Source organism: Anomalospiza imberbis, chromosome 26, assembly GCF_031753505.1.
Source record: "Anomalospiza imberbis isolate Cuckoo-Finch-1a 21T00152 chromosome 26, ASM3175350v1, whole genome shotgun sequence".
In the NCBI taxonomy this organism is placed as follows: domain Eukaryota; kingdom Metazoa; phylum Chordata; class Aves; order Passeriformes; family Viduidae; genus Anomalospiza; species Anomalospiza imberbis.
The window spans coordinates 972,649-1,252,541 of record NC_089706.1 but is presented as its reverse complement, the minus strand read 5'-3'; the positions used below and the strand labels follow the sequence as shown (position 1 = coordinate 1,252,541).

General features: G+C 53.4%; 5 protein-coding genes and 3 long non-coding RNA genes across 19 annotated transcripts in view; 4 read left to right on the top strand and 4 right to left on the bottom strand.

The window, feature by feature from the left end:
- Nucleotides 1–16,426, top strand: part of LOC137462788 (complement receptor type 1-like) — an 18,253-nt gene extending 1,827 nt beyond the window's left edge. For 2 of the 6 annotated variants that reach the window (XM_068173524.1, XM_068173521.1), the window contains 33 exons: nucleotides 1–93; nucleotides 226–408; nucleotides 906–1,088; nucleotides 1,253–1,432; nucleotides 1,565–1,747; nucleotides 2,005–2,223; nucleotides 2,512–2,703; nucleotides 2,946–3,045; nucleotides 3,368–3,453; nucleotides 4,787–4,981; nucleotides 5,318–5,497; nucleotides 5,588–5,779; nucleotides 5,937–6,036; nucleotides 6,192–6,277; nucleotides 6,798–6,992; nucleotides 7,483–7,665; nucleotides 8,015–8,194; nucleotides 8,760–8,942; nucleotides 9,076–9,258; nucleotides 9,351–9,533; nucleotides 10,440–10,631; nucleotides 11,166–11,348; nucleotides 11,562–11,753; nucleotides 11,986–12,085; nucleotides 12,612–12,697; nucleotides 13,440–13,619; nucleotides 14,034–14,081; nucleotides 14,297–14,479; nucleotides 14,759–14,941; nucleotides 15,142–15,321; nucleotides 15,699–15,728; nucleotides 15,865–15,940; nucleotides 16,196–16,426. The exon at nucleotides 1–93 is cut by the window's left edge and continues 87 nt beyond it. In XM_068173524.1, the coding sequence (XP_068029625.1) occupies nucleotides 1–93; nucleotides 226–408; nucleotides 906–1,088; nucleotides 1,253–1,432; nucleotides 1,565–1,747; nucleotides 2,005–2,223; nucleotides 2,512–2,703; nucleotides 2,946–3,045; nucleotides 3,368–3,453; nucleotides 4,787–4,981; nucleotides 5,318–5,497; nucleotides 5,588–5,779; nucleotides 5,937–6,036; nucleotides 6,192–6,277; nucleotides 6,798–6,992; nucleotides 7,483–7,665; nucleotides 8,015–8,194; nucleotides 8,760–8,942; nucleotides 9,076–9,258; nucleotides 9,351–9,533; nucleotides 10,440–10,631; nucleotides 11,166–11,348; nucleotides 11,562–11,753; nucleotides 11,986–12,085; nucleotides 12,612–12,697; nucleotides 13,440–13,619; nucleotides 14,034–14,081; nucleotides 14,297–14,479; nucleotides 14,759–14,941; nucleotides 15,142–15,321; nucleotides 15,699–15,728; nucleotides 15,865–15,940; nucleotides 16,196–16,277 (4,994 nt within the window). In that variant the 3' untranslated portion in view covers nucleotides 16,278–16,426. The remainder of the gene's footprint in view (nucleotides 94–225; nucleotides 409–905; nucleotides 1,089–1,252; nucleotides 1,433–1,564; nucleotides 1,748–2,004; nucleotides 2,224–2,511; nucleotides 2,704–2,945; nucleotides 3,046–3,367; nucleotides 3,454–4,786; nucleotides 4,982–5,317; nucleotides 5,498–5,587; nucleotides 5,780–5,936; nucleotides 6,037–6,191; nucleotides 6,278–6,797; nucleotides 6,993–7,482; nucleotides 7,666–8,014; nucleotides 8,195–8,759; nucleotides 8,943–9,075; nucleotides 9,259–9,350; nucleotides 9,534–10,439; nucleotides 10,632–11,165; nucleotides 11,349–11,561; nucleotides 11,754–11,985; nucleotides 12,086–12,611; nucleotides 12,698–13,439; nucleotides 13,620–14,033; nucleotides 14,082–14,296; nucleotides 14,480–14,758; nucleotides 14,942–15,141; nucleotides 15,322–15,698; nucleotides 15,729–15,864; nucleotides 15,941–16,195) is intronic. The other 4 variants (XM_068173522.1, XM_068173526.1, XM_068173525.1 and 1 more) reach the window with 4 other exon arrangements.
- LOC137462794 (uncharacterized) lies at nucleotides 10,454–18,268 on the bottom strand. The gene is made up of 2 exons (XR_010993780.1): nucleotides 18,103–18,268; nucleotides 10,454–17,062 (listed from the first exon to the last, which is right to left on the bottom strand). It is a non-coding gene; the product is annotated as an uncharacterized lncRNA (long non-coding RNA).
- A 37-nt stretch (nucleotides 18,269–18,305) lies between these two features.
- CD46 (CD46 molecule) lies at nucleotides 18,306–40,238 on the top strand. Of its 7 annotated transcripts, XR_010993776.1 has the most exons (13): nucleotides 18,306–18,492; nucleotides 19,816–20,007; nucleotides 20,208–20,304; nucleotides 20,911–20,996; nucleotides 21,342–21,551; nucleotides 22,084–22,266; nucleotides 22,779–22,967; nucleotides 23,069–23,260; nucleotides 23,625–23,651; nucleotides 24,304–24,370; nucleotides 38,540–38,631; nucleotides 39,512–39,618; nucleotides 39,913–40,216. XR_010993776.1 is itself a non-coding variant. In XM_068173532.1 (12 exons), the coding sequence occupies exons 1-11, from the start codon at nucleotides 18,399–18,401 to the stop codon at nucleotides 38,616–38,618; spliced, it is 1,416 nt and encodes a 471-aa protein (XP_068029633.1). In that variant the 5' UTR covers nucleotides 18,306–18,398; the 3' UTR covers nucleotides 38,619–38,631; nucleotides 39,512–40,222. The 7 variants fall into 7 exon arrangements, 6 of the variants coding, with proteins under 6 accessions (XP_068029633.1, XP_068029630.1, XP_068029631.1 ...); XM_068173532.1 differs by having other exon boundaries at nucleotides 39,512–40,222; XM_068173529.1 differs by lacking the exons at nucleotides 39,512–39,618; nucleotides 39,913–40,216 and adding an exon at nucleotides 35,219–35,417 and having other exon boundaries at nucleotides 38,485–38,565.
- On the bottom strand, nucleotides 32,166–44,071 carry LOC137462791 (uncharacterized). Its single transcript, XR_010993777.1, has 3 exons — nucleotides 43,332–44,071; nucleotides 40,139–40,244; nucleotides 32,166–32,532 (listed from the first exon to the last, which is right to left on the bottom strand). It is a non-coding gene; the product is annotated as an uncharacterized lncRNA (long non-coding RNA).
- LOC137462792 (uncharacterized) lies at nucleotides 42,361–46,344 on the top strand. The gene is made up of 2 exons (XR_010993778.1): nucleotides 42,361–42,737; nucleotides 42,823–46,344. It is a non-coding gene; the product is annotated as an uncharacterized lncRNA (long non-coding RNA).
- An 11,594-nt stretch (nucleotides 46,345–57,938) lies between these two features.
- Nucleotides 57,939–59,056, top strand: LOC137462634 (uncharacterized). Its single transcript, XM_068173200.1, has one exon. The coding sequence runs from the start codon at nucleotides 57,958–57,960 to the stop codon at nucleotides 58,498–58,500; it is 543 nt and encodes a 180-aa protein (XP_068029301.1). The 5' UTR covers nucleotides 57,939–57,957; the 3' UTR covers nucleotides 58,501–59,056.
- Nucleotides 59,057–64,956: 5,900 nt separating this feature from the next.
- On the bottom strand, nucleotides 64,957–77,771 carry CD34 (CD34 molecule). The gene is made up of 8 exons (XM_068173615.1): nucleotides 77,309–77,771; nucleotides 72,045–72,188; nucleotides 70,894–71,171; nucleotides 70,723–70,812; nucleotides 68,468–68,615; nucleotides 68,109–68,155; nucleotides 67,163–67,327; nucleotides 64,957–65,824 (listed from the first exon to the last, which is right to left on the bottom strand). Exons 1-8 carry the CDS (start codon nucleotides 77,355–77,357, stop codon nucleotides 65,624–65,626), a joined length of 1,122 nt encoding a protein of 373 aa, XP_068029716.1. The 5' UTR covers nucleotides 77,358–77,771; the 3' UTR covers nucleotides 64,957–65,623.
- Nucleotides 77,772–104,600: 26,829 nt separating this feature from the next.
- PLXNA2 (plexin A2) lies at nucleotides 104,601–247,347 on the bottom strand. Its single transcript, XM_068173520.1, has 32 exons — nucleotides 247,080–247,347; nucleotides 227,153–228,407; nucleotides 226,551–226,733; nucleotides 187,110–187,244; nucleotides 159,673–159,773; nucleotides 156,347–156,470; nucleotides 155,406–155,559; nucleotides 154,071–154,167; nucleotides 152,161–152,275; nucleotides 144,656–144,856; nucleotides 142,874–142,970; nucleotides 141,984–142,177; nucleotides 136,520–136,671; nucleotides 133,242–133,359; nucleotides 132,673–132,809; nucleotides 129,617–129,784; nucleotides 128,993–129,086; nucleotides 127,282–127,521; nucleotides 126,945–127,088; nucleotides 125,622–125,856; nucleotides 124,234–124,376; nucleotides 121,909–122,177; nucleotides 117,997–118,063; nucleotides 117,247–117,393; nucleotides 116,737–116,896; nucleotides 116,518–116,621; nucleotides 112,304–112,403; nucleotides 110,027–110,217; nucleotides 108,696–108,865; nucleotides 106,940–107,152; nucleotides 106,483–106,633; nucleotides 104,601–105,089 (listed from the first exon to the last, which is right to left on the bottom strand). The coding sequence occupies exons 2-32, from the start codon at nucleotides 228,338–228,340 to the stop codon at nucleotides 104,994–104,996; spliced, it is 5,688 nt and encodes a 1,895-aa protein (XP_068029621.1). The 5' UTR covers nucleotides 228,341–228,407; nucleotides 247,080–247,347; the 3' UTR covers nucleotides 104,601–104,993.
- Nucleotides 247,348–279,893: the final 32,546 nt, after the last annotated feature.

Genomic DNA, 279,893 nt, shown 5'->3' with positions numbered 1-279,893 from the left:
ACTGTGATGCTGGTTACACCACAGAGGACTCCGATGAGGCTCGGTGCCAGCCCGGGGGCATCTGGGACCCGCCGGTGCTCGTGTGCCAGAGGGGTGAGTGCGGGTGCTGCTCAGGAGCGGGGGGTGCAGGCAGGGATTTAACCCAGCCGTGCAGCATCACTCGGCCTGCCTTCCCCTCGCTCCCCGTTCTTGCTCTGAGTTAAATTTCCCGTCTCCCTCCCGCAGTCCGGCCGTGCCCCATGCCTCCGGAGGTCGCCAATGGCAAACACAACGGCCAGGACAAAGCAGGATTCACCATGGGAATGTCTGTAAGGTACACCTGCAATCCTGGCTATTACCTGGTTGGAAATGCCGCTGTGTCCTGCAGAGCATCGGGGAACTGGAGCCAGCCCCGACCTCGCTGCGAAGGTGAGTCTGGGCTCTGTCCCCTCAGGGGACAAACTCAGTGTGGCTCTGAGCACAGGGGACACCCTCACCAAATCCACTGAGACCTTCAGTGAGAGACTAAATTCCATTTTAATGAAATATACGGGTTTATAATATGTAAAGAACAAGGTAAAATCCACGGATCCAGAGCCAGCACCCTCCTCCCTGTGCTCCAGTCACAGCCTGGCTCCAGCATACCCATGGATGGTGACAGTGCAGAGACCTGGCATGGACATGGGGGGGGACAGAGCTTTTAGGGGGAGACCAGCTGATTATAAATGAATCATTTCAATACTCTTTGTCCAGAAAAATCAGAGGAGAGACAGGAGACCCAAAGGCTGCTGGCAGGATGCAGCTGGCAGTACCTGGGTTTAACCCTTCTTTCCTCCCAAAGTCTGACATGCGGGAGGGTGGGGCTGAGCTGGCTCCCCAAAATCACCTCTCCCAAACTCTCATGGGGTTTCCCCCTCCCTCTGCAGAGGTGACATGTCCTCGGCCACCGAGCATCGCCAATGGGCTGCACACTGGGCACTCCTCGGACAGGTTTTCCCAGGGAGCGACCGTGTCCTACAGCTGCAGGGAGGGCTTTGAGCTGCTGGGCAACGTGTCCATCACCTGCACGGACTCCGGGCTCTGGAGCCGGCCCCTGCCCCGCTGTGAAGGTGCGTGGGTGCCTCTCTCCTGGGGCGGGGGGCAGGCAGGGTGCCGGGTGTCCTGTAGGGTCAGAGCAGGCTGCGTTATGGCACTGAGGGCAGGGCAGGGCTCTGTGCGGGCAGGATCCAGCTGGTGCAGAGAAGGTCAGAGGACGCTCTCACTGCTCCCACAGCGATCGGCTGTCAGGTACCCGAGGTGCAGAATGGGAAGGTCCACAACGTGCAGAGCACCTACAGAGCTGGAGAGACTCTGCACTTTGACTGTGATGCTGGTTACACCACAGAGGACTCCGATGAGGCTCGGTGCCAGCCCGGGGGCATCTGGGACCCGCCGGTGCTCGTGTGCCAGAGGGGTGAGTGCGGGTGCTGCTCAGGAGCGGGGGGTGCAGGCAGGGATTTAACCCAGCCGTGCAGCATCACTCGGCCTGTCTTCCCCTCGCTCCCCGTTCTCGCTCTGAGTTAAATTTCTCGTCTCCCTCCCGCAGTCCGGCCGTGCCCCATGCCTCCGGAGGTCGCCAATGGCAAACACAACGGCCAGGACAAAGCGTTTTTTACCGCTGGAATGTCTGTAAGGTACACCTGCAATCCTGGCTATTACCTGGTTGGAAATGCCGCTGTGTCCTGCAGAGCATCGGGGAACTGGAGCCAGCCCCGACCTCGCTGCGAAGGTGAGTCTGGGCTCTGTCCCCTCAAGGGACAAACTCAGTGTGGCTCTGAGCACAGAGGACACCCTCACCAGTGCAAACAGATCCTCCAAGAGTGTTAATTCCACGTAAAGTGTATCAAGGAATCAATTAATGTCAATCCTTCCTACGGCTGGGGAGGTTTGCGTGGACATCACGCTGATTTTGTGGTTCCAACATTAACAACCTGTGGTTTTGTGTTTTCTTTTGCTCCGACTCCTCCTGCACACCCTCATTTCCAGGGACTGTCTGCATCAGTCCAGTCGTAGCCAATGGAAGGCAAGTTGGTGGCCACGGGCTTCTCTCTGCACCCGGGCAAACGGTGACATTTCGGTGCCAGGATGGTTACAGCCTGCAGGGCAGTGCCAGCGTGTCCTGCCAGGAGGATGGCAGCTGGCAGCCCCCTGCTCCTGTGTGTGACAGAGCACTGCCTCACCACAACTCCTTCACAGGGTCTCCAGGTATGTGGCATACCTGCCTCGGGGTACACTGCTATTTTATGTCCCCTAATCCTATTTCAAAAATGTTGTTAAACCCTTCGAGGAGAAGATTTAAGCCTGTCCTGGGAAAGAACCTAATCCTCTGCAACCCTTTGGGAAAACGTGTTTGTGTATTAATGGCTATATTAATCAAAATGAACATTTTTGCAAAGCAAACCAAACCCCTTTCCTCCTAACAGTGTTCTTTGTGTGCTTGCCCTCGATATACCTGTCCTGCCTGCTTCTCACGTCCCTTTTCTCTCTCACTAGGTGCATGTGGTGCTCCCACAAGGCTACAGTTTGCTGAGCTAAACGAGGAGCATAGAAATGCCATTGATTTTTCTGTTGGGAAGACTGTGCAATACACTTGCCTCCCTGGATATGCTAAAGTCCCAGGAATGTCACCTACTATGACATGCCTTGAGAGCGGAGTGTGGTCAGAAGCACTAGAGTTCTGTAAAAGTGAATAGCTCCTTGATTTGGTGTCTGTTGTTGCAGGAGGAACAGGTCTCAGGTTCTGTCCATGCTGCCAAAACCTTGATGTTACTCTGAATATGTGACTAGTAAAGCCATGTAACTCCTCGAAATTGGAAACCCGTGTTGGGGGGAACTGGGAATGTGGGCAGGGGACTGGAATAATTGCATATTTTGTACTGTGATGTAGAGAGACAGGAGCCCAAAATAAGGGTGTTCTCCTTCCCCAGGGAAACAGTGCAGTCACCCTGGTGAGCCTGTGAACGGCAAGATTATTTCCCTGACAAATCTCCAGTTTGGGTCTACAGTGGTTTACAGATGTGAAGAAGGGTAAGTCCTGGTTTGGAGGTGGATTAGGTGAGTGTCCTCCTTTTTAACCCCCGTTCATTCATTCCCAGGAAATGGATTCTGTACAGAAGCCCCTGTACAGGGTTCTGTACCTATTGTGCCTAGACACTATTGTGTGTGCATATATATATATATCTCCCCTATAAATGCTGGGAAATGGCTCAAGCAGAGCAAGGAAGGAATTTCCCCTTCAGGGCCACAGCTCTGCTGCCAGCAGGGCTGATCCCACATCCCAGGTGGTCGGGAGGAACAGTAGGTCCAGCTGAAATGGCTTGGGAGGAATGACCAATCCTTTTAACACCAGGCACAGGTTAATTGGACAATCCAGCAGACGCTGTGAGATCTCTGGGGGACGTGTTGCATGGACTGGTCGCGTTCCCCTCTGCCAGCGTAAGTAGCTCATGGCTCTGGGGGTTTGCATGGATCTGGGAAATATTTTCCAGCAGAGACTGCCACATCTTTCCAATCAAAGCTTTCACAGGCAATTTCTCCCCTCTGTGGGCAGGAAAATTACCAGAAGGTTTGGAAGTCACAAGAAAGCAGTCTAGGAAAAGGTACAAGATCCCAAAGCTTAGGGGATTCTGGGAAGCAGCACCTCAGCTGGAGCTTTTCCAGCAGTGCTTGAGCGTCCTGCTGCTGACTGACACCAGGAGCCCACTGCAGGAGAGGAAAGGAAAACATGTTCAGCTTAGGGGTTGTTTTGTCAGACCCAGAGAGACCAAGGGTCAGTCCTAAGGAGGGACAGAGCATTGAGGCAGGGCCAGCAGTGAATCCCAAAATCCCAGACCGTGGCTTTGCTTCCTCTCTCCACCACTGGTGAGTGCCCAAGAGCTGCTGCGCTGCTCCTCAGCAATCCCACCCGGGGCTTTCTCTGCTGAGCAAGTAGTGTGGCTGATCAGGGCCGTTTCATACGAAGAAATAAATATTTGCTGGTACATTCTGGGGTTTTAAAGCATTTCCCAGATTCTCCAGGAAGGCGTGAACCACAGGTGGCACACAGACTGTGCCTGTTGCACAACCTGGCACCAGGATTTTATACAAGTGATGCTAAATAAGTACTTGATTTCTTATTTCTTAAAAAGCAGAAAATGCAAAGCATGCAGGTGTTTGCTCCACAGAGAGCTTTGATTGCTGCTCTGCTTTCCACCTGCTGGGGGGTGGGATCCTGTTCCCAACAAGCTCTCACCTGAGAGGTCACTTCATCCCATCTTTACAACAAGTGTTTGCAGCCCACAGACTGAGGGATTCCAGGTGTTTTGATGCTGCTGTTGAGTTGAGGTTCTGCACTGTAGGAAGGTGTCCCCTGTTGATGGAGTAAACAAGTTACCCTTTGTCTCCTTAAAAAGGACAAAAGCCCAGAAGTTTCTCTCCTCAATTTGGTTAAAAGACACCTCATAGAGACTTGGAGACCTCACCTCAAACTTAAGGATAGTCAACTGGACAGAAGCCAAAAAGTCCTGCCTAAGCAATTCACTAGAAAAGAAATAAATTGCTTTTGTGGGGTGTTTTAGCAGGAGCAAGAACCTCTTACCCTGGCTTGGTTTTTCTCTGTAAAGAGCTTTTTTTTTTGCCTTTTATTAAAACCATTTTGTTTCCGACGCTGTCACAGGAGCCATCCTGCTACTTTTACCTGAGGTCGCTGAGCTATCAAGGGTGTGATGTTTGTCTATGAGAGCTTATGAGACCTGGCTCGAATAGACAAAACCTTACTGCACCTCTGCAGGCATCCCTTGCGAGCCACCTCCGGACATCCCCAACGGGCAGCACTCGGGCCGGCTGCTGAGCGAGTTCCACTACGGCACGGCCGTGACCTACAGCTGCGACCGCGGCTTCCCTCTGCACGGGGAGCCCTCCATCCACTGCACCACCCGCGACGGACACAACGGCGTCTGGAGCGAGCCCCTGCCGGCCTGTGGAGGTGGGCTGCGCTGCCTCAGGCTGCAGGGACCCCCAGCAATCCTCCCAGCACTGCTGCTCCATGTTGGGAAAGACTGGGAAAGTCCAGCCAGCTGGAATTCTTGCCCCAGCATTTTCATCAGGGGCAGAGCAGGGGAGGCTGGAGGGCCACCCCGCTGCCCCAGGGTCCCCTTTGCCCTTGGGGATGTTTGATATTGCAGGATGCAGGCACAACATCATCTCTAGGGAGAAATGATTTTCAGGCTTGTGTCTTAAAACTGCAACCCTTGGTGGCTTCACAGCTGCCCAGCTCTGCCTGAGGGCCTGTTCTGAGCACCTGCACCTCTTTCTTTTCCAGTGGCGAGCTGCCCTGTCCCACAGATCCAGCACGGGAGGGTCGTGGCTGCCAGGTCTGCCTACGCACACGGGGACACCGTGACCTTTGAATGTGACCCAGGCTATGCCATTCGTGGCCACAGAGAGATCCGGTGCCAGCCAAACGACACCTGGGAGCCGCCTGTGCCCGTCTGCGAGCAGGGCAAGTGTCCCAACAGGGCTTAACCTTCCCCTGCTCCCCAAATCCACCTTTGTGGCTCTTTAACACCCGGGCTGTTCTCTGTCCTGGCAGCTGGCTGCAGAGCCCCTGCCAGGCTGGGCTTTGCCAAGCTGAAGGAGCCCTACAGGAACCGGACGGTGTTTCCCGAGGGGAGCAGGGTGGAATTCGTGTGCCAGCCTGGCTACACCCAGCTCCTGGGGGTGTCACCAGCCATCACCTGCCTCAGGAACCAGACGTGGTCTGCAGCGCTGGAGTTCTGTACAAGTACGTCCTACGAGTGCTGAAAGCCTGAAGTGTGAGGCTTGGCTGCTTTCCCACACTCGCCCAGCTTTGTGGGCGTCTCTGCCTGCTCTCTGTGGGGACACCCCTGGCTGGGATTGAGCACAGCTGAGGGCTGATGGAGGCTGGCATTCTCTTCCAGGGAAGCAGTGCCCCAGCCCAGGGAACCCAGCGAACGGCAGAGCTGTTGTCCTGACAGATCTCCTCTTCGGGTCCAAAATTAATTACACTTGTGACAAAGGGTGAGTCTTGCCCTGGTGAGAGTGAAGTGGCTTTTCAGCTTTACACAACCCAGTTCCCAAGTCAGAACTCTTGGCTGCCACTTGCAAGGCTTGTAAAGAAACCTCAAGTCGAAAAATCTCACTGTTAAAATAATTAATCCTTCTGTGTGGTCCAGGTACAAGCTGGTGGGAGGCTCCCAGAGAATTTGTGAGGTCTCTGGCACACATGTCTCATGGAGTGGGGATCCTCCTGTCTGCCAGCGTAAGTAGGCCACCACAACAGGCCCTTGGAGATGGTTTACAAGATAAAGTGGAACTTCTTTCAAGCCAAAGGTTTTATTGCAAAAGATTTCTCAAGTCACTGAATGTGTACAGTATTTCCTTTTTCTTTTCCTTTTGTTTTGGATATGCTTCTGAAAATGGTTTCAAAGGTATTTTATTTATTCTGGTCCAAACCAGGAAGAAACATTAATATTTTAAACTGCCTGTTAGTGGGTAAGTATTTCTCACTGGCCAGTCTCTCTCTCTGTGCACCAATGGTTATGGAAAGGGAGGTAAGAATTGTCCCAGCGCCTCCAGACACGGGGCAGCAAGGAAGTGACTCACAGGAGGGGACAGATTTTCTCTCCCATGTGTGATTTTTTCCATGCAAAGTTTGTTCCTGGAGAATCAGGTCATTGTGTCACTGCTGAGGTGGTTTCCCCTCCATCAGTGCCCTCCCTGGGCCGCGTGTGTGCCCTGCAGCCCTGGGCGGTGCTGACCATCCCCTTGTCTGCCCACAGGTCTCACCTGCGCTCCCCCTCCGGCCATCCCCAACGGGACACACAGCGGGGGCTCCAGGGACACCTTCTCCCTCGGGGACGTGGTCACCTACACCTGTGCCTCGGGGCTGGCCCCAGCTGGAGGCGCCTCCCTGTCCTGCACCTCTGTGGACGGGGAGCATGGCACGTGGAGCGGGGCAGTGCCACGGTGCCAAGGTAGGGCTCGGGGTGTGCCCACAGCCAGCTCTGCTGTCCCTGGCACAAGGGACAGCCACGGCTGTGGCAGGGCCTGCACCCATGGGGAGACAGCTCACACGACTGATTTTATTCATTCACAGCAGTTAATGTCAGCGTTCAAAACAACTCGGAGAATTTACACTGTTTTCAACATTTTCTACACATCAAGTGCTTATTTGGTGGTGCTTTACTATAACAGCTTTTTCTTTTTGATGCTGGTGGGGAAGTACTATTATTGCTTCAGTTTTTATCACAACTTAATTTGACATATTACTTCTGAAAAAGCTCCAAGAACCAGGATGTTGGTCTCTGATGGAGAAAACTGCTAAGTTCCTGGAAAAGTTACATGTCACCTTGTCCTGACTGATTCCACTTGTGTAATCTCCCTGCTTTGCTTTCAGAGGGTTGGGTTTTTGGTGGTTATCTTGCCCTGCCCCGTTTCTCACCTGCCTTTCCTTGTTCCCGGCAGAGGTGAGGTGCCCTGCCCCCCCGAGCATTGCCAACGGGCAGCACAGTGCCAGCCCCGGGGCCAGGCACAGCCCGGGCACGCTGGTGCTCTACACCTGCGCCGAGGGCTACTCCCTGCTGGGGAACGCCTCCATCCGCTGCACTGCCAAGGGAACCTGGAGCCGGCCCCAGCCCCGCTGCCGAGGTGTGTTCTGTGCCTTCCTCTGCCTGTCCCTCGGCTCCTTCCTCCTTCTTGGCTCTTGGTTTAGTCACTGCAACCAAATCCCCAGGGAGAGGCAGAGAGCAGAGGTGCCAGGGGCAGGAGGAGCCCCATGTGCCCCTGTGGGTTTCCCTTTCTGTTCCCACTGAGTACAAAGGCTCAGGAACATCTGAATAATGATATTTGTGTAAGGACAAGGGTCAGTAACGTTGAAATGCCCGTGACAGTGATGGCAAGGCCCAGCAGCAGGTGCTGTCCCTGCCCAGTGCCCCTCCACAGCCAGGAGGGGTTTCACATCCCCAGCTCTTCACATCCTCGTGCTCTTCCCTTCCAGCAATTGGCTGCACCAGGCCAGAGATCGAGAATGGAAAAGCGACTGGCTCAGAGACCACCTACAGCCTGGAGGACATCGTTGTCTTCAAGTGCAACTTTGGTTATGCCTTGAAGGGCTCTCAAGAGTCTCAGTGCCAGTTTGGGGGCAAGTGGCACCCTCCTGTCCCCACCTGTGAGAAGCGTAAGTGCAAATGAGGGGCAGCGTGGTAGCTGGTTTCTGATCCTCTGTGTGGAGGTAAAGGGGCTGCTCTCAAGGGCTGGAAAGGAAAAACATGCACGTGTATGTCCTGCCATCCTCCTAATCCCCATCCAAACCCCTGAACAGGCTGCCTGGGGAGGTGTGAGCATCATCTGGCACCATCCCACTTTTCAAATCTAAATGTTTCTGTGATTCAGACCCGTGGTAAATGTAGAGGTCTTCTAATGAATCCACAAAATCCAGGCTGGTGCCTGGTAACATTCACAACCACAGAAACACCAGAGCAAGTTATTAGGGCCACAGATGGAAACTAACCACTGTAGTTGCCTAAATAGTGAGAAACTATCATTTTTACATCAATAAGCTCAGAAAACATGAAGGCTGGAAGGTAAGAGAGGGTAGGATGGAAATATCATTCAGTGACAGCCCTTGTTGCTCTTGGACAGAAGCTGATGGGAAAGAACAAAGTTAAAAGGCTGCCTCACCCTACAGGGGGGGTTTGTACTACCAGCCCTTGGCTAGCTGGGATGTTCTCCCCTCCTTGCAGTGCCGCTGTGTCCTTCCCCTCCAATTATCAGAAATGGCCAGCACGACAGCAAGGGTGTGACAGAGTTCATCCCTGGCATGGCAGTGAAGTACCATTGTGACCCGGGCTACGTCCTCACCGGGAAAACCACGGTTTCCTGTTTGCCATTGGGAGTCTGGAGCATCCCTTACCCCTGGTGTGAAGGTAGCTGCAAATGCTGTTACCCTCAGTGCAAAGGGAGAGCACTGTACTCACACGGCCTCCCAAAACCAGAGGAGGACCCCTCAGCTCTGGCAGCCGTGTCCCCAGCCTGAGCTCTGCTGCTTTTCCCTCCCAGCGATCACCTGCAGCAGCCCCAGCATCAAGGACGGAGAGGTGGCTGAGGGCCGGAGGGCTGTGTACCACCCTGGGGACAACGTCACCTTCCAGTGCCACCCAGGCTTCGTGCTGAGGGGCAGCCGTGGGGCCAAGTGCCAGCCCGACAGCCGCTGGGTGCCTGCTGTGCCCACCTGCCAGCCAGGTGAGCCAGCTGTGATGGGCTTTGCCGTGGCACCAGTGCTCCTCCTCTGGGTGAAACCCCTAAACCTCTGCTCTCTGCTCCTGCCCTGGCAGTGCGGCTCTGCCCTCCGCCCCCCGTCATCGCCCACGCCACGCTCAGCGCCGAGCCGGGGATGAACTTCACCAGTGGCACCTCCGTGAACTACAGCTGCCAGCCCGGCTTCTCCCTGCTCGGGGACCCCTCCGTGCTGTGCACGGCCTGGGGCAACTGGAGCCTTCCCTACCCACGCTGTGCAGGTGGGGCTGCCTCAGCCTCCATCCCGTGCCAGGCTCAGCCTCCATCCCGTGCCAGGCTCAGCCTCCATCCCGTGCCAGGCTCAGCATCGATCCCATGCCATGCTCAGCATCCATCCCGTGCCAGGCTCAGCCTCCATCCCGTGCCAGGCTCAGCATCCATCCCGTGCCATGCTCAGCATCCATCCCATGCCATGCTCAGCATCCATCCCGTGCCAGGCCCAGCCTCCATCCCGTGCCAGGCTCAGCATCCATCCCGTGCCAGGCTCAGCATCCATCCCGTGCCATGCTCAGCATCCATCCCGTGCCAGGCTCAGCATCGATCCCATGCCATGCTCAGCATCCATCCCGTGCCAGACACAGCATCCATCCCGTGCCAGGCTCAGCATCCATCCCGTGCCAGGCTCAGCATCCATCCCGTGCCAGGCTCAGCCTCCATCCCGTGCCAGGCTCAGCATCCATCCCGTGCCAGGCTCCCCCCCTGCATCAAGCAAACCTGCTAACCTGCAGGATTGCATGGTATAGGGAGAACTACAGTGGGAGCTGTGCTCACTTGGGCACTGGGAATAAGCTGGTGGCATTGCTCAAGTTTCCCAAAAGGAGACAGGCTTGGGTGATCTAAAATTGAAATTAAAGATTTCTGTACTTTACAACCCAGAGTCGCATGAAGGCACCACACTGACCAAACTAAGTTTAGGGCATTGTTTTATCCTGTTTTTTTAAGGCCACATAAATTAGGTGCCTGTGTCCTTACAGGCTGAGTGTTATTTGATGCAGACAAATGTCAGACTACATAGGAGATGCATTAATAACTTGGGGTTTAACAGTGCCTATCAATGCACCTGTTTCTCTTTAGCTGCATTTCACAGCCAAGGACATATTTCTCATGCCCATTTTGTTTCTTGGCAGCCGGTTGTGGCACACCAACACCGTTGCTATTTGCTGAGCTAAGCGAGGAATATGAAAATCAGACTGAGTTTCCTGTTGGGATGACTGTGAACTACACTTGTCGGCCTGGATACGTGGAACAGCCACAGATATCACCAACTATTACGTGTCTTGAAAATCTAACGTGGTCTGAAGCCCAGGACTTTTGCAAAAGTAAGTTCTGTAGCTGCTTCTAATTAGTTTAAATTGTTGTGCACTGAAGCCTTGTAATTTCCCCTTCACCACTCCCTCCTTTGGAGGATTTGGGCAGACTCCTGAAAACAGTGATTCTTTTCCTATGACACTGAGTTAAAGGAGCTTAAAATCAGCTCCCTCCCATGAGCAGGGACCTTCCAGTACCCCAGCTTTCTCCAAGCGCTGCCCAGCCTGGCCTTGGACATTTCCAGGGATGGGGCAGCCACAGCTGCTCTGGGCACCCTGTGCCAGGGCCTCCCCACCCTGAGAGGGAGGAATTCCTTCCCAATATCCCATCCATCCCTGTCCTCTGGCAGTGGGAAGCCATTCCTGTCACTCTATCCCTTGTCCCAAGTCCCTCTCCAGCTCTCTTGGAGCCCCTTTAGGCCCTGGAAGAGGCTCTAAGTTCTCCCTGGAGCCTTTTCTTCAAGCTGAACAACCCCAACTTCCCCAGCCTGTCCCAGCGTCACAGCCCTGCCCTTTTCTCAGTTTTGCTCTGCCCTCTCTCTTTAGTGCGGCAATGCCCTTCACCTCCAAATATTGACAAAGGAAACCATGACAGCCAGGACCTGGAGGTTTTTCCCACTGGGATGGTTGTGAACTACAGCTGTGACCCTGGCTACAGCCTCCAGGGAGAGGCATCCATCTATTGCACCAACTCTGGCAACTGGAGCCTCCCTCTCCCTCATTGTGCAGGTACACTGGGGTTCTAAGCTTGGAGTTATGGATGGCCTGGGAGTTTCTGCCTGTAGGACTCATCCTCACCCTTCCCAAAATGCTGAATCCTTTACCCTCCCCTTTTTTTACCCATTTTGCACAACGATTTTAAGCTGTACATACACAAAATACATTTTAAAACAATTTTTGTAGTTGACATCTTCATTTCTCTCTATGTTTTCTCCCCGATAGGTGGTTGTGGTGCACCTCCAAACCTCACCTTTGCTGAGCTAACCAGGGAATACAAAAATCAGCTGGAATTTGCTGTTGGGGACACTGTGCACTACAGCTGCCGGCCAGGACACTCGGGACGCCCTGGAGTGCCCCAAACTCTGACTTGCCTCCAAAACCACACGTGGTCTGAAGCCCTAGAGTTCTGTAAAAGTGAATAGCTCCATCCATTTGGTGTTGGTTATTGGAAATTGTCTGTTTTGTGGGTTTTTGAAGGAAAGATTTGTACATGGCTTTACTAGTCACATGGTCTAGGCCGCTTTGGGCCTTTCTGAAATCACATCTCTATTGGTGGCAGATCTTGGACAGAGCCTTAAGGTACCTTCTCATGGTGTGTTACACAACCTCAAGAGAGGAGCTTAAACTCAGCCTTGTTCTTTCCCAGGGAAGCAATGTAGACACCCAGAACCCCCCAGGAATGGCAGAGTTGTTGTTCTGACAGATCTCCTTTTTGGGTCAACCGTGAGCCACACGTGTGACAAAGGGTGAGTCCCATGCTGCCTTTGCTGACTCCGTGTCCGAGTTTGGTGTTGGGTAAAGGATCAGAGCCCACTCCTCTGCACAGCTGTTCTCCCACAGCAGACCTGAATTGGAATTTTGGTTCCAATTACGCCGTAGTTGCCTGCTCCAGAAAGGGAGAATTGTCTCATTTTTCCCTCCTGTGCTCAGCAGATTAATTTGCAAACCAGTTTCAGTTTTCCTTCTCAGATGGCCTCGAGCAGGAGCTGAGAGTGGGAGCAAGGCCGTGCTGCGAAGAGGCTCCAGCCCTTTGGAAATCATTTGGGTCCTGATTTATCACCTGACCAATCTAACCCAGAGTTACGGGGTCAGTGCTGCTCCTCTTGGATTTGGGAGGAAGGAACTTGGTGTCCTTCATTGCCCCACGTCAAACCAGCAGAGAGACCTTGGTGATCAGCTGGAAGCAGGAGGCTGCAGAAGGAAACCTCTGGGGAGGGAAAAACCCAAGCTGAAGACTTGGTATGAACTGGTATTTCTTCTCTGTACCTCCAGGTACAGACTGGTTGGACAGTCCCACAGGAGATGTGAGATTTTGGGACGAGGTGTTGCCTGGACTGGTCTGCCTCCCATCTGTCAGAGTAAGTAGGTCGCCACTATATTGGGGCCAGAATTGCCATATTAAGTCCTTAAAATTATAAAGCATTTCCTTTAAATAAATAGAATTAAACGAATAAGACTATTAAAGCATAATATTCCTCTGGGATAGTTTGGTTTTTTTTATGCTTGTATGTTTGGTTTCTTCTAAAAATCCTCCAGATGTAAGCTTCTGATCTGTCACAGCAATGCAGACTGAAGGGTTGTGAGATGCCTGCAGGGACTTGTCTCTTTTGTTTCACAACAATAAATAAGGAACCAAGTAAAAAATGTGTTTTGTAGTAGAAGAGTGATATCTGAGTACTACTGAAATGGAATTTTCCAAACCCTGTACTGTTATCTGAAGCACAAGGATGTTTTGCAGGGGTTGATCATTGTAATTAGTCTTTTCTTCAGATGGAATTGCTTTGGAAGGCACGAGCCTGGGATAGTAAAACATTCATGAGAATGACAGTACTGACACATTTCTACCCCATTTCATGTATTTCTTAGAATATATTCACACTATTCTGTTCATGGGCATAAACTATGTTTATATATAAAATACTGTGGTACCCTTAAGGTACCTAAAAGAACTAAAACCCCTAAATTCTTGGAATTATTCTTATCTGAGTCTCTAAGTCCCACCTGTGAAACTCCTCTGAGCACACTGAGAATGGACTTTAGGACGTGTTCATTACAGCCCTCACACGGCTTTGCATCCCTAAATACGAGTTTCTTTTTCAGGGGTGGTGTGCCCAGCCCCACAGGTCCAGAACGGGAGGGTGGCTGTCCCCAAGCTCCGCTACACCTACGGGGACTCTGTCACCTTTAAGTGCCACAGAGGCTTCACCCTGCGAGGCCACCCCATGTCCCAGTGCCGAGGTGAAAGGAGGTGGCACCCACCCGTACCTGTCTGTGAGCAGGGTAAGAATCAGCTCTTGGCCTTGTCAGGATTGCACATTCCTCCCGCTTTCTCCTGCCCACTCACTGAAGCCGAAGTTGCTTTTATTTTTCCTGTTTACTCCAACTACTGTAAGGAGAACCCAGAAATTTTTCCTTTCATTTGTGCCTCTCTTCACACACAGGAGATGAGCCAGGGCTTGGGTAGTGCTGTAAGTACTGGCATGATTTGCACTTTCTCACACTGCTTGTTGCAATCCATAATCTACATTCTCTTAATTCCCTGGAAATGAGGAATTTGGTAGCTGCAGGACACTGACTATCAGAGAGCTGTGATTTTTTTCCTGGAAATGTAACACCAGGATGATGGGAAATGAAGGTAAATGTGTACATCTTATTTGCTCCACCATGTTTCTAAACTCTTAATGCTGCATTTAGATGGAGTGTCAGAACGTTATCACCACCCTGACACCACAACAAAGCCAGGTAGGTCTCTTACCTGAAGAGGCAAGATTTGATTTACTAATCACTAACTCCCCCTCCCAACCTGTCCTGCTTTTTCGAGGGAATTTTGCAGAGGGTTGGGCAGGGCTGCTGGGGTCAGTGCTGTGGGAGGGAGCATTCAGCCTTCCCCAGCTGCTCAGAAGTTTTCCCTCTTGTCTCTCTGAGCTCTGCTTTGATCTGCACCTCTCTGTTTTCAGTGCTGCACTGCTCCAAGCCTGCAGATATCACCCACGGGTCTTTCCGTGGCCCAGCAAAAGCAGTTTTTACAGCGGGAACATCTGTAAACTACATCTGTGAGCCTGGCTTCTCCCTCCTGGGGACAGCATCCATTTATTGTACAGCATCTGGAGCCTGGAGCCATCCCCCTCCCGTCTGTCAAGGTGTGTTTTGGCTGCAGAAAGCGAAGAACAAAGGACGTTTAACAAGTCTAGCCTTAGGGAAAGGTCTGTAGAAGGTCTAAATCTGAGTACAGAATGTGTGGTGAGAACAAGCTCGAGTTTTTAGCCTTTCCACAGCCTGCTGGAGTTACAGGGCTCTGGGCTGTTGAGTGCAGGGGAAGAAATTCAAAGGGAGCAGTTGAGGCTGCAGATGGACAATGCCTCAGTCACTCCCTGGCCACCCTTCAGCACCCCGTTGATTGTCTCTCCCTGACTTTCCAGCTGTGAAGTGTCTGCAGCCTCCAAACATCACCAATGGGAGGCTGAAAGGCAACACCTCTGCCACCTTTCCCCCCGGAGCCCTTGTATCCTACAGCTGCGATCCTGGCTACTCACTGGTTGGGAATGCTTTCATCAACTGCACGGTGTCGGGATCCTGGAGCCAGCCCCTCCCGCGGTGCAAAGGTGTGTCTGTGCTTCCTTTGCTCTTTGGAATTCCATGTGGGACTGAGGCACCTTCCCAGTTCTGCAGAATGCGGAATGAGAGCTAATTGCTGGCTACACTCAGAAGGAATTCAAGAGCAATGTCCTAAATAACCCACAGCTGTTTTTCTCATATTTTGTGTTCCCTCTAAATGTCCTCTTTTTACTGCTTCCAATTTCAGAGATCAGATGTGAATTCCCGGATGTCCAAGGTGTTAAAGAAGCCATTAAAGGAAATACTTATCGCTCTGGCACTAACATCACTCTTGAATGTGACGATGGTTACATGCTGGAAGGCATCTGTCACACCCAGTGTCAAGAGGATTTCAGCTGGGACCCTCCCGTGCCAGCCTGTAAACTGAGTGAGTGCAATGTAAACAAAACAAAGATTAAACAGAAGCATACAAAGGAATTTTAAACATGCAAATGTCTGTCGTTTTTTTTTTTTTTTTTTAAAGGAAGTATACAAGGGTTTTAAGAAATCCGGTGTTGTGGGTCTTAGCAGTGAGACATTGGCATGGGGAAGCTGTGGCTGCCCCTGGATCCCTGGCAGTGCCCAAGGCCAGGCTGGATGGGGCTTGGAGCAGCCTGGGACAGTGGGAGGTGTCCCTGCCGTGGCAGAGGGGTGCAACTGGATGAGCTTTTAAGAGGTTTATTCGTATTGATTAAAGACAGTTGAGAAAGGCTGTATTTTGGTAGAACACTTCACTGATTTTCCTTTTTTCCCCCTTCCCTCCAGCATCCCCCAAGCCCGGGTCAGTAGGCCTAGGTAAGCAGCTTACAAACATTTTTGTCCCCAGCTCAGTGGCCTCAGTCTCCCTCTGCTTACTCGGCAGATACACCCTGTTGTGCATGTAGTGTACTTGACACGCATAGTGAGAATAACCCGGATTCTTCTCCCTCAGGACTGGCAGCTGCAGCAGTTCTGCTGCTCCTGGGGGCAGGTGTTGTCTGGAAGATCATTTCCAAGCAGAAGGAAGGGTAAGGCAGCTCTGGCTGTTTGTTCCTGTCCCTTGGTGTCAAGTCCCAAGCTTTATACACTTGATACATCTGAAATATTTGACTCAGAGTGTCTGGGCCTTGTAATTTTGTACCTTCAGCTCAGGCTTGCAAATGATACAACCTGCAACTCATGGTGTGGTTATGTCATCTTATTTTAAGCCTCTCTTTCTTAAAGGAAACCAAACCGAGTGTTCTTTTACAAGGCAATTCATTGTTTTCTTCTTTTTCACGTAGCTATTACCATACCTATGAAAACTATAATTACAGAACCCCCCTGAACCCAGACTCTGAACACAGAGGCTCGTGTCTGCCATAGGAGGTATGGATTTATATTCCTCAGCACAAAATATCAGTTAGAGCCGCAGTAACTCTACTGTCACTTGTTTATATTGCTGACTGCATTGTCTCCTCGAACGACTATTTTCCTAACACAATCATTCAAGCAGAAACCTCTTTCCCTTTCATCTTCTGATAGAACATTTTCTTTTGCTGAACAGAAGATGTTTTAAACATACTGGGGTTTTAAAACATCCTGTTTTTCTTTCTGACTCCACCCTCAAAGTGTGTATTTCCTTTTCCACAGTCTGGATGGTTGGTGTGCACAGGTCAGACTTCCAGACCAGTCCTTGCTTCTGACTTAAAGCTGCTTTTAATTTGTACAGATTATGAAAAAGCTGAAAAACTGCCTCAGCAGTGGTAGAGTCACAAAAGGACTGAACTTGGTTCCTGGGGTTTTTTTATTGCTTTCACACTTGCTACAAAGGTATTTTTACCTTACAAGTGAATCTATTTTCTATGGTGGATCTATTGCAGCCAGCAGTGAATTTTCACTGTTAGCAGCACTTCCCCTCCAAAGTGGACCACGTAAAAATATCAGTTTTGGGTGATTTCTTTGAAACAAAGCATTTCCCAGAAATTCTCTCCCCCCTCTCCGGGTGGCGATGGAATCTCTACACACCAGGACAAAACCAGGAAAGCTCTGATTTCAACACCAGGATATCATCAAGGATATCATCTCTTTCCTAGGCTGGGCTTCCCTGCTGCTGCTGACCAGGCACCGGGCTCGTTCCCCGCGGTGAGGAAACGCCGCTCACGCGGAGACTGGAATTCCGTGGCAAAAAAAAAAAGGACATTTTGCTGTAAACCTTCAATGCTCTTCTGCTCCCAGCAGTTACTGGAAGGATCTAACGAGGCTCAGACTGCTCGCAGTGCGGGTGCTGCCTCGGAGGGAATTCTGTGTGCAGGTCCTGATGAGGAATATTTCCTTTATCCCCAAAAATAATTGGGGGGATTGCCAGGGAGAAAAAATGAATAATGCACTGGCCATAACCCCCATTCCCTGTCTCCCTGCGCCCACCAAAACATACTTGCACAAGGGTGGGAGTAACCATGTGTTAATTAATGTCTTAAGTACAGCTGTATTCACATCTTTATTTCCTTCCAGCAACGCTTAGTGCAGTGCTCCTCTACCAATGCTTAACCTAATAAAAGCTGATGATGACAATTCTGTGGCTTCTTTTAGGCCTACCCAGAACTTTAAGTGTTTTCTGGTTTTTTGTTTAGTTTTTTTTTTTTTTTTTTAATTTTTTTGGCTGTTCTATTTTAATGCTGCTCCGCCACACACAGGATTTAACTTCCAAAGGCAAGCAGCCCTGCACAGGGTTGTCCATCCCGAGCTGGCTGTTATTAATTAATCACTTTTGGTGTTCCAAGTGTGGCACCTAAATACACTTCGATTTTTTCCTCTTTCCTTGTGCTGCCCAGGCAAGGATTCGATCTCCTCGCAGCCAGGGCTGTAATGCGCTGAGGGTGCTGTAAAATGCGGAATATGTCCAGGATTACTTTAAGTCAGGGCGTCCTTTGGTGGAAGATCTTTGTATGCTTTCAATCCTAATCCATCAAAAACGAGCAGGCAGGAGTATCCCTTAGGCAAGGGCATCCCCGAAGGAACTAGCTCTAAGGATGAAGGAAATCAAGGCGCTGATGCACGTATTGGGCAAAATACTCGAGGCCCACGTATTCTTAAGCGGAACAAAGATTACCATCGTGCTAAAAACCCCACTTTCGGGACAAACAGGGCCCTCCCCGAGCATGCGTTGAACTGAGCGGGGGCTGCGTCATTCGCGTGGCAATTAACTCACCACAACAGAGCGGCTGTGCCTGGAAACCGCCCTAGCCCTGCGGTGCTGTGTGCAACAGCGGCACGGGGAGCTCGCTCCGTGCTCGTTCAGCGATCCCCGGGCGAACCGCGGCCGCAGCCGCCCCCCAGGCGCCCCCCGGCCGCTGAGGGGGCCCGGCGGGCGGGCGCGGCCATGGCGGCGCCGCGCTGAGGGCGGGCCGGGCGGGGCGGGCCGCGCATGCGCACCCGGGCCCGCGCTGCGTCTCCGGCGGCGCCGGGAGCGAGCGGAGCGGCGGCGGCCGCGGCCCCGCGGCGGGGATGGGGCGGCTCTCGGTGCCGCCGCCGCCGCTGCTGCTGCCGCTGCTGCTGCCCGTGCTGGTGCTGTGGCGGCTCGGCGGGGCCCAGGATGTGGGTGAGCAGCGGCCGCTCGCTCTTTGCCGCCCCGAGCGGGCGGTGCTGGTGGGGAAGGGGCGCTCGGAGCGGCGGGCGCGGCGCGGAGCCCTCGGGGGACCGCGGCTGGGAGGAGCGGTCGGCGTCGGGATCGGGATTGGGATCGGGGTCGGCATTGGGGTCGGAATCGGGATTGGAATGGGGGTCGGGGTCGGAATCGGGATTGGAATCGGGGTCGGGATCGGGGTCGGGGTCGGAGTCGGGATTGCGATCGGGGTTGGGATGGAGATCGGGGTCGGCATTGGGGTCGGAATCGGGATTGGGATCGGGATCGGGGTCGGGATTGGGATCGAGATCGGGGTCGGCATTGGGGTCGGAATCGGGATTGGGATCGGGATCGGGGTCGGGGTCGGCATTGTGGTCGGAATCGGGATCGGGGTCGGGATTGGGATCGAGATCGAGATCGGGGTCGGCATTGTGGTCGGAATCGGGATTGGGATTGGGATCGGGATTGGGATCGGGGTCGGGATTGGGATCGAGATCGGGATCGGGGTCGGCATTGGGGTGGGAATCGGGATTGGGATCGGGGTCGGGATTGCGGTCGGAGTTGGGATGGAGCTCGGGGTCGGCATTGGGGTCGGGGTCGGCATTGCGGTCGGGGCCGTGCCCGTGCCCGTGCCCTGCTCCCCGCTCCGCTCCCCGCGGTGCTCAGGCTGCTCTCGGGGCCTGCCGGGGCAGCGGGGCGGGCAGGAAGGAAAGGGCTCCAGCGGTGGTGCGAGCGCCGGGGTTTGGGCGGCTTTGAACCGCAGCCCTGTGACAGTCCGTGGGTGGGGAGCATCCCGTCCCACCCTGGCGTGGGCACGGACACCTGCCGCTGAACCGCTGTCCAGCCGGGCCTCGGAGCTGGTTTTAAACCCCGCTTTCTGTCCCTTACACCCGCTTTCCTTTTTCCTTAAGAAAGGACAATGAGCTCTGTGAGTGGGGCTGGCTTGTTTGTTTTTCATGCAGCGAACGAAACGGGTGTACAGTGAGTGAAGTCGTGTGTTTAACTACAAAAAAAAAAAAAAAAAAGGCAAACAGGCAAAAATCTGAAAATAGGATCTGGAAGGAAGTGCATTGTCTGGGTAGAATGACTCAAGAACTTGAGGAAACAATGAGTAACGTGCCCTATACGCGTGTAGCGCTGGACGCTGGATGCAGTTAAAACCTAAATTAAAAAATAGGGAACGACTTAAATATATCCTTAAAAAGCTCTTGAGTTATTGTGTCTCCTGTGCTGTTACACCTCAGTGTGTTTCTCTTCTTGTTGCTAAGGTGCTGTGTTGCTTTTTCCTTCCTCTCCCAGCCACGTGTCCCAAGCCGGATCGGCTGCAGTACGCAGAGCTCAACGAGTCCTTCAGGGAAATACAGAATTTTCCACCTGGGACCAAAATCTCCTTCACCTGCCGGCCGGGATACAGAAGGGTTCCAGGGATGTCACTGACGTGGACATGTGGTGATGACTTGCAGTGGTCACCCAAAGGCGTGTTCTGTACAGGTAGTTTTTTGTACCCCTTTTTTCCCCCTGATATTTACTGAAACTAGGATTTTGAATTAGGGTTTTGCATTATTTTATATGCAGCTTGGAAAACACTGGTGTGGGTAACAGCAATAAGTGTCAAAGATTTTGTCTTTGTATGTAACTACAAAAATGTAGATGGTTTTTCCTTTTCTTTTCTTTTTTCCCATTTCCCCCAGCGAAAAAATGTGCGTACCCAGGAGACTTGGAAAATGGTCATTTTGATGCAACAGATCTTACATTTGGTTCAGTTCTGACATTTTATTGTAATGAAGGGTAAGTGTTTTGGTGAAGTTAATGATATTTTTTTTTTTTTTTAATGTTTACACCAGGTTTGAACCAAACCCAAATTTTCTATTCCCGTTCTGACCTGAAATCTGAATTCTACCTGTAGCAAATGAAATTACAGCTGAATTTAATTTGATCCCCTGGTTTAATTACTCTTTGTGTCAACCCTAAGCTTTTTTGTGAGATTCTGCAGAACTGGAGTGTTACCTCTGGTGACTTCTTTTAATGCTGCTGTGGCAGAGGAAGTAGATATATATTTATCATCCTTCATTTTTGAATAATTGAATCAACAACACTAAGGAGGGTTTTTTTCCTTTTCCTTGAGTATTAGTAATTTTAGGACTTTAATATTAGAGGGTATTCTGAAAATGGTAAGACTTCCACAGTTCCTTAGTGATGTCTCTTTATCTGTTTTGTTTTCAAAGTGAGACTGTCAGCAAAATAAACAAGATTCTGTTCTCATTACAACAAAACCTTGCTGTGTTATGTCCCTGTAATTACAGAACACAATTATTGATAAAAGCTGATTCTTTGGTGCTTGTTGCAGAAATGAGAAATTTAAGTTTCACTTCTTCAAAATTGTTACCTGTCTAGATACAGATTGCAGGGGAAGGAAAAGATTTCCTGTGATATCATGAATGGAGGTGTTGGCTGGAGTGGATCTCTGCCTTACTGTGAAAGTAAGTAAATTACTGCTGTGTTTGATTTTCTGTTCAGGGAGGGTAGTTCATTTACAAAGAGCTTTGCCACCAACTTTCCAGTACAAAAAAATGATGGGAAAACAGCGATGATTTTTTTCCTAACTACTTGGGATGTGCCTGAGGGATGACCACTGAAAAATGTCCGTTTTGTGGTAATTATCTCATTAAAATCAGCCTCTTGTTGAAGCTGAGGTTCTGCAGCGTGCCTTTGAGTGGCTCTGTCACATTTTCAATGAAACCACCGGGAAATCAAGGCTTGCTCTTTGAGATGAACCAGCTAACACAGCAAAACCAATTTGACCAGTTGTTGTGCTTTATTTACAGAAATTCCTTGTGAGCCACCTCCCAAAATAGCCAACGGGGACTACGAGGAAAGATCCAGCTACGTGTACCAGAGCTCAGTGACCTACAGGTGTCGGGATGTCCCCAGGGGCAGTGATCCCTTCTCCCTCATTGGCCCAGACACGATTCACTGCACAGCTGACGAGCACACAAAGAATGGAGTCTGGAGTGGGCCGCCTCCAGAGTGTCGAGGTTGTTGGGATTTTTCATTCTTTATTGCAGCGCCTGTCCCTTTCCTTGGAAGCGGGGTGGGGAGAATGGACTTTGCCTCTAGGAATGCTCTGGTACAAAGTTTGGTACAGTTCCAGTGGAGATTACATCGGCGTGGTGGATATTGATGGATTAGGACACAGAATATGGCTTAAATTTAAGTTAAAGTTTGAAAAATACCTGTATGAGTGTTTTGTTGCTAGAAGTGACAAGGCCAAAGTGAAGGAACTGGGAGACCACAAATCCTGCAGAAAAACTGTGTCAAGGGCAAGAATGTGGGAGGCTGGAGTAGGACTTGTAAAAAGCTAAGGAAGAATCCTGTTCCTAAAAACACAGCCACTATGGAAGTGCAGGAAGCAATGTTTTTGCAAAGTTTCTCCAAAACAACTTGGGGGAATTGGCACATAGGGAAAAGGATGTTGTGTTTGGTGCAATGTTTGTGTTAACAGATTTCCAAGCTTTGTTTTCGTTCGTTAACAAATGTTTGTGTTAACAAATGGTTCGCCTCTTTCAGTGGTCAAATGTGAAGACCCTAGAGTTGAAAATGGGAGAAAAACATCCGGATTTGGACTTCCCTACAGATACAAGGACTCGGTTGTGTTTGAGTGTAATCAAGGCTATTTCATGGTTGGAGAAATGGTGATTATCTGTGAAGAAAATAACACCTGGGTTCCTCCAAAACCAACTTGTGAGAAAAGTAAGACTTTCTCTAAGATTCCCTTTTCTCTTGTGTGTTGAAAGTGTTTTAGCTAATATAGAGCATCCTGGTGTTCTAGTGATTTCATGGGTGAAGGCAGGAGAAAAGATGTGGAATGCAGGAGAAAATACTTGATACAGAGAATTGGGAGTATGCACAGTGAGGAAAGCTGTGGTATCCTTCTGGAGCAGTTGAAATCTTTGTGTGTGTTTTTTTATGCAGCACTTCAGCTCCTACTTTCTAGAAATTATTGTAGAGCTCAGAGGAATAATGAACCAGTAAGGATTTCTGAGCTGCCACATCATAGGATGGTATTACCTTAATGAATACCTAGAGTGATGTTTAAGTTTTCTAAAGTGAATATTTGTACTTAAAATAAGGGGGTGAAGTTAAACTTCTGACATATGCTGAGCTATTTTTCTTACATGAAGGCAGCTTGTGTTTGTGGAATGAGTTACTGAGTTATGAAATAAACTTTGTTCTCACTAAACTTGTTTGAAATTCTGTGTTAGTTACTGCAGATGTGTGTCCTGCCCCAAAGATCCCCAATGGGGTCCTGATTCCAGGCAAGCCAGCCTATGGAAAAGGAGAGTCTGTCCAGATCAGGTGCAATGCTGGCTGCTCCTTCCCTGATGGCTCTGCAGAGGTGACAGTGACCTGTCAAGAACAGAGCTCCTGGGGTGCTTTACAGCACTGTGCCTGTGAGTAAAACTGCTAAAATCAGGAGCAGACTGGCAAGTTTTAAATATCTGATGTAGTAATACATTTTTAATTTTTTTTCCCTCCCCCTTTTTCTTTCCAGGTGAGTCTGAAGGTTCTGGTTCCACACCAGTCATAAGTTATGGGACAGTGACAGATGGACAAAAGCCTTCCTACTCTGTGGGGGATTTCATTACCATTGAATGTTACACGGGGTACACCTTGCACGGGGAGGCTCGGATTCAGTACATTGGAAACAACCAGTGGGTGCCTGCAGTGCCAACCTGCCAGCTCAGTAAGTATGGGCTGCAAAAACTCCACTGGGATGAAAATACAGCTGAGAGAACAGTCCTTTTGTATTCAGGAGAAATAATTTATTGCAGCTTCCTTCTTTATTTTGATGTGAAAAACAGGGTTTGTTAAAATTAATTAAAATATTCATATTCAAAGTTAAATATTATTATTTAAATTAGTCGGCTTCAAAGATTGTGTTGATAGAAGTACTTGACTTGAAATAGCTCTGTGAATATTTTTATAATAATGTTTGAGTAAGAAGCACCTATGTTCCTCTTGAAATATCTCTGTGATTATTTTTATAATAATGTTTGAGTAAGAAGCACCTATGTTCCTCTTGTGATACTGATTCCTTCTGGTTTTAGGTGGATATATTATAGCCGTCATCTGTGGTAAGTATTTTCTAAAACCTTAAAAAAAATACAATACAAATAATATTTTTTATGTGAAAGTCCATTTTTTATTCCAATCACCTGTGACTGCAACAGGGTGACTTTGGAGTTCTAGTTAAAGCTGCATGATTCAAAAAAAGATTGCTTAGCTATTATAGTTTAATTTAGTGTGAAATGTGTATTTTCTCATGTGGTGAGGTCACATTTCAAAGGCAGTTTGTAACAGCTTGGCCACTTGGATAAATTTCAGAGCTTGGGTTTACTGGGGGTGTGAGTAAATAACTCTGCCAGTGAACAGAAGCGTTCAGCCCATCCTCTGTCCTTGCTTTTGTTATCCACGTTTGTATAAACTTGTAAAAAGTAACGCTGGGGCCTTGTCATTGCTGTTTTAGTTTCTGAGCTGCTGGTGGGGTTTTGCCATCTTTGTGGTCACTGGTTCTGAGCTGAACTATCTTGAAGAATCAAATATTTAATTTACATGGCTCATTCCATAAATAAGTTGGGTTGTGGGGTTTTTTGGGGGGGTAGAGGTGGGATAGACCTGTAGATGAAAACAAGGCTATTTCTGCAAAATTTTTGTTGCTTTTTTGTGAGCTGGAGATGATCTTTATCACGCTAAAGTGCTTTTTTTTCACTTTAATTCTTTTTAAAGTGATTGTGGTAGTTGTGGTGCTCCTGGCAGCCTTCTGGATCTACAAGAAATTCTTCTCACAGAATGGGTGAGTAAGCTTTCTTTTTATTAATACTGCAAATTCCTAAATGGCTGAGCCAAAGCTGTGCTGTTGTTTAAGTTTCTTCAGCTTTGTGTGCCCTTTCTTTTTCAAATGTCTGATTTTGTGTGAGCTCGTCCCAGCAGCTGATGGAAGCTAAAGCCTAACCATGAATTTCACTTTGGTTTTGGATCTGCTGTTCAGCTAAGCTGCTAATTAACACTTGCACTAATTTCAAGGAAGGAAAGACCCCGTTTTCAAGCTTGTGTTTGGCAGTGTCCACTTGCCAAGGAAAGTATTTTGTCCATCTGCTTCAGACATACCAGTTTATCTCCTAAAGCCAGGGGGAGTCTTGGTTGTGTGGGCTTGTGCTGCCAGAAGGTTTTCAGGTTTTTCTTCTCTTCTTGGATCCCCAATGTTGGTGTCCCTATGTTTAAGACTTGCAAAATCAACTGTAAAATACTAGATTTGTGCATAAGCAATTAGTGTTCTGTTTTTAATGAGACATGTAGGGTGTTTTAAACTTTACCTTCAAAGCAGCTGAGGTTTTAGGTGTGGTTTTTGCTGGAGGGGCAGGAGATTTAAATTCCTCTTTGTGCATTGCTTTTTGCTGTGATGTCTGGTTTTATCTTCTGGAAAAAACCTTTTTGTTAGAGAAATATTTTTGTAAAATGCAAAACACTGACAGTCCAGAGCAGGTTAGGTGGTACACACAGAATGTCAGGATGAGCGTCTCATCAGAACAGTGTTGTCTTTTTCCAGAATCTGTTGGGATTTATCTGGAGTACATGAAACAAAGGAAGGGATGCTTTAAATGAAGCAAACTAGAGGGAATATTCCTTTGGTTCATATTTGTAATAAGCCCACACAGAGGACTTGGGAGAGCCCTGGAGATGGTTTATATCCAGTGAAGTTTTAGCCTTAGTGTCTTTTAAATAGGCAGTGCAGTATCAATCCAAGGGCCAGAGTGTGCTGCTGAGCAATTTGGTGCTTTTGAGCCACTGCTTTTATTCAGTACTTGGATATTCTGCAGCCTGGATGGGCCAGAGAAGAGCTCTTGGCAGTTCAGGGCAGCACTTGCTGCCTTCGCCCGTGGAGAGACTTCTCAGGGCGTAGAAAGCAGGAGGGATCTAAAGCAGCATCATCAAAAATTAAAGACTGTGACATTCCTGAATATCTGACAGCATGAAAAGCCTTTTTGTGCCTTGTGCTTGCCTTCATCTTCCTCTCTGAACATCTGACTGTTAAAACTCTTTCTTGTCTGAAAACCCTGATCTAATCTCTTTCATGAAATCCTCCATCTCCCTTTTTAGTGCTCTGAGTTCCTGATGCAGCTGAGCCTTTGTGAGCTGTTGTGCTTCCAGCCCCTGATCCTTGCTGGTTTGTAGCCTCCAAATGACAGCAGATCTTTCCTTGGCCTCTCTTTCTTGTGTGTGTAAAATGCACTTGGATGGGACATTCAATTAGACCTTTCTCCCTTTCTGCTGTTCAGCTCGTACACAGTTGATGAGAGTTGCAAGGAAATTTGTATTTTAAAAACTAATGTCCCAGCTGAGATGGAAGAAACTGCACAAATGAATTAATGAAAAGGTATAACTTTCCACTTCATTTGGACTTCTTGCAATGAACCTTAAGTGTCTTTTTTATTGTGGTTTGCTTGGAATTTCAGGAGTGTGGAATCCATCTAGCTGGGAGCCTTGGCTTCCTGTAGGAAACAATATCTTAACTTTTCATTCATTTTGGGAGAACAGGATATAATATATAGAGAATTATCATTCAGCAGTGTCAGTAAGAGCTTCCAGTGATTGTAAATCACATTTCTTGGTGTTATGTTTGAAGAATGAGTAGCATATTGCCTACAATGCTCAGAGGAATCTTTGCACCCATCCCAGTGGTGAGTTACTTTTCTTAGCTAATAGTTTAATTCCCTGTAATTAGAAGCTGGAACCACCTTTGGGCACTAAAACTCTAAAGGTAGTTGTGCATCCCTTCAGAGAAAACCAGATCACATCTCCCACAATTACTGATTCATCTGCATTTTTGCTTTCTAGAAGAGAATAAATGGAGGGTCTAACAAAGGATCTTTTGAAACCTTCTTATGAAAAGGTGATTTCTTTTTCAAATTCAGAGTTCTGTAGCCCTGAAAAGAATGAAAATACACTTGCTTTGAAGCTGATGTCCTCTCCTGTATTTTAACCTAATGCTCACTCCAGAGAGATGCATGTGGTGAATGTTGGGGTTCCTCCTGCACTTGTGTAGGGTCAAATGAGCTCTTCCAAAATCTGGCTCTTCAAACCTTGTTTGAACAGAACACTTTGCAGCTCAGTTTGACTCTTCCTTGCCAGTGTTTTGTCGCTGCTATCTCAACAGAGCTGGAACTACAAATATTTTTTTTTAAATCAGCATCTTCTCTTTTTTTTTTTTGTTGCTTTTCTCCATTGCACAGATTCTGAGGAGGTGATGGGTTCTCTTATTCCAGCTTAATGCAAAGGTCTTTTCATGTGCATAGTCTTGATTTTATTGACTTTTAAAGGACAGGTGAATTTTCAGTATTTTTGATGAGTTTTAATATGAACATTAAGCTTGGAGTTTATTCCAAAATAATGTATAGATTAAGGAATATTATCTTCACTCTAAAGAAAGATGCTTCTAATTAAGATAGGATCTGTTTTCTGGGTTAATTTTGCTTATTTTTGGAGAGAAAAAATGAATAGAATTCTTCATTCCAATCTTACCTTTACACATGATAAAAGAAATTACTGGTCTGGTGTGTCAAAATGCTGGTAATTCTGGAGGTTTTCTTATGGAATGTGGAACTCCTTAGAGACTTGGAGTAATAGCACTGAGGTTTGGTATGGGATGGGTTTTTTTGTTAAAGCAAAACAGGAATTATTCAAGAACTTTGGACATATATAAGAATGTCATTGTGAATTTTAATTCCTGAAGGTTTAAGTATTGTAAAGTTGCTGTTAGTGGACTGCAGAATCAAAACCCACACAAACTAATATTTCATTTTTGGTCAGAAAATAGATACTAAACAACACATTGTAATTAAAATGAATTCCAGGGTGCACCTGGTGGAGTTATGGGAATCCTGGTTAGTTTTTGGTAATACCAGTCATCACTTGAAATGATCCCTTTGGATCAAAGGCTCTGCTGCTCCTTGGTCATTCTTGACAGTTCAGTAGCTGAATGAAGCTAAAATCTCCTCAGTCCAGCAGTTGTTTGGTAAAGAGAGGCTAAAGAATGACCCAGTTTGTGACTTAACCTGCAGCTTTAATGACAAAACCAAGGATGTGCTTTCAGTGTAAATGTAAAACCTCTTGCAATGTAAAACCTCTGATTTGACTTGTTTTTTTGTTTGTAGGAAACGTGACAGCACTCCCAGTTCTGCCGAATATAAGATGTGTAAAGCATGACTGCCCTTTTTGGGGGGTGGGGGGCACTTTGCAGTGGCGTATCCCTGTCAGAGCTGGACAAAGACTGATTGCCCTTGCAGTGAGTGGCTGTCCATGAGTTCCTTGTGCTGTGTCTTGCTCTGCTGATGAACTGGAGGAGGAGATGCTTGATAGGATAAAGAGTGTGTGTGCATATAGGTAACACAGATCCTGCTTTGCCTTCTGGGCCCCTCGTTGTCCCTCTGTGCACGCGAGCCGGGGAAAGGCAGTACCTGTAGCATGCCAGAGTCTGTGGGAGTGCTGCAATGGCCCTGTCCCAGTGCCAGCTGCTGCTGCCTGCTGCCTTCAGTGCCACCTCTTTGCTTTGATGTCCAATATTGTCCTCTCTCCTGTAGAGTTCTGCTCACTCAATCCTGGCTGTCCTTCCCATCCCTTTTTGCAGCAGAGGTGGTGTAAATGGTTCTGTCCTTTCCTTTGTACTCTGAAATGTGTTGTTGCTCATTCCCTGAAGAGTCTGGTGCCATTGAAGGCGATGTCTTTTGGAAACTTATCACAGTTAAGATCTTATATACTCTACCTCTTTGTCTGCCAAAGTTGGTTGCTGTATATATATTGAATTAAAGTGTGCCTTGAAATCAGAGTTTTATAGCTTTTCCTTTGCTTTTAAGAAGGAAAAAAGCCATATATATTTCTGATTCTTTGCTATAATCTCCCAAAGACTGTGGTGGATTTGTTGGAACTGAAAACTGAAGGATTCTGTAGCAAAGGCATCCCCTGCCTGTTGACAGGAGGTCCCTAATTAAAGGAACTGCTGAGAGCTCAGTGGTGGCTGTGTCCTGTTGTGAGCACAGTGGGAGTTCCTTAGGGTGCTCGATTTTAGTGAGCCTTGATGGCAGTTATGGAGATCTTCTGTAGCTTTCAGGAGTAGAAGTGGGTGCTGTGTGATCCACCTTCCTTGCTTTTTTACTTGAAGTCACATACTCTGCATTTCTAACCTCTGGCTGCAGACTGGGATGTTAAATCAAGCTCTGAAAAGCTGGATTTAGCATCAGATTCCTGTTTAGAAGCAGAAGCTTTTCCCTGTCACTCACTTTTCATGTTAAAGGAAAACCAACCCAGTTCAGTTGTGTGAGTGCTGGTAGATGTGGTGGTCTCTTGTTTGCTGCTTGTTCATCAAATGTTTTAGTCCAGATTCTAACTGCAGGAGCCCCCACCACGGTGCTTGCCATTAGTTTAGAGTCACTGCTACTTCTAAGTCCTCAGCAAACCCCAAATCTTAACTAGAACAGGTTTTAGCTCCATGAGTCTCATTATCAGCATACAGGCAGCTCCTGATTTTCACAGAAAACCCAAACAGCCTCACTTCAGATGCCCGAGGCAGCATTGAAAGTGCTCTGGCTTGTCTGTGGCTGCTTGGCTCTGCTCTCCCTGTCATCAACAGATTGTTGGCATGGCACAGAACTGTTTGGGGCTTTATAGGGCTTTTTGGGACAATCCCAGCAGTCGTATTGTTGGAGTTCATAATAGGCTGTGGTTATTAGAAAGGGGCTTTGGCTCTGCAGAAGGATTTGCTGTTCGTGGCCTGGCTGATACCTCAGTTTGAGAGTTGTTTGTAAACACTGGGATGTGTGACTGGGACTGAGTGTGGTGCTGGTCAGGAGCTCAGCTTGCTTGGTGTGGCATCTGCAATGTGCTTAAATACACTGGACTGTACTTAATTGGGAAGTGAAATCACTGTAAAAAGTGGCCGTGTTTTTGCTCTTCTTTCTGGATGTAAAGATTAGCGATGATTTGTAAAATTCCAAATAAAAATGTTAAATTATTTAGCAGTAAGTGTTTGTCTTTCATTCATCATTGTGCTGAGCAGCTCTTCTCCCATTGTTATCCAGATGACTTTTCATGTCCCAAATATCAGGTAGAAACTGCTGAGATTGAAGTTTGCAGTTTGTGCACAGAGTTACTCAGTGGTAGTGTAGGGGATGGGTTTTAATTTGCTGAGCACCTTTTCCTTTTAGAATTGCAGAGAATTTCCCAGAACCTCCAAAATTTGACAGTGTTGACTCCTGAAAAAATTGGTGAAAAGTTGATGGAGAAGAGGAAGTTTATCTTGGGGCTGATCTGGTGGAGCACTTGAGGCAAAGCCCAGAGTGTGTTTTGGCCCTTTTGTCCAGTGTGTGACAAATGCAGTCCTTAGGGAATACAGCTCCAGTGGGTTTAGGTGACCTGTGAAGGAGAGTGGATTTAGGAACTGTGGGAGTTTCACACTTGAAATGTACTGAACTTCCATGTGTGGAGTCAGCTGCTTGATAGAGCGAAGCCTTTCAGAAAAAAATAACTTCATATGCTGTATTTCGTTGCAGTTTGTGGTTGTGATACTCAGAGTGAGCTGATATGGAGATGATGCCAGGCTACACAACTTTGCACTGTGGAGTTTGGGTTTGCAGTGAGCATTGAGGGGATAAGCAGAGTTTCTAGGAATGGGATGATCTTTAATCAGCCTTCCAACCCAAACCATTCTGGGATTCTGCTCTGTGATTCTATGAATCTGACTTAAACACTACAAATTAATTTGGGCTAATTGTCATGAGTCCAGTGCTATTTTTCTAAAACTCAGTGCTGCATGAATTATTTCCTTTTGGAGTCTGGAACTGATAATTAAAGAGAGGTGAACTCTGTGCTAAGGGAAAGGCTGCATGGAATAAAAATGTGTTGTTGCCATCTACTGGTGACAGGGGCAGTGGGAGTAACAAAACAAGTCCAAAGTTATGTGGTTTAGGGTTAAATAATGTGAAGTGACAGTGCTTGGTGGATTTTCAGTGTCACACTTAAAATCAGTATAAATTAAACCCTGCCCATGGCAGGGGTTGGATCTGGGTGATTTTAAGGTCCCTTCCGAGCCAAACATGCTGATTCTCTGAATCCAAATACTTGTGAGGGTGGTGAAAATGGAGCTGGGGGCTGAAATGAAGAGACTTGCAGCACTTAGGTGTTGTCCAGCAGGGAAGCAGGTGATCTCTCTACCTGAGACAGAGCCCAGGAGCATAGAGCACACAATTTTATTTAAAAGGAGAAAAAAAAAATCTGTGTAAAGAACAGGTTAAGGCAAACAAACAGCACATGGAGTAGAAGTGGCCAGAAGGTTGGGTGGCTGTGTTGTCACACCCAGGCCCTGGCTTGCTTGAGTTGAAGAGGCTGAGTTATGTTTGAAGAGATGCTTCTCTCTGTCTGGAAGCATCCCATCCTCACGTGAAGGGGATGCTGACTGTCCTCCTTGTGTGCAGGATGTTCGGCCTGTGGGGGGAACTTCAGGTCAGAGAACAGCCAGCCAGTGGTGTTGGGGAGGCCAGGTCGTGCTCTGGATGGTGTTTGTTTGTGACCTGGGGGGTGAGGGAAGGAAGTTTCCCATTACTGTTGCTTTTCCCCCTACATCATAACCGATTTCAAATGGTGCTAGACAAAAACTGAGACTCTGAACACCAAGAGAAATCGGTCAGCCTGTGTAAGAGACGTTTTCCTGGCTCAGAGAAGGATCCTCTTGTAGATGACAGCTATGCATTCTTTAGAGATGACTACTCAGTGCTCTGATCAAACCTTCATCCACACAGGGATCGGCTTTTCCGTGTCTGGGAACACGCTGGACAGCAGGGAGGGCAAAAAAAAAAAAGTTCAGCTTCATTCTAGGTTGGGGTGCAGGGCTGGAGAAGTGAAATATTGCTAGGAGGTACCAGCAGCAAACTGGAAAATTATTCTGGAAAAAGGAGTGGGTTCTGTGTGTGCTGAAAAGTGATTCTGGAAAAGGGAGTGGGTTCTGTGTGTGCTGAAAAGTGATTCTGGAAAAAGGAGTGGGTTCTGTGTGTGCTGAAAAGTGATTCTGGAAAAGGGAGTGGGTTCTGTGTGTGCTGAAAAGTGATTCTGGAAAAAGGAGTGGGTTCTGTGTGTGCTGAAAAGTGATTCTGGAAAAGGGAGTGGGTTCTGTGTGTGCTGAAAAGTGATTCTGGAAAAAGGAGTGGGTTCTGTGTGTGCTGAAAAGTGATTCTGGAAAAAGGAGTGGGTTCTGTGTGTTCTGCGTGGCATCTTCGTGATGCCCGTGGCAGGGGCTTGGAACAGGATGATCTTTAAGGTCCCTTCCAATCCAAGCCAGTCTGGGATTGCTGAAGGCACTTCTGTGTCTGACTGCTGAGGTCAAATTGTCGGGGGGAATTTCTGTGTTTGCAGAGCTCTGGAATGAGAATCCTGTGGTGATGGAGTCCCCAAGCAGAGGGTGGAAATCCTTTTGCTCTGAGGCAGTGAATTAAAGGTTGATCCTAGTTTTTGGGTATCAAACATACTCTTCCTGTCAAGGTACAAGAGATAGCACGTTGGTTTTCATGCAACTTGAGGATCACTTTACTCTGGACAACTTGAACTCATATCCATTGTTTATTAAGCAGAGGTACACGAGCAGGAGGCTGTGCTGGTGTGGCCCTGGCTTGGGAGGGTGCATACAGTGGTTGGAGAAGTGTCTAGAAATCAGATGATGTTACAAAATGGATGGCTGGCAAAAAAATAACCTTTGGAAAAGGGGCTGATTTGAGGAGCAGAGGATGTTGTTGAAGTGAGCAGGTGCTTGGTCTCCTCCCACGCTGTAATTCTTGCTCCTAGAACACTGATTTCAAATGGTGCTAGATACAAAGTGGGAAAATCTAAGCCACCATGTGAAACCAGCTTCCAGAGGAAGACACATCTTGTGCATGGCTGCAGGCTGAGGGAGAAAATCCTTCATCTCCACTGTACCTAGAGAAAAATTCATTTATTTAATTTTATTAGATAGCAGGACAGTTACCTTGGGCTTAGCTACTTTATGGATACACTTGTTTTGTGGCATCTTGTGGATGGTTGAGGCTGGTGTAGGAGAAATTGAATATGTGGTGAGGAAAACCCCCAGCCTGGCAGTGAGTGTTGTTTCCTGCCCTAGCCAGGTGGAATGCACTCAGGTTCTTCCCAGCAAGTGATGCTCAGGGTTTTATTTCTTGCTAGTGCAGAGCACGATGCTGATGGGGTGAGTGTGGGGAGTTTGTGTGGTACAGGAACACTTGTTCCATTTCACTGCAGATGAAACCAGGCTATAAACCTCATTCTGTCCAAGACAGAGAGTGTTCTGGCTTTCTGTCACTCACTGATCAGAGAGTACTGAACACATCAGGTGCTTTTTGTCACAGGGAAAGGAAATGTGAGTGTCCTGATGGAACTTCCTCTGCCAGCAGTCCCTGTGCTTTAAATAAGCAAAGACTTGCAGATTTTTTTGTGAGACAACTTTTAAATTCTGCAGGCAGAATGAAAATAAATTGGATTGAAAGCACTTTTGAGTGTGGGTCAGAACAAAAAGGGAGCGTTCACAAATTGAACTGTAAATGGTTCAGTGGAAGTTGTCGAGGAAGGAGAGTGTGAAAATGAGTGGCTGATGGTTCCTGGAACTGCAGCAGGGCTGAGCACTTAACCTGCAGTGTCCACAGCTCAGAGCAGAGGGAATAGAGGGGGTGTTGAGAAGCCTCTGAGCTCCACACATGCATAATTCAGGAGCTATCAACCCTTGGATAAGTGTCTGACCTGTGCTGGAGTAGAGGCCAATGTGAAATGGAACAAAGCACAACTGGAGGCAGCAGTTCCACTTATTGATGCTTGGGGTTTTGGCAGCTCTGTGTATTCCTGTTGTAACCACATCCAAAAATCTGCTCCGGTGCCTCCATCCTAATGCACACTCCCAGGCAGAAGAGGGAAAGCTCAGAGACAAGAGCTTGTCCTTCCAAGAAAGAGGGATGGAGGAAGGGGAAATAACTGGACTAGATTCCTGTGTCTGGATATTTACTGTCGTTTCTAAATCCATTATCTGGGGCAACAGGGTGAAAGACGAGTGGAAAGCAGGTTCCCTCCCCAGTGCCTGCCATGTGGCACAGTTATTTAGGAGGCACCCTCTATTATCAGGTGAGATTTACTCCTGAAAAGCTGCACCAGGAGTTGCTGCTGAGGAGAGGCAGGTGCAGGATCACAGAATCACAGCAGCATCTCTGAGAAACAGGCTCACAGTGAGGTTTGCTTTGGTTTTTCCTTGCCTCAGTAGTAAGCGTTACAAAGAAATCTTCATTAGATTAATTAATTCACTTAATTTTGTGCTGCTCAAAATGGGAACTTGTGTCAAAGTATGAGACTTAGAAGGACTGAACACCTCTGTACATCTTCCCCCCCTGCAAAGGAGACCAACCTTTCCAGAAATATCATGCAGCAGATGAAGACCAATGGCTCATTTATTATTTATAGTTTTGATAAAACCAAGTTTCACTTCAGCATAATTAAGATGCTGCTGCCCCTCCTCCAGGCTACCTGGAGTTTGTCCTGTTGCCTTCACAAGCTCCCCAGAAGGTGTCAGCCCTTCTTGGCAAGGTGCAGGTGCACATTTGGGAAGGGTACATCTGTCTGTGCTTTCCTTTCCAAGGCTCCCAGTGTGTCTGGGCAAGAGAAAGGAGCAGTTCGGGATGCTGTGATCCACAGCTCCCTGCTGGGAATGTGCACATGGGCAGGAAAACAGGAGCACGGGATGCTTTGGGTTGGAAGGGACCTTAAAGCTCGTCCAGTGGCACACCTGCCATGGGCAGGGACACCTTCCACTGTCCCAGGCTGCTCCAACCTGGCCTTGGACACTCCCAGGGGTGGGGCAGCCACAGCTTCTCTGGGATTTCCATCCCAGCCCCTCCCCACCCTCACAGGGAAGAAAATAAAGCAGTGCTGGTCTCAAACTTTTGCTGTGTGGAGAGCAGCAAATACCGGCACCTGTGCTTGCCTTTGTCACAGTGGTCTGGGCTTTCCAGTAAATAATAGCAGGGAAAGTACAATATCATTCTGTGGTTTTCCTCCTTCTTGGATTTTTTTGTGGCAGTGCTGTTCTGTAGCTTCTTTCAGAGGAACAACTCAAAGCCTTTCATGGACTTCACACTGCTTTACACATCCCATAGGAGACAAAGACAAAAAGGGAATCCCTGCCTTCCCTGTGAAAGGGAACTTCCTCTCTACCCTGAGACCTTCAGTCTGCAGGAACAAGGCAAGCCTGGATGTCACAGACCTGATTTTGCACAAGCTGCACCTTCTGTAGAAAGGCAGATCCGGGGCTTTTACAGAAAGCAAAGCAGATCTCAGTGTGCATCATAAATTTTTTCCTCCATTTTCACATCACGGGGTGAAACTCGTGGTTCACCAGGCTCTGGTCTCCCCTGGAGAAAATAATCCCTGTTTTACATGCTGAGAATCTGAGCTTGATGCATCATCCTCCCAGGGAAGGAATGAATCAGCCCAAGGCCAGGTGCAGGACAAGGGGTGTGACAGTACAAGTGGTGACCTGTAAGGGGAATGGAAGTGAGTGAACTTCTAAGGTTTCAAAAAAAGCCTCCTCGGCGTGGGGAGCCTGTAACTGCATCTCTTTGTTGTGCAGGTCTGGTGCTGCGTGGGTCAGCTGTGGACAAATGTGCTCTGACTTGCACTGGGAGCCAGTCCCGTGTGGAACACTTGGTGTGTCAGAGCACGGCCTGGCCCGAGGGGAGGCAGAGCGGGGGCTGCACTGCTTAGGAAAATTGATATTTGTGCCTACAGATGGCTCTGGAGGCCACTGCTGTTATGGGCACCAAAAGCAGGTACTTCCTTCACGAGTTTAAAGCATAAGGGAGATATTTTTTCCTTTATTAAGACCACAGTAAAAACTCCACATTACAATCCTGAATTGAACGTAGCCTATTCCTTCAGTCCTTCTCTTGCAGCCTTACATCTGCAGTACAAATGGAGTTAAAAGCCAGACGCTGTGTCTGAAACCCCCCAAAACCCAAGGCAGGCTGAACACTGGGACAGGATGGGGGTAAAAGCCTGTGGAGCTTTGTGTCCCTTTTGACTGTGAGCAATGGGACTGTCAGGCCTGCTTGGTTTGAGTCACTGATTTCAATTCCTGTCAAGGGGAATCTGTCAGAGCACGCTGCAGTGTCTGTTTTAGCATGGTGACCATTAGAGGTGTGCTTAGATATTAGTGCTGTAATTCCCCAGCTTGTGATCCCCTCTGCTCATCTGGAATTGCTTTGACTTGCCTGGAGTCATCCAGTTCTCCCCCAGCTTTGCTCTCAGGAGGGTTCCTGGGTGAACCCTGCACCTGTTTGGAGGGCACAGGAACTGCTGAACCCCTGGATCCTGTGGGGGATTCCAGATTTCACAGGGAACGGTGAGGAGAAACTGGGCAAACTCAAGAAGAGCACTGCACTTGCATGGCTAGAGATCAGGGGAGGGCAACTCCCCTGGAAAGAAAACTCATCAGATTTAGCCCTACACAGCCTGAGTGAGCAGCACATTGCAAAACTCACTCCGCTCAAACAAATGATCCACCTAAGCAGCTGCAACCAGAAAGGCCATTTTCTATTCCTAACTCCTGTACCTAAGCATCACTTTAGAATGTAAAGTACTGATTGCAGGGCTTGAAAGCTCTCACAGGGAGATGATTGTTGTGATTTGTACAGTCAGTTCAGGAACATGGTGTTCCCCCAACACCACCGCTCCAGCTCCTCCAGGTAATGGCAAGGGGAGCCATATTTTTCCTTTGTGTCGTTCTAGAGACAAAAGAATGTCCTGTGCCAGGGAGGAGCATAGGGAAACAAACCCAGCCAGATGTTCACTGAAGTATAACCTGCCTTTAAACCAGACATCTGAAAACAAGCCTTTAGTTTAACACTACCTGCAGTACAAGGACCTGGCAAAACAGCTGGAGAAAAGCACTGACCAAACACTCCTGGCTGACTCCCCCAGGCACAGGAGCTGCTGGTCTGTCCCTGTTCCCAGGGTTTCCATCTCCCAGAAATATCACCGTGTGTCCAAGAGCCATTGTCAGTGTTTAAGAAACATCTGAGCTGGATACCCAAACGCAGCAGTGGCTCTTGTTGGACTCCTGAGTGCCGTGAGTGTTTGTGGGGGGAGCTGAAGAGATGAGCTTCTCTCAGAAATAGCTCTTCCTTGGAAAGCTGGAGGGCTGAATCACAGTGTGTTGGCTCAGTTTTTAGCAGACGAGCCATCACATCTGCCTCCCTGTAGGCGAGGAGCCGTCACTGGCATCGGGATTGGCAGCCAGGTTCTGTCCCTTTGGAAACCAGGGAATAACCATGGGGGAGGCGAAGGCTCATCGTGAGCAGGGTCGGGCTGGGGGCTCGGCGAGCTGGGCTGGCAGCTCTGGGAGCAGGAGGGGTCTGCTCGTGGCCCTGCTTGGCCTGCCCTGCTCCCCCTGTCCCTCTCTGTCCACAGAACCTGCCCCCAAGTTGAACTTTGGGCACTAAATAAGTTCTTTTGCTCAGGGGCATTAACCACTCCTCTGCTGCCTGGGAGGCTGAGGAAACCAGAGCCAGCCCTGAGCATATCCATGGCTGGTGTTGTCCTGAGACAACTGAAAATACGAGTGAGATGGGCAAATAGGAAGACCAGGGAAAAATGAGGAAACCTGGGAGGGGACAAGACAGCTCCTGAGCTGAGGTATCTGACACTGAAAGCACCTGAGAGACACCCCTGGCTTGACAGGCTCTGGGGAGCCTGCACAGTCCACCTGATAGCCACAGAAATGCAAATGTACACAAGAGATTTTCTTCCTAGAACAGAGTGTGAGCCCTTAAATACGTGTCACTCCTGGTTCCCTGCAGTCCAGAGGAAGTTTTGGGGGAAAAGGGGATGAGGGAACTAGTGGAAAGTTTTTGGAGCTAGCAAGAAACAAATTACAGATACGGATTTTAAAATCTTTCAGAGACACGGGATTTTTTTTGGAGCTACAGTTTTGGGCTCAGTGCCCCCACTGCTGCAGTAATGTTAATTTTCAAGCCTCCCCTCCAGGTTCGGGCATGGGCACAGTTGCAAGAGAAGTAGATTGGGAGTTCCTGAACCAACTGGTTGCTGACCATGAGTCAGGGGAATGACCTTGCAGCAGGCGGCTCACGGTGCCGCTCTCGGAGCCGTGCCAGGATAAACGGCACTGGCATCTCTGAGCGCTGGTGGAACCATTTTGTGACATTCCAGCTTGGCCTTTTCTACTGCTGCCTTTGCACCGAAATTGTTTGGGTGGGTAGGAATGGGATAGAGTATTCCCTTTTTTCCTCACAGCCTGGGCTTGGGACTGTCTATATACTGATATAAAGAGGACATGGACAACTCTTGCCTACATCCTTGTCCATTAACATCAGCATTACAGATATTTAACCAAATTAAATCTTACTCTCCCCCCCGGCCATACCCATATTAAACTGTAAAAAAACACCAGGATAAAGTTTTAAAAATCCTACGCAGCAGCACTGAATTTTCTCGATAGGTCTGGGAGAGATTTGTCAGAGAAGAGAGGGTAGAACACTTGGCATTTAGATGTTTTAATGAATGTTCCCAAATAAGAAAAGAAAAACATTTGCTTGTAGACTTTAAGCTTCTCACAGCATCAGAAAGCTCCTGACACAGAGCCCAATGCTGTATTTGTATAACATGGAAATGAACAGCAGCAGCAGCAGAGCTGCAGGCTCCGAGCCTGCTCTGCGAGCAGCAAAATGGCCAGGGGTGCTGGGGCTCATCTGAATTCCTTCACCATTTGGGGGGTCACTAGGTGGATCTGATAGCCCTGACCCTTCGGGTGTGGTTCAAACTCTAACATCAGTATGAAATTAATGTTTCTAACCACATTCAAGCTTCTGCCCCCATCAGCTCCACTCCCTAAAGCACCGACAGGAACCAACAGCAAAATTCGTCTGCGTCACAGATGTAACATGACCATCGGCAAAACAAGAGCAGGAGGAGATCATGGCTGCCTCGTCCCTCACAGAGCCTTCCTTCGCTAGCAGACAAGAAGAGGTAATGCTTTTAAATTTCTGTCACGGGCATGTGAAATCCTGCCCTTCCTTCCCCGAATCCTGCGGTCCCCGAGCGGTCAGAACGCCCAAGAAAATTGCGTGTGTTCTGTCGGCGTGGTACCGAACGCTGCGTCACGATGCTGCACCAAGGCCGAGGCAGAGCAAACCCCACTCCCCAGAGCAGGGAAACCCAGATACAGGAAAATGAATCAGCTCCTACAGTGTCACACACACAAGTGTCAGAGGGAGGGAGAAATCACAGCTTTCCCCAGTCCTTTTGCGGCACTGTGCAGAAAACGATCACGGAACAGTTACCCAGGTAGAGCTCACGGTGACAGTGCCACCCCTGTGCACACAATCACTGCTGTCCTACAGAAATATGCCATGTCCCCTTCTTAGCCTTGTTTCCTGCCAGTCCCACAGATTTACCTGCTGACAGTAACCTCAATTCCCGGGTAATGAGATTTACAGCTGGAGTTTAACATTGAAATAACTCCTCTTTTATCCGTCTCCTTCCCCTCCCTGCGTTTAGGCACAGTTAAACCATCGCTGTGGCCAAAACATGGTGGCAAAAGGAATTAAACCAAATACATCCCTGCGCTGAACACACTCAGCAGCCAGTGGTACCTCCTTGAAAGCCATGAAACAGCACTAGCTTTATGAAGTCAGGGCTTCTCCACCCCACAACCGTGATGGGGAAAACCACGAAGAGTTGTCCATGCAACCAACACTCGGAAAAACAGGCTCAACCCACCCATCATCCACACAACCCAGCATCGTGCCTTAGTCCAGCTCCTGGCCGTACAGAACCCCCTCCACAGCTGCCTGGGACTGTTCTCGCGTGTGTGTCTGTGTATTTATGCCTGTCTGTCTGGCTGCAGGGACCACCGTTGTCACTGCTGTTCCTGTTGTTCCCCTGCTCTGCGGATCTGGCGCTGCGGGAGGCAAGGATGCTCCGAGGGAGCCAGCTACAGCCAGCGAAGGCTCAGTGAGTCAGGAGGGGTTGTGATGACTGCAGTAAGAGGCTGAAATTCCCTATGGAATCTGGCAGGGAAGGAGGAAAGATGGAGATGGGAAGGAGGGAAAGAAAGTGGGGAGTGGCACGTACAGTCTGTTGGGTTCTTCCCTCCCCGTCCCTGCAGCGCACTGCCGTTGGAAATGGCGGCCCTGCGCAAAGGACGGCGTCGCGAAAAATCCGCAGCGCTTGCGGCCTTCGCGACCAAACCTCCGAAATTCCGTTCGGGGTGTAAATCCAGCCCTTCCCTCTCTCCCTGTCTCCCAGAGCACCCTGCAGAGGCCAGGCTGCAGCCCAGGCGATGGGGACGGCGGCCGCGCGGTGCCTGAGCCCAGCGGTTGTTGCTAAACAACCAACCCTGACACTGGAGATGTCAGCCAGTGAGTAACAGAGATTAAACACTCCTGCTAGCACATCCTGAAACTTGGGTAAGCCTCAGAATGGTGAAAGGCTATGGAATAATGGTCCCTGTTGTATGAGAAAGCAAAGTTACCACTCCACTGCATAATCGGGAGACTTCCTCGGCCAGAAGGACCAAGCTCTAGGCTGGCTGTGTCCTCAGCACTTCCAGGCAGAGCTGCCATCTTCATTGCTGGGCGCTTTAAGAAGAAAGGTGAAAAAATAGTATAGTAAATGGTTAAGAGGGAAAGGTGTTCTCCCCTTCACTTCCTTATCCTCTCTCTGAAGCTGCTCTCTGCCCTCAGTCTCCCGTTCATCCTTAACCAGTTCCCAATCCTTCCGTCCTTGCTTTCTAACGCTTTTACTCATTTGCAAACCTTTACATAGCCATCACTGAGGGCATTCTCCGTCTCTCTGTGATGTAACCGAGCCTGTAGCAAACACACACTTGTGCAAACAAAAGCTGACTTTGGGCAAGAGTCGTTTTCATTTCTTTAACTATTCCCACAACATAATTTCCAGGTGCAATCCCTGCCCCAAGCAGTTCACAGTGCTGCCAACACTCCAGCACCTCACAAGGGAGAAGGAAGCGAGGAGAAAAGTCCTGAACCCCAGTACTTTCCCCTGCACCGTGGGCTGCAGCTCTGACACATCATTGTCGTGACTGGACGGCGAAACGAGACCTCCTGGGAGCACCCATGGGTGAAGGGCTGCACCCAGCACACCCAGCAGTGACCAGCTCCTGTCCTGCCTGCTGCCCGAGGGACACCTGGCATCCCAGGATCAGAGGTGGGCGCAGAGCGAGCAGCGGGCAGGTCGTGGTGGGCAGGGAGCTGGGAGCAGGCAGAGGAGGGCAGGGAGCAGGAGGAACAGACAGGCAACAGACAAGGAGCAGGCAGGGAAATAGGACAGGGGCAGCTGCTGGTGCTCAGAGTACTGGGATCAACGTTGCGGTTGCAGAGGGCAGCCCAGCGCTCACACGGCCACTCTGCTGACGGCCGTGGGCAGGGAGCAGGCAGGGAATGGGGAACAGGGAGCAGGGCATTAGGCAGTGGGCAGAGGGCAGGAGCCCGGCGCTCTCAGGGCCCCTCCTCTGACACGAGCAGTGGGCAGAGTCAGTGAGCAGTGGGCAGAGCACAGCCCTGGTTGCGCGGCTTGCAGGGAGCAGGCAGGGAATAGGGAGCGGGCAGTGGGCAGTGGGCAGAGCACAGCCCTGCTTGCATGGCTGCTCTGCTGACACCTGCGGACCGGGAGCACGGCAGGGAGCAGGCAGGGAGCAGAAGCAGGGAGTGAGCGGTGGGCAGAGGGCAGTGGGCAGTTCTGGCCGCTCTGCTGACGCCCATGGGCAGGGAGCAGGCAGGGAACAGAAGCAGGGAGCGGGCAGTGGCAGAGGGCAGAGGCAGCCCCGCTCGCTTGCCCACGCCACTGACACCCGCGGGCAGGGAACAGGAAGCAGGGCAGTGGGCAGGCAGGGAATAGGGAGCAGGGCAGTGGCAGAGGGCAGGGGCAGAGGGCAGAAGCAGCCCCACTCCTCGCCCGCTCCGCTGACACCCACGGGCAGGGTGAGCAGGCAGGGAATAGGGAGCGGGCAGCGGGCAGGCAGGGAATAGGGAGCGGGCAGCAGGCAGGCAGGGAATAGGGAGCAGGGCAGTGGGCAGGCAGGGAATAGGGAGCAGGGCAGGGTGAGCAGGGAATAGGAAGCAGGGCAGCGAGCAGGCAGGGAATAGGGAGCGGGCAGTGGGCAGGCAGGGAATAGGGAACGGGCAGTGAGCAGGCAGGGAATAGGAAGCGGGCAGCGGGCAGGCAGGGAATAGGGAACGGGCAGTGAGCAGGCAGGGAATAGGAAGCAGGGCAGCGGGCAGGCAAGGAATAGGAAGCAGGGCAGCGGGCAGGCAGGGAATAGGCAGGCAGGGAATAGGAAGCAGGGCAGCGGGCAGGGGCAGGGGCAGGGGCACAGGGCAGGGCAGCCCCGCTGCTCGCCGCGCCGCTGACACCCACGGGCAGGGTGAGCAGGCAGGGAATAGGGAGCGGGCAGTGGGCAGGCAGGGAATAGGAAGCAGGGCAGGGGCAGGGGCACAGGGCAGGGGCAGGGGCACAGGGCAGGGGCACAGGGCACAGGGCAGGGCAGCCCCGCTGCTCGCCGCGCCGCTGACACCCACGGGCAGGGTGAGCAGGCAGGGAATAGGCAGGCAGGGAATAGGAAGCAGGGCAGGGGCAGGGGCAGGGGCAGGGGCACAGGGCAGGGCAGCCCCGCTGCTCGCCGCGCCGCTGACGCCCACGGGCAGTGGGCAGGCAGGGAATAGGCAGGCAGGGAATAGGAAGCAGGGCACCGGGCAGGGGCAGGGGCACAGGGCAGGGCAGCCCCGCTGCTCGCCGCGCCGCTGACACCCACGGGCAGTGGGCAGGCAGGGAATAGGCAGGCAGGGAATAGGAAGCAGGGCACCGGGCAGGGGCAGGGGCACAGGGCAGGGCAGCCCCGCTGCTCGCCGCGCCGCTGACGCCCGCGCACGGCCAATGGGCTCGGGCGCTCCACCTGCCATCCCCGGCGCGCCCAATGGCGGCGCGGCCCCGGCGCTGCGCCCTCCCCGGCCAATGGGAGCCGGCGCTGGCTCTCGTTAATGATGCAGCAGTCCAGGGAAGACTATCACATGTGAGCTGGCCGCCTGCCAGCATGGAGACACCGAGAGAGCAAGGTAAACAACTTTCCAACGCCAAAATGATGACATTTAATCCCTAAATGCTGGCTTCCCGGCTCGACTCATCTTTAACCCCTTTCAGCTGGTGTGGAAGCGTCTGGAAGGCACTCGTCTACCTGTCCCCAGTGCTTTTAAAAACTGGACGACGTGCCCTGCAATGATCACTGCGTCACCGTTTGCCACTTTGCGAACTACGCAGTGACAAACCTCCGAGCTCCGAATCGCAGGGCGCCTGTTAACCCCTGCACCAACCCCTCGCTGCCGTGCCAGCCTCCAGGGACACGGGGGGGGATGAAAAGCCCAGACAAACCGGGGAAACGGCAGTCTTTGCAAAGTTGTCATCTCTCCCCCACGACTACTACCCTCCTCTGCAGTACAGCAATGCCGGCAGGAGTGACATTAGTACAACCTGTGCCGTCGCTCCATTGAGAAAGCAGCTCTGACGCAGAACAGAGCAATCCTACCCAGCCAAAATAATAATAAAGGCACTTTGGGATCCGAACTTAGGGACGCCGGGGGAAAGGGGCGCCCTGCAAATAATCCAAATACGTAGCCGCAGCTCCAGCCCCATCCTGATCAAAGGGTACGTACGTGAGGGAGACGAACCGGACCGAGGAGCCGTGCCCGTGCACCATCTGCGCAGTCCTCAGCCCTCCGCTCGCTCTGGAGCGCCGCAGAAGAGAAGGTTCCAGAAATTTCCTTCCCGTTAACCCTTTTGGTGTCTGCCCACTCTCCTTCCCCGTGGGATTAAGCGCGCCGGGTCTCCAGCATCGTCAATGGGCGAAGCCTCCTACGCCAAGCGAGCCCGAGTACGAGGTGCAAATGGCAGTGGATGGTGGCAGGAGCCCAGTCCGTGGTGTTGGTGCCACTTCTCTTCTGGAGCCCTCTCTGCCTCTCTTGCTGCCTCTCTCCCCTCTTGCTGCAGCAGGGCTGTTGCTGGTAGACCTATCGACGGAGCTTGCTCTCTCACTCTCTCGCTGAGCTCTGTGACGCAGCTCTAAATTCTCCAGCCTGCTCCTTGTGTTATAAGAGCGGAACTGCAGCTTTCCAGGGAGCCCGTGCCAGCGGTGCCAGGGCCAGGCAGACCGGAGGGAACGTCGCTCCTGGACTCTGCACCTTTTTTTGGCAATTATTCTGTTCCTCACCTCTGTTTCTGCGCTTCCTCCCCGGCTCTCAGCCTCGCATCTCCTTCTCTGCTTCTGAGTCATACTTACCAGGTTAACTCTTTTAGGATTGGTAGTCAGCAGTACAAATCTCGAGCGATAGCAGCTGAAACCACAGCCAACTTTTTTGGTGTTTTCTGCTTTAAAAAAACCAAAGCAAATCTTGCTGGCTCTAAAAAACAAAAACATGTGCACGCACACACACGTTGCAGTAGAGAGTTGGTGCTTTCTGATTAACTGTTTCGGTGACAGGAACCACTGCTTGACTTCCTGAAATAAAATATTTTAGGCCCACGTCCTGCAAATCCTCAGCAGGCAGATCCCCTGAAGCACAAGGCAGCTTAAGAGGAGCTGCTGCTGTGAACAAATGCAGGACTTCTGGGCATGAGGCTACTGCTGGCCCCACAAGCCCCTGCTCTGCTGGCCACAAGACACTGATCTGAGCATGGTTTAGCTGCTGGGCAGGTGCATGGCGTGAGATAAGGTGCTGAAAGTGCTGGAAAGCCATAGGATCTTCTTAATCTGAACAGCATTAATAAGTGTTATCACACACACAGATTCCAAACGCTCGGCGTAGGCAGGGGAACTAATAACTGCGCTCCTGGAGTCACCAGAATCCAATAATCCCTGACAAAGACAGTCCACAGGCAGCTCTGCGTTTCAGCACAGCAGGCATCATCCCCAGGCAAGGAGACTTCTGCAGCTGCACGCTCTCTCCTCGCCTCTGCCCCCCAGATCCCTCGAATAACTCCGGTGCCTCCGGCCAGCCCCGGCACCCGGCAGAGGAAGCAGAGCTCTGCCAGCACCGGGAAGTGTGGAGGAGGATCCGCGGTAGGTGCAGCTCCTGGGAGTCAGGGAAGCTGATGGAGAGGCAGCACTGTGAGGGAGTTGATGTGCACACACAGAGCAGCGAGGAGCAGTCCATCAGGAAACACGGAATGCAGAGAGATCCCTGCTCCGCTCCTCCGTCTGCCATTTTAATTCCGACTTCAGAGCCGGCTGCGAGCGTTGGGTTTTTCACTACAACCAAAGCTGAAGTAACCGCGGTTTTTTCTCCTCGCAGCGTCTGAAGAGCCTGAGCTATTTTGGGATTTGTCTGTACTACACTGAAAATGACACCTGTTACGCACAGACACAAATGAGAGAAATTACAAGCGCCCGGTTCCTCTGATAGGATCCTACAAAAAATGGGGTGAGATCCCGTGGGTCAGGGCTGGGTGAGCAGCACGGGCTCTGCCGTGGGGCGAAGGGGTGACCCCGGTGAACTGAACAGACACCAGTATAAGAAATGTAAAAAGTCTGTAGTAGCTGATGCAAGGGGAAATCAAGCCTCCATGTGACCAGAAGAAGTAGTGCATGATCAACTAAATGCCACAATACATGGTTTCTTATGCAATCGAGCCCATGGGACTCCAGGCCTTACACATCCACTTTGTGGCCAAAGCTGCAGGGATTAACTCCTTCCTTAACGACTGGGAGAGAGCACAGGCTCCTGAAATGAGTCATTCCCCCAGGCAGGCCGGGTTTGCTGAGACTGGAGCTGCCTGCGCTGCTTCCAGTCACTCCCATTCTCTCAGGAGCCCCAACACGCAGGGCCAGGGTGGATTTTCTGTGTTCCCACTTCTCCCTGGTGGTTTGCACCACGCTGTGCAGGCAGGCAGAGGCCACCTCGAGATCCAGGGAGCTCCAGACGTGACAGATGAAACACCCGAGCGAGATGAAAGCTGGGAGCCTCAGAAAGGGGGCAGTTCACTGATGCTTTCGGCTCACACCGCTTTTGTCAGGCCTGTGGTGCGTTAGGAAGGTGAAACCAACTTTGATTTATTCCAAATGACTCTTTCTGGTTGCTGAATGTTTCTATCTTTGCCCGGCTCTAGGTACTTGCTGGTGGCACTCAGGCTGCCAAGAAGAACTCAGAGCTGTGCTGCACTGGGGTACAGTCAACTGTGTGAGAAATCCTGGGGCAGTGGAAAACTTCAGCCCTCAGAAATGAGTGATGAGGCCTGAAAACATTATTTTCTGACACTTTTGGGCAGGATTCAGCATTTTCTGGTTCGAACATCTTCGACATTCCACTATAAAAATCTAGGCTGCTTTTCTGGTTTAACTGGAGCCCATTTCCATGTGTTGCTACTGGTTTGGGTTGGGTTTTTTTTAGCTTTTTTTTTTTTTTTTTTCTTTCCAGACTTTAAAAGTAGGAGGCAGAGCTTTGGTTTTGTAAGAACTGCCTATGAGGGCGCAAAGTCCTGGGCTAGAAAGCAGGCTTGGAAAATGGGAATAATCCATGGCTGTGGTCTGAGACAAGGGAGACCAGTGTCACTGTCAGAATGGCAGGGTAGGAATCTCTTCCAAAACTGGGAGTAACCCCATGGCTGACCACAGCTGGGCCCTGAGTGCTTACAGTGCTGATGAATAAAATTAAGAGTTTTTATAGTGCTGAACATTCTAACAAGATTTCAGGACTTGCAATTGGGATAGTTCGGGCTGGATATTTGAGGAAAATACCATTTTTTTGAGGAGGGAGGGATTGACCCTCCAGGCTGACATTGAGGGTTCCCTCTGCACCACAAAAGGATCAGGGAACAATTCCTCAGCGTCCAGAGGGAGTTTGGGCTTGCACTGCTTCTTTGCCAGGCTGTACCTGGAGGTTCGTCCTCAGTTCTCCGGCATCTCCTGTGCAATTTTCTGCTGTCACGCTGCGATGATGACCTTAGCAGCAGCAACAAATGGAGTCTGACACTCCCCAGATCTCACCCTCATGCACATCATTATTGCTGCTGGGGGTGCTAAAATAACCTGAGGGAGGCCCTTGGTGTTTTGAGTGCTGAAGGAAACCCTCGTGGTCCTGCCCGCACTTCCAGCATCCTGCCGGGGAAGCCTTGGCTCGGATTTCGGTTTAAATGCCATCGGCCACACCTTCCCCCAGCGCAGGAAGCACGATTGTTAAAATCAGGGCATGTTCCTGTTTAACTGAAGGGCTGAGATAAATAATCCAAAGGCCTCGTTTATGCCAAGCGAATTCCTGCCCGGGCCGGAGCAAGTCCGGGCAGCTGTAAATCTGTAACCCCTCGACCTCGCAGCCACGGAAGGGGAGTCTTGGCACATCCCCTCGGGAGTGGCTGGGCACAAAGGGAAGGAGCAAAGAATCGGGCAAAGGTGGACAGGGCAATGGAAAAGTTTCTTCACTTTACCAACCCAGAGGCTTAAAAGCGGCTTTAAAATGCAGAATAGTCAGTTTTTCAAGTGCTGATGTGGGGTAGGTCTTGTTGGATTTGTCAGTGATACCTCATCCTTACAAAACAGCCTCAGTGAGGGACAGAGTCACAACAAACATTCAGGTTTCGTTTTTTTCCAAAAGGTTTATTGTTTTCCAGACAAACTTCTTTAATGAATTCCAGAGAAATGGCAAGTGAGTCCTTTCTTTACCAGCCCAGCAGAATCACAGAATGGTTTGGGTTAGAAGGGACCTTAAAGCTCATCCAGTGCCACCCCCTGCCATGGGCAGGGGCAGGGACACCTTCCACCATCCCAGGGTGTTCCAAGCCCCATCCAACCTGACCTTGGACACCTCCAGGGATCCAGGGCCAGCCACAGCTGCTCTGGGCACCCTGTTCCATTTGGAACACTCTGCTGCCCTCCCTGGGGTCCCAAGCAGCAGGAGGAAGAGCAGCGAGGGAGATAAAGAGCAACAAACCCCTTCCCAAACAGTTTCAAAGCTGATTCCGTGCATCTGTTTGGGTGTGCACAGCTGACAGTCCCACAGAGAGCGGGGTGGGGGGTTCACAGGGCCCCTCGGGAGGTGGTTCAAGGGAATTGTGTGGAACAGCTGGTGCTGGCATCGAAAGCCGGCGCTGCCAGAGGTGTGGGATGGTTCCCGGGCGCTGTCGGGGATGTGTTGGCAGGGCTGTGCTGGCATTGGGGAGTCACATTTGCATGGAGCGTTTGCATTCTCGGTGCGAACCCAGCCCACGGCACAGAGCAGGCACTGAAATGGGAGCCCGCAGGTGAAAACCTGGCCCTCCCTCTGAAAACCTGGAATTTTCCCGGTGAAGTCTAAGAAACCCAGCTGGAAGAGCCGGGATCCTTTTCAAGGCGGTGGCACCGCATTAACATCCCAGCCACTTCAAAGCACCGCCTAATGGCCTGGGTTGGAGTCGGGGTCGGTATTTGGGATCCTCAGCCCACAGCAGAATTCCCGCCTGGCACAGGGACACCGCTCCCACCCCCGGGACCCCCGGCCGCCCTCGCAGCGCTGGGAGCGGCTGTGGGGGCAGCTTTCGCTGCGCTCCCGATGCAAGGAGCCAGCAGCGAGGAGACAAAAGGAATTATTTCAGCTATTAGCTGCTAAGAATAGAGGCGGCGGGGGTGCTGAGGTGCCTGACAGCGCAGCCGGAGGAGCAGGGATTGCAGGGGGAGCACGGAAATAGCCGCGCTCCAGCTCAGCACCCGCAGCTCCCGAGTGAGTCACCCCGGCCCGGGGGGCACAGCTGCGGTGGGCAGGGTCCGGACCGAGCATGGTCCGGACCGAGCAGGGTCCGAACCGAGCAGGGTGTGAACCGAGCAGGGTCCGAACCGAGCAGGGTCCGGACCGAGCTGGGTCCGAACCGAGCAGGGTCCGGACCGAGCAGGGTGTGAACCGAGCAGGGTCCGAACCGAGCAGGGTCCGGACCGAGCTGGGTCCGAACCGAGCAGGGTGTGAACCGAGCAGGGTCCGGACCGAGCTGGGTCCGAACCGAGCAGGGTGTGAACCGAGCAGGGTCCGGACCGAGCAGGGTCCGAACAGAGAGGGTCCGGACTGAGCAGGGTCCGAACCGAGCAGGGTCCGAACCGAGCAGGGTCCGGACTGAGCAGGGTCCGAACCGAGCAGGGTCCGAACCGAGCAGGGTCCGGACTGAGCAGGGTCCGAACCGAGCAGGGTCCGAACCGAGCAGGGTGCGAACCGAGCAGGGTCCGAACCGAGCAGGGTGCGAACAGAGAGGGTCCGGACTGAGCAGGGTGCGAACCGAGCAGGGTCCGAACAGAGAGGGTCCGAACCGAGCAGGGTGCGAACCGAGCAGGGTCCGAACCGAGCAGGGTCCGGACCGAGCAGGGTGCGAACCGAGCAGGGTGCGAACCGAGCAGGGTACAAACCGAGCAGGGTACAAACCGAGCAGGGTCCGAACAGAGAGGGTCCGAACCGAACAGGGTCCGAACCGAGCAGGGTGCGAACCGAACAGGGTCCGGACCGAGCAGAACCGGCCCCGGGCTGGCTTTGCGGGGCAGCTTTCGGCACGGCAGCCTGGTTTTCCCTGCGGAGCCTCTTCCCATCGCGAGGAAGACCCCAAAGGGCCGCGCTGGCTGCCCCGTGCTCTGCTGCAGGTTCCGCTCCCCGGGGCAGCGGGTCCCGCTCCGGCACGGGCCAGGAGGATTTGGGAAAGGCAAACATTCCCGGCCGGGCAGCGGGGCCGGAGGAGCCTCTTGATGTCGGTCCAACTGTGTTCCAGGGTGTTCTCCCAAGTGCTAATCTCGAAGTTCCCTTTGCAAATACCTCATAAAAGGTTAAAGATACGCACGGCAGGTATTTAAATGCGGGGTCAGTAAATGGTGAGGTGCTCAGAGATAGCTTTAACAGCTTGTCCTGCTGCTGTTTAACAAAAATCCTTTTGGTATCACTGCGTGGTTTTATCCAATATAGCTTGAAAGAGGCAATTTTCCTTCTGTGCTGTTTGTGCAGCGCAGGGTACAACACATTCCTGATCTATGACGAGGTTTCCAAACTCCATAGTAAAATGAATAATAATGATAGTAAACGTTGTATAACTTTTTTTCCTTTTTATTTTTTTAATACGGCAACCTTTGTATTACTTCAGTGCTGGATTTTCCAGTTATTGTACGTAGGGGAAAAAAAAGATTTAAAAAAAAAACGAAACAAGGAATAACAATGACTTGGGGAAAAAAAAGCAAAACAAAACCCAAACAAATTCAAGGTTTGTAAGAAAAGAAAAATCAGTGCTGGGTGCCACTGCAGAAAGAGTCGAGCTGGACAGAATTAAACATCTCAGCTGGAGCGTGGACAGGGCAGCAGACAGCTTGCTAAAAATAGATTAATCCCAATTACAGCCACACTTCTGCTTTCCCCGGGTTCCCCGTTCCCCGTGCGCGCAGGGGCCGCGAATGGCGAGGGGCTCGGTGCCCGGGTGGCCGCAGCGGGTCGGGGGCACTCGGTGCCCGTCCTTGGATAACCCGGGGGCTCGGAGGGTGGCGGTGGCAGCAGTGGCAGCAGTGGCAGCGGTGGCAGTGGCAGCAGTGTCCCCGCCTGCCCGCCTTGGCTGCCCAGCGCGGCTTAGCTCCGCTCCCTGCTGCCAATCTGCTCTGCCGGTGACCCCAGCTCTGCCGGGCAGGGCTGCGGCTCCCGCGGCCTCTCCGCTTAAAGATCGAGCCCTCGGCACCTCCTCCCGTGCCAGGCTCTGGTTAAACCCCGCAGCGGGGCTGTGCCAGGAATCCCGGCTGGTTTGATTTCCTCCCGGACAACGCTCCGAGCTGACTGCTTCTCGTCAGCAGCGTTGCAAAATGTTTCGTGGGAAATAAACAGATTTAAGCCCCTGTTTTCCAAACTCTGGTAAGTTTATTTGTCCCATCCTGTCTGGGAAACTCTGGAAAACAACTATTTTCCCACCAAAGGGATGGATATTAATTACCAATTTAAATATTTAGCCAGATAAGGAATCCCTTCAGCTATAAAAACTTAGTTTTGTTTAATCAGAAACCAGGAGTGAATGCTCTGGGGTTTCTTTTAGTTTCTGTGGCAGAAATCAAACTTCAATATCTTGGATTTACCTGAGGAACAACTCCTGCAGGTACAGGGGGAGCAGCATGGATTTCATTTAAGTGTTCGACTGAGCCTGATGAGATGTTTTATTCAAAAATCGAAGTCATGGTGAATGCCAGGACACAGCCCTGAGAGAGGCAGGATCGTGTCCAGGCTGGCAGGCAGCTCTGAGTGGGGATAAGGGTTTGGATGTGCTGGGGAGCAACAGTATTTCTGGTTAGAACTGATCAGGAAAGATTTCAATTTACACTTTTAGGCTCAATCGCCCTTTGCACTGAAATGCAGATCCAGGATTTGCTTTTTTTTTTTTTTTTTTTTTTTTTTTTTTTTTTTTTTTTTAATTAAATGAGAAAGGCTCAGTGCAGAGCAGTTGGTACCTGTGGGCTGCTGGGCAGAAATTCCCCTGCACAGCCCTGCTTGCTTCCCCAAGAGAAGTCCCACGGAGCCAGTCTCCTAGAGCCCAGCTGATGCCAGAGCAGAGTTTCTGGCAGTCCCACAGTCCCACAGTCCTGGCTGTCCCTCCTGCTGTCACCTCCCAGCTGCCTGGAGCTGCACCCTGGGTACACAAAAACCTCCCACTGAAAGTTCCGCCAACCTCGTAATGTAACAAAGCAACATTTTCCCACTGGGAAATGACCAAAACAGGGAAAATCCCTGTCGGGCATTGCTGAGCAGCTCGTTTAGCGTTGCTGGGCCAGCAGCAGCCCGTGGCCAGCAGCATCCCTGACCCTGTGCCCGCTGCTCCCGGGATCACCTCCGCAGGGTGAGCCGAGCCTGGGGCCTGGCTGCGGGTGGGAGGGCACATCCCTGCCCGTGTGTTCTGCCTGGAGCCGCTGCTTTTGCCGGCACGGCAGGCATTGGGAAATGTGCCCAATGTGATTCATCCGGGAGCTGCAGCCCCGCTCCCAGCCCGGCTCGGCACCCACGGGCGCTCGGGAGCCGCCAGACGCGCACGGAGCAGCTCCGGCTGCCAGGGAACGCCCAGAGCCAGCGCCTCGCTGCCACCACGCAAATGATTTATTCTGCTCCGAAATGGGGGGGAAAAAAATCCTGAAGTGCTTTTTATTACCGAAAATGATATTTGGGATTATCATATTCATCAGCTTGGCTGGCGCTGGCCGGGGAGTTCTGCTGTTCCTGCTGGGATTGGTGCTGGCAGCGCTGCCTGAGCTTTCTCCCTGCCTCTTGTCTCAGCCTGGAAACTGGGATTGTAAATTATTTTGGCCGGGGATAAACTGGCCTAAATAATTTGCTTGTACAGCGCTGAGCCACAGTGGCCTCTGGGTCTCAGCTGAGCCTTCTGGAGGCTTCTAAAAATATAGAGTTCCAAGCTATTATCTTTTAAAATACTTGGAAAAACAGGGGGCAAGATGAGGATCCTCTCACAGCTGTTTTGGCCTCAAACTGCCAAGATTTTTTTTTTTTTTAATGTGTTTTCTTGATCAGTTCTCTCCATAGCCTTTCATAAAAAAAGGGCTCACAAATTTAGGACAGGTGTTTTGTGCTTCTATAGCAAAACTCATTTGAAAACCACCAGTAACTCCTAAAATCCAAGCTACCAGTAATAAAATGAAAATGAATCCTAAAGCAGTATTTTTATGGATGAGTTGATTATTCTTCCCAGCCTGGAATTATTTTGCAAACAAAACTCAATTAGAAAATGAACGTTTCTATTTTTTTTCCTAAGAAAAAAGGGATATGGCCATTTTTCAAGATATTTTGGATTTTTTTTTTTTGCTTAGCTAATTCTCATTAATCTCATTAGTCCCACCACAGGTTTTTTTTTCCCTTACCAGAATGTTTTGAGTGATTCCTTTGTATAACTCGTAAAGCAGAAAACAAAACATTAAACATTACAAACCAAAACAGATGAAAATACTTTCAGCCTTGCTCATGTACCTGCCAATTATTTTCCTCTTAAAAAACCCCACATAAACCAGCTCCTTCCCAGCCTATTTTACTCCTTTAAAGGGGAAAAAGTGCTGAGGATTCTCGTTCAACCTGCAGGAAGGACCAGCACCTGAGGAGTGGCAAGGACTGGGTTTAAACCTCTAAGCCAGCATCTAATACTGATCCTCCCCCCCCCCAAAAAAAAAACCCCAAGAAAATAAGAATAAATTATCATGGAATGGTTTGGGTTGGAAAGGACGTTAAATCTCCTCTTGTTCCATGGGCAGGGATGTCTTCCACTGGCCCAGGCTGCAGCCTTAAAATTTGGAGTGCCCAAATTTGGGGTGCCCAAATTGGGGTGCTACCGCCCAGAAGTGACAAAAGCTGCCAGGGCTGGGAGTGGCTCCTCCTGCCCGTTGTCACAGGAGGCTGCTCTGCCCCCAGCCATGCCATGCCACTGCTGCCCACTGCCCTTCCTGTCTGGGAACTCTGGGAAGTTTCCAGCTCTGGTCTGGGGGCTCAGGGGGTTCTGGTGGCCTCCAGCCCCCTCCCACCACCACAAGTGTCCCCAAACGGCACAGGATGCTGTGCTCCGTGTGCCACTGGCCCGAGGTAACCCATAGCCCAGTTTTCCACCTGTAACCATGGCAACCAGAGTTCTCTCCTCGCAGAGGTGCCTGTCACCCCCTGGGAGTAACACCCTGCTCCTCCCTGGCCCCGGGATCCTCCACCAGCACAGCCCAGCACGCCCCAGTACATCCCATCACAGCCCAGTACATCCCAGCACACCCCATCACATCCCAGCACACCCCAGTACATCCCAGCACACCCCATCACATCCCAGCACACCCCAGTACATCCCATCACACCCCATCACACCCCAGTACATCCCAGTACATCCCATCACACCCCAATACATCCCAGTACCCCCCAGCCCATCCCATCACACCCCAGCACATCCCAGCACACCCCAGTACCCCCCAGTACACCCCAGTACCCCCCAGCCCATCCCAGCCCATCCCAGCCCCTCCCAGCACACCCCAGTACCCCCCAGCCCATCCCAGCACACCCCAGTACCCCCAGCACACCCCAGTACCCCCCAGCACACCCCAGCACATCCCAGCACCCCCCAGCACACCCCAGCCCCTCCCAGTACACCCCAGTACCCCCCAGCCCATCCCAGCCCATCCCAGCCCCTCCCAGCACACCCCAGTACCCCCCAGCCCATCCCAGCACACCCCAGTACCCCCAGCACACCCCAGTACCCCCAGCACACCCCAGTACCCCCCAGCACACCCCAGCACATCCCAGCACCCCCCAGCACACCCCAGCCCATCCCAGCACAGCCCAGTACCCCCCAGCACACCCCAGCACATCTCAGCACCCCCCAGCACACCCCAGTACCCCCCAGCACACCCCAGTACCCCCCAGTACCCCCCAGCACACCCCAGTACCCCCCAGCACACCCCAGCCCATCCCAGCCCATCCCAGCACACCCCAGTACCCCCCAGCACACCCCAGCACATCCCAGCACCCCCCAGCACACCCCAGTACCCCCCAGCACACCCCAGCACATCCCAGCACACCCCAGCACATCCCAGCACACCCCAGCCCCTCCCAGCACATCCCAGCACACCCCAGTACCCCCCAGCACAGCCCAGTACCCCCCAGCACACCCCAGTACCCCCCAGTACCCCCCAGCACACCCCAGTACCCCCCAGTACCCCCCAGCACAGCCCAGTACCCCCCAGCACACCGCTGTGGGGCAGGGGCAGCTCCTGGCAGGCTGGCTCTGTGCAGCCCCAGCAGGGCAGGGCTCGTCCCTGTGTTTGCACGCTCCAGTTCCGTGCCGGGCTGTGCTGGGCAGGCAGCGTGACGGGCCAGGGTCACGGAGCACCTGGGGAGGCCAGGTAAACACAGCAGGGACCAAACACAGTTCCTGCCCTTTTCACAGCCCAGCGCGGCCAGGCTGAGGAATGCACCATTAAATCACATTTAGCGGGTGCAAAGGCTCCATTATTCCCCCTCCCAGTGCTCTATGGAAGTGGAAGCTGGCTGGGAATGCTGTGGCAGGGAGACCCAGGTAGGAAAATACTGGGAAATGCTCCATTGCAGCTTAAAGGCAAATATTTCTTTCCCAGAGTACCAAGGGTATTCCAGCAGCACAAAGAACAAAAACTGACTTCTGTGAATCCCTGGAAGTGTCCAAGGCCAGGTTGGATGAGGCTTGGAGCAACCCGGGATAGTGGAAGATGCCCCTGTGCGTGGCAGGGGGTGGAACGAGGTGAGTTTTAAGGTCCCTTTGATGGCCCCCAAACCAAACCTTTCTCTAAATCCTTTTCACAGACACAAGACAGGGAAATCCATCCCACTGGCATTGGGAGGGGATGCTCAGAATGCTCCAGGGAGGTTTCCAAGCTGGAGCTGCCATCATTCCATGACTGGAGGGGATGGCAGCAAGGGAACTACCAGAGCCAGCACAGCTCAGGGGGAAGGAAAGGCAGAAGTCGTGGGATGGAGACCACACAGGTTCATTTGGGAAGGACCTGCTGCCTCCTAATAACCTGGAACAAACCCACCCTGTCCCCATCTCCATGGAAACTCCTTCCTTCAAAGCACTTTCAATGCAATTTACTTCCTGTTCCTGAATTCTCTGCTGGTTCGGAACAGACCAGTCAGGGCTGGAGGGCTGGACCACAGGTGAGAAACCAACTCTGCCTTTGGCAGCAGGGGACAGGCAGAGCTTCCGTCCCCTCCCAGGAGACACCTGTGGTACCTTCACTGTGAGGATGCACAGAAAGAGCAGCAGCCTTTGGTGTTCCTTGTCCTCCCTGGGCAGGGCAGAGCTCAGAGGAGCCACCCGGCGTGAGGGCCCCTTACAGACCCTGCCCCAGCCTACAGAGCCGTGCTGGGGCACAGAGCTATCCCAAAACCAAATATTCATGAAATGGACCTCGAGCACAGCACAGGACATGTCTTTAGTGACTGGGAACGGGGGTGAGAAGCCTTCTGTCAGCCAGGCCCTGTGTGAGAGCGAGCGGAGGAAACCTAAGCCGTGAAATATTAAAGTTCCAAAATTAAACCTTGTTTACGTAACGACTGGGTCACTGCTGCTGTGGAACACGGGAGTTTGAACCAAAAAAGGCCCTTTCCAGCAGGCACTGCTCTGCTGCTCTCTGCCAGGCCTCCCCCAGCCTGTCCCCACCGCTTTCTGCTGCTCATTGCCCCGTGCAGGGAGCAGGACCTGGTACCTGAGAGCCAAGAGCTGCTTGGGGGCTGAGCCCCCAGCTCCTCACAGCTCCTCACAGCTCCTGCTGCAGCTCCTGCTGCTCCTTAAGACCTCGCAGGGCTGTGGGTCCTCCTCAGTGCCCTTCCCAAATCTGCCTTTCCCCAGACTGCCCTTCCCCCTGTCCTCTTCCATGGAACACAATCCACCTGCAGGCCCCCAGCTGGATTTGGTGGCTTTAACCCATGCGGAAAACTGTATTTGGGGCTGTCCCTGCAGAGCCAGGAGCAGGAGCTGATGGTCCCATGGGTCCCTTCCAGCTCAGGACATTCCATGATTCAACGTTTTCTTCTCTTTGAAATAAAGAATAAAACGGTCTGCAGCCTCTACACAAAATAGTGAAATGCCCTTGCTGCTTCAGCCTGGCTAATTACAAATATAACAACACAGCAAACTAAAAATAAAAAAAAAAAAGCAAAATATAAAAAAATAACTTTATGGAGCTTCCCCCCTGCAGTGTCTTTTCAAAACTTTCTAAAAAGCCTTTTACCACATGGATAAACACACCTTTATTTATTATTTTTTAAGAAAAGGGCATTAAAGAACTTAATCCAAACTAAATATTTAAGCAAACAGCAATTAACTAACAATGATGAATGGTAAACAGTCCTAGTCCCACGCTAGACCGGGACTTTAAAGCCCGTTTATCTAAGCTAAAGCTGCTCAAGGGGAAAAGCAAGTTTATTGAGTAAACTTTGTCTCAGCCACCTTGCTATTAAAACAGTCCACAAGCAGAACCTGCATCGTATATTCTGGGAGGGAAAAAAAGGAGCAAGAACACAACAGCCCATGGCATGGAAGTTACAATGCTGTGTGGAGCAATTATCCCTAAATAGAAAAGCAGAGAAAATACGAAGCTGTGAAGCAGCTCCTTCCACCCCCGTGGCCTTGGGTTAAAATAGGAAGAATGAGAGACCCCTTAAATTCCACCTGATGTTCCCATTTGGCCTGGGGCTCTCACTCCCACTTATCCACTGGGAAGGACTTGCCTAAGATTTTATCCACTTGGATATTTTAAATTTATTATTATTATTATTATTATTATTATTATTGTTGTTGTTGTTGTTGTTGTTGTTGTTTTGTTGTTGCTATTATTGTTATCATTGTTATTTTTGTTATTATTATTCCTTCTATTTGAATGTAACATAATTATGATATTATTATCATTATCATTATTTGCATTATGATAATTAGCATTATCACCATTATCGTCATTATCATTATCATTATTGTTACTGTTATTTCTAGTATTCCTACTTATTATTATTTCTATCGGTATTGTTATAGTAATCATCATCATTAGCAGCGTTATCATGATTTTAAATCATCCCCATCACTCTGGAGGGGGGGGCCCGTGCCGAGTCCCTCCCCTCGGGCCCGGGGCTGTGGCGGGGGGGTCCCGGCCCCAGCGAGGAGCGGGGGAAGGATGGGAGTGGGGGGCGTGGGGGCGAGCAGGGGATGTGCACGGGGGATGCAGGCAGGGGGCGAGCAGGGGATGTGCACGGGGGATGCAGGGGGCGAGCAGGGGATGTGCACGGGGGATGCAGGGGGTGAGCAGGGGATGTGCACGGGGGATGCAGGCAGGGGGCGAGCAGGGGATGTGCACGGGGGATGCAGGGGGTGAGCAGGGGATGTGCACGGGGGATGCAGGGGGTGAGCAGGGGATGTGCACGGGGGATACAGGGGGTGAGCAGGGGATGTGCACGGGGGATACAGGGGGCGAGCAGGGGATGTGCACGGGGGATGCAGGGGACGAGCAGGGGATGTGCACGGGGGATGCAGGGGGCGAGCAGGGGATGTGCACGGGGGATACAGGGGGCGAGCAGGGGATGTGCACGGGGGATACAGGGGGCGAGCAGGGGATGTGCACGGGGGATGCAGGGGACGAGCAGGGGATGTGCACGGGGGATGCAGGCAGGGGGTGAGCAGGGGATGTGGACGGGGGATGCAGGGGGTGAGCAGGAGATTTGCACGGGGGATGCAGGCAGGGGGCGAGCAGGAGATGTGCACGGGGGACGCAGGCAGGGGATGCTCACAGGAGGCGTGGGGATGCAGTGGGATGTGCGCAGGATGTGCGCAGGGATGCAGCGGGGTGAGCGCGGGGATGCAGCGCGATGTGAGCGCGGATGCGGCGGGGATACGGGGGGATGTGCACGGGGATGCGGCGGGACGAGCGCGGAGATCCAGCGCGACGTGCGCGGGATGTGCGCGGGGATGCAGCGCGACGTGCGCGGGATGTGCGCGGGGATGCAGCGCGACGTGCGCGGGATGAGCCCGGAGATCCAGCGCGATGTGCGCGCCATGTGCGCGGGGATAGAGCGGGACGTGCGCGGGATGTGCGCGGGGTGCGCTCGGGCTGTGCCCGGCCCCGATCCTCCCGCTCCCCGCCCGCGGTACTCGCCTGGCGCAGCATCCCCGGCCCGGGCCCGGTCCCGGGGGGCCGCAGCGAGCTGGGGCGGAGAGGAGGCGGCGGAGGCGGCGGAGCCCCCCCGTCCCTCCTGGATCCCTCGCAGAGGCGGCGGCCGCGGGACCAAGGTCACCCCGCAGCGACTACAATTCCCAGGAGGCAGCGAGATCCCGGGAAAAGGCCCGAGGGGAGCGGGGAAGGAGTGAGGGGTCCGCTCCAGACCCCTCCGAGCCGCCTTCCCCCAGCATTTTCCTCTTCTTCCCCATCGGAGCTGGGATGTCCCATCCCTGGGGATGACAAGGCATTTTTTGAGAATCCGGCACAAACAGACGCGGATCTATTTCGGGATTGAAAAAAAAAAAAAGAAAGAAAGCAGCATGAGGAGAAATAAATGTCTGACGGTCGGGTTTAAAGTGCTGCGTGTTCCTTGCAGGGCTGCAGCCCCTGCGTGTGGCACCGCACATCTCCGGGACCACCTTCCAGGACCTCCACAGTCATTAGTGGGTATTATCCTCACTCCCTCGTAGGAAGTGGTGGGATAATCATTCCCCATTTAACGGCTGGGAAACTTGGCACAGCACACATTAAGTGATTTGCTGACAGGCACACAAGAAAATTGCGCTAGTCAAGCGTTCTCCCAATTATGCCATCCTTGGAACTGCATCATTTCCCTGCGTGATTCCAAACACGGCTCAGGCTCCCTGGGCAGGGCTTCGTCTCTGCAGAGTGTGCAGCTCAAATCAGCCGGCAGGACCCGCCTCTGTCCCCTCCGCGGGGCTCCTCGGGGCACAGACCCGCGGCTCCGGTGCCCCGGTCACCCACCGCAGCGGTGGGCAGGACGTGCAGGTATAACCCGGGGGACACACGAGAAGTCTGGGGAGGCGGAGGGATGCTCAGCTGCTCGGGGCTGCTGCACAAACCCCCTCTCCAACCTTCCCCAAGCTCTGCTTCACCTCCGCGCCCTGCGCAGCGCCCGCAGAATTCCGCAGCCCAGTGGAAATTCCCCAGCGGTGCCAGCGCTGGGGCCTCCGGGGACCGGCAAAACCTCCCTGGAGCCAGCCAGGAGCTGGGGCACTGCCATCGTGAGAGCATTCCGGCCGCCGGGAGGGATCCTGTGGAGCTGGGAACTGGGGGGAGCAGGGGGTCCGGGGGAGCGGGGAATTGGGGGCGCGGGGATGGGGCCCCTCGCCCTCCCTCCCCGCGCGGCTCTCCAGGCTCGCCTGCCCTCATTCCGACGGGCCCTGCCTGCGCAGCCTCCTAATCTGCACTAAGTGGGACTGCCGATGAACGCTGCGATAAATTTAGAAAGAAATCTTTGTGTGGGTCAGAGGGAAAACACGGCGGCGCGGGGAAGCCGGGCGGCGGCGGCGCGCTCGGCGCTCCCCGGGCTCGCTCCCGCCGGGCTTCGCACCGCCGCGAGTCTCGCTGCCCAAAATCAGGGCAGCCACAGGGCTCAGAGGTGGGCCAGACTCTGCTGCAGTTGGTGAGCCGAGGATGCCTCGGCTGAAAAGAAAGATTTTAAAGTAATTTAGTGGGAAAGGAGCGGGAGGAGGCAGCGCTGACATTTCAGCCAGAGCCTCTTAAAGAGCAAGTTCGCCTTCCCCAGGACTTGTTTATAAGCACGAGCAGGGAAAGCAGTTGCTCTTAATTCCTCTCTCAGGCTCCTGCCTGCACTGCCTGCTCCCTCCCAATCGCTTTGGTTAATCTCTTAAATTGTTTTAAAACAACAACAACAAAATAATGGCATTAGCGGTGCAAAAATCCCCCGTGAAATCACCAACACAGCCTCACGTCCCTCTCTAAAATCCGAACGTTTCAAACTGTTTTATCATTTGCTGGTAAATTATATTGTACCAGCGTGAGGAGAGGAAAAGAATTTTCTGAATGTATTTCCTTTAATAAGCTATTAAGACCTTGTACTGCTAATTAAACTATTAATTAGGGGTCTTATCATTCCTAAACACGTTAGCATGTTGCCAAAGCAGTAATAAGCCTCTGGGGCAGGCAGGAGATAAGGAAAGAAGGAAGATACAAACATGAAGATTAAAAAAAATATGAATTAAAAAAAATCAAAAGAACCAGAAATAGCAAATAAATAGCTAAGAGTCAGAAGGGTGATGTATTCTTAAATTATAGGAATAAAAAGTAAGTAACCTGAGAACCAATTTCCTATGTAGGAGCCCTTGGGGCTTCTGTGTCTTACACAGGACAAAAAGGGACAGGACTTTTCAGACCTTTGTTTTTCTGCAGTCAGAGCAGTGGAACCAGAAATGGAACCCATCTTCCCCAACACCAGAAGTTGCCATTAGAAAAGTAACAGAAAAACTATTCAAAAATTGTGTGGCTTTCCTTCTCCAGAAGAAAAGTACAAAGAATTTTCAATAGGAAGATTTAACTCCAAGGAATTTCTGCATTTGGCTTCACACTGATGCACAAACAGCACCCCTGGCTCACCCATCCTCGTCTTTTTTAAGCTAAAAAAGAAAATTTCCAGCCTCACAGCACTTGGGATGCTCTTTGCACGCTCTGAAGGTGCTTCCTCCTGCCCCTGTGGCTCCTTCAAGAATGAGGAGGGGTCTGGGGACAGCTCTGCACCACCCCGAGGTGCTGCTCCCACAGCCTGGGACTTTGGGACCTCAGTCCTGGCCCCCCTGATCTCTGCCCATCTCAGGGTTTGCAGCACATTAAAATGTTTTCAGACCCCAGTTCCTCAGTGTTTGACTCCCTCAGTCGATCTCAAGGGATGGATAATCTCATTTACGTCTGTTACTACAAATCAAAACAGCAGCAAATTAAATGGATCTGAAGGCCGAGATTAAAGGCTCCAAACACATGGGAAGGGCCTGTGATGCAGAGAGCTGTAAATATATATATATATATATTTTTTTTTTTTAAGAGGGGGGGATTGAAAAGCCCTACACAGATGCTGTACCTGGAAAGCAAAGACAGGATCATGGAAGTGTTAAGGATGGAAAAGACCTCTAAGATCAAGTCCAACCACTAATCCAGCACTGCCAGGTCCACCACCATGGTTGGAAAAGGAGGAAAAAAATCAAAATGAGCTTGATCATCACCCCTTTCCAGCCCTGGGAAATGCCTTTGTGGCCAGCTGGTGGTGGCTGAGGTTTAGGCTGGCTCAAAGCTGCTGCTCAGAGGGACTGAGCCCAGCTGGTTCCCTGGCTGGGATTCCAGAGATGTCCTGGCCCCACTGATGCTTCTCCAGCTTCTTTTCCATCAGGCCCTGAGGTGGGACACGGGATATCACCAGAGCCCTCCTGTGCCACTGAATTCCCTGGGTCAGACCAAAAATCCTGCGTGGCCTTGCAGGGGATGGAGCAGCAAAACTGGGAGAGCTCCCACAGAAAAAAAGAAATGTGGGGTCTGGCACTGAGCAAGCAGATGGGAAAGAAATTGATGTGAAACCCGCGTTAGAAATGCCATCGTGGATGTCCCCCGTTCCTGGAATTTGAGCTCCAGGTCCCGCGGTCCGCATTATTGTTCCGTAATTCCGCGGTTTCGCTGAGCCCGGGGCTGGATTGCAGCACCGCGCTGGAGCAGGACCCGATTTTTGGGAGCAGCTGCTGCCAGGGCACCATTCCCCGAGTTCCAGCTGCCCTCTAGAGCCCGCTCTGGGCGCTCTGGCGGAGCACAGCCAGCAGATAGCAGCATTGGAGCACAAATGTGCCTCCTGTGCCGCCCCGAGCCCCGCGGCATCCTCGGGCTGCGCCAGGCGCGGCTCTCACCTCGCTCCGCTCCGCAGGACGGGAAACCGAGGACAGCGAAGAGCAGGAGCTGCTTTTCCCCATCCCAGGATCGGCTGTTGGCCTGGGAAGGGCTCGTGCTACTGCAGGGCAGCTGTGTTCTCCCCTGGGAGGGTTTTACTGGGACAGGATGAAACTTCCCACCGAGGGACACCGTTCATGAAAACGAATTAAAACTTGTTTGCTGTCATGAATTTGGCTTCAGCAATGCACAGAGTAAGCCACCTTCAACTCACAGCAGAATTTTGAGGTAGTTCAGACAGGAAGGTGTCCCTTCACTTCTGGGAAAAATCTTTGAAGGATTTGGGGGCTGCTTGGGCAGGCTGGAAAATGGACACAGACATGGCATCCAGTGGCAGTGCTGCATTTCTATTTCTATTTCTATTTATTTCTATTTCTATTTCTATTTCTATTTCTATTTCTATTTCTATTTCTATTTCTATTATTTCCTCTATTTCTATTTCTATTTCTTCTTTTTCTATTTCTATTTCTTCTATTTCTATTTCTATTTCTACTTCTACTTTTATTTCTATTTTTTTGTATTTGTATTTATTGTTAGCACCTTGTATAACCCCCCACCATTCTTCCCCAGAGGTTGTTTTCATGCCAATTATTTTCCTCTAGAGGGTCCCTTTCAATCTGAGGCTCCCCAAGCTAAAGATTGGCTAAAGGTTGAGCTAAAGTTTGTGTGGGAGCAGAGTGTGAGCTCATGAACCAGGTCGGAGAACTTGCACCAACCTTGAAGCACATTTATGGGCAATCAGGCTGCTCTTGGACGCTGAAATGCATTCAGACTCCTCAAAACAGCCCCAGAAAGCAGCTGTGAGGCTGCAGGGGATGGCGAGAGGAGGGGGCAAGGAAGGAATGCAAGGGGGCTGATAAGGAAGGAATAATAAGAAAAACCTTTTTGGCCTGGCCAGGGCTGTTTACACACAGGCAAAAAACTTCCTGAGCTGGAAGTGCAGCCTTTCCCAGCCTTTTCCAGCCTTTTTTTTCCAGCCTTTCCCAGCCTTTTCCGCTGGCTCAGCACCGGCCATGCTCCCGGCATTTCCCTCAGTCTGGCTTTGGAGGAACCTTTTGTTTTGCCAGAGCACTTGACTGTAACTTTATTGTCCCCGCCTGGCTGTAGGACATACCCTGAGCTGTGAAAAGTGCACCTGACGTTTTGATTAGATCTGCAGCTCCTCGAGCTGATGAGATAAACGACTGCCAGGAGAAAAGCTGGCCCCAGCTCCCTGTCCCACCTCCCAGGCTCGTCAAGCTTTCCCTGGAAAAGTCATTTGGTTTTCCTGCATCTGTTCCCCTGGCAGCCGGGCTGCCAGAGGTCAGGCTGCCCCAAAACACGAGTCAGAGGCTGGGGAGTGTCCCCTGAGGAGCTGCTGGTGTGCCCATGCCAGGGAAGCAGCACCGGAGAGGGTCAGGCATCCCAGAGAGGAGAGGGAATCAGGAGAGATCCCCGTTCCCAGAGCTCCTGCCTTCAGTGCAGCTCCAGCATCTCCACAAGAGAAGGCACCAAAGGCTTCCCTGCGCCCCCCTGCAAATTTCTGGGGCAGGAAATGTTGCTGGTTATTGCAGGTGAGGGAGCCCCCACAGAATCCCAGGACCACTGAGGCTGGAAAATCCCCCCAGGATCAGGAATCCCCACCTCGTCCCCAGCCCAGAGCACTGAGTGCCACGTCCAGGTGCCACCTCCAGGGATGGGCACTCCAAAACCCCCTGGGCAGCCCCTTCCAAGGCCTGGCCACCCTTTCCATGGAGAAATTCCTGCTGATGTCCACCCTGCCCCTCCCCTGGCACAGCTTCCCTGCTGCCAGGTCAACCCTCAGCCCTGCACATCACTCTGGAGTCTCTTTTATTTTTCCAGGAATTAACTGGGTGTCTTAAACATCAAAAATATGACAAATCAAACAAACGAGGTGTAACAGCCTGCTGCACGTCACTCATCCTGCAGACGTTTTTTGGGAGAGGAATGTGCTTGGAGCAAGCCAGAACCTTTAGTCATGGGATTTCTGCTGGGAAAGAACCTCTCTGTGAGGCGTTGTCCTCCCATCCTGCTGGCAGCAGCCAGAGCCACGCATCCCGTGGGGATGAACACGCTGCTGTTCCAAGGACACAACAGAGATACCGGGTTTTAGTGCTTAATTATTTTTCTTTTTCAACCGGGATTATTTACAGTGAGATTTGGGAGAAGCAATTCACACCAAAGCAAACAGCCTGGAATATTTTAATTGTGTTTAAGCGACTCTTGCACCCACAAAAAGCAGCCCCAGGTGGTGATGGATGCTGCTGTCCTTGCTTTGAGCACTGTACCAGAAAAAAAAACCCTTCCCCTCAGTGTTCAGCACTGAGAAGGTTGGGATGAATTCACTCATGAGAGGGTAGATCAGCATTAAGGGCCATTTTTGGGCTTATCTGGGGTGTGGAGGTCGCTGCTGGTGTCGTGGTGAGCCACCACCCCTCCTGGTCTGGCACCAGCAGCACAGGGCTGGCACAATCAGGGCTTGGCTCCCCAAAAATGTGCTTGGGATGGGGAACAAACCTGGCCCGGGTTCCTGGCTCCCAGCAAGCTGCCAGGAGCTCGATGTGGCTCCAGCAGTGCTTCCCTGGGGAGCAGGATCAGCACGGAGAGGGCTCAGACCTGCTCCTGTTCCTGCTCCTGGATTTGGAACTCCCCACAGTGAACGCCTGCTCTTTGCCCCTGGCCCTCAGGGAGAGGAACGCCCTTTGCAGAGCTGGGGTTTTGCCTCCCACTCATCCCTCTGGGAGCCCTTTGGCACCTCTCCTGCCCAAATTCTTGCCCCAGGTGCCAGAGGGAGAGTGCCCCAGCCCCAGACACCCACCGGGCCCCACAGCCCTACCCAGTGTTCTCCATCTCACTCAAGGGATCAATTGCTGGCTCTGCCTGTCACAGCCCCCAGCCCCTGGCAGGAGGAGGCTGGGGAAGGTTTTTTTTCCTCTAAAAAACCTTCAGGACACAGTCCTGGTAGGATTCAAAGAGAAAGAAGTTGACATTTCAGCCTTCAATTCCACATGGAAAGTTTTACACACAGCTTCAGCAAACTCTGCTGGAGTAGGAAATAGTAGAGTAGGAAGGGGTTAAATGCCTGATGGTCTCAGAAAAGGAAGAAATCCTGCACTTAAACATAAAGATGAGATTATAAACAACTCTGTTAACCAACCAAAACTATCTGAAACCTGAGAGGTTTTTGTCACTGCAATCCCAATTTAACTACTTTAGTCAGCCTAACATATCGCTACCAGAAATCTGGGCTGCTCGGAGTCAAACTCTGCCTCTGCCTAAAAGCTGGGGAGGGCTAAGGGCACGGGCATTTGTCCTGATGTTCTTCTGACATCAAAGGCAGAGAACAGCTGCAAAAAAAGTGTCCTGTGTGGTCAGCAGGAGGAGGAGGAGGCAGAGGAGCTGCTCTTTGGCAGCTCTGGCCCTCCATGTGCTTTAGGCTGATTTTGGAGTTCTTCACAGAGACGATAATGACGATAGAGAAGCTCAGCAATTCCCCGTCTGTGCGCAGAGACCTCGGCCGTGCCCTGGGTTCTCCCGCGGCCGCGGTCACATCTCGGTGTCGGCGGGGCTGTGCTGCCGGCCCGAGTGGCCGTTCTTGGAGGACGCCTGGCCCGTCCCGTTCTCCTGGGTGCCCCCGTTGAGGTTGGGCAGGTTTGGCTTCTCCTGCAGCTCCGCCGGCTCCTGGGAGGGTGACATCAGCATGGTGTTGCCCTGGCTGCCGTTCTCCGTGTAATATGGGTCTTCAGCCTGGCGGGGACACAAGGGACAGAGTCAGGGGGGAAAGGGCAGCTGGGCTGGGGACAGGGGCTGCCCACGGCCCCCAGGCAGGAGGGACAAACAGCCACAGGTCAGGGCACTGTGACGAGAAGGGGAGCAGAGGGCCCGAACCAACGTGGAACAAAAAAGCCACGCAGGAGCTGCAGCTTTTCCTGCAGCACCTGCAAGAGAAGCTGTCGGGTTTTGTTGTTTTCTCCTAACCAGGTTTTGGAGCCGATCTTGCCTCAGGACAGAAGCTCTGCCGGCCACTTCGGCCAAGGGACAATCACCATCGAATGGAAATGATGGAAATTGTCTCTTTTCCTTCCCTTCCCCTTCCTTTGAAGTGCAGAGCTGGCTGCCAGGTGTGGCAGGAGTGCAGAAGTGCAGCTCTGCAGGGCGGGGTGCTGCTGTTGCTGTGAGGAGCAGGTGCTGCTGCAGGACCCAGGGCCTCAAGAGAATTCCCCAGATGTTGTGCAGCCCTGGAACTGGCAATTCCCAGCCGGAATTTCCTCAGCAGCATCCAGCACTCTGCTGGCTGGACTTCACTCAGTCTCTTTTCCACGGGTGGGCTGGACACGCCTCACCTGGGGCTGGGGTTGGCACTGCCAGGGGTTCCCATGCCATGCAGTGCCACTGCTGCCAGCACCAGGGGCACAGAGGCAGTGTCCCTGCCTCTGCCACAGGCATTTCCCAGCTGCGTGCTCTGGGGACATCCTTCCTGGCCAGGAAATGCCCCGATGGCCTCCCAGGACACAGCTGGACACTGATGGGGAAATTGTGGCCCAGCCTCACTTTACACAGGGTCACGTCCCCAAAAGTCACTGGAGGGGAGGAGTCCTCAGGGTCAGCCTGCCTGGAAAGGGGAGAATGGAAATAGGAAATCTCTGCCTCTTTCTTTCTTGATATGTTTTATTACCATGGCCGGTGGGGAGAAATTGCCTTTATTACAGCACAGGTACAGACGGGACTCACACAAGGAACGGGAATGAAAGGGCGTCACTTTTAATGACAGACTCCTGAGGTTTCAGGGGCTCTGGAGGGGTCTTGCTGGATGAGCTCTTACTGCTGGGCAAAAAGAAGTGTTAGACCTGGGAGCTGGTGCGGGAGGGGGCGGTGCTGCTGCAGGAGCTGATTTTTGGAAGACGAGAGAGGTTCCCCCTCCCCCTGTGCAATGCCCCTGCCCTGCCCGGGCTGTCCCACGACCTGGGGACACACAGGGGGTGAGAGCAGAGCCACAGGGGTGGGGATGCCCCTGTGCTCCCCCCCAGCCCCCCTGTGCTGCCGGGCTCCTCTCTACCTGCGGCTCTGCCACCTGTAAGCACTGACCAGCCTCTCTCCCGCGGGGCTCCAGCTGCGCCGCTTCATCAGGAAATATCCAGCCAGCCCCAGGAACGCCAGCAGCAGCCCAGATGTGACCAGGGCGATCAGGGTCTTCTGAGAGGAGTCCCGGTGGCTCCTCGCACTCTCCTTTCTAAGGGATTCTATTCCAAACTGGAAAAAAGAAAACCAAACAAAACACCAAAGAGAGCTGGGAGTGGGACAAACAGGAAACGTTTGCATCTGCTGCACAGGCTTCAAACAATGCTGCTCGTCACCTCCTTGGGAAACCGCACGTCAACAGAGCTGGGCTTTGCTGCCCCAGCCCTGGGAGCCCTCACAGGCTCCTTCCCAGCCTAGAGTCTCCTGTGGCACAGGGAATTTTGTCCTCTGGAGCACAAGGTTCAGAGCACCTGGCTGAGATCTGTCTGGGTGCTGCAGCTCTGCTGTTTATACCCTGAGACACACCTGGGGCTCAGCCCCACCAGCCAAGGGCAGCCTCAGGGGAGGAATTCATTCATGTCAGCCAGGTCCTTTGGAGAAGCCGAGTGCCAATTGCATCCTGCGAGTTACTGCTGGGGTCTAACCTCTGCTGAGAGAACACTCCAGCATTTTGCAGAGCCACTCAGGCATTTCTGCCCCCACGGCTTGTTCTGCTTCTCTTGTGCTGCACCACAGAATCCCAGGTTGGTTTGGGTTGGAAGGGACCTTAAAATTCCTCCAGTGCCACCCCTGCCATGGGCAGGGACACCTCCCGCTGCCCCAGGGTGCTCCAAGCCCTGTCCAACCTGGCCTTGGGCACTCCAGGGATCTCTACACTCCTCAGGCACCCCCAAACTGGAGGCAGGTCCACATCTCAGCATGCCCCCCAGCCTCAGCTGACCATCTCAAGCTCTCATCCCTCCAGCCCCCTGGCCAGGCATCTTTTGCAGCCAAATTTGCTTGAGGGATTTACCTTTTCCCAGTGAGACTTCTGGAGCGTGTTCAGGAGTTCGTCAGGATCTGCAAGGTTTAAAACAGGAGAGCACATCACACATGTTGCACACATTTAGTGTGTTCACCACACACGTTACACATCCACACATTCCAGAATCACACACTCTGCAGCTCAGGGCACACCAAAGAGCCTGGCTGGGCCGAGGTTGCTCCTGGAGGCAGTTCCAGGGATCCGGCAGGACCCCAGAAGAAAGAGCAGAATTGCAGAGGGGTTTCTCCTGCCGGGATCTGTCCCACAGCCCTTCCCCACAAGGAACCCCCGTCCCACTGCCCACACCATTATCTGGGGATGCCAGCCAAGGAATGCCCTGCACTGACCTTTCTCTCCTTTGAGGATGAGGAGCAAACAGTCCCTGTCCAGGCTGGATGGAGTGAGTTGGATCTCGCAGGGGGACTCCACGGTGTGGGTTCTATTTTCACATAGTGCTTGCCATAAATCCGATCCCTTCCTCTCCAAAAAGTGTTCCTGCCAAATTTTCAGAAAGAACAGCCATTAATCCAAGCAAACTGAGCAATTCTCTGCCTCGGCCACGCCGGTGGAGGTGTTGTGCTTTCCCATTTGAATTTTGGTGGCTCCTCTGTGCCCTGCAAAGCTGAGCTGGGTGTCAGACCCTCTCCTCCCACTCCAGCACTGCCCAGAGCCCCAACACCTTGGAGGTGGAGGTGCTCTTTTATCATATCTTAACTCAATGAAAATAAATTAAATGGAGGTATTATTAGCAACTCCTGAAAATGGCATTTAAACAAAGCTAAATTTAGGCTCTGAATCGCATGGCAAGTCTCCCCAGTTTTTGGGCTGGAACAACTGAAGAGCCCTATTGTTTCAGAGTCCCAGGCAGGGGCTGGGAAAGGAGGGAAATAACAAAGAAGCATTGAGCCTTCCTGTTTAGGAAATGTCTTCAATGTTTTTGCTAGGTTGCTGATCAAAGGCTAGGTAAAAAACCACATTTCTCACATTTTAGAGCCGAACTGACTCTGGGGGGGAAGAGGAAGAGGAGTGAGGAGCTGCAGCCTTTGTGGGCCAGTTTCTGGATCAGACAGGATGGGCTTTCTCCTCGGGACTATTCTCAGCCACAGCCAGGCTCCCAGACAGAGCCCAGCTTTGCCAAAACCTTGCTCAGCCTCCCTGAGCCCCTCCTGAGCTGTGGCTGCACCCACCTCAGAGACAGAGAGCTCCTCTGAGCCCTGCCCTGGGCTAGATCCCACCCTGGGGCTGTGGAAGAGAGAGCCCCCCTGTCCTGGCAAGGGCTCGGTGCCCTCCTCCCTCTGCCCCGAGCCGCCCCAGGACCATCCTCCGGTCCCTCCATCCTCTGAAAGTGCAAAAATGCACAAACTCCTCCACGGGAGAACAACAAACAAATCATTTTCAGCTGTTTCTATAGAGCTTGGCCCGGGGGGGAGGAAGGCCAAGATGGAACAAGAGACCCAAGTGTGTATTTTCCTTTCTGTGCTGTGGAAAGAACTCATCGGAGTGTCAGAGTTTCCCCTTGCAATTAGCGGCGCCCGGTGCCAGCTGATTGCTCATTTGCCTCGGGAAAGGCCAGCGGGAGAGAGGGACACTCAGGACAGCTCTTATCTGGTCCCTTGATGAGGTGCAGCCTGAGCCGCCTGGTGCCACCCCGGGCTGCTGAGGGGAGCGCTCTGCTGTGGGGTGCGAGCCTCCAGAAAACGCGGCTGGGAGCTGGGGACGTTTTGGGGGGAGCACGAGGAGGGAGGGGAGGGCTGGGCTGTGTGAGCCGTGCCGCTGCGGGATGCTCTGGATGTGCCGGGGCATCCATTCGCACACGGGACGCACAAACGCCGTGCCCAGGCGGGGGCAGAGCCCGCTGCATGGCAGCTGAGATGGGAACAGCGGGCTCCCGCAGGAGTTTCCCTCTGGGCTCCTGCTCCAGTGCAGCCCCCGTGAGCAGGAACGAGCCTAAATGCCATTTAATCACTCAGCTGCAGAGGCAAGCCGAGCCTCACGCATCCTTAGTGGCAGCAGCATGGAGCAACGACAACATTAAATTGTATATTTTATACAGATCTCACAGCCGGGGCATTGCTGGCTCACAAGACCCGGCAGCATCCACCCTCTGGGGCAGGCTGTGCCTCCCGTGGGAGAGGTTTCTTCCTCCCACCCCAGCAGAGCCCCCCTCTGCTGCTACAAACGCCCCATTTTTGGTGCACAAGGCCAAGGACGGTCACAGAGAGCCTGGGATTCCCTCAGGAGTTGTTGGGCTCGCTGAGCAGCTCCTTTGCAATGCCCTGTTTTCTTTCCTAGGGCACTTGGCAAGACAAAAAAAGGCAATTTTGTTTCCAACAGGGAAGAGGAAGAAGAAGAACAAAGGCAACTTCCCGTTGGACACGGTGGGAGATGCTTTAGAAGCTGAAGTGACCCCAGAGCTCAGAGGAAAAAAGAGGATTTGTGCGGCCGGGAGGCCGCGTTTCCCCTGGAACCGCTGCCATCCCTTTGGGACGCTCCTGGCACCGTCCCCTGCTGCAGCAGCCCCAGGGGGAACTGCTGGGAGCCCCCCACCCCAAGGAGCCCCCGGGGCTGCCGGGTGACCCCGGGGGCTGCAGGGGACACTCACGCAGGTGCTGGACTCGTTGAGCCGCAGGCAGATGGCCCCGGTGTCCCCCTCCTCTCTGGCGCCGTGGCAGCCGATGGCACGGAGGGGAGGCTGGAAGGGAGAGCAGAGCGGGGGTCAGTGCCCTGCTGGGGCTGGGGACAGCCCAGCCTCCCCCGGCAGCCCCGTGCTCACCTGGGGGCTGGCGCTGGCGGTGTGCAGGGCTGTGGTGGCAGCTGGCACAGCAGGATGCTCCGGGGTGGCCGCGGAGCTGGTGGGTTCCGAGGTGTCTGCCCCATCCTCGGGCTCTGTCGGGGGGCTCTGGCTCCTGGGGACCCCCGGGCTCCCGTGTGGCCCCGGGGAGGAGCCCGGCAGCGGTGTGGGGGCCGGGCTGGGCTGGGGGCTCGTCCTCAGCTGCCCAAGGAGCCCTGACGATGTCGGGCTGGTGGCCGCGGACCCGGCTGTGCCGTCAGCTTGGAGGAGATGCAAAGAGAAGGGCACAGGAGAAAGCTTGAACCCCGCCAGCTCCGTGCATGATACTGGTCTGTCAGAGCCAGCAGCAGCACCAGGAGCCATTGGCTCTCTAAACTCGTTAGCCCTGGTTCTGCTGCCTAATTACACTCGCCCACAGTCGGGGCACTGCGGGCTCATTTCCGGGCCACCGCGGCAAAGGTGTCACTGGCCACCCCCCACGGCATCGCCCCCAGCTCCTCCTTGGCCCCGAGGCTTCCAGAGGAGGCTCTGATCCCAAACAGCAGCAGGGAAAGGCTCCCTGCATCCTCCCGTCCCTTCAGAGCCCTTCAGAACCTGGGCTGGGCCTCCCATCATGGAATCCCACACTGGTTTGGGTTGAAGGGGCCTTAAATCCCAGCCAGTGGTGCCACCCCTGCCATGGCAGGGACACCTTCCCCTGTCCCAGGTGCTCCCAGCCCTGTCCAGCCTGGCCTTGGGCACTGCCAGGGATCCAGGGGCAGCCCCAGCTGCTCTGGGCACCCTGTGCCAGGGCCTGCCCACCCTCCCAGGGAACAATTCCTTCCCAATATCTAATTTAAACCTCCCTCCTCCAGCTTAAAGCCATTCCCCCTCCCCTCCCAAAGGGACTCCTACAGGTGTCTCTTCCAACATGTGTGGAGAGATAAACATGACTGAGCTCTTTGTTTTGACCAGGATGGGGCTGAGCTGCCTGGGCTGGGTGTCCCCAGGTGGGATATTTTGGAAGGAATTAAAGCTTTTGACCATACTCAGCCTCTTGTTTTGAGAGCACAAACCATGCCTTAACGAGCCTGTGCACTTAATAAATCTAATTATGGACACAGAATGACACAGGGAACAGAGGGAGAGGTTACCAGAGGTTGGCTTGGTGCTGCTGGCGTGCCCCATGGCTGTGGTGGCGGCGGTGGCAGTGCTGGCTGTCCCTGTGCTGCTGTCCCTCGCTGCCACGGCCGTGCTTGCCGGGGTGGGGGTGCCTGTGGTGCTCCCAGCAGCGCAGCCTGAGGGGAGAGGGAGCTCTCAGGGGCTGCTGAACCCCCAGCCCAGCCCTGAGCCCCTGGGGGAAAGCAGGAATGGTTGAGCTGCTCTCCCACATTCGCTTTTTCTGGCCCCAAAATGGCAGGAGGCCTTGGGGCACATCTGGGAGAGGCTCAGGGGTGAAACTTTTCATCTGGGTGAGCAGCAGAGGCTGGTGCAGCCCTTGCAGGGGCTCTAGGGCTCTCAGAGGAGAAGGACAGGCTCTACCCCCACCCCACCCTACCCTCAGCTCGCTGGTGATGCTCAAAGCTCTGCACAAAGCTGGATTTCAGAGCAGTTTGGGTTTATAATCCTGGGAGGAAAGAATCGAGCCTTGGAAGAGATCACTCGTGTGCCTCAGGATAGATAAGTTGGATTTACAGTTGCAGGCACAGTCTCAAAGTAAATAGAAACATTCCCACTGGCTTGGGATCAGCCCTGACTCATGAGCGAAAACATCTTTGGAGGTAAAGCAGAATGTTTGGAGAGTGGTTTGCTGTTCTAACTTAAAGTTTATATATTGCTTCCTGCTGCCTTACACAGATGACACTTCCAACTTTTCCTTCTGAAATGAGCTGTGTGAGTCAATGAAAATGCATTTTCCCCATTCCTTAACTCGTCTCTCCTAAGATCTACTCCCACTTTTAACAAACAGCTCCAGTCTCTACCCCAGGGCTCTTGGTGTTTAAGATTCTTATCCAGGCACTAAAGAGAAAATCATGCAGAATGTGTTGTTTCATTTGTAGCTCTGCCCAGGGGAGCCCCAGCTCCAAGAAAAGTTACTTCATCCTCCCAAACCACCCTGAGAGATGGAGCAGCTCTGGCAGGTCCTGAGCAGGATCTGCTGCCAGGGAAACAGCACCGGGCACTGGGAGCTGGGGGATTGGGCACTGGGCACGGGCCTGGCAGGAGCTGCTCTTGGCTGGGTCAGCTCCACAGAGCCTGGAGGGTTTGGGAAGAGCAAAGCCCGAGGTCACCGGGGTTGGTTTTGGCTGTGAGTGGCAGGGGCAGAGCTGCTCTGCTGGTGCTGCTGGGGGAGGCTGGGCCAGAGGGGAAATGTGGGGCCCAGACTGGTCCTGTGGGGCTGCCCACACTGGTGCTGCCCATCCTGATCCATCCCATCCCAACCATCCCATCCATCCCATCCCATCCCATCCCATCCCATCCCATCCCTCCCACCCCACCCCGGGCTGCAGCTGCTCTGGGGGTTCCTGCTGAGGCTCGGTGCAGGTGTCTGGAGCTGGAATTTGGGTCCTGGCACAGCTTTTAGTTCAGGGGGAGAAGTTCCTCCTTCTCCAGGACAGTTCAGTTCCAGCTGGTTAAGTCACCGAGTTTTCCTGCTGACTTTTAACAAATGAAAAGCAGGAGGCAAGACGGCGTGCCCAGAGTCAGAGCCAGGCTTTAGGCAGAGCCAGGCTTTAGGCAGAGCCAGGCTTTAGGCAGAGCTCTGTTCTGTGGCCACGAAGAGGAAACTCCACATCACCAGAACAATGCAGCGCCTGGCCTTGACCTCCCCAGGTGCCACAGCCACCCAAGCACCTTTGAACTCCTCCAGATGTGTGCAAAGCACCCGAGGTGCTCCCAATCAAAGCCTTTTCAGCTCTGAATATTGGAGTGGAGGCCTGGCTGTTGTTCAGTGTGATTTGGGAAAGGAGCTGTCACTTTGCATTTCTTTTTCTTGCCTTTCTTGGAGCATGTGCAGGAGCTTTCCCACAAAACATGGATGAGGGTTTTTTGGAAATCTTTGGGCTCATGAGATAAATAAGGATCCAGATGTGGGCTGGATAATCCACGTGGTGCTCAGCTAAAGAGGGTTATTTATTGCACCATACATTTTTAATGGCTTTATTAAACTTTGTCAGTTTGTTAGGATTGAGGGTTTAGAGTTTAAGCCAAGCTATTTATTAACCTGGGAGAAATCTTCACCTGGCAATGCAAGCATGTGCAGGAGCAAAACCATGCAGAGATGGGAAAGAAAATTGCACTTCCCAGCACCCATTGTGTTCACCCACCTAGGTTTTAAAAAGTAAATGACTTTTTAAAGATATGTTAATAATGGGGCTTAGGAAGGATCTTAGATTGAATAAAGAAAAGGCAGCAATATAAATGTTAAACTTGCTCCAAGACTCATCCCTGAGCACTAAGCCAGGGCCAAAGGAAAGCTCAGCAGTTGCAAAGGTTCAGGAAAGAGGAGAGAAGTTCCCATCACTGGATCCCAATCCTGCACCCACAGCAAACAGAACTGAGGGAGGTGAATCCCACTGGGAATCTCCGAGCAGGACCTGCACCTCCTGAGCTGATCCTGCCTCAGATCTCTTGGCTCACCCCTGGCAAACCTTCTGCTCAGCCTTTGGCTCGTTGGGCACCTGACACACGAGCCCTGGGCCAGGGGAGTCCCTGCAGCTCTGCCTTTAACAGAGTTCATTGCCCAGCTCTGTGATGGGATGCACTGCTGGTGCCAGGGCTGCAGAGGAGGGTGAGGGGCCATGGGATGAAGAACAGGAGGGTAAAGAGGCCATGGGAGGTAGGAGAGGAGGATAAAGGGACTGTGGGATGCAAAGGAGGAGCTCTGGAGCTCTGGGATGCAGCAGAGGAGCTCTGGGATGCAGGAAGGGAGCTCTGGAGCTCTGGGATGCAGCAGAGGAGCTCTGGGATGCAGGAGAGGAGCTCTGGAGCTCTGGGATGCAGGAGAGGAGCTCTGGGATGCAGGAGGGGAGCTCTGGAGCTCTGGGATGCAGGAGAGGAGCTCTGGGATGCAGCAGAGGAGCTCTGGGATGCAGGAGAGGAGCTCTGGAGCTCTGGGATGCAGGAGGGGAGCTCTGGAGCTCTGGGATGCAGGAGAGGAGCTCTGGGCTGGGGGATGCAGAGCCCTGGGGCTGGCGCCAGCCCCAGCTCCCCCAGCAGCCCCTCCAAGGACTCCAGCCGGCATTACTCATGCCTTTCCAGCTCCACAGCTCTCAGCCATGTGGCAGGAATTCAAGCGGGTGGAGCCCTCTTCCCTCTGGAAATATCTGATAAAAGTCCCTTCCCTCCCCCTTTTCCTTCGCCCAGACAGGATGTGGGTGTGGGGCCGGGGGCGGGGGGCTGGGGGAGCCCCCCGAGCTGCCACACCAAAGCCCAGCTGCTGCTCCCAGGCTTTCCTTGGGATTGGGGCCTCTTGGGCAGCCCAGCACCTTCCCAGGGCTGAGCTTTCTCCTGGCTGGAGCAGCAGCCTCTAAAGGATGTTAAACTCGAGCAGCTGGAAGTTTTAAAGTCTCTTTTTCCATCCCTGATATTCAGAACTTTCATAAGTGTTGAAAACGGAGTGGGGGAAAGAAAGAATGTGTGAAAATGGCAAGAAAAGAGATTTTTCTAAAAGTCAAGTTCGGCAGAGATGAATGAAAGACATATAAAAAACAAAGAGGAAAGGTTAAGTGAAAGAAATGAAGTGTTTTTATTAGGTACAAATACAATCCATCCTCCCTTTTCCATGTTCACTCTGAGACAAGCACAGGACAGCTCTCCATGTGCTTTATCCATCCCCAGCTTTCCAACACAAGCTGCTCACGGCATCCTCCCAGGGGCTTGGGAGGGTCTGGGAGCTGCAGCCCACTCTGCAGAGCAGGGGTGGCTGTAAACCCTTCCTTGAAACTCGGCAAGAACCCCAAAGAACCAGGCAGAGGCCACAAGGAGCATTTCCAGGGATTTGAGGTTGGGTTTTCCAGGGGATTTTCTCCCATGGGGTTGGACCAGGCTGCTCCTGGCTCTGGATCCCAGAACCCAAACCCCCTCCACCCCACGCCACATCCACACACCACATCTGTAGGACTCCTGCCCCTGTCCCAGTGTGGCACAAAGGGTTTTTCCTGGAAAACACGTGCCTCTGGCTGGAGGTGTCCTGGGAGCAGGAGGAGCCCGCTGCTCCCACCCTCAGCAGCGCTGCCAGGAGCAGCTTCAGCCCAAGCCCACGGAGCTGGGGCTTCCATGGGAGTTGCACAACTGGAGCCTTTGATGGATTCTCTGGGACTCCCCACGGAGCTGAGGAACAAGCAGAGCCCCGAGGATGATTTTTGCCAGCAGCTACGCTGAGAAGAAACCAGCCTCCTCCACCTTGCAGGAATGTCCTGCAGGAATGATGGGCAGGGGCTGTGCAAGCACATTTTGCATAAAGCATTAAAGCCCCGCCTGCCCAGTGGCTTTGTCCTTCCAAAATCCGAGCTTTTTATCACTTTTCCATCACTTTTGTTTTGCACAAAGAGCTCAAGGTTTGGAACTGCAGGTTTGAAGCTCGAGGTTTGCCTCACACCTTTGTCTCACACCCTCACTCACTCCAGCCCAACCACACAGCCCTGAATGTCATTTTTCTCAAATAAAATTGGGATTTTTTTTCAATTCCTTTAAAAATAACACAGACTGGAGGCTCAGCCAGCAGCTCAGGTGAGCAATTTACCTGGGCAGCCAGGGGAACATGAAAGGAGCTCTGTGAAACAGGAGAACAAAACCCAGCGAATTCCTGCAATAGATCTCATCACTCACATTTGTGTGAGTAAGAAAAAATTACATTTGAGGAGACACCCGCAGGCTCCTGGCTCCTGTCCCAGCACACCAGGCAACACACAGAGTGCTGCTTCACTTTTTTAGACCTTTTTTATTACCTCATGGCTGTTGGGTTTGGGACAAAAATGATAATATTTCTCTAAAATATAACCCTTTAAAAACAGCACCTAGAGAAAATCTCGGTGCTGTTATTCATTGCTTCATATGATGAATATTTGAAGAGCTGCAATAGGAGATTTTAATATTTATGGAGACACATTTGATTTTCAGCAAATGTTTAGTTCCAACCACAAAACAAAAGCGTGGCTCACTTGCACCAGCGCAGGCTGGGAGACAGCTTGAACTGTGGCTGCACTCTGCCTGCTGCTCTCCCATCCCCTGGTGTTATCCAGGAGTTCGCAGGGAGTTTAGATCCCCACTCCTGCCCCTTTCAGAGCAGCGGTGAGGTTTTTGGGTGCCACTGAATCCCAAACTCCTGGAGAAGCATCTTCCCCCCAGCTGCTGCTCCCGGGAGCTGCCCCATGCCCGGTCCCTGCGGTGAGCCAGGGTTTGGGACATCAGTACTCACCAGCCAGCTCCAGCAGGCAGACGATGCAGAGGAGCTGCCTCCCCTTCATGGCTGTGAGAATTGCCAAGAGCAGCGTTCCCTGCTCCCGGAGCAGCGGGATCCGGCCGGGCCAGCGCCGGCTCCTCAGTCCTGCAGCAGCTCTGAGCTCATGCAGCTTGGTTGGAGTTCAAGCCTTTGAGATCACTCACTTGTGGGGTGGGTTTCTCTTCAGGGGTTGTGCTTGTGGCTCAGGACTGCGAGGTGGAGTTTCTCCGCTTTGATTTCCCAGTTTTATATAGTTCATGGCAACCTCACTATCACTTAGGTAATTTTCTCCTCCCCACTTTCCTGCCAGCAGCTTCAAAACAAACAAAAGATCAGCCCTCTCCCCAGCAAAGGATCCCAAAGGCTCCCTGGGATTAACTCTTTCCTCAGAGCTGCTGCTTTCCTGTCCAAGGGAGGGCAGGGACACAGCCTGGTGCAGCTGGATGCAGGGACTGCAGCCGAGCCTGCGGCTGAGCTCGGCTCAGAGCGAAGCAAACACAGCCCGAGGAGAGCAGGGATGTGGGGAAGCCCAGGTCCAGCCCAGCGAGCCCCAGGCATGGTCCTGGCACTGTGGAAAACAGGGCAATGCTGCAAATGGGCTTCAGAATCAGAAATGTTCTCAGCAAATTAAGCAAGCAGCTCAAGGATGTGAAATCATCGCTGACCTGAGGAGAAGTAACTCCATTAGCTCCACTAAATTGACTCCAGCCAAACAGGGAGCACGAACGAGACGGGTTAGAGAAGGTCTGGGGCAGAGAGAAACCCACAGGCAAAAGCTTTGGCATTAAACCTGGAGCAGGATGGGAGAGCAGCAACTTCCCTGAGCTCGTTAGGAAAGCTTTGTGGGAGCCCTGAGAGCAGCACGGAGCTCTGGCTGCAGTTTTATTGCCAGGCTGAGCCTCACCGAGTGGGAAACTTGGCTCTGGCTCTTCAGTGACTGCAGACACACGTGGGAGCAGCTCAGGAAGGGCAGGATGAGGGATGCTCTGCGTCCTCACGTGGGGCTGTCCATCCCTGGAATGTTCCAGGCCAGGTTGGATGGGATTTGGAGCAACCTGGGATAGGGGGAGGTGTCCCTGCCCATGGCAGGGGGTGGAATGAGGGGATCCTTAATATCCCTTCCAACCCAAACCAGTCTGGGAGTCAAATAATGGCCTTTGGGTATTAAAAAAAAAAAAAAAAAAAAAGAGATGAACACTTGGGAAACTCAACTCCAGTTCAGTATTAATTCCACCTTTTCTTTTACAGCTGGATGATGAGGCGACTAAAGGAGTCATTGGGAGCAGGAAATTGAAAAATGAGGTGGACAGGAAAGAAAGCTGTGGAAAGAAGGATGAGGAAGCTCTTACTCAATGTATTATCTTTTCCTGGATGCTCCTGTAACACTTCTACAGTCACAGAATCACAGAAACTGCTCTGGGTTTTAAGGGACCTAAAAACTCATTGCAAGCCCTGGGCAGGAATGGCCATAATTTGGCTACAGCCAGAAAAGGATTAAAAAACAGGAAAAAAAAAATAAAAAAGAACAAGATGGTGTTACCGACAAAGAAACCCTCAAATAGTATTTCCACATTTATTGTAGGACAAAATTCCAGTAGCTTTTGCTTTTAGCATAGTAGAGGAGTTGGATGAGATGATGTTTAAATGTCCCTTCCAACTCAAAGCCTTCTCTGATTCTGTGGCAGGAAAATGTTTCTTGGAAGGAAACATCTGTAGCTCAGCTAAGGGCTCCAACATCCATATAAAGATTTCTGTTATGTTCAGTAATCCATTGCTGGCTGTCAGAGACACACAGCTCTATGAAAGGGCAAAATATCCAGGTAAAATGTGGTCTAAAACCTGAGTGTGGGCACAGCCCTGCTGACTCCAGCAGCTCCCACCAAGAATTTTCCCTTTTTTCCCTTTTCCCTCCCTCAAACACGCACACACACACATTGGGAAGCGCCTGACTCAGCGTGTAACCAGGTTTCACATTGCATATCAGCCCAGAAAATGAATTCAGAGATGAAATGTGAAAGGCAGAGTGAGACAAGAGTCTTATTTAAATAACAGATACGTTTTTGTCTATGAAAGTGAGAATTTGGGCTGAATAGCATGACTGAAAATCAGAGTGATAGATGCATAGAGTAAAGACCATCCCATTGCAGCCCTGCTGTGGACAGGGACACTTTCCACAGCCCAGGCTACTCCTGGATGAAAGGAACCAACGGGATCATCCTGCTTTGGCTGCTGGGCTTGTTTCACCTTTCAAAAGCAGCCCAGAAATAGAGAGCTGGACTAAAAATAGGCCGTGGCCGGGTCTGGCAGACACCGTGCACGGGAAGCTCGTGGGTTTGCTTTCCAGTGGAAGCTGGTTTGGGTTGGAACGACATTCCCTGTGTCAGAGATATGGGATTTCGTTCCTATTTATGCACTACCCATGTCAGACCATCCCACAGAACTCCTTTTGGGAGAGTGGCTCAGCTAAGCACAGGGAAATCCAACATTTCCTCGAAGGAAGAGCCACAAACCCACTAAATAAGTGACTTATTAAGATTATCCTTTAACAGAATGCACGGTCCTCGGAGGGTTCCTGTGGGCAGATCTAGGGATGCTTCCATCCATCCTGGTCATTCCTGTGGCACAGGAATTGCTGTGCAGGGCACAGGGCCCGGGGTGGTGGCAGTGGGACCCTCCTCCCCCCACAGCTGACAAAAATCTGACCCAGCCTAACACGCAGCAGGCCAGGCTTTGTTGCTGGATGTTCCTGTGCACACAGCTCTGATCATATCCTAAATATCCCAAATATCCAGCTGTGACCAGGCCCTCCAGCCCTCCTGTTGATTCCATGAGTGGGAGCCGCCACCTTTTCCCGTGGACACAACTGACTCGAGCGTGTTGAGAGCAAATCCCGCGGAATCATTTCCTTTCTCTCAGAGCCCCAACACATTTTTATAGCCAGAAATTGCAAGACCACAATAAGGAACATGCCCTTGAATTATCTCGCAGCACTCAGCATCAGCTGTATCAGGTTAACAACGCCTGAGCCAATTCCAACCCAGCATTTAGGGGATCGGGTGTCCAAATTCTGTGCAGCACAGCGATGAAGGCTCGCTCACACGGGCTGGGATTTGGTCCAAGCGTTTAAGGGTGATTTAATTTAATTGTGAATGATGCAATAGACATATGGCTGGGAAGCTATATGCCAGGAAACATGTTTTCTATAAGTATTTTAGCAGGCAGATGGCACACAATGGTTTTGGTGCAGTCATTTCCTCACCTCTTGGAAGTTACTATTTCGGACAGATGAAATAATCCCATTCCCACCACCCTCCCAAGGCAGCAGCGCTGCTGACCCAGAGGATGTGCAGCGTTTGAGGGCTATTTCTGTGCAAAAGCACATCAAATAAATCAACCTTACACCCACCTCCCCAGTGCCACTCACGCGTTTCAAAGCATTTTAATAACTTTCCCACTTAAACTGGAGCGAGCAATAACTCTCCACAGCACTTCCAGAGGCACGTGGAGGCACTTGGAGCAGGGCCACAGCACGGGGAAACCCCAAAAGACACAAATTCTGCATCCCAACCCTCAACCCTCAGCAGACTGCCCCGTTCCCAGACAGAGCAGCTCCTTCTGGAAATGACTCCCCTCTCCTACACCGAGCACGTTCAGCGCCCAAAAACTGCTGATGGAGGAGGAGATGCTGCAGGAGGAGATCCAGCTTTTGGGATTGGTGGACAGCCAGAGCAGAGCATGGAGCTGCAAAGAAAATGGGATTTAGTGAAGGTTAGGTTGTTTCTCCCAGGAAAACGCTGTTGGGATCACATCTGCTTTGGTGCAGCACCAAATCCTGGTCCTTTGGTTCCTGGAACATTTGGTTCTCTGCAGGAGAGCACAAACTCTGCCCTGGGCAGGCAATTCCTTAGGGATGGACTGATGGGATTCAGTTCCTGAGGGATGAACAGATGGGATTCACCTAAAAAAGGGCCAAGAGCCCCAAAGCTGCCCTGATAGCATCATCCTTATTGTGACTTCCTTAAAAACTCGTCACCCACTGGTTTTCTCGTGCTGGGATTTGCACGGTGGTGTAATTATATTGTAACTCTGGGGGCAGGAAATGCTTCCTTCAGAACCTCCATCCCGAGCCTCCTGCCAGGGCATCCTTTGTGGGAAGGCAGCTCCGGAGAGGTTGCTGCCTTGATTTCTGCACCAGAGTGTCCTGAAGAGACCTGGGAGTGCTAAAAGGTCCTAAAGGGTCTCCCTGAATCCTTCTTTTTTTCTCCTCCCGGCATTCCCAGGACTTCAGTGAGAGCTATTCCCCCCCGCAGTGCCAAAACCACAATGTGAGGGGGGTTTTGGGTGACTTCCAGGGCTGTTGATGGATTTTCTTGTGCCTTCAGCTGCGCTTTTGCCATGCTGATGAGGAGATATCATCTCCACGGACCTCCTTCTTCCCGTCCGAAATCCAGGAGGGATTCCTTCCCAGGACAACAAAGGGCTTTATTTAGCCCTGGAGCTGGGGCAGCCTCAGTGGTTTCCTGCCTCTGCTGCTCCAACTGTTTCCAGGTCACTGCAGCGGCTCCGGCCGAGCATCTCCCGGCTCCGTGCCCATCCTGTGCCAGAATTCCATTTTCCCCACCCAAACTCCTGTTCCTGCGGCCGGGAAAAGCCTCCCCTCCCTGCAGGCTGCCGCCTTTGCCCCTTCTCGCCTTGTTTTTCGAGGCAATTCCTCCTGACTCACTCCACCTCCGGTGCTGCTGCAGAATTTTACCCTGGGGAAGGGTTTCATGGAAAAACACTCAGGTGTCTGGATTTGCACCACTGCCCCTTGTAGTGGGATTAAAGCGCTGCCAATGGCCTGTGTTATGGGTAAAAACGATCAAGCCGAATTAATAATTAATAAAATATATTTTTATTTTATTTCGCAACCGAGATTCGGTCTAAGATAGCCATAATCCAAAGGGCAGTGCCGAGCCCGGGATCGGCGCTGGGTGAACACAGGTCCGACCTCGACAGCATCGGCTCTGCTATGTTCACCCCGACTGTTCGGTCCGAGCAGTTCTTATACCGTCTATTCGGCCTGAGGCAGGGTTTCTTTTCTTCTTTTCAGAGGTCCACATATTCCTGTAGTTTCTTTTCCCTGCCTCGAGCTGAACAAAACCGTGTCCGGGAAGCGATATATGCCCATCATCGAGTCACTGGAACTCGGCATTGAGAAGTGTCTTCCTGATGGCTCCGGCTATCTCAAACTGAGATATTTGTCGATATTTATTCATCCCCTGGGTGTTCCTCGGATCACCTTGGAGAAGGACCCATCTCCGAGCGAGCCACGTTCATTCCCTTGCAAATCAGGTCCTTTCCTCCCTGCTGCCAGCCGCGGTTTCGAAGTACCGTGAGGCAATCTTCCCGATTCCGGCTGGAGGGCTTAAGAAACCTTACAAGAATATTTCCTACCAACATAACATATTTCATCCGTCTATTTCTCATAAGCACGGATTATCCAAAATACACATAACAGCTGGGCGCAGGGGGCAGTGGATGAGCATCGCCCTCACTCCATCCGAGCCGGCAGCCTCAGAGTAAAAGTTTCAGGCATAAAACTCCTCAGCAATCTCTCCAGCAGATGGTTTGCCTGACTGCAGTCGTGTGTGCACTTCGTATTTGCTTTATTATTTGAAGATATTGATTTTAGCAGAATGATCATCCCGAGCAATTTGTTTTAATAGACCACTTTTATTAACAGTGTGTTAGACTTGCAGCAGCCATGCATCTTTCTTCTTCTTTTTTTTTTTTTTAAGATTTCCAAGGGCTTTTTGGAATAAAATGTACGATCTGAAGAGCAGAAGTCTGAGATTCTGAAGGGTTTTTTTTTCAGCTGTTTTCTCTTGGAGAAATGATTCTGCTCTGTGTAAGTGGCTGAGTAGTAGCTGTGCAAGAGGGTGATAAATAGCAGAGCACAGTTAAATGCAGTTGGAAGGGTTATGAAGAGGCAAGAGTCTGCTCAAGTTAAAAAAATAGAGAAAAAATATATAAGTCATATATATGTATGGGTTTTAATTCTAAAACCAATATTTCTGTTGCTATCTCATTCCTGGAAGTGTCCAAGGCCAGGTTGGACAGAGCTTGGAGCAACCTGAGAGAATGGAAGATGTCCCTGCCCATGGCAGGAGTGGAACTGGAGGATTTTCAAGGTTCCTTCCAACCCAAACCATCCTGGAATTTTATGATAATCCCTTGGGAAGAGTAAATGAGTGAATGACCCATCTCTGCAGGGTGCAGGTGTACCCCTGTGTGCCATCAGATGTGATTTTAGGCAGCGACTCTCAGTGTGTTGAGGTACCAAGCCACCCTCAAAATCAGTTGTTTTTTTTTTAATTATTTTTCTGGAAATTTCCCCATTAGTTTGAATGTTCCAAAATATTCAATATCCCAGGAGCAAGAAGGAGCTGCAGGAACGTGAGAGGGCAGAGAGGAGAGGACAGAGCTGGACATTCCTGTCCCCATCCCTGAGAGCCCCAGATAGTGTTGGATTCACATTAACCTGATTTCACTGAGTGCTTTCCATTGCTGCCCCCTCCAAAATGTTTAACTATAATAAACAGCAGCACCATGAAACACTGATAAAAATCATCAAAGCATAAGTCTGGTAATTCAGGGCAAAGATTGGCTTCTCCATCCAGGTGTGCAGCCTGCTAATTGCAATTTATTTCTCCGTTTTTGGGTGTCATAGGAACATGTGAGCTGGATTCATGGCTGGGGCTCTCCATCCATCACCAGCACTGCAGCAAGTCCATCTTGTGGATGCTCCAAGTGAGCAGAATCTGAGATGGATGAGATGTTTAATTTAAAATTTGATTCCAAATAAACACTCTGCAATGCTGCTCATTCTAAATGCAATTATGAGATCAGGGAATCGTTTATGTAGGAAAAGAGCTTTGAGTTCAACATTCCCCAGCACTGCCAATCCCAGCCATGGCCTTAAGTGCCACATCCACACATCTTTTAAATCCCTCCAGGGATGGAGACTCCACACTGGGTTGTCTTTTCCAATTCTTGACCAACCTTTTGGTGAAAAAAAGTCTCCTATTGGATGCTTTTCTGTGTTTAATTTATTGTCTTTACAAATATGCTTCAAACACAGCCACCTGATGGGAGTCCTTGTTGATCCCAAGTTTCCACTTGCCAGAAGCCTGGCTGGCTCCTGCTGAGCATCCCCTCTGCCCAGGGAATTAGGGAAAGAAAATCTCAGTTCCATTGCCTTTGTTTCCAGGGAGATTTCCCCCTCCAGCTGTAATTCATGCAAAGGAAGCACAGCCTTAAAAAAAAACAAAAAACAAGAAAACAAAAACCAAGAAAACCCCACAACTTTGGTGGTGTTTCTGAGAGAGAAACCAAAACTGTAATTAGGAAATAAAGGAATGGCTTTGGGTAAATAGCAGCTTAGTGCCAGGTGCTCCAGAGGGGATGTGGAACCCCTCTGGTGCTCCAGAGGGATGTGGAACCCAGCAGTGGCAGCAGAAAAGCAGCTGGAGCAGCCCCGGGGGAAAGGGGCTGCAGAGGGCTCTGGTCTCCACCCTGGCAATTGCTGATGACAAAGTGCTGCTGCTTCCTACCTGGGAAATGAGGTCCCAGAGGGACGAGGCTTTCCATTTTTCAAAGGAGGATTTGCTCAAACGCAGGGACGGGAGCATCCTCGGTCATTACTGACTCCTGCTGCTCTGACCCACTGCTCTGCAAACCGCCAGGGCCCGCCTCCCAAACCTCCTTTTGTCTGGGGTTTGAAGTCCTGTCCTTGTTCTTAGAGGGATAAATAGAAAAGAAACAGGAATCTAAGAGCCACTTCTTTGGTTGTCTCCTGAAGAGAAGGATGCAACAGCAAAACTATTTTAACTGCAGTGCCAGATGACCTGAAAAAATGACAGGGCTCTGCCAGCAGTTACGAGCTCACAGCTAAATTCAGACACCACTTATTTATTGATGTGTTTGTACAATAGGAGTGGCTGGGAAGGCTGCAGACTCCCAGGTACCTTCTGATGGCTCATAATAAGCGCAGACAACACAGACCCGTGGTGAATAATAGAACAAAAAGCTCCCAGGATGACTGGGAATCAAAGCGCATATGGAAGTAGATGGTATCCAGTGAAACCTCCTGGGAAGGGGAGCAGGGGCAGCTCAGGAGGAGTGGGACTCACAGGACAGTCACACTCAGTGGGAACATCCCACAGAATTAGCATTTAAAATCACTGTGCTGCTTTACCCCACAGATCACGGGGTGTCTCACACACTGCTCTGACTGAAGAGCACTGAGAGGGGGTTTGGGTGGAATATTGGGAATAAATCCTTCCCTGTGAGGGTGGGCAGGCCCTGGCACAGGGTTCCTCATCCCTGGCAGTGCCAAGGCCAGGTTGGACAGGGCTTGGAGCAGCCTGGGACAGTGGAAGGTGCGGGGCAGGGGTGGGGTGGGATGAGTTTTAATGTCCTTTCCCACCCAGGCCATTCTGTAATGCTGTGATTCCATGGTTCCATGAGAAGGCATCCAAATCGCGGGCACCACCCCAAACCTTTCTTCTCAGTCTTGTGGTGCAAAAATATGAGAGAATGAAAAAATGCATTAGGAATGACCAAGGTGCAGAACTTCCTGCAGGAGCAGTTAATGACTCTGGGTGCTCCCAGAGCAGCTGGAAGGGTTTCAGGCCCAGGAAGAGCTTTGCAGGCACAGCCCCTGTGTCCCCTCCATGCTCAGGGTGGCACCTTGGTGGCCACAGCAGGGTCATGAGTGCTGCTCAGTGTGGCTTTGGAGGCAGTGGGAGGACTGAGGGAATTCACACGGGGAGTTTGGCATGAGGAATGCTCTGAACTGACTGCTTTTTCCACCTAAAAGGACTTTCCCTTCCCTCCTGTGGGACACAGCTGCCCCCAGCCCCATCTGTTATCTCGGGGCAGGGTTGGTGATGGGAGGTGACACCGCATCATTTGGAGAAAGCGCTGGGGTGGCAAAGGCCACACGATCGATGTGGGCAGGCTCAGGCTCCATCACTTAGCAGGAGTGCTTCTGAGAGAGCCTTGGAAATGCAGAGCCCGTCCTGGGACCTCTCCCGGCCGGTTTCAGATTAATTGTTACAGCTTTGCAGGTTTGTTTTTATGGAGGAAAGGAGGTTTGTTTGCTTTTCCTCCCCCTGGAGTTTAACCATCATCTTTTCTCATTAGGAGGGTGGCAGGAGGTCAATAGAGGCTCCTGCCTGGGCGAGACTCCTCCATAATTTGGAAGGGAAATTTCCAGAGCTGCAGTGCCGGGGGCACCTTGCACAGAGTGTTTGAGAGGAACTCTGGCCCACACAACCCCTTCCCCAGACCAGCTCCTTGTTAAACACAAAAGCTTTACAATTACCCAGGAATAAGGGATAATTGTGGCTCTGCTGCTCTCCAGGATCAGCTGCTGCCTCCCTGCTTGTGGAATTTTATTGCCAAGCACAGGAACAAAGGACAGCAAACCTCCCCAGGCAGGGTTTGTCTGCCTGTCCTGCCCAGAGCACAGGTCGAGAGCTGCCTCCCCTCCCTCTGCTTCCTCCTCCTTGTCATCGCTCTTTCTGCTTTTTGATTCCCTTAATTATTTTGGAATCTGGAGAATAATCCACCGTCAAATCCTGCAGAACAAATTGAACGTCAGGTTTCCAAGCCCTCCCGATAAAGCAGATGGCATCACAGGCCCGTGAATCTCCTCCCAACTTCCAGAGCATCCAAGGGCTGACAGATTATCCATTAACGGGCAGATTAATCCTGAGCTGCACAAACAGTGGGAAGGAAACGACAGGCTTTTGTCTCCAAAACAGGGAAGAGGAAGAGGCTGGTGTGGAGAGGGGCAGCTCCAGCCGTGAGGAGCTCGTGGAGCGTGGAGCAGGAGAGGAGCCCGAGCCCACGGTGTGCTCCAGCCCCCCAAGGGCCAGGAGAAGAAAAATAACTTTGTACTGGGAAAGGTAAGGCTCCTGGTTATTACTTCAGCTCCTGGCTACTTCTCTCCCACTTCCAGCAGGGCCCAGCCTTCCCATGGATCCTCTCCCCATTCTATTTCCCGCTGGCCATTTTGGCCACCTCTCTTTGTCCCAACAGCAGCCAGTGCTGCTTCACCGGCCACCCCACAGCCAAGTGAAGGATTTTTGGTGTTCCATGAACAGGCAGGGTCCCCCCCAGTGCAGCATCAATGCCATCCCCTCCCCTCCCTGCCACTGATTTGCTTGGCAGGTGTGAAATATTAATTGCCTCGCATGGGAGCTTGGCTCCCTGTCTGTCGCGTTTGACTGAAATATCATTCTCTGCTGCAAATATAATTACTGGGGGTCTGGATTTTAAAAATAGCCTCTCGCCTGTCTGTTAATTAGGAGCCACGCTTTGCTACACAACGAGATATTTTGGTTAATTATAAAAGAGAAAAGGACAAATTTGTCACGTCTTTTGTTTTTGTTCCGCCGCGTCTCCCGGTGACGGCGGAGGGGAGCTGTGATGGAACTGCTCAGCCGACAGCACCAGATGTCCCCAAAACGGGGAGGGGGCCAGGGCTGCTGGGGTCTCACATCTGAGGGGGTGCTGCTGCCTCCCCTCACCACAGAGGAGTTTAAACAAAGGGAGGAAAATTCAATCAGAAGACAGAGCTTTGCTTAAATCCTCCCCACGACGTTCAAGGAGCCTCATTCCAACCTGATTTATTCGTATTAAATGTTCAAAGTGTTGAGCTGACGCAGCCAGGGCTGCAGCTCCAGCACCCAGCAGAGCCTCTCCTGCCCATCCTTGGGCTGCCAGAGGTGGCACAGGTCCATCCTTCCCCCCATCCTTCTCAAACTGAGAAATTCCCTCTTCTCCAGATTGCCCACTCCACTCTTTGCACCCATCCCTGGTTTCTTTCTTAAAAGGAGAGGGAAAAAATCCCTGTCCAGTGCAGAAGGAGTGATGAGTTTGGGAATGGCAGGTGAAGGTGCTGGCAAACCTCCCCTCGGCCTCGTGTGCTAATTAATGATGTGTTGCTAACCCCCCAGGAGATTCAGGATCAATAGAGGTGCTGCATTCCTGCCAGGCAGCAGCAGAGGGAGAGGCAAGGGCCCAGAGTGGCTTTGCTGGCCAAGGGATCCCAAGGAATCCCCAACTCTTGGATGGTGCCTGACACAAGACACCAGTCTGGTCAGGAAAACCCATTTTAACACATTTAAGTTGTGGAAATGACCAGACCACCCCAGGATTTTAGGGATGTGCAGTGCCCTGAGGGCACAGGGAGGATGAGGAGGAGCCAACAAACAGTGGGAATTTGTGGAAAACCACTTATTCATGGTGCCATGGATTCCCTCCTCTCTTCCCAAATTTTAGTCCTGGGTGTATAAAAGACCAGCAGCTCTGCTTTGCCCTAAAATGCACTGATAGACTGTTTCCTAATTATTTATGTAATTATCCAGCATTTCAAAGAATCCATGATAACAACTCAAATTGATGTAGCAAACAAGGATAATAATTATTCCAACAATATTGAACGGCTCTTCTGTCAAATAATCATTTCATACAGATGAAGAAAGCATTCAGAAATAGCACCGTAATTCATGATGCTTCCAGATTAATGCCACGAGAGTTCCACATCCTGTTCCTGAAGACAGGCAGAACTTTCAGTATGGAAAATTAAATATGTACACACAGAGCATATATGAAGGTATCATACATCAAACCCAGTAAGAAGCAATACAAAGAGAGGGGGAAAAAAAAGGACTTTTTTAGCCTGGAATGGTTTTGCAAGGATTTCACTGCTTCAGAGACTTCTGCAGGTATCAAAGTAATCAGGAATGGAAAATGTTGTCTCTAAAACAACAGCCTGGAAGGCATCTTGGGGTTCAAATTTCATTCCAAGTCTTCCCTGAACCCTAGTCTTCCCTCAGTAGTAGGCTCTGGAAATAGTAATAACAACAACAACAACAACAACAAAAATAATAATAGTTCTGAAAGAGCACAGGAAAATCCCACAAAATGAACTGCAGCAAATCTGCACTTCTCTTCTCCTCCTGCTGATCCTTCAGGAACACTCAGAAAAGTGGCACAAATTTCATGTCCTTGTGATGAAGATTGGAAAATAAAGCCCAGTAAAACACCTGCCTGTGAATTACTGAAAGTGTAGCTCATTATAATGGGAGAAATGAACCTTTATTTTCAGTAAGTGACACAGGAGCAGAAAAATGTTGGGATAATGATGCTCAGGCAGAACAATTTTTTTTTTTGTGATAGAGAAGCATAAAGTTTATCACTTTGATGACTGTCCGATTGGGGTTGCTGTGTGCCCCGCTCAGAGGTCAATAAATCAGGAGGGTTCTTGGAGCAGGAGCTTCTCCCTGCTCAGAGCTGAGGTGCTGGGGCGGGTGCCTGGTGCTCCCTCGGGGTGCTGCATCCTCACCCTGCATCCTCTGCCCAAATCCTGGATTTCTCACAGCCCCAACTCCTCATTTCACAACAATCTGACACAAACGCCGTGAGCTTGGACAAAAGCTCAGGGTTTACAAGTCCCACCCTTGGCCGTGTCCAAGCTGAGGGGGTGAGGCTCTTGGTAATGATCAAAACCGGCTGCTGCAGCAGAGAGGGGAATCTGGGGGCTCTTTCTTGTAGGAAAAACGACAACAAAAACCTGCACGGGCTCCAGCTGAGTGGCTGGAGCTGTGCTGAGCACACCTTTCAGGGGGATCCTCCCCTGGGAGCAGGGGGGAAGAGCAGGGAGCTGTGGCACCCTCTGCTCCTGCTGTTTTCCCTGGCACTCCTCTCGCCTGGCTCTGTTTTGGTGACACTTCCCCCAGAACCCGTGTCAGAGTGACGTGACATAACTTTTATCAAGGGGAAATTGAAGGCTTAAGTGCCTCTAAAATGCTGGCATCAGTCACCAGGCTGTGCTCTCTCTCTCTGAATATTACACCCATTATATGCAATTCTTTCTCCTCTTGGAGAAATATTAGCATGTACTTTTCTCCTCGTCAGTCATTTCTTTTGACCTTTGCATCAGCAGCTGCCTTCAAGAGGGTCACGTTTATTCGGATGTCTGTGCCTTCCTGAGCCTCTGTGAGCACCACCAGGGAGCAGGATCCTCCTGCTTTAATCGGGGATGTTCCCTCCAGGGACTTCCAGGGCTTTCAGACTCCAGAGGGAGGCTCCCATCACTCACCCGCGAGGAGGAGCAGCCCATGAAGTTGCTGAAATGCATTTTATCCCGTTTATTTCACGGGTTTCTTTGGCCACAGCAGCAGCTGGTCCTTGCAGGGTCGTGGCTGTGCTTTGGGGGGCTCCCATCCCATCTGGAGCCGGGTCACATCTCCAACATCCAGCCCTTGCTGGCCCTCATAGCCCAACTCCTGCACTGCAGAGCATCAGGGCAACCCAAAGGGCTGATCCAGAGCCCCTAAAGTGTTTTGGGGTGAGAACCATCCCATGGAGTTCATAAGTTCTCACTTAATTTTTTCCTTCTTTTCCAAATGAGGCAAAAAACCCTTAAAGCTCAGAAGCAGGAAAATTCAGAGCCTTGTTCCAGCCCCAGGGTGACATTCAGAGGACAAGCTTCCAGATTTTAAAGCCAGTCCATTTACAATCCCCTGCCTCTAGACATAGATCAGGATTTTTATTCATATTTTTTGGTTTTGTTTACCATTTACCATTTGTTCACCATTTGCTGGTCTGCTACAAATGCGGATCCGAGCTGCCAGCTGGGCTGGGAGGCCAGGACATCGCAGATCATTATTCCAAACCCTTGACAGGTTTGGAGAGACAGGTCTGACGTCAGTGTCTGTGTGCCCGGGGTCAGGAGCACATTCGGCCATAAACAGGCAAAAGCTGGGACAAACGCTATCAGAAAGCGCTGTAATAAAGCAAACTGATATGAACCCGACCTAAATCCGGCGTCAGTCCCCACCCAGTGCAAATCCCTGGGATCCCTCCCAAGCCTGGCCAGCGCTTCTCTCCCACCGCAGCTCAGAGTGCGCGGGAGCTGCTCCAGGAGCGGCGCATCCAGGGAAAAACAAACTCTGGGAAGCCACCAGATGGCAGCCGGAGCGGCGGGACGAGAGCAGCCGGAGCACCTGCTGCATCTCCTGTGCCTCCTGCATCCCCAGCGCCTCCTGCATCCCCTGCACCCCCAGCGCCTGCTGCACCCCCAGCGCCTCCTGCATCTGGAGCACCTGCTGCATCACCTGCACGTCCTGCATCCCCTGTGCCTCCTGCATCCCCTGTGCCTCTTGCACCCCCAGCGCCTGCTGCACCCCCAGCGCCTGCTGCATCCCCTGCACCTCCTGCATCCCCTGTGCCTCCTGCACCCCCAGCGCCTGCTGCACCTCCTGCACCTCCTGCATCCCCTGTGCCTCCTGCATCCCCTGCACCTCCTCTGCATCCCCTGCACCTCCTCTGCATCCCCAGCGCCTCCTGCATCTCCTCCTGGCACTGGCAGCGCCCGGGGGCACGGGCAGGGCCACTGTCCCTTGGTGGGGGGCACGGACCGGGCATGGGCCCCGGGGGACGGAGCTGTGCCCCGGGCACTCGGGACCGGCAGCAGGAGCTCTGCGCTATCATCAACCGCGTGCATAAATTATCCCTGTAATTACAGAGCGCGCGCAAATTGCACCGTATTAATCACTCTAGGATACTAATTGCTGTGGCCACCGCCCCAGCCCCGGGGGGAGCCCCCTGCCAGCCCCCGCTCCGCCCCACTGCCCGAGGTTCTGCTGCTGGTGGAATCCCTGCCCTGTTTGCCGTGGGGATGTGCAGGGAGGGCTCCCCAAACACCCGTGATGACCCCGCTGCAGCCCGGTGCTCCCCGAGAAATCCCCGCCGGTCCCTCCGCGGCAGGCGGTGGCCGGAGCCGTTTGTCCTAATGAGGCTCTGTTGTGTGCTGCTCCCGTGGCTCTGGGGCCAGAATTGTGGCAACAGATGCTGGGGGAGAGAAGTTCCAGTCTGGGAGCTCTCGTCCTGCTCATTACAGCTTCTGTGAGTGGCCTCTTGCACCCCAAAGCTGCTGTTTAATGAGGCTCGCTCAGCAGCCAGCATCAATTAATCCTCAAGCACCTCGGCTCGGGCTTGATAAACGCAAAGCCAGTGAGTTAAAGCAAAAATAAGTGAAGAGCAAACCCCCCTGAAATCCTCCTCCACAGCAATCCCGGGCTGTGCCATCGGGTGCAGCGTGTGCTGTCCGTGTATCCCACACCCCACTCCCTGTCCCGGCCAGCTGCGGTATTTGAGAGGGTTTATCCCCGAAATGCACGGCGAGGAGGAGCTGGAAAGCCCTCCAGGGTGGAAAGGAACCTGTGCAGATGTGCTCAGAGCTCAGAGCAGCTGCGATCTGCCAAAGCAAGCGGAAAATGCAAGAGGATGTTTTACAACCACGCACAGGGCACACGGGCCGGGCACACGCGTGGGCAGGGGTGGCCCCGGCCCCCAGGGGCCCCTCGAGTCCTTGCAGGGTTGGAGCAGCGTTTGCCTGTGCTGGAAGGAGAGGATTTGCAGGGCCTCAGCTCTCAAATCCCCTCTGCCAAAGACCGCTTTCATCCCCAGAGCAGTGAAGGCAATTGAGGGGGACTGAGCTGAGCTTTGAGCTGCAGGGGAGGCCATAAAGCACTAGAAAGTCTCCTTCCCTTCTAGGTCAGTGCTTTGCAGACAGGTCAGGGATCCACCTGCACGTTTAACCCCTTTTTGAAGTGAGAACCCCTCATTTCCAGGGCTCAGCAGAGGTGGGAAAGCTCAGTGCACTTCAGAGCATGGCAGGAGCCCCAGAGCCGTGCAGCGGATTTTTCTGCTCCAGAGCCATCCTGCAGCTGAGCCGAGTTCACTGAAGGTGCCACAGCTGCACAGGGGTGGCAGTGGCAGTGTCACCATGGTCAGGATCCCTGCTGGGGGGCAGCAGCTTCAGAGCTGAGGTGAAGCCACACACCTGGGAGCAGTGCAGGGTCACCTGCCAGGTGGGGCTGGCAGCTGTCAGACATTCCCAGAGGTGCTCCAGGGATCTTCTGGCATTCTTCACCCACCAGGCCTGAATGTGTTTCCTGCTGTGGGTTATAAGAATTCACTCTTACACTGTAATTTAATGAGGTGTCTTAAATGTGGGTTTAATCGCGGCATTAAGGTAACGGTCACTGCGTTCAAACTGCAGAGTGCAAACATCTTTCCTGAGCAGACAGCTCTGCTGCATCCTTATTAATCCAAAAATCATCTCCATATTAATCACTCCACAGATTATTACTCTACCCATATCCATTGCCAAGCTGCTAATCCTCCAGCTCGTGCACTGGGGGCATTGGCTCCCCACCAGCAGCTCCTCTGCGGATGGAGGGGGGGAATTCTGCCTTGTTCCAGAGGTGCAGCCTCGGCAGCTCCCCGCAGAGCTCCCCACTGCACAGCTCCCCGTCAAAAGGCCTCCAGCTCATTAGTGTGTGTGTGTAAATGAGGTGTTTGTTTGAGCCCTGCAATTAGCACAGAGCGCTGCATTTCCTACACCCTCGCCCTGCCCATACACACCGAGCTCCAGCAGCTCCTGCCCCGACAGGGACACAGGCAGTTACGGGATACAGGGAGTTACAGCATCTCCAGAGGGCGATTGGCCTTCCAGAAACGCTGGTCTCTTTTATTCCCAGCAGGTGAGGTGAATTCCATCCTTCAGCACGGTAAGGGCCGTCATTCCTCGCTCCCAGTCCTTCTGGAAACATCCAGCCATCCTCCTGCTCCTACCTGTGCAGCAAGCAGGCCAGGCCACGCACACAGCAATCCTTTGAGCTCCCTCCCGGGGTGGACTGGAGCATTCCTGCTCCTTGATCTGCTCCTTTGGTGCATTTGTTCCGTGTGCCTTGCCTTGAGCCACGTCCCTCCCAGGAAGGGTGCTGGCACGCTGCCCCGGCCTTGTCAAAGGCTAAGATGCTGTTTGAGCACAAATAAAATATGCATGAGGTCCGTGACCCAGGCTAGAAACCCCTGTACAGCCCGAGGCGATGCCTTTGTGGGGAGCTCAGAGACAGCGCAGGTTCCCGCTGCAAAAATCAAATGAACGTCAAAAGAATCCTAAAAAACGCGTGCAGGAGCGCCTCTCCCCTGAGAGCATCCCGACACTTCCCTTTGTGCGGGCTGAACGCGGCGGAAAAAAGGAACTTTTAAGCATTCCCATCTTCTCCTCAAAGCTCAGCCTAATTGAGTGCGAACAAAAGAGAAAACGCTTTCTCCTCTGCAGGCAGGCGGCGGCTGGAGCGGAATGACAATGCCAGCCGTGTGAGACAGCCAGCCCCGGCAGCTCTGCCACCCACCAGCGCCCCAGCACGAGGGGTCCGTGTGTCCAGCCCTGGTGGCTCCTGGAGAGCCACTGCTGCCTCAGCACAGGGGTCTGTGTGTCCAGAGCCAGCTCTGGTATGTCCTGGTGGCTCCTGGAGAACCACTGTCACCTCAGCACAGGGGTCTGTGTGTCCAGAGCCAGCTCTGGTATGTCCTGGAGAACCACTGTCACCTCAGCACAGGGGTCTGTGTGTCCAGAGCCAGCTCTGGTATGTCCTGGAGAACCACTGTCACCTCAGCACAGGGGTCTGTGTGTCCAGAGCCAGCTCTGGTATGTCCTGGTGGCTCCTGGAGAGCCACTGCCACCTCAGCACAGGGGTCTGTGTGTCCACAGCCAGCTCTGGTATGTCCTGGAGAGCCACTGCCACCTCAGCACAGGGGTCTGTGTGTCCACAGCCAGCTCTGGTATGTCCTGGTGGCTCCTGGAGAGCCACTGTCACCTCAGCACAGGGGTCTGTGTGTCCAGAGCCAGCTCTGGTATGTCCTGGAGAACCACTGCCACCTCAGCAGAGGTATCTGTGTGTCCAGAGCCAGCTCTGGTATGCCATGGTGGCTCCTGGAGAGCCACTGTTACCTCAGCAGAGGTATCTGTGTGTCCAGAGCCAGCTCTAGTATGCCATGGTGGCTCCTGGAGAGCCACTGCCACCTCAGCACAGGGGTCTGTGTGTCCACAGCCAGCTCTGGTATGTCCTGGTGGCTCCTGGAGAGCCACTGTCACCTCAGCACGAGGTGTCCATGTGTCCACAGCCAGCTCTGGCAGCTCTGCCCAGCATCCCAGGGACCCTCAGGCATCTCCCACCCCTTTGACATGAGGGGTCCGTGTCTCCAGCCAGGACTAAGGAATGGATTAATTTCTGGTGCTTCTCAAAATGGAATGAAATCTCCCAATGCCCTGGAACAGGTGCCCAGAGCAGCTGTGGCTGCCCCTGGATCCCTGGCAGAGCCCAGGGCCAGTCTGGACAGGGCTTGGAGCAGCCTGGGACAGTGGAAGGTGTCCCTGCCATGGCAGGGGTGGCACTGGATGAATTTTAAGATCATTTCCAACCCAGCTCATTCTCTACCATTATTCCTGGTGCTCAGCCCACAGACAAGCCCATTCCCAGGAGCAATAAAGGCGAGCAGGCATCATAAAACTCCAGTAATCAAATGTGAAAAGAACAGCCCAATTCATTAATAGCCAGACAAGCTGATAGAGACATTCTTAATTATCAAATATTACCATGGAGTTCATTTTTACCTGAGTTGTTTAAGCCTGACCATCCTCCTTCCCTTTTCCTACACACGTTGCCCTGGGGCAGCATTGAACATTTGTAATTAGATTCCTTCACTGGAGTTAATTATGAGGTGACAATAAAGCCTGAGTGGTTCCCATTTCCCTAAGTATAATTTGGGAGTAAAAACAACCCCTTTGTTTTGGCATCAATGTTTGTAATTTTAAGTTTAACATGAACCTCGGGGTGTACTCTTGATCCAAATAGATACAGACATGTTCATGTTGGATTATGCTGTACATCTATTTTATATTGTGATTTTATACTTTCACATGATTTTATATCCACTTGCCTGCACAGACCTGTCAATATTCTGGAGCACAGACAAGATTTCTCTTCAGGATGATCTCTAAATTAATTAATGAGTTTTCATCATGTTGATGTCAGACTGAGACAACATCAATATTTTGCAGGTTCCAGGTTGACCTGGCACCCAGGGTAATGTTTTATGTTTTATTATTATTACTTTTAAATTTTAATTAAATTATACTTTTTATAGCCCCAGCAGGTAAAGGGTCCCAAATGTCCTTTGGAAAGAGTCTGGAGTTGAGGGGGGGGGATTTAATGTGGGTTTTAGTGATCTGCTCCATTTTAAACACTGAAGTGTCCAATAACACAGAATTAAATTTCCATAACAAATGAGTTGGCCACTTAAATATAACCAGACCCTGCATAAATAAAGAGCAGGGGGTTTTTGTGGCCGTTATTGCCAGTCTGAGATCACTGTCTGATTCCATACAATTCTATGTCACCCTCCAGCTAAGCACTCGCAGAAGAGAAAAGATGCTGAAATTTAAACAGGTCAAAATTAATGCCACGACTGTATTTGATAATTGGAAGTGTCACCTCCATTAGCTCGCCCTGATAACCAGGCTGGAAAAGCCAGCACCAGGACGTCCAAAATCTGCTGCACAATCTGCAGAGTGACAGTGATTAAACACAGGAGCATCCCACACGCTCGGGAGGTGAAATAAGAGCTGGCCAAGGGGGTGCAGGGGGTGGCAGGGACAAAGTGGGGGGTGAGGGGAAACTCCGGGATATTCTGCTGCTGTTTCAGTGCCGGCACCCCCAGACTTCCCATGGAAGATCCAAACCTGCTGTCCTGACTCTTTCCACGCTGTGTCAGTGGCTCTTCACTCCTCTGCCCTGGATGTGGGGGTGATGGAGGGATCCAAGCCATCTGCATTTTATATAACCTTTATTAGCATCACTTGACCTTGTCAGTGCCAATAAAGGCCTGTGAAGTGCATGCCAGATAAAATGTAATTTTTAATTGAGTATCCTTATTACATCTATTAACAAGGTGCAGATGAATACAAATGACCCCACGGTCGATGCTGTCTATTCGTGTTGGAATTTCTCTCTCCTTTGCTGAGCTGAAGGAGTCAATAACCTCCCAAAGGGTCACGGGGAGTGGAGGTTTTCCTGGCAGCTGCTGTCCTGCCTCCAGGGTCTGTCCTATAGTGGAGTGGCCATGGATAAGCCAGTACAGGATCAGCATCTCTGAAGGTAAAACACAAAATCCAGCTCCCCCGGCCCTCAGGAAAGCTCTGGGAACCTTAGCTCCTATTTAATTCTTTAAATTTAGACTTACCCGAGGCACAGGTGAAAAACGGGAGTCTCCTCCCTTATTCCTTAATACACAAATCATGTGAAAACTCCACTCCACTGTGGGTGGTCACAGCACTGCAGTGGTTCCAGGGCTCCCAGCAGCAGAGCCCATGGGGTCCCTCTGGGCAGGTTAAAACCTGCTGGTTTCAAGTGGGAGACAGCAGGATGTGGCCAAACTGCTCCCCCTGAGGTCCGTGTCAACCTTTGGTCTCAGTCTGAGGGAAATAAGCTGGAATGGCCTGCCTGAGGAGCAGAGTGCTGCTCTGACACAATAGATTTGCATTCCCTTCAAACAGGAGCAGCTTCCCATCTCCCCACCAGCCCTGCACTAAAACCAGAGGATTCAAAGTCAAGTGTCCATAAAAACCCCGTCCTGGGGCAGCACTGAACTCCCTGCTGTGACTCACAGTGTGCCAGGCCTTCCCCTTCTGGCTTAGATTTATCCTTTTTAGTACCTAATTTGGAAAGGAAAAAAGAGAAACCACCCCTTGAGATCCTCCAGAAAAAGCAGTGAGACCTCTTGTTCCATATCCACATGCTTCTTCTGTAATGCTTCCTTAAGGGTCTCCATTTTTCTGTCACTTATCATCATCCAGAGCAATTTTGGGCTGTTAGAGAAAGTTCATTGCTGTAATTGCAACCATATTGGTCATTAAAGCTGACAGACAGCTGCTGGAGAAGTCACTCGCTGATCCTGCTACTCAGCAGATGCCTCTCAGCGTTTGCTGAGATGTTGGCTTGAATTTATGAAATGGAAGCAAAAGTGTTTCACCTCAAGGAGTGAGCGATTCAGCGAGGGGAAAGCATGAAGAACTCACCCAGGTCTTTTGTTTACAAACAGGGTTTGCTGCTCCCGCTCCAGCTGGGGTGGAAAGAAGTGGAATTTCATGCAGGCCCTAAGGCTGCTCCTGCCTGCAAGTGTTGGGGACCCCCATCCCAGCTGCACCCCAGTTTCACCATCCAGGGGTGAATTATTTCCAGATATCCCATCCCTGGCAGTGCCCAAGGCCAGGCTGGACAGGCTTGGAGCAGCCCGGGATGGTGGGAGGTGTCCCTGCCCATGGCAGGGGGTGGCACTGGATGAGCTTTGAGGTCCCTTCAAACCCAAACCAGTCTGGGATTTCCACTCACCCCTTTCTTGCTGCTGGGATTCAGTAAATAAATTTTCCTCGCACCATAAATGCCACACAGCACATACTGGAAAACAAGGAGCCACTCAGGAGGGCTTTTTTAACCAGTAAACTTTATTTATATATAACAACAGTACAAAGTGAGTCCTTGGCTTGCAAAATAGGAGTGTTTCATATTTACAATAGGTACACAATAATATATTAGAATAATAACAAAACCCCCTTTTATTTCCTTGGAACATTTTTAAATACTTAAACTTTCTTACATTTTTTTTCCACAACACTTGTAAAAACAACAAAAAACAGACAATCATCTTAAAAAAAAATATAATACAGAACTCCAGTGTGTCAAGTATAACGGGGAGGGGAGGAGCCAGAGAACGATACGGTGGAATGGACACAGATACAAAGCAATTCCTTGTTCCTGCCAATACACAAATCCCCTAAAAATGGCTGGGGGTTGTAAGGAGAAGGGGAAGAAGAAATCAGAATCGGTTCCATGGCTGATACCTCTACATTCTGTGACGTTTTCGGGGGGACTCCAGAAGTTTTAGTACCTGTACATTCCCTTCCCCTTGCTGCTTCTCCTAACGGCCCCCAAGGTACCATCAACACCAAAACTCAGCAGTAAGAGAAGGACATTTTTACTGCATCTTCTGAAACCATGAAATAACATGGCAAAATCAGCTTTTTTCCCTCCCCACGGCTCCTCGTGCACCTTTGTGTGCTCAGTCCTCGGGATGGAAACGCCGGCTGGAGAAGCTGTTGCCTAAACTTCCAAGCTTATTCGAAAGAGAGGTATTGAAAATCCCAAAGGAAAGGCCATACAGGAGATCTCGTGTTTGATCTGGCAGCCTTGGGAGGCCTGGGGAGTTTGGGGTATTTGGGATATTGTCCGTGCAACTGGATGGACCCTGCGGGCCTTTGGAGCGCGTTCCTCAACGCTGCAGGAAGGTCAATCTTTTCAGGATTATATTCCACGGTTACAAAGGAAGGAGAGAGATGGGGAACACAGGGACAAAGGGGGATCTGAAAGAACAAGCACAGAGACACTGCCATGCTCACAGCACGGCCACAACACCGCTGGGTGCCACCTCAGCAAGGCAGGCACAGACACCCTGGAGGGATGGAGTGGCTTTTCCAGCACGGAGCAGTGGGGTTCTGCCAGCCCGCACTCCCCCACCCTTCCACCTCCCCGTCTCTGGCCCCAGCACGGTGCCAGCACCCCGCAGAGCACCCTGGGGTGCAGGGCACACACCACAGACCCCCAGGTTTCTTCCAGAAGGCACCGGGCACCACCTGCAGCTGGGGTTCCGGCCGCTGTTCCATTGCCTGCCCAGAACAGGACCAGCACTCGAATCTGGGGGTTTTCAGGGTGAAGGAGCTTTGCCCAAAGCCTCCCAGACAGCCAAAACTGGTCCAAAGGCTCTCATCCTCTTCCCCTGCAAAACTAACCTGACCAAACTGCACTGAAACTGCACATTTCGGGTTGCTCAGCTCAGCAGTTCCCCAGCAGCACACGGGCATCTCTTACCCTGATTGCTTCCCCACTGAATGTCTCATCAGTAAAAACAAACCATCCTGCCCATGCAGGTGGCCTCAGAGCTGTCCCCAGTGCTTTGCCCTCAGCCTCTGACCCGCTGGTCTCTGGTTTTGGGTCGAGGCTGGGTGTTTTCACCAAGGACGGCACTGTGCTCCGAGCTCTTCCTCGCGCACAGCTCTGTACAATGTCACAGCTCCCTGCACTGTTGCCTTGCAATTCCTGGTACAAATGTGGATCTGGAATAGGATGGCTGAGGCTCTGTGGCATTTTAATGCATCTTTGATGTCAGTTATTTGCCCTCCTAAGAACATTTTTTCTTCTCTCCAGGGCACAGTCACACGTGAGCTCTCCCTGATGGCCCAGCTTATTCAAGTCAGTCTCTTTTAGTTTCATTTAGTTTGGGGAGCTGAGTCCCTGTGACAGGTGAGCTCTGACAGCACAGGAGACGGGATGGAGAACAGCCAGTGACAGGAGACCGTGGCTGGGCTGCTGCCAGGGAAGGGGCTCGAAGCTCTGGAGCAGCACAGGGACCGTGCTGGGAGCTGCTCTGCCCTGTGCCAACCTGGCCTTCCTCATCCCTGCTGGCTCCTGGGGACTTCTGGGAATGAGACCTTGTTTGGAGTATGTGTCCAGTGGAGGAGGGGATGCTCTGACCCTTTTTCCACCCAGACTTAACCACCAAGACCCCCACAAGGAGCTCGGAGCCAGCAGCGTGGAGAATGCAACCCCAGAGCCTTAAACCCTCCCGCCTTTGCCCTCCACGTGCCCACCCAAACTGTTTCCTATGTTGGGACATTTTTTGTGGAGTCCAGTGGAAGGTAGGGGGGAACACCAACGTGGGGATGGGCCACCAGGATTTTAAGACAGAGTGTGGAAGGCACTGCTGTGATGAAGGTCTCTGCTGAGCTCACCGTCCCCAGCGTGTCACAGCCCCAGCCCTGTGGGGAGCCACCGCTGTCCCCACGGCCATCCTTCAGGGAAAAACCTGAAATTCCAGCCCTGGAATGCTGCTGGGATGCAGCAAGGCCATGGCAGCAGTTTTGTTTCTCCACGCTGGTCGCCACGGTGGGTCCTCACTGCTGCAGACAGGATATCCAGGCTTTCCAGGGATATCCATGCTGGATTTCACAGGGCTTCCAGCGCTTTGGCCATGCTGATCCCTCCTGCCTCCTTTTAAATCCGTCCTTTATGGCAAAGCGTGGACCGCTCGCTGTCCACACCCTCCGAGCGTCGGTGGCTGCGGCTCCTCAGCGGGGCTCACGCGGGGCCAGCCTTGCCTGGAGCTCCACTCTCCTCTGTGGGGTTTTAATAAAGGCTTCCAAGGTGGAGAAGCGTTTGATTAGCACCTCGCTCCCCCTCGGAGTGGGTGCTTTGATAGCTCGTGAGCAGAAGATTAAACGGAATTATTCAAGCGGTGACACCAGGCGGAGAGATCCCGGAAAGTGACGTCTCCCACTTTGATGTCGGAATACCTGAAACGGAGTGAGCTGGAGACTCCAAACTCCGAGTGGCCTTGCAGGAGGAAGGGGGCAATGAGAGGGACGTGAAATCGTTTCATCTAAGGCAAGTGCCCCCTCCTGACCAAAGCTCGAGTCCAGTTTGCTGCGGGAGTGAAGAAAATACCATTTTGAGATCTGAAGCTTCCTCTTCCCAAAGGAGGAATGGAAATGTTGGATGCAAACAGGGCAAGAGATTCCCAGCGCTCTGCCCCAGGGGGATATGTTGTTTCAATCCATATAATTGCCTGTAAAGATCCATAATTAATGTCAACCACCATGAGAAGATACTTGGCAATGTATTTCTAGGACACCCCTCCAGCCAGGACTGTGCTGCTCCCTCCACCATCCTCCTAAAGCTTTTCCAGATGATGGAAGAGGTGTTTTTGCTGTTTCCTTTGGAATTCAGTCAGAAGTGTAAGAGCTTGCTGGTTTGCAAAGTGCTCCTTCTGCCTCCCCTTTTTTCTCTCTGCTCAAATCGTCCCACAGCACAGAAGATGAACTCAGCTGTCCCCTTGTCTCCTTGATGTTCTCCCAGAGAATCCAGGGGGGGTGTAGGGACCTCCACTTCTGCTGAGAAAATACAGGGGAGTGGGGAATGGCAAAAACTTGGCTTGGGGGGTGCTCCTGGCCAGAGGGGAGAGAGCAGGAGGAGGAAAGCAGGATTGAAAGCTACACAAAAGCCTCTCAAAGAGATGCAGAGAGGAGCACCATGAGGGCTGTCGGGCAGGGACACTGTCACCAGGCCCAGGTGATGCACAGCCAGGCCTTTGCTTTGGGCTGTATTTTGTGAGTCCTGCAGAGGTAACACCCCAGACTGATATTTGGAAGTGTCTGGAAATCGTTCAGGAGCTTTCTGGAGTGCTCTCTTTGGGTTTCAGAGTACCATGAGAACTTGGCGAACCCAAACCAACAACCACAGCTAGAAGAGGTCTGGCAGTCCCTCACCTAAGCTGTGTGATGGATCACTGTGAACAGCAGGAACAGAACCAGCAAAACACCTGCAGGATTTCAGAGCCTGACCCTCTGCCATGTCCCGTGGTACCTGCAGCAAAGGGCAGGCCAGGCTGGGGACTGCTCCAGTGACATTCCTGGCGCTGGGCTCCGCAGTGCCTGACTTTTGTAGGATTTTTGCACATTTTTTGCCTCAGAAATGAGATTCACCGTGCAGGAGCGGGATCCCTGGGAAGGGAACTCTCAGATAACAGGCAGTACAAACACTGCTCTGCCTTTCAGTCTCTGTTTCTGCCACTCTTCCCCTGTCTCAGTAAATCCAGTGCTCAGGCTGCTGTAAATGTCAAGAACTTATTGCACAAGGTTGATTATTATCATCAGTATTTTCTGCTTTTCAGAGAGACTCACAGAAGTGGATTACCAAAAGAAAGTGGACTTGGCATGGCTTTTACTGAATGGTAATTAAACCTAGTTTCCTGAGTATTTCTCTACATGCTTCTCCCCTCCCCTGGTGCTGGACTGCAGGACACGGAAAGCCAGCAGCTCTCTGGGAGCCCTGCTGGGCTCCTCCAGGCAGGAATGGTGGAGGAGGGGGATGGAGATGGAAATGGATTTTCCTTCAACACACACTGGCTGCAAACGAAGGTCCCAGTCTGGTGTGACACTGCCTGGGCAGACACCTGGAATTGTTTTGCTGCCATTGCCAAGCTCCTGCAGCCAGCTCTTGTATTTCCATCAGGCCTCCTCTCCCTGCCCTCCCCACTGCAGCCTGCACACGTATCGGTATTTACTACAGAGAGAAATATTTACAGCATTCCTTCCCCTCCTGGCACTCTACAAAGGGACACACATAAGCTTTGGTGTCTTTGAAAGGAATAACACTCACAAACATTTGCCTGTCACTGGCCACAGGAACATGTGCCGTGGGGGCCAGCAAGGAACTGAAGAGAACAACGAGACGCCGACACACAGACACGACAGCAGAGCTGGCTGGCCCGGGGGTGCTGGTTAAGGTTTGCTCTTGCCTGGAGCAGAGATTTCTCTCCCTTTCCCAGTGGAAATGCAAGTCCTGGCACTGGGTGAGGCGGCAAACGCTGGTGGAGACACCCAAAGGGAGCCTGTGCCCAAGGCATGTCCAGCAGAAAAACAAAGATCTGCTCTCCCAACGTCCAGGCTCTTCAAGTACTGTCACCCTAAACATAGGGGTTTGGGGGGCTTTGCTGCGAGAAATCGGAGGCGGCTGCTGGACACCCCCAAAACCGACCCTGCAGGTGTCAGCCCAGCTCTGCCTTGGCTCACCTGGCACCTGCAGGAACCAGCAGTGGACACTGAATGGATCACTGTTGAATCACCATGGCCATGCTGGACACTGCTGGATCACCACGGCCATGCCGGACACTGCTGGACACTGCTGGATCACCACGGCCATGCCGGACACTGCTGGACACTGCTGGATCACCACGGCCATGCCGGACACTGCTGGACACTGCTGGATCACCACGGCCATGCCAGACACTGCTGGACACTGCTGGATCAGCCAGTGAGGTGGGATGGAGGCGGAAAAGGGAAAAGCAATGAAATTCAGATCTTCCCTCATTCGACAGTAAGTGGGTTTTAAAAAAAATATACATATTGACACTACATAAATACATGGATAAAGCTGGGTTTCAAGACAGGTCAGATGATCTGATGGTTTTGCAATTCAGGTAAAGTTCCTTCTAGTGCCTCTAAGTCACTCAGCCACTGGACTATTTTTGGGCAAAACTGCTATTTCACTTGTGTAAAAAGGTGTGGTGCAAACTTGTGCTCGTATTTGTTGTAAGAACCCAAAACGAAGCCATTTTGGTTTTCCAGACGTTCCAATGGGCGTGAGAGTCCATTCGCAGAATGCCTGAGCCGTGTCCTTGGAAGGCTCTCAGGGACAGGATTCAGAGCTGATCCTTCTTGCCAGGATTATCTCTATGGCCTCTGTGGTTTTTGCTCTATTTTTTTTTCCTTTTTCTTCCTTTGTTTTTTTAACAAAAAAACCCCTTTAAATAGAGTTTTATTTTCTAATATACATTAAATAATTTTCATGCAAAGCAGCAGTCGTGGAGACATCCAGACTTTCCAGGTTCCTTCCTTCCGTGTACACTTGAAAAAATGATCCACCTTGCTTGGACTTTGATTGAGATGTTTCATCTTCCTCCCTTCCTGCCCTTTCAAACTGGATCCTGTATGATTTTTGAACACAGCCAGTCCTTGAGCCAGGCTCTGCTCTCTCCAGAGGAGCTTTGGGGGTGTGTCCATTACCTTCCTTGCTTGTTCTCCATCCAAATTCCCGAGAGTCCGTGCGATTCTCTGCCCTTTGCTGTCTGTGACCTTTCTTCAGCTCTCGAAGGACATGGCCCCAATGAGTTGCTCTACTTTGTAAGCCAAGCGCTGCCTCCGAGCCTGCTCATCCTGCTCCAGAGCTCCGATGAGCTAGGGGAGAGAACAGGAAAAGGGGGGGAAAAATGAATCAGAGAGAGAAATCAGCGTGAGAGAGGGGGTGGGAGAGGTGGGTGGGCAGCGAGATGTGAGCAACTCCATGTGAGGAGGTGTGAAATCCCAATAAATAGCAAAGCAACTTGGCTGTCGTTGGTTTGTCGGACCGCTCAATACCCACCCAACAAAAACCACTCTGGTGCCTTGGACTCCACATTTCTTGTCTCGTTTAGCATGAAAGTGATGAGATTTTTCAACCCTAATGGGAAAATAGCCGTGGTGTTGTATCACAAATGGCTACATGCAGTTCAATGACAAAACCCTTCCGTTTCACGGACATAATTACAAAATCGGTTCTTCTTGCAGCGAAATGAAGGGGTGGAACAGATGGTGAGAACTTGGTTTCAAGTGATGCATTCATTAAAGGAGCTCAGGCTGCCAGGAAGCCTTTGCAAACACGAGCCTGCACCACTACCACGGGGATTTGGACCGTGCTGATCCCAAAGGACACCGAGGTTTCTGGGGAGCTTTGATGGGTCATGAATATTTTCCACTGCACTGGGTGCATGCCAGAGCTGAGGTATCCAGGTGCTCCCACAGTATTTTAGCTCTCAATCCTCCTGGGGAGGATGCTGCAAGTGTGGCCAATCCCACACCCCTCTGTGCGTGAAGAGAACAGCGGGGCAGGAGCAGCGCCAGCTACGGCTGGGCTGCATCCAGGGAAGGGAGGGCAAGGAGCTCTGGGAGGCAGCAGGGGGATCCCGACACAACCCAGCACTGCAACTGCTCTCCCACACACCTGCCATGGGGTCCTGTCACCCCGGGGACACCATGGCCCAGGGGACACTGTTGCCTAGAGGACACCATCACTCCAGGGGACACCACCATGGCCCAGAGGATACCATAGCCCAGGGAGCACTATTGCCTAGGGAACACCATCATGGTCCAGAGGACACCATGGCCCAGGGGACACCACCATGGCCCAGAGGACACCATGGCCCAGGGGACACCATTGCCAAAGGAACACCATCATGGCCCAGAGGACACCATAGCCCAGGGAGCACTATTGCCCAGGGGACACCATCATGGTCCAGAGCACACCATCACTCCAGGGGACACCACCATGGCCCAGAGGACACCATGGCCCAGGGGACACCATTGCCAAAGGAACACCATCATGGCCCAGAGGACACCATGGCCCAGGGGACACCACCATGGCCCAGAGGACACCATAGCCCAGGGAGCACTATTGCCCAGGGGACACCATCATGGTCCAGAGCACACCATCACTCCAGGGGACACCACCATGGCCCAGGGAATGCTGCTGCCCAGGGGATACCACCACTCCAGGGGACACCATGGCCCAGGGGACACTGGTGCCCACACCCACCTCCTCGCTGTACTTGCTGACGTAGGAGTAGATCTCGTTGAGCGCACTCAGCATGTTGAACTCCACGGCGTGCAGGCGCGACTGCTCGGCGAGGTAGGCGTTCATGTCCTGGTCGCTGATGGCCGGGAGCTTGGCAATGTCCGCGTAATACCTGCAGGAACGAGGGCCAGGGGAAAAATGAGAAACAGGAATGCCCCAAATGTCGCTATTTCCCCTGGGATTTAAGCTAAGCTCTGCAGGGATAAGAACATCTTTTTGCTTTGTGTTTACATCCAGCAAAAGACAATTCTGGGCTGTAATGAGCTGAAAACAGGAGCAGCGATGCTTGGCGGGGCTGAGAACCACCCTGCAGCATCACTGGTGGTCCTTGTGCTTCCCTTCCACTCAGGATGTTCTCTCCTCAGATCCATGGGGTTTCAGAGCACCCTGCACCCACACTCCCACGTGCTGCCCTCACCTCTCCACCCAGCTCTTGTAGCTGGGGATGTCCTTGGCGTAAAGCAGCTTGTTGGAGGGGGAGTCCTTGCCCAGGCGGTGCTCTGAGGTGGAGCAGGAATCCATGAAGGTCTGAGCCACCACGGAGAGGCAGGCGTCCGTGATGCTGCCCTTGTGGATGTCGAACACAAACTGCGGGTTTTTGATCACATTCACCCAGAAGCGGAGGGGAAGGCTGGGAGGCAAAGCGAGAATTGAGAGGAAATGAGAAGACAAAGGCAAGGAAAGGGCACTTGCTGTGGATGCTGCTCTCAGGCAGAGCACCAATGGTGGGAAGAATAAGAGAAGAATTCAAACAGGAGCTGGGCCAAGGCCACCAAGCACCAGTTACCCCAGTGCTGCCCAGATGGCTGCTGGTGGATCCTGCCATGCCCAGGAGCTGCTCCGGGCTCGGATCCCACACGGAGCAGTGGGGGAGATGCGGGGCAGGGCAGAGCTGGGCAGTTTGGGGTACTGGGGGTGCATCTGCAGGAGGAGCCTGTTAGGAGGAGCTCAGCAGAGCAGGGCTGCAGTGTGGGGTGAGCCCTGGCACTAATCAGCGCTGCCCGGCCGCGCCGCGCCCGGCACCCGCGGAGCAGGAACCACAGGCTTTGTCCCCAAATCCCGGGGCCTTTGCAATCAAAGGGGAATTATTATTCCTTTTTTTCTTCGGCTGTATAGCAGGATCAAAAAAGCAGCTGCTGCTTTCTATTACCTTTCAAGTCGCAGCTCTCTCTGTCTCTCCAGCTCGCTGAAAGGCTGCAGCTTTAACTCTTGCAGTGCTGCAGGAGAGCAGCTCAGCCCCAGCCACCCCAGCTCCCGCTTCCAAACTTCCCTTTGTTTCTACCTGCTCCAGGGGCAGCCTTCTCCCACGTCCCCACCAAAATTCCCTTTCTGGAAATGCTGCAGCTCAGCTGAGATGGGGAGAAGGAAGGTCCAGGCCTGATGGGGCCTGTTGCCTCTGGCAGACCAAACTCTGGTGGTCATTGCTTTCTTTTTTTCTCATAATTTCTTGAGATTCTACAGTTTTTTCCCAATAACTCCTTCTTCTAAGGCTTTAAATGAATTGTTTTGAGCTTCCCACTGCCTTAGCAGGGAACCAGCTTTTGCAGCCATGATGATTAGAGGCCTTTTAAACCATGAGGGACTCAGGGGAAAATACAGGGCCTTCAGGGAACAACCATTTGTTGTGCTTTTTTATTCCTTTCTTGCAGAGGTAAATTTCCAACCCACAGAGGTTTTAATCCTAAAATAGCAGCAGAGGCAGAGATGTGAGCGCTCCCACTGTTTGGAGAGGCTGGACCTGGCTGCAGCCCATGCCTGAGGCATGCAGAGCCGGCTCCTTCTCCCCGTGCCACCTCCTGCTGATGCCCAAATGCTCCAGGTGTTCCCCAAAGTGATGGGAAAGGTGCAGCCACCAGCTGAGCTCCCCCCTCCCAGCCAGCGCTGGCATCTGTGGCAGGCAGCACCAGGCAGGCACTGGAGCCTTGCTTCCCACTCTTCCCAAGGTCCAGATGTGCAGATCTACAACCTGAGGACAGTAGCCAGGAGGAGGGAGTAGCCAGGCTATCTCCCTTCACTTCCAAATCAGGATTTTAGGATCCTGTGCACACTGGCAGCCCACAGAGGCTCGAACCCCAGCTTTGTGCCCGGCTTTGGGGCTTGGCAGCTCCCAGCCCTTCCCAAAACAATTCCCCACACCTTTTTTTGCCCAGAAGGGCCTCCCTGCCCCCCGTTACCAGTTGCTCTTCCAGGTGTGCCGGACATCGGTGTCGTGGATGCCGTGCTTGTCCGCCTGCTCGTCCAGGAAGTCGAACATGTACTTGATGGCGAGGGGCAGGGCGCTGCCGCGGTGCACCGTGCTGAACAGCGTCTCAAACAGGTCGTCCACGAACTTCTGCAGCGTGCCCTGACGGCAGGATGGCAAATCAGACAGCTTCTAACTTTTATTTTTTTTTTTTTTAATGTAATTTTATTCAGGGGTTTGTTCGGCTCTGCTCAGGGTGGGGGGAATTGAAGTTTTCTCTTGGAAAGGCTCTGTTCCACCGAGGGTTTGAGAATTTCTGGGTGAGGCCTTATGGGCTTCAGACAACAAAAAGGAGATTCCCAGAGCCAGAAGATACAAAGGGGATAAATGAACACTGACAAACATCACCCCCTGGGGTGATCAGAGGCACCTGGTCTGGGAAATGATTGATAAGAGAACCAAAGCATGAGGACCAAGTTAGCATTGAAAGGATCAATAACCAACAGGAGATCGAATACTAAGAACTGTGTAATTTAGAAGCAGTGAATGTGAATTTCTTTGGAGGTTTTATGTATAAATATGTGAAAAATGGGGTAAAAACCCATGTGTGATGGGATGATTTTCACTGCACAACCTAGCCACGTGTGGATGAAATAATTTCTATTGCACATCCTGGCTAGAATAAAATAATACCTAATTCTCTAATATTGAAAAGATACTGTTGGAGAGTTTCTGTTCTCCCTGCAGTTTTGGTGACAGGAGCAGCAATCCAGGGGGTGAGGGGAGGGACAGGCACTCCCCTGGCCAAGCAGTGGTGGCAGGAAGGGACACCAGATGTTACTAGCCCCAAAAAATGCCACCACAGATCCCATGGGAATAGCCAAGGTTGGCGTCTTTTGAAAAGCTCGAGCCTGCAGCTACTCACTCACTCTTTATTTCTAACCTGAATTTTTTTTCTTTTTTTTTTGCCTTTTTTTTTTTTTTTTTTTTTTGCTTTCCATAGCACAGCTGTGTTATCCACACTGATGAGCACGTGGGGAAAGGTAGGAAAACCGTGTCTGGTCGAGGGAATGGGTAAATATTTCCAGGCACTGCTTCATTCACCAATTTGTGAACAGTTTTAACACTGTGCAAAAAAAAAAAAAAAAAAAAGGAGAATTGCAGCAATTGCCTTGAGTGTGAGGAAATCAGGACTGTGCTTCTGTTGCTGCTCCAGGACTCTCCCAACCTCAGGAAAACCCAGCCAGGCTGGGAGCTGAGCACCATCAGGACCCCTCGCTGAGCCTGACCGTGCGCTGCCCAGGCGAATTCAGCTCAAGTTACCTTTGTAGCCAGGAGCCTGGTCAGGTAGATCTCAGACACCATCTTGCTGCCCCTGTCCCCTTCCTTCTGGTCGCCGTGGTCGTGGTTCTTGACCAGGTGCCAGACCTTGACGCCGCTCTCCAGGTCGGGGGTGATCATGGGCGCGCGCGAGCGGAGGCTGTCGGGGCTGCCCGTGTAGCGGAACGTGGAGTCTGAGCCAGGGAGAGAGGCTGGTCACCGCTTCTGCACCTCCCTCCGTGCCCCTCACCATGGCTGGTAACGCCTAAATCGTTGGCTCTGGGTTTTTTTTTTTTGGTTTTTTTTGGGGTTTTTTTGTGGGGAAATGAAATGGAAAACCACCGTGGTTTTGTTTCGCGCGTGTTCTCATTCCACGCTGTCAAAGTTTGGTGTTTGCCAAAAATCTATGTCTCCATTCAACAAAAAACCTCAGAACGGAACTTTTTTTTCTCCCCTATATGGCCTTTCCTGCCCCATTCACATCCTTTCCTGATGAGAACTCCTCATACAGATGACACAAAAATCCTCCCTGAGTCACAGCTCACACACACGACCCCGGGCACCAACTCCCGCAGAAGCAGAGCGCCGATTTCAGGATTTTGTAAATAATGAGGAGCTGCTCAGCACAGCCAGCACAAAGGGCAGGAGAAGCTGCTGAGCTTGTCCTTGAGGCTTTCAGGAGAGCAGTGAGGACTCAAGCTGAGCATCAACAGCAGAGCCTGAGGCCAGTCCTGCACCCTGTGCCATCCCTGGGCTGGGCAGGCCCAGCCTCATGCTGTCCCTGCAGTCCCTGCAGGGAAAAGGGAGCTCAAAGGGCACCGGACAACTTCCCCTGAATTGCTTAGAAACCATGGGGGGATGTGGCACAGCTATTTATATATTTCACTTCCCAAAGAATGTCCCTCCCTGCATCCCCAGCGTCTCCAGGACGAGACACGAGGCTGAGGAGCCCAAATGTGCCTTGCTGGATTTTCCCTTCTGCTGCATTTCTTTGTTCTCTGGGAATCTCGTGCATTTTCTCAAGTTTAGCCTTCAATTCACTGCTCACCCTCCTCGTCAGGAGTGTGGGGATCGATCGTAAATCAGCTGAGGGAAATACTCAAGTCATTACCAAAGTAGCTGGATTTTCATCCCTGATTAAGGCTTAGATAAATGAGGGATCCAACTGATATAATTAAGGAGACAGACAGGGGGACAGCTCAGGAAGCATGCAGTAATTCTATTTTTAAACATATCTCTGCACTGATATATAACAGGGGAAGTAAATAAGTATCTAATTTAAATTCTGCCGGCACAATTAGAAATATTAATCTTAACATGAGCAATGATTGCTCATATTGGTGCTTTGCAAAAGCTTTTGCAGCTGACAGAGATCAATGAGCACTGAGGGCTCAGGCTGTGAGACCCAGCCCTGGTTTTTCCATCAGCTGGACTATGGGATGTGTTGGACACGTGTGGGCCTACACCTGGCAGGGAGAAATGCCTTTTCTCCTGGTTTTTACCTCAAGACTCCCCTGGTTTTGGCTCCTCAGAACACTTGCTCGAGCTAAAAACCAACATTATTTTGGGAGCTATAAACAAGAGGAGGAGATGGGTTTGTCAGGAGACTTTTTGCTGGTAAAACACTCTGTGAAATGAACGATAATGAAAGATCAGCACTCGAGAGATTTTGCCACTGCTGCCTTTTATGGAAGTCTATTATTACAATTATTGTGGATTTAGTGTTCCAAGCATGCACCTGGCACCTCGCAGGCTCATTTTCTCAGGCTGCAGCATCTTCAGGGACCCTTTGGAATGTGCTGAGCCCTTCTATTATGCAAATCAGGAATTCCCAGGTGTGCACATCCCTGCACTGTGCTAAGAGTGCCCTTCCCCATTTGTGACCCATTAGCTCAGAGCTCAGGATCCTGCACTTGGGGAGGAAATGGGGGAGGAGGATCAGGTAAATCAGGTTTATGCGTGGTGCTGCCCTGCTCAGGGGCTCAAAGATCCTCTCCTACATCACCCATCCCCTCTGAGCCCTTGAAACTGTCCCAAGCCCCACATTCCCAAAGGCTGCTCCTGTTCTTGGCATTTCCTTTTCCCTCCTCTCACCTTTCCTGGTCCTTTTGCTGTTCCCACAGCTGGAAAAGCCTTTGCAATCCAAACCAGCAGCCAAGGACGTTTTTCTGTTTGGATTTACATTCGGTTTGGGTGGTTCTTTGTGGGGAGCTGCTGCTTTTTCCCCACCTACATCCCAGTGTCAGTCCATGAGCCGTCCCTTCCCATCCCATTTCTTACCATATCTGCTGATTGAGGTCCGGGAGATGCTGGCAGAGGCAGGAATGTTGTAGGAGGAGGTTTGCTTGGGAACCAGAGCCACCACGGAACGGTCTGACACCTGGGGAGGCAAAGCAGGCCATGGTCAGGGGCATTCCCTGTCCACTCCGAGATCCCAGGCTGCTGATCCAGCAAATCCTGGGAAGGGGAGCCCAGGACACACTCCCAGCCTGGCTGAGCCCTGTGCTGGGTCAGGCTACAGCAGGAGCCTGAAGGAAATGAGGGATAAATCAAAAGATGTGGTGAAGATGCTTTTGGTCGTTCTGATTTAAGTTTATGCCTTACCCAATAAAAATGAGAATCTCAAGAATTGTTGTGATCCAATTAAAGTAACAATGCAGAGGGAATAAAAGGGCTGTAATAACGTTATGGGCCATAAAACATTCCTATTAAACCATTTTTTATTTTAGCAATTTTTACGAACTTTAAAAGTTTGATTTACAGCGGAGCAAGTCATAAAGCCATCTTTCAGGGTATTTAATTGTTATCCCTTTACTGCTCCAGAGAAGGAATTAAACACTGGGAAGTCAAACTATAAATGAACATTAGCACTAACAAGGTTTTGTTACAGCAGATTTTAGTAGCCATGTTTAATTTTATCCTCCCTATAAATCTGGAAGTCACTGGAAGTTTTCTAACTTATTCCCCTTAATTAAGGAGCTGCAGGTTTCCAGGGAATGGGCCTGAGTAGCTTTTAATTTTGAACTTGTGACCTGTGGTGCAGCACAGTGAGGGAGCAGAGAGTCACCATGTCTTGCCAGGGCCCAGCAGATACTTTTTAGAGGCTCAGCACAAAAGAAATGCCTCTTCCTGCTGCAGGAATTGCTTTTTGGTGTTAAACCCTGCATTATCTGCTGAGAGTCTGGTGATGGACTCAGCACTGACCCTATGAAAGGAGGTTTTTGCTCTCCTGGCAGCTCCAGGGGTCTGTACACTATCTGCAGCCCCATCCAGATGAAAGGTTTCATGGAAATCCGAGTTATTATTGATGCTGGTGATAGTGGAAATAATAGTTACTTGTGTTTCGTGGCACAAAAGTGAGATTTTTCTAAGCAAAACACTCCAAACACCTCCATTATTTCCTCTGCTGCTCCTGCCTCACTTCATCCAATTTATTAAGTCAGTGGAAGAAGTGATCAGTGCTGATGTTATTTTCTTAGGCTGTTATTAGCTGCCACTTCAGCTCCATCTCAGCAGGGAGAAACCCGAGCCCAGGGTGCTCCTGTGCCAGATCCATTTCCACCAGGGCTGTGCTTAACTGGGAGAGAGGCACTAAAATCTCCACACACACACACACACACAAAGAGCCCTCTCACTCCGTAAATTTTGGGTGGAATGGCTGCTGTCAGCTCAGCCCCAGCAGCTGCAGATCAGCCTCAGGTGGAGCACGCGCTTGCTCCCACAACACCCCTGGGACACGCTCCGAGCCGCCTGGCTGCTTTACAACTTTATAAATATTCTGATTATTCTACAGGCTGGAAACACGGGGCACAACACACCTTAAAGACAGGGAAAAGAGAACCTGGGGAGGGGGAGAAGGGAGCCCAGGCCATGGAGCTGTGTCTGCGTGGGGCAGCGAGGGCGCGATGACGATTCCAGCGCCACATCCACATCCCCCTCGCCTCCTAGGCCTCATTTTCCACCCAAACCTTCCCTTTCTCCTCCTAATTCTTCATTTAAAGCAGTTTCCTGGTCTCCTGGCCTCTCCAGACTCGCAGGGGCTGACAGGTATTCATGCTCTGCTGCCTCTGAGTTAACCCTGCGTGAGCCACTGTAAATCATTCGATATTAAATTCAGTGTTTCATTTTTCCTGAGTGAAACCACACGGGGTAAGACTCTCCCATGGAGTTTAATAGCCATGAAACCAAAAGGATACGACACAAATGTAATACAATTCCCTGCCATGTATAACAGCTCCGGAGAATTTAACAAAGAATTACACTTATTTAAGCTACACATCTATTTTTATAAATGAAGAAATAAGCAGGAGGTGCACAGTCCTCTCTATAATTTCATAAAGTGGTTCAAAACTATTAGAAAGGTGAACATTTCTCTTTAATTCCAATTTGGGTTTGTATATGAAGGCTTCCCATGAAAAATGCATTTGATCAGTTATTGTATTTTTGTGATTCTAATGCAGAAAACAAAAGCAACAAAACCCAGATTCCAGGTGTGGAGCTGGGAAACCCTCGGGATCCAATAACCACCCTCAGGGCACAGTGAGGAGGAGGAGGGTGGTTTGGAGCCCTGGAGCTGCAGGAAGGGATCCCAGGAGCAGGGAATTGAGCACCAGGAGGGTCCTGCAGCCTCCCAGGTGGCAGCACCTGTGCAAGGGACACACCTGGAGCTGCGGGATGGAACCTGGGCTGAGCATCCCCCAGCACCACCTGCAAACCCAGGGATCTCCCTGCCTTCAGAGCAGAATAAAGACAAAACAGCTCTGAACAAAAGATGGGCAGAGCTTTGCAAAGCAGCTCGCATTTCTTTCCTAGAAATCTAGAAATCATCTTTACTGCTCCTCTGGAAATCCACATTCATTTTAATGGTTTGGGCCACACCTGGTTCACGCGCCACACTGCTGTGAAACGGTGAGAGCACGTGGAACTCCAGTGATTTTATACCCTCCCAAAGCTGGGCCTTTACCCACGTACCTGCTTCACTGTGTAGTCCTGGAACATCTGTGGTTTTGATACCTAATAAAAACTTCTACTCCAACAGAAAAAAAAACCAAACCTAATCGTTAAGAATTAAAAAAAAAAAAATATATATATATATGTATTGCTGTTTGTTTTTGGCAAAAGCCTCACCTTGACAGGATTTCTGCTGCAGTGAAAAGAATTTGCCTTCTCTTTCATGACTGAGACAGCTCCGTTGGGCTGAGCAGAGCCCGGGCTCGTGTCCCTACCTGGCTGGATGTTTGGCTGCCAACTTCTCCTTTCTTCCGGAGCAAACCTGACATTCAAATGGCAGCAAGAGCTGCAGCATCTCGAGTGCTGCGAGGATTTTGTTTATTTTAAGGGGAAGCTTTTGGCTCAGGTTTTCCCACAGGCACTGGAGCAAAAGTGCTCCCTCCCCCAGCATCCAGCACACATCAGACAAGCACAGCTCTCACTTGTGACTTCCTCACGATGACTTTTAAAGATCAAGGCATAATAAAGTCTCGCTGCTTCCCTGCATGTTGGTTAATCCCTTGCAACTGTCAGGTAAAACAGATTTTTAGGAACAATGGAATTAATCTGTGCAACTCCTCTGACATTTTATGGTAATCTGTGTTTAAATCCTGGGGGCTGCTTGGAAAAGTTGACCCTGGAGGTGCTTTTTAACATGCACTGTGCATATTGATGGCACTCTCCTGCCTGGCTCCCTGATTGCAGGGCTCCTGTCAATACTGGCTCCCATTCAAGTCCCCCAGTGTGAGTCAGGCTGATGGACTGGAGATGCTGGATAAACAGGGAGAGATGCCAGATTAAATACTAAACACTTCTGGGGAGGTGGTGATGGACAGGAGTAGGTTACAGTCCCAATTAATGCACTTATCCTGTGCTGCAGACAGGCTGGGAGGGAAAGCCTTTGATTCCCTGCAGCCAAACCTTCCTCAGCCCCCTCCTTGCCTCTCTTCCCATCTTTTGCTTTGATTCCTCCTAACCCAACCTTCCCCAGCTCCCTCTCTTCCCATCTTTCACACTGTGAGGAGCCCTTTCCAACAACCTCTGCCCCGTCCAGTAGATAAAGATGACAAGAATTTCTTAGGCCTTCTCACCCACCCTGTCTGAGCATTTCACTGCCTGGCTCCACTTTCCTGTGACTTTGTGCCTCCCCTGCTGCACTCCAGGCTGTCCCAGACCCCAGACAAAGTCCTGAGCCCCCCGTGCTGCCCTCCCCAGGCCCCTCATCCCCAGGAGCGTCAGCTCAGCCCCTGCACTGCTCCCTCTGCCTCTCTCCCATGGCTGGCATGTTTAATTTAGCCAATTTTCACCTCTGCTGCTTCCTTTGAGCTCCGTGTCAAGGTTGCTTTCCCCCCTAATGCTAAAGCACATGGGAACCCTTCTGGTTTATCACACAAACGTGACCTCCCTGTCTGCCTGGGCAGAGCAGGCACTTGGGAATTAGGTTCCTGCTGTTCTTTTTCCGGCTGGCAGCTCGCTGGGAGCTCTCAGTGGGGCTGCTCCCTCACCTGATAGTGCACCAGGGTGTTCAGGCGCTTCCAGTCCCCCTCGATCTTGGTGGTGATGTCTTCATCCTGCAGCACCACCCGGGCGATCCGGCCCTGCCGCCACTCTGGGGACAGGGGAAAGCCACGGTCAGAGGGGCCAAGCTCTGCAGACCCCACCAGGAGTGGCCCCCAGCCCCTCTGATCACCCCCCTCCCTCCCAGCGGGCAGGGCAGCTCCTACCCAAATCCATGTCAACAGCTCTCGGTCTTTGGGAATAGGGGACATTTTTGTATACGGCATCCAGGATCTTCTCCTTGACTTGGGTGATGGTGTCGCAGTTCAGCACCTTCACAGGGATCTCTGGGCTGTTCTCATTGTCTGGGTTCACGCAGTTCAGGATCTGCAAGAGAAGAACCACACCATGCCCTAAAGGAGAGGTGTAACCACGTGTCACAACAGCCTCTTCCCATAAAACACCGCACTGCAGCCCTAAATGCATCACTGCTATTGCATCTATAATATTTACATGATGATTGCTGAGAGGAGCCCTGGATGTCCAGTCTCACTCGCTGCAGGAGGGCAGTGCCCAGAGCACCGGGAGATAAAACATGCCCCTCACACCTGCAAACTGGGGACACACCTGGCTGGGACACGGGTCCTTATTGCCCAGCAACACTCACACCTCAGGCAGCGCCCCGACCCCTGCTCCAAGGCCAGCCCGGCTGGGGGGCAGCAGGATTTGTCACTCACCAGGGTCTTGTACTCGATCTGCTGCCGGATGAGCTTGTCCTCGCTCAGGGAGTACCGCGCCTCTCCCGTGATGGCGTCGATAGGGCCCTTCTCCATCTGCTGCTTGATGGCACAGTAGAGCATGAACAGGGGCTCTCCAGCACATTCCTGCACCACAGGAGGACACAGACTCACTCAGGGTGAAGGTGCCTCTCCTCCAGTGCCATCCCCGTTGGGCACAGGGCTGCCCCCAGCGCAGGCTCGGCCCCACTGGCTCTGTCCTGAGCACGTGTGCAGCCCAGGGCTGGCCCCCAGCAGCTCCTGGAGAGCTCAGCCAAAGCCCTGAGCTCCACTGCTCCATGGCTGTGTTGTCTTTGGCAGGGTAAATCCCTCCTGAACCTATATGGCTGTAAAAAAATGGAATTTGAGATCTCGATCTCACCGTTCACTCCCCTGGAGCAAATTCAGTGGTGCTTCCAAAGCCACAAATGAAGTTAAAAACTATGGAAGCCGAGGCATGAAGAAGTGAGAATTTCCCTCAAGTACCACAGAGGTGTAACAGAACCTCCTTTAGTGGGAATCACTGTGGGAGACCCGAGGCTCGGAGAAGGCTGTGAGCCTGGAGTGGCAGCCCCAGAGCAAATTTCCACCTCTCCTTCCTTGCTACTCCATCTTTTGGAGCCTGACAGAAGAGCTGCACCCCCAGACGCAGCCCGGGGGTGGCTGGAGGGTGAGACAGCAGAGCTGGGGTCCCGCTCCACCTCTCCTTACCTTGAGGAACCTGTGGAGCAGGAAGGCAAACCAGTTGGTCAGCATCTTCTCGGCCACAGACTCGGTCCTGGGGGAGGCAGGAGAGCACACATCACACACGGAGCCCCCACAGCTGGCACAGCGCCCCGGGACAGCAGCATGGGGCCAGCGCTGTCCCTGTCCCTGTCCCTGTCCCTGTCCCTGCAGCGCTGCCAGCCCGTCCCAGCCTGATGGGGCTGGTGACAGCGAGCCTGGTGACACTCAGCTCCCCGCACGTGGTGCAAATTACAGCCTGGCTCAGTAAATCACTGGGATTTACAGCCGCTCCTGGCAATCAGGGACAGCCGAGTGACAATGGCAGGGAAATTGCAGCTTTCTCCCCAGTCCCACCCAGTGTCCTCTCCCCGCCATTGTGCCCGAGATTATCTCTAATTTAAATACAATGGCTCCTAATTGCAGCTTTTAACGCTGCCTCTGCAGGACCCGGAGCCTTTCCTTAAAGCTCCACAGCCCCTTTTCCTGGCGTGGCACGGCTCTGGTGGACGAGGGATGTCTCATATTGGAGCCCCAGCCCCGTACAGGGGAGAGCTGCTGTGCTGCAGCCTGGCCAGCTGTGACCACGGCCCTGGCCAGCTGTGACCACGACCCTGGCCAGCTGTGACCACAACCCTAGCCAGCTGTGACCATGGCCTTGGCCAGCTGTGACCACGACCCTGGCCAGCTGTGACCACAACCCTAGCCAGCTGTGACCATGTCCCTGGCCAGCTGTGACCATGTCCCTGGCCACCTGTGACCACGGCCCTAGCCAGCCGTGACCATGTCCCTGGCCAGCTGTGACCACGGCGCTGGCCAGCTGTGACCACGACCCTGGCCAGCTGTGACTGTGGCTTTGCCCGGCTCAGCACCACCAGCCTTCCCCTCCTGGACAGCAGGATCTGGTCCAAGTTCCAGCAAGCAAGGAGGGATGAATGGAATTCCCTGCATCCTCTCCTCTGGGACTGACCCCTCTGCCCTCGCCATGAACCAGGTCACCTCCTCCCTGACCTGGAGAGGGTGACACCTCACTCCTGCCCCATTTTCCCCGTTCTTCCCCTTAACCTCTTGCTCTGAATCCCCACAGCATTCCTAGTGCTTGGAATTACAAGCACACACCAAAGAACAGGGCTTGATTCCAAAGCCAAACAGATCAAGAATAAACAGGAGCCAGATATTTCAACAAACAAAAACTGACACCAGTCGGCCAGCAGACCTGGGGTAGCATCATCCATCATCTCCTAGGATGGCAACATCTGTCAGGAATTTGTGAAAATGTCTGCAGATCCCCGAAGAATTTAAGGCTGAATTGATTAACTGCCTAAAAATTCACTCTACAAATTGACACATACATCGTTCTCCTGCTTGAAATATTTCAGGCACCCAATTAAAGAGGAGAAGCAGCAGCGCCCTTCCAAACAGCCCTAGAAAATGGAGAGGCAGTGACACAAGCCACAGAAGAGGTGAAAAACTCAGGAAATAATACATTCAGGACTTCAGGGGGAATATTAATATAATAAACTACTTTGTTAATAGAATACTAAATGAAGAACCAGAAAGTCTCCCAGTTAGCCCTCCCCGTGAAGCTGCTGTGTCCTGTCCCTGTGGGCTGCTCGTGGCCTGACACCAGCTCTGCAAAAAGCACTGAAATGTGGAGTGACAGAGAAGTTGGGGCATTTTGAAGGGGAGAATGGGATGGGATGGGATGGGATGGGATGGGATGGGATGGGATGGGATGGGATGGGATTGGGGGTGGGATGGGATGGGATTGGGGATGGGATGGGGTGGGGTGGGATGGGATGAGATGGGATGGGGTGGGATTGGGGATGGGATGGGGTGGGGTGGGATGGGATGGGATGGGATGGGATTGGGGATGGGATGGGATGGGATTGGGGATGGGATGGGGTGGGGTGGGATGACCATGAGATATTTGCAGTGCCTCAGTCCTGGGGACAGCCAGCAATGGAGTCAATGCTGGGTTCATCCTCACTGCCCTGTGCTGGTTCAGAAGGGCAGCTCTCACCTTCCCTGGTGCTGGGAACTGCTGCATGGAGCATCCCTGCCCTCCTCCCTGCCTTGGAAATGGGAAATTCTGCCTCACAGCTCAGGGCCTGGCCTTTCTCCTACACACAGAGGGCTCTGCTGAGCCCCCAAATCTGCTGAGCCCCCAAATCTGCTACCAGGTTTTGAGCTGCCCCTACCAGCACAGCTCTGTGCCATCGCTGGCCTCTGGATGCTGTTAAAGATCTGCTCCAAAAATAAAGAATAATCTCCTGGAGATTGCCAGAGCAGAAGAGAACCCCTAGACTTGGAGCAAACCCTTCCCATGCTGACCACAGAAGGATCTAGAGATTATTTTCCAAAGGAGCCTGATGCCGGCGCCCAGCTTTGGCTGCTCTGGCAAAAAAACAAACCTAAACAAAACGAGCTGGGAGAACCTAAAAAATAAATATGTATTTTATTAATTCTCCCTGCTCTATGTAGGTCTCCAAACTGCTGTTGCCAGCAACCAGAGCAGCTGTTTGATTTAACGTCAACTTTCTTGCTGTCTCCCGCGAGGGGCAGTCGTGGAAGAAAGAGAGAGGGGAAAGCAAGGAAGAAAGAGGGAAAGAACTGAGTGTCAGTTATCAACTGCTGCCACCAGAGAGCCCAAAACATTTTTAAAAATAGTGTTTCACTTCATGGCTGATCACTCCTTATTAAGTCAGGCTGGGCTGGAGCAGCCCGGCACAGGGCTGGGATGGGGCTCCAGCCCAAGGTTTAATAGGACCTGCAGTATGAGGACAAGGAATAAAGCTTTTGAACTAAAAGGGAGTAGATCCAGACTAGACACAAAGCAGGAATTGTTATAAGGGTGGTGAAACACTGGTCCAAATTGCCCAGATTGGTGGTAGATGCCCCATCCTGGGATTCCCTGTGGAATGGGTAAATCCTGGTGCAGGACAGATAGCCCAAAGGACAGACAGCCCAAAGGACAGACAGCCCACAGCCCTGACTCCTTGCTGGCTGTGCAGGGAGGAGGGGGCACAGCCCTTATCAGCATCCCTGTATTTTTTGGAGCGCCAGGAAAAGTCATTATTGATGGCTGAGGCAGAAGACGCCTTCCCAGTGACTCGTCAAACCACGGGGGAAATTAAGGCGGCTTCCTTTGCCAAGATGAGTTATTGCCTCCGCAAACACAGCCAGATTTAAAGCAATTTCCTGTCAAGTATATTCATTGTGGCTGCAGGGACCCTTGAAATTTTCCTGGAGCTGTGAAATCCTCCCCTCTCTCCAGTGTGATGCCAGCAGAGCCCCAGCACAGCTGAGGGGCAGCACTGGCCAAGGCCAGGCTCTGCAGGAGCTCCAAGGACGTGGAGAACAGGGGGAGCTTTTTCCTTGTGCCCACTGTTATGCCTCACATTAATGCACATTTTTTCCCTGTTTTCTTGCTGGCACTTCCCAGCTCTGCCTTGGGCGAGTTGCTCAATCCATCCTGAGCTCCTGGCCCAGCTGTGGCACACAAATGCTGCTGCCCAGCCAGGCAGAGCCAGAGGATCTGTTTTGAGACCCTGTCCAGCCATCTGTGAACTCCCCGAGTAGGGCTAAGCCCCCATCCTGGAGACAGGTGAGGAAATGGATGGGAATCCTCCATGGAGAGCAGCAATTCCCTTCCAACACCCTGTAGAGCCCTCAGATCACAGAATCCTGGAATCATTTACGTCGGAAAAGACCTCTGAGATCATCAAGTCCAACCTGTGTCCAATCCCCTCCTTATCAACAAGACCAGACCCTCCAGAGACCGCACCACCTCCCTGGGCAGCCCTTCCAGCCCTTCCCATGAAGGAACTCCTCCTGAAAGCCGACCCAGCGTGGCCATGCCGCCTGCAGGACCCGTCCCCTGCCCGTCCCCTGCCTCACCTGCGCAGGAGCAGCTTGGGGTGGTTCTTGTTCTCCAGGTTCTTCTCGATGAGGTCGGAGAGCAGCTGCTTGAGGACGTCGGTGGCGTACTCCAGCTTGCCCTGCAGCCCCGTCATGATCAGCGAGGCCACGTTGCCGCGGTCGCGCATGGAGAAGCTGCGCTGCAGCTCCAGCGTGCGGATGAAGGTCAGCAGGAACACCTTGTTGTTGATCAGCTGGGCAAAGAGCTTCAGAGCCTTCTCCACGCTCTGCTGCCCGTTCCCTTGGACCTGCAGGGGGAGATTGTGGCCGTCAGCTGCGGCACGGGGGGACAAGGGACAGCAGGGCAGCGCTGCCAGCACCAGGGTCACCCTGCCAGCACCGGGGAAATCACAGGAGCAGGGAATGGTTTGGGTGGGAAAGGGCATGAAAAATCTGCTCATCCCACCCCCTGCCATGGCCGGGACACCTTCCACTATCCCTGGGTGCTCCAACCTGGCCTCAGATACTTCCAGGGATCCAGGGCAGCCACAGGTTCTCTGAGCACCCTGTGCCGGGGCCTGCCCACTCTCACAGGGAATAATTTCTTCCCAAGATCCCATCCAACCCTGCCCTCTGCCAGTCTGAATCCATTCTCCCTTGTCCTGTCCCTGCAGTTCCTGATGAACAGTCCCAACTCCAGCTCTCTTGTCATCCCTTCAGACCCTGGAAGGTGCTGGGAGATCTCCACACGTCTTTCTCTTCTCCAGACTGAACATTTCCAGCTCTCCCAGCCTGTTCCAGCCTCCTGAGCAACTTCCTGGCCTCTGGACTTGCTCCAGCACTTCCATGCCCTTCTCACGTTGGGGATATCAGAAGTGTGCACAGGATGGTTTAACCCTGGCTGTTCCCATCCCTCAGGGTCTCAGCATCCCTGGATGTGGTTTCTGGTCCACCTTGAGCAAACCTCCCCCTCCACAGCTGCCCTGAACCCTGGATGGGAGCTGCACTCTGTGCACGTTATAAAGCAGCAGCGTGGAGCCCAACGGCTCCAGAAACGACACCCAGTTCTGCTTGTTCTGCACAAAAGGTGACACTCTTGTAAGTAAATTAAATACTAATTTAGACTATTGCTTTATTACGGGCCAAGTGTAAAAAATTAATTGAGGCTTCCAGCCAGTTGCGGATTCAAGTAATTCATTACAAGTGAAAATGATGAACTGCACGAAGCAACTCTTTACCAAACATCTTGGAGAGTTATGTATTGGTTTTACTAACGTTACATAATTAAGCAACTGTGTAATTGGCAACACATTTATCACTTCTGCAATTCTGTTTTTCATGAGTAAAAAAAAAAAAAAAAAGCATTCATATTTGTTTGCTGGAGTGTCAGCTTCTTTGGCAAGTCCAACAGCAAACATAATGCATGGAGCTGGAAAACTCGGAGCAGGAATGGGCTGGGAGAGGCTGCTCCTGTTTTAGCAACGCCACAGCGACTGCTAGGTGCTGGTGGCTGAGCAAAGGAACCCAAATGAATGCTTTAATGGTGGGGAGTGCCTGCCTGGAAAAGAAATCCAGCCCTAGAGCAACCAGGACTCCTCTCTCCTACCTCCATCCTGGTCTGTGTGGAGAAAACCAGATTTCAGGACTTACTGGGGCAATCCCAGTCCCTGAAAAGCTGAGCTAAGCCTCTGAAGATCCCACATGGAGGATGGCAGCTCCATCCCAGGGTGGGCATCACAGCCTCATCCCAAGCCCCATCCCAGGTGTGAGGCGATGTTTATGAAGCCCCATCCTTTTTTTGGCTCCCTCCCAGGTGAGCAGGGCCCATCTGCCAGGTGCACTGATGGACCCCTGTGCCTTCCCAATTCCTCCGTGTTCCCAGTGAAAGTTTTTTATATGTTTTTCCACATCCTGGTGGGAAAACCAGGGAGATGGAAGCGCTTGCTCAGAGGAATGCCTGGGCATTCTCCTTGCCCTCCTGTGGACACGCGAGGGAACAGCAGCGGGATGCTCCGGGCAGGATGCTCCGGGCACTCATCCATCCCCTGCCCCACGAGGTGACTTTGGAAGACTTTAAAGCACACCACAACTGCTCTGCCCTGCCCTGCCGCTGCCCTAGAGCGATAGAAACCCTCATAAACTAAAAATAAATCAGCACCAGGGAGGAGAAGCCGAAAGGAATCCGGCGATGTGGGAGGAGACAAAGCTCCAGGCTCGGAGTTTAAATGAACCCGGAGCTAAGCCTGCTGACCCCAGGGCATCCAAAACCGTTTGGTGTGGAGCCCTAAAGGTTCTGCAGGGCTTCCTGCTGCCTTCCCTGAGGGCTCGGGGGAGCCTGGAGAGCTGGAGCAGAGCGGGAGTTACCTCCAGCTCCCGCAGGACGGGGTGGTCCTCGATGCCCGGGAAGAGCACCCGCATGGCGTAGGTGCGGTAGTCCAGGTAGGGGATCCCGGAGCGGTCCAGGTCGCTGGTCAGCTCGTTGATGTCCGTCTGCAGCTCGGCAAAAGCTGTTCAGGGGGAGAGAAGGGGGCAGGGAGAGCTCAGCTCCGGGAGGCTTTGGGCCGGGCTGGCTGCCTGCTCTCCCCGGGGCCATGGCAGGGATCAGCTGGGGAAAGGATTCCAGGAGCTCAGACCGCCCTGGAGACTCCGTCTCAGCAGGCGAGGGTGGGAGAGCAGGCTCTGCTCAGAGCAGAGACCGAGAACAAAGCTGTGGCTAATTTGTATGCGGTTCACACCTGTGCACACACACCTAAAACACCTTTAAAGGCTGCGCAGAGAAACAAGGATGTGTCTTCATAACTTGGTGCCTCCCCTGTTTTCCTTTCTTCTTGTTTTCCTCCTCTATCAACAGTTGCCAAGATAATCAAATCTGATGCAGATCAAATCTGAGCTGCTGCAGGGGTCAGGAAGGGATTTATTCTTCCTCTCCTAGCACCATGTTGTACAGCTGGATGTGTCTCCTCGTATTCCCTCTCCAAAGTGTGACATGCTGGCTCAGGGAAGCCTCTGTACCCCAGCTGGGCTGTGCCAAGCTGAATCTTTGGCTTCTCCTAAATACATCTCAATTTTTGCCCTGTGCTTTCAAGGCTACCCTTGAATTCGGCTGAACAAATCCAATGCAACTCTCTCTCTCTCCACTATGAAATGTGCAGCTATTTATTTTACTTTGATTAAGCCCCTTCCCAGGTGGGAGGAGCAGGAAACAACAGCAGCACCCCCCAAAAATCCACCTTCACCTGTGGGGGTGAGGAGGGCTCAGCTGCCTCCTTGCAAGGGACAGGACTTGCCCATGTGGAAAATCTCAAGCAGCAGCTCTGAATACTCCAAATAACACCCAAAATTTAGGCAGGGTGCCTGAGCAGGATCAAGCTCTAATCCTGTTCTCTGCACATCAGAGCCGTATCTGCTGCTCATGCACGGCTGGCTGCCACCCTCCTGCGGTGGGGCAGGCATGGGAACCCCATGGGAAACCCACAAACCCCAAGGAGCACCCACAAACCCCATGGGAAAGCCACAAACCCCAAGGAACACCCACAAACCCCATGGGAAACCCACAAACCCCAAGGAGCTCCTACAAACCCCAAGGAGCTCCCACAAACCCCAAGGAGCACCTGCAAACCCCAAGGAGCTCCCACAAACCTCAAGGAGCTCCCATCCAACTCCCAGCTGCACATCCCGGGGTACTGGGAGAACTGGGACCCCACCCGTGGAGCTGCAGCGCCCAGAGATGCCCCAGCCCGGGCAGCACTGACCCTCCTTGCACTCCAGGGCCACCCGGGACTCCAGGTTGTCCATCTGCATCTGCAGCCTCTTGAGGGTGAGGTCGTTCTCGCGGGACTTGCGCTTGTAGGCGATGAGGACGATGATGACGATGATGAGGAGCAGGGAGCCGCCGGCCGCGATGCTGACGATGGCAGGCAGGGTCAGGAGGCTGTCGGAGACGATGCTCACGGAGCCAGGGGAGAAGATGACCCCCCCAACACGCACCTGCAGGGCACAGCTCAGGTGAGCAGCAGCTCGGGACATGTCCCCGTGCCACAGCCCGGTCCTGCCCACCACGGGGCCCTGCAGATCCCTGGGAAGCACTGAGCCACCTCTGCTTAGGAACAGAAACCCAATTGCCTTCAAACACGGAGGGGGCTGCTTGTGCGAGGCTTCAAGGGATGATAAATGTGCCAGCCCTTCACTATCTGGGCTTTGTTCTTATTATCTGATGGCTCCGTTTGACTTTCATTTTATAAGCTTTCAACTCCTTTTCGTAAGCCACGGACGTTAACAAGCCCCTGATCATTTCACTGACAAGAAACCAGAGTGACTGCAAGGGCAGAGCAGAGAAGGGAGCAGAAAGCCCCACGTGAGAGCTGTGCAGCAAACAGGCTGGAGTTTACACCAGGACAGGCTTTCCTTGGATGTGGCCTGGCCGCAGATGCGAGCAGCTCTCAGCCCGGCTGCGCTTCTGGGAGTCACACTGTGATAATCTGAATATGTTTTGGATGCTGAACTTCAAGGGAAATAAATCACAATTACAATCTCATTTGGGCTCTGCTCAGGCAATTCGGCAGCTGGGGCTTGGTCTGCAAGAGGAGTAGAGGAAGCAAACCCCAAGCAGAGGGAGGCACTGAGTGCTATCCTGGATGAGGGTGTTGATCCAACCACTCCAGCGTTCAGATGTTCCTGGCTCCTGCTTCAGGAAAAGGCAAAACCTTTCCATCCACTTGGCAGCTCAGGTCTGTCTCCGTGGGCTGATTAAATCCCTCCAGGAGGGAGAACACTGGGAATGGTCTCAACTTCATGCAGAGGAAGGATGGCACCCAGTGCCAAAAGGCACTGCCAGAAAGATTTGTTCCTTCTAGAAGGCTCTGAGGGGCATTTTTCCTTCTAGAAGGGAGTGACTCTGAGGGAAGGACCAAGTCTCTCCATGTTAATCCACATCAATATTTTAAACTTCCAATCAGACACCCATACACAATCCTCCTGGGGATTGTGTATCCAAGCGAGTCAGGGAGCTGAAGAAGGAGGAGAGAGGGTGGGGAGGAGAGGGGAAGGGGATGCTGACAGGACATGCGGCCCCTCACCGTCACTTTGTGCTGCCCGCTGAGGGTGGGGGGCTCGCACAGCAGCTGTGTCTCGGACACGGTGACAGCGCAGGGCGTCTCCCCGATCAGCACCGTGTAGTTGAGCTTGGCTCCTCCCGGGGCGGGCGGGCACAGGTTCCTGCCCTGGGGACACGGGGACACAACACCGACAAAGATGCGGCACATCCCTCCAGCTGCCACCTCGCCCCAGCTCGTGCAAACAACGGGGCTCTGTTGTTTGCAGCAGGGAGAACCCTCCTCCCTCCCACCTTCCCTCCCTCTCTCCCTCCCTGGGGTTGTGGTGAGCTCCCCACGGGCCGAGCGAGGCTCTCCTTACCTTCAGGATGATGGGAGAGCCCGGCTTCTGCTCCAGCACCCCGCTGGAGCTCAGCATTTCAAAGGTGGGGTTGGGGTAGTAGATGAACTTGGTGTCGTTGTAGACCAGCAGGGACTGGACGTTGTTGAAGATGAAGCCAAACTCGTCCGGGCGCTCCACGGCGTCCAGCCCCGGCCGGTACTCGGCGCTCAGCGGCGGCGCCAGGCAGGCCAGGGCCGTGGCGTTCACCACCTGGCACACCTGGGCAAGGGGAAGGGAAGGGGGCTTTCAGAGACACACCAGGAACGCTCTGCCCTGAGCTGGACCGCGATGCTCTGGTGGCTGGGAAGTGTCGCCCTGATTTGTTAAGATTTTCTAAAGCCTTCTGAGTTTACATTCTTGCAGCAAACTTCCTCACACAACTTTCTGTAAATAACTTACTGTTTTTGCACTCCTTCATAGAGGAGGAGAAATTTGATGGACGGGTAGTTTGTCCATGTCGTTGGAGAGGTGGCACTTTCACCCTCCAATCCACTGGCACCTTTGGAAAACTATAAATGTCGGAGTCAGAAATAAACTTGCCCCTTTTTTACTTTCACGAGAGCAGAGGCGTGTGTCGTGTTTTCTCGTGTCCTATAGTGACAGGGAAGCCCAGTGGATTCATGCTTAGCTGGGAATGTTTAATCCAGGTTTGGTGCTCCGTGGTCTCAGAGGTCTTTTCCAACCTCAGTGATTCCGTGAGGCATTACAGCCATGATTTGGGGTAATTTGCTTCTCCTCCAGCCAGCATGAAGGCACTGGGGTAGAGATGGAGGGTGAGCCCAAAATGAGTTGTGTTTCAGTGGAACTAAAAGCTCACACAGCAGCTCTTACTTATTTTTCTTTTTTTTTTTTTTTTTCTTTTTTGTAGTTTCTTTCCACTTTCCTCCTCTCTAGCTCTGAAGCAGACCCATAGGGAATACCTGTTCCCTGCTGGAAATGGGTGATTAGAGGCCATTCCCAAATGCCAGCAGGGGAAGGGAACAGATCATGTGACACTGGTGGGCAGGAGGGAACATGAAGGTCATCTCCTGCTGGGCTGGGGACACCCACAGCTCCTCCAGCCCTCAAAGCAGAGAAATCACTGATTTATGGGGCTCTTGCCTTGTAAAGCAGCAAGAGCCCAACCATTTGGCCTCCCTCCATAACTGAAAGATTTAATTTCACTCAATTTTGTGTCTTCAGAATTATTTTTGTAGCACTATAACTGCAAGTGCTAGCAACAAAATTAGATGTCTTTTTAAAAAGAGCTCAGATGAAAAAGGTCTTGAGGGGGAGAAAAGGAATAGGAAAAGACCGCTCAGTGATTTGCCCTTTCCAAGAGAATACAGACTCAGTCACAAAGATCACTGCATAGAAACAATATATTTCAGTATTACTTGGCCAGAATAATTTCTGAAGTACTGGAAGTACAGTTCTTACTCGTAGCACACACAAGAACCTCTCTTAGTCCCCATTTAGCTGGGGGTTCATCTCAGCTTCTCACTCCTGGACTGAGAGAATACACATAGGGGAAGGAGGTAATTTCACATTTTTGTGTGTCAAATTTCCTCCTCCCAGTGCCCCCAGTTTGGGGGAGTGCAGGAAATGCACCCAGAGCAGCTTTTGCCACAGCAAACCTCCCCAGGCAGGCAGCCCTGGCAGCAGTACCCCCATCCAGGGGTGCAGGATGGTGCTCCCAGCCCCTACTCACGTTGACAAACTCCTTCCCGTTGTACTTGACGCGGATCCGGGGCTCCTGGATCACGTCCAGGTTGGAGCCAGTGACAGTCAGGGGCGTGTATCCGCTGTGGGAAGCCAGGAGAGGCCTGATCAGGGCTGGGCTGTGCACAGAGCCTGGGCCCCAGAGACAAGATGCCAGGAGGGTTAGGCTTGAGAGGATGAGTACAGCCCAGGGCTTCGAGCAATGTCCCCGTGGTGTGACAGCAGCAGCCACCCTGTTCCTCACACTGCCTTTTGATTAACATCAGCTTTTCCCTTTCTTGGTGACTGCTGGTTTTGTTGTGCTCCAGGACCACAAGAAGGAGCCTTTAAGGAGCAGCTGTGCCCTTCTGCAGCAGAGGGGGTGAGCTGGGCTTTGGCTGAGCCCCCAGACTCTTGGTGCTGGGTTTGCTGTCGCTGCCTGGCTGAGCACAACCTCTCTGGTAACCCCAGGCCTGAGCTGTGCTCAATGCAAACCCCAGAAAAGCCCAGCCCTGACCCGTTCAGGACGCTGGGTGGGATGTGCATTCCCAAAAAGCCCCTTTTTTGGCCTGGGTGTGTGCTGAGGAGCCCCAGAGCAGGGGAGAGCCGAGGACATGCTGTCAGGAGCTGTTACCTGGCGATGCTCCACTCGGGCTCGATGTGCTGCACCTTGGGGTCATCGATGTACTCAAACAGCAAAGTTCTCTCCAGCTGAGCCCTGTCCACGCTGACAGAGACATGAACAGCCCCCAGGCCGTGGGCTGAGGGCGCTGACACACAAACGATCTCATTCATGGATCGCCTGCACAGGAGGGAAACAGGCAGCGTTAATGGGGTGGTGGTGCAGGGGCAGAAACAGCCTTTGTCCTGTCCTGGGGCAGCTCATAAAGGGCTGAACCTACAGCCAGCCCAGACTGGTACCTGGGAGGCTGCTGAGGTGGGCAGGGGGGTTTGGCATGGAGGGAAGGGTGGGGAGCTCTGCCCCGAGCTCTGCCCAGCGTGAGAGCAGCGCAGGCTCCCTGAAACCCCTCTTTGTGCCAAGCTGCAGCTCCCGCATCCCCCTGAACCCGCTGCCGGCTGCTGGGCGTGTGAAAACAGATGGCTGCCTTTTAAATGGGATGCATAAGCTCAGTGAAAAGCCAAATTCTTTCCCTCCCCACCCCGGTGCACACACGAGGTTCTTGTGAGCGGCACAATGGCCCCGTGCAGCCCCTGCCTGGGAAGGGCCGTGGCACCGGCACCGCTGCCTCGCCTTTGTCTGCCCATCAGAGCGGGCTGACCTCGGCTCGGCGCTGCCTGGCTGGACACAACAGACCATCTGCTGCCACCAGAGCCCCAGAGAAGGTGGAGGCAGCGGCGCAGTGAGGCACTGCCAGAGCACAAAGGCGCCGGTGGGTGGAGGGATGGAGAAGGGGAATGAGATCTGAGCATCCAGAACAGAGCTGGGAGGGACCACACGGCTCCTTGGACACTGATCCTGGAGGGACATTCCTGGCAGGCCAGTGTTCCTGCATGGCCACCTGTGGTTGTCCTTCCAGCCCAAACCTACCCTGGCTCGCTGGAACGTCAGTGTTCTTTCTGTGGCTCTTTAGTTTTGGGTTCCCCCGGGGGAGAGGGCAGGCAGGTCTGCAGCACCTCACTGCCAGTCTGGTACTTAAATCAAAACCTGGCACTCCTGAATGGGCAACCTTCACCACCCTCACCATCCTCAGAGGCCTGTGCAGGTGCCTGGATGGCTGAGGCTCAAGTGCAGCCGTGTCCCTGCTCCACTTCCAGCAAAGCTCTGAGCCTGTGCCTGCCAGGGGACAATGTGTGGTCTTTTCTCGGGGTCCTTACACACCCCCTGCCCTCCCTAAGGAGCACGGACATTTAGGAGGGCATGGAACAGCAGGTACCACAATCTTCCCAGCTCACACCTTGGCCCTTCCACCCCCCACATCCGAGGGGACAGAAACAACCCCCCTGAACGCCTCAAACCAACTGCACCTGACCATTGCTGCAATAACACATCCACCCCTTCCTGCCCTGCTCCTGTTCCTTTTCCTGTCCTCACTTGGTTTTATCACATCCACCTTGGTTTCATTTAGCCACAAAGGCTTCCCTGTGTCAGGAGTGGAATTCTCCAGCCGAGTCTCGGAGTGATTCTGTGCAGCCTGATGGGTTCCTGCCCCGCTGCTGCCCTCTGCTCTGCCTGCTGCTGCCCGCCCTGTGCCTGCCCAGCTCTGGCACGAGCTCGGAGTGACGCAGGGCTGCTGGCAGAGCAGCTCCCGGCTCCCTGTGATCAGCTAATTAGCTTTCTGTGCTATTATTGTGTCGTCATGGTGAATCTACCCACTCCTCCGATCAGAGAGGGGAGAATGGGGGAAGCTGTAATTAGAGGGAATCTCATTAGGAGCTGCTTCATCTCGTCAGGCTCCCCCCACGCCCTCGAGTACAATTGGAGCTCATTGCCCCAAAACAGTCCGAGGCAAAGCAAGTGCACAGCGTGGCCCCACGTGAGGGTTGGGGCACTCAGCCACTGCTCTCTGTCCTGCTGTCTTTAGCACACCCAGGGAAGCCAAAGCTCCCCCAGGTTTTGCGGGTCAGTAGCTGCAGGTTGCCTGAACAGGATCAGGTGTTTAAGGGAGGGTGTTCCAGGGCTGACCCTACACTTCTGCTGGTGCTAACGCTGTTCCCTGTCTCCATCTGAGGGAGCAATTTGGCACCTTTGTTTTGGATGTGGAAGGAAATATTGATGGGGTGGTTACACTGCTTAACACCTGGAGGGCTGAGCTGCACTGGAAAGTTCTGGAATGCCCTGAGCACCATCCTGGGATGGATCCAGAACAAGCCCTGCTGGTAACCCAACATGCTCCCACACCTGAACGCCCACAGCTCCTACATCCAAGAACCTCTCAGGCTTTTGGATGAGAAATTCACCTCCAGGGATCTCTGCTTTCCCAGAAACTTCCTCAGCTCCTCCTGGGCAGCCTGAGTGAGGATCTGGGAGGCAGAATCCCTTTGGATACCAGGTTGCCACCCAGGCTGTGCCCACTGGCAGCAGGGTGGGCAGGGCTGTGTACTGATACACACAGCTGTAAACCACACATCTCTTTTTTAACTAAGCCCCAGGAAAACCCATTAAACCCTGCAAATGTCAACTCTGTGTTTACACGGTTGGGGAAAAAGCAAATTTGCCATCAAAATCCCAGCAGAGATTGATGGCTGTGCATGTTCCTCAGCAGGAAGTGTGAGCAGACCCCTGCCTTGCTCTGCCCTGAGGATCCCAGACCATTTTTAGGAGGTCGAGGCACCTGCAGCAGTGGCTACAATAAAAGCAATGGAGGTCTGTGAAAAGAGAAAGGAGATATTTCATATAAATGTTCCATTTTCTTCAGGGCAGCCAGGCTGGGGGCGGGTACTGATGACCAATATAAGAATATTTCCATCCCAGTGGTGTTTCACTGTGATTTTCGGAGCAGTTACCATTGGAACAGCATTAAAATGAAATAATGAACCGCACTGACACCGATGAATCCCTCCCTTGCCATGCAAGCCTCCATCACATTAAAAGAGAAGATGGTTTCATGCAATAAAAGAGGGAATGGGAGCCTTAGGGGCTCCCAGATGGATTTTTGCACGTTCAGCTCCAGCAGATCCATGCTGGGATGGGAGCAGGAGGTGCTGCAGGAGCCTGTGCTGGTCTCTTACTCGTGGAACTCGCAGGTCTGGTTCCCCAGGAGCACGGACACGCGGCTGCCAGCCCCCAGGTAGTGGCCAGAGATGGTGACCATGGTCCCTCCCGACTCCGGGCCACGGCTGGGGCTCAGGAAACTCACGGCTGGAGTCTGCAGGAAGGAAAGGACAGCTCAGAGCTCCTGCTGCAGCCAGGGAGGTGCTGTGGCTGTCTGTGACAGTGCAGGACACCCCTGAGTGTGTCCAAGGCCAGCTTGGATGGGGTTTGGAGCAACCTGGGCTAGTGGAAGGTGTCCCTGGGGTGGGACAGGGTCTTTGAGGATCCCTTCCAACCCAAACCAATCTGGGATTCCATAACCACTGTTCTGGGGGTACAAAGCTGTGGGAGCCCTGGTTTATTCACAGGGCGAGCTCTCGATCCTGCAAGCTGCGCTTGTTGAGTGGGCCGCCAAAAATTGTGCAACGCCGGGGGAAAGCCCCAGAAAAAACAGCAATTCCTGGATTGTCTTCTGGAGCTGAAGCCCCTCCGTGTGGCAGGCTCAGCTCCCGGGGGACGCACGTGCTGTCCCCAGCAGGACACTCACCACGAACATGTACTGCTGCGCTGACTTGGCCGTGAACTCGGGCTTGCACTCTCCGATGCACAGGAGCACTGGGCCGGAGCTGATCCCTGGAAGCGCCTGCCCCATTTCACAGACGATCCTGGAAGCAGAAATGCCGCAGGGAAGCTTTGGCAGGAGGTGCCAGCAGTGCCCTGCACAGCTCCACACTGCCTTTATTTCTCCTTTCTCTCCCCACCCCCTCCTTTTTAACTTTGATATCTGCCTCTTTGGAAGAAGTTAATTACTGAGTCTATTTTTACCCTGTGTAGTAATTTAAAGGAAAAAAAAATCAAAATTAGACATAATTATTACAAGCTGTAAACTCCAGAGCAAAGCAGAGCACTAATGGCAATATATTAGCCAGTAGCAAAGTGAGTGCGAAGTCCTCAGAGTAACAGATGAGTTCATTAAGGGAACAGCTCACACTGCAGACTCCCAGTTAATCAAAACTGGAGAAACCTGCTGGGAGATGATAGAGACAGCCCTGGAGAGCAGCTTCTGCTGGGGGACAGGGCTGGCTGCCACAAACGCCCTCGTGGTGGTCACAGGAGCTTGTCCCCGTGCTCCTGGTGTGGTCCAGCTCAGCCCCGTGGGCACATCCTGAGGCTGGGAAAGCTGCGGCGCCAGGGAGAGCCCTGCAGCCCAGGGGAGCTGGGGTTAACCACAACTGATGGATAAATAACCCCAAAATCCCAGGGCAAAGCTGCAGGGCCAGAGAGAGCTGCTGGGGTTAACCATGGCTGATCACTGTGGATGAATAACCCCCAAATCCCGGGGCACAGGGGATGGGTGACACCAGCTGGGGATGGGATCAAGCGGATGCCAGTCATGCCAGCAGGTTTGGGGGAGGTTTTCAGAGGGGCATCAGCTGGCAGGGCTCTCCAGATGGACCTGGATGCTGCTTGCTCCCACAGCAATGCTGGGAGGATAAATTCAAGAGCATCCCTGCAGGCTGTGGGAAGCTGAGGGTGGGAGGAACCTGCCCCAGACTGGAAATCTGAGAGGGGGATTGGAGACCTGGGGATAGGTAATTGGCCTCAGGGAGGAAAAGCTGAAGGTAGGAGTAACCTGCCTGAGGCAGGAGGTGCAGTTCCACCCGTGAGGAGATACCTGTGGGGATCTGACCCTGGCAGTGGGACCAGAGAAGAGCCAGAGCAGCCTCTGCCTGCTGAGGCTGAAGGAGAAGGAAGCGCTCACTCCTCTGCCCATCACACACAAAGACATAAAAGGCCCCAGTTTGGGGAGGCAGAGTTCGAGCTGCCTCCAGCAGCATTAAATTCACTGCAAATAAAAAATAAAATAAAATAAACCACGAAGACTGAAGGAAAAAAAGAAGCTGCTGAGCACAGGTGATGCCAGGAGGCCCGATGAAATGCACACATGCTGGTAAAGAGCTGGAACGTGCACGTCCTCGTTGCTGCACATCAAAAGGGGTTGCCTGGAGAGACGCTGCCTTTGGAGAGCAGGGATTGAAGCGTCTCAGCTCCGAGCCTTCCTCTGCCACGTGCTCCTCGCTCTGCCTTTCAACCAGACATCGCCGCTGCACCTCTCTGCCTGTTATTCCTTCACCTCTCCCTCCTCCTCCTCCTGCTGCAGACTGGCAGCGGGGAGAGGAGGCCACTCTGAGCTTGGGGCCACGGCAAACAAAGCCTGGGGGATGATTCCTGGCACCCCAAGGGCAGGAGAGGAGAGGGGAGGTTGTCTCTGCAGCAGGGAAACACCAAATACTCAAGTGTGCCAGCGGAGCAGCAGCTGCAGCGCAGCCCGGGCAGGGCCGGGTGTGGCACAGGGCACAAGTGACCGGGTACACCTGGTCCCGAGTCCCGCTCAAAGCCAAAGCCCCAGCAGGTACCTTGTTACAAAATGATGCATTCGGCAGAGCTGTAGGGTGCTGATTGCCGGGCTAAGTGGCCCTTTCACCAACATTAACCTAATTGCTGGCTGATAGATTGCGGGGCTGGAGCATATGGCAGAGTCATTACAGTCTTGGAATTCAGTCTGCCCACAGAACCCTTAAGAGGGTCCTTTTATCTGTATTCATCTTTAAAAGGCAGCTCTCATGCTAACGCTTGCTGTTATCTGCCCAGGGTAAATGTTTTAATGATGTTAACAAACTTTGAAAGCTCAAGAGCCGTAATTAGAGTCATGATTATAAAATCAGGGTTTCATACCATCAAAGGGGGATAATTTCATAATCTTCCATCCTTTATTTGAAAAATAAAATATAACAAAGTACTGCTCAGCAGAACAGCCCCAACTGCTCGCAGTAAGCCGTGCTTGGAGCCATTCCTGCAGCAGCCCCAAGCACCCTTCACCCCTTGATGCCACACTCCCTGGCACCCTGCCCTGCCCCTCGCTGCTCCAGAGGGGTCAGCAATGCCCCTCCTGCCTTAGAGATGGGAAAGAAACACCAGGAATGGACAAAACCCAACCAACGCCACCACGTGCTGCTGGTGACAGGTCCTGGGTCTGCTGGGCTCTGAGTGGGAGCCACCAAATGCATTTCCCAGAAGAGGACGAAGCTGGGGAAGATCTGCGCTGCTGGGACCACCCACGGGATCTTGGCCAGCCCCACACTCGCAGTCCTACTGCACAGGACACCATCCTGGTCCCCAGCAGGACATGACACAACCCAAGGGGACACATCACCTATTTCTCCTGTCCCACCCAGCACAAATCTCCCCCCCAGCACCCTCTCAGCACCTTGGCTCCCCCAGCGCGGCCCCGAGGGGCAGGAGAGGAGCGTGTGCCACGCCGTGGGGTTTATCCGCCTGTCCCCTGTTACAGGCCTATTTTCTAATTTTGGGCTGACATTTTTCTTAGTGAAACAAATGGATTGACTCCAGTGGAGCCCACTCGGATTCCGGGGCTGTCACCGCCTCGCCCGCCTAACAAATGGCTGCGTGCAGCCGGCGGCGCCGGCGGAATTCCAAGTGGGATGGAGAGCGCAGGGAGGCAGCGGCAGCAGCAAGGTGCTCATCAGCAAAGGTGCTTAGCCAAGCAGGAACCGCGGCGTGCAAGGAAACGGAACCTTTAATGAAAGCTTAAAGGGCTGCCTAACCCCTGCAGAGAGAGTCCAGGGCGCGGGAATGCGCGGGAATGTGCGGGAATGTGCGGGAATCCCTTCCCATGCCCGCCTCCACAGCCCTTCCTGCAGGTGCCCGGGCTCTGGGTGAGTTTTTGGCCGGAGGTCAGGGAGGAGCTCTGTGGGGTGCCCGGCCCTGGGGACGCGCGGTGGGGACAGGTGGGGGGACACTCACTGCTCGGCCACGACGTAGTGCTCGGGCAGGGGCGTGCACTGCACCCCGGCCACCTGCACGCCCTGCGCGATCTCCGAGAAGTCCAGGCCCAGGTTCACGCCTCGGATGGTCACCCTCGTCCCTCCTTCCGGGGGCCCCGACACCGTCAGGATCTGCAGGGAGACAGGACACAGGGAAGCTCAGGTGACATCCCCACTGTGCCCGTTCTTCAGCCCCAGCCCCGGTTTGGAAGCACTGCTCCTGCTCCTGCTGCCAAACCAGCCAGTGCCGCCCCTCATGGCTCTTCTGGATGTCCTGGAGGAGCCCAAGGGTGCTGAAATCCACCTGTGCTGTGCTCCAAGAGAGGACTCCAAGGTCCCTGAGCCGGCCAAGAAGAGTGGGCAGTGCCATTCCCAGAAATCCTTGCAGAAGGATAAACCTGGCTCCTATCTTCACTATCCAGAGCAGGGTAAGTCACCTTCCAGAAGCAGCCTGGTGCTTGGAGAACTTCACCTTCTGCCTTGGCTGTTCTCTGAATGTTAATGTCATATTTTATTAGTGACTTGGCACCTCAAATGACTTAAAAATGTTAAAGGGTGAGGTGTGTGCTTTCAAGCTGCCTGTTTATAGCCTGCCTCAGCCATAATCATCCCTGCTTCCCTGGACTTGCATTAAGGACAAGCTCCTCTTCAATTAGGGGTATAAATTTCAATAATGCATGGTCACAAAATTTGGACCCAGGACTCTCAGACAGTTATCCTGAATCTGCCACCGCTCTGTTGTTGCTCTTGGGTGAGTTTCTAATCTTCCCCGTGCTGCAGCTGGTATTAATAAATAAACACAATCCATAATAATGCAATTTAATTAATTTAATGGATAAATCTTGTTTATGCCTCTTTGTTCCACCCTTGTCTTTGGCAAAAAACTTGAGCTCTTCAGAAGGTTTTCCTGGCTGTTTCCAGATGGATGGGTGGTTTTTTCCACCTCCTCAGGAGTGAGGAAGGCAGTCCTCACCAGTGCCACCAGGACACCCCATCCCAGTGACCTGCCCCACAGCAGCCCCCGTGGGACACCCCTGTCCCCATCACTTCTGTGCTTCCCAGCTCCCCAGAGCATCCCCAAAAAGACATCCACGATCTTCAGGAAGGAATCCCACCATCCCCACTAAACCAATGGCCACATCCACTTGGGTTTTGAACACTGCCAGGGTGACTCCAGCACTTCCCTGGGCTTTCTGTCCCATTTTTGGCCACACATGCTGAGGTTATTCCAACTCCATGTACCCGCCAGAGCCACCAAGCCACCCCCTCCTTCCTCCACATCCTTTAATTCCCACCTCCCTCTCCCCTCCACTGCCTGATGGAGGTTTTTAATTTATTCACCACGCACTGCCTGTTGTGCTGCTGTTCCCTGTAACTCACACCACGGCCTGTCTTGTATCATTTAGCTCTGGGAAGCTCGACATGCTCATAAACTCACTACAAAACCAAGCTGGGTTGTGTTACACCAAGTCCTGGAGGCCTGGCAGTGTTTTCATCACTGGTGGGGAATCACCTGAACTTGCCTGACAGTTACAACTGTCCTTTGCAGCTCTGGATGATGCTAAAATGCATTTACTGGGGCACTTACTCCGCCGTCTCGTTGTCTCATCACTGCTCAAAAAAAAAAGAAGTCACCGCTTGCCATTTCCTGACCTGAGCAGAAGCAGCGGGGCTGAGCGGCCTCCCCAAACAAAGCCCAGCTGATGCTGTATTTTAAAAATGTCCTGACCTGGAAAATCCCCAATATGGAGCTCCACTCGACCTAGATTTTAGTGGCCACTAATTGAACAGTTTTGAAGTAACTGTGCCATAAAGCAGCCCCAGGGTTAGAACAGATGCATTCAATTAATTACAGCTGGAGAGATTCAGTCAAAATCGCAGAAAGAAGATAAGTCTTAAAGGTCCCGGTGCACCCAGAGCTGGGGATCCTCCGAGCAGCATCCTGGGCTCCTTGCTGGGGTGAGGATGAGGCACCTCCAGCACAGCCAGCCCCTGGTCTGCCTTAATCCCAGCTGGGCTGTGCTGGGAGCTGCAGGGCTGCCAGTCCAGAATTCTGATCTGAGACAGGCAGGATTAGCAAGAAATACTCCCCAATTTCAAGAAAATCACTTCACTAGACTGGCTTTTCACATAGAGCTCTGTGGAGGATGAAAAGGGCCTGCACAGGGCAGCTGAGAAAGAGCGAGGCCACTACCAGGAATTGGACCTTTGCTGTTTAGGAATCTGCACCTCTGCTGGAAGTTTTTTCAGGTTGTTTACTAAACTGAAGCAGCTTGAAAGTGACTGAGATCTGAGCGGGGTGTGGGAGGCAGAATTACTCTGAGCAGGTCACCTCTCCCCACTGCACGAGACAAATCCCAACCCAGCCCCTGCAGCAACGCTGGACAGGACTGCTCAGGTGTGCAGCCCTGTGTGATTCGTAAAATGGGCTGGCTGCAGGGGTGAGGGGGTGGCAGGAGCTCGGTCACCCTCACACCCTGCCCTTGACCAGGGAAGGGTCACAGGTGCTCCAGAGCACTTCTCTTATTGCTGCTTTTTACCTGAAACCAAGGTAGGGACCCCCAAGGCTGGGATCCAAGAGACCCCCAAGGCTGGAATCCAAGGGACCCCCAAGGCTGGGATCCAAGGGATCCCTGAGGTTGGAATCCAAGGGACCCCCAAGGCTGGGATCCAAGGGATTCCCAAGGCTGGGATCCAACAGACCCCCAAGGCTGGGATCCAAGGGATCCCTGAGGTTGGAATCCAAGGGACCCCCAAGGCTGGGATCCAAGGGATTCCCAAGGCTGGGATCCAAGAGACCCCCAGTGCTGGGATCCAAGGGATTCCCAAGGCTGGGATCCAAGGGATCCCTGAGGTTGGGATCCAAGGATCCCAGGGATCCAGGAGCCCCAGCCCAGTGCTAGAACCCTTCCCCTCGCAGCCTGCAGAAGACACAGCTCCAACAACGAGGGATAAATGTTCTCAGTGTCATGTCTTGCTGCGTGAATCTTTCAGCATTTCTGACACGAAGCAACATTTTGCCTGCAGAAGAAGTCAGTGAGGAGCCGGCGAGAGCTGGAGCCGGTGCTGGCCGGGAGCTGCTGGGGCTTTCCCTGCGGAGCTGCAGGGAAGCCAGGAGCCCGGCACAGCAAGCCCTTGGCATCTGTTCGGGTGCAGAGAGAGCACCCAATCAACGGCACAGCCCCTGCCCCCTCCCCAGGCCCCATCCACCTCCATCCTCTTTGTGCTTTTTTGCTCCTGCTCTAAGCCCTGGATCCCAGCTGATGAGCCCAGCGGGGAAGCGGCACATGAGCATTGTCATCCCGGCATGATCCCTCCTTGTCTCTGCCTCAGCTGATGGCACATTCAGAACCTAATTGTTATCTCAGCAGAGCAACTCCATTATTCAGCCTGACACTGCCCCCCCTTCAGCTGTTTGTTGCACTGATGTTATATTAATGAGGCCTGCAAATAAATGAATAGGAGATCAGAGTGCCGCTTGTTCCCAGAAAACTGATTTTTATTTATTTATTGCTAAGGCCACAGACAGGGTGGAAGTTTTAAGCTGCTGAGGGGACATTGCTGGGGAGGGCTGGGCCTCTCACGAAGTGAAAAGACTGCAAATACCCCACTGCTTATTTACTTTTAGAACTATTAAGACACAATCTCTTCTTATTTATGCATCCCCTGAAGGCACTGGCGCCTGGGAGCCAGGCCCTTGACCTCAGGCTTGTCACAAACAGTGAACCTGGCCAGATGAAGCAGGAGGAGTGGAAACCAAACCATATTAAAGACTCTTTTACTCTGGGTAATCCAGGCTGCAATGTGAGCTCCAGTATGACAGCAAACCCTGCTCCCCAGTCCTGTCACTGCTGGTGCCCAAGGGATGGGGGACGTGGCACCAGTGCCAGCTCTGGACCCGCCAGTGCCAGGTCAGCCCCAGCAGGGCAGGGCGTCCTCCCAGCTGTACAGCTCTGCAGCACTGGGCATTGCAAAACGGTACCCAAAATCCTGAGAAAGCTCAGATGTTGGGAAAGGACCCAACAGCAACGAAAGCTGGGAAGGTCTCATGGTCTCCTCCACAGTCTCACTCTGAGGGCTGAGACACAGACCTGGGGATGGAGTCAAGAAATCTGTAACAGCAGAGCTCTGCTCTTTTCTGCTTGGACAGAGCCCAAAAGTATTGCTTTCAAGTTGGACAGTGATAAAACACTTGGTGGCAGTGCCCTGCCTGCAGGCAGCTGCCAGAGCCAGCCTGGCACTGCTCACATGCAAGCCACTTGGTGGATGGAGCACGGTGCCTTTCCCCTTCTCTGCCCAGCTCAAGGAGGGGCAGATAAATAATTCCAAGATTTTTTTTGACTTGACAACTTTCTGCATGGTTTATGGGGAAACAAATCTCAGTAGAGGCTGCTTTGCTTCCTGTAGCATAATCTTGTGCAGCAGAACAGCACTCGGGCAAGAGAAGTTTGGGTTCTGCCCAGTGGCAGGGCAAGGGGAAGATCCAGGGAAGCCTTTAAGGATCATTTTATCTCTTGGTAGGACAGCTGAGACTTGGAAAACAAAGCGACCAACCAAGCAGGGAAAGGACAGGCTTCCAACCTTTTTTAATGCTTTCCCATCCCTGCACAACCAGCCCCAGCAAATCCTACCAGCTCCACTCTGCCCTGTAACAAAACACTGCATGAGACAAACACCTGCCCAGCAAAGTGAAACACTGCTGGGCAGAAGGCCTAAGGCAGAAATACCAAAAGTCTGGTAAGGTCTCTGAGGATGCATGGACCCTCCTCAGCAACATCGTTCTCCTGCCAGCCCCACCCAGCCCTGATACAGCAGCATCCTCTGTGCTTCCTCCTCGCCTCCATAGAAGGAGGTTGATGCCTCCCTCCCACGGGATCTGAGCCAGTTTAGTTAAACCAGTGTAGAAACTAATTTAATTTAAGAGGAGATTTCCACACTCACTTGAGTTCTGATCCAGCTGGCAGATTTTGGGTGCTGAGCGGCGCTGCCACCGGCATTAGTGTAAAAGACAACTCTGATCCTCCTGTGTTACACCTTTTGCAGTGTGGACACACACCCAGGGCAAGGGAGGCATTTTTTGGGGGATTTAATTAACTGAGAAACCCAAACCTTCCTTCTTTCCCACCTGACAGGAGCATCATTCCTCACAGCTGCGTTAACAGAGCGAGTGCAGTTTCACTGCTGAAAATGCTCCTGGGACACATTTTGCATCCCTCAGTGGGCTGAACAGAAATATCAGAACCACCAGCTCCAGACTAATTAGCTCCCTGGTTTAATTAGCATTCCCGCCGCAGTCCGTGGTGGTCACCGCGGCGCGGGTGGGGCGGAGGCCGCGCACTAAAACCATCGCAGAAAGTTCCGGAGCGTTTTATCCGCGTTTCTCAGGGCCAGGCGGATTTTGGGACAGCACAGGGGGAGGAGCAGGCCGGGGATGCTGGGCTCACCTCGGTGATGCGCGGGTTGGAGCACTTGACGTTGTGGCTGGACCAGTCGAGCCAGGGCTGCGCGCCGGGGGAGCCGCAGTGGGGCCGCAGGGTGCACTTGGCCTCGCCGCTGCACCAGCCGCACTCGAACTTGGGGTCGGCCTTGAGGCACAGCCCGCAGCTCTCGCGCTGCGCCGCGCACTTGTACAGGTGCACTGCGGGGACAGGGCACGGCGGGGCTCAGGGACGGGCTCGGGACACGGCTGGGACTGGGGGATTGCCTTGGGATGGACCTGGGACTGGGGATTCACTTGGGACGCGGCTGGGATTGAGGGATTCACCTGGGACGCGGCTGGGATTGGGGGATTGCCTTGGGACGGACCTGGGACTGGGGATTCACTCGGGATGCGGCTGGGATTGAGGGATTCACTTGGGACATGGCTGGGATTGGGGGATTGCCTTGGGACAGAGCTGGGACTGGGGATTCCCTTGGGACGGAGCTGGGATTGGGGGATTCACTCGGGACACGGCTGGGACTGGGGATTCACTCAGGACACGGCTGGGATTGGGGGATTCACTCGGGACAGGGCTGGGATTGGGGTATTCCCTTGGGACACAGCTGGGATTGGGGTATTCCCTCGGGATACAGCTGGGATTGGGGTATTCCCTTGGGATACAGCTGCTCCTGGACTTGCCCACCCCAGCACAAGCTCAGCTTTGTCTCCCCAAGCCACGGGTGCCCCTGCACAGGTGGATCCCAAAGCCAAGGCTCAGAGAGCAGCAGCACCAGGAGTGCAGGGAGCTGCTCTCCTCCTCAGGGTGACCCTCAGTGGCCACGATATCTCTGCCCCAACAGCCCCTCTCCAGCCCCCCACCAGCCATGGCCTGCAGCCAGCTGAAGCAGATTTTACCTTTCAGATTCTCCGGGTTGTCAATGACGAAGTTCCCGTTCCAAACCACGGCAAAGTCCACTGCCAAGTTGCTGATGTCCATCCCATCATAGAGGTACTGCAGGGTAAGATCCAGAGCGAAATGCTTGGGGAGACCACACTCCCAGACAAAGAGGTTTTTTTGAGAGAAACCTCTTTATTGTCTGCTTAAAAACACCTGCTGGTGCCTCAGACACCACATTTTTGCACTTCATCTCCAGGGTTCTGCCTTGAGTCCCTTCTCCTCATCAGGAGGAGATAATTAAATCAGATCTAGTCCTTGTGAGAGGTAACAGATTAATTATTCCACTTGCAGTGGTTGCTCTCATCACTCAGTCTCTGGCTTACCAACACAGCCCCTCCAGTTAACCAGACTGGGACTGCTGCCTTCAGGCTGCTTCTTGCCCAGTTTGTTCACCCCAGTGTGACTGGGAGCTCCAAACCCCCACTGCAGAGCTCTGCAGGTGCAACAGGAAACTGAGCTGAGCAAAAATAGATGGTGCAGAGCCCCAGCCACTGACTCAGCCTGCTCCAGGATAGCACTGGCTTGAATTATTCCCCTTTTTATGACATCCTGGGGGCCGTGGCTGAGTGAGGCTGGATGCTTCAGCTGAATTCCCAGTGAATGCTGTAATTCCCATTACCACACCCAGCACTGGCCAGGCCTCACTCTGGTGCTCTCTTTAGGTCAACCAAGAGCTGCTCAAAAGACTTCAAAAGGTGAGTAAGCACTGCCATCCTCTCTGGGACGAGGGAGTGGTGGTTAAAGCAGGGCAGACTGCTCTCCTGTCCCTGGGCAGGGACTGTGCAGTTTTAACTCACGTTTGACTGGACTGGTTCACCCTGCCTGGGCTTTTACTAAGTTGGTGTGGAACAAGAAGCTGTGAGTCCAGAACGGCCCTCACACCCTCCCCCTACCATTTCCTATCAGCCCGACAGCAATAAAAGTGCTTCTCTAATGCTTATAAATCACTCTGGATAGGAGAAGTACTATATACTATTAATACATTTATTATCCACCAAGCTGCAAGGCCCAAAGATGGCCAGCAATATATAAATATCCAGTAAAACTTTTAAAAATTCAAAACTTCATTAACAATTTATGACCATCTGCACTGAATATTCAAGTGGACCCTGTTCTGCTGCCTAAAACAAACTGACTGTGCCCTTTTTGCCCAGGGCCCTTTCCGAGCACATGGTGAGCAGAGGAAGGGCCACGCTTGTCCCTGCTCATCCCCCAGCTGTGAAGGGACACAGGAGACCCAAATTCGGGCTGTGGATCGGGATGGGGGTGCCTGCATTTGCCATTTGTGTTCTGGCATCCCAAGATACCCACCAGGGTGACTTTGGGGTGACCGTGGCGAGGCTGAGCCGTGTCCTGTGCAGGGGATTACCGTGCCCTGCTCCTCGGGCAGCATCACTGGTGATTCCCCTCTCCAGCCCTGCTCTGCTCTCTCCCCTGGCAGCTTCCCTTTTCCCCTCCTTCCCCGCTCCCCAGCACTGCTCTGTTCATCCAGCCACCGTGACCTGGGATCTGACAGCTCCCCGATAAGGGGTCTGTGATTCTCCTTATCTCCCCGTGTGTGAATTAGCCTGCCTTAACACCTCCAGCATTCCCTCCTCCTCCTCCTCCCCTTCCCCGGGCTGACCCCCCAGCGGAGCCAGGGCACTCCAGATAAAGCATCTCCTCCCCACGGGCACTCTGCCACCTGGGACCGGGGATTAGAGCGATTTCCCAGCCGCCCTGCCCAGCCCTGCTCTCACCGAGCTGTTCTGGCACTGCACGCTGGAGCTGTTGAAGCGCAGGGCGGGCACCCTGTGCACGATGCCCTGGATGCTGAGCACGCACTCGTAGCCCCTCTGGCCCGACTGGGGCTGCGGCAGGTTCCTGGCCTTCAGCGTGATGGGCTTCACCTCTCCCACCGGGATCAGGATCTCCTCCGTGGGGAAGAGCTGCGGGCAGTCCTGGGAGGCAAGGGGAGAAGGTGGGAGGTTACGGGTGGGGTGTGGTGGTGATCTTAGCTTTTATGTTTTAGGATTTTAGTGTCGCCATAGAGCAGGATGGGAATGAAAATTACTCCAAGTCGAAGGCAAGAAAATTAGCTCTGATTTATTTCAAATGCACCGCTCTATTTATAGAGAACATCGTGCAGACTAATTTCATTGGTCTTGGAGTAAAAACATCTCACACCTTTGGTGTGCAGTGAATGATGCATGGTGGCAGAACATATCTACAAACAATGTGAACAACAAGAGAGATTAGAGAATTATTTACATTCTTTCCCAACTGTCTCCCAGGCTCTCGCCTGGTTAGAAAACCTTCTCTTTTTCTATCTGGCTGAACTGAGAATATCCACATTTTAGGATTTTAGCTTTTATGTTTTTTATCTGTTTGTAACCCTGCAGTTCTTCAGTGTATAACTCCACTCACAGTGTGAGCTGGTCAGACACAACAATTCCTCTCCGGGCCTGGGAATCAAGGACACCTCACTGCTTCAGGCTGCCAGAGATGGAAACAAAACCATGCCACCTTCCCTTCCAAACCATCTGTGATTCTGTGAAACACCACTGCACAGATCTCCAGTTCGCCCAAGCACAAACCAAATGTCTAAATGAAACCCTGAGACGGACCACAAAAAACGACTTATCAGCTCCTGGTAACTGTGTGCCATCCCTCCCGTGAGATCTCAACATCCCAAACCTTATCTCTGCACAACACACTGGGAAATACAATTTTTCTTCAATTTCTACACCAGGGACTGCAACACGCTGAGACAAAGGCTCTGACCATCAGCTGTATTTACATTCTGCTCAGCTCTAATTTACTTTGATCTAATGGAACAAGGTACCTAAGTACCTGTAAGCACCCGACACTGAATGATTAATCCCAAGCTAAAGCAGGAGTTTAGAACAAACACGTCTGTCTCAGTTCCCTCTGCCAAATCCCAGACTGGCATCCCAAGCCCTTTGCCCTCCAGCCTGGGGATGAAAGGAAATCCTGCTGATGGCAATGCCAGGCAGCCATCCTGCCCAGGATCCCGCTAGGACAGCGTGTCCAGGGGGAAAATCCCCTCTCCCCAAGGCAGGCTCCCCCTCCAGCTCCCAGTCAGGGCCATGGGAAGTTGTTTCAGCACTGGCTCCAGCGAGCTGTAAATGAGAAACAGATGCTCTGGTCTAGAGGAGCCACTAACTTAAACTGCAGCCTCATAAACCTTTTTAGTGGCACTTTTCCGTATATATATTTTATTTTATTTCTAACAGGGACTTTCACGGATTAACAGCCAAGAGTGATTTCAAACTCCATCAGCTGCGCTGGGGAGGGAAGGGAGGCCCTGTCCTGCAGTGGAGTGGGTTCACAGGCTGGAAGGGAATGGCATTCCCTGCTTCCCAGTGACCCTGGCACCACGGACCCAACCCCAGCTCATCCCCAGCAAACTCCCTGGATTCACAGCATTTTCCATCCGGCTCCTCCATGCTGACTCTGCACATTCCTTCCTCTCCTGAAGCACCACTCGCCTGTGCCACCTTCTACTCAGCACCTGCCTGCATGGAAGGTTTTGCATTTCACCTCAAAGTCCCATCGAGCACCAGCAGGAGACAAGTGGCCCCGCTCCAGAGAGGGGCCCAGCCCCGTGGAACGCCCATGGGCTGGAAGGAAAAGCAACCTGGAGCTGCAGAATCCTTTACCCCATTACGACTGAAAACAAAAAAATCTCCCCTTGCATCACCAGTGGGAGAACTTCAGTGCACAGTCCTGAAAATAATGAATACGTTATGGACCATTATCCTTCCTGGCCAGCTCCGTCCGTGAGGCGACTGCTAAGGAAAGGCTCCTGCCTTCCCAGGGAAGGGAACGGGAGAGGGCTCCCATCCCCACATCTGCTCCCTGGTGCTCAAAACGCTGGCAGCAAAAATGGTTCTGCCATCATTAGAGACAAGTGGGGCAAAAAAAAAAAATTTAGATATTATTTTAAAAATTTATTTTCATTCCTTTGGTTCCAGTGGAAGGAAAATGTCACATTGGGATTGTGGGGAAAGCAAGGCAGGCACAGCCCCTCCGTGCTGGCTGACAGCTGTAGTGATCACACTAACAAGGTATCCACATTTTGGGATGGAGAGATCCGTGTGAAGATGCCAGACTCCAGAAAACCCAGGATGCTCGTGGGCAGCCACTGCTGCGGGCAGTGGCTGCTGAATTTCTCAGCTGAGCGAGTGGAGCTGCAGGAGCAGCTGGGGCTGGGGAGGGCTCGGGTCAGCTCGGACCCTGCACGTCCTGTGGAGCCCCTGTGAGCCATCTCCAGCCTCACTGCTCAGCTTTCAGGGCTTTTCTTTTTCCAATTTGTTTTTTAAATTGCTGCCTCAGTGATGTGCACCCCAAATCCCTGCGCAGCCACGTCCCTGCACCCCAAATCCCTGAAAACCCATATCCCTGCACCCCAAATCCCTGCACAGCCACGTCCCTTCACCCCAAATCCCCGAAAAACCATGTCCCTGCACAGCCACATCCCTGCATCCCCAAATCCCTGCCCTTCCCACAGACCCTGTGTAGGGGTTTTGGCTCTCACATGGCTGCTGCTGCAGGAGAACAGCCTGGCAGGGTGGGTTGTCCCTCCACCACCTCTCCCAGCTGCTCCCTGGTGGAAAAGCCAGTGTTCAGGTAAATTATTTCGTTAGGGTGTTGAGCAGGGCCTCTGTCCATGCGGATTCCCCTGACAGGAATTTCCCAGTGCACTGGGAAGGGGTTGGCAGCACCAGCCCTGCTCCTGGGGCTGAGCTGTGCGGCTCTGGCCGCGAGAAACACCCAGAAAACACCGAATAAAGGCGGTGGAATACACAACTTGTTCCATAATCAGTTTACTTTGTTTTTTAATTCATGAGAGGCAAATCCTGCAGCGAGTTAGAAAGGCCATTATTGCCTCCTCTCGCTAAACAAACAGGCAGAATCCTCTCATTATCCTCCTTGACTTCCCTGCGCCAGAATAAACACGGATCAGATCTGCTGGAGGAAGACAAGGCTCCGATGCCTGAGTGGCACAGACTCTCGGGGAATATTCTTCCTGTGAAGTATCAGCACACACAATTTACAAAGACATTTTATGCTTCTCCAACACTTTTTAGCCTCAAAGACTCCAAGGTCTATAAATACCTTAAAGACCCGCGTTCTGCAGCTGTCTCTGGAGCAGAACAGAGCACCCATGGTTATTATTTGTGTTTAACCGAGCAGTTTTAGTAGGTCAAACCTCCTTGCTCTTATTTGGGGAAAAAAAATTGCCTGGAAATGGCAGGCAATTCTTCTGACTACGGGATTTAGCCCAAATGGCTAAATAGACTGTTTTTGTATTTTTCATCTTCAAAAAACCCCCGCAAACTCTCCGCAAATGTTAACTTGCTGCACGTTATTTTAAAGTTATAAACATAACCCAGTCTGGCACGTGAATGTAAACCCCTGGTTCACAGTTGTGTTCCCAATGATATAAATTACAGTCCCTGTCACTCATGGAAACACATTATCCTTCATTTATGCCACTGGAAAGGAGAGCAGACCCTGTTCCTTAGAAACCAGACATGAAAGGGAGGCAGCTGGAGCCGAGCCTGGTAAATTCCTTCCCCACACCATTAGCCCTGAGCTGCGGGCACGTGCTGTAACCTGGGTCTCCTCCATCAATTTGGGAGCCAGGGGGATATTTACAGCCACGGAGGGAACCTTTCCCTCCTGTAAACAACCCCTTGTGTGCCAGAGGTGAGCACAGGAGCAGTTCCCTGGCACGGGGACAGGTTTCAGGCAGGAACATCTCCCTGGCTCCTTCCCTCCCACCACCAAACATCCACAGCACGGATGATAAAAGCACTGCCACAGCTCGGAGCTGAGGGAATTTTGCTGAAACCGAGCTTTTTGTTCCTATTTCAGGCAAAGGCATCTCCCCAAAGTCAGGTGTGACCCTGCAAAGCCATTGGCTGGCTTTGGTGGCCTGAGCTGTGGCTCTGAGTCACCTCCGGCTCATCTCAGCTCTGCTGCCCTGGGGATTGGCAGGACAGGCGTGAGGACGGGCTGATTTTGTTTTGTTTCCTTCAGGGCACATCAAGCAGCACTCAGCACCCAAGGGCACAGCCAGGGGCAAGGGCGTTGCCATAAAATCAGTGGGAATTCAAAGGAGCTCCTGAAATGCCCGGATCTGAAACTCTCTGTCCCCAGATCAGCGTCCCCCCTGTGGAAATGGCATTATCAGCACACGCTGGACATCAAAGAGGGACGGGCTCTCACATTCTGGGGAGCTAAGAGGATTTATTTGGTTCTAGCTCTCCTCTGGGATGGGGTGTAAGGATGTTTATGAATCCACATTCCTCCTCATCTGGAAGCTTCAGACATTTAGAGAGAGACATCATAAAACCTCACACACACACAAACCAAACCACGTCAGGCACATTAAAATGGTATCATTGCCTTGATCTGGGGTTTTGTAAAGTGGGACAATCGGTGCTCCACGAGAATCTCTTGGAGAAATCCTGACTTAGTGGGAGCAAGGTCTGAGCAGGCACCTTCTGCTGACAGTGAAGACTCTGACCAGGAAAAGGATGGGAAAATGACTGCTTCTCTAACACAAAGAACTGGCTACCTGGAAATGGAGACCTCAGAGGAGTTGGGTTCCCCCATCTCAGAAATTCCCAGGAGAGGGAGGACACCAGGAGCAGCCAGCTCTGTCCTGCAAGTTCCCTCTGCTGTAAAGGCTGTGAAATATCTGCATTCATTGACCAGCGACCCCAATCCACACGTGCCACATTTCCACTTTTCCTAAAGCACCCACCCACCTTTGGGGCTTCCTCTGCACCCCCACATCTGTCCCTGAGCCCCACCCTTGGATCTGAGCAAACAATTCCTGTTGGCAGGGCAGGTGGAGGGATGAAGAAAGCTCTCTGGGCTGTATTTCCACGGCAGGCAGGGCAGAAAGGCAGCCCTTAGCTGGGTCAGTGGGGGCAGAAGCTTGCAAGGAGCAAGAGCACAGCTCATGAAGAAGGAATTTCTCTCCCCCATCTCCTCCTGAAGTGGCTGAGGCTTTGAGCTCTTGTTCCTCCTCCAGACAGACAACTCCTGGGAGCATCAAAGGGAGCTCGTTACACATCCAGTCCCACTGGGACGCCAGTTCTGATGGGCCAGGAGTAAAAAGGAATATTCAAGATATTTTCCCTTAAAGATAAAGATGCGAGCAAATTTGCAGGCCCGTGTGAACACGTGTGTAAACCTTACATAAGGAGAGGCACAGGGGACTGAAAGTAGGGCACAGACACGGAGATCACCCGCTCCAAACACCACTGGCTCTGCTGGGGAGGGAGCCAGGGTAGGCACAAACAATTTCCTAATACATCAGGCCGTGACACAATGAGAACATTGTGATCTGAATTGGTTTAGGAGAGGAAACTCTTCATGAGGCATTTACTTATTTCTGTGTTGGTGAAGGGCCCATAGCAAAGACATTATCACCATGCTGTGTGTGAAGAGGAAATTCATGCCTCTTAAACAAGCAAACACATTTATTTGGGGTGGTTTTGCCTGTGCTCAGAGGTCTGGGGAAGAAATTATTGAGAGCACTTGTATCATTATCATCAGCCCTTATCAAAGCTAATCACCAGGAAGATGGGAGATGTCCCAAAACATCCCCTGGTAAGAAACAACCTCTGCAAGATGAAGACGACAGAGGAAGTTCTTTGGAGACATGGCAGCCCTGTGATCCCAGCAGGAACTTCCAGGGATACCAACTGCTCCACTCTCTCCCTCTCTGTGATCTCAGGCAAGTCCTGGGTGCTCCCAGGAGGACAACAGAGATAATGGGGTTGTCCTACTTTAGCAGAGACTTGTCAGACACTTCTGAGATCTCTGGGGACCCAGAGAAGGGGGAACTCCAACTGTGCAGCCTGGGAGGACAGGGATGCTTGGAGTGTGAAGGAGAACCTGCCCCCATCACTCAAGAGGAGGAGAAGCAAAGGGTTTTGCTTTCTCTTGATATGCTGAAAGGAAGTTTCTTGACTTTGAACTGGATGGAGAAAGCTTTTGGTTTGTTCCTGGGGTGGATGCTTCTCCTTGGGCATCCGTTCCCCTCCCAGGCACGCTGCCCATCCTTGGATTTGCAGATTCCCACCCAGGTCCCTACACATGTAGCTCAGAAATTACTGTCTCCTTTACCTCTGGATCTCCTGGCAGCACTGTAGCCAGGGAGACACAAGAGGAGAGTTTACTCCTAGTTTAGCAGCAACCTGGCTAAACCTTCAGTCACTCCTTTTTGACAGCTCAGGGTTTACACCACTGACTGATCTCTTCTGTTTTCCTCAGTGTCCATCACTCACTGACAAGGATTTATCTGGAGACTGGCACACCTTCCTCTCCTTTCTTTTTCTTATTTGTGGATGTCCTCACTGCTGCCTTTCCCACTTTCCAGGACTCTCAGGATTTCCACAGCATCTTTTAAACCATTTTCTCCTCGCAGCTTTAGGACCTGCACTCATTTCAGGTGCTGCAAAGTTGTTTGTAGGAACAGTGAGGGCAAAGACCAGGACCCTGCCAGCATCAGGACCCCATGAAGATGAAGCAGGCAGAGGATCAGGCAGGACAAGGAGTGCAGAAACCCCAGGCCAAGGGTTCCTGGCAATGTTCCCTTTGTGCTAACAAACCCCTTTCCTCCATGGATCCCTCTGCCCTGGGACACACAGGAGAGCTGGCAGAGCCCTCCACGGGCTGTGCCTTTCCAAGTGTTAAAAGCATTTTTGGATTGGAGCCCCACACCTATTATGAGCTACTAAGAGAGATGGCTCCGGGTCCACGGCCTGGAACCCGAACCAGCTCCCTTTTCCAAAACCTGGGGCTGTGCCTTTGGTAATTCCCTCCTCCATCAGCTACACTCAGGCTCTGCCATAAATCCCAGCCCTGCCAACACCAGGCACTGACCAGCCCAGGCAGACCAAGCAAAGCCCTGGTGCTGGGGCTGCAAAGCAGAGCTGCTGAAAGCTGCTGGGTCTGAGGAGTCTCTGGGACCCCTGGGGGAAAGCACTCCTGCAATTACTGTCGTTAATGAACCTGGGCATTCCCACCCAGCAGGGGAGGGCTCAGCTCTGGTGCTCAGGTCAAGGGCAGCACTTCAGTGACACCAACACTTCCCAGCTGTAAAGCTGCATCTGCACTTTTGGACACCAGAGAGACCCACAGACCTCACACAAACACGGGTCATGCTGCTTGTGGCACGGAGAAGCAAAGGATAAAGGGAGGAATGCCAGCGTGGTACCTCGGAGACGTTGATCCGTCCCTCCTGGAAGGAGCAGGTGGTGGGGTCGTGGGTGCAGAGGTTCCGGTACTTGCACCAGTGGCAGCGGAAGGCGCTGTTCACACAGGACAGGCACCTGGGGGGGAAGGAGGGGTTAGCACAGGGCTCAGCACCTTGGCAGGGCTGCAGTCGTCTCCAGGCCTTGCCAGAAATCCAGCCTTCCTGGGAAAATAATTTCTTTGGTGGGGGGTGGTTTTGATAGAGCAAAAAACAAGAAACAGGTTTGGGAAAACACACACGCTCAAAAGACAGACTTGGGGCAGCCTCATGATTTATTCCAGAGTAAAATGCAAGCTGGGATTTATTGCACATCGTTGGGTTGGTGTAAAGTAGAGCAGGGTGTTGCACAGGCACCAGGCTTGGGCTTTACTTTTAGAAAAGAAGGCAAGCCTGGCAAAAATGGGATCAGTTGTTCTGCAAATCAGGAATGCTTCAAGTCAACAGCAACACTTCTGCCTGGCCTTGGAGTGCAGAGGGTGCAGCAAGTGCTTTTGATTCATGTTGGGGAAAAAAAAGTAACTGTTTATGAAATGTTTTTGAAAGAACACAGACCCTTTTCAGCCCCAGGGGACCCAGCTGCCAGCAGAGTGGCTGGGTGGGTTTTGTTCCCCTCTTGCTGCTGCCACAGAGATGCAGGAGCTGTGACAGCTGCTAATCCTGGCAGTTGCCACCTCCTCCATCTCCGAGGCCACCCCTGCTGCCACGTGGCAGCTCTTGGTGGCACAAGGATCAGCTGCGCCCGTGGGTTCAGCCCCGTGCCATAGCCTGGCTCCAGGCACCGTGGTGCTGCCTGGAGAGGGAAGTGCCTGGGACGTGCTGGAGCAAGGCCAGGGCAGGCAGACAAATGTCACCAGGGAAGTGGCAGCGTGGCCTGAGGCATGAAGCCCTGGAAGAGGAGCAGAGCAGCTCTGCAGGCAGGGCTCTCTCTGTGCCAGCTGGGCACAGGGACCTGGGCAGTGTGTGAGCTGCTGCTGCCACCAGAGCAGTTCTAATGACTCAATTGTGCTCTCCTTCTGACATTCCTGGTGACCTCAATAGCCAGGGGAGCTTATTCTAATCATGCACAGGCAAATCTGGGGGAGAGCACCCATTGCTGTGAGCTTGTTTAATTACTCATTTGTCTGACCCATTTCTGTCCCTCTTTGGGTCTGTAGCACCTCACCTCACCTGGCCTGGCCTCCAGCATTCCCAGCAGGGGCTGGTGGAGCTCCCAGTTTCCCCTCTGAGGGAGGAGGATCTCCCTGGCCACCCAGGCCAGTGGTTAGGTTTGGTTTGGTCTGATTTGGTCTGGTTTGGCATCCCGTTGGTCTGATTTGGTCTGGTTTGGCATCCCATCTCCATCCCATCCCCATCCCATCCCGTCCCCATCCCCATCCCCATCCCCATCCCCATCCCCATCCCCATCCCCATCCCCATCCCCATCCCCATCCCCATTCCTGTTCCCATCCCATCCCATTCCCAATCCCGTTTCCATCCCCAATCCCATCCCATCCCCAATCCCGTTCCCATCCCCAATCCCGTTCCCATCCCATCCCATTCCCATCCCCAATCCCGTTCCCATTCCCATCCCATCCCCAGTCCCGTTCCCATCCCGTTCCCGTCCCTTCCCGGCTCCAGCCGAGCTCTCAGTTGCGGGATCGCGCAGCTTGGGGGCACCAGCAGGTTGAGGTTGTTCCGCTCGCTCCTCCGCCTCCTCCGGGGCTCCCGAGCTCCTCCCGGCCCCGGAGCCCCGCGGAGCCGCGGGCAGTGGCTGTCCTTGTGCCTGCGGTGACCCGGCACCGTGCCAGCCCCCCCGGCGGTCCCAGCGCCCGCTCCCCAAATCTTTTGGGCTGGTTTTTGGCTCTGCTTGGGGCTAGGGAAGGAGCACTCACAGCTGGTGGGCGCTGCAGTTGTAGAACTTGAACTCGGTGCTGACGAAGGTCCTGCCCGTCTCCTGGGACTTCAGCTGGAGAACGACACCGAACCAGTCTGGGGACAGAGCAGAGCCCGTCACTGCTGCCAGGCGCCGAGGGGAGCAGCAGCAAAGCCGGGGGGATCTGCTGCCCACCGCTGAGCCCCCTGCTTGCTGCTGGGGCAGCTCAGGATTTCACCTCCCACCACCAGGACCCCCCCACGCCCTGCCCTGGAGCCCCCCGGGTGCCTGTGTCCAGCAATGCCTCCAAAAACCATCTGGTGGCAAAATGCACCAGAGACAAGGGGTGAAGGCTGCCTTGGAATGGTTCTGGACCCTCGCCCTGTTCCCTGATTCGCTCTCCAGTGTCAAAAGTGGGACTGTTCCGAGAGACAGCCCAGGAACAGAATTGTGGAATCACAGAAGGGTTTGGGTTGGTAGGGATCTTCAAAGACCCAGTGCCACGCCCTGCCACGGGCTGGGACACCTTCCACCATCCCAGGTTGCTCCAAACCCCATCCGACCTCATCCCTGAACACTTCCAGGGACTCTGGGCATCGCCTCCCAGAGATATCTCCTAGAGCAGGAGCCACTGCTGGAAACAAGTGAAGCAGCAGTGCAGCTCTTGAGGAGCCTGAGCTCTGGGTTAATTAAGACCAGCTTGTTCTTTTGGGGCTGCTCTGGGGAAGCCTATCCTGGCCCTGCTGCCACGGGGCTCTGCGCCCCGCAGTGCTCCCCAAGGCTCAGGCTCCATAAAATGCCTCAGAACCACAAAGACATCACCAGGGAGGCACCGTGGACACCTGGAAGGATGCCAAGGGGAAAATGAGCTCCAAGCCAGTGGTGCTTCAGTTACAGGAAGAGAAAATATGACAGTGGTGACATTAATGAGGAGCCAAGCCAAAGATGAGCACCGAAACAGAGGAACTGCAGCCACCTACTCGTGGATGCTGAGCCAGGCCCAGGGGAGATTCCTGCTTCCCAGATTCACCCAACCTGGCAGGGCTGAGAGCTCCTGGCCACCCCTGAGCCACCCTGGAGGGGTCAGACGGCTCCTGTCCTGCCCTGGGAGCTGTCTGGAAGCACAGGGAGGGAGTGAGGACAGGGCAAGCACTCCCTGCTGCCTGCTGCCAGCCCATCCTGCCCTGTGTGGGATGCATTTCCTGGGGATGAAGCTCCCTGGGTTCAATAGGCTTTGACAGCAGCATGAATTTCTGTGGCAGCAGCCCCAAAGGCTCAGCTCTGCTCAGCTGATACTCCCAAAGCTGCCCTGCGCTGTCTGACACCGTGTCACTGCCCAGGAGCCATCACTTACCCTGATCCACGGGGATGGCAGGGACATCTTTGGCTGCTGGTGACACACAAACCACCTGGCTGCCCGACACCTGCCCCTCCACCTCGCTCAGGTTCCCGAAGAGGCAGCTGACACCGGCACTCAGGTCTGGAGCATCGCTCACCCGCAGGCTGAGCTGCAGCAGGGACACGAGGGAGCAAACCAGAGCTGTGAGCGGGCAGAGCAGCCAAATCTCCCTCCAATTCCCACTCCTGCCTGTTTTCCCATTCAAAATGACCCCCTCAATGGGGAAGGGAGGAGGAAAAAGGAAGGCAAGGATGTTCTTTCTGGATACAAACCCACCTTGGGGTGCTGCAGGTCAGGAGTGGTGGCAATGGCAGATTTTTGTCCCCTGGCTGCTCTACAGAAGCTTTGGCACCCTCAGTGCCTCTGCCAGGACCCTGAGAGCAGCAGTGACCGACCCCAAACCTCTGAGGTCCAACCACCTCCGTCCCCACTGCACGAATGGGGGACACCAGGAGAGAGTCCCCAGCACGGCTGGGGAGTGTCCCCATCGCAAACCAGTGCCTGGAGGGCTGAGTCCCCTGTCCCCACACCATTTTTACACGGGGGGCTGGGGGCAGCAGCTGCCACAGGGGCGTGGGGGGCTCTGGCAGCAACAGCTGGGAAGCTTCGGAGAGCCAGGCCTGAGCACAGCTCACAGAGGAGCTTTTTGGGAAACAAAGCCTTTCCTTTCACCAGCTCCAGAGACCAGGGAAATGTGAGCTGAGGCACCGGGGGAAGGGGAATTTGTTTCTGCCACCCCCCCTCCACCCTCTCCCCCGGCTCGGGTGACCCCTTGGCTCCCCCGTCCCTCTGCGAGCGTGACTTCGTGAGAAAACATTTGTGCCAGAGGGAAGGGGGAAAGGCTGGAGCGTGGAGTGGTCCCTGCTGGAGGTGGCTGTCCCCCTGTCCCCGCTCACCGGGAGGCTGTGCTCGGACACGGAGATGCTGCTGGGCTGCACGGCCACGCTCAGGCACTGCCTGATGCTCCCTGCGAAGCGGAACGGCTCCTCTGCCCGCTCACACCGGTCCCTCGGGGAGCACCTGCCACACAGGAGCACTCAGAGCACCGAAAACATCCACCAGAGCACTAAAAACACCCCCCAGAGCACTGAAAACATCCCCAAAGCACTGAGAACACCCCCCCGAGCACTGAAAATACCCTCCCGAGCACCAAAAATATCCCCAGAGCACTGAATACATCCTCAGAGCACTGAGAACAGCCCCCAGGGCACTGGAAACACCCCCAGAGCACTGAACACACCCACCCAGGGCACAGGGCACACCCCAAAGCCCTGGGGATATGTTCCACAGCAGATGTTCCCCGTGTGGGGAGCAGGTGTTGGGCACCAGGTTAGGACCAAAGGGCGCTGGAAAATATTCTGTGATCAGCAAAACCACAAAGCCTGAGTATCCCATGAGTGATTCCTGCACTGGGACACGATCCAGAGATGCCAATCCCAAGTGCTGGTGGTGCTGGGGGTGTGGGGTGAGCCATGGACTCATCTGCACACGAACTAAACCAGAAAGCAGTAACAGGCAGGGACAGGATGATGCCTCTGTCCTAATTAAAACCACACAGCCCACTAATCATCTCCTCCTGGAGCTGGGGGTGAGACCCAGCCAGGAATGGGAGCTTCCAGCTGCTGCCAGCAGTGCTTGGCTGCTGCTTGTGCCTCGAGCTCCCAGCTCCTTCCCATTCCCAGCAGCAGGGATCAAGCCTCCGAGCATGCCAAGGCGGCTGGGACTGCTGTGAGCATCCCCCGTGCTCCAGCACGGCTCCTCGTCCCTGCTTTTACTGCAGGTGTCCCCGGAGCAGAGGGAAATCCAGCTGGTTCCAGCAGGGCACCCACTGGGAACCACGGGAGGACCGTCGGTGCTGCAGACCAGACTGCGGCGCTGGCATCCCTCCAGGATTTCCTGGTTTATGTCATTTGGGGAAATTCCTTTCCTTCCAGCCCCCCTCCATGGGTGCAGATGACAAATTCGCCCTTAAGGTCCCTTTGAACCCAAGCATTGTGGGATTCTGTGGAACAGCGGGGGTTCGCTTTAGATGAAGGTAAGTGAAGTTTCCACTCTCCCTTTCCAAGCCACCCCCGTGGTCCCCAACAAACGCTGGGGCTGCTCTCCTCACCCTCCCCCTTTTGTACCTTTTCCTTTGGAGCATAAAGATGCTAAATATGAATGGTGCCAAAGGAAGAAATATTGAGGTTTAAGTGAATCTCTGAGATAGCCCTAAAGTGAGCTCTTGACTGGAGCCTTTATCTCATTGACTCACTGGAATGGCTCTTTTTTATCATCCTATTTATGGCAACAGCCCCAGCAGAGATAAATAGGCCTGGAGACAATAACACACTTGCCGAGAGCAGCACGGGGAAGTCTTGCAGGCTTCGCATCCCACTGGGCTGGAGAGATCCTGTAACAATCTCCTGGAGGCCTCTGATGGCTCCCAAAGAGCAAAGGATCCCTCTGTCCATGCAGAGGAGGAACAAATCACCTCCTCAGCCTTTCAGCCATCCCCAAACACCATGTGAGCATCACCCCCCGGCCCAGCACCCTTCCACGAGCAGCTGGAGGCAGGAACGGGTGAGAATGAAAGGGGAGAGGTGACAAATTAAATACAAACACTCCAGCACTTGGGGCCTCCAAACAAAGATGACAGAGGCTTCGAGGAGCAGCAAGATAAACTCAATTATTTACAGCTTAAAAAAAATAAAGCTAAAAAATGATCACTGCTCCAAAGTGCAGACGCTTGAAGAGAGAGCTGAGAAATCCCGTGGGGGAAGAGCCCTTGTTGGGAATAGGTTGATGCTGAAATGTCATGGCCAAAAGGGCAGAGGAAATGACACTTTTCTCTCCTCTTGTCATCGAGGGTTTTGTCTCTGCAAAATGAAGATAACAACCTTTACCTGCCTCCCAGGTGGCTTGTGAAGACTCAGCTCATTAGCATGAGGGAGGTGCTCGCTGATCCTTGCAGAGGAGCTGCTGCAGGAGCAGCACCAAACGGCCCCAGCACAGCTCCTGCTGCAGCACCCCCTGCCCACCCTGCTGCCCCCGGGGCAGGGCCCAAGGGATGGGAACAATTCCCTTCTGACAAAGGAGCTGGGGCAGGGAAGACTTTGGGACACAAAGGGTGGCTCAGCTGCAGGGCCGGACAGGCTCGCTTGGAAAGGAAAAAAGCTAAAAAACCCCAAAGGATGCCCAGAGTGCTGTGGGATGCTCAGAGCTCTGCTGGTACCCCCAGCCCCTCCCTGAGAGGAGCCTGTGGGATGCTCAGGGGCTGAGCTGCTTCTCCTGCCCCTCCCCGAGCGTGGCCACGAACCAAACCCGCAGTGGGGAGCTGCTCTGCCCCCCAAAGCCCCGGATCCAGGCCGGATTTGCGGAGGAGCCTGCAGTTCCCCGCTCCCCTCCAGCACCTGCTCCTCAGGCAAGGGGCCAAGCGCTGCTGTGCGGGTCCCGAGCCCTGCCTCCCCCATCCCCACGCTGCCCGTGCACCAAGGGGCTGCTCAGCGAGCTGGCACGGGGCCGGGGGGATTTCTATTCCCTGCTCCAGCCTCCTCCCGGCTCTCCCCTCCTCCCCGAGCTCCTGTGCCCGGTGGGCTCCCTTCCGCCTGAGGAAGTGCTCGTTTTTATGGCAGGCCAGAGGAAGGAAGGGCACAGACACCTCCTGAATGCAGAGAGGGTTTCCTGGAGCTCCCCTGGAGAAAAGCACCCTCAGCCCTTTGTGCCAGCTCCCAGCCCCGCTGCCGGATCCCCCTGGAGCTGGGACCCCCTGACCTCCCCTTGCAGGATTGAAATCTCCCTTCTGGGGCTTTAAAGGGGCTCTGTGCTCTGCTCTGCTGCTGAGACCTTGCTGGGAGCAAAGCCCCACTCCCAGGGCCACATCTGCTGTTGCCATTAAAAATTCCACATTATTTGGGATTTGCAGCCTGGGCAAAGAGCAGGAGGGTGCAAAACACCAGTAGGGGTGTGCAAACCAGCAGGCCTCCATTGCCACCAGTTCAAATTCTGGTCTTCCATCGTGTCCACATCACCCTGCCACTGCTCCTGGAGCAGGAGTTGATTTCCCTTCACCTCTCCCCGGGAGCTCAGGGATCTCCAATGGCACCTGAGCTGCAATGCAGGGAATGTCCAAAGGGGAGAAAAATGGACTTCAGGAAGTCCAGCCCGACTCGTTTAGCGTGGGAGGCTCTGGGAAGCTCTGGGAGCTGCTTGTACCACCAGGAACAGCCGAGGCTGCACTTACATGTGGTGCAGGGAGCACCAGCCGCAGTGGGGGTCCCCCGAGCTCAGGCACTCCTGGCAGGTCGTGTACTGCTCACAGGACTCCACGGGCACCCGGGACACCTGCAAGGAACACACACACTCAGTGCTGCTGTCCCCAGCACGGCCAGAGCAGCCCCAGGGCCCGCTGCCCGCTCAGAGCCACGGGACACAGCAGCGGATCCTGAAATGAGTTCGTCCCTACGTCCAAGAACAGGAATTATTGGAGACTGAGAGGTGAGGTCAGCCCGTCCCCTGGGCGAGTCCTGGGCACGCTGAGCCCCAGCTCTTCCTCCGGGTCTTCCTGGGACCCCCTGGCCAGAGCCTCCTCTGGGGCTGGAGCTGAGCCCTCCCCTCCCTGATTTCGGTGTTGCTGCCTCACCCTGCGCCCGGAGCAGCTACTGCAGGGAATAAATCACTGGGATTGTGGCAGCCTGTGGGGTCTGGGTGGGTGTTTCACTGCTTGGGCCACTCTGAGCCCTTCCAGCAGCAGCCACTTGGCCCCCAGGCTTGGCCAACTGGGGGTCCCCGTCCCTTCCAGGCAGGGATGCCACAGAGGAGAGCACAGGGGGAAGAGCCCCAAAGGCCGCTGTAAACCCCTCTCCCACTCACAGCACACGAAGGAGGTCCTGCCTGATGCTGAGGTGCAGCACGGTCCTGACCTATTTACCAGCACTGAAACCCCCAGAGGCTTCAAAACGACACCAGGCTTTAGCCACAGGTCACTGCCTGGCTCCAGCCAAGACATTTGTAACCTTTTTAACCACTTCAACCTTTCCAACACATCCTTTGCCACCCCCAGCATTTTTAACCACTTTAACCTTTCCAACCCATCCCTTGCCACCTCCAGCAGCAGGGTGGGTTTGCATCTCCAGCTCTTGTAGTGTTCTCTCTACAAAATATGGAAGAAATTCCTTCCTGTAAGGTTGGGAGGCACTGGAACAGGTTGCTCAAGAGACTGTGGACTCCCTATCCCCAGAGGTGCTCAAAGCCAGTCTGGTCAGACCTTGGCACAACCTGGGACAGTGGAAGGCATCCAGATGATTTTTAAGCTCCCTTCCAGCCCAGGCCATTCCATAATTCTGTGATTTGATTCCCCTTTCTCCCAGCAAATGCTGCAGATAATCCTCTCCCAGCCTCCCCGCAGCTCTCGGGCCCCAGGAGCACTGCCTACAACTGGCTGGGAATTCAAACAACTGTTGGATGGCTCTGGCTCTGTCCGTCAAAACAGCACCCGGCTCCCAGCAGCCGCTCTGAAAGGAGCAGTGTCTCCCCAAACAACGGCCACTGTCACGCCAAGTGCTGTTGACACAGTGAGAACCCAGTTCCTCTCTGAGGACGACACCAATAGGGCTGCTATTCTTCTTGTTTCCTCGGCTCCACTCAACAGCTTTTCCTGAAACAGAAATCGCCCCGGGCTTGGGGTTTTCTGTCCAAGGTGGAGCCCTGGGGAGGGTGGAGGGCTCGGTTTGGGACCCTGGAAATGAGGGGTGTGAGGGGCAGAGCTGGGAATGCCTTCAGCCCGTGCTGGATGGAAAGAGCTTCGGGAATGGAGAGGAGAAACTGGGGGTGAGAGGTGGAGATGAAGGGCTGGGGTTTGACTGCTGGCTGCAGAGGGGCCTGGGGTGCCCTCGCAGGGGCTGCACTCGGCTGGCCACAGGTGATGTGCTTTTTGCTGCTTTGCCTCTCCCTTCTAAGGAGCAAAAAGCACTTTACAGTGCTAAAATAAAGCTAAAAAATGATGGGGTGGGAGCGAGCCCGGGGGCCTGGTGACAGGAACAGCCCCCAGCATGGCTGGGCCATCCAGACTCATTCCTGCACGACACTGCCCACCCCCAGTGAGCTCCCAGCATTTCCCAGTGCAGACCAGTGCTGCAGCCATCGTGCTGCTCCTGGCTAGAGAACCAGCAGCAAACACTTTTTTCAAACCAAAAAGCTCCCTGTGGGAGACACCAGCCAGCACTGGATGCGCCCAGGGAGGTCACTGGGCTTCCCCTAAAATCAGCCCAGCACGCTGAGCCCTGACCCAGCCTGGGGGTCAGGACAGCCCCAAAATCCCCAGCACGGCGGATCCCCCTGCTCAAAGGGAGGCTTGGCAGGATCTGTCCCCGTGATTTAAATGCAGCTCAGGGCTTGTTTCATGTTTGTGAGGAGCTGGATGCTCTCGCTGCGCTCTATAAATAACGGAGGGCTGGAATGATGTGAATAAGAGTTCATTAGAGATGATTTGATGTTAAGCGCTTCGTTTCTTTTTCTGCTCAGAAGCTGCGGCTTCTGCACATGATAATTCTTTAAAAACCACATAGAGATTTTGAACAATGTCTCTGGAGGAGCATCTGTGTGAAGGACAGCAGCCAAGAATCCAATGCTGCTGGGGATCTCCTTGCTCCTGAGGGCACAGCCCTGCTCCCCCCAGCCCAACTGTGACCTCTCTTCCTGCTCTCCCTGCCAAAATGGACCTGCTGCTCAACCATTAAATGATAAAGCCTCATTATCACTGTCCCTGACTGCCTGACCCGTAACACCAGCAAAATAAAATAAATTACAAAAAAAAAAATCAATACAGACTCTCCAAAACACAGGAATTCCAACTCTGCCAGCCCCCGGAGCAAAAAAAAAAGTGTAAGAAACCAATTCCAAATAAATAAACAAACAAACAAACAAATAAAATACACAGCCAAAGCAAAGTTTTCACAGCTTTGGCGTGCTACCGGCCCAGGCCTGTGACCTGCCCTGGCTGGAGACAGCCCCTGGAGCATCTACAGCCACAGCAGGCTGCCCACAGACCCCTCGGGGGGCTGGAGTTCAAACAGAAAATCTATTTTTAATGACTTTGGAGAGTGGAGTAGAGATGCCAACTAGTTCAGTGTAATTAAATCCATCTATCACTCACTGAGCAGGAGCCCAAAGTTGATGAACTTTCCAATGAGATTTGATTCTTTCCTTTATTCATGAGCAAACTCTGCTTTGTGCTGGGGCAGGAGACGTGAAAAAGTGTGGGAAGGAGCAAGGAGGACGCCTCAGCTCAGCCATTAATGTGTCAGGGTGACAGGGAAAATAAAGTCAGACTTTCCCAGAGGGCTGTAAAAAGTCTGACAGACTCTTCCCACTGCTCCTCCTCCTGTGCCTCCAAGCAGAGCTCCAGGTGGAACATCCTGCTGGGCACCTTTGCCAAAAAAAAAAAACCCAGCTCGCAGGGTGGGAATGCTCTGGCTTTGCTGAGCAAGACACGTGGGTGCAATCTGCCTCGGGCTGGGGAAATCCCTACCTGGAAACTGCTGCTCCTGCCACAGGGAGATCTCAGACACACCCAGAGAGTGTGGAAGGGCCAGGAGCCAGTGGGATGCAGGAAATGCATCCATGGGGCAGAGCCAGGACACAGAGGAGAGGGCAAAGGGGAATTTTAACCGCAAATCACTGAGGAGCATCCCCAGGATGCTGTGGAGCTCCCAAAGGTGGGAATGGCTCCAGCATCCATCCCTGTGGCACAGGAAGGCCCAGAGCAGGTGAGGGGCAGCAGCTCTGCTGTCCCACGCCCCCAGCACAGGAGGGAGGGCTCTCAGAGCCCCCGCCGGGCTGTCAGAACCAAATCAACGCCTGGAAGTTCTGGCAGAGAGGCAGCGAGTGGGAGAGGACACGGAGACAACGTTGCCATGGCTACGAGGGGATTATTTAATTACAGCACTGCAGATGCACCGAGAGAGCCCCTTCAACTCTGATCCAGGCAACCTTTGCAGTGGGCTTGGCTTTGCTGCCACAAGAACCTCATTAATATCTGAGGAGGACAAGCTGTGCTGGAGCACGGGGGACCGGATCACTCTCCGAGTGAGGGATCAGATTTCTGCAAACATTCCCACCTCCTGGGCTCCCCCAGACCCTCCGTGCGCCCTGCCAGCCTCCTGAGGGAGGCGATGAAAGCACGGACAGCCTCCTCTGGGAAGCAAGAAAGACTGAAACATAGCAAATATCCCGAAGTGAGGCTTACTCAAGCAGGAAAATTGTCCTCAAGCCAGAGTTTCCTCCATCCATCCGGCCCAGCATCCCGGCAGGGCTCGGAGCAGCCTCGTGTTCTGGCACACAGGCTCCTGCAGACAAACACTTTCCTGTGGTTTACCACGGCTCGAGTTAATCATCACATCAATATGGAACATCTGAGCGGGGTTTGTTGGAATAACAAAGTGCCAGGCAGAGATCCCAGCCCCGCTCCCAGGAGCAGCACGGAGGGGAAATGAGTTTTCATCTCCAGCATGTGATGGTGCATGGCATGCTCGCTCTGGCAGCTCCTGCTCTGCCCTCAGCAGGTGACACACTCCGGGGCTGCAGGGTGGGCACAGGGGCAGGTGCCCCCTGCCTGGCACAGGCACCGGGTGTCGCATCCCTCACCCTCCCTGGGCTCCCAGCTGTGGTTGGAGGCTCAGCCCAGCATTTGGGATCCCTCTCTGGCACCCACCCCCTGCTCAGAGTGGCACAGCAGTGCCAGCTCGGTGTGACAGCCACCGAGTGCCTTGGCAGCCCCAGCTCTGCCTCCTGCCTGGCACGGACCATCTGCACCTGGGAACTGTGGGGCCACCTCCGTCTCCTGTGCCCACTGCTGCCAGGGCTGGGCAGACCTCGTGCACACACAGAATCAGGAGGAAATCCTTTCATCTTCAGCGCTGAAATGGAATCTGGAGCGCAGACCTGGCTGAGGTATGCACAGGAGCTTTTGGAATGGCAAATGCAGCAAAATTCATGGATTCAGTAATGAGGTGCAGCCACACATTTGTTCCTGCCTGGCTCCTCTGAGCTGCTCCTGCCCCTGGGGTGCTGGTGACAGCTCGGTGTCCCCACACAGGGATGGCAGCTGGGGAGGACAGGACCCTCAGCAGAACCTTCTCTTTTGGGACCCTAAAGCACTCAGTTTCTTGCAGAACTGACCCACAGAACCTCTCCCTGGCAAGAAAAGGGGGTGATGAGGGTGCCAATAATGAGGAATGGGATGCTAAAGGTTTCCCCCACAAGGACAGGGCTCTGCTGTGATGGATCCATGTCCCTGGATCCCTGGGAAGCCACCACACCTCAGGGGAGTGGCAATTTCATTCTTGACTGCACAAAAAGGGGCAAATGAGCTCCTGGAAGCCAGGATCGTGACCCAGGGAGGGCCTGCCCTGCTCCTCACCTGCCAGGGTGACACAGCCTCCCTGCTCCCGTGGGAGTCCCCTCTGGGATTCCAGGATGATGTTCCTGGAGCAGCCAGGGGCACATCCCCGTGCTCCTGCCAGGGGACATCACTGCTGCCATCACAAGGGGCTCCCCGACGTGTTGGCACCGTCTTCTGATGCCACCCTGCCGTGGCCACCAGCTGATGAGCGTTGCCCTTTGATTAGCCCAGGCCTCAGGGGAACTAATTAATCAGGATAAAAGGGGGGCAGCCTTCCAAAATTTCTGGGCTCAGGTGGGGATCAATCCGACACAGCAAACTTTCATCTCGCATCAGTTCACGGCCTCTGCGTCCTGGGCTTTGCCTGGCTGCCATGGAACCCCTGGCGTGCTCCCTGCAGTCAGTTAAAAGTTTTAACAGAAGCTCAGAAAATTAATTAAGGTGAATAATTATAAAGTGTGTGCTTCTTCCCCTCTCTGTTTGGCGAGAAAACGGCAGAAATGGAATTCAGAATAATTTTGGAGCAGTAACCAATGTAATTAGGTGTTCAACGAGCACTCACAACTGGGCTCTGCTTATAAAAATTACTGTTTTATTCCAAGCATTCTGCCAGAGAGTTGTTAACAGCACAAAGCTCCCCTTCCCCGGGACTCTAATTAGGCTTGGGCGCCTCCAGCTCAGGCTGCCCAGCCCTGCTGCCTGCCCAGCCCTGCAGGTGATACTCCCTGGGCTCCTCCCAGCTCCAGGGCGTGGGGACCCGGCCAGGGGGGGAGCAGGGACAGGGACAGAGCCCCTGGCATTGGGCAGCGAGAGGAGATTCCCTTCTCTGAGGGTGTGAGGCCTGGCACAGGTGCCCAGAGCAGCTGTGGCTGCCCCTGGATCCCTGGCAGTGCCCAAGGCTGGGCTGGACAGGGCTTGGAGCAGCCTGGCACAGTGGAACATCCCTGCCCATGGCAGGGGTGGCACTGGATGGGCTTTGAGGTCCCTTCCAAGCCAAACCATTCTGTGATTCTGTGACACCCTGTAGGTAGGGATGCCTTAGAGGGGGACACACCCTGTGAGCAACCAGAGCACCCAGCTGGAAGAACCCTGAGCATGTATCAACACCATCCCTGCTCCGAGCAGCTTCCCGGGCTGGCTTGGACACGCTGGAGCCTCGGGACACTGCAGCCGTGTCCCAGCAGGGATGTCCACGCTGGGGAGCACAGCCAGCCAGCTCTGCTGAGAAACTCTGCATCTCCAGGGTGTGGATCCCAGGCGGGCTCGGAGCCTGCTGCCTGCGAGTGCCTCCAGTCTGTTTCTCCTGTCTCCCCAGGAAAAGCGCACGCCAGACAGCAGAGCCCCTTCCCCCAAGCTGCCAGCCTGCACTCACTGATTCACTTCAGTCGTTAAAAAGGACTGTGGCAGGCTAAGATGAAACAGAAGAGTTTAAAATGACAAACAGACTCCTAAATGGGACTAGAGTCTTAATGAAAACAGTAATGAATGAATGAGGCAAGCAAATATTCCCCATTAATATTAGACAGATAGATTAGATCCCTGGGCGCTGCATTTAAAACCGACATGAAATTACTTCAATTACTCTGCATTGATAAATAACAAGGCCTTATTTACTGTTAAAACACATTTCCTCCACCCTCCCCCATGCCTGCTTTGGCTTCTGCTTCTCAAGAGGGAGAGGAGATCACTGAGAGGATGGGAAATGCACCGGGCTGGGAGCTTGCCCCCTGCCCACAGGAGAGCTGTGCTGCTCAGCACCCGGCCAAGGTGTTCCAGGGCACCTGGCCCGCAGGAGCAGCCCCATCAGGCTCAATCACCACCATCAGCGCTGCTATTTCAGCCCTGGCAGCGCTGTGCAAGAGGCAAAGCAATCACTGACAGCCACTTCAAACCTGATGCTCGCAGCATCCTTCCCTCTCAGAAATTCACTCCGCTTCCCCTTGCTGGTGGGTACAGCTGCTCAGCATCCTCCTTTCCACGCTGGGAAAGTGAGATTAACCTGATCAGAGGCCTCTTCTGATGAAGAGATCATAGATGGATAATTCCTGGGTGTTTGCTGGCATTTACATGCTAATGATGAAAGGCACTCTGCTAAAGGTAATGTCAACACGAGTCCCTTGTCCTTGCATCTCAGCCTCCAGCCTAGCCATCTGTTCTCAGGGTTCAGAAAAGCTCTGGAGAACAGGTTGCTGCTAGAAAAGCTGCAAAAGCTCCTTCCCAGCTCTGCTGCCTCAGCCTGTGAAGCTCCATGCCTGGCTAGAGTGTCCTCGATGGCTGGGGATGCTCAGAGCTGTGGGATAAGCAGAGCACTAAAGCACACCCGGGCTGTGCTGGCAAACCACTGATGTCTTGCTGCTAGAGGATCTTAAATATCTGCAAAAAATCCCCCTCACTCAGCCTCATCACATGTCAGTAAACAAAAAAGACATAAAAGATCTCATTTCAGGGGTACAGGAGCAGTGAAGCATCCAGAGACCCTGAGCCCAGATCCCTGCTGCAGATCCAACATCCCAAATTTCCTGAGGGAGAGGAGGGGAATAACTCCCTGCTCCCCCCAGCTGGGATGCAAGCCCCTGGGGAAAGGCCACCCAGCAGCTCAGGGTGCTGCAGGTGAAATGCTGCTGCTGGAGGATTCTCCGAGTGTGGGAACGGGGCAGGAGGGCTCAGGGGCTCTGTGTACCAGGCAGGGATAAACTCACTTCCCAGAAGGCAACAAAACCCAGGCTTGGTGCTTTCCCAGCCGAAACCAGGGGTAAAACAGCCAAGTGGAGAGGGAGGAATGCCCAGAGCTCTTCCCACAGCTCAAAGGATGGATGACCTTTCCAATACTATACCTGTATAAATCTAACTTAATGAAATAAAAAAAAAAAAAAATACGATGAAGGTTAAATCATTCCCTGCAGCAGATTTACACTGAAAACAAGGCCTGTTCAGACAGCGGTGGGTTTACACAACAGCCCTTTAACATTCCTTTCCTAACGACTGGGGTGACTCCTGACCAGCCCTAACCACAGGATGAGTGATCCCAGCCCGAGCCAAGGGCAGCGTGCCAGGACGGAGGCAAAGGAAACAGCTCCAGCCTGGGCTTTGCTTAAACACACAATTAGGGGTTTCGCTGGGTCACGAGTCACAACACGGCGGTTTTCCCCCATCAAACTCTGCCCACAACATCGCCATCCCTCATCCCTCGGGACATGACTTCATTTTCGGTGCCACCACAAGTGAGCTCTTTAAACACCCCCTGCCTCTCCCTCCCCCCAGAGCAAACACGGCTGCCTGCGGCTTGGAAGTGCCCCTGGGAAAGTGGGAGCACCAACCAAGGGCCTCCCACTGTGGGAAACAAAAGCTGGGATGGTTTCTGTAGCCAGAGAAGGTCGGGTAGAGGGTTTAGCTTTGATCTTTACCTGCTTTTCCTTGGACTGCTGTTTTACTGCATGGGAGACGTGGAATCAAAGAGTGGCTCTGGGGCTGTGGCGCTGCTCTGATGGGAGGCAGGGCTGATTCGAGCTCAGAGCCTCCACACAAACCCCAGAATTGCTGCATTAATGCTCCCAGGGCTGCCACGCCAAGGCACTTGTCCCTGGCAGCCACATCAGCTCCTGCTGTAAGCAGTTGCTTTGACATCAGCTTCTCAGTGTCCAGATCCAGCTCTCAGAACGGTGGCATTTTGGGCAAATAATGCCATGAAACTATTTCTGCTCCACCGGAGCCTGAGGAACTTCTGCATGCATTTCCATAAATATCACTGGCGCCAGTACAGCAACAGACCCAACAGACTGCGAGGGGGATCCTGCAGACTGCTGCTGAGCCTACCTACAGAGCAGCTCCAGGAAAAGCTCTGGGCTTGGAAGGGATTGCAGAGGACAGAATCCACCAACTGCTGTGGGGACTGGGAGCCCTCAGCTCCCAGGGAGGCTGGGAACAGGGGAATCATTGCCCCAGCAGGCTGGAAGGGGATGGCGTTGAGCAGGCTTGCAGGGATCAGTTCATTAGGGACAGCATGGGAATGCCAAAAACCAGGGGAAGAGCTGGTGGATCCACGACCTGCTCTGCCTTCTGCCTCTGGCAGGGAGCAGGGCACGGGGAGGTGGCTCTTCCTGCCACGTGAAAGACACAGAAGCACCACTTCTGGACCAAACTGGGTCCCTGGCATGATGCTTGTCAGCTGCAAACCTCCGGCCGGGGCGAATGCCCCTGGCAGGGGATCGGCCCTGCCTCAGCTGCCGTCCTGCTGGGCGCCAGAGCTGCAGCAGCTGCTCCAAAGGCATTTCACTGCAGGGTGGCTGGCAGGGGACGGGGTTAATAGTCCCACTCCACGTGTGACCTCTCTTCCCCCTCTCCAGAGCTCCTAATTACCCAGCTGAAAGAAGAGGGGCAGCCCTGGGGCTCTGCCAGCCCCGCGGTGCTCAGGCTCTGCTGATGGCACAGTTCCTCCCATCCCACCCAGCTAGTCAAGGCCAAAACCTGATAAAAACGAGAGCAGCAGCAGTGGGTCCCTTCCTCCAAAAAAGAGGGCAGCTTGCAGGGATGAATAAAGAACGCTGCTAATGAAAAGGTGCCCGCCATGGCTCGCTCCCTGCTGCCCCGGCAGCCTGACAATTGGCAGATGAACCTCGGTGGTTTATGTGCTCCCCCTCTTTATTCTCTGCTCATAAAACTGGCAGGAACAGGGGTAGGACGGAGCTGCTGGCGGCAGCTGTGTTCAGGATGAAAAATGAGCAGCACATGCACGGAGGCAGCTGGAGCGCAGCGAGGGACCCCGGGGTCCTCTGGGTTATTTCCCTCTCTCCAGAGGGGCCCTGAGCTTAACCCTTGCATTCCTGTGTTGGAGCAAAGCAGCCAAAGGCACAGGCCCAGTCACACCTGGCAGTCCCCAATGCAGGGTGCGTGTCCCAGGCCCGCAGCGCGTTCCTGGAGATGCCAGAGGAGCTGCAGCCCTGCTGGAACAGGCACCGTGTCACCCTGTTTTTTTAAAAGTTTTAAGGTTCTTTTAGAAGTTTTCTATACTTTCTGATGTTTACATATTTCTACTAAAGTTTCTCACCTACTGTTCATATAAATAATGATTATTATATATTCTTCTTTGTAAAAAGAGAGGATTAATAGACTGTTAGTTTGACCAGTGTGGTTGGAGAAGTAGCAATTTCATCCTCCAATCCACTGTCACTTTTAAAATTCTATATATTGCGAGGTCAGAAATAAAATTAGCTCCTTTTGTTCTTTTACATCTTAAAGTACGTGAGTTATTTCATATCATAGTGCAACAGCACCGTGTGCTCACACAGCACAGCAGGGCACAGCTGCTGCCAGCAGCGAGGAAACATCATCCAAGTTCATGGGCGAGGGAGGGCACTGCAGTGGGGCACAGCATGGGTGGAGTGCCTGTGTCCATCCCCAGAGCCTGGTGGGCTGATGCTCCCTGCCTGGCACTTTTGGAGGGCACACAGGCAAGGTGTGCCCCAAATTGCTGCCAGCACTCTGTGTCCGGCCCAGTGTCCCAAAGCCACCCACCCCCTCCCACCTGGAGCTGCCTTTGCCTTGTGCCTGGCAGGGAGCAGGAATGTTCTGCTGCCCCTACAGAGCCCCCTCAGTGCCTGGCCAAATGCCACTCCTGGCACACAGGGGGACGTGGAGGGCACATTTTGTTTGCCCTCCTTGCTGAGAAGCCGGCCCAGGCCGTGTCCTGCCACCAATTGTGCCAGGGCCCCACATGTCCCAGTGGCCGTGGGCAGCAGGGTGGGCACAGCCCCGCATCTGCCCGCTCCCAGCAGCCTCCCAGGCTGTGCTGTGCCTCAATGCCAGCTTTGTTCCCAGCCCTGGCACGTCCCAGGGTGTCAGTGACACTGAAAAGCTTTGACTGGCCCTTTCTGTTTGTTTTCTTGGCACACGCAGGCATCATTTCAATGGCCCAGCCTCGGCTCTGCCCCGCACCTCGCGTGTGCCTGCTAGGATCACTGAGCTGCAGCTCTGCCCAGAGAAGGGGCTGGGCACCAACTAATGCCAGCCGGCCCCTCTGGCTCCTTCAGTGCCCATTTCCCTCCGCCTGCTTTTCCAGCACAGCATCCCACATCCCAGAGTGGGTGAGCAGTGCTGGGCACTGCCCAGGCTGCCCAGGGAATGGGCACAGCCCCGAGGCTGCCAGAGCTCCAGGAGCGTTTGGACACTGCTCTCAGAGATGCATATGTGGCATTCCCATTCTCTGGACAGACATAATTCAGCCTCTCAGGAGAAGCACAGAGAGAAAAGGAGAAAACAATCTTTATCTCTGCTCCTCAGTTTTCCCCATGTGGAATGTGGCGTGGAGATTGTTCACCTGCAGTGATGGCTGGGTTGGATCCTGGTGAAGGTTGTTTGGGTTCAGTGACCAATGGGATCCAGCTGTGTTGGGCTCTCAGCAGAGTCACGAGTTTGAGTTAGTTAGACAGGTAAGAAGTAAGTATGTAGAATAGTACATTATCTCTGTAAATAGTAAATTAATGTAATAGAGTATAGTTTTACTAAAGCTATCCTTCAGCCTTCTGATCTGGAGCCAGACATCATCGTTTCTTCCCTGAGCCAGGGTCACCACATTTTTACGATATGCACAGGGTGGGATTTTGGGGTGTCTGTGCAGGATTTGGACTGGATGATCCTTATGGGTCCCCTCCATACTCGAGGACTCCATGAATCCTGGCTGGCAGAGCTGCAAGGTTCATCCCTCAGAGCCCTCATCCCACGGGATGCTGCCTTTCCAAGTGAGCTCTGTGGCAATGCTGGGGACATGCAGCACAGCCAGCCTAGACCCTGCTCAAATCTTCTCCACAGCCACAAAGGCCTGCTGCACACAGGACAGGAACACGAGCAGCCCTCAATTCCCCATTTCTGAACCATTCAGGCTTCTTCAAACTGTTCAAACACTGCAGAAACCTGTGAGGAACATCCCAGGCATGGTGGGTTTGTGTAATTTTATAGAGCCTTGGAAATCCAAAGCATTTGAGTGCCCTAAGTAGCTTTAAAGGTCACAGAGAGGTTTCATTGCTGCTTCCACAGCCTGGAGAATGCCCTGCTTCGTGTTTGCTCCAGGAACACTCTGCAGCCTCCACGGCTTTTTAGCAGGGATTGCTCTCCAACTCCATCACGCTGTCCTTGCCAGTCAATTTTCTGCTACTCCATCACTTTCCCATTTGTATATCATTACATGCGGCTGTCAAAAATAATTTAGGAACCTGACGGGCAGTATGAGGAATGAGCCGTCCTCAGCATATCCCAAACTCCTGAGTTCTGGAGGAAAATGAGCTCTAAGCCCTTTTCCCCACAGAAGGAGCCCGGCGTGGCTGGGTGTAGGACACGGGTCTGCTCCCACCCATGGACACGTCAGTGGGGACCAAGGAAACATCTCAGGAGACAGCACAGCCGAGCTTCAGGGCCACAGCAAACCCAGGGAACACTGAGAGCTGTCAGAACACAAGGTTTGATCACTCTGAGGTGATCCTCCCTCCCCCCTGAGCACACCACATCGGTTTGGGCTGAAGTTTAACACCTTGTTCACACTGGGAAGTTCATTGGATTCTCCTGGTTTACTACTCTGACAAGGCATTTTGCTTTTCCCATAGGGAAGACAGAGCTGGGCTGGCCCTGCTGGTGGTAACCTCGGCATCTCGCATCTCACCCTGTGATAAGGTGCCAGACTTGTCTCAAGGCTGAAGAGGAGCCCTGAAGGCATGGTTTAGGCTCCAAGAGCAGATTTACACCAACAGGGGCATCCTGCTTCTCTCTCTTGATTCCCAGGCTGTGGAATTCCAGTGCAGGGGGAGCCTCAGCAGCACCTTGTACAGGCAGGAAAAGGACCAGAGAATCCTGGAATAGCCTGAGCTGAAGGGACCCACAAGGATCAATTCCAAGCCCTGCCCTGCACAGACACCCCAAAATCCCACCCTGTGCATCCCTTAGAGCGTTATCCAAAGGCTCCTGGAGCTCTGGCTGCCTCGGGGCCGTGCCCATTCCCTGGGGAGCCTGGGCAGTGCCCAGCACCCTCTGGGGAAAGAACCTTTCCCTAAACATCCAACGTAAACCTGCCCTGACAGCTCCAGATCAAACCCCTGAGTCCTCTCAGAGCACGAAGGGCACCCACGAGGGGGGAGCAGGCAGCTCCTCCTTTGGCCACCAGTAATTTGGGGGTTTATGATGGGTGTACTGGGGAGGCTTTTCCTCCTGCATGGGAGGTGTCAGCAAAGCCCTCAAAGCCCATCACAGACAGATCCACTGCAGCTCCCATTCCTTGGAGGCTTTTCTTCCTCCCAAGGATGAGCCAGGCTGGTTCTCCCCATCCACAGCGAGCCACGGCACAAAGCTGCTGCTGCTGCAATGCTTTAACTCATTTTCATACATTTATGCTGAGACTAAATTTGTCCCTGCATATTTTCCTCCCAAGCCTAGTAATCAGTAGTGGAAATAATTTGCTGTTGTCTGCTCTGATGTTGCCATCTCTTGCACACATCCAAGTGACAAAGACATCAGGCCCTCAAAGTCCGATTGAAGAATAATTGGAAATCCAAAGTGGCACTAAATGTTATTTTCTAAATAAAATGCATTAAATTACAGAACATGAGGCTGTCAAGCATTAAAAAAGATTAGTTAGAGGCAGAAAAGAAATATTGTTCAACCCTTCAGAGACTTCATTACACGCACAGGATACCCCTGTGTTCTTTGGGACAGGCAGGGGAAAAGGGAAGGCAAAGCCATGGAAATATTTCCAGCAGCCTGTGCTGTCCCAGATGGGCCTGGATGCCTCTGCACGGCTGGATTTGCATCTCAGTTGTTGGATAAATATATAGAGAGACAGATATATGGGTATATAGATAAATATAGGTGAGAAAGGCAAGACGGGCGAGGGAAAACCAGATAAATCAAGAAAAAGCAGAGAGCAGAGCAATCCCTGCCTCAGTGCCTGCAGGGAGGAGAAGGCCCAGCACAAGGACAGGCAGGGACAGGAAGGATCATGGATCTCTGCAGGGATGGGGATGGCAGCCAGCCCTGGGTGTCCAAATCACCCCAAACCTGCAGAGAAGGAACAAATCTGGGCACAAATCCATCAGCTGGAGCCCAGGGCTGTGTGTCTGCCTTGTCTGGGTGTTAATAAACCCAAATATTGCAGCAGCTGCGCTCAGAATCTCAGCAAAGCCCAGCCTGGCCGTGGAGCACAGAGACAATCGTATTTCACCCGGTAGGAGCTGCTAAATTCACACTCAGAGCAATAAAGGCAGAGCCAAACAAACATGACCCCGAGAGGGACCCATGGCTGGGGCAGGCACGTCCCAGCCTACACAAACAGGCGAGCTGAGGCGCATTTATCTCAGATCCTTCCTCCCAGCAGCTTTCCCTAACAGCTCTGGCCCCTGGAATGAACACCCAGAGCCCAGCGGGCTGCAGGGGCAGGCAGAATTATTTACATGGCTGCTCCCCCTTCCTGCACAGGTATTAAAGGCCAGGTGAGGTTCCTTTGCGTGGCAGGTTTGTTTTTTGGTTTTTTTTTTTTCCTTTCTAAAAGAGAAGGTAATTATCACCTGGAATTATGGAGGTGCAGATGCACCAAACGCTGCTGAGCTGGGGCTGCTCCACCAGTAGAACACCCCCGTGCTGGGGGAGAGGGCAGAGCAGCCCACACACAACTGGAGATGGATTGATTCCAGCCCCTGCTGCAAGGCTGAGGGCTGGGAAGCCAAATCCCTCTCTCCCAGGGTTTCATTAGCTGGGAATGGCTTCCTAACGAGATTTCCACAGCCCAGCCTGGAGCCTGGCTCTGCACCCAAAGACAATAACCACGGGGAGCTCGGGACGGGCCTCCTGTCCCTCGTGTCCCCCATCCTCCAGTGCTGCCAGCGGGGTGACCCCACAAACCCACTGCAAACCCTGCCCCGGCAGCAAGGCTCCAGTCCGACCTGGCCCCCAGCAGGAGGATTCATGGCCCTGGGGAGCACACCCAGTGCCTTAGGGAAGGACGGCTAATGGCCAGCTGGCGTCTCAGAGCCACTGTCCCCTCTCTGGCCACTGGGCAGTCCAGCTGGACGAGCAGCGCTGCTCTCCATCCCAACACACACACCTCGGGAGGGGACCCGGGGGCTGCTCTGGGGCTCTCTCTGCTCCAGTGGTGCCCCTGCAGCCCTGTGAGGCCAGGGAGAGCCCCAAACCAGCCACCAGCCCCTGGGCACTGCCAGCAGCACCCTCTGAAGCGGGGCCAAGGAGGGCAGGGGACAATGAGCCCTTGCTTCTGGTGCTACAGCTTCAGAATCCTGCTCGTGGCTTAAAATGCCCCTAAAATAACCAAAACGCAGCGTTTGGACACTGCTCTCAGGCACGGGGTGGGATTTTGGGGTGTCCTGTGCAGGGCCAGGACTCAGTGATCCCTGTGGGTGCCTCCCAGCTCGGGGAATTCTGTGATTCTGTGATCCCCTTATTCCCTTCCAGGGCTCGGGTCCTTTTTGGGTGGGATCTGGCTGTTCTGGATCGCTCGTCACCCCCACAAAGCCTAAACCCGGCCCCCACGCCCTGTTGCAGCCTCTCAGGGAGATTTCTCCCACAAATCCAACATTTCCTCCAGCATCCTGCCTGGACGAGGTGCCAGGGACGAGCTGGAGCCCAGGCCACCAGCCTGGACCACGCCAAGGCCTAAAATGGAAAAACCCAGCTTGTTTTTGACTGGCTGGAGCCTGCACTCTCCTCTCTGCAGGCACGGGAATGCTGTTTCTGGCACAGCTTCTCCAAATAAAAGTGTGGTCAGCTCTTTTTTGGATGGATTTTGAGCGAATTGTTTTTCTGGGCAGCGCTGTCTGCTCTCCTGCACCAAGGCCCGGCCACACAAGGAGGGTTATTGTTAAACCCCGGCCTTCCCCTGCTCCCTCCACCAAGAAAATGAAAATAAAAACACTTAGAGCCAGCTCTTAGTGAGGTGTTAACAGCACCCAAGGCACTGACAGGTGTGAGTCACTTAAATGGATGCAGAAAGGCCCAGAACAACTGCAGGAGGCAAAGGAAATGTGGTTCCTGATCCCAGTGCTGTCCTTGCTCCAGCAGACTGGGGGGAATTGCTCCCCTCAGCTCCAGAGACTGCCCAACCAGGCAGGCAGCAATCCCTGCCCAAATCCTGCCCTGAATCTCCAGGGATTTTGGCCAGTTTGGCTCTGATGTGGCTCTGGAGGCTGTGGCACCGAGCAGGGTCCTTAAGCGTGTCACTAAGGAAGCAAAAGGCACATCCTGCCTCTGAGAGCCTTAGAATCGGGGAATCCTGGAATGGTTTGCCTTGGAAAGGACCTTAAAGCTCATCTCATTCCACCTCCACCAGCCCCAACTTCTCCAACACCTCCAGCCACCTCAGCAGCTGAGAGCCCCTCAATGCCTGGGGCTCCTTTTTGTCCCCCTCCCTCCCCAAACCTCCCTATTCCCCCGCTGCTGGGATGGGATTCCCAGAGGGTCTTTTAATTCAATTATTTGAAAGCATCTCTGGAGCCTTGCCAGCCCAGGGTGGGCTCTGCAGGCCCTGCAGCCCCACACGCTGCCCTGCCCAGCAGCTCCTGCCCTGCACAGCCTCTGCCTGAGAGCGAACACCAGCACAAATCAAGCAGCCAGAAGGGCACGGAGCAGATAAATATGTGCTGCAGGAGGAACTGGAGAGACACACTCAGAAGTGGAGCCAGGGAGGAGGGGAGGAGGCTATGTGTCCCTGCTGCTGGCGGCACAACTTCAGGAGAGAGCTCATGCCTTAAAATACCCCCAAACCCATCCAGACCCGGTGCAATGTGAGAAACAGCTCCCTGAAAACCTTCCCCCTGCTCCACCCTGACCTCCACAGCCTCCCTGACCTCAGCAATGCACATTTGGAGCAATATTTTGCTCCATCTGAAGGCCAGATAAAGCAGAGCTCCTGTGCCAGCTTCCAGCACGCTCCAGAACACCTGTGCCAGCTCCTCTGGGCTGCAGGGACAGCCATCCTCAAAATAACCCAGCCTTTCATGCCTCCTGAGAGGAGAAAACACCTAGCTCTCCCCATTTCTCCCTAACACAGGCCCTCCTGGCAGCAGGGGTGGGCTGTGCAGTGCTCCTGTCTCCCTGTTCCCTTTGCAAACACAGCCCAAACCTGCTGGATGAGCCCTCAGCACAGCTTTAAGCCCCAAATTCTCTGCAGCTGGGATGAGGGATGCTGTTCTGTTTGCACCTGGGGAGGGGCAGAGCCCTGGGGATGCTCTGTGAAACCGGGGCTCCCAGGCAGGAACAGCAAAGCCCGCCCTGAGCATTGCTTTTTTGTCATCAAACCCAGAAGTTCGGCTCGTCCACGGTTCAAGGAGGTTTGGAGGAAGGAGAGGAGGCTCCCAGGGTGGGGAGAAGAAGAGCCCAGAGTCTATAAATACTCACAGGGAGCTGCTGTGCACCTGCAGGGCTGCCAACAAAGATCAGCCAAGCCTGAAAACGCCGCCGGCCACGGCCACTTCCAGCTGCTCTGCAGGGAGGGAAGGAGCTCCCCCAGCTCCCCAGGAGCCAGCCCTGGTGCCCAGCACACCTGTGTGCCCTGCCAGGAGCATGCCCCACCTCGGGGACAGGCACTGGGGCGTTTGCTGCAGCTTCCAAGGGGATTTGGTGCACTGCAATCAACTTTTTGTGGACATTTACTAAAGGCTCACTCCTAGGAGTGCACAGGGATAGCTGCAGTTGGGAAGGTGATGCCCGGATTTATGGGGTCTTTGTAAACAACCTGGCACTGCAAACCACACCCAGTGCCTTCTCTTCCCTCCTTGTCCTCGTTGGAGCATCGACCTGGACAGCAGTGAAGTGAGGAATGGCCCTTGGCTGTGGGACTGAGGGTCCGGGGGCTTTCCCAGACTTCCTGTGCAACTTAGGATAGGTCAGACAGCATCTCTATGCTTCAATCCTGATTAAAAAGTGATATTGCTGCTCCACCTCGTAGGGAGGATAAATCTGGGAGTGGAGAGCAAAACGTTCACAGCCTGGTGGGGGCTGCTGCAGAGAAACCAGTGGAAAAGGCAGAGGGGACATAAAGAGGGAAAACAACAATCCCCCTGTGTGAGCAGCACGTTCCAAGCTTGATTACAATAAAAATAATTTCTTTAACACCCACACAGAAAGCTCCAGGCCAGGATTGCTGCTCCCCCTCTCTGTCTGGCCCCCAGCACTCTTGGCAGGGCCCTGGGCAGGGCTGGGGCAGGGGGAACAGGCAGTGTTTAGTCTGCCAGGCACATTCCTGCTCGCTGCTCAAATAAATACAGGATTATTGATGGAGCTCCCTCCCCTCCCCAGCATCAGGCAGAAATGCCACAGTCACCGAGTGGCTCCTCGGAACAGCACGGGGATGGGGCTGGAGGGACCTCGGGGATGGAGGGACACCCGAGGCCGGAGGGGCTCTTGTTTAGAAAGGCAGGATCTGCCCCAGGACTGGTGCTCAGGATTTCCATTTGGGATGCTGAATGTGCTCTCCAGGAGCATCCCTGAGAAATCCGTGTACCTCCCTCCAGAGCCACGCTCCAGAAAATACCAACATTTTTTGCCACAGCAAAGTTATAATGGGAAATATTTTTCCAGAGGAGGAGGGAGAGCAAGAGCAAACCTCACAAAAAGTTGTTTTTTTATTCTGCTTTACAACCAGCCTTAACTTTTATATTTAGTCCCAGCTTGCAAGACCATTCCAGCCACTTTCCTTGGGGCACATCCATAATTTTCAACCTATGTGGAACCCGCAGGAGCTTGAGTCAAGCTCCACCTCATCTGGGGGAATTTTTCAGAACCTTCAGGGGAAAAGGAGAAAAAGGCAAAGGGTTTAAGAGTCAGGGTGGATTTGAACTCTCTTAAATCCTTGTGCCCCTTTGAGCCTCAGATTGAGTCCCAGCAGGAGCTGGAAGCCTGGAGAGGTCAATGCTGGGGGAGCTCCCAGCTGCTGCCCCAGCTCACACAGCCACCAGAAAAATGCCACATTGTCCCAGGCTTTTGAGGAGACCAGGCAAAGCCTGATCCAAGGGAAGCACTGCAGGATGAAGTATGAACTTGGCAGAGTCAGACCCAGGAATGGATTGGGTTGGAAAGGATCTTAAACCCCCTCCAGTGCAGCCCCTGCCATAGGCAGGGACACCTTCCACAGTCCCAGGGTGCTCCAAACCCTGCCCAGCCTGGCCTGGAACACTGCCAGGGATGAGGCAAACACTTCCAGGGATGAGGCAGTCCTCACAGGGACCGGATCCAGCAGGAGCAGCTCCTGCACACTGTGTGCACAAACCCCATGGTCGTAAAGCACTACTCCACACTGCAGCCCTTTTTCCATTTCACCCTTCGCTGGATCATTTTATGCATCTATTCCCATTGCTAATTCAAACTAATTAAAGTATAAAATAGAATAAATTGTGCAATTTCAGAGCTCCCCTCAGCATATTGTGAGTTATGTTTCCTTTCTGTTGGTGCCTGATGTGAGCGATTCCCGGCCTCGCCGGCTCAGCGCCTGCCAAATTCATCTGCTGGGGACAAAAACTATTCCAGGAGCATGGGGATGGGGGACGAGGGCAACTTTAAAGAGGAAGAGGAATCCAAATTTGCTTTTAAATTTCATAGCTGAGCACTGAGTGTGACACTGCAGATCTCTCCTTCAAACCCTTTTTCCTCCTGGGAACTCTGCTCTCTCCTTTTACTACTGGTAAGGAAGGCATGGGTCTGTCTGTCCATCCAGACAGGAAATCCTGCAGCATTCCAAACCCAGTCTTGAACATCAGCATTCCCCACAGAGTTGGATGAGGCTCTGGACAGCCCGTGAGAGTGGGAGGTGTCCCTGTCCACTTCCAGTGGATGAGCTTTAAGGTCCTTTCCAACCCAACAAATTCTTGGAATCCATGAACTCAGCTTCTTTCCAGATAGAGCAGGGAGGGTGGCACCAAATCTGGAGGGACACCAGAGCTGCCCCCAGCTCCTGAGGATGCCCCAGGTCCCTCTACAAACCCGCAGCACTGGGGAGCTGAGGCTCTGTGCCTGTGAATGCACACGTAAGGGAAAGTCTAGAAATACCTCAGCACTGTGGCGGCTCGCCTGGAAATGAAACAATGGCTCTGTGGAAGAGGAGGAATTGGAAAGGGAAGCAAATGCCGAAGCAAATGCCGAAGCAAACACGTGGGAACCCTGTGGCTGTGACTGGCAGGGGAAGAAACAGCCCTAATACAAAGAAAAACCAGAGCAAAACAAACAAACCGCAGGCAAAGGCAGGCAGCACTTGAAAGGAGCAAGCGCACGAGCAGTGTCTGCAATATAACTCACGCAGGAAAAACAAACCCGCTGACCCCCAGCTCACACCGCAGCCTCTTCCACCCCTTCTTCCCGGGAAGTTCATTCTTCAAGGATTCCTCACCTCAAAGGCTTCTGCCCCAAGCTGCCCGCGTTTATTTTGTGTCTGGACAGACATCCCGGTGGGCTGCGGGGTGTGGGGGGCACTGGGGCCAGTGTGGCCAGCAGCAGTGAGCCCCAGCAGCCGGTCCCACCTGCCTGGGCTGCGGGGTTTTGGGCAATTGGTGTTAATTAACACATCCTCCTTGTCAGCGAGCTGTTGTTAGCGGAATTTCTTAATTATTCCTAATTGAGCGCGGGGAGGGAAGGGGGAAAAGGCAAAGGGGGTTGAATTGGGAATTTTGGGAGGGTGGAGGAGGAGCTGTGCAAACACCCCAGGGGCACAGCCCTTCCTCCAGGGGCTCCTGTGTCCATCCCAGCTCCCTCTCTTGTCCCAGCCCATGGGCACAGGATGAGCAGGTGGACGGGACAGGGAGGCAGGATTTTGGACACCTTTGGTGGGATTCAGCCAAGCCCTTCTCCCTGTGCCAGTGTTCAAAGATTGCTGAGATTATGTCCAGCTAACTGGCTGTTCAACTAGCAGATAATGTAGTTAAAAATTTAATCAGTTCATTTTTTCCCTCTTGATGACTCCAGACCCTTTTATCCACATCTCCTGCATTTTTTATCATGTTTTCTCAGTTCTTTTCAGGACACCATCAGTATTTACAGCCCTGCTGCTCCAGGACTGATGGGCTCCCCTGTTTTCTTCAGCCCTCACTCCAATCCAACCTCTCCTAAATCATCTGGGCAGCTCCTGTCTGCCTCCCCCTCCCTCAGCGTGCAGAAGGTTCAGCCCAAAGCAAAGAAGTTTGCACAGGACTGAAACCTCTCGGGGTTACAGGACAGGGGAATGCACAACAAATCATCCCTGGAGAGCTGCAGCTCCTGCCACGGGGGCACTTGCAAAGCAAATATTTCACTGCTCCCAGAGCAGACTAAAAGACAATTTCTTTACCTAAAGCCAGAGTGATGGATGTGGAGGGGGAGGGGGGAATTCAGTCGGTGGAAAAGCAACAAGTCTGGGAATAAACGAGGAGAAGCTGTGGCTGCCCCATCCCTGGAGAGCTCAAAGCCAGTTTGGATGGGCCTTGGAGCAACCTGGGGTGGAATGAGATGAGTTCTAAGGTCCCTCCCAACCCAAACCACTCTGTGGTTCTCTGATTCCATAAAAGAACACAAAGCTGTGCCCTCCAAAGGCACAGTGGGCACATCCAGCACCCCCTGGAGCAGCACGGGCTCCCTCAGAGCTCTGCTGTGCTCGTTGGTATTCACGAGCTGGTTCTGGGTTCTTATTTCTGCCTGGGGAATGCCGAGGTTCCCAGCCAGAGCAGGAGGCTGCTCTGTTCCATTGCCCAGAAAAGCAGAGGGAAATCATCCCCCGTGGCTGAATCAACCACGGGGACCCCGGGCCGGGCTGGGAGCAGCTCCCGAGCCAATGAAAAGCTGCAGGAATTGTGGAGGATGTTTCTGCAAGGTGAATTTTGCACTTACAGCACCCTGGGCAGGTGCATGCTTCTCGGAGTCTGCTTGTCTCTGTGTGTTGAGGTGACCCCAAGAGTGTAAAAGTCCTCGTTTCCCAGCCCGTGCAGCCAAAGAAGGAGTCTGAATGCGTAGGGTCGGTTTCTCAAGGTTGTTTGTTTTCCTTTATCCAGAACATTCTCTCTCTGCCCTGCTGAGCTCTGTCCAGCAGGTCGGCCATGGCATTCTGTCTGCCCTCAGGGCGGTGTTCACATTTTATACCAAAAACTCCATGTGCCATGTTTACAATAACGTGCCAATATCTGTCATTTCTGTTGGACAGTGTGTCTGTACCTTAAACCAACAGAAAAGTGTCACCATCACAGCGAGACATGGAGGGCAAGGAGAAGGAGAAGAAGGCCAGGACACGCCCAAATCCCTCCATCTTGTCCCCTTGAACCCCATTCTAAAAACCCCAAAATTCTACTTTTCCACCCTGTGTTAACTCAACTACCACACTACTCAAACCCTTATGGCTTGAAATTTCTCATACAGAGTTGGCAGCTTTTTCCATGGGCTAAAATCAAAGCCACAGGTGTTTTTGACTTGGTGCCAAGGTCTCCGAGCCCCCTGCCAGGGTCTCGAGCCAGCCAGGGCAGCCAGAGGGATGTCCTGGGTTCCCACACCTGCTGAGGAAGGTGCTGCTGTTCCCCCAGCACCTCACCCTCAGGGCGTTTCACCTGAGCAGCACAAACGGCTGAGGGGTCATGGGCTGGGAAAAGAGCGGGAAGTAAAGAAGGGAAAATTCATGTTGGCACACTTGTTTTCAGGCAGGGAAGAGGCAGTGAGGGCAGAGGGAGAGCCTGCTCAGGACCAGCTCCTCTGCCCTCTGCCCCTGCACCTGCCAGGAGTCCCTGATCCACAGGCTGGGGTGGAAAGGGCTCTCCTGGGATGTTTTCCTCACCACTAACAAAGGATCTTCCTGCCAGCCAGCGTTTCCTGCGAGCATTTCGATCCTGCTGATTTAAATTCCACGTCAGCAGCCCTTGATTAGGTGGTAAAATCTTTTGGAGCTGGCAATCCCTGCCCCGGGTTTGATTGAGCTCCTCTCACTCCTGCCTTAAAAATAGCCAAATTCCTTCTTCTGTCGAGAGTTGCGAAAATCTTTGGCCCCAGTTTTGCTGATGCTTACATAATGCCTGTGCCCACAGCCCTGCCAGGGTGGGCTGGGCTGCCTGGGGGGAGCGGGAGCCAAGGCAGAAGAAGGGGCTCCTGCAGCCTTGGGGCCATCAAATCACACAGGACTGATCGAGTTGGAGCTTTCGGACACTGAAAAAACCCAGCTGCCTCGCTGACACGCAGACAATTAATGCTCCTGAACTACAGAGCCACTTCTCCTCAGCACCAGCAACACTTCTCCTGAGAGCCTCAGCCCTTCCCTCTGGAAGGGAGAAAGCAGAGAAGATTTTCTGCATGTGCAGGGGTTGTTGGTGTGGGCTGTGTGACAGACTCAGGGACAAAATGGGAATTTTTAAATCAGGGGGCGTCGGTGGCCCCACATTTGTCAAACATTGCCATTAACCCCTCACCTGCTGTTTGATCAGCCCTGGGTGCACCCCACGTCTCACCAGTGAAGCAGCAATGTGACCAACTCCATGTCAATATTTTATTTTTTGTGTTTTTTTCCCTGATAGGAACTGTTAATTGAATTTGTCTGTGAAAAGTGAGGCAGCTCACACTGGGCAGTGGCTGAGAAGAGCCATGGTCCCCTCACTGTGGCTGTGCTGGTCCCCCCACCACAGAACCCATGGTGAATTTGGGGACAGGACGCAAAAACTGGGATTTTGGGGAGATTAACTCTGCCAGCACCCGCCAGACCCAGTGCTATTCCCACCCTGGAACCCCACAAAGCTCCTGCAATGCCACCCATCTCAATCTCCATCTCCATCATCTCCATCCAGCTCTTCCCGAGCCTTGCTCGGCCCGTGTGCAGAAACGGGCTTTGTTTGCTCCACCGAGAAATTAATTCCTGCTTTAAACCCTGTCAGAACCACTTCTCTTTTCCCCTCTGAGTTTTTGAAACCAGGTGATGTGGGAAGGGAACCTGAAAGCTCCTAATAACCACCCTTAAACCGAGTGGTTCAAGAGCTCCTAGTGCCTGGAAGCAAAGTTTCTTTATTCCTCTCTCCCCCGGACTGGGCTGTGCAACTGTTGCTTCTGTGCTTTGTGGGAGTGAAATCAAATGTCAAATATTCTGCTTTGGAAGGAGTTGGCAGCGAGACATGAAAGGCTCAGGGAGAGCTCAAAAAAAGAGGGAGGAAAAAACTGGAGCAAAGCACAGACAGGGCTGGGACAGGAGCCAGGGGATGGGGAAGGGCTGTGCCTGCAGCCACAGCTCCAGATCTGAGCAGGGAGAGGCTCTTTTCCCTGCATTTCTGCACAAAGCTGGTCCTGGCTGCTGCCTGCACAGAAGGGAGCTGGGCTCTGTGCCGAGGAGCTCCCTCCATCCTTTGGGAAGCATCCCCACAGCCCCAGGGCTGCACCCAGAGCCTGTCCCAGGGCTGTCCCCATGCCCAGACCCTGTCCCAGGGCTGCACCCAGCCCCAGCCCCAGGGCTGTCCCTAGACCTCTCCTGGGGCTGCACCCAGATCCAGACCCCGTCCTGGGGGCACCCAGACCCTGTCCCAGGGCTGCACCCAGACCCCTCCCAGGGCTGTCCCCATGCCCAGACCCCATCCCAGGGCTGTCCCCAGACCCCGTCCCAGGGCTGTCCCCAGACCCCTCCCAGGGCTGTCCCCATGCCCAGACCCCATCCCAGAGGTGTCCCCAGACCCCGTCCCAGAGCTGTCCCCAGACCCCGTCCCAGAGCTGTCCCCATGCCCAGACCCCATCCCAGAGGTGTCCCCAGACCCCATCCCAGGGCTATCCCCAGACCCCTCCCAGGGCTGTCCCCAGACCCCTCCCAGGGCTGTCCCCATGCCCAGACCCCATCCCAGAGCTGTCCCCAGACCCCATCCCAGAGCTGTCCCCCGACCCCATCCCAGAGCTGTCCCCACACCCCGTCCCAGAGCTGTCCCCAGACCCATCCCAGAGCGGTCCCCAGACCCCATCCCAGAGCTGTCCCCAGACCCCATCCCAGAGCTGTCCCCACGCCCAGAGGGGCTCAGGACGAGCCAGCAGCTCCGTTGGGGGGCACCTTCCCCAGGTGAAGGGCACAGCCCCAGCCGTGCCTCGAGGGCCGTGTGTGACACAGGCACTGGCCTGGCTGTGTCTCAGACACCAAACCCCAGCTCCGGACAATCCTCCCCCCACGCTAGCTGCAGCACAGCCCTGCTAGGAGCAGCTGCTCTCTGTGGCATTCTGCCGTGGCAAATTTCGGTTTGCTCTCCATTTCCAGCCTTCTCAGGCCGTTTTTTGCTGTGTGCTCTCAGTCCTTCTGAGGGCACCTCCCACCATTTACAGCCTGAGCCCCCTGGAGCTACTGCACCTCCCTCCTCCTCTTGCTTCTGACCCTTTTCAATCATCAGCCTCCTTTATAGAGAACCAGGGAAAAATATATTCTTGGCTGCCCTTTGCTGACCTATCACATTGCAGGAGGGGGGCACTGGGGTCACAGGAGCTGACAGGATCCATATGCATCAGGTGCTGGGATTTTGGGACCCAGAGCACGCATTGCTGCAAGGGCAACAGGCAAATCCTGTGGCAAATCCTGCAAGGAATGAGAGGCAACAGCCCCCAGCTCCTGGAGTCTCCCCAAGGCAGAGCCGTGGCTGGAAATGGAATTAATGTTCCAGGAATATTCTATTATTTGCTAATTCTCTTCACATCTTTTTGTTTCACAATTAAGCAAATTAGTGCTTTGATGAATATTAAGACACTGTTGCCTCATAAAAGATGAGTTAGAGGCATTCCCCCTGGACCTTGCTCCTAATGAAAACAGTTCCTCAACTGTTTGAGATCCACACGGGGTCCTTTCCTCCCTGCTGGGAGCATGGGCAGCACGTGCTCCTGCACAAAGTGACCAAGCATTTGAATAGAATAATTCAATTGCAAAGTTTGCACAGATCCTCATTACTGCCATATAATCCCAGCCCAAGCTGCGATGGGATGTGAAATTTGTGGCTGTTCATGCAAGTGTCTGTCCCTGAGTGGCTCTAATAAGCACAAAATGCTTTCCCCAGCCTCAGGGATTCACTCACTCGAGGCTTTCAGCAGGGGGAAGAATTTGCCCTCTTCTAAAACATTCCTTCCCTGCTTTCAAATGACTTTATAACCAAGGAAAGGATTTCCCAATTTTTTCTTTTCTTGCTGTAGGTCAGAAAAGCAGTTCTGCTGTCTCTGGGAGGAGCTGGGAGCTCCCAGCGCAAGGTACAGGGAGAGCTGTTCTCTACCTCCATCAGAACATCCCTGAGCACACCAACGCCTCCCTGCAGCACCTCAGGGCAGCTGGGAGGGAGGACAGCTGGAAAGCTGTCATTGACCTGGGCTTCAGTCCACACAGAACAGTTTAACAGCACCCAGACACCTCCAGGGGCAGCCCCTCCCCTGCCTGCAGCACCCACAAGGCACCAGGCCTATTGTCTGAGCCCCTAGGTGTGAGGAACAGCCAGGAAAACGCTCAGCAGAGCCAGTGAGCCCCAAAATCTAAGTGCTGGGGGCTCTGTGGGGTTCTCTGCCTCTGAGAAGAACAGAAGGCCCCAGATTATTGACATCACTCAGGCTCCCCCAGCACCAACCTCTCGGGGACTGCCAGCCATCAATTCCCATCGTAATCACTTGGGTTGTGCTTTTTTGGGGTGGGCACCACCCCAAAAAAGAGCAGAGCTGGCACAGAGCAGGGGCAGGTTAATGGGGCTTGGCCACCCCTCGGTGCAGCAGCAGCACTCGCTGGCAGCCCCTTCAAACACGCTGGGAAATAACTGAGCAGACAAAGAAACAGAGAGAAAGCGAGGCACCACCAATTCAGCATTTCAGGAAGAATTTGTTCATAGAAAGGGCGCTCAGGCCTTGGCGGGGGCTGCCCAGGGAGGCCTGGAGTGCCCATCCCTGGAGGTGTCCCAGGAATGCTGGAGGTGGCATTCAGGGCTCTGAGCTGGGGACAAGGTGGGGATGGGGCACAGGATGGAGTCGATGACCCTGGAGGGATTTTCCAGCCTCGGGGATTCTGGGGTTCTGTGCTCAAGGATGCTCCCAGACAGACCCTGCACGAGCTCTGCAACCGCTGCGGCTCAGGGCCGGGGCAGGAACGGCTCCGAGCCCCAAACCAGCTCAGTTCCCATCACTTCCAGCCAGGAACAAGCAGGTTCAGCTCTCCCCCAAGCACTGATGCCAATCTCTGCTCAGGGGCAGAAAAACCCGAGCTCCTCCTGGCCCTGCAAGTGTTGTCTCCATCCCAGCACGTGGGGCTGAGCTCCAGAGCACACTGGTGAGGGAGAGGAGCTGGAATCCCGCGGGCAGGGCGGGGAGCAGGCACTCACCTGGCGCTCTGACATGACGTACAGGTACTTGTGGTCGGTGGAGAAGGCCATGTCCCGCAGCACAGGGCTCCCGTCCTTGAACACCGGCACCACCTCGTACTGGATCCCGCCCTGGGGCGGCCCGTCTGCCCGGATCTGCAGGAGAGAACACGCACGGCTCAGAGGCCACCTCCCAGCATCAAACTCCGGCTTTGTTTTGGGGGTGGTGGGGTGAGGCGGGGAGGAGGAGGTAGGAAAAGGAATGAATTCAAAAATCTCAGCTCCAAACTGCAGACAGAGCGGAGGCAGTGTGTGGGAGCAGGAGTTGGAGCAAATGTTCCGTCTCCACTGCAGCCAGTGTGATTTTGGCAATCCAGGAGAAATAATGAGTTTTGTGGTTGCAAGGCGAGCGCAGAGACCGCCAGTGAGCTATGACTGACCATCCAGGGGGAAGGAAAATTGTAAACTTTTAAGATTCTCTCTAAAACGAACCTGAAAGGAGACCACAAAACTCTACAGCCAACAGCAAAGCCAAGACACTGCAGAGGTATTTTTTAATTCTCTAGACACCTATTGAATGACACTTGGATAATCTCCATCACCTCTTCCTGCCACGGAATCCTCCTGGAGCATCATTCCCTCTTAAAACCTGGAGATGCTGCTGCCGCTTTCCTGTCTGCAGGATTCAGTGAGGCAAGGCCAGCCCAGCCCGTTGTGCCGAGCGAGCAGAGCTCTGGCACAGCACCACACGGTCTCTCCATCCCTCCAAGCATCCCTCCATGCCTCCAAAACACCTCCCTGCTCCCGCAGGAAAACCTGCTCAGGCTGTGACAAGCCCCATCCCTGCCAGCAGCCGCTTCTCTTCCCAAAGTTAATAATTGATGGCCTCGGGGGCTGTGCGCGGGGAGGGGAGCGGGATAAACAAACTCTTCACACTGTCTTTCCCACCAGGACTTGCGTGTTTGGAGAGGCGCGGGATGGGAACGCGGCGTGTGCGGGGCTGGGAGAGCCACGGGCCCGCAGCGACAGCGCTGCTGGGCCGGGGAGCCGGGATGAGCGGGGAACTAGCAGGAATGTACCGGGAATGTGACGGGAACTGCCAGGAATGTGCCGGGAATGTGCCGGGAATGTGCCAGGAACTGCCAGGAATGTGCCGGGAATGTGCCGGAAACTGCCGGGAATGTGCCGGGATGTGCTGGGAATTGCCGGGAATGTGCTGGGAATGTGCCAGGAATTGCCGGGAATTGCTGGGAATGTGCCGGGACTTGCAGGGAATGAGCTGGGAATTGCCGGGAATGTGCCGGGACTTGCAGGGAATGAGCCGGGAATTGCCGGGAATGTGCTGGGAATTGCTGGGAATGTGCCGGGACTTGCAGGGAATGAGCCGGGAATTGCCGGGAATGTGCTGGGAATTGCTGGGAATGTGCGGGGACTTGCAGGGAATGAGCCGGGAATTGCCGGGAATGTGCCGGGACTTGCAGGGAATGAGCCGGGAATTGCCGGGAATGTGCCGGGACTTGCAGGGAATGAGCCGGGAATTGCCGGGAATGTGCCGGGACTTGCAGGGAATGAGCCGGGAATTGCTGGGAATGTGCTGGAAATTGCTGGGAATTGCCGGGAATGTGCCGGGATGTGCTGGGAATTGCCGGGAATTGCCGGGAATGTCCTGGGATATGTCGGGAATGAGGCAGGAATTGCCGGGAATGTGCCAGGAATTGCCGGGAATGTGCCAGGAATTGCCGGGAATTGCCGGGATGCGCCTGCTGCCCATCCAGGGGAGGGAACGCGGCCCGGGGCCACCCCCGTATCGCAGAGATGCCACGGGCTGTGCTGCCCCGGCCCGTCCTGCTGCCCCATTATTCCCTGTCTGGCTGCATAACGGAGCCAAAGGCAGGAAAACCCCAAGGCCAAACCTTCGGAAGAGGCAGGAGGAGCACAGAAAGGGCTGGCTCTTTTTTCTGGTGCACGTCCCCGGCAGCTAGGAGAGCAGGTTGTTAAGCATCTTATGATTTAGCTGAGAAATGAGCCACCCCAGCTGGAAATCCCGGGGGATCTTCACGCTCAGAGAGCAGAGTCGCTCCCTGCACCCTCTCGGAATAAATCCTCCCCTTGGAAGGAGCCCCGGTGCCTCCTGCCCTGCACAGACACGTTGGGTACACACAAACACATTCATTTTCTGGATTTCTCTCCTTTTCCCTTTACCTCCTGAGTGTTCAGTGCTGTAAAAGAACATCAGGTGGGGATGTGAGTGGTCTGCTGAGCACCCAGAGTCAGGCACAGGAGCCTCTGGCAGGATTAAGCTGCCAGCCCAAGCCTGCCTCGAAAGCCCTGAATTTTCAGAAAGCAAAATCCCCCAAAAGGCAGAAGGTCAAATCCTGCTTTAATTGAACCTGTGAGAATTAGGATCGTCACAGCCCCCGTGAAATGCCAAGAATTAGAGGCAGATTCACACCAGTATGAGCCCAGTGCCTTACTGGCTGCTGCCACCTGAGTCACCCACGCTGCTCTGGGAGCCACCAGCCTGCAGCAGGGACAGAGGGACAAAAATCACCTGAGGAATAAACAGCAGGAACGCTGGGCTGTCAGGGATCCACAGCCACCACCAGGCAAACGCCTGATTAATGGGCAGACGGGAATGAGAGCTCCGGACATGAAGGATCAGCAGCCTTTGTGAAAAACAACTGTTTTCCAGCGTTCCCCCAGGGCACCAGCACTCGTTAAACTGAGCTTCCTTCTAGTAATGAGGTCAGACAGGGCTAATAAAGAGAGATACCACCGGACAAGGCCGGTGCAGACCAATTCCAACTGGGAATTGCAGCTCTGGGCTGGAGACAGCGCCCGATGGCTCCAGCCTGGCTGAGGCCTTGGAGCTGCGCCTGGAATGGGAGCCTGGAATGGCCTTGGTGCCTGGAACGGGAGTTTTGGGGCACAGCACGGGGTGCTGGGCACTGCCTGTGCCCACAGGGGCCAGGGAGCAGCCCTGGGGCTCTCAGGGACTCTGTCACCCTGAGTGGTCCCGGGCACAGGACAAGGGGACAGCAGAGCCCGCTGCCCCCCTCCCTGGGTGGGTGTTGAACCCCCAGAGCCCCCTGCCCACAGCCCAGGCCGAGGGGCACCCACGGACACCAGGATGCTCCACTGCATCTCTTGCTCAGGGCTGGGTTTCCATGGCAACAAATGATGATGTCAGAGAAGAGCGATGATTTCTGCGGACGAGGAAGAAGAAAAGGATCATCTCACCCAGCAGGAAGCTTCTTGTTGACGTTTGGAGAGGGAAATAATTCCTCTGCTTCACGTATGGGTGCCCTACCGGGGCCTGACAGCTCCTGAGCTGTCCCTGGAGCAGGGGTGGGACCAACCCTCACCTCGGGCTCATCCTGAATCCAGGGCTGGTCCTGGCACGGCCATGGGGGAGAGGGGAGCACAGGGACGGGGCTGGGCTCCAGCGGTCCCGCCTGGCTCTGTCCCCTCCCTCTCCTGACAGGGTGAGGGGCGTGGGAAGGGTTCAGGAGAGGGGCTCAGGGGAAGCAGGGTGGGCATGGGTGGAGCACAGGTGTGGGGAGAGGCACCTCAGCGAGCTGGAAACAGGGATCAGAGGGACAGCAGAGCCCAGGAGGACACAGCGCGGGCTGCCACACTCGGACGGGAGCCCGAGGAGCTGCCTGGGCCAGACCCAGCCCCTTCCCTCCTGCTGGGTGTTTACGAATCTCTCCTGAGAAGTGCCTAACGACATAATCTGCAAATCCAAACTCATCCCTGCTCGCAGGGCCATGGGCAGCCCCTCGTGGAGGAGCAGGATGTGCTGGGTGCGGGGAGCTCACACTGAGCTCTCTAATACCCCCACAATGCAGATGCAGGCTAAGCTGGGCTTTATCACCAGAGATTAGCAAAATACCCCATTGTGGCACCGTGTAGGAGCCACTCAAGGATCTAATCTGACATGAAGCTCCAGTACACCTCGTGTAGGAAAGTTCTCCTCAGGTGTCGAGCCCAGCCAGTGCCAGTGCTGGGATCTCTCTGCCTTCCCTCCCAGTCCCTCCCAGCAGGCTCCCATTAGAAGACATCGAATCTCTTTGCAGGAACTTTCCATGATTAAATTACCTGTCTGTTTTCATTAGGGGTGTTTCCAGCAGGCTGACTCAGGATGGAATTCCTGATGCCAGAAAAAACAGCTGAATAAGTCCATGCATGAGGGGACTGATTCCCCAGCCTGGACCCTGCAGCAAGGCCACCCATTAACTCCTCGAGAGCTGCAGCTTCTCCCCACCTCTGCAGGTGCCTGATGGCTCCCAAAGCACTTTGTGCTTCCAAAACAGCCAGGGAGGCAATGGAGGGGCTGGAAAGAGCCAGGAAAAGAGCCAGGGAAAGAGCCAGGGAGGCAATGGAGGGGCTCCTGAGAGGATTCCCAGGGCCAGGAGCAGCAGGCACCACCTGAACTTGTTGATTTTTGTAAAGGCAGTGAAGTGAAAAGCTGGGCCTGCCTGAAACTCCTGGTCCTGCAACCTCTGACCCCCACAGCAACCTCCAGGAGGGGAGAATCCAGGACTGGAACTGCAAATTATTACCCAAAAAGTTTTCAAGAGCCCTTCAGGCCCTCTGTGAAATTTTGGGAGTAAAGAACCCCCCAGACTCCCCGCTGACATCTGGGCTGGACCCATTTCAGGTCATTACCAAACCCAGAGGGGTGTGGGGGTTTCTGAGGATCATTCAGCCAGTCCACCCCACACCGTGGGGTGTGAATTTACTGATGCAGCTGTGCCAGGGCCCCAGGCCCCCAGCAGGATCCCTCACCATGTCCCCATCCAGGGGAGAAGCCCAGCCAGGCAGGAACAGCAGGAATGGGACTGGGCTCCACGTGGGGAGTCTCCCCTCGGAATTCAAGTGAAACAGGAATCCCATTAGGTATCTTTCCTTTAAATCATGGATGTGTCTGTGAGAAAGCTAATGACAAACCTTACATGCACATTCCATTCAAATCAGCATATCCAATGAACGTCATTACCTGCGGGCTCCCTCTTCTCCCAGTCTCTTTCTCTCCTGTCACATTTTCTTTATGCATTTCTCCCAAATTAGGACGGAATGGTTCTGTCACAGTGGGCATCACCTTTGTCTTTGCCCCAAAGCCTCGATGGATGGGTTCCCTGCAGGAGCTCACGGCACTGTCAGGCTGGGAGCAGAGCAGCTCCTGAGACCAAGTCTGCTCCCCAAGGGAGGAGAAAATCCATCCTCTCCCGAGTCACACTGTCCGACTGAACATTAAACACTCTCACTAATCACTGCTGGGGCTGCCCTTGCAAAACCCTGGGGAGAAAGTCTGCACAAAGTCTGCATTTCAGGCCCTGGTGGCATTGTTCCAACACTCCCCCAGCTCCCCCTGCCCCCCAGGAGGGCCACACAGGTCCCCTCTCACCTGGAACCTGCCTTTCCCAATGGATGAAATTGCCCTCGGCTCAGACAATTCCTCCCTTGCAGGCTCTGCAGACTCTCCTGGCTGTGCAGCTGGGCCTGGGCTTATTCCTTGGTAAAGGGGAGGGCAGAGGGGAGCAGTGTGGGCAGGTAATGTGGGCAGCACCTGAGCAGGGGCAGGAGGGGGCTCCAGCCTCTGCCCAGCCTCCCTGCCCCACACTGTGCACCCACAGTGCTGGATCTGCCAGGAGAAGAGATTCCATGAGCATTTCCTCCATCAACACAGCCCTTCCCAACCCCACGAGGAAAGAGATCAGGGGAAGGATCCCTTGCTGCCTTTCTGCAGGGTTCTGGAGGGGAAGCAGCAGCTCAGACATCCTGACAGGACAAACCCTTAAGAGAAACTGTCACTGGAGAGGTTCTTTCCTCCTCCAGGCCTTTATTTCCCTCTCCCACCCTTCTGCTCCCTCCACCCTTGTGCAGAGCTGCTCCTGCAGGATGAGGCAGGGAGGATGGCACAGAGGCACCATGCAGAGCCTAATCAGCAGCCCCATGTCTTTAATTTATTACTGCATGAGAGGCTCATTTAGAACAAAGCTGCCAGTTCAGGAGATCATTCCTTGAAAAGACTTTTTATTTGAAAAGCTGTCAGCTCATACCTTGTCACAGCCCTACTTGCAGCAGCAGAACTTTAATAACATGCCACCTCATGCAAATGAGCTGCTAATTAATTAAGTAGTATTCTTCCGGGGCTGGGTTCATTAGAATGAAATTTGGGCTGGCGAGGCTGGATTGCTTTGGATGGTGCTTTAAATCAGCAGCATTGTCTTTTCCTGGAGTCCCAGCTCTCCCTCCCATCCAGAGGGAAGCTCCTTCCCATTCTGTGCCCCCAGGAAGGCTCTGCACACCCTGGTGCTGGAACCAGCTCTGCAAGGCACAGAGCAGCCCTAAATCAGCTAAACCAGCAGTGAGATGTAGAAAATGATGTATGAGGCGCCCAAAAGATTTTCTTCTCTAGTACTGAGGAAATCCAGTGCAGGAGAGGGCTCAGTACAAAAGCAGCAGGTAAAGGCTGTTAATCTGGGGGGCCCCAGGGACCAGGGAATGCTGAGCAGGAGCAGAGCTCCTTTCCTTTGGAGCACTTGTTGCAGAGAGACAATTGCTGGGGGTCCAGGGCCAGCAGCCCTGCACCTTCCAGCAGCATCAAACACAACCCTCAAAGGGTGGAACACTCAGGATCCTGGGGCTTTCCTGCCCAGAAGGAGGAGAGCTTAGGGCACAAACCCTGTCCTCTCTAATCTGTCCCCAGTGCAGAGCCCCAGGGAGCAGGGACATCCTTTCCCTCTGTTCATCCTTTCCCTTCTCCCTTGCCCCTCCTATTTGGTTTTTGGAGCGGTGTCTTGGTGCTCCTCCAGCTTTGCTACCAGCCCTGCACTGCTCCAGGCTTTCCACTGTAGCACCCATCAAGGAAACCATCAAAGGGGTGAGGTTTGGCCTCCCAGAGGCAGGAATGAGGGGAGTGGTGCTGTGCCACGGGCTCTGCAGCTGACCCCTCTGCAGCTGACACCCCTGCCCACTGACCCCTCTGCTGCTGACCCCTCTGCACACTGACCCCTCTGCAGCTGACCCCTCTGCACACTGACCCCCCTGCACACTGACCCCCCTGCACACTGACCCCTCTGCTGCTGACACCCCTGCACACTGACCCCCCTGCACACTGACCCCCCTGCACACTGACCCCTCTGCAGCTGACCCCTCTGCACACTGACCCCTCTGCTGCTGACCCCTCTGCACACTGACCCCTCTGCTGCTGACCCCTCTGCTGCTGACCCCTCTGCAGCTGACCCCTCTGCTGCTGACCCCTCTGCAGCTGACCCCTCTGCAGCTGACACCCCTGCACACTGACCCCTCTGCTGCTGACCCCCCTGCACACTGACCCCTCTGCTGCTGACCCCTCTGCACACTGACCCCTCTGCAGCTGACCCCTCTGCAGCTGACACCCCTGCACACTGACCCCTCTGCTGCTGACCCCTCTGCAGCTGACCCCTCTGCTGCTGACCCCTCTGCAGCTGACACCCCTGCACACTGACCCCTCTGCTGCTGACCCCTCTGCACACTGACCCCTCTGCAGCTGACCCCTCTGCTGCTGACCCCCCTGCCCACTGACCCCTCTGCTGCTGACCCCTCTGCAGCTGACACCCCTGCACACTGACCCCTCTGCTGCTGACCCCTCTGCAGGTGCCCCCTTTGCTGCTGACCCCTCTGCTGCTCCGCAGCCTCTGCTCCCCCTGCCTCAGCCCTGCTGCTCCCTCTCTGTGCAGCTCCGATCCAGCTCCTGCCCTGCCAGCTGGGAAGCAGATGAAAGCCCAGGTGAGGAAAGGGTGGGACAGCTCCAGGAGCAGGCAGAGAGGGGTTTTTATTCCTACAGCATCCTGCTCTCCGTGGCCCTGGCAGCCTGGAGCAGCACTGCAGCGTTAGCTGGGTGAACACACCCCAGGCTGCCCCTCAGCCCTCTGGGTGCCACAAACCCCGGGTCATTCCCTGCCTTTTCCCACTCTTTACCCTCATTCTCCCCTTTTACCTGAGCCAGAGCTGGGCTCGGTGTTAGCAGTGACCCAAAGGGACACATGAGCCAGGACAGAAACTCACAACTGCCTGGCTTTGCCTGCAGGACACACTTAGGGATGGAGGGAGGTGTGAGAGGCATTTGGGAGTGACAAACAGCCCAAGTGAAGGAAAACAGGGCCAGGTGCTGAGCCTCAGCCTCTGTGAGGGACAGAAAACACGAGAGCAAGCCCAGAGCTGGTGTTATTCTGGTGTTATTTAGGGCGAGGGAGGCACCAGGTATCTGCTTGTCACAAACCATTTGCAGCTCTTGTCCAAAGCCCCAGAACAGCCCTGCATCTGTGTTATCTGTCCACACCTCACCTGTGCCCTTCCAGCTGAATAATCCTGCACAGCTCCGTGCCAGGCTCTCTGTGTCCCCAGGAACATCCTCCTCCAGCTCTGCATTTCACAGCTGAAGGGATTGGTCTTGCTTAGTTTGCTTTGTTGACCTTGAGTGGCCATGTAAAATGGCATCAAAAGCCACTTAGACAAGACTGTCTAATGTGAAGTTTACTCTAAACGAGCTTCAGTGAGTCGTGATTCTCCCCAAGGAGGAAAAAACTAAATGACTGTCAAAAATTGCCACACAAAAACCCTGTTTCTCCAAAGCCACGGCTTCCAGCTGATCAGGTGGGAGCCACAGAGTTCCTCAGGAAATATTATTCTCTTTCATTTTTGAAAACATCATGTAAGTAATATGTTTCAAATGGCTTCGATTTCCTGCCTAGCACCTCCCGGGGATGCTGGAACATGAGCCAAACTCGGAGCTGCCGAAGGCCAAAACCCAGAAGGAAATAAGAGAATCCAAATTTTATTGTCTTTGGGGTTTATAAACCTGTGGATAAATCCTGCCTGGTGGTTCTGCACTGCTCCAGGTCAGGCAGGAGCGATCAGGTGAGCAAGGAGGCCGTGCATATTTTTGGTTTCATTGTGCATGCAGAGCCAGTCATGTGTTACTGATCAGATCTAACCTTGCTCGGGCAGAGGATGTGAGAAAATTACTGAGCTCTCAGCTTAGCTCAGATCCCAGGAAATGAGTCTCTCCCATGTCCTGCTGCTCCCCCAGGCCGCTCCTGCCCAGCAGGACGCAGGGCTGCAGGTGGCAATGGGCATTTTTTGGTTAGGAATTGGGGCAGAGCCTCACAAAGGGCTCAGTCTCTGTCTCCTGCCCGGCCCTGACCCGCACAGAGGCTGGAGCAGGTGCAGCCCTGCAGGGAGGTCGTGTGAGGACAGAGAGCCCCGGGCAAGCTGGCACTGCCCCGGGGCTCCCTCCAGCCCTCCCCTGCCCTGCAGCCTGCTTGGGCTCTGGCAAACTCCCAGCAGGGACTGGCTCCGTGTTTGGGGCTGCTTCATCACCCCTGGGCACGCAGGAGCTGCAGCAATGTGTCTCCTGCAGGAAGGCACCAGGCAGGACCAGCAGGGCTGGCTGGGGCCCAGGGACAGTGGCTGGTACATTCCCTGTCCTGGAAGCATTGAATTCTCCTGATGGGAGGCTCTGTGATATAAATCCATGGGGCTGAATCTCTCCCTGTCTGCTCATCCATGCCCCATTGTCCATCAGACAGAGGTTTGAGGTAGCTCAGGCTCCTGGTGTGTGAGGAAAGCTCCTCCTGCCCCTCTGAGCTGCTTCCCCAGTGCTATTCTGGGGCAGATCAAGGATAAAAATAAAAATAAAAAGCAAAATCTCTTCCATCTCCGCACTGTAACTCCCTAAGCCTTCGGCACATGCCCTTTGCAGCATCTCAGAATTAATCAGCAGATAAGCAGATGAGCTGGCTCTGAATAATCTGTGTATGCAACACATGGAACGCTGCTCAGCATGGCCTTGGATGCAGTGGGGTTTGCTGGGCTGGGCTCAGAGCACACGTCTGTCCCTGTCCCTCTGTCCCTGTCCATCCCTGCCCTGGGAGGTTGGAGCTGCAGCTCCCCGGAGCTGGGCCAGCACACACTGCCCTGCCCTGCTCTGCATGGGTGGCAGGATCAGCTTGCAGGTCCTCAAATTCCCAAATTCAGAGTTGAATTCAAGTTCAGCTGGGGGAGGAGAGGCATCTGCAGGAGCTGGTGCTCTGTGTGCAGCTCTGAAGCAGGACTCAGGGCTGGGTTTGGCACTTGAAGCACCGTGAAATTCCCTGCGGGGCAGCCACAGCCTTGTCCTGTCCTGGCAGAGCCACCAGTGCACACAGAGCTTCCCTGTCCACCCCTCTCCACCCCTTCACAGGGAAAACAACCACAAAGAGCTGAGAGGATGTGCCCAAGGCCTCGCTGCTGGCCTTGGTGGCCGTCACAGGGTCACTTCACTGGTGCCACAGCTCTCTGTTGGTGGCCACAGGGACACGAGGGCAAGTGGAGCAGTGACACAGGCAAAGCTCAAAGTGATGTCAGACACCCCCAGACTGGGAGGAGGGAGGGAAAAAGGGGCTGTGGCTGCAGGGCCGGAGCTGAAAGTGGGTTTGGAACACACGAGCAGCACAATCTGAATGCCCTGGTCCAGCGGGACACAGCGGCCTGAGCTGGCTTCGTGCTGAGAGGTTTTGCTTGTAGATCCTGAGCAGAGGAGAGGGGGAGCAGAGCTGCCCCAGAGTTGTCACAGAATCACAGAATCACAGAATCACAGCATCACAGAATCACAGAATCATGAGGTTGGAAGAGACCTCTAAGATCATCAAGTCCAACCTGTGCCCTAACACCTCAACTAGACTATAGCACCAAGTGCCATGTCCAGGCTTTTTCTAAACACATCCAGAGATGGTGGCTCCACCACCTCCCTGGGAAGACAATTCCAGTACTTTGTTATTCTTTCGGTGAAAATTTTTTCCCTAATATCCAACCTGTGCCTTCCCTGACGTAGCTTGAGGCTGTGTCCTCTTGTCCTGTCAAACCCCACAGGAGCAGGACAGAGGCCCTCTGCCCCCAGGCCCTGCTTTGCTTCCCCCAGCAGCCAGCACAGCCAATCCCTCCTGGTGCCCGTGGCCCAAAGTCAGCAGTAGAAGATGGGCTCAGGCTGGGCGTGGGGATGGCAGGGACAAAGCCCCAGCACGTTCCTGCTCTGCTTCCATAATTGACCTGCAGATAAACACATGGCTTCCGCCCTAATCCCCTGCAGCCCCGTGAACATCAGCCGCGCTAAATTTTTCATGTAATTAAGAGAAAAACCCTAATCCAGTGTAATTAGCTCCCTGATTGCCAACGTCAGGCAGCAGAGCAGTGTTTGAACAGCAATTCAGGTCTAGCTGGTTGGGCAAATACTGCGTGTGTGGTTCAGTAATTCAACACTGGAACGCTCCCCCCTGTGCTGTCCTCACGGGCTGCTTCCCTAAACAGCTCTGAGTGCTTTCACTGCTGCCAGGGGCCTCATCTCCCCCAAACTGCTGCTGCACTGAGCTCCAGTTCCATCCCCGAGGGGCTGGGCATGGAGCAAGGCCAGCAGCTCACCCAGAGCCCCCTCTCTGCTGCTGTTGGAGTGGTACCCCCATCTCAGTGATCACACCGAGATTTTGGGGCAGCACCACCCCTGCCTGCCTAAATTCAGCATCTGAGAGTCACAACTGAGACCTTGGTGGAGAAACTGTCTCCTCGTGGGGGATGCTCAGCAGCAGCACCACAACCAGGCAGAGCTGGAGGTGACCACGCCTCCGAGGGGTTTTGTGGTGCAGATCAGAATTTATCCCAGCCACCGAGCCCTCATGGCTTGCAGTGATATTTTTCTCTTTCATTCATATACATGAAGGCAAAATTTTAGGAGTGAAATGTTTGAATTTTGGGAAGGGGAAGCAGATGGGAGAGGAACAGAGAATGTGGATGTGTGTGCCAACAGGGAGGCAGAGAAACCAAGAAAGCACAGAGACAAGACACCTTCACTTAACCATTTCATCCATCGCCAGCAACAAGGAGCTGAGCTGCTGAAGCCACTGTCAAATATTTCTATTTCCCTTTCTTTCAAACTACAGACACCTCCAGCTCTCAGCAGTCACACCTTCATCTTCAGACTCAACACCAGCCTCCTGAAACACAGGTTTGAAAGTGATATTATTGCGGGAGTATTTGTTGGAGTGTCTCAAGGAGGATTTTCTTCCTCGTCCTAGGCAGTGTCACAAAGGGTTTTTCTGCCTTTGGAGAAAGGTCTCGGTCCCAGTTTTGGCAGTTTTGGTTGCTGCTGCTGTAGAGGCAGAGTTTTTGTGCCTGGGACACTGCAGACCCCAGAACCAGCCCCCTTGTGTGAGGAGGAAGCTCAGGACCATCACACAGCCCCAGCCTTCCAGCCTGAATCCCTACAGAGCACTGGATTCCCTGCAGGGGCAGGTCAGAGCCAGCCCTGGTTGTTTGTGCAGCCAGGCCCAGGAATCTCAGGAGTCCTGGGTTCACCTTAGTGAGCACTGGCAGATTTGCAGGAGTCAGGGAGAGGTGCTGGGGGTGCTGAAAGGGACAGAGGGAGGTGTTGGGAGGAAAGGGAGCTGCTCAGTCACCTCCAGACAGCTTTGAGGTGACCTGAGGGACACCACTGGGGCTGTTTTCCATCCCCTGCCCCCAGAAGCTGCAGCTCTAACAACGGGGGTTCTTTGACTTGCTCTCACTAAAAAGAGAGCACGTATCAAATGTTCCTAAAGCTTTTAAAACAGGAGCTATGCACTGAGCCAAGGCTCAGAACTGATATGGAAAGTTGCCTCCCAGGACAGATTTTCCCAGTGAGGGAGTGCTGGCAGTCACAGCAGCCTCTGTGCACGAGGCCACTGCTCAATGTAAGAGGAGCTGAGCTCCTTCTTGCCTTGCTCTTCCCATGGCTCCAGAGCCAGCACAGCCCCCCTTGCACACCCACACATCTGCAGAGAGTAATCTGCTAATGATTCCAGGCCTCGTGCTTTGTCACTGTCATGATCTATTGCTTGTGTCGTGGTTTGCACTCAGCTGTGAAGAAACCTTGCCGTGACCTAAAGCCGCGAGACTCCAATTTTCCTGGTGCTGGAGGCCTCTGGCCTGGCCAGCCCAGCCCAGCAGGTATTTCCCTGTCTCTTCCTGCAGTTTGTGCTTCCAGAGCCTGGTTGCGAGCCGGGTCCTGCTCTGAGCACCTGGAGTGCTGTGGTTTGTGCTTCCACCAAAGGGCTGAGGCAGCCACCAAAGCCCCTGCTCTCGCGGGGCTCTGTGCCTTGAAAATTCATTCTGAAGCAGCTCCAAACCCTCCAGTTTTCATTATTAATATGACTCCTTTCATCAGAGTCCACTCATCTTTCTGCTTTCTATTTCTGTCTCTACCCTTTCATTGTTTCCCTGGTGCTTCCATGGGAATGGCACCAAGACCCCGACCCGGCAGCAGGAATTCATTCCATCAAAGCTTCCTCCTGCAATCGAGGGTTTGTTGTGGGGTTCCCCCCCTGCTTTGTTTTAATTCCATCTGTATTTAATCCCAGACAAACACAAACAACAATCTCAGCTCCCTAAGGCCATCGCTTTCTAAATCAGTTACAGCCAACTCCAATTAGCAGGCAGGCAACATGAGCAGCTCCTGGATCTTTGGGAATGAGCCAGCCCAGAAGGTCCTTCTCCCCAGACTGTCCCTTTTTTCCTTCTGAAGGACTTGCACCATCATTAGAGGCACAGGCTCTGCAAGATAAACCCCTCTCCCCTTTGCTTCTGCCACCGCGGGGATGATGTTCCGCGGCCTCATTAATGCTGTTTGTGCTTCTGTCCTCCAGCACCTGAGTCTACCTGCAGGCTTTGATTTATAAGAGGATCCCAAAGGCTCTACAAGTGCTGGAGAGAGACTTTATTGGTCACTTTAGCTTCCCTCTCAGCCTGCACTTGAAACGGCTTCTTAACAGCCTCTCTAAGCCGGGCTGAGGAGAGGCAGCAACGCCAGCTCCTGCCAGGCACAAACCTGACCCTTCTCAGGTGTGAGAGGATCTCTCAGAGATACCTGGGGAAGCCTCTCCCTTCTCAGGCCATGACAGCATCTCCTGGAATTACCCTGGGGAAGAACCCACCAGCCCTCAGAGGAACTCAACCATATTCAACGTGGAATTATTTGGTTGAACCTGACTGTGAGTTCACCGTCCTCAGATTGTTTTGGTGGCAATTGTCTCATCCTGCAGGCTGGTGGGATTTTCCTGGAATTACCCAGACAGGCACTTGTTCTTTAGGGCTCAGAGCTGGTGGTGTGCCCTGCTCTGCCAGGCTCTGCTGCTGCTCCCCCTGGCTGGGTGGCACCGGTGGAGCTCAGTCCTTGGTGCCCTGGCTGAAGGGACGTGCCCAGGCAGGACACGCTCCCACTGTCCCCCCCAGCCACCCCTCCCTCCATTAGGGAGCTGTTTCAGGCAATGATTTCAGATGAAAATCTGTATTTCATTAATTATGGGTGTGCTGGACTCTTTAATGTATCAATGTGAGCCATGGAGGGAACCACTGAACCCAACTGCCTGGAGGTGTCACTCCCTGCTGGGACACATCTGCCACATCTGTCACCAGGGTTAGCCTGGGGCTGGGGCCATGGCCAAAGCTACCGTCCCCCCTCTCCTGTGGAACACAGCATCCTTCAGCCTGGAAAAGACCTCCAAGATCATCAAGCCCAACCTTCAACCGGTGCCACCGCGCCCACCAAACCAGGTCACAGTGCCACCTCTGCTCCTTCGGTGAGCGCTTCCAGGGATGGTGACTCCACCGCTTCCCTGGGCAGCTGTTCCAGTGTCTGACCACTCTTCCAGTGAGGAAACTTTTACCAGCATCCAACATATCCGCTCTCTCCCTAGCGAGGGCCGCTGTGGCAGTGGTGTGGGGCTGTGCCCAGCCCGGCCCAGTGAAGCACGGCCAGGCCAGGCCCATCTGGAGACGCTGCCGGCTTTCTTTGCCCTTCCCGCTGGCTGGCAGGGAATGCATGGAGCCGGATCCGGCACTGCTGGGCTCCAGCTCAGAGTGCTGCCAGCAGCTGTCAAAGGGGCAGACGAGGGTGGGAGAGAAAACCGCTTGCTTTGCTGCAAACCCCTTCTCCAGCCACGTTTCCCCAGCTGGGCGTCCAGGCTCGCTCTGCGCCGACAATCCCGCGATTTCTGCGCTCGTCACACACACACACACCTCCCCGGCAGCCAGGAAAAGGATTTCCCCCATTCCTGCCTTTTCCTGCCGTGCAGGGCTATCAGAAAGAGCAGCGTGTGCAGGCAGACTGATTTATCCACCTGCCCTACCTGGCAAAACTGATTGGGTTTGACAGACGTGCCGGGATGTGTCGGCGCGTTAACGACCGCTTTAGCATGGAAACGAGCAGAGCAGTGCTCCTCACAGATGTTAGGAGGAGAAGTTTATCTAAAGCATATTTTATGGCTGTGCAGAATGTATTAGATCAGCAGCCTCAAGAAAAATCACTACAGGCTCCTTCCTTAACAAATACACACACATTTTTAAAATCAAATAAAACAAAACCTCCCCCGAACAAAGCGTGACACGTTTTTCAAACCGAATTCTTTGCTGCTGAGGTGACTTCAGCTCTTGTGTGAGGACTAAAGAGATCACCAGGAACGAGAAAGGGGTGAGAAGCACCCAGTCCAGCCCCACACAACCCATCCCTGCGGATCAGCCATTCCCAGGACCCACCTTCCCCCTCCAAGCAAGTGATTTAAGTCCTGTAATTTTAGAGACATCTCGAGACAGAGCAGCATTAATGGGCTCCACTGTCTGCAAAGTGCTCGTGCTTAGATACCCGCAAAGCTGAGCAAGAGAGGCACCAGGCTAAAAAATGTTCCCTCTCAAGCAAAACAGACTCGCACTTGGATTGCACAGGAATTAAAGCAACAAAAGGTCTCTGAAGCCAATTGCCATCTAACTGAGAAACAGGCTCGTCACTTTGTACACCCATCTGGCAAGGACATACTTTCCATTTCAGCAAGTGCGAGGATGGGTGGACAGCAAGGGGAATGTGAGAACAGCAAAGAAAGGAGAAGAATGCAAACCTGCGGGACAACACTGCTGCCCTGTTATGAATACTGTACTCTATTCATATGAAAATCCATACGGCTGCTACTGTTGCATGCACTCTTCTTACACAGCATGAAATTAAAATTCCTCCTCAGTCTCACATTGCCAGCACTACAGAGCAACTCCAGAGCAGGCGAGCAGACAATTTATCCTTTGGCTTCCTCAGACGGGCTTGTGCCGGGATTGGAAGCCAGTGGGGTGAAGGAGATGAGTCCATTGCCCACGGTGACAAATTCTGCTTCCCAAACAAATCCCAAAGAAATATTGCTGGCCTCGAGTCTGACTGTTGGTGCTCCTTTCCCAGTGCAGTTTCACATGTGTAATTCCCCCCAGGCCCCCCTGCCACTTCCCTTCTTATCTTCCCAGAACAAACTCAACGTGCGGACTAATTTCAAGGAGTGTTTCACCCAGAGTCCAGCCAAATGTCAGAGGATCTGCTGGAAATGCAAATTGAGACAATCATGCAAAAGAGGAGGGCTTATGGATTGTGCAGGAGGGCAACAGAAGGCAAATAAAAGCTGACAGGGAGAGGGAGCAGGGAACAAATCTCCCATCTCAAGCTGTCGAGCATTTGCACAAATGCCCGTCGAGCAGCAAAGACAGATTCACAAAAATGCCCAAATCCCATTGATTATCCCTGCTAAATTGCCTGCGTGCCTCCAAACCCCACCTATCGCCAAGCTCCTAAACCAGCATTTCACTCCCACCATTCCCACCCACTCCACGGGGTGTAAATGACAGGGAAGAGATGGAGAAGGGATCTGGAGCAGAACTGAGGAGCCTGGGAGGTTTTTTTTTTGTGGTTTCCCAAATTCCAAAGAACCATTGAGTTGTCAAGAGCAATTGCAGCTCTCACAGAAAGTGTTTTATTTTGTGCTTTTGAGAAAGTCGGGATAACTGTGAGATCATCTGGGGACAAAGTGAGGGGAAGATGCTGGAGACGAGAACTTGATTAGCTCAAACCCAGCCACAAGAGCTTTTCAGATACAAGCAGATTTGTTCATTATGTGTGCAAAGAAACAGCAAGCAGGAGGACAGGATCTATACTATGTGTTGTAACATGATATAGAATGAATCCCCTCGGGTTACAAAATTCCTTATAAATTGTAAGGGGGATGGTATCTGCTGTGTTATATTTTATCACACTTTCTGTCAAAATATCCCTGGCAGGGACCCTTTTTGGAGATGCAATAGGCACCAAAGCTTTGTTTGGGGAGGAAGATTTGGACTAAACAGCAGCAAACTCCAAAATGCTCCTTGGGAGAGCTTAGGAGAGAAGCCCCTCAGAGCAGGGTTACTGGGGTCTGGCCTTGTTAAATCACCACATTTTATGGCTTTGCCCAGCCCCATTTGCAGCAGAGATGCTCTCAAGGTCTATTAACAGCAGTGCTAATCCGGGCTGGCTGCTTCCACCCGCCCTGAGCCCCAGGGAGCACAAAACACTTCCCAAAAGCATCCCAGAGAAGTTTGCCACCTCCCAGGTGACACGGGGCAACGCTCACGTTTCACAAACCCCAAATGGTCATCAGCCCGTGGAGCAGAGCAGAGCAGGGCAGAGCAGAGCAGAGCTGAGCTGCTGGTGCCACTCGGGGTGGAGACACCGGGTGCTGGCCTCTCTGAGTGCTCACGCTTGGCCGCGCCCCGCACTTTGGTGAGGCGCTCCGGTGTTTTTGGCAGGCACTGAACTGGAAGGAAAAGGCTCTGATTATCTCCTCCAGCACCTCGGTGGTGACCCAGACCACTGACCCCTTTCCTGTCACTCTACATTTGCTCTGGATGTTTTACACAGCGAGGGGGCAAAGCCTTCACGATTGATCCAGGCTGCATCCAAAGGCTCCACGTGATTCCAGCTCCGTCTCCCAGGAGCTCGGGGCTCTCAAGCTGACTGTTCTCCTTAGAGGAGAGATCTGGGGGGCCACACTGGGGTCAGGACCTCTGGCACAGACTGGGCTGCTCTCACTCACACAAAAGCTTCTCCATTCCAGTGTCTGCTTAAAAGCCAGACAATGCAGCCTGCTTTTACGCCAAAGTCATCTGTGCCACACCTCACAGAACCCCAGAATGGTTTGGGTTGGAAGGGACCCTAAAGATCATCTGATTCCAAACCCCCTGCCATGGTGGGGGACCGTTCCAATCCCCTGGGTTCCCCAGACCCCCATCCATCCTGGCCCTGAACACTTGCAGGGGAGCCCAGATGTTCACACTGCCCCCAGATTAAAACAGCTGCACTGGGTTTGTGTTACCTGAACTCTGAAAATCAGCCTGAAACCCCTCACTGCTGTTCTGTGCCACCAGCCCTGACCCCCAGCTCGGCCTGCAGCTTCAGGGCAGAGCTCTCTGCAGCATCCAGCAGGCATCCAAATCCCCCAAAGCTTCTCAGTCCCGCCTGATGCAAGCAGAGGTTTGCCAGCCCTTCCACAGCTCCAGCCGAGCCTGGTGTGAGCAGATTGTGTGGGAGAAGGAGAAGAACCATCTGGATTCCTGCACTGGAGACAGCCAGGAAAGGTTGTGGAGAAGGCACCATACTGTGGGAACCTGCAGAGCTGAACCTGCAGCAGCAGCAGCTGTGCCAGGGGGGCACAGGGGGGCACAGGGGGAGCACAGGGCTCTGGGCTGAGACACAAAGCCTTTGCCCAGGAGCTCTGGCTCCAGGCCAGCCCAGACTGGGAGACGCTGCTGCCCTGTCCGAGGTCTGGCACTCACTGTGACTTTGGGGTGGGTTGACATTAAAGACCTTTGGCCACAAGTCAAGGACACAGGGCTTGTAGAGGGGACTGTGGCAAGCCTTTTCCCTGCAACAGGACAGAAGCTGGGGGCTCTGGCCTCCTCACCCAGCTCCAGGAATCTTTGTACAGCCTTGGGCACATCCCTGTGTCCTCCCGTCCAGCTGTAAAATGGAGATAAAACTGACCCTCTTTTCCCTCCCAGTACCTGCTCTCGGGGCTGTGGGCAGGGAACACCAGCACAGTGCTGCAGGGATTTGCTCTGTATTGCTGCAGAATCAATAAATAATGCCCAGGTCCCTGCTGATGTCCCAGCAAAAGGCTTGAGCAGAAAGAGGCAAAAGGAGGTGAGAAAGAGGAGCTGGCACAGGTGCTCCTCCTGCTCCAGTAACACTGCAGCTCCTCGAGCTGGATGCGTTTTGAAAGGAAAGTGGGACTGGCCGGGCCCTGGTGTCCCTTCCAAGAAGCTGTGGAGCAGTGGGGGTGCAGGGACAGCCCTAGTGAGCTCTGGGCAGGGGGACACGACGGGGACATGGGGGTGGCACAGGGTCCCCGTGGATGCAGGGATGGGGCCCCACCTGCAGCTTGCCACGCTGCTGGCACAGAGAGGATCCAGCCCCTCTTTAATAAATTCATCCAAGCATTTTTAAATGAACTGCGGTGCCCTCGGTGTCACGGCGCTGGTGGCCCCGGGAGTGGCTGGAGCAGGAGCAGGAGCAGGGCTGGCTGCTGGGATGTAATTAAACACCAACACGTGTATCCTGATCGCTCCTGTGAACTGGGGTGGGAGGGGAAGCTGCTCTCAGCAGAGCCCTGCCTGATCCCACAGTTTTCCCTTCGAGATCCCGACAGCCAGATCCCACCAGTGCCCGCTCCACCTTCCTCTCCCATTCCTTCTCCCAGGAAAAGATGCTGCCTGGCCTCCCATTCCAGCAGCTCCTGCTCAGATCAGCTCCCCTGTGATGGAGCACCATCCTCTCGAGTGTCCCTGGGTGACAGAGCCCCCTGTCCCACCCTGTCCCACCCTGTCCCACCCTGTCCCTCTCCCGCTCCCACCCCTTTCCCGGGAGCAGCTCTGTGCGTGCACAGCCACGAGAGGTGCAATTTGGAGCAATTTCCCTGCCAGCCTCGCTGCAATCTCGTTTAATCTCCTCCCAAAGGGGATCAGAGATCCCACGGTGCCGTAAGGAATGCAAATCACATCCCCCACGGCTCTGAATGATGCCGAGGAGAGAGAGCAGCCAGCAGAGCCCGGGAAGGTGGGGTCTGCCTGCTCCTGTTTGGGGATTCTCCACCCCAGCTCAGGCGCACAAAGAGCTTCAGCAGTGGCTGGGCAAGGGACATCATTTGTCTGGACCATTCCAGCTTCGTGCAGGTCCCGTGGCTAAAGGTGCTGGGGACTTGCCCGAGGGTGCCCTGTGGGGTTTTGTATTCAAATGGGGTCACCAGAGCTGGGCTGGTGACTCTGTGAGCTCAGAGCCCTCAGCAGAGTAGGGCTGGGCTCAGCGGGAATGCCCAAAGAGAGGGAACAAGGTGGGAATGCCCAAAGAGAGGGAACACGGAGTGAAGTCTCTGCGTCTCACCTGGCGATGCCTCCCTGCTGCCACCACCAGCAGCAACATCAACTCCCTGTCCCACATCCCACTTCTCTGCTTCCCGTGGAGCAGCCAGCCTGGGGGACATCCCATGGGGGTGGAGGGACAGGAGGTAAAGCTTGTTCTGCTTCTCTCCCAGCACCACTGAGCACTGGTTAAAATCCAGCCCAGCAAGTCCATGAGTTCTGAATACCTGCTCCTCTCAGCCCAAAGCACAGCTCTCTGACAGCCCAGCTGGCAATTCCAGCAGGGCACCGGAGCTCCAACGCTCCCAGGCCCCTCGTTGAAGGTGGAGCTGAAGTTCCTGGCTCTGGCAGGTGCCCCTGGACGCTCCAGTTCTCACCCCAAACCCTCGGAGCTGAAGGTGGGATGTGGAGCTGAAGCCAGCCCTGAATTTAATGTTTCAAACCTCGTCCCTACCCAGCAGCACAAAGTTCCCAGCATGGAGCAGCACCAGCAGGAGAAGGGAGAAATGGAAAATCCAAATGCAGGGAGGCCCAGAAATAAGGAGGGAGGGACCAATGAAATATTTTTACTTTGTTATCCTAATGGGATGTGAGCTGGAAGAAAGTTCCCAGAGAGCACATGAAACTTCTGCCAGCTCCATTTTCCTTTCAGAAACCCCAGCCAGGCTGGCAGAGCCCTCCAGATTAAGCAGGGATTTGTTCATTCTGGGATTTTGCTGTAATCCAAACCACAATTCCCTGATAAACCGTTACCACATTTGTGAACCAACGTGTCCCAGATGCTCGGGCTGCCAGAAGAGCCCACAAACCAATTCCTGCTGGGAATGGTGGCCAATTCCCAGCGCTGCCAGGCCCCCTTTCACGAGCAAACCAGGAGGAGCAGCACAGCCAGGCAGGAACACGACAGCCCTGGGGTGTCTGGCAGGTCCTAGGGCACTTTTGCAATATTTATCTGCCTGGCACGTGGGGACCACGTGTGCCTGCACTGCCAGGGACACACACGGGAACACACAGAGGTGGGGGAAGGCTGATTTGGGAGAGCAATCCTCCAAAAAGCACAGAGGCTGCAAAGCTAGCAAGATCTGCTTTACTAAAAATTGCTTCTTATAGGTGGATTAAACCTCTTTTAAATTTTTGGCATTTGATTCCCTTTAGAAACCTCCTTTGCCATAGCAGCGCTCACATAAAAAAACACTTTTTTGGGAAATGCACTCCCAAAAGGCATTTCCAGCTGCTGCCAGGGCTCAGGAGAGCAGAGTGGGGCAGATCCTTGAGCACAGGCACGGAGCAGAGGAGCCAAGAGCACGGATGTGATGAGCCCGTGGCACAGGAGGAGCCTCCTGGGCACTGCCATTCAGATCCACCTGCAGAGATGTAAAAATCAGGGGGAGGGATTATTTTCCAGCACTGATGGGAAAAGAATTTTGCTGTTTAGGCAGGAGCAAGGGAAAACAGATCCCTCTCCTCTGCCCAAGGCTCCGCAGAGGTCTGGAGCTCCCCTGAACCTGCCCAGACTCACCAGCCCTGGTGTCCCACCCCAGCAGAAAATTGTCCCCAGAGCCTCAGGGCTGCCAAATCAGCCTCTCCTCTCCCCACCCACCTCTCCCTGCAGTCAGTCCTTGCTCGGCACCTCTTTCCTTTCCCTTCCAAGAACACGAGCCTCAGGAAAACACAAACCTCACTTTTAAACAAAGGCTGACATGTCTTGAAACAATTACTGCCCATCTTGGGGGAGGAGAGGGCTGGTAAAAGATTATTTTGGGAGATTAGGTCTAGAATGACTGACAAACTGATATGCAACAGCGTTTGTTTTTAATCTGAAACAGGTTTGGGATAGAACTGAGGGAAAAAAGCTGCAGCCACCCACGGCCAAGAGCTGCTGGGAGGCAGGGGAGCTGCAGGCAGCAATACCAATGTGCTGCTCTCAGTTACAGCCACCCTCTCCTCACTGGCCACACGTCCCTGTCCCCAGCACCAGCCCTGCCTCCCTCCCCGGGGCAGGGACAGACCCACGGACACACAGGAGAAGCTGTGCTGTTCTTGGGGCATCACCCACGGACCCCCAGAGCCCCCCAGAGCCCCCCAGGCCACAGGGCTGGCCCTGAGCCTTGCAGTGGGGCTGCTGGAAGGTGCCTTCGCCCTGGGCTCTCGGGGGTCCGGGTGTCGAGGTGACCCCGGGAGTGTCAAAGTCCTCGTTTCCCAGCCCAGGCAGCCAAAGGAGGAGTCGGAATGCGCAGGGTCGGCTCCTCAAGGTTGTTTCTGTTCTCTTATCTGTAACACGCTTTCTCAAGGAGCTGCGGTCTGTCCAGCAGGTCAGTCTGTGGCAGACTCCCACCCCCTTGGGCTGGTGTTACCATTTTATACCCAAAACTCCGTGTGCCATGTTTACAATAACGTGCCAATGTCTGTCATTGATGTTGGACAGTGTGTCTGTGCCTTAAACCAACAGAAAAGTGTCACCATCACAGCGAGACATGGAGGGCAAGGAGAAGGAGAAGGCCAGGACACGCCCAAATCCCTCCATCTTGTACCCCTGAACCCCTTATTTTAAACCCCTAAAATTCTATTTTTCCACCCTGTGTTAATTCAACTACCACACTACTCAAACCCTTGTGGCTTGAAATTTCTCATACAGAGTTGGCAGCTTTTTCCACAGGCTAAAATCGAAGCCACAGGTGTTTTTGACTTGGTGCCAAGGTCTCCGAGCCCCCTGCCAGGGTCTCGAGCCAGCCAGGGCAGCCAGAGGGATGTCCTGGGTTCCCACACTGGGCCTCTCCACCGAAGCCAAAACATTTTCAGTTCTCTTTGGGGTGCCAGCATTTACTGGGGTTTTATTCCTGTCCAGCCAGGGGCAGTGGGGAGTGTCAGAGCTGCTCCCCACAGCCCCCAGTCCTTGGGACAACCCCAGCCCCAGGATTTCCTGGGCTCCAGCCCCGGGCAGTGCCTGGATCACAGCAATAAGAACAGCACCAGATGAGCAGGCACACAGCAGCTGCAGGAGGGGTGGGGGAATTAAATTAATCCCTTCATTATCAACCTGAGCCCTGGGAAAATCTGAAGGAATGGCTGTGAGGGTTCGGAGCACTAAAGCCCAGCTCAGCTAGCCCAGCACAGCCAGGCTGGGCTCGGATCCCCTGCCCCAGCTGCCAGGGCCAGCCAGTGCCACCAGCGAGGCCAGGCTGTGCCACCCTGGCAGTGCCACGGCGCAGGGAGCTGGGGACAGCCAGGCTGGAGGGGACAGGGACAGGCAAAGGCAGAGCCAGGCAGTGCTGGCACAGCGTTTACAGCACTTTGTAAATCACTTTCTGTGCATCCTGAGCACGAACCAGCCCAGCAGCAGGATCTATGCCTTTTCTGGGCACCGGGTTTTTTTTTTTTTCCTTGCCCATTTCTTGCTCTTTTTGGAAGAAATACGGTGGTTTTTCTTCACTGCCCCTGTGTTCCTAAGGAAGACCTGGCTGGGAGCCTGTCAGTGCTTTGCTCTGTGCTGTGAGTGAGGTAATGCTGGGGGCCTATGGAGAGATTTAAATATTAGAAGAGCTTGGATAAGCAGGGATGGGAAGGGGAAAGGAGGTGAGGAGGAGCCCCTGGGGATTTTGGGAGGAAAGATCAGCCATCAATGCAACCCCAAGTGTTGCAGTGCCTGGGGTCTGACAGCCACACGTGGTGCAAAGTTCACAGGCAGCACCCAGGGACGGCTCAGCAAACACCCCCAAATGTGGCTCCACAGAGAGGGGAAGCTCCTACCTCTGCCCACGCTCCAAACCTGCCCAAACCTTCTCCCCAAAGCTGCCAGGTCCCTTCAGAGGCACAGCCATGCCCACCCCAGGTGCTGTTCTCCACTGAAGATGGCTCAGAACTGACAGCAGCTGCCTTTGTGCATCTTTTAGCAGATTCTTAATACAGATTTAAAGAAATTAAAAAACAAAATGTCCCAAATCCACCCCAAAGACACCTGAAGGCGGTGCCAGGAGCCTCGGTGATTTCCTGCATGGAGCAGCCAGGCCACCAGCAGAGCCACCAGAGTCACCTGCAGTGGGGCAGGGGACAGGCAGCATTCCGGGGCCAGATGCCACATGGCAGAATGAAAGCAGGCTCCCAGAGTGGAGGGATTTGTGTTCCTGCAATCCAATCCCCTCTGCTGAGCTGCTGCCAGGCGCCCTCCTGGCCCTGCTGCCATGGAGAGGCTGCTGCCAACAGATCCTGTGGAAAAGTTTGGGAGGGGGGGAAAGAGTGGAAAATAAGGGGGAAAAAACCCCTCTCCTTCTTGAGATGAATCTCTCCAGTTTAATTTATTTTGAAGAATAACAACCAGGCAGCCAGAGGCAGAGAGCACTGGCCCCCAGCCCGTCTGCAGCACAGTCCTGGTGCTCCTGGGTGGGATGGACATGGCACCACACCTGGGCAGGGGGGATTAGCACAGGGGCTGCTCCCTGCTCTTGCCATTCCCAGCACACACAGGCAGCTGAAAGCAGATTTATCTGCTGGATAATGAAGGCAAAAGATTCTCCAAAGGGACGAGTTTCAAGCCAAATCGCCGGGCTCTTGCACTTCGTTCTTTAATCCCTCTCAAAACTGTCAGTGTTAGACAGGGGAGAGGGGGAGAATGGGGGGAAGGGAAGGATGGGGGCATCCTCACCCAAAAAGCAGCAGAACAGCCGTGGCTGGAGCTCCCGTGGCAGCCAGGAGCTGCAGAGGTGCCTCCGAGGCACAAAGAGGAGATTAAGGCTGAAAGGCTGCAGGCAGGCAAGGAGGCTGCTGGAGAGGATGGGAAGAGAGCAGGGGAAATATTCCTGGATGCCTGACAGGGAGATGCAGAGACCATCTGGGTGAGGGGAGGGAGGGCAGGGTGCCAGGCCAGCCTGGGCAGGGGAAGGCAGGTCCTGCCTGCTGCCTGGGCAGGAGCTGCTCCCAGCCTCCTCTTCCTCCTCGGGAGGGGGAGAACACCAGGCTGGAGCTCCCAGAGGGGCACAGACACATCAGTGCTGTGGGGAGGGTTTGTCCATCCAGCCAGAGAACTGCCTGTGGTGGAAGGGACCTCGAATCTCATCTCATTCCATGCCCAGGGTCACCTCCCATGATCCCAGGGTGCTCCCAGCCCTGTCCAGCCTGGCCTTGGGCACTGCCAGGGATCCAGGGGCAGCCACAGCTGCTCTGGGCACCCTGTGCCAGGGCTTCCCACCCTCCCAGGGTAGGATTTTCCCCATCTAAACCTCCTCTCTTGCAGGTTGAAGCCGTTGCTCTCCTACCCTGGAAACATCAGCAGGGCACAGAGCCCCCCAGCTGTGCTGTCACCCCAGCTGTGCTGTCACCCCAGGCCAGCCCTCTCAGCCTCCTCATCCTCACAGGGACAGGACAAGGCTTTCCCTGCCCTGGGACAGCCGGGGACAGCAGGGTGCAGTTGCCCCAGGCCATCAGCAGTGGGACAGCAGCTTTAGGGATGGGGACAGGGATGGGGACAGGACCAGGTGAGTCCTTTGTCACAGGGTCCTGGGCACCATGAGTTAACGACTTCTGGCATGGCCTGACCGGGCCAGAGTCAGAGGGTGACGCAGGAGGGGGAGGTTTGGCTCCCCCCGAGCCTCCTGCTCTGCCCCGGCAAGGGGAGGGGAAGGGGAAGGGGAAGGGGAAGGGGAAGGGGAAGGGGAAGGGGAAGGGGAAGGGGAAGGGGAAGGGGAGGCTCGGAGGTGCCAGCTCCCCCATCAGCATTCACTGCAGGCTGCTCCCCGCCGGGAATCAAAGCCTCATTGATATGTGAATTATGAATGAAACCTTAAGCTTTTAAACTTTTAACCTGTGCATTTCTAAGAAAGTCTTAATTTAGCCAGAGACACGGCAGGAGAGAGAACAATGGTTCAGGAGAAGGCACTGGATTTTCTGGGCTTTTAAAACACACGCTGCTCTCACATGAATATTTCGTTTGCTGAGCTATTCCCAGGGGCGAAAGGAGCTCCCGATCCACACTGCCCAAAGCTGAGGACTGAAATCTGCGTTACCCCGAGCCCTGATGGGGCTGATTGGCACCGGCACCACCCCTGCTCCAAGCCCAGCTCCTCCCTCCGCCAGGTTTCCCATTTCAAGGCACGCTCGGGGATGCTTTGGGGGCGAGCAAACCCTGAGCATCGCCCCGAACGTGTTTGGGAGCTCAGGAAGGCTCTGGGAAGCAGCAGAGCGGAGTTGGGGATGCGGTGGGCAGGGTCAGGTCACACCGGGGCAGCTCAGGCTGCTGAAAACAGCCTCGTTAGAAGAACAAGCTGTGTCACCGAGAGGTTGGAGGTGCTCTGCCCAGGGCTGGGGAGGGGCTGTCAAGCCTTTAAATCCTCCCCAGTTTCCCCTCGGCTGGAGCTCACCCAAACCTCGCTTTGCTGACCAGGGCTCAAGGAGGTTTTGTTGATTTTCCAGACAACCTCGGGCACGCTGCTGCCATCAGAGCTGGCACGGAGCAGAGCCAGGAGCAAAGTGAGCCAGGGAATCCAGGCTGCTGCCCGGCAAGGGAGCATCCCCCAGGGGAAGGACGCTGGGAATTGCCTGAGGAGAAAACCCAAACTGAGCAAACCCCAAACTCAGCCCAGGAGGAACACACAGGTGTCACAGGAGGCACAGGGCACAGAGTCCCAGAGTGGTTTGGGCTGGAAAGGACCTGAAAGCTCATCCCACCCCACCCCTGCCATGGCAGGGACACCTTCCCCTGTCCCAGGTGCTCCAAGCTCTGTCCAGCCTGGCCTTGGGCACTGCCAGGGGTCCAGGGGCAGCCGCAGCTCCTAAAAACCAGTCTGAAATCATCATGTGACTCCTCCAGCTCCCAGAGGTCCAAGACCTGTTACAGGTTGTGGTGGAGCAGGGCTGAGCACAAAAAGCAGCCGAGGAAGGCTGGAGAGGAGGAGATGTGGTCCAGGGTGGATCTGGGGCTTGCCCACCACTGCTCCCACTGCTCGGTGGGGGAAGCAGGCAGAACCGGGGCAGGAGAGGCAATGCCACCCTTGGGAGTGCAGGGATTACACACCATGAGCCAGCAAAGCTCCTCGTTTTCAAAGGAGGGAAAAAAAAAAAAAAGCTTAAAAAAAATAAAAATCAATCAGCCACAAATTATAAATAAAAGAGATGAAAGTTGAGAGCGAAACGAGACAAAGCCCCAGGTGGCCTCTGCCTGGGGCACTCCTGCTAATTTTAGTTCCTCAGCTCTTCCCGGAGCCGTCTGGTTCCATGACTGCACAGTTTTAGAACATTTCCTGCAACTCCCGAAAATGCTCCACACTGGGATGGTCCAGCCTGGCTGGGGGTGCCAGAGGGGCCGTGGGACCCATCCCTGCTGTGGCACACGCTGAGCTGGTGTGGGGTGGCCAAAGCGCTGGCTGCTGGCCGTGCCACTGTGAGCCCAGCCCAACACCTCCCCGAGCCACGGGGATTTGGGACCATCCCAGTGTGGACGTGCCCCACCCTGCAGCCCCCTCCTGCTCACCCCTCTGCTGGGATTCCCTCCCCCAGCCCCCCCCACTCTGTGCAGAGGCTGAACAGAGCCCCCCAGCCCCTTCCCCAGCCCATTCCTGCTCCCCCTGCCCAAACCACGCTGGCTCTGTGGGTTTTGGGGAGGGGTCTGGCCGGGCAGAGCCTTTGCAGCCCCCAGCTTTGTTCCACGGAGAGGAACGGCGGCAGCCTCCCTGAGAGCAGCAGTCTACCCAGCAGAATGGATTTAAATGCCTAATGAAGGAATAAATCTGGGAGCTGGGGACATTGACTGCGTCCTTACTCACACAGAGCCTTTGTGGGGCGGGGGGCCCAGCACCCGCTCCGGGCCCACACCGCTGCAGGGGTGGGTAAGGCAGCATCCCATGAAAGGAGCCTCTACCTGCCAGGGGGGATTGAGCACTCCCAGCAGCTCAGTCCAAGGGGGGGTTGAGCACTCCCAGCTCCACATCCATTCCCGAGCAACGGCAGTGCCATGACAAGATGCAGAGCTCTATCAACAGGGACCTTCCCCGGGGGCTGGGGGGACAGAGATGGATGGGGCCACTTTGCCTCTGTGTGACACAGCAGGGATTTCTCTTTTCTGCTCTAAATCCCCCCAGGCAGCGTGTCCGAGGGGAGAAGTGACGGGCTCAGCCCGGCACAGGCAGGGCTGCAGGGCGGTGCTGAAGCAGGGGCTCAGAGGAGGAAGATCCCGAGAGGACAGCGAGTCCTGCCGGGCCCTGGGGAGGTGCAGCCTCCAGCCTGGCTGAGCTGGGTCCTGCAGGGGAAAGCTCAGGCTGGCTTTGCTGTGCTGCAGGGATGAGAAGCCATTTACATTCCAGGGAACAGAATGCACGGGCAGACATTCCAGAGGGATGCTGAGGGACGGAGCAGCAGCACCCGCTCCATCCCCACAGCACCCCAGAGCATCCTACAGCATTCCAGAGCATCCTATAGCACTCCACAGCATCCCACAGCACCCCACAGCATCCTACAACACCCTATAACATCCTATAGCATCCCACAGCATCCTACAACATCCCAGAGCATCCCAGAGCATCCCACAGCATCTTACAACATCCCACAGCATCCCACAGCATCCTACAACATCCCAGACCATCCCACAGCATCCCACAGCATCCTACAACATCCCAGACCATCCCAGAGCATCCCAAAGCATCCCACAACATCCCAGACCATCCCCACAGCATTCCAGAGCATCCCACAGTATCCTATAGTATCCCACAGCATTCCACAGCATTCCAGAGCATCCCACAGCATCCCACAGCATTCCAGAGCATCCCACAGCATCCCACAGCATCCCAGCCATTGCCTGGATTGCAGCTTTACCTCCCCCACCTCCCATCCAAAGCCAAACTCATCCTGGCCTTTCCCTGCCCTTCTGCCTCCCCTCTCTCCCCCCCGTGATACCAAAGGTCGGGTTGGAAATTCAGGGGTCAGGAGGAAGAAATGGAGCGGGGTCAGGGGTGGGGGAAGCACACAGGGGAGGAATTTCACCTCACCAAGTGTTTGCTTCCATGAATCAGCAGCTCCAGAGCTCCTGCCAGGGGTGGGGGAGCTGAGCTGGGCCAGGGCAGTGCAGAGAGGACTTGTGGGGACAGAGCAGGGTGTCCCCCACCCCACAGCCAGAGCAGCTCCTCTTTCCTGAAGCTTCTTCCCTTTTCCTTTGGCTTATCCCAGGCTTCTCAAGGTGCCAGCAAGAAAGCCCCACTGGAATGCCACCCCCAAAGCAAAGCTCCAGCAGAAATGGAGCAGGAGGAAATTAGAGATGTTCTTCACACATCTGGAGCTCCAAGGTTCCATCTGCGGGGCCAGGCCAGGACACACAGCCAGGGAAGGTCCTGCAGGTTCCTCTCCAGGTGCCTGCTCAGGAGGGGGAGTTTGGCTCCTGTTGCCTCTTCCCAAGCAGGGGCTGGAGTGAATAAATCCATCATCCCACAATGCTGATGTCATCACTATGCCCTAAGCAGCAGCCTTTGGGGTTTTTCCTGTAATTTACATTAGCACTGCACACTCTATCTGCCAGACACATCCATTAACTCTCCCTTCCCAAACTGCTGCACAGCCAAGGACGGGCACTTTGGGAAGCCCTGGGAGGATTCCTGCCTGCCGGAGGCTTTCACACCGGCCTCTCTCTGCTGGGAAGGTACAAATAATTCCTGTGCTCAGGAGGGGAGGGATGCACCCAGCAACCCAAGGTGGATGAAGAGAGCAGAGAGCCAGGGATGAGCTGGAACATCTCCTCTAGAGCACAGCAGCTGGCCCATGTGGAGAGGGACCACCCCTGAGCCTGGCAGCCATGCCCAGCAGAGAGGGCAGCCCCATTCCCATTCCCATTCCCATTCCCATTCCCATTCCCATTCCCAATTCCCCGGAGTCTGTCCCATTCCCAATTCCCCATTTTCATTCCCATTCCCATTCCCCATTCCCATTCCCATTCCCATTCCCATTCCCATTCCCATTCCCCATTCCCATTCCCATTCCCATTCCCATTCCCAATTCCCCTTTTTCATTCCCATTCCCATTCCCCATTCCCATTCCCATTCCCCATTCCCATTCCCAATTCCCCATCCCCATCCCCATCCCCATCCCCATTCCCCATTCCCATTCCCATTCCCCATTCCCAATTCCCTCGAGTCTGTCCCATTCCTAATTCCCCATTCCCATTCCCATTCCCATTCCCCATTCCCATTCCCAATTCCCCATCCCCATCCCCATCCCCATCCACATCCCCATCCCCATTCCCCATTCCCCATTCCCATTCCCATTCCCCATTCCCAATTCCCTCGAGTCTGTCCCATTCCCAATTCCCCATTCCCATTCCCATTCCCATTCCCATTCCCCAGGGAAGGTGGAGATCTCCTTCCATGCAGGAAGTGCAGCTGCAATTGGGAAATGTGCTGCGAGAGCAAAAAAAAAAAAAAAAAAAAAAAGCTGTTTTCATGTAAATGTCCCTAATAATAAAAGTGAATGAAGAAAGCAACACATCCAAACAAGAAATAGTACATTTGTGCTAGAGAAGCAAAAATGATTCTAAAAAAGAGAGCTTTATCAACAATTTCCAGAAGGCATCGGCTGCTCTTTAATGCTCCTCGAGGAATAGCAGAGCTCCTGCTGGACCTGGGCTGCCTGCTGCCTCTGATCACAGGGCTCTGAACGAGCCAGGCTGGGCACAGCACACTTGAAAACATGAAACTTGTTTGTTTTCTCAAGCAAACCCTGAGCTGCCTTTCTCTCCCCAAACCTGGTGTTTGGAGCTGTTTGTCCTGTTCCTGCTGCATTTCCCTGGCTATCCCCACTCTGGGGCTGCTGGAATCAGCCTAATCCCAGCCCCTGGCGTGGCCAAACTCCCCTAAAATCAAGGGCAAATAATAAAAATGTGCCCCATGCAATGGGATGTGCTTTGCTCCAAAATATACAATAGTTAAGCATATTCATCAGTGGATTGCTAACGGTGAAGGTCAGTGTTTATCTTGCTTTCTTTGCACTTTGGATTACAAACCCTCAGCTGAACTCCCTGAATAGAAGGAGCAGCGCTCCCTCTTCCTGGTGGGAATACAGGGGCAGAAAGCAGCCTGTGTGTCCTGGAAACTCCTCGGTCTCCCTTCCACTACACCTGGACCTTCCAGATATTCTAATTATTTATTTCTCAGTAACGAGACCAAGATGCTGGTGTGAAAGGCTCTGCACAAAGAAGAAAAGCAGAGAGGGTCACTGCCCTTTGCCTTCAAAGCTCTGCAGAACGATTTAGCCCAAATACACTCCGGACCTGCGACTGGTCTGAGAGCCAGAAGAAAGGGGAAGGCTGGAGGAGGGACTCTGGTTTCACTCCAGCTCTGTTATTCACTAATTTCAGTGAGGCCAGGGTACCGCTGTGCTTGTGCTCGTGGTACGAAGTCTGAGAGTGAGGAGTTGAAGGGAATCACAGGCAGAGGGGAGGGGAAGCGGGCAGAGGGATGCTCTGTTCGGACGCTCTGCCCTCCCTCTCACCAGCACTGCCTGGGGAGGGCAGACACCGCGTTTGGCATGTGGAACACCTGGATTTACCCCAGCGCCTCTCCCTCGCCCTTTCCCCCCTTTTTCCTTTACTCTCAGCAGCTCAAGGGAACGACTCTCGTTCTTTCCCGGGGTCTGTGGCCGGCATCCTCCCCAGGCCAAATGCAAATCCCGCTCTAAGTTGGTGGCAATGGCCAATTTACGGTGCCGCTGCTTTTAATGAGCTGGCAGGGGCAGAGGGACCGAGGCAGGACCCACAATTCCCACCTCCAGTCCCCCAGCGCCCCGTGCTGCTGCCTCCCGGCTTTCCAGGATGCTCGGCTGGTTCGCCCAAGGCCTGCAGGCAGGTTTATGAGATTAAAGCCCGGCACACAATAAATAATTTAGCAGCTAACCACAAAACAACCCCTTCCCGTGCTGTAGAGGAGCGAGGCTGTATGATGTGTACATCCATTTTAAATGCACATCACTTGCATGTACACGGACGTGTTTGATGCAGGGCCGTGTAAGGAGCGAGAGGAGCAGCAGCAGAGGTGCAGGGCAGCGCCACGCTGCCAGGGCCTGGCGGGACAATCGCTGATGAAGCCTCTTGCTAATTATTGCAGCCTTGCCGTGCTGCTTGCTGCCCGTGCTCCTCCCCTTTCTGCATCCCAGTCCAAGGAATCACAATCTCACAATTGCAATCCCTCTGCTCCTCCACCAGCTCCTGGCAGGCTCCCCAGTACGAACTGGGAGTGACTGGGGACCTCCCCCTCAGCTCAGGAGCAAACCCCATGGGGGTGACAGCTGTGGGTCACGCCCCGGGCACTGCTCAGGGTTTTGCTGGGTTTTTTTTTCCCAGGTCACAGCCAGGAAAGCCCATGGCCCTTGCACAACTCCAGAGAATTCTGGTGCAAGATCCCCTGGGCTGCTGCACCCCACAGCGGGCAGGGCTTTCTCTCCCTCTCCTATTTCCAGGCTGGGCTGCCTGCAGAGAGCTCCCCGAAGGAAAGGCAGGGCTCTGCCTATCCGATCAGCTCGGCAGGGATGGGAAAAGGCTCGGAAAAGGTTTTTTTTTCCCAGGTCACAGCCAGGAAAGCCCATGGCCCTTGCACAACTCCAGAGAATTCTGGTGCAAGATCCCCTGGGCTGCTGCACCCCACAGCGGGCAGGGCTTTCTCTCCCTCTCCTATTTCCAGGCTGGGCTGCCTGCAGAGAGCTCCCCGAAGGAAAGGCAGGGCTCTGCCTATCCGAGCAGCTCGGCAGGAATGGGAAGAGGCTCGGAAAAGGCAGGGGGAGGTGTGGAGCCCATGCATCATAACGTGACTAATGGACTCGTGCTGGAGCGGAGCCGGCCCGGCACGGCCGTAAATACCGGGCAGATGCTCCGCTGATGGATCCGCCACCCCAAACCCCGCAGGGTTCTACAGCCCTGCTCACTGCCCTACTCACAGGCAGCGAGAGGCACCCGTGGCCACAACGAGCCGTAAACTCCGCCAGGGGATGGAGGGAATGTTAAAGGCAGCATCACAAAACACCCAGGGAAAGCCTCCAGCCATCCCCGCCTCAAGCCTGCTCCTCCAGGGCACCTCAGCCCCTGATTGTCCCTAAATCCCAACCTTTTTGCAGCAGCAGCAGCAGCTCAGGGGCTGTGGCAGCGCCCAGGACTCTCCCTGCACATTCCCCCGTCTCTCCCGGCACATTTGTGGTTTCCACATTTGTTTTTACTGCCTCGAGGAGGCATTTAGAGAAGCAACATAGCCCGGGCTTCTCACAGTATTTCTTGCCACCCAGGGATTTAAGATCTTACAAATGGACCAAAACCTGTGTTATTTTGACCTCTGAGGATTTTAAAAGCCTGCAGAAAAATATGTTTATAGTAAAGAAAGCATGAACTTCTTGACTCGTGAGTAGAAAGGCAGGAGTCTGACACTGCCCTACCCCCAAACCCAACAACATCCAGAACAGCAACTCCTCCAGCTTCACACTCCAAGGAAAGCAGGGACAGGCAGGAAAACTAACAGGAGTTCATCAAAGAATCTGGAATATCGTGATATTTTTCACCAGGATCATTTCAAGTAAAACCTCATTATTGAACTTGAAGAAAACGTTGTGAAACGGAGGAGGAATAACTTCTGCCTCACTTGATGCTCATAAGGGAGATAATACCTCTGAGAGAAGGTGTGGGGATGAATTAGCTCTGAAATTCAAGATGAAAACCTTGTTTGGATGGGGTGCTGAGCAGCCTGGTCTGGCTGAAGGTGTCCCTGCTCACACCAGGACTAAATGGCCTTTGAAGGTCCCTTCCAACCCAAGCCATGCCAGGATTTCAGAGGCAGGATGGGTTCCAGGAAGGATGGATTCCATGGATAAGGCTGCTCAGCACTCACAGCCTGCACTAACCCAACTTGATTTAGAACTGAACCAAACGTAATCGCTGCCATCCAAAATTTCGAGCTGATTTTTCAAGGTGCCTGAACCTGCATAAAACCCAGAGTCATCCCCATCTCCTGAGCCAAGAAATGAGATTAAAGCAGCCTCCGAGCTCACCTGGCTCCATTTCATATCCCCAGCATTTCCTGAACACCTGCCCCTTCCCTCTCCAGCAGCTATAAAAATATCTGCCAACTTCTGGCTTTTTTCTGACGTGACTTGCTCTGGCAGGCGCCAGATACCAGACCCAGGGAAGGGAAGCTGGGAGAAGAGAGGACAATTTCATGCCACTAAGAGGTGGCAGGGACATTCCTGAGTGCTCAGACCCACAGTCTGGAGAGACTTGGCAGCTCTGCCCCATCTCTAGCCCCACACACCCCCAGTGCACTCCTCTGGCTTGCAGCACTTTTCCTATTCCCTTGCACAAATTCCAATTAATAATATTCCAACTTCTGGCTATGAAAAATAATAAATGTGAGGGACCATGGGGCATTTTGGGGACCCTTTTCAGCGCAGATGGAAGCAAAGGGGAATTACTTTCTGAGGCTGGAAAATCCTTGTTTAGGGATAAAATAAATCCCAGCTCCTCCAACCACAGCAGCCAGTACAGTACCGACCAAACACCCCCTTATTTCACATCAGTGGGCAAAAATCAGACTTTTTTTCTCAGACGTTTCAATTAAACAGCTTCTTCAGCCAAACAAGAACCATCTGCCCTCTCACACCTCTGCTGGAACGCAGGGATCTGCGCTCCGAGGGTGATGGATTGACCACGGAGCCAGCAGAGCCCCTGACCTCCCAACCTACAGCTAAAACCAGACAAATCCTTTGGAAGGCGCCTGCAAATGGATGATTTTCATCTGCTCAATAACAGCCTGGTGTCCTCTTGGCTCCTCCACGGGCTGATGCAACCGAGTTTTTCCCGAAGTGTCGCGGGATGCGTGTGCGGGGGCAATGATGAAGGATAAATCACCGGGATGAGATAACCATCCTGAAAATTAAGTCATCTAAGGACAGGTTTGGACATATATATTTCATTGTGAAAGACCTCCTTTATTCCCACTAATGGAACAAATTAAATCAGCCAAGCTGAATAAAACTCTCGCGTCCCAAGACGTAACAAGGCACTTAAAAGTTCTCCGCTCCTCTGGCGGCGCAATCCAACCACTCATGGCTGTCCCTTGGAAAAGTGGAGGAGCAAGGACAGAGTTCAGGAATTCTGCAGGTGACAGGAGTGTGTTCCCATCACGAAGGGAGTGCCAGCTCCGTGCATTTCTCCATGGCACTCCTGCAGGCAGACCCTGAGCAGCTCTCTGGAGTGCCCTCATACCCCGGGTGTGCAGCTGCCCTGGGGACAGAGCGTCACAGGTGGCCAGGACAATGTGTGACACCCCTTTTCCAGGAGAACTGGGGGTGATTTCATTCACACACTTTGTCCTTCACCTCAGGGCACCTGAAACCACACCTGGGCCCTTGCCTGCAGCACTGCAGCACCTCCACATCTCCAGGCACACAAATTAAAACCTCATCACCACTGAGCAACTCAGTGCTGGGTGAAACCCAGGTACAACGTCACTGTTCCAGCTTTTCCCTCGCCTCTACCACCCAGGAGCATTTCCAGCTCGTGGGGAGGCAGGCAAGGCTGCAGGAACTGCATTTTTCCTACAGCCAGCATAAACAGCATGATGGAAAAATAATACCTAGATGGCGACTGGCAGACAGAGCAGAGACATTTATTTATTCTTGATCACAAACAATGTCCTGCATTGACAAGCTGAATGAAGGGCACTTCACTGATTTATTAGACCTAATAAGAAACAGACCTCTCGGGATGAAATACAAGATTGATTTTTAGTGGTGAGCCTTGCTGCCATCCCAGGCACTGAGCTCCGACTGATGAGATGGAACCAGGCGTGCACAGGGACACGGGGCTGACACAGCTCTGCTGGGGCAGGGGAACAAATGGGAGGATTGGCACGGGGAAGGGGAGATGGAATGGAAACGCAGCAGTAACAGCCCTGCACACTGAGGCCTCCTCTTTTCTCCCTGCAATCCTCCTCTCTCCCACTGAGGCTGTGGATCCCAAGAGCAGCAAAGCACTGGGAAGTTTAAGGGCAACTCTGATGGAATTCCTGGGAAACCTCTGAGCCAGACCCATGCCACGAACCTGCCTTCCAGAGGAGCCCCACTAAACACAGCCAGTGCAATTTCCACATCAGGCTCAGCACCTCCCGGGCACACCACATTAGCTGAGTTCCGTGGATGCCGTTTTCCATCAGGAAAAAGCCAACTAGCACAGCAGTGCTTAGCTTGAGGCCCTATTAATAGCAGTTCTAATTATATGGCTGCAAATTTAATCCATGGCAATGATTAGTGTCAAAATCAAAGGCATCACACATCAATATTGATAGAATTGTATGAAGCCCATAAACAGAACAAGCAAGCTGACACATCTCCCCCCAGCACTTAGCTGCTGTTAACTGTTGCATTAATGTCCCTTCTCATTTTGCTTGATGGAAATGGTTTTGTTGGAGGAATCCCCGATTCTGAATGGTTGTGTCTCCAGCATGGGCCCCTTTCCCCTCCTTCCCACAGCCAGGAGGCTGAGGAGCTTTGGAAGGAGAGCAGGAGGGAGAATTTCATCCCACGTACCTGTGCTTGAGCCAAAGGGCCACAGCACCAGCAGCGTTTGCTTTTCACCCACCCTGAGACAATTCCTGGGGAGCAGAACCAGCAGGAGCTGGGAATGTGGCAGGAACAGTGAGGTGAAGAGCCAAAGGCAGAGGACAGCAGAGGGATAACCCAGTGTTTCCAGTAAGGAATTCTCACTGGGGGAGCACAGGCAAATTTGAAAGATTTCGGAGCCATCTCCCTGACTTTCCTCCCGCTACACAAAAATGCCTTCCCTGAAAGCCCAGACGGAGCCAGCAGCTTGTTTCCAAAGGAAATCAACAGCTGTGGGCGAGGGAATATGTGTGACAAAGCTTTCAGACATTAATTGTGTGGGTAGATCTGAGATGGAGGAGGACACGAAGGAGATCAGGTAGAAAAGGCGTCTGCACAAATCCCTGGCACTTACAGAGGTGCTGAACGTCTCCACCATCATTTCACAGATGGAGAAGGAGAGATAAGGAGAGAGTCCTGAGCATCCTGAACACTCGCTGACTTCGAGACACGTCTGGTTATCTTGGAACAGGTGCAAAATCCAGAGACAACCTGTTAACTTCCCCCGGGTCTCGCCTCCTGTGCAGCCAGAGCCCCTCAGCTCGGTGCAGAGCTGCTTCCTACGCCTCACCTGGGCTCCCTCAGGCCATGGAAAAGATAATCCCACGTGTCAAATGAGGGGAAATCTGCTGAAGGTGTAGACAGGGCTGGGAGAGAGGCAACAGCAACATCCTCAGCCCCACACAGGGGAGGACGGGACCAGGATTGTTCCAGTTAATTACAGGGGGGATGGATCCCATCAGCTGCAGGCAGCTCTGCTGTTAAATAACGGCAGGTGCCATGAAAACCTGACTGCAGTGAATGTCTGGGATGAATTTACTTCAGAGATGGGCCAATTTTCATCCAGCAGATGAAGGATTGCAGGTGAAGGATTCCACAGCTGTCCCTCTGGACAGCGGAGCATGAATAGATTAACTTTACATCAGAAAGCATTCAGTGTAGGCTAGCACCAGGAATTAAACCCTGCTGGAGAGACTGCTGCTCCTGTAATCCTTCATAATTCATGGAACAAGCCCGTAAATACCTCGTGTGCAGGCACAGGCTTGTGGCTGTCGCTGCCTCTGAATGAGGAGCCTCCCCTGTCCCCAAACCCTACACACCAGGCTGCATCCCCTGCTGCATCCCCAGCTGCATCCTGGGCTGCATTCCGAGCTGCATCCCCAGCTGCATCCCTGGCTGCATCCCTGGCTGCATCCCAGGCTGCATTCCAAGCTGCATCCCCAGCTGCATCCCAGCCTGCATCGCAGCCTGCATCCCACGCTCCAGGCTTGGCACAAGCATTTGGGATGTGCTGAGGGCTCCTCTTCCTTCCATTTAGCTAAAAAACCCCTGGCTCTCCCCTGTGCCTGACGGGAAGCAGGGAAGTGGAGGGCTCTGCTTTACAAGCTCCCTCTCCCCCACGTTCAAAATTGCCCCACTGACACTGGAGAGGCACCAGGGAGGCACCTAATTTACTACTACTCAGCACTTGTAAAGTGCTGGATGAATATTAATGAACTGATGTAATTAAAATGATGCAGACATTCAAGTGTAGTATCTGCCTGTCCTTGTACCTTCCTGGATAGATGAGGAAGAAATTCCCTGCTGCTTAAGGACTCAAAAAATTAACAGCCTGCTGTTGATTACATTTGTTAACTCTTTCCCTGGCATGAAGGAGCAGGGGCTGCATTTAACAGGTTCACCTAATGCTGTCATTTAGAGCTGAGGTTAATTGGAAGGGTCTCAGCTTGCCAGAGCAGCAGCTCCAAGGCTGCTTTTGCTGGAGCTGGATCAGACCCACTGCTGAGCTGGCTTCCAGCTGCAGCTCCAGCTCCAAAGGCCAACAAGGGCTCTCACACACCTCTGTTTACACCCCAAGGCCACTTCCAAATTTATTTTAAATACAGAAGTCCTCAGAGAGTTCCCTTCCAACTCAGAATATTCTGTGATTTTGTGACTCAGAAGTGGGGAAATCCCAACTGGGCTTCGAAGGCCTAAAAGTCATTCAAGATCATGTTGGACAGGGCTTGAAGCAGCCTGGGCTAGTGGAAGGTGTTCTTGCCCTTCCAACCCAGAAACATTCTGTGACTCTCACCTGAGCCCTACCGACAGAGGACAAGGAATGTTCCAGGGCTGATCGATCACCCAGCAGAAGGGAAGAGGCACAGGGAGGCAGCAGGACTCTGCCCTGAGGCTTGGTTCCAAAAGCAGCCACATGAACCCATTCCTGTCTCTCCAAGACCAAAATCCTGCCAGCACCAGCAGCTCCAAAGGCTTTGTAACTCACAGTCTTCTACAGTAGCTGCAGAAGGATTGCTGGGAAACAAAAACTATTGCAAGACTTCCATCTGACCTCCTTTGGTTCTTTCCCAGAACCGTCCCGCAGCAGCTTCAACTTCACCTTTCCCAAAACTTGGCACTCCAAAACAAACCGCTCTAACAACACCGAGAGCTGAACTCTGCCTCTCCAACACCAGGCTGTGACCCAAACCCTGCGATTCCCACTCCTCCTTCACTCCCAGTTTCCTGCTGGGAAACACCTGTAAGGCACAGCAGCAGTGAGGCGCATCAGAGCATCCCGAGAGAGACAAACCCAGCTCCCAGCTCTCCACAGCCACGGACAGGCCTTACCTTCTTCAGCCTGCCCGTCTTGGTGCCCACGAAGACCACGCTGTAGCCGTTGTAGACGTAGGAAACCACGGAGGTCATGCGGTCGCGGCTGGAGGTGAAGAGCGTCACCCCATCCACGGGCACCGAGCCGCCCAGCGGCTGGTTGATGTCCAGCCCACAGAAGTTGTCATCGATGGGGACTGGCTGGAAAGACAAGGTTTGGGGCAGCTGTGAGTGAAACAGAGCCCAGGGCGGCCCCACGCACTCGGGGCGGTGTGGAGGGAGCTGGCGGTGCCGGCAGCAGGGTGGGAGCCACCAACGTGCCACCCCCTGCCAGCTCCAGCCACCTTCCCCAGGGCTCCTGCAGCTTGCAGAGCCCCGGATTGGGAGTGACAAAGACTCCCAGGAAGCTGCACACCTTTATTCTGACTTAACACCACCTCTTCCCTCATTGTCATCTCACTGTAGGATGAGAGCATGGATTAAAGGGGAAGACTGCTCTGAATTTAGGGAAACTGAGGCACAGACAGATTGATCCTACTCTGCAAACTTGTGTTCCATCGGGGCAGGGATTGAACCCGGCTCTCGAGGGCTCCCACAGCCAACACCCAGCGCATCCTTACCGCTTTGGTGCACTGCACATCCTTCCCCAGCAGCCAGTTGAGCTCCAGGTTGCCCTCGCCCTGGTAGCAGGACTGCAGGCGCTCCTTGATGTGGGCGTTGACGGTGCGGATGGGGAAGGCGCAGAGCGCGGAGTCGTCGGGGGGGTGGTGGTACTGCTTCTGCCCCTTGGAGAAGATGGCAAACAGCACGTCCTCCTGCGCCGTGATGTTGAGGGCCCTGGCCAGCACCTCCCCCGGCTTGGACAGGTAGGCGGCCTGCAGCAGCCGGTACTCCGTGTCACCCTTGACGCAGCCGAAGGGCAGGGACACGTACGAGTGGAACTTGGGGTCGTCCTTGCACAGGCGGACGATGCGGGAGGTGTAGAAGAGGTCGCTGGCGGAGTTGATGGAGACGCCCTCGGGGGTCTCCGGCTGCACCGTCAGAAAATAGACGAAGTTGCCGCTGGCGAAGCCATAGATGTAAAAGATGTCGAAGTGCGAAACCAGGGCCAGCGTGTCCGAGGGGATTTTGATGAGAGACGAAACAAAGTCACTGTGGAGCTCGTAATCCAACATCGCCGACGACTCCGGGTCCCGGGGCAGCTTGCGGCTGGAGAGGGTGGGGAAGTAATCCTGCTTGCCATCCACCGCCGTGCCGATGAAGAGCTTCCCGTCCTCGCCCTCGGAGCGCACGATCACCCCATACATGGTGCCTGTTTTGTTGACGCTGGAGAGGTAATGCTCCTTCTTGTGCGAGGGCTCCACCAGGATGAAGAGGTCGTCGAGGCGCAGCAGCTTGCAGACGCCCTGGTAGAGGCTGCCGCAGGCCAGCAGACGGTTCTCGGAGTAGTCGATGATGAGCAGCTTGTTGACGTTGTTGGTGAGCGTGAGGACCTCGCTGCAGGGCTGCACGATGAGGGGCGGGTAGCAGGATTTGTTGTCCTCCTCGGGACCGGTTTTGTGAGCCACCAGAATGGTCAGGTTACCCGAAAGCTTGTACACCCTGTTGATGGCCCCCACGTAGACGGCCCCGGTGCCCCGGTGCACCGCCAGGTGGTTGAACGTCCAGTCCCGGTTCTCCGAGTGGAAAGTGTTGAACAAGGCATTGCTGGACACGTTCCGGGAGAGCGATGCCAGGAAGAGGCAGAGCAGAGCCACTGACCAGCCATCAGAGTCCAGTACCCGAGGCCAGTTCCTCCTCTGATCCATCCTGGGAAAGGCAAACTCCGTGTCCCCCGCGCGTGTCCTGAGCCCTGGCAATGTCCCTCACATGGTTCTGTGGAGAGAAGAACCACCCAGAGCGAAGGATTAGATCCCGTGTGCCCTGCAGATAAAATCCAAAGGACGCTTTCTAATTAAACAGTCTTTGAGATAAAGGGAGGATGTCTCTAAGCACAGTGAGAATTGAGCAAGTCCACAACTTAGTGGAGAACACTTCAGGCTTGATGCCTTGCCACTTGTTTCAGCCCCTGCATCCTGATTTGTGGTGGAGTTTGGCTGTTTAGAACACGCTCTGCTCAGACAGGGAGGGGAGCATCAGCTCCAGCCCAAGACAAAGCCCGCGGCTCACAGCCCCAACCATCCATCTGCAATCTTGGCTGAGAGGATGTCTCCTGCAGGGTGTGCTGCTGGAAGCAGCAGAGGAAATAAGAGCTGTTCTTTACCTTTAAACCCTCTCTGATTTAATTTGGGAACCTGAGGAAGAAGCCTCGTGCAGGCAAGCTCATTGAGCACAAACACACTGAAGGTGCTCACATCTCCCCTCAGACCCTCCCCCGAGCCAGAAGTGCCTCTCAAGCAGGTGCTTTTTAGGAAGGAACTCCTTCTCAAGGTACTTTCCTGCCAAAAAGCAGCTGCCACCAAGTTGGGAGCACATGGTTAGATCTGCCACCAAGCCCTGCCAGCAGGAGGGAGACCACCAGTCTAGAGCAGCTTGCTTGACCTGACCACAGAGGTGTCTGAGTGCAAGAAAACCACCACAAAGTTCTCCTTAATCCCAAATTATACATTCCTTACGTGCTCCAGGATGGGCAGGCAAAGGAACCACTTCAGAGACATCCTCTCTCACCTGGGGGTCACCCCAGCCATGGGAAGAGGCTGAGGATGAGGCACCACTCTGCACCCATCGCGTCCCAGTGGGGCCAGGCCAGCCCCACACACCGCATGGGAGCCCTGCCCTCGGCAGCTCCGAGCCCCTGCTGCTGCTCCTGATTTGGTTTATTTCAATTTACAACAATTCCCAGCACTGCAAAGCCGCTCTGAGCTCCGGGTGTCACCGAACAGCCGCTCTTTAGGCTTGTTCCCGCCGGGAGCCGGAGACGGCTGTTCCTGAGAGGTGACAAAGGAGCTCTGTCCCTGCGCTGTGCCACTGACAGGAGACACGACAGGAGAGGCAGCCGTAATGGCTTTCTCATTCTGCTCAGGGAGACATTTCCCCAGCTGCTTCCCTCTCGCTGCCAGGCTCGGCATTCCCACCTTGGCTGCGGCAGTTTGTCCGTCCCGGGGAGGACACGGAGCCTGCCACCCTCTCAGTGTCACAGGAACCCTGCCACCCCTCGGTGTCACAGGGACCCTGCCACCCCTCAGTGTCACAGGGACCCTGCCACCCTCTCAGTGTCACAGGAACCCTGCCACCCCTCGGTGTCACAGGAACCCTGCCACCCTCTCAGTGTCACAGGAACCCTGCCACCCCTCGGTGTCACAGGAACCCTGCCACCCCTCGGTGTCACACTGACCCTGCCACCCCTCGGTGTCACAGGAACCCTGCCACCCCTCGGTGTCACAGGAACCCTGCCACCCCTCGGTGTCACAGGGACCCTGCCACCCTCTCAGTGTCACACTGACCCTGCCACCCCTCGGTGTCACAGGAACCCTGCCACCCCTCGGTGTCACAGGAACCCTGCCACCCCTCGGTGTCACAGGAACCCTGCCACCCCTCGGTGTCACAGGAACCCTGCCACCCCTCGGTGTCACAGGAACCCTGCCACCCCTCGGTGTCACAGGAACCCTGCCACCCCTCGGTGTCACAGGGACCCTGCCACCCTCTCAGTGTCACACTGACCCTGCCACCCTCTCAGTGTCACGTTTCCACGCCAAGCCCAGCACGAGGTGCAGCAGAGCTGTCAGCTGTAAGCAGCCTCGCTGCTCTGCCTCACCGGGAAGGTTCTGCAGGGCACTCATGAACAGCCGCTGCCAATGGCAAGAGAGATCATCCAGGAAGGAGAATCTGCCTTTCAGACATGATCTGAACATGACAGACTGGCCATGAGCTGCCATCCTACCCAGCCGTCCCTGGATCTGTGCCCCCCAGGGCTGGGCACAGCCTGAGGGTGCAGGGCTGAGCAGAGCTCAGCAGTGCAGACACCCAGCAGCCAGAGGAACCCGCTCCCTGTGAGGCTTAGCTGGGATTTTGGGGAGGAATTCTTGGCTCCAAGAGCAGGGAGATGTTGGAAGAGGTTGCCAACTGTGGCTGCCACATCCCTGAAGTGTCCAAGGCCAGGCTGGATGGGGTTTGGAGCAACCTGGGATGGTGAAGGTTGTCCCTGCCTATGGCAGGGGGTGGCACTGGATGAGATTTAAGATCCCTTCCAACCCAAACTATCCCTGTGGAGGAGGCCAAACACCTGGGGAGTTAAACACCAGCAGAATGGGTGATTTTAACTCTGATCCTTAATACCATTTGATCATTAATTTTCCCTCTCTTTCTTTTTTTTTTTTTTCCTGAAGAGAGTTTTAAAATACAGCCTCAGAAGCAATCTGCAGCTATTAGTAACGCAAGGTGAAAGAGAGAGTAAATTCAGGGACACAATATAAACCCAAGCAGCTGAAAGGCCTCAATTAGGCTGAAAGGAGTTATCTGGTATTTAAATAATTATTAGATTGAAGGAATAATCACAGGTCTGAGCCGATTTTTCCCCCACTGTCATCCTAATGGAGACTATAATATTATTATTCAAATGCCCATGATTCTCATTGAGGGGGGAAGAAAAAAGGGCTCATTTAATCTCCATGCGACAGGGCTTCAGGAGGCACCATTAGTCATTTCTCTCATTTCAGCTGTCACTCACTCACGGGCACCACAGTTTGTCATTAGCGGCATTTTGTGCAGACCCAAAAAAAAAAAAAAAAAAAAAGAAAATTAAAGCCAAAACAACAAGAGAATCTCCTGTGGCAAATGACTCAAAGGCATAATTCTGATGTCACCAGTGTGGCAGCTGTGTTTGCCTGGTGGTGACCGGGGCTTTTCTTTGGGGGTGGGGCTGCTCTGGTGAGCAGTGATTTACACTCAGCACTGCTGGGCCCTCACCCATCGCCCCTGCTCCCTCAGCTCCCGTTTCCTGGGATATTTCACCCCTCTGGATGTGCCCCAGCACCTCCAGGACACAGCAAACCCCCCCAGTGCCTCACAGACTCCAGAACCTGCACTGACCCCACATCCTCACCCCCACCCTCCCAGCCCCACAAGCTTTTCCCTGCCTGTCCCTTTTTCTGTCCCTGTGCCTCCCCCTGCCCAGAGGCCACCAGGGTCCCCAGGCACCTGCAGGGGCGAGCAGATTGGGCCATAAATCCCACGCTGGCTTTGTGGGGGCTGAACAGACCCTCCTGAGGAATGACTGAGCCAGGAGGGACAGAGGGGCTGGGATTGCTCTCGAACCTGGGGGTGGGTTCTGCCCTTTTTGCTGTTCAGAGCCTCATAAGATTCATGGCCGGGAGCGGGGACAGCAGCACTGCCCTCCCTGCGGGTCACCAGGCTGTCACAGCCCCCCAGCACTGCCCTCCCTGCGGGTCACCAGGCTGTCACAGACCCCCAGCACTGCCCACCAGGCTGTCATAACCCCCTTGTACTGCCCAAAGGGTCACCAGGCTGTCACAGCCCCCCAGCACTGCCCTCCCTGCGGGTCACCAGGCTGTCACAGACCCCCAGCACTGCCCACCAGGCTGTCATAACCCCCTTGTACTGCCCAAAGGGTCACCAGGCTGTCACACCCCCCAGCACTGCCCAAAGGGTCACCAGGAGGGCAGGCTGCACGTGATGAACCCAAAGGCAGAACAAACCCTCTGGAAGAACCTCAGCCTTGCAGCAGCCTGAGCCTTTCCCCTCCTGTTGGCTCATTTGGGATCTGGGAATGAGGGAAAAGCCCCGGGTTTGGCCATTTCCTTGTGGCAAGTGGGAGCACAGATGCTGGACCCTCACCCCTCCTGCAGCACGTTGGAACTTTCCTGTGAAACCTTTCCCAGCGCTGGAGCTGCTGCAGTGATTGATCCCCTCCAAGGAGTGACATTCAGCACACATTTGTCAGCTATGGAGGAAGATCTCATGGTAATTAATAGGGTTTGGGTTTAATTAGACAAAAAGTCTGAGCCAAAATGTCTGATGGAAGCTTCTCCAAGCCCTGGGATGTCTCCAGCGTGGATCAGAGGTCTGGATGCTCAGTGCTGCCTCTTTGGCCAGGCCACCACAGCCAGAGGAGCCCCACATCACCAAATCCCCCCTTGCCCAGCAGAAACCTCCCTGCCCACCCACACAACCCCTTTCTTGCTCTTGGGGCACAGAAGCCTTGGCACATCCATGGCCCAAGCAGAGGATTTCCCTGGCTGTCCTGGAGCAGGGAGCTTTGGCACGCCTCCCTCCAGACCCCACAGTGTCCACCAGCCACACACCACCCAAGAGCTCACCCCAGGGGAAGTTACTTGGTGTGAAGAATTGGAATTCTGGAACACAGAGCCATGAGGATGGCTCCTACCCCCTCTTCTTGGCCTTTTTTATTTAATATTTTGACTCCAACAACAGCAACAAGAACAAGTTGTAAATCACCAGTGAGGAGCCTGCAGTCAGCTCCAAGGTTTCTCCAGAGGTTTCCCCACAGGGATGACAAATAACAAGCTTTTCCTGAAACACAACCTGAACCCTTTGGGTTTTGGACTAAAATCCACCTCTCTGGCTCACCCTGGGCTGCCTGTCCCTGCTCTGTGCTGGCAGCCACGGCAGGACCCGTGCCAGGACCCGTGCCAGGAGCTGTGTCCCCCCTTCCTGGAGCTGCTCGTTCCCAGGGGTGGCATTTCACAGCCTCGGCAGCGTTCTGAGAAAGAGTTAAGAGGGCAAAGCACAGCATTGTGATTATTGCTTCCTCCAGGCCTGGGACAAGGAAGAGGAGGGGAAGAACAGAACCCAGCCACGAAAAGGCATTTCCCTGATAACAAACAACATCACAGAATTATGCACAAAATTTGTCCGGAGCCCAGATATTTGTTTATACAGCACACACTGTGCAAAGCACTCCCCTCCACCTCCCTCCTGTGCACACACGTCCCAACAGGTCCAGAGGAACAGAAAAGCCAGCGAGGGCCCTGCCCTGAGCCCCAGGTTTGGAGCTGCAGTTTGGGGGACAAGGACACGGCACATCGGGTGCCACCCCCGGCGCTGCCCCAGGTTTGCCGGACAGGCTTGGACAAGTCGTGCTCCTCAGTCCCCATCCCCAGGGAGATGCAGAGCAGCACCGCAGCTGTGGCTGCCACCCAGCTGTGCCTTACAGCTGGAGGCATTTAACCCAGCAGCCCCACAGGAAAATCCCTAAGCCACCCCGGACACGTCGTGGCAGGAATCAGACGCCTCCTCCTGTCCCCGCGCTGCCACTTGACACCTGCTCCCTGAGCGAGCCCAGCTGGCAGGCTCTGAGCTGGAGTGCAGTGAAATGGCTCATAAATGACCTCGCCTGGAGAGGGGAGCTGGGCAGGGAGGGCTCCGCTCCCCAGGCAGTGCCCGGGGACAGGCTCGGGGCTGGGGACAGCCTGGGGTGCTGCAGCTCGGGGCAGAACGGACCCTGGCTCTCCTGGCTGCCTAGGAGTCTGGCACCAAGGGGAAATTCAACACTTGGGAAGTTTCATAGCTCGTTCAGTCAAGTCCTTGGGAGGCTGGGGTTCAGCCAAACCTGTGTAAACAGGTCACTGGCTTTGGATGATGTTGAAAGAGCAGGAGTTGGACGGAGAGCTGTGAGAGCCTCACGCAGCCTCCTGCGGCAAGGCCCAGCTGTTAGAGCCATCACTGCAGAGGTGTTTCTCTAAAGAGTCCTCAAGGACCCCCCGAAACAGGATCCACAACCCCTGCAGGCAATCTAGGTCAGTTTTACGTGCCTCAGAAAGTGCTTTTCCTGGTTTCCTACCTGAGTCCTGATGGACTGAGCTTTATCCACCTCTCCTCCGGTTCACCTGAGCATCGTTTGATTATTCATGGGCTTTATTCCCAACAAAATGGAATTTAATGGCTGCTGACCTTAGGTGCAAACAGATTAAATGATAAAATGATTTGCCCAAGGCTAAGCAAAAGGTCCTGGTGGCAAGGCAGGGAGTTTTATCTCCCGAGCCTCAGCCCAGCCCCATGTCCCCAGGTGACATCCAGCTGCAGTTTATTACAAGAGAATATTACAGAGCAGCACGAGGGAGGATCAGAGAGCGGCCACCGAACTGCAGGAGAAAAACAAGCAGCAGCTTCTCCTGGCCTCACTCCAAGCACACCACAGGGAAGTGAAGAACCCCAGCTTCAAATTAAATGGGTCCCCAGGCACTCCATTAACCAGAGATCCTGCAGCAGAGCTCCTCTGGCTGTGCCAGCCCCTTGCAGCGAGCGGTGTGCGTTATCCCAGGTGTATTTACACGGCGGGCCACAGCGCTGTTACCTGAGCAAAGCAGGAAACGGTGCATCTGCTACAGTTCCGTCTGAGAGGCTGAATCCCAGCTGGATCTCTCAGCCAGAGGTGCTGGGGTTGTGGGGAGCACGGCACTGGCTGGGAGCACAGCACTGTCTGGCTGGGAGCACCTCCGGGCACGGCTGGTGGAGCTCCCTGAGCTCCAGAACCACGGGCTTATCTCCCGGGATCCTCACCAATCCGGGTTTATCTCCCGGGATGCTCACCAATCCAGGTTTATCTCCCAGGTTCCTCACCAATCCAGGTTTATTTCCCAGGATCAGCACCAAGCCTGCACGCCCCCAGGCCACCCTGCTGTCCACCCCTGGCAGGGCAGCGGTGCCACAGCCCCAGCAGGGTGGGCAGTGCAGGAGCAGCTCTGGGAGAACTTCATTCCTGCCTGTGCCCAGCACCAGCTGCCAGCCCCAGCACCAGCATTCCCACCACAAGCACGGGAGGAGTCATCACCCAGGTGCCTCTGTGGGATCACGGGAGTTTGGGAAGCTAGAACACAACTGCAAGAGCCCTTAAACGAACAGGAAAAGCAAAGCAGAGACATGATGCAGCACTGAAGAACCCTCCAGGGCCCATTAACCCACCGCTGCCAGGCCTGTCCTGCTGGAAGGGTGGGCTGGGAGCTGCAACCACCACCAGCTTCAGCAGCCACACCAAGGAAATGCCTTTACCCCCCAAGGCTCCTTGCCAGGGCTGGCTGTCCTTCCAAGGACATCCCTCAGGTGCTTCATTCTGTTTCTGACAGTTTCAAGGTGCTTGAGCCCTGGGAAGGGTGAAGCAGCTCCATCCCTGCCCAGTCTGCTGCACTCAGCAAGAGAAGTGGCCACCACAGAGCTCAGAACCAAGGGATGGAGCCTGGCCGTGGGCAGGGTGCCACCTGCAAACCAGGGCCTGGGGGCTCCCAGGGTGGCAGGTGCCCCCAGCCTCATGTCCTGAGGTCCAGGCAAGGACCCCAAAGCCTGGAGCCACCTCCCCTGTGTGCCACCAGCAGCTGAACATCATCTCCTCTCCCAGAGTGTTGGGACATCAATGTCTGCTTGAGAAAGTGGCTCCTTCACACTCGTGTGCTCCCTGCTCCTCTGCCCTGCTTTTCAATTTCAGAGCTCTGGCAGATCTCTGATTAATTCAAGCCTGTTTAATAACCCTTCTGTTTAGATGAAACGAGCTGTCTTGTTTTCTTTATTTTCAACACTAACTCTCGTCTCTTTGCTAAGGATCTCTGTCATTTAAAAACTTCTCTCTCTCCAGCCAAGCTGGTACTAAGATGGAGAAAGCAGCTGCTGACGTCCACATCTGACATCAACCAGAAGGTCTGAGGATAAAGAGGGGCTGGACACTTTGATGGATGAGATATCCCAAAAGCCTGAGCAAAATCAGGAACTCCACAAATCCCCGTGTGGCTCGGGGCAGGGCACAAACAGCGGCACTGTGGGGACAACGGGGGTGACAGGAGGGGAGACTCGGGAGCTGCAGCACCCACCCAGGAAGGGTCACCATGTTTCTGCCTGTGGGGGTGGAAAACATTCCACAAAACCCCCTGGAAGCTGCTGCTGCTGCTCAGGCTGTGCCCCACACTGTGCCCCTGGCGTGGCAATCGATTGGCCATGGGCTGCTCCAGCTGCTCCCAGCTTGGCACGGCATCCACAGCCTCTCCCTGCTCCGTGGGTCCCACCTTCCCTTGTCACCTGCTCGGCTGTGACATCCTCACCCCACAGGCTCCTGGGGCACCGTGGCCACTGCCCAGCCCGTCCTTTTCCCTGCCCACCCCAGGCAGAGCCCCCAGGAGCAGCAGGCACACCGGGAATTCCCGCGGGGCCAGCGGAGCCCCTCCGCTGCCTCCTGCCTCCCTGGAGCTCAAAGCTGCACTTGTCTGGAGAGCAATTGAGTCACTTCCTCCCAGATCCAGCCTGTCAGACGGGCTCCAGCCGTGTCCGGAAAACAAGAAATCCTTCAAGGACGTGTGAGGCCACATTTCACAGGGATGCAGCGAGCCCGCCGGCCCCGGGAGCCCCTCGGCACACTTGTATTCAGCTCTGCTCCAGGGAGGTGTCCCAGCCTGGCCCCAGACCCATCCCAGCTGTCCCCAAATCCCCAGGGCACTGCTTTGGATGGAGCAACATGGGGATCAAAGCCACCCTGTCACCCCTGAGTGGGCACATCACCAAGGTGGGTCAAGAACTGGCCATAAAAATTCCATTAAATGCACAGAGGATCCCCCAGGGAGAGAAGCTACGGCTGAATTTGTGGCAGGGCTCCTTTGGCAAAGCCAAGGACACATCACAAAAGGAGTTTCCTCCAAAAACACAACAAAACAACTTGTGAGGGCCAGCGCACGGCTCTCAGCTGGTTCAGTTTTACAAATCCCCCCTTTACAACCACAGACTGCTCCTCCAGATCCCCAAAACATTCCTACAGAGCTCGAGGACTGGGGGGGCAAAGCCAAAACTCAACAACTGCAGCTGTCTCTGGCCCAAAACCTGTGGAACTTTCACCAAAACAACCCAGCCGAGATGCTTGGCCAAAAAGAACCTCCCAGATCTGAGGAAAAATGGTGATTTTGGAAAATCCAGGAGCATTTCAGTGCTGCTCCCTTTGTCTTTTTTTGAAGCCAGAAGCAAAGACCAACTGAGTTACGTTAAGGATCACAAGACTTTTAACCAAATGATCCCACACAGATGAGAACAAATGCAATGACAAGGAAATTAATGTGATCTCCCCCTCAGTAACACGATGGCTAAAGCAGATAATCTGCCCAAGTGTCATGTTTATAATGGGAATTTGCAGAGAATGAAGCAGAAATTCACAGGCATGAACAAATGAGCCAACATTCTGCTTCTCCTCACGTTAAAATTTTACAGTGTGGGATAAAAATAATGTTTTTTTTTAAATCTTGGGAGGAGAAGGAAATTAGGCCAAAATTGTTTGGTTTCCAATAGATCTTTGCAGCTGAGAGGGTGTGGGAGCAGACTCTGCTGGGGCAGGTGAGCTGCCAAAGCCCCGTGCCAGCAGGACTCACCCCCAGGGAGACCATTCCTTCATTAAAAGTCAATTAAATCTCATTTCAATGACAGGATTGACACAGAGCTCATTGGTGCAAGCCTGTGAAGCAGCGAATGGTTAAAATCCAACACATTCAGAATTCACTCTCAGATGTGAAAAAACCCCTCTGCAAAGTCACTGCAATTCCACCCACCCTGTCCCTCCTGAGGTCAAACCTCCCCGTGACCCAGCACCCTGGGCTGGGCTGATTTTTGTAGATTTTAAAATTTATTTTATATTTTATATTTTTATATTATATTTTTATTTATTTAATATATATTTATATTTTAAAATATATATTTATATTTATTTTTATTTTAAATTTTATTATAATATATACTTTTATATTTATATTTATATTTAAACTTATTATATATATATATATTTATATTTTTAATAAATTTGTTTGTTTGTTTGTTTTAACCAAGTTATACAACACCCTTGGAAGTCCTCACAAGAGCCTCTGCTTTTGTTTCTCTCCGGGAGTTTGTTCTGGCACTGCTGAGCTGAGCCCAGCACCAGCCGTGGCCACCTCGACTGCAGGGAATTCATCTGGTGGAACCGCCGGGGCCGACTTGTCCCTGTCACACAGAACTTGTCCCTGTCACACAATTCCTGCCCTGAAAAGCAGAGTTACACAAGCCCTTGTACAGCACCTCATTATGGCCCGGGGGACAAGCCAGGGGCTGCTGCCTCTCTCTCCCCGTGAGCTCGGCGAGTTTGGCCCGAGCTCCTTGGTTGCTATGAGCTTTTTAAAGACAGTCTGGACCTGTCAGCCTTTGAACACAATTCCTGCTCCAGGAGACTCCTCAGCTGCCAGTGCAGCCAAACACTCCAGGAGAGGGCTGGTCCTCACTGCTGCTGGAATTAACTCCTTGAGAACTGCAAGGAAACTTCACAACTGGGACGGGAAGAACCTGCAGTGCCCCTGCCACAGCATCTCCCAGGCAAGCACATTGCTGGGCGCGATTTTCCATCTGGCCCTCCCAGCTCCAGTCTGCCAAGGGATGATGCCTCTGATGTTAAATTCACTTGGAAATCCAGAGGGGCAGACAGCAAAGGTCAGGAGTTTTGGAAGGTTTAAGGCAAACACAAGAGCATTCCTCATTCCAAGGTGGACTTTGAAAAGCTCTCAGTGCCAGTTTGCTTACTCTGGGTTTATCATGGAATTACAGAATGGTTTGGGTTGGAAGGGACCTTAAATCTCACCCAGTTCCAACCCCTGCCACTGTCCCAGGTTACTCCAAGCCCTGTCCTACCTGGCCTTGGACACCTCCAGGGAAGGGATCTTTAAGGTTCTTTCCCACCCAGACCATTCCACAGTTCTATGTTTTAACTCCAGAGCAGATTTCAAACCTGTGAAATGGCATATTTGAAGCATAAGAATAATTGAGTCAGTTAGGAAACCTCCAGGCACGCTCCCTTTTCCTCCCCACCTCTTCACACTTCCATTAAAATCAAAAGGAAATTCGCAGGCTATTTTTTTTTTTTTTGTTGCTGTTCAAATAACATTCCAGGCTGTGACATAAGCCAGCAAAGACAGGAAATATGATCATGAGGGCAGAGCTCCATCCTCTGCTCCTGTCACTGCGACTTTTTGGGGACTTGGCAAATGACTGAGTAGAGGAGACAGCCGGCGTGTTTTATGGAGTTGAACTGTAACATCCCTGTTCCGCAGCCAACTCCCCGTTCCTCTGCTCTGACACCAATAAATCTGCCCAGCCACGGGGAACAAAGCTCTTCACACGAGCTGGCCACACGTGAATCCCTCATATTTGGCTACCTGGGCAAGCACACAGCTCCTGGGCTCTGCTGTGTGTAAATGTTTCCCAAAAAATGGGAAAATGCGGATTTCAGAACCATCCCCTGGGGGCCTGAACCCTGCCACCAACACACTCACATTCACCACAGCTTTCCCAGCTGCCAGTTCCCAGAATCTCAGCCTCCCATTCCGAGGGGGAAATGGCCACTTTGGGCTAAAAGGAAAACCCTGCCAAGGCAAACCCCGAAAGCCCAGAAATCGCCACGCAAATCCAAACAACTCAAAGCCTCCTTTCAAGTGCTATCCAGGCTTGGAGCCTGGAAAAACCTCAAAAGCTTGGAGCACAAACTCACTTTTTGGAAGCTCATTCCCAGGTGAACAAACCAAAGCAGGGAGATTCAGGGACACCTGGAAAACACCTCCAGATTTCTGCCCTTCTCTCGCTGGCTGCCCGGTGCCCTCCAGGAGGACCAGCGCACACGGGGGATCGCCGCGGGCTCCAGCCGATGGCAGAACTGCCACAGAGGAAGAACTGCACATAAATCTCCCTGGAGGAATCTGTTCCCAGGCTGGCCCAGCCTGGAAATGACAGGAGGAACTTCTTCCACGCTGAGTCAGGGAGTGACGGCGGCCGCGGTGGCCGTGCTTCCTCCCGGTGCGCGTCAGGAGCCGGGTGCAGAGCCAGCGCTGCCCCACGGCTTTCCTGTTCTCCTGCGCCTTCCCCAGACAGGGAAATGGGGCTCCAGAGCCTGGCACTGCGGGGGTTAAACTGCTGGTGTGCAAATGCTGTCAGAGCCATGCAGCACCTGCAAGGAAATGAGCGGATTGCTTCAACCTGTGCTGCACACCGCGGGGAATGGCCTCGCCAAGGACGGTCGCTCTCCCATCCGCCGTCCCTGCAGTAGGAAAATGGGATTGGATTTGCCTGTGCATCCCAAGGGCTGCCCCACACACAGCCCAGCATTCCCACTGCTGATCCCCACACAGGAGTTGAGCCAGGGCAGGTGGGAGCTGCTGGCCCAGCCCTGGGAGAGCCCTGCCAGGTCACACAGAGGGGCAGAGGCTGCACCGTCACTCAGCTCTCCCTACCTGTGCCCCCCTCTGCAGACACTCTCCTGCTCACAGGGATTATTCCTGGTGTGGGCTCCCACAGAGGCTCCTGCCAGGATCTGCCCAGGGTCTGGCTGGGCTGTGACACAGGGACGGTGCTGGTGGCTGGCACACTCACAGGCAGAGCTCACAGTGCTCCCCACGCTGACCCAACAGCCACTGACCGCAGCCAGGCCGGACCCTGCCCTTCCTGTCCAGCTCCGGCCATGAGACACCGGGCTTGTGTTCCAGCCCTGAGCCCCCTGGAGCCCCCCGGAGCCCCTCCTGAGCCCCCCGGAGCCCCCTGCTCCCGGCACAGCCCCAGGGCAGCGCAGGGGAGCCCTGGGGAGGCAGCAGCAGCAGTGGGAGGAGGAGAGGTGAGAGGTCAGGGCAATATTTACTCAGACGTCACCTTTCACTTTTATGAAGTGGGGAAACGGTGCTGGAGCAGGAAAAGGGCTGCGGGGGACGTTCCCATCTGGGAAGCTGCTGTCACAGCAAACACAGCACCGAGCTGGCTCCAGAGAGCCGAGGCCTGGCTGGGACAGGACCCTCCAACCCCCCACGAGGCTGGGCATGGCTCCCAGGCTCTGTCTGGGAATGCCTGGACAGGCAGGAGCTCTGCAGAGCCTCTCCTGGGCTGCAGGAGGTGCCCAGGCATTCAGGAGCCCGTGGCACAGTGGGGTCATCCCTGGGCACTGAGGGTTTTAGGATGTGGCAGGCAGCACGGAGCACGGTGCAGAGCGAGCACGGGATCAGCTGGATGACAGAACTTCCACTGGGGAAGCTCCTGGAAGAACCTTCTCCTTCAGCACGTGGGGAGATGGAGCTGAGTGTGCCCCTAGCACAGAGCTGGTCAGGGGCAGGGCTGCTCCCAGGCCATGCTAGGCAAGGAGGGGCAGCAGTGGCTGCCACCCGGGCACAGCAGAGCCCTGCCAGGCCTCTCCCGGGCTCACTCTCCCCGTGCCTTCAGAGATCATCTGGACTTTTTTATAACATGGCTCTGATGCCTTTTATCTCCAGCTCTGAATGCAATTTTAGCCCAGGCAAAGCTGGATTAAATTTTCATAGTAGGATACATTTATCTCGCTTTTTACTCCCCCCACTCCCCCTCCCAGGTCGATTTCAGCCAAACAGAAGCTGCGATTACAGGGAGAAACATGAGATGGGCTCTTTCTGATAAGGAGGGGAGGGCTCCTCTTTCCCAGCACCCCATCCCTGGCAGCATCCCGGTACCCGCCGGGCACGGCCAGATCAGAATTCCCGGTCCAGCCCGGCAGGGAGCAGGCAGCGCATCAGCTCCATCACGGCCGGATCAGAATTCCCGGTCCAGCCCGGCAGGGAGCAGGCAGCGCATCAGCTCCATCACGGACACGTGTTGCACTCGTGCGCTTGGGGAAGTCGCGCTTCCTCGGGAAAGCGCTGCTGGAGCAGCCTCGCCCCACCGGGCAGAGGAGCCACGGACACGGAGTGAGGACACGCGGCCACAGCCAGCCTGGATCGCCCGGGAATGTCTGAAAAGCACCAAACCCCGCTGTGCCCCCTCCAGTGCTGCGTGCGGCAAAGCTGCGGGGCAGGTTTGCAGCCCCTGCACCCCGTCCCCCATCGGCACCAGCCGGAGGCTGCAGCTCGGCGCAGCTTTGCTCCTGGCTGGGTTTGTGTTCGGATTTTAGTTGGATCCAGAGGATCCCCTCTAGTGGGATGAGGAGGAATTTCAAGCCCACATCCCACCCCCAATTCCCACCCCCGTGCTGGCTCTGGGGCCCAGGTGGGTGCTGGGCTGCCACGGGGAGCAGGCTCAGCAGCTCCTCAGCCCCTTTTGCCATTTTTCCCATTGGAGGCGCAGCCAAAACCGCGCTGAAATGTGGATGCCAGGGAGGCAGCGCAGGTGGGGAGAACCGGAGAAAAGAGAACCGCTACACAGCCATGAGGATAAATCCCTTCACGGCCGCAAAAGGAGAGGACTTCCATCAGCAACACACCTTCGGCGATAAGGGGCCGCCTGGCCCGCGTGTGCCACCGGCACTCAGTGCTGCGGGAGGTGGCAGGGCCACCCTGTGGCACAGCAGCACGCGGGGACACAGCCCGAGCTGCCCAGCCCGAGTCCCTGGCGGCAGCACCCCGCAGTAAATCCATTTATTTTCGCTGCAGACAGCGGCTCGGAGCTCGGGCCAAGGCCAGCGCGCTGCCCTCCGTTCCGCTTGGGTTCCCGCTGCGCTCTCCAGCCGCGGCTCCCCGGGCGCAGAGGGCTCGTGGCCTCCCGGCCCGCTCGCCGGCCAGCCCCGCCGTGCCCTCGCCCTGCCCGGGACGGAGGTGACACCCAGCTGAGGAGCTCCCGGGTGGCACCGACACTTCAGCTCCTTCAGACGCCGCCCGTGGACGCCCGGAGGAGTCGGGAGCACCTTTCCCCCCTTGGTCCCCCTGCCCTCCCCTTTGCTGTTGTGGCGGTGGCCTCCCAGCCAAGCTGGTTAAGAGATTAACACTCTAAAAACCACATTTACTCTAATTAGCCATGAAATCTTTGTAACTAAGTGAAAAAATGTTTCCCTTGAGGGATTTTTGTCCATTCATCACTGTTTGAATTGCCAGGGAGGGGGGTGGGGAAGAGAAAAGAGGGGGGACGAGAGAAAAAACCCTCAGATCTAATGAATTAATAGCAGAATGCCCTGAGGGAGCAGTGGCTCCTCCACAACACGGGCACCTCAAAGGGGGCTTTTCACAGCTCGCCGAAGGGACGCTGCTGAATTATTTCGAGTTAACAGACTGTAACAGCTCTGCTCCCGTTTGAGCCGGGCAGCTTGGCCAGCGCTCCGCTCCTCCCTTCCCTTCCCTTCCCTTCCACGGGGACGGACAGACGGACGCTGTGCCCGGCCAGCTGGGTGCCCCTGCCCTGCAGACAGCGGGGGGGCACAGGGCACTGCTGGCAGCACCACCAGGGCCCCCAGTTCCTGTTGTACCGGGAAAAACATTTCGGAGTTAGGTGGGAGGGGAGGCAGAGAATCTTGCCACAACTTAGGCCCATAAATATTTCATATCGCTGGAAGAAGAACGATTATATTCCTGCCAGCACTTTTCTTGTGTATTTTAAATGTGTCACCGCCTTCTACTTTCTCCCCCGTTTGTGTTTCTTGTAACAGGCCCATGAAATAAAGATTAGCTGAATAATCAAGAGTGTTTAGAAATGTGAAGGGGCCTGTCTCAGGAGCACTGCATGCTCAGGTTCATCTTTTTCCAGGTTTTTCCCCCGCTCTTTTCAAGGATGCCAAAGGCAGGTGGGGGAGCGCGGTTTTCACAGGGTGGAGGCGAGCGGGGATGGGCAGAGCGGCGAGCACGCACTGCCCCGTCAGAAATGACAGGCTCAGCGCCGTGAGGAGCAGCGGGGCACTCTCCCCCATTACATATTTATCGTTCAGGCTGCAGAGGGGCCAATTAAAACAGCTTGATCACCGCCGTGTTCGAGCAGCCGCGGATGTGCTGGGAGAGGCGGGATGAGAGGGGCAGGTGCGCACGTTGCTGTTGGGATGTGGTGCAGTCCCTTCTCCGAGAGCCACAAACCAGCCTCGGTGAGCAAAGGCGCCCCTGCACCCCCAGGAGATCATCCCTTGGTGAGCAAAGGTGCCCCTGCACCCCCAGGAGATCATCCCTTGGTGAACAAAGGTGCTCCTGCTCCCCCAGGATCATCCCTTGGTGAGCAAAGGTATCCTTGCTCCCCCAGGAGATCATCTCTTGGTGAACAAAAGCGCCCCTGCTCCCCCAGGATCATCCCTCGCTGAACAAAGGTGCCCCTGCTCCCCCAGGATCACCCATCAGTGAACAAAGGTGCCCCTGCACCCCCAGGATCATCCCTCTGTGAGCAAAAGTGCTCTGGCTCCCCCAGGATCATCCCTCGGTGAACAAAGATATCCTTGCTCCCCCAGGATCATTCCTCGGTGAACAAAGGTGCCCCTGCACCCCCAGGATCATCCCTCGGTGAACAAAGGTGCCCCTGCTCCCCCAGGATCACCCATCAGTGAACAAAGGTGCCCCTGCTCCCCCAGGATCACCCATCAGTGAACAAAGGTGCCCCTGCACCCCCAGGATCATCCCTCGGTGAACAAAGGTGCCCCTGCTCCCCCAGCAGAGCGTCACGTTGGCACCCGGCAGCCAGCCCAGCTTCCCACCTTCAGCTCCTCACCACTCACGCAATTTCTAAATATCGGCTTTGCTTTCTCTCCCAGTTCAGCTCCTCATCTCAGCTGCCCACGGCATGAGACAGTCTGCACCTACATCTGCCCTAGCTTTTGGGCAACCTTTCCCAGGCATGCTCGAGACTCCCACATTTAGCTGCAACAGGAGTTCCCTAAGTAAGTTCTGGAAAGCCTCGTGGCGGTTCCTAAATGGGAGATGTCGGGAAGAGCCTCCAAATCACACATTTCCCTGAGACTCCACAGGGTCTGCCCGGCAAACTGCTCCAAATGTCATCTCCATTTAGCTCTTTGCGGGCCAATTTGTCACATCCTAATGCAATTTGCTGAGGAGAGTTAAAGAGCACAGGGCAGGAGCAGTCAGCCCTTCCTTCTCCGGGTCCCGCAGGCAGGCTGTGCCTGCAGCTTCCCTCCCGCACCCAGCTGGAGTTCCCTCCTGCCTGGAAGCAGGGGAGGCTCAGGGTTAACCGAGGAACAAGGCAGAGCGTGGCGAGAGCTGCTCCCATCGTGTTGGTGGATTATGTGCAGATCTTAGGCAGCGTTACCTGCTTCCACCGCACCAACTTCTTCTGAGCCGGGGGGGAAACTCCACAATTAATTACATCAAACAACACCATAAATACAATGAGGAGTAAATTGGGTTACTTTATCTTCTTGCAACAAGCGCTGGGGATGTGGTTGGGAGAGTCGGGAGGGATGGCTGCCTTGCCTGATAAGGCTTTTCACAAGTGACACCGTTGGGTCACGTCCCTCACTGCTCGCACCGAGCTTCTCGAATCAAAGCTGCTTTATCTGGTCCCCTGCACCACCCCAGAATACCACCTTTGAGCTCTGAGGGTCCTCAAAGTGACAACAAATGGCAGAAGGACAGCAATAAAGACCAAAAAAAAGCCCCATTGAGTTCTAAAGGATCTAACACCTCTGTGTTAAAGGTAAAAAGCCAAACATCTGTTCCGAGGATGGCACAGATTCTTGCGAGGCATCTGTCCCTCAGCTGTAAGTAGGTCATCTCATTTCACTTTAGTCACCGTTATCAATGAAGCCATCCGGAGCACGAGGGACAGGACCACGTCCCGAACTCAGCCCAGGTCTGTCAAGCACCTTGAAGCCACCAGTGAAGCATCAGGTGCCCAGCAAAGAGCAGGAGCAGCCTTTGAGCAGTGGTTTCACATCATGGCACTCTGAGAACTTCACGTTCCCTCACCTCCCAGCCTCAGCTGCTGTTCACAGACGCACAGGGGATTTTTTCCCTCTGCCACTTACTATTCACCTCGCTTAAAATTAACCTATTGACTTTCTGATACCCCTTAGAACACAGATTAATTGAACATCACTCACTTCACCTCCAGGAACGTGCGAGTATTGGCCATAGCGTGAATGGAGACAAAGCCGGGAATGCCTGACCGTGCCGGGTTAAACGGAGGTCACAGCCGGCGAGGACAGCTCACCCAGAGCAGCCCCGGCTGCCACCGACAGCCACCCGAGAGCTCCGGGGCTGCGGAAAGCGGGACCATCAGCCGGGAGTTGGGATTTCCCCCAGGGGAGCACAAGTGCATTCGCTATCTCTCCCCTCATCACCTTCCAAAAAGGGTCTCGCGCGGATTTAGGAAAGTTTTAGTGGGGATTTTATGTCTTTTCCCCTAAGATTCAGGGGTGTTTTCCAAAAAGTGCCTCCTTGCTAACAGGAACTTTTTATGGAGATGAGTTTATCCCGCTGCATTGGCTCCAGACCGTGACTGAGCGGTACCGAGCGGCCGCAGAATTAACGAGGAAACAGCGATGTCTAACGGGAGCGCGGAGCAGCCCGGGGAGGGAGCGGGCGCTGGATTCCCTGGAACTGGGCAATCGCAAGGGTTCCTCCATCCCTTCCCCAGGCACCCCCGGCATCTCCGTGCAGCTCCGCGGGCACGGCCGGGACCGGCGGGGCCGGAGCCGCCGGGCACCACCCCGCGCTCTGCAGCCCCGGTGCCACCCGCAGCCCCCGGTGCCACCCGCAGCCCCCGGTGCCACCCGCAGCTCCGGTGCCACCCGGCTCGGGCAGCTGCGGGCGGCACGGCGACGACGATCCCGAGCCTCCTCCCCGCATCCTCCGGCGGGAGATGCCCGGCGGAGCCCCCACCCCGGGGACCCCCCGCACCCCGGCGGGCAGCAGCCCCTCGCTATCCGCCGCCACTCACCAGCCCTCGCCGCTCCGATGCCGCCCGCCTCCCGGCTCAGGGCGGGGGGATGCAGGCGGCCCCCGGCACCATGGAAATCCGGGGCCGGGCGGCCGCCGCTGCTCGCAGCCCCTCCGCCTCCCCCGGCGCGGCGCGGCTCGGCTCGGCTCAGCCCCGCCGGCCTCTCATCGCCTCCGCAGCCGCTGCCCGAGTGCGGCGAGCGCGGCTCGGCTGCGCTGCGCCCGCCCCGGCATCCGCCCGCCGCCAGCCCGGGCGCGCTCCCCGCTCCGCGCCAGCCCCGCGCCCGGGCGCGCTCCCCGCGCCGCTCCCCGCCCGCCCCCGCGCCGCCCCCGCTCCCGCGTTAACCCTTCCGCAGCCTGGGCGCCGGCAGCGGGGCTCGACACCCCCTCCCCACCTCACCTGCGCCCCCCTGTCCCGCAGAGCGCGGCGGAGCCGGTGCCGGGGGAGCGGCTCCGCGCTGGAACAAAGCCCCGAAGTGCCCGGGGCAGCCTCCCCGCGCGGGGCCGCGCGTCCGGCCCCGGCACAGCTGTCCCCCAGAAAGCCCCGCAGCTGCCCCCGCAGCTGTCCCACCTCGGGGGGGCTGCAGGGAGAGGAACGGGGCTGGCGGGTTCTGCCCCCTCGGCTCCAGTTCTGGTGGCAGGAGAGACACCTGAGCTCTCCATTCCTCAGTTCCCCTGTCTCTGGAAGGGCTGGCAGCCTGGTTTTCTGCCAAGGCTGGGTCACCTCCAGCAGAGCTAGAGGTGGGCATGTGCTGCAATGCTCCTGAAGCCACTGACCCCCACAGCTCTGGCCAAAATCTGCCAGAACTCAACCACAGTGGCCAAGGCCAGTTGGGACAGGGAGCCCTGTGACCACCCAGTGCTGGAAACCAGAGAACCCCTCCTTGGGCTTGAGTGGCTCAGCCAGAGAGCCACGACCTGGCCTTGCCTGCTGCCTTTGCACGGGGAGAAACACCTGGAAGATGCAGGGTACCCAAAGGGAAGAGCATCTTCCAACACCTCACACCCCTCTGGTCACCTGCTGCGGCCCACAGGGGTTTGGAACACCTGGAGTCAGGGAGGAAAAGGCAGTGCCAGTGCCACAGCAGGACACTGTGCTCCTGAAAGGCAGGAGCACAATGGTCCAGCTGACCCTGACCCACCAGGGCAAGTTTGGGAATGATTCCGAGGAGTGCAGCTGGTGGAGGGGATCAATACCATGATGGATTGCTGTTTGCCAGGTCTTGTCATCGGGAATTTTTAAACCATTTTTCTGTTACACATTGGGACAGTTGCAAGGGAAAATCAGAGCCATCATCCCGGGCCTCCTTCACAACAAACCTGAGTGACTAAACCAACCCAATCTCCTCTTACAGTTCCCCTCCAGCCCAGCCTGTGTCACCCTCACTGCTGTCACCATGGCCACAGCAGTTCCCAGCCTGGTTCATGTTAGCAAGACCCTGCAAGAGCAGTTCTGGGTGGAAAAGGACACGGTTGTGGTTGGCTTTGCTCTTTGCCCCCGGTAGAGGATTCAGGAACCCCTAATGGGAAGTCCAGCAGGGAATGCCTTTGCATCCCACTGTGCAGGTGCAGGTGCCACCCTTCCCCCTGCCCTGCACTGCCCCTCCCCAGGCAGAAAGCCACAGGTTGGTCGGTCGGTGCTCTGCCATCCCCATCCCAGCAGCGTCTCCATCCCCTCAGCAGCCCCTGCAGAGCCCTCAGTGAGCACGGGCAGAGCTCCTGCCCAGCACAGCCCCACAGAAAGGCTGCCCTGGACCTCACTGCAGCTCCAGAGCTGAGGACTTTGGCAGCCTGGAGAGGTCCCCAGGCTGCAGCTGCTGATCTCGGGAGAGGCAGCAGAAGGCACTCAGTGGATGGCAGCATTGGTTCCCGAGCAAGCTTTTCTCTCTCCCACTCTGTTCCCAGTGCAGTTCCTGTGCTGCACGCTGCCACAAACGGAACCAAACCCCACTGCAAACCTAGCTTTGGGTAAATGCACATCCCACCCGTGCAGCTCCTCGTGCAGAGCCCTACAGGGCAGGGCAGAGTGTCCCAGCAGCCCTTCCTCTCCTCTCTGCGGGCCCGTGTCCGCATCCTGCCTCCTGTTTATTATTTATTGATGGTCAGCGTGCTCCTGGGCGCACAGGCTGTTTCCAGCTAATTATTCCAGCACTGCCGGGCTGGGGAGCAAAGCACCAGGGAAAGACCAGGCTCTGCTTGGAGCCCGTGGATCACAAATTGCTTTGTCCGTGTCTTTGATAACCGCCTCTGCCTCAGAGCGCGGGGGTCACGAGTGTGTCTGATCAGGAGCCTTTCAAGCCTGGCTCCACGCTCCTGGAAGCGCCGGTGACCGGCTTTAGACACCGCCTCGGGCTCTTCCCTCCTTGCCGAGACCCCGAAGCAGCGTTTGCTCCACGTTTGCCATCCCCAGGGCAATAAAACAGAGCCATCGCTTCCCAGACAACCACGGCAGGGAAACAGCGCAGGGAAAAGAGCCTTTCCCCCCCATTCCCGGGGGGTTTGGGACACGGGGAGCGCGTCCAGGCGGCGGATTCGGCGTGGAGCGGCTGTGCGAGGCCGAGAGCACCATCTATAGGCATCGTCTATAGGCGCCGGCAGCTCCCGCTGCCACCCAGCCCCGCAGAAACCCAGCGCAGCTAATAATTATTCAGCGCTAATCACTACAATAGAAGAATCATAGGCAGTTATTTAGAAATGATTGTTTCCCCTCGGTTATTACTTATGACAGTGAAAGGAAGTATCAAGTAGTCAAACCCACATGTATATGGGAAGCTGAGTGAAGGATCAATGGGAATTTAACCAGCACTTTGCACTATTCTTCCTCTTTAGAAGAACCTTGTCAAGTGATTTTTTTCTCTCTCTGCTGTTCATCATGTCTTCTTGGGAAATAAAAAGGATTTTTCTTTCCTAGCGCTCCTTATCCCTTCCTCTCCTCGGATTTTCCCATAACTCCGAGCTCCAGCTCCTGCCTCTGGATCCCCTGGTTTGAGCTGAGCTGAAATTAACTCTGGGTTTTCTTTCTCAAACAAACTCTGGTTTCATTAAGTGCAAGGGCAGGAGAACAGAAAGTCTCCGGATCCCGAGTTCCAGAGTGTCTTGTTACTGTCAGAAACACAATTGCCTGTGCCGGGGTTGTGTCAGTAATTCCAGGTGCAGACAATGTGCCATTTTTAATCATCTTCCCACAGTTAAGAGCTGAAAGAAAGGGATCATACAGAGGAGAGCACAAAAATAACCCTGGAAAAAAAACCAGCAATATTTAGCGATGTTCAAAAATCAAATACAACATGAAAACATTGGCCAGGCTGGCCCATACCAGGAGTGACGGGGTCACCTTCTCCTCTCCTTCCTTTGGCTCCTCAGCCTGACCCAAGCTCTGCACACCACTCCCACCTCTTTTTAAATAAATATCCTTCTGCATGCTTGTGTTTCCCCCTCCAGGGCTGCACATGTCCCTGCCAGGAGCAGGGAGAGGTTCCCACCTCGGTCACAAGCCAACAAAGTGGCAGAGGAAAGGTCACCTGAAGAGGCTGTCAGCCCCCTGTGGCCTCTGGTGCCTCTCTGAAGCACAGCTGTGTTCCAAAGTGTCCCCAAAGTGTCCCGTGAGCCCAGGGCCGCCCGAGAGAGCGGGCACAGGGGCTGAGAGCAGGGAGCTGAGCCTGCCCCAGGCCAGCCCATGGGGCTGGGCGTCCATCCATGGCTTTTGGAAGCATTTCCCATCCCAGCTGTGACCCCGATCCAGCTGTGCTGCCCTGGCCCCAGAGAGGCCCCTCCAGCTGCAGGAGAGAGCCTGAGGCCAGGACTGGCTTTGCTGGAGCCTCCCAGGGGTGCTCAGGGCCAGGCAGCCCCTCCAGCCCAGGGCTGGGATCAAAGGGGTGAGGAGTTAATTATTGGCCCCTAATGAAGGAGTGTCCACACTTGCACAGACCCCAAATGCAGCAGGGCCCGTGGTGACACTGCTGTCCCCTCTGGAGGGGTGCCTATCCAAAGGGGGCTTTACCAGGGCTCTGACTGGGGCTCCCCAAAATCTCTGCATCTGAATTTCCTCAGGGCTGGCTGAATTCCACCTGCAGGGCTGCTGCCCCTTCCCCAGCTCACTGAAGGGGTGTCTTGGGGGAGAAGCATCTCCACAATTTCGTTCAGGTGCTTGCTGTGATTAAGAAGCTGCTTTAGCAATAAATCTCCCCTGCCTGCTCCCTGCTCTGCGCTCATTGGAAATCTTTAGTTCCTTCATCATAAAGAAATGAGTATTTCAAGCTCCCTGTCCTAATGAAGGTAAAATACAGAGCATATTGTCAAACACGCTGTGGCTCTGCTTTCTATTCCACAATAATCTTTCTAATTCTTCTGTAGGCGCTGTGTATCACTGACAGCGCCAAACGGAATGAAATGCAAACCTAAATTATTTTAAACCCTAATTTCATCTCTTTTTTTTTTCCCTCTTGTCTGAGGAGATGGAGATTTTTTTTTTCTCCCCCTGCATAATAGGTGGGAGCGGGGTGGAACTGGAAATCCTTTGATTTGTGGCTCTGGCAGTGTTAATCTGCTGCTGCAAATTCTGCAAAGCAGTTCTGTAAGTGATGGAGGAATGCAGAGCCTGCTCATTGCTCCAGACTCCTTCTGGGATTCTTAGGATCTTTGTCAGGAAAGGGAGGGGGATGTTCACAGTCAAACACAAACCCAGAAGTTTATAAAACTCCTTCTCTTCAGGTAGCTCAGCCAGTACCAGGGAAAGGCAGAACGGATACAAGCTCACTTTAAACACAGTTATCAGTTTTGTTACAATCACAAAGAACAGAGGCTGGTAACGCATAAAAACAACAAAAGAAGAAAACTTCAAGAGCACCAACCCTTTCATTTTCCCCGAATTTCTATCTCACCTGCTTCTCCAGCACCTCCTTGCAGCTCTCTCAGTGCCCAGGGCATCAGAATGAGGAAAGCTCAGTTGCAGCCCTGCAGGGAGCTCTGCTGCAGCCCAGGCACTGTCTGGGGCTCCCCTCTCCTTCCTTCCCCCACCACAGAGGCTGCCCTGGCCCAGAGAAATGTGGATCATATGGAGAGATTCATTTCATGTGTGCGAGTGCTGATTGCAGCAAGCTCCTGGGTTTAATTGATGTCTTGGATCATGTTGGGGAGTGTATCCAGGGAGTTTTCACCTCACAGATGCACAGAGAGGGACCTCCTCTGGCTCCTTTCTTTGCCTCAATACCCAGCAAGGGGCCCAGGAATATTGGGGGATTAATGTCACAACAGAGGGAAAAAGTCTGCCATTCAATCTATTTAAACATTTGATTTCACCAGTGCACCAATTAGACATTCCCTGTCTAAAGAGACCACGGATTAAAGCAACAGCAACACTGAAAAAAATCATAATCTCTTTGGAGATCTGTCTGTGGATGGATCTTTTCTCTCAAATGATCAAGGCAAATACATGAAATTGAAAAAAAAAAAAAAAAAGAAAAAAAAGACCTCTTAGAAGTAAACTTTAGGGCTATGTGAATAATTTCCCTGTTCTTGTCTGAACTCCTTTTCATGAGCTGCTTTTCCTTTCCCTGGCACCTTTTTCCTCGAGCCCATTTGCATTCCCCTAATTAAGGAGCTGCCAGCCCTGCAGATGCCACTGACTGCCCTCGCTGGGGTCTGCAGGAGCCTTTCAGATGCTGACCCCAAGTGCCCAGGGCTGGGGCAGGTGGATGAGCCCAGCCCCGAGCGGAGTCCCAGCTCCTGCTGGGCACAAACCCCAACCCCAAAGCAGGGAGCTCCACTGCAGCTTCCACCAAAACCAGGGCAGAACTTGGGGTTCCTTCCGTGACACCCCCAGAGCTGTCACAGGTGTCTCCACCGAGCTGCTGGCACTTGGCAAACTGCTCTGCTTCTAACAAGTTTCCTCCTGACAAAGAAGACCCCAAATCTCCATTTTCCCCTCCTCAAAGCCACTCGGGCGGTGGTGATGGTGGTGACCGGGACCTGGGATGAATCCTGGGGTATTAAGAAAGGCAAAAGCACATCCTGAGGAATTAAAAAAGCCCAAAACTCCTGTCCAAGCCCCCATGTCATTCTCAGGCCGTGACTGACAGCAGAGAACGTCGCAGCTCCCCACGCTCTACACCAGGAAAAGCAGGGAGGGTTCCAGACTGACAGGGAAGGAGTGGATCACAAAAACAGGAGACCAAGTGGATTATTTCTGCCAGCTCCAATTCCTCTGTGGCTCTGCCAGGACCCGCTTCCAGCTCCTCTCTCCTTATTTAGATGAGTAGAAGGTTTAAATGGGGAAGTTTTCCTTGGCAAATGTGTTCTGGCAGCTGAACTGGACCAGTTAAATATACCCAGCCCAGACAAAAGGAGCAGGCTGTTTCCAGTCAGGAATACTGGTATTTTTCTCTTGCATGATTTCTGGTGCTCCTTGGGTGAGGGGTTTGACTCAGGGAGAAGGGAGAAAGGGCAGGGGGAACCCAAAAGTGCAGATCTGGCAAATCTGATCAACATCTGAATTCCTCGGAGCTGCAGCATCCTCAGGCTCCAGTTCCTGTGCCCTTGCAGGGCTTTACTCATGGCCAGTCCAAACCCAAGCCCTAGAGCCTATTTCTCTGTCAGCTGGGGCAATTCTCAGGCCAGCAGAGCCCTTGTCTGGGTTTGGCTGCTCCTCACAGCCTTGCAGGAGGCACCAGAGGCTTTTCCAAGAGGATGTGACCCTCTCCTCCCTTCCCTCTCCTTTGCAGAGCTCCTCAGCCTGGAAGAAATCCAAACTAAATTTAAACAAGAAGTAATTGGAGGAGGGCTATCCCTAAATCCGAGTACCTCGCTTGAAGATTATTTTACCCTTTATTTCTTTACCAGAAAGAAACCTATTCTACCCTTTATTTTACCCTTTATTTCTTCTGTGGTGCTCTCAGCAAACGTGAGAGCTCCCGGTGCCGTTCCAGAGGGAGGGAATTTCCTTTCTGCTGAAGAGGCTTTGCAGAAATTCCCCAGGGTCCGTGGAGATCCCAGCTGGGATCCCTCCTGCAGGACAAGCCCTGGGCTGGCTTCCACCGCCAGGTACAGGAGCAGGAACGTGCCCAGCCCCAGCCCTGGCAGAGAAAGGTGCACAGATCATTACCAAACCAGACAAAAATCATGAAGCAGAGCCAGAAAAGCCCAACGTGCTCAACACTGGAGAGCAAAAGGAAGGGGAACCGTTTGTCACCTCATAAAGGAACTGGAAAAGAAAGTCTTTGACGATGAGGGAGGACGATTTGCTCTCATGGGCCACTGCACAGCCAAATATCTACAAGCTGTTCGTGGCAGACTGATTGCAGCAGGGCCAGAATGCCTTCGTACGTGCTCTAAAAAAAACAGGAGGAGAAAACCACCACCACAGAGAGGTACTTCAGAATAAATCACGGCCTATTCATTAAACCAGATTCTTTTAGTGAAATCTATTTCCCCCCTCTCTTTATTGCTTTGTTTTCTTTTATGTTAATTCTGCGTCTGCTTAAAGTTGAATTCCTTGATCTGCAACATCTTTAGCTTTAATTTTTATTTTTTTTTCCCCCTCTCTCTTCTCCTCTTAGCAGCGAAATGAATTCCAATAATTTGCATTTATTGCAGTGAACATCCAGCCTCATCTGCAGCCTTTGGTGAGACTGAATTGCTTTTCTGCTTCACGGGGCACACGGAGAGGCTGCAGAGCCCCTCAACACCCCGGAGTCATCTCCCTGGCACTCCCACGGTGCTGCAATATTTATCATATTGATCCTCTATAAAATAAATAAGCAAAATGATATTATTGGAAGCAATGATCTGATGAACCCAGGGACTGAATCAATCACTTGGCAGGGACTTTAGAACAAGCAGCCGCTCACTCTCAACTGTTTCCAGAGCCAATTTTCCTTACAAATGGGTTTCTCATCAACCTAAGCACCTCACAGAGGGAACATGTCCTTCCACTGGATCTCCTTGGAAAAAACAGGAGTGTTATATATGTGTGCTATACCAAATCTAACTGGTTTATAGCCACACGCTTCCATTTCTTAATTAACTTTAAATCCTCTTTAAAAAATAATTGATTCATTTCATGTATTTAGCTTAGAGAGAAATTCTGAAATTCTCTCCAATGCACAAACCCAGGGCTGGCTTCACACTGGTTCTGTTTGTTGAAAGAGATTTGTGAAAATTAAGGATACAAACACAGGGAATTTGCACAGCTTGCTTTCCATGATGATCTCCTGTACCACAGGAACAATATTCCTCCTGTAGGGCCCAGGGACAGCTGCTGGGGCTGGGGGGAGGAAATTGGAGACCCAGCCTCGGGCAATAGCAGAAGTGACCCGAGCAAACCCATCACCAAAACACTGAGCTTGTCCCGGGGGCTCCACTTCTCCACCAGCTTCCAGCTCCACAGCCCCTTCCTTGGGGAAACTGCTTCTGAAGCACAGGTGGAAAAGGCTGGGAGGGGTTTCAGAGGGTGAAGGGGAGCCCTGGAACCCCAAGGGAAAACACTCCTGCCCTTGAGCCCTCTGGGAGCTGCAGGAGGTGCTGCTCTGCCGAGGAGAGGAGAGGAGAGGAGAGGAGAGGAGAGGAGAGGAGAGGAGAGGAGAGGAGAGGAGAGGAGAGGAGAGGAGAGGAGAGGAGAGAGGAGAGGAGAGGAGAGGAGAGGAGAGGAGAGGAGAGGAGAGGAGAGGAGAGGAGAGGAGAGGAGAGGAGAGGAGAGGAGAGGAGAGGAGAGGAGAGGAGAGGAGAGGAGAGGAGAGGAGAGGAGAGGAGAGGAGAGGAGAGGAGAGGAGAGGAGAGGAGAGGAGAGGAGAGGAGAGGAGAGGAGAGGAGAGGAGAGGAGAGGAGAGGAGAGGAGAGGAGAGGAGAGGAGAGGAGAGGAGAGGAGCTGCTGGGGCTGTCTGGGATCTCTGGGAACCTGGCTGTGGGAAACAGCCCAGGAATTCCAGGTCTGGGGCCATGGACACCATGGTCCCACAGCACCTGGGGGGGCAGTGCCAGGGCCTGCCTGGACCTCTCCAGCTGTTCCACCTGTTCTGAGGAGGGAGAGGTGGAGGACTGAGGCAGGAAGGGACAGCAGGAGGGGACAGGGGCAGGAGACGAGGCTGAAAGTGCTGGCAATAATCTCACAGCATATTCTGTGCTCATCATCCAATGCCACGGCATTCACCTTTCCTGTAACTTCCAAGGAACAGAATTCTCAACTCCCCAAGGGGCAACACCTTGGGTTTAACCCCTTCTTTGCTGCCTGTCCCTATAAACCTGGAAGATCAGCCAGTGAACCCTGCCAGACCCTTCCCTGTGTCATCATGACCCAAACCCTCCCCCATGGTGTCACCAGGACCCGAACCCTCCCTCATGGTGTCACCAGGACCCGAACCCTCCCTCATGGTGTCACCAGGACCCAAACCTTCTCCCCTGGTGTCACCAGGACCCAAACCCTCCCCCATGGTGTCACCAGGACCCGAACCCTCCCTCATGGTGTCACCAGGACCCGAACCCTCCCTCATGGTGTCACCAGGACCCAAACCTTCTCCCCTGGTGTCACCAGGACCCAAACCCTCCCCCATGGTGTCACCAGGACCCAAACCTTCCCCCATGGTGTCACCAGGACCCAAACCTTCTCCCCTGGTGTCCAGCTCCCACCGATGACCTCTCATTTCACACAGCAAAGGAAAAGAATTCCATGAAAAATCAGCCTGATTGGGGAAAAGACTGAAACTTATTGATCCCTGCATCAGAAGTACACGGTGCCTGTAATTAAACATGTGTAGGCTGGGAGCTGCTTGGCTGCCCTTGGGTTTATTCCTCGAGTGAGCTGCACACAGACAGACAGACAGACAGACTGCTCCCTCCCTGTGACTGCAGACCTGGGGAGGAGGAGGAATAAATTAATCAAGCTTACCTCTCCTTGCAGGAAAGCCAATCAAGCTGGCTTTTCAAAGGATAACTGCTATAAACCCTGCATAAAAAGGGGAAAAATACAGCTGGGACCTCCACATTGGCTTTTTAACAGCTGTTTGTAAATATGTCTAATAACTCATCCTGTCAACATGCTGGCTTGGCCATTACAAGGAAATATTCATAAACGCTATTCCCAGTGCTGATGGCTCCATTTCCTTAATGAAATCCACAGAGTTTACTTTGCAAAGTTTAATTGCTGGAAGAATGGGTGTCGGGTTTCTGCAGCCGACCTGCTGCCCTGAAATCCTTCCAGCTCCCATGTACAACAAGGAAAGAACTTAATGGCGCTTTTGCAGCAGTGGCTTAGCAGCTAAGCCACCTTTAAGCAATAATCCCAGCAAATATAGGTGGAGATGCTGGAATCTCCAGCCTTCCAGGAGAATAGATTTTAAGTAATATGAAATTCAGTCCTGCTAATTGACTGAGCAGGGGATTTCTGTGGGGAATGCCTGCAGCATGGAAATCCAGGCATTGATTGCATCTCCTGGATGTGGATGTGTGCAGCAGGTCGGAGCTGGAAAGGGAACAGCTGGACGGGGAGTGGGCAGGGCCAGGCAGGGTGGGTGAGAGCACTGTAACCCCTGTGTAGGTAACACACACCCCAAAGTCCTGGGGATTGTCACCTTCTACCTTTTACCTGCTAAATCTGTCATCAACAGAAGACTGAAATTGTTGGAATTGCTGTGGAATCTCTGATTTCGCTGACTCTGATTTAACTCCTGCGTTTCCCACCAGCCAGGAGCCCACTTCCCCTCAGAGATCTGAAACCATCCCCAGAGGGGCAGAGCCCAGGGCTGAAGGTGTGTTTGACCACCCAAATCCCCACGCCCAAGACCTGCCAGTCCCACCCCTGCTCCCATTCCTGACTCTCAGGGTGGCAATGGCAACCCCAGTGATCTCATCTGACCCCAGACAAACTGGGGGAGGCTGGAACCCAAACCAAACCGCTGAGCCAACAGTGCTGGTGTGTTCTTTAGGGACATTCAAACACGGAACAAACTCATTTCAGCACGGTCTCTCTCCTCCTCTGACATGGAAAACAGCCTGGAAAACAGCGTGTGCTGCTGCCAGCGGGAAGGGGAGCTGGGTGCCAGCACTTAAACAAGATCAATCACTTCCAAGAGCAGCCTGAGCATGGGAGCAAAGCTCCACAGCTCCCTGCGTGCCCCAGCAGCTTTGCACTGCTCAAGTTTCTCCCGTTATGCAAAAAGAAGCGAACAACTTACAGCTGACTTTGGGAGGTGTGCGAGGGGAGCACGGGGACAAACAATTCCTCATTAATAGGAACTATTGTTCATTAACTCCAGCCCAGGCCAAGCAGTTCCTAATCTGGTTTATGACCTGTCAGCCCCACACCTGTAATTTCATAGATCACACAGAGATTTTGCCCCATGGAGTTCCAGCTGCAGAGAGAAGAAAATGTGCTTTTCCTTTTTCTCCTGAATTTTTGTAACATATCGTTATTTCATGATATTCCACGTGGAAAAGTGAACCCTCCAAACCTGGCACAGACCCTGCCTCTGCTGAGGTGTGGCCTCATCGTGCCCCTGCTCAGCAGGAATCCCCACAGGAGGAGGGGGTTCAAAGGGCCCCCCTTTGGGTGTTCAAAGGGCCCCTCTTTGGGGGTTCAAAGGGCCCTCTTTGGGGGGTTCAAAGGGCCCTCTTTGAGGGTTCAAAGGGCCCTCTTTGGGGGTTCAAAGGGCCCCCCTTTGGGGGGTTCAAAGGGCCCTCTTTGGGGGTTCAAAGGGCCCCTCTTTGGGGGTTCAAAGGGCGCCTCTTTGGGGGTTCAAAGGGCCTCCCTTTGGGGGTTCAAAGGGCCCCTCTTTGGGGGTTCAAAGGGCCTCCCTTTGGGGGTTCAAAGGGCTCCCCTTTGGGGGGTTCAAAGGGCCCTCTTTGGGGGTTCAAAGGGCCTCCCTTTGGGGGTTCAAAGGGCCCCCCGTTGGGGGTTCAAAGGGCCCCTCTTTGGGGGTTCAAAGGGCTCCCCTTTGGGGGGTTCAAAGGGCCCCTCTTTGGGGGGTTCAAAGGGCCTCCCTTTGGGGGTTCAAAGGGCCCCTCTTTGGGGGTTCAAAGGGCTCCCCTTTGGGGGGTTCAAAGGGCCCCTCTTTGGGGGGTTCAAAGGGCCCTCTTTGGGGGTTCAAAGGGCCCCTCTTTGGGGGGTTCAAAGGGCCCTCTTTGGGGGTTCAAAGGGCCCCCCTTTGGGGGTTCAAAGGGCCCCCTTTGGGGGGTTCAAAGGGCCCTCTTTGGGGGTTCAAAGGGCCCCCCTTTGGGGGTTCAAAGGGCCCCCTTTGGGGGGTTCAAAGGGCCCCCCTTTGGGGGTTCAAAGGGCCCCTCTTTGGGGGGTTCAAAGGGCCCTCTTTGGGGGGTTCAAAGTGCCCTCCATTGGGGGTTCAAAGGGCCCTCTTTGGGGCAGCCCCATGGCACCAGCTGGGCACTCCCTGGGGCCAGGGAAGGGCTGGGAGGCCCTGCAGGGACAGCCTGGAGCTGTGAGCAGTAACCAGCAGCTGGGAGCTGAGCTCTGTTTGTTTTTACTTCTGCCTGACTCCAGCATAGCAGAAGCTGATCATATGTGAGAGAGGCAGGATTTGAACAAGATCTCAGACAAGAAAAAGGGCAAGGCAGAGGAGCCTGCAGGAGGAAGGATGGTGCAGTTTTATTCCCAGATGGAGGCTTTCTCTGCTGCCTCAGATGTTGGGGTCAGAGGAGGACAGAGAGCTGAATCTCCTTTAAAGCTCACAAGGTGAGTGCCTCTCGTGTACCCCTCTCTGACAGACACACAGATTTCTCTACGAGCCCTACAGGAGCACACAGCAGAGAAAAGGCTCCTTTGAAAAATCACCCTGAGAAGGCTGTGCCCGCTCAGGGTTCCAACAGAGGGCTGTGGGTGTCCCCAGGCTCTGCCAGCCCAGCCCAGCCCAGCCCAGGAGCAAGGTGCTGCTCCCAGTCCCACAGCCCAGCGTCTCCAGGCTGCAGGATTTTGGGGAGAAAGAGCTGTTCAGCACCTGGGCTGGCAGAGCGGAGCCCTCCCAGCGACACGAGCCTGCTCTGCCTCCTCCCAGTGCTTCGGGCAAACTGGGGCAGCTCCACCTGTGCCCACAGCCCTGGAAGCTGCAGGGGATGGACACTGGGGGTTTTTGGGGTGCCATCCAGGAGAGCAGCTGGCTGAGAGTGGGGATGGGGCTGTGCCTTGCTGTGGGGCTGCCTGAGCACTGCCCAGTCCCACTTTCCCACCCAAAATCCCCGTTCCAGTTTTCTCCTCTCCTCCTGGCTCTGCACAGCTCCTCTGGCTGTGCCCCAGGTGCTCGGGGCCCTGCCAGGGCTGAAGGGGTGGTTTGTGTAGGAAAATCCACCTCTCCCCCCTCATCCTATTCCTCTGTGCTCACACTGGGATGATCTTTATGCAGGATATTCCATATTCCAAGGAATATGGAATAAAGCCCAACTGGTGTTTGCAAAGAAACAGGGAAAACAACCCACAAATAATCTCCAGTGTGGGCTCGCAGAGATAAACTCGTGCTGTGCAGGTGAGAGCACATGGCAGGAGGGATTTGGGAGCCAAAAAGGGTGCCTGGGGATGTGAATCCTGACGGTGTGCCTGACCCAGCCCCAGAGCACCCACAGCTCCTGAGCCCAGGTCTCCATCTGCCCCTGGGGCACAGTCACACTCGGGGGGGTGACACGGAAAAACAGAAGCCCAGCTCATCCTGAGGCAAAAGCCCAGTCTGGAACATCAGCCACTGATGGTTTTACCTCCATGGCTCGGCACCTGAAGTCTCCCCAGGTGCACACGGGGAGCTGGCAAAGCCCTCCAAGCACCTGAATAACTCGTGTCAGTCTGTCCCCAAAGCCCAGCTTCCGCTGGAGGCAAATGCTGCAATTTCCCAAGGAACCTTCTCATACATTTTTTATGCAGCTCACTTTCTTCAAAGGCAGATTGGGCCTGGGTGTGAGAAAGGAAACCAATATTTCACTTTCCTCCTGCTGCATTTTAATCCTGGAGTTTGGCACTTGGCTGAGCACTGCCCCAGCTTGCCAGGGAAGACATCAGGAGCCAGTGGGTAACTGAGCTCAGAGTCATTAGTGCAGAAGAGGACGGAATCTGGTTAATTATTTTAAAGGCTATTCCTTTATAATTTTTTATTCTGCTTTATTTTAAAAATCAAGCTCGCTGCTCTGTCCTTCTCCTGCCATCCAGAGCCCTCCTCCCATCCCCTTCCTCTGCTCTCCTACTTCTTTCTTCCTCTTCATCACTCCTCCTTTCTGATCATTTATTTTAAACTGCTTTAGTTTTAATTAAACCCGTAAACAGGTACAAACAAACATGAAGAAAGGAAAGATTAAAGTCTCTTATCTACTAATTATAGTCCAGATGAGATGTTTCAGATAAATGATCAGAGCATGGCGTATTTATGGAGCTCATCAGCCTGTAATTAATTCAGCATCAGGGTTACACCCGTGTGGGCTTCATGGCACAAATTTTTACCTCCTCCTGCCCTCACTGGGACTCTCCTTGACTCCAGCTCGGGGCAAAACAAATCTCCCTTGCCCCAAACGCTGTTTTCACCTTTGGGGGGAGTTTATTCCTCCTGCCTCTCTGCTCAGCATCACCCCAGGCTGGGAATCCACACCCTCATCTTCCAGTGTTGCCTCCACCCCTGTGAGACTTGTGATGGGCCCAGAGCTCCTGCCCCGTGCCCATCCTCAGCTTGTGCTGCTGGAACACCAGCTCTAATCAATAAATGTGTGTCAGCTGGAGCTGCTCAGGCAGCAGCCAGTAAAGATCTACAAGGCGTCATTAATTCAGGATTAGTTCCAGAGCCATCATTTCTTTAACTTTATAACTGTCTATCCCTTCCCCGATCCATCTCCACGCAATTTTACATCATGATCATTTACCAAAATATCCCAGGCCTGTTATATTTTAAGCCTTTTCCATTTTTCTTGCTGGTGGCTCTGGTTTAGGCTGTGGATTCCCAGCAAAGACAGATTTGCCAGGCAGGGAATGGAGCTGCTGCCAGGCGAGAGGTGCCCTTAACCCTGCCAGGGCCACAGCAAGCAGAAATTGGAGTTTTCGTCAGATTTTGATCTGTAATTCACATTAAAATGCTTCCCCTCCTTGTCGGTGCCCTCCAATCACAGCACATCTGTCTTTAATTGGGGGCTGGAGGAGGTGAGGAAAGAACAGAACCCCCAGAACTGAAGGAGCCACCAGAGCACCGGGGAGCTTGGCAGGAGCTGGACCTGGATCCCCTGAGGATCTTTCCTCACACCTTGTGGTCCATTTCATCCCCCAGATCTCCACTCCAATTCTTTTTTATTTTTTTTTTTAAAGGAAACAAATTATTCCCACATCAAAAATTACCTCTGTAAGGAAAACATCAATCTTTATTGTCCGTTTCTCATTATTTCTGTGCTGAAAAGCAGAGGAGAACCCTGCAGTGAAAGGCAGGGCTTGGGATGAGGCACTTGGGGTTTGGTACCTGGATCACTGCTCCTGGCTGGGGCTCTGCTCTCACTGCAGTCACACAAATCCACCTTAAACCATTCAGGAAATGTGAGCCCATCAATTTAAGGGGTTGAAACACAGCTGAAGGACACTCAGCATGCCCAGAGGTACCTGGGGAGGTTTTGTTTTCAAAGTCAATGTGTCCACGGGGGTTTTGCTCAGCCCCATTTGTGCTGGGGGTTGTACAAACACCTTCAGCAGACCCAGGGGCCCTGCTCAGGAATTTGAAGCTTTCCTTCAGTCAGGAGGAAAATCCAGGGGCTGAATCCTGTCCCAGCATCAGGAGAGAGCTCCAGAGGCACAGAACTGCTGCTCAGAGCAGGTGGAACCTCCCTGATCCTCCCGGGCTGGAGGCACAGGGGCCCTGGCAGCTCTGTGGCACCTGGAGAGCCTGTCAGACCCAGGCAAACACTGAGCAAACAGCTCAGGGAACGTCCCAGGAGGTGGGAGTTGTGTTACAACCAAGCTTATAAAAGCAGAGCTGTTAACAGTGGGAAAACTGCAGGATTTTCCCCATTTTAGCCTCCCAGTGCCTCTGACCAGCTTCCCACACAAACCCCGGCTTGTGCAGGCACACAGACACAGAAGCAGCCAATCCACCCAAAGAAACAATTAAAAACAGAGGCCATTAGTCTGCATTAACACCAATAAGTCTCAGAAATGAGGGAGAAATTGCTCTGCATTAATTTCTCTGCGTGTCTTCCTGCTCTGAGCAGGGCTTTAGTAAGAGCCACACTCGTTGGAATTGTTTGCTGATCACTCATCAGACTCAAAATGCAATTCCTGGCAGGAATTTCTAACCCTTTCAGCATACTCTGACCTTGGAAGGAGCTCGGATTTGGGCAAGGACAGCCAGGTGCCAGTGCCTGGGACAAACCCTCTTCCAAAGGACAAGGGAACAGCAGCCAAGGGGATCAGGAATGGTTTTCTTCCACAGACACCAAACAAAATAAATTGTTTGTAAAAACCCAACCCAAACCCAGATTTCTGCTGGTTTTCAGAGCCTGCCTCTTTTCTTGACCAAGGCTGCAGCAGAGCATTTTCAGCCTCTTTATTACACGCAAAATATTTCCTGCAAATGGGTTAAAAAACCCCTCTGCTTTTAAACTTTAATTCCTTCTTAAATACTGTGAGTATAGAGAAAAAACCACAAGAGAATGGCTGCAGATTTAAAAAGGGAATAAAGGGTTTGTGTACAGGGCTGGGAGCAGCCCCTGGCTGCAGTGATAGCACCAGCACTGTCACCCCATCACACAGAGCTGCAATTGCCTGTCCCCGTTGGCTTTCCCCCCCTTAATCCTTTTCTGCAGCTTTGCTGAGTTCTTTGCTTCCCTTTTATTATTTCCGGGGGCTTAAGTCAGGTTTTCAGCCAGGCTTCAAAGGGTCTGATCCATTCTGGGCCTGTAATTCCTGGACACCAACAACTGCCACAAGAACGTTCTTTGGGCTCTGAGGAGCCCCTGGAGGGGGATGAGAGCTCCACAGCTGATCCCAATCACGCTTCCCAAGGGCTGCAAGGAGGAAATCTGAATCCTCAGATGGCCTGTGCATGCTGAGGCTCTGCAGCAAATTGGGATTTTCACACCTCAGCCTTGGGGAACGAGCTGACCTCAGGTGAGGTCACCCAGAGCATCTCATGGGGCTCCAGCCACAAAATTTGTGCTGTGGGAGAATCTGCTCCTGGCCCAGGAGGACTCTGACTGCTTGGCTGCTCCAGATGCTGAGAGACTGAAATTCTCTGGAATTCTCTGGGCTCATCTGGCCCTGGACAAAGCAGGAGTGAGGTGCTTCCCTCAGAGCAGAGGGTTCCTCTGGCACTGACCGGCCCTGACCCTGCTGTGCTGCTCCCCTGTGCCCACCCCTGCCCCACTCCCGTCCCCAGGGCACAGCAGAGCTGCCAGTCTCCGCAGTGATGCCTTAGGACTTTAGCTCTTATATTTTCCATATATTTGTAATCCTGTAATTCTTCAGTGTGTAACTCCAAGCTCCACACACAGTGTCAGCTGCTGCTTTCCCATTTTGACACAACAATTCCTCTCCAGGCCTGGAACCAAGGACACCTCACTGCCTCAGGCCCTGTGAGAGGAAACAAAAGTGAGTTTGGGGCAGCAAACTTGGGGTCAATGACTTCATTAGCTGAAGCTGTAATTGGGAGATAAACCCCCAATATGCAAATGGACCAAACTTATAAAAGTGTGAAAACCTGTGAACCGTGGTCCATTTTTGGGTGGGTTTTGTCTGCCCTAAATGTACCTGAAGGCCCTTCAATAAATATAATATACCTGCTTTTTATTCCCTTAATTTTGTCTGGCCTCTCTTTTTAGGGACTCCCAAAGGCATTAGCAGGGCACAGGAGCATCCCCAGCCTGCAGCAGGCAGCATCATCCCCAGCACATGAGTTATTACGCAAACTTCCCTGCTGTCAGCACATTCCTCTCCACACAACTTCCTATTTTTTTTTTTTTTTTTTTTGGGCGCATGACCCTGAAATTTTAAACAGCTCAATCTTGCTTGCTCAAGTAATGCCACTGCCCTCCAGCCTCCGGGATGAACTTCCCATAAAAACCAACAATAATCCTTCCACTGAGGATAGCAACCCACCCCCAAACAAGCCTTTCATGTTTGCCTTTGTTTGTTTTGAGCTCGGTGTCGTTAGCAGCTCTGACTTCCACCCTAATTCGCACTAAGAGCCTTTGATTTGTCTTGCACAGGAAAAAGAGACTTAAGGCATCCTTAAGCTTGGCAGGAGAGGAGGGAGCAGCTCCTAACTCAGGGCAGGGAGGGAGGGTCCTCAGCTCATTAAAACCCGGGGCTCCCCCTGCTCTGAGCCCCTTTGTGCTGCTGGGATTCCTTCAGAGGGCACCAAGACATACCAGGAATGTTCTCCAGGAATGTTCTCCAGGAGTGGTGTGAAACCTCCCAAAAACAGGGTGGGAAACGAGTCCCTCAGGCATTGCTGTGAGAGCTATGGAGAACTGAGTGCTTGGGAAGGAAAGAGGGAGTGGAAACGCTGCAGGAGCCCAGAGCAGCTCAGGGTTTGGGCAGATGGAAACACCCTCAGCACCCCTGAATGTTAAATGTCCTCAGAACAAGAGGACACAGTCTCAAGCTACATCAGGGAAGGTACAGGTTAGATATTAGGAAAAAAATTTTCACCAAAATAATAATAAAGTACTGGAATTGTCTTCCCAGGGAGGTGGTGGAGCCACCTGGATGTGTTTAGAAAAAGCCTGGACATGGCACTTGGTGCTATAGTCTAGTTGAGGTGTTAGGGCACAGGTTGGACTTGATGATCTTAGAGGTCTCTTCCAACCTCATGATTCTGTGATTCTGTGTGTGATTTCACCGAATCAAGGAATTCAACATTCAAGGAATGTTTTGGGTGGGATGGGACCTTAACAATCCTCTCGTCCCAGCCCTGCCATGGCAGGGACACGTCCCTCCATGCCAGGGTGCTCCAGGCTTCATCCAGCCCAGCCGTGGGCACTCAGGGATGGGGAGATCATTCCCACTCCCCACGTCCTGTTCAGTGGGAAGGAAGAGTGAGCAGAGTTGTATTTTTGTATTCCACCATGATGAAGGTCAAGATCTTGCCACCAACACGTGAATCAAAGCTTTCACCAGTTTCAACGAGCACATCACCTTGATAACTCCTCTGGTTATAAAAGCCAGGTACAGAGATTTCTTCCAGGTCCTGAGCAGCAGATGTGCTCTTTCATAATTAATAGATTGCACAGTTTATAATCAATCATGGTTGAATTTACAATGCAAACTTTTAGCATCACAAAAACCCCATGCCTGATTATCCAAAAATATTTATTCAAGATTAAAAAACATGTAGCATATGAATATTTTAATAAATATTAAATATTTATTTCTCCTTTCCAAAGCTTTCATAACTGGGCTTTTAATTAATCTGTCATTAAAAATTTATAGAGCCAGGTAGACTTTTAAATATAATTATTAAATGATAACTTTAAGCTGCAGGTACTCACTTCTTTCTCATGGCAGCACAGAGCAGGATGAGCTCCAGCAGGAGCAGATCCTGCTGCAGGGCAGGGATGGATGGGAATGTTCTCCAGGAATGTTCACTGGGAACGTTCTGCAGGAATGTTCACTGGGAATGTTCACAGGAATGTTCACAGGAATGTTCACAGAAATGTTCACTAGGAATGTTCTCCAGGAATATGCACAGGAATGTTCACAGGATTGTGTGGCACTTTGTGCCATTTGTTTTTCTGTCACCCACACCGTGTTCGTGATCCATCTTGCTCCAGTGTCCCCTCTGCAGTGACATTACAGCTGGCTTCACTTGTCACCCCGCGGGTTTCCAGCACTGACACGAACCCTTATCTCTCTGGGGTTGTTTTGTTATCAACAGCACCTTTTCTCCATGGGGGTCTGCCCACTGTCGCTATTGGACATGAAAAGAGTACACAGAAGCTTGGTAAGTTCAAAAGAGAAAAAGACCCAGTTTTATTCAAATATCTGGTATTTATAGAATTTCAAAGGTGAGTGTGGATTGGAGGGTGGAATTACCACCTCTCCAAGCACACTGGTCCAAAGATCAATTAATCAATCAATCAATCAATCAATCAATTCTCTCTACCTACAGAGAAATTTGTAAACTATTCTATTTATACATGAAATTGTGTGGGAACTCTGACTCTCAAATATGTAAACATTATCAAAAGGCTAAAGAAGTTTTATGAGAACTTTAACACTTCCAAAAGAACTATAAAAGAAAACTCAACACTTTTAAAAATCAGGGCAACACCTGCAGCTCCTGTCCTCACCCTGCAGGGATGGTTTGGTTTCCTCTTGGCAGGGAGAGCTCTGCAAGAGCAGCTCCTGCCCTGCCTGCTCGGAGGGAGCGATGCAGGGAGCGGCCACACACTCCCAAATTCCATGGGCAGGCTGCAACAACTCTGCTTTTGTCCCTCTTTCCATGGGCAGGGGAGGGACAGAGCCCTGCGTGAGTTTGGATGGGTTTGGGGCACACTGAGCTGTGTGCAGGGACAGCAGCACGGGGAGTGAGGATCACTGACAGCACTGGAGTAAGGAGTTCTCACCCCCATTTCTTTTATTAACCCCATTTCTTTTTTTGACCCCATTTCTTTCATTTACCCCATTTATTTTATTTACCCCTTTTCTTTTTTTAACCCCATTTCTTTCATTGCCCCCTCAATCTGCTGCACCACTGCACCACTGCCTGCGCAGAACCCCCAGGCAGGTCCAGCACAGGTTCCCTGGATTTGGACACCCTGTCCTCCCTTTCTCACCTTTATCCAGCCTGGCTCAGGGCACCAGGCCCTGGCACACCCCAGTGCTGGGAGCAGCTGTCTACAAACACCCACAAAAAACCCCCCCTTCAATTCTCTGCTTCCAATTTTGCCTCAAAACACCTTCCCCTGCTCTCCTCAGTGCTGGGCACCTTCCTGGGCCACAAACTGCTGCACCCAATCCTGCTGCAGGGAGGGTGGCGGAGCGAGCTTTGCACGGGCAAAGCACTCGGAGAGAATATTAAACTAAATAATAGCAATTAATTAGGCTTGTGTAAAGCTATTAACCTTCAAATCCCTGTAGAAATAATAAATAATGCTCAAACCCTGTGGGATGCACGTGCTATTCCCCATTCTAGGGAAGAGGCAGGCTCCAGAGCAGAGGAATGATTTCTGATTTCTCATCTCTGCCCGGGGCAGTGCTGCAGCAGCCTGGGATCACTCCCATCCCACAGACCCGCTGCTCCTCCAGAGGAGGAGGGATCCCATGGATCCCCCAGGCGCAGGAGCCCCATTTCCAGGTGTCCACTGCAAACGGTGCTTGGGGAGCACCTCAGGAGGAGTCACTGTGAGACAGAGTGAAAATTTAACTGGGTAGAAATCCATTTGGATTTAAGTGAAACGTGCTGCTTTGAACTTGCTAGCATAAGTAAAATATGCTGTTTAGTCTGGTAACTGCAGCGCTAGCAAAACTGCCCCAGCTGAGGAGAAAGAATGCAAATTTCCAAGCTGAAGAGATAAGAGAGACTCCTCAAACCTTGAAACAGACAGGGCAGGGTGATCCAGGAGTTCCTTCTGTACTTTCTGATAAAAAACTGGCTACAAGTGTAACTAGCTGTAAGTGTAACGTGAAATTAGCAGAATGAATATGCATGAACCTATTGTGAAATTCTATGCATATGTAAACTAGTGAGGAAGAATAAAAAAGGATCGGGAGTCCTCAGGGCCACGCATGTCCTTTGAAGGGGAATGACCCCCACAGGTGTCCAGTGCTGCAATAAACATACTGTCCCTACAAATCTCTATAGGAATTGTGGGGTTTTGATTTTTCGCCCCCGTTTCAATTGCCACCACCACCCCATTCCCAGCCAGGAGCACGGGAAATCAGGGTGTTCTTCCTGCACCACACCCTGCTCGTCCCTCTCAGCTCCATCCAGCACAGGTTCCCTGGGTTTGTGTGGAAAGCCAGGGCAAGGGGAATATTTCTCTGTCTGCCCTGAGGGGTTCTGATTCCCAGGGAGGCACTGACTTTGACCCTCATTCATGGAGAAGGGCTCCAAGCCCTCAAGATAAACTAGAGACCACAAAAGTGTGAAATAGATTATATAAAATAGTATGGTATGTCACTTGGGTGAGAAATTTAGGTTTTAGGATTTTTAGTATGTTGTAGATGGGGACAAGATGGAGGGTATAGGGTGTTGTCTCGAGTTCCTTTTTCTTCCTTCTTCCTTCTTCTTCATGGGTTTGGGTCGTATCTTGTAATTGGGTAGAAAAAATCCACACTGTGGGCCTTGAGGGGTCAGTTATTGGGTTAGAAGGGAAAATAATCTAGCTGTCACTTCTTAACTGGGCAGCTTAGTTTTTCATTAGGCTTAAAAGGCCTTGTAACATGAGGTTGTGAGCCATTTTTGTGCTGTTTTCCTGCATGCAAGGTCTGGGTTAGACAGTGTGCTGAAGTTTTGACAAGATAACAATAAAACAAGAAGCTGAAGACCGAAAAAGTCCTGTGCATCTCCTTTTCCTGACACAAAACTGCTCCGGGAGGGTTTCCCCTGTCAGGGGAGCCCCCAGGGGGAGGCCCAAGGTGGTGCCAGCAAAGCCATAGGTTTGGACACCTTGTCCTCCCTTTCCCACCTTTATCCAGCCTGGCTCAGGGCTCCAGGCCCTGGCACACCTCAGTGCTGGGAGCAGCTGCCTACAAACACCCAAAAAACCACTTCAATTCTCTGCTTCCAATTCTGCCTCAAACCTCCCTTGCTGCCCTGTGTGCAAACAGCTTCAGAAGTGAGACTGGCCCAGTCCCAAACCCATTAATTTGGATGTGGTCTCCCAGTGCCACTGTTTCCAGCCTGGTCCTGTGCTTCCCATGGATTTGAGGCAGATTACAATTAAATTTTGCCATTGTGGTCCATTCTCAGTTACCACACAAGGGAACTTCAGCCCATGGCTCGGTTCCCTCACACACACAAGTAAATTAAGCAGGGAATTAATTAAATAACAACTCTCCCCAAAGCTTTTGGGGTTGGGATTGCCCCCGGGTGACTCTGGGGTATCCTGGGCTGGGGTTTTTGGAGATGTTCTCACAATGGGCAGGGGCAGCCCTGTGCTGGGCACCCATTCTTGGCTCTGGGGGCTCAGTTCCCTTTAGAACAAAGGTTCTGTCTCAAAAAGTCCCTGCAAAGCCCTGGAATTGTCTGGCAGGGAGGCTCCCAGGAAAAGGAGAGCTCAGGATACAGCTCAGGGCATGGTGACAAGGGGAGGGCTCAGCCCTGGCAATGCTGGCTCTTCAGGGGTGCAAGATATCCTGCCCTGCTGGAATGGAAGTGCTCTCCTCCAACAATCTGCCTTTAATGGGGTTACTATTGCAGAGGGAAAGCATTTTATATGGAACCAGGTTTACATTATCCTGCTATTCGGAGATCTAGCTTGCAATGCTGTTCAAATCCTTTAATCCATAAATAGGATTCCAGCCAGAGCTGGGCTGCCTTCCAAAACTGTAATCTCCAGTATATGAATTATTACAAAAAGATTAGGGTGTTTCAAGTAATAACATTTCAAATAAATCAGCTTTCATGAAGGAACAACAAACTAATATCGGAAATAACAATATAAAGACATTTATAGAGCCACTTGCTGGAATAACTTCTCTAACCAGGGGGATTCTTTGCTCATTTACATTTTAGGGTTGTTTTTTTTTTTTTTTTTTTTTTTTTTTTAATTGGAGGAGCAGACCTTTGCCTTTGTCCCCTCTCTCCTGGGCAGAGCAGTGAAGGTGCTGCTGGCTCTCAGATGGTCCCTTGGAGTCACAGCTCTGTTCTTCGGGCACAGAGGGATGTGCTGCTGCTGTCTCTAATGGCCAGATAATCCTGGAGGCCACAAACGCCCCCCCAACTCCATTTTAATCATGATGAGCCAGGAGTTTAATTATGATTCCGGGTGCATTTGCAAAAGCCCCTCCCTTCCACACCCCCCACATGCAGGCAGAGCTTAATTCTCCCCCCTTGATTATTTCCTGCCTCTTTTGGCCACGGTTCCATGGTAAATTAATTGTACTCTGTTTCCCTACAAACTCTATGGCCTCTGTAAATCTTCTGTGGCTTTTTAAAGAAAACTTATTCCAAACCTGTGCGTCCTAAAAATAAACCAAGCCTGGGGCCAATCAGGAGTCCCTGGTTTGAATTCAGGCCTTGTAACACCATTAAAAAAGGGGAAAAGCTCCTGCCTGGGATTGCTGCCTGCTGGGCTCTGTCCTGGGACCCCCAAACCCTAACAGCAGCCCCAAAAAGTCCTCCTGGCACCCCATTCCCATCAAATGTTCTGGTCCTTGTGAATGAACCACCCACAACCCAAGCACACCCAAAGTCCCTGAAATTAGATCTTTAATAAAAGATACTCTGGCTGTTATCAGAAACAGCTCCATTGGATATTTTATATATATATGTATATATGAAGTTTGATGGCCTCCGTAATTTGTGGTGAGTTCCTTCAGCCACCCAGCTGTGATTTACACAGGACATTTTGCTCTTTGTGGGATAAATGACACCAGGACACAGAGAAGAGTGAGTGAATCAAACTTCCAAAGTTCTCCTGACGAGGAAAATTAGAGACAGAAGGAATTTTTATTTGAATGCAGAGGATGCAGGGCAAGCCTGAAGCCACACAGGTGATTTCCAGAGCAGCACTGCAAGATCACAGCCCCAAAGCCCCAAACCCTCCCGAGGGACAGCCCCATCATTAAAACCACAACCTCTACAAGCCACTCCAGGCTGAAATAGTCTCACTTGAAGGCTGAAAAAACAAACAAAGCCCACCCTGCCTGCTCTCCTTTTCACTTCTAATGGCCAGTACCACAAACAAGCCATAATCACAGCAAATCGAGCTCTTTTTGCCAGCCTATAATTTTTTTTTTTTCCTGGTGTGTGTGAAGGTGCAGAGCAGCACCTTGGGTAGGGCCTGTCAGCTCACACAGGCAATGTTATTTCTCCCCTGGAATTCATCTTTCAGGCATTTCAAATCAAGCTGAAGCTTTGACATGCAGGCTGTCAATTCGGGGAAGAATTATTATTCTGAGAAAATTAAATAAATCAGGTCAGACTTTAGAACCAGCTCTGTGCAGAGTGCTCCCAGTTCCTGCCCTGCTCCTGAGCACCTTCCACTGACACAAAGCCCAAAATTCTGCCCCAGGAGCATTTCCCAGGGAACTGGGCACACCAAGCTCAGGAACTCAGTGAAAAACACCAGAGATAACTCCACCAAAGCCCAGAAATAAGGAACCAGAAGCATTTGTGGCTGCAAGGGCTCCAGCAGAGCAGCACAAACCCAGTTTGCACCTTTTCCTGGAACCAGCCTCCTCAATCCTGATTGCTCCTGACCCAGCAGCAGGCAGAGCCCTTCCCCTCCCAGGTTCACCAAAACCCAAATGTTTCCTTCAGTCACCTCCAGGGCACGCACAGCAACAATTTCCTGCACTTCTTCACCTCCTGCACTGAACTCTGTGGCTCACACCAGGAATCTCTGGGCTTTTCTCTATTTTTCCTCACACCTTTTTTATTTTTTTGGCTGAGGGAGACGAGCTGCTCCAACCTGCTCTGGGCTGAACCCCCAGGGAATCTCTGGTTCTTTTCTCCAGTGTGTCCTCTCAGCCAGAAACCCCCTCAGGGGAGCTGCCCTGCCTCAGCTGACCACTGCAGCAGGGTCAGGGCCACCCCTGGGCACCTGCAGGAGCTCCTGGGGGGAGCTGGATGTTCCTGGATGTTCCTCCCAGCCCTGCTGAGGACACCCCTGGGATGATTCTTACCCCTGTTAACAATTCTCGTCAACTCTCATTGTTTGGGGGGTGGAAGGACATGATCTCTAAGGTCCTTCCACCCCATTTTGTGATTTATTAACTCTTCCTCACCAAGCTGAGGGTGCTCAGCTGTGAATTCTATGGCAATGGGATTTATTATTTCACGGATAACACTCTCTGCCATCCCCACCCTGCACACAAAACTGCCAGGGCCCCTGGTGAACAGGAATAAAGTTGTTTCCCTGGATTTGCCAGCGTTTTTAATGACTATCATTAGGGCCTGATTGAGGCAGATTAAATAAAAGCCACCTTGCTCAGCTTTCCCCTCACTCCTCCTGTTTCCACCTGACTCGAAGAGTCAATGAGGCTTTTATGCATATTTTACACTGGGATGTGGCATTCAGATAAAATAATAACAACATCTGACAAAGTTTATTGTATTAAATAGAAGGTTGAGAATTCTTTTAACCTGCCCTACGTGCAGAGCAGGCTGTACAGTAACAACAGAAAATAGCACAGATCGCGGGGAAATAATTTGCTATTCATTTAGCTGTCAGGCGTGCTTGGGAGCAGAACTTCTAGCACAATTCAGCTTTAATAAATAAATGCTTAAAATACACTTTGCACTCTGTAACCACCTCCTGGCATTAAACCTAAAACCTCAATCAATAACCCCCAAAGCCCCAACCCTACAGCAGGTTTTGCCATTGCTGAGCTTTTTTGTCCCGTGAGCAGTGCCAGGATTCTGTGCTGAGCCTGGGGCTCATTAGCATTTCAGACAGGCTGTAATTAGCACTGGATGGCTTCTGGAGCTCCGGCCCAAATCTGTCGGAGTCCAGGACATCCCTCTGGCTGCCCTGGCTGTCTCCAGACCCTGGCAGGGGGCTCGGAGACCTTGGCACGAAGTCAAAACCACCTGTGGCTTTGATTTTAGCCCATGGGAGAGGCTGCCAACTCTGTGTGAGGAATTACAGGTCACAAGGGTTTGAGCAGTGTGATAGGGGAATTAACACAGGGTGGAAAAGTGGAATTTTGAGTTTTTTAGAATGTAATTCAGGGGTACAAGATGGAGGAATCTGGGCGTGTCCTAGCCTTTTCTTCCTCCTTCTTGTCCTCCATGTCTAGGTGTGATGGTGACACTTTTCTATTGGTTTAAGGTAGAGATTCACTGTCTAACATGGGTGGTGGGCATTGGCACAAATCTGTAAACATACCACACGTAATTTTGAGTATATCATGCGGGAGCCGCCCGAGGCTCAGGGGCAGACTGCCATGGCTTCTGTACTAGATAGACCTCGGCAGGTCAGACAGAGAACGTTATAGATAAGAAAGAATAAACAACCTTGAAACCTCGACCTCGCGCATTCCAGACTTCTCCTTCGGCTGCCGGGCTAGGGGAACAAGGACTTTTACAATTTTGGGGTCATTCCAAGCAAGCAGACCCCGTCACAAATCCAGCCAGCCCAGGGTGACACTGGTCACCAGGTGCTGGTGTGCACTGGCAGCAGAACTGGCACCAGGTCCCTGTGCCCCAGGGGGGCCCTGCCCTGCCCCAGGCCTGGCAGGAGCCCCCCAAGCCCCAGCAGATGGGGAGGGCTGGGGGGAGGAGCTGGGGGTGCAGACAGGGCTGAGCTTGGAGCTGCAGGGTGATGAAGGGTGAGGCTGCAGCCTAAAAATCCTAAAACCCGCCCTGGAACTGCTGTCAGGGCAGAACCAAGCCCAGGCAGGGCTCAGGGCCCAGCTCCAGCCGAGATGGGCAAGGAGAAGCTCTCATGAGACTTTGGGATGTGCAGGCAGATGCTGAGACTTTGGGATGTGCAGGCAGATGCTGAGACTTTGGGTTGAGGTGAGTGCTGGGAGGTGGGGAGGGCTGGAGGAGACCCAGGCTGTGCCTGGGAGCTCAGCCCTCACCAAAGGCAGCTCTGGGGGCTCCTCCAGCCCAGCTTAAAGCAGCCACGAGCTCCCTGCCCCAGCATCTTTCAGCTCTGTGCTGGCTTTGGATCCTCTCTCAGCTTTCCACTGCTGGGATGAAGCTCTTGGTTACTTTGGGGTCTGTTTTCCTGATCTAACATCTCCCTGAGTGCTGCTGCCTCAGCTCAGCACCCTGGGCTGGGTGTGGCTGTACCTGCGCCAGGCTCCGAGGTGAGATCAGCTGCTTCCTGCGTTTTCCATGGGCAGCTTTAGCTCAGCTCAGCCTGGCAGGGCTGTTTTCCTCTCCTGATTGCTGGGTGTGCAGCGCAGGCTCCAGAGAGGGAGATAAAACCACTTCAGGATGATTTGGCTTTCCACTTCTTCGATGAGGACAATATTCCAAGGACACAGCTTTCAAACACCGTCCTGCTCCCACGGAGGGCTCTGACTGATGTGTCATTTATTACCCAATGCCGCACACCCTGAGTGGAGTGGCTGAGTTAAAGTTATAATGGAATTCCTTGTGACCCTAGGTCGGTACTGAGAACGTCTCCTTTTGTATTATCTAAATTCTCTTTTTATATTCCCGCAGTTCTTCTGTGCTCATCGATCAGTCAGACACCTCAGAGCTCTGCTGAGCCCCTCCTGGGCAGAACCTGCCTGCTCCCAGTTAACCCCAGAGCCAGGTGAGGTGACAGCAATGGCTCTGTCCCCTGCAGCTGTGGCACGGCCAGGTTTGGGGTAGGGACTGGAAACTCAACCCCGAATTTCTTATTTTAAGGTTCCATGCCAACCTTGTAGCAGGATGTGGTGGACTAAGGAATGCACTCAATGCCCTGGAGGAAATCAGTGCCCAAAATGAGCTTGAGAGGTCCAGCGAGATGACAAATCTGTTGGGGTGAGAAGAGACCATAAAAATCTCCTTGTTCCAGCCCCTTTCCATGGCAGGGACCCCTCCCAGTGCCCAGGATGCTCCCAGCCCTGCCCAGCACTGCCAGGAGATTTGGCACAGCTGATCCAGTGTGGGGTGAAGGCCAAAACCCCTTTATTTGAACAGGTCTGAGACTTCCCAACCTCTTGCAAACCTCACCCATGACTGCAGCCCCTGGTCACCCTCCAGTGCTCCCTGAGCACTCCCCACTCCTCCAGACAGGATCTCACCAACATCTGAAGTTCCTTTTGCCACTTCCGTGCATTTTCTCAGTAACTTTTTCATTAGTTAGTCTTTTTTAATAGAGTCCCTTTGCTTTGATCCTCACAATTTTCCCTCCCAGTGCCTCTGATAATTTTTTTAAGGCTTCACGGTAACTTTGAAACCTTCCCCACGTCCTGGCTGAGATTCCTCCCAAACCTTTAGGAATTGTAAATGTGACCTTGCTAAGGAAATGCAGCAAGTGTCATCTCTTCTAACACATAAGACAGGCAAAGACTGTAATTTATAAAGCTGAGTACAAAGGGCTGTTTTTCTTTGAGCTAATTAACTGGAAGAAGAGGATAACTAATTAACTGCAGAGACACCCAAGGAAATATGAGGCTGCAGCAAAGCCCTGTGACTGTGGATGCTCCTTTTCATCTCATGGATGGATTGCTGAGGCCTGGGCTGAGCCAGGGGTGGGTGCATGGCCCTTCCCTCTCCTCCTTGTCCCTGAAAACTCCTGCCCTGGAGGTTTGGGATCCCAGATCCCACAGGCTCCAGTGGGAACCCCACTGGGATGGAATGGGGGTTGCACTTCCCAGGCTCAGGCTGGAGTTAATTCCCATTCACACACCCCAATAATTCCTTGATCCCTCCCAGACTCGGGCTGCTGTCATTGGGGGTTTCAGCCCAGCTCCTGGCCTGGCACCATTCCAGGGCCTCATCTCCAGATCTTTGGAGTTACAGCCAGGGAAACTGAGGAATCTCCGGTGGTCACTGCCTGCCCTGCCTCCCTCCCCTGGAAATCCATTAAAAGGCACTTTTAGGGGAACAGGCTTCAAAAATAAGGAACCAGTGTGCATGTGCTTGATAAGACTCACAGAATTAATCACAATAAATGACACTGTTTAATGGAGAAAGTGGTACCTGCCGTGGCTGTTACCCAGGAAGGAAGTGGTTCAATTAAAAGCTACCAAGATATTTAGGAATTTTCTAGGCAGATACAGCTTTTTGCTGGATCCTTCAATCTGGCTCAGGCTGATAAAAGGGCAGCAGGAAAATCTGTGCAGGGAAAACCTCTTGTTCTGAGGAGAGAGCGATTCTCTGGGCTGGCTGATGACAGCAGGGCTTTGCTGGGTTTCCCAGTGCGGGGCAGGTGCAGCTCCTGTGTCCCTTAACGCTGTTTTGGGGCAATTCTGAGTGACTCTGAGTCCCCAGGTGGGACTGCCACCGCTTTTCCTAGGAAAAATTCCCGATCTGCTCCAACCCTCTGAAGCTCAGTCTCCTTTCAGCGCCTTCAGTCCAATCCCCTCTCCCTCAGGGGTCGTGTGGCACTGGCACCTCCCAGAGGATCACACCTGGCAGGTCCAGGCTGGACTCAGCCCCAGCGGGGATTTCTCCCATTTGGGGTACCCCAAATGCCTCTGCCAGTGATGTTTTGCTGCCCAGCACAAGCCCAGGGTGTCAGGGGCCATGAAAGTCAGAGGAGCCCACGAGCAGCACGAGCACAGCCTGTTATCCCTGCTGGCTGCTGCAATTATTGCTCCCTGTGCCACGGGCGAGGAGTTCCATTAATCCCAGGGATCTGAGCTGCTCCTGGGAGTGCTGGGGACCTTCTCCCAGCCCCATACTGTCAGGCAGGGATTTAATGGCTGCAGACACATCCCGAGCTGCCTGGAGGCAAAGCTGAGGTGGGGGTGCTGCTCTGCCCGCAGCCCCTCCGAGGATGCAGCTCCGTGAATATCACAGACAGGAGGGTTCTCCATTTCATTAAATTCCATAAATGCCACCATTCCACCTGCTGCTGCAGTGCTCTCCCATGGAGTCCCAGCCTGAGCTGTCCCTGGGGCAGGAGGGATGCCAAACCCACCCCAGGACTGGGGGTTTTGGTGATTTGTGAGGGAAAACCTCCGGGAAGGGACACAGCACATAAAGCTGGACCACAAGGGGATTTTCCCCTTTTTTTTTTTTTGGCCAAAGGAAAAGCAGCCCAGGATCTCCCTGAGGAGGAGAGGGAGATTGTCCTGCCCTGTCCCAGTCCAGGGTCCTGTCCAGGCTCTGATCTTTACCGCAGCCACAGTGATCTCATTTCCATCTGCTCTGGCATTTTCCTTTCCTTTGGTACCCAGGGCCTGAAACAATTTGTCCAGGTGCTTTGCCTTTTCCTTTCTATTCCCACAGAAAAGTGAATGATAAAAATCCCTGAAATTAGAGCAGGGAAAAGACCTTTCAGGCCGTTCCAGTCTCCCCTCAGGGCAAGAGCCGCCAGGATTCCCACAGTCTGTTTGCTGGAGCTTTAATCAGTTCAGTTTTCATACTGTGGGTCACAGAGGATTAGACAAGAGGAAGGGCTGGGGAAGCAGCTCATCCTTTGTTTTTATCAGCAAAATTCTGTTCTGGGCTGAACCAGCGGGAAACCAGGAGTGTTTTGCTGAATGCTGGATAATTCTGGGTTCCTGTGCCAGGGAGATCACACAGAGGTGTCCTGAATGTGAAATTCAGCTTGGTTTAGGCTGCTGTTGTGGCTGCTGCTCCCAAGGACTGATCATTACCTGTGCTTCCAGCCAGGTTTGATGTGCTGGTCCCTCCTGGCAGCTGTCCCTGTTCCAGAAAAGTCATTAAATCACCCCAGGATGGGCTGCAGGGAACTTGGCAAAAGATAACCGGAGGATTTCGAATTTAATTCCCTCTGTCTGTCAAACCCAGGTGATATCTGTCACTGGTGAGCACAGGGCCCAGCTGCTGGCTGTGACATTCCTGCCAGGACTGGGCCCAAATCCCTCTGAGCGGAGTGGGAGCAGGTCTGGGGCACATCCAACACATCCCAGCAGCTCCAGGGCTCCTCAGAGCTGCCCAGGGTGCTCAGCCCTGTGGCCATGGGAGCTCTTTCACAGCAGGTAAGCAAAGCCCTCTGTACAGACCCAGCCCAAACTGTGCGACACCTGCGTTATTTAATGAAAACGTGGGTTTGGACATGCCTGAATGAGGACAAGCAGAGCCAGATGGGCACACCAGGGAGAAAGGCTGAGGACCAGGAGAGTTCATCTCCTGCTTCAATGGAGCTGTGTTGGACTCCAGAACTCCAGCACTGGACATGTGCTGGGAGCAGGGATTGTAAGGTGTGGGAACCCAGGACATCCCTCTGGCTGCCCTGGCTGTCTTGAGACCCTGGCAGGGGGCTCGGAGACCTTGGCACGAAGTCAAAACCACCTGTGGCTTTGATTTTAGCCTGTGGAAAAAGCTGCCAACTCTGTATGAGAAATTTCAAGCCATAAGGGTTTGAGTAGTGTGGTAGTTGAATTAACACAGGGTGGAAAAGTGGAATTTTAGGGTTTTTAGAATGGGGTTCAGGGGTACAAGATGGAGGGATTTGGGTGTGTCCTGACCTTCTCCTTCTCCTTGTCCTCCATGTCTTGCTGTGATGGTGACACTTTTCTGTTGGTTTAAGGTACAGACACACTGTCCAACAGAAATGACAGATATTGGCACGTTACTGTAAACATGGCACACGGAGTTTTGGGATAAAATGTGAACACCGCCCTGAGGGCAGACAGAATGCCATGGCCGACCTGCTGGACAGAGCTCAGCAGGGCAGAGAGAGAATGTTCTAGACAAGGAAAAATAAACAACCTTGAGAAGCTGATCCTACGCATTTCAGAGTCCTTTGGCTGCATGGGCTGGGAGAACAAGGACTTGTACACTCTTGGGGTCACCTCAACACCACGGACCCCGAGAGTCAGGAGGCAGAGAAATTCCAGTTCCCGAGCCCTGATTGCTGGGAGAGGTGGGGGTGGCTGGGGAGGAGCTGGCCAGCACCCACACCCCGGGGGTTTGTGAGTCCAGGTGAGGAGAGGGATGAGAACGGCTGCATCCCACGTGGATCCTCCTCCCGACAGGGAATGCAGGAGGTTTCAGCTCACTGGAGTGGCACGAGCTCGGGGCAGGGCTGGATTGTTCTGCTTTTTGACCTGGTTTTGTAATTATCGTTCCTGCAGAGAAAGATGTATTGTTTAAATATCCTCTGATCTGCTTTCAGAGAT

Excerpts from the sequence above, each read along its gene's own strand:
- CD46 (XM_068173529.1), top strand. The coding sequence starts at position 18,399 with ATGGGGCGGCTCTCGGTGCCGCCGCCGCCGCTGCTGCTGCCGCTGCTG. Across the intron at positions 20,305-20,910 it reads ACATTTTATTGTAATGAAGG|ATACAGATTGCAGGGGAAGG; the intron begins GTAAGTGTTTTG and ends TTACCTGTCTAG. Across the intron at positions 21,552-22,083 it reads GCCGCCTCCAGAGTGTCGAG|TGGTCAAATGTGAAGACCCT; the intron begins GTTGTTGGGATT and ends CGCCTCTTTCAG.
- LOC137462634 (XM_068173200.1), top strand. The coding sequence starts at position 57,958 with ATGTGCGCAGGGATGCAGCGGGGTGAGCGCGGGGATGCAGCGCGATGT.
- CD34 (XM_068173615.1), bottom strand. The coding sequence starts at position 77,357 with ATGAAGGGGAGGCAGCTCCTCTGCATCGTCTGCCTGCTGGAGCTGGCT. Across the intron at positions 68,616-70,722 it reads TCAACGAGTCCAGCACCTGC|GAACACTTTTTGGAGAGGAA; the intron begins GTGAGTGTCCCC and ends AAAATTTGGCAG. Across the intron at positions 67,328-68,108 it reads AGAAGTCTCACTGGGAAAAG|TTTGGAATAGAATCCCTTAG; the intron begins GTAAATCCCTCA and ends TCTTTTTTCCAG.
- PLXNA2 (XM_068173520.1), bottom strand. The coding sequence starts at position 228,340 with ATGGATCAGAGGAGGAACTGGCCTCGGGTACTGGACTCTGATGGCTGG. Across the intron at positions 159,774-187,109 it reads ACGTCATGTCAGAGCGCCAG|GTGTCCCGGGTGCCCGTGGA; the intron begins GTGAGTGCCTGC and ends TGTTCCTTGCAG. Across the intron at positions 112,404-116,517 it reads ACACCCTGGTGCACTATCAG|GTGTCAGACCGTTCCGTGGT; the intron begins GTGAGGGAGCAG and ends TTGCCTCCCCAG.